Below are 288,358 nucleotides of genomic sequence, written 5' to 3'. Positions count from 1 at the left end.
AGGGACAGCTATGCTGACACAGCACTATTGATATATTCAGATGAGGTAATCAGCTGTCATTGGGAAAGGCTTTGAGGTAAGTGGCTTAACAAGCATTATTATAATTGCCTCTGGCAGCAAAGGGTTTGCGGGGGGGGGGGGGGGGGGGGGGGGGGGGGGAGAGAAAGGCTGAAAAGAGAGTGAGGACACCAAGGTCTTGATGGCAGGGAATTGTCTCCCCAAAGGGACTCACCTCACCTTCTCACCTTCTTAAGATAATTCCCTAATACACATCTTTAGAAGGAAAGACTTGCTGCTTGCCAATTAGGCTTGTTAGCAGTTATTTTTTAAATCTCTCTTTATCTACCTTTAATCCATCATTTCCCATTCTGTTTCCCAAAAGACCACATTCCTAAAGCATGTTCAGTAGAAGTGGAGTTGTCCAGATGAGCAGCTGATAATGCCAAAATCATTTGTAGGGCAGCAGAAAGGGGCCGTGGAACTGGAGGACCTGGCGGCGGCAGCTCCACATGCTTCCCTCTGCCCATGCATGTGTTGGCAGTGTGCACCGGTGAGCCAGAGTTCAAGTGCTGCTATGAGTCACATTTCACACCCCTTGGCTACTGCAGAGTGTTTAGGAGGCAAACATCTCATCAGCCTTGTAGACTTGGGCAAACAAGCCTCTTGAGAATCACAAGTGATTTTTCCTCCTCCGTCCAAGCAGGCATCCTCTCTGTCATTGTTTCAATTTAGACTCTGAAAGGCAGTCCTCAAAAACAAAAAACACAGAAGCTCAAGCAGGTTAGATTTGCCAATCAATGAAATTGCAAGAGTGCAACAGGGAAGACAATCTAAGGCTGAATAGAAGGAAAGTTGGAGCCATCTTCCTTTTTCTTCTCCTGCTTGACCTCATTTGGTTTCAATAGTAAGAATGTCTGGTCCCCAGACATCCTAGTCTATGAACTCGTGGAAATCCATATTGGTTGTCATTTTCTTTTGTGGCTGTAAACCCCATGATACCAACCAGTTAACCAAGTCCAGCCTCATTTTTTTCTGGTAAATTCCATTTACCTTTACCCTAAGACCTAACTTCCAGAAATTTTTGCATTCTCAAAAAAACATGTCAGGGATTTGAAACACAAGCTATTTCTGGCAAAATGAAATAAAAAGTAAGTTGTAATCCCATGGAAATGCAACAAGAGTCTGCTTCTCTGAAAAAGTGAATGTGTTCATATATGCAATGGACATGATATGCAGTGGAAAAAAGCACACTTTAATTAAAGTGGATTCTTTAGTGTCATATCAGTTATAAAAATACTTTGGTACTATTTAGCACAATGTCTAGAGGAATAAAAATTGACTCACATATGAATCGGTCCTACCTCATCATGATTACTGTAAAAATCATATTTTCTCTTACTCCTCCTCAATAGCCAAAACCAAATCTTGCCTTCATCTCCATCTCATGAATGTAACCTGATCAAACAAGGACTTGGCTACTACTGCTCCCTTACCTAATTTTAAAGTCCTAAGAAGATATGCTGTCTTAGCAATTGGATTCTCAGCTTCACTACTTTTCTGTCGACTACCGAGGGATAGTCTTTAAAATCTCATGCCCATTGTAAACTAAGAAGCCCAACGCTTCACCTTTGTCTTTCTACTAAAGCACACAGTGACCTATCTAATTTGACCCACCACCATTTAAAAAATGTGAATAATGACAACACTCACAGAAATATTATACATATTGTCACATAGATGCTGTATTCATTTGATAGGGCTGCGGTGACAAAGTATCAAAAACTGGGTGACTTAAACAACAGCAATTTATTGTCTCACAGTTCTGGAAGAAAGAAGTCCTCGGTCACAGTGTTAGGAGAGTTGGTTTCTTCTGAGGGCACTGAGGGAGAATCTGTTAGTGGGTCCATCTTACCTTCTGGGAGTTTGGGCATCCCTTGGCTTTTTATAGATAGAATCCCAACTTGTCATTATGTCCACATGGCATTCTCCCTCTGTGCATGTCTATCTCTGAGTCTAAATTTCCCCTTTTTATAAGTACACCAATCATACTGAATTAGAGCCTACACTAACGACCTTATCTTACTTGATCATCTGCATAGAACCCCATTTCCAAGTAAGGTCATGTTTGCTGGCAGTAGGCATTAAGACTTCAACATCTTTTGGGAGACCCAATTCAACCTATCACAGAAGCTAAATAAATGTCTTTTGAATTAAAATTAATTATACTTTATAAATCACAAACCCCTACCCAAACCTATACTATTATATGATCATAGAAAGAGCAATGAAGTCCCTCCTGTCCAAAATGGGACACAAAAGAACAGGCAACAAACATTTTATTCACTAGATGCTTCAAGAGGATTCAGAAAAAAATAATTTTAACTAGATAGTTTTTGGCCACTGATGTTTGAAAATTATGGTCAGTACTATGCACTTCGGTGTGTAAGTTGATTTCTAAGTCAGCCTGTTTGTTTTTGGTTTTTTTTTCTGACTTGTGTTTTGACCTAGACAAATCATGTAGGTTGACCCTCCTCCCTTGGTGGTGTTTCCCACAACCTGCTGGTACAGCAGCTGTTCACTTTCAGACACACCCCCACCCTGTATTAGGTTTACAAGTTAGAGCTAAGTGGAGCAGGATATATGGAGGCTGCGTCAGAATCCAGTACAGGTTTACTTTTAATAAGTTATTTAAATTTGAAGAGTTGATTTAAGTAGAATGAAACAATAGAATGTACTTTGACCTCAAAATTTTCACAACACTTACTATTCATTATAGATTTCTCTATGCAGTGCTTTTTCAACCATGCATATTTTTTATTTCCTCTCCCCTCCCTCAGAAATACAAAAGCATAGGTTTTTTGGTTTGTTTGTTTAAGAAGTCCTCTAATAACTGACGATAGATGAGAACAATGTCTTAGTTCGTAACAGAGAAATTTGCCTGCTTTGTTCTCCAAATTAATTCTTTCCCAATATGACTACAGTGTTCCTCTTCAGCTTACCTAAGTGCCAAGCTCTACTTGGATGAAGTGGCATATGGCTGCAAGTTATAAAAACAAAGTGATGAGCACTCCCTTATTTGCCTTCCAGGTTAAAATATCCACAGGGAATTCGCAGTACCTGTTCTTAAAGTATGAAGTTGGTTCAGTCTCTCAGTATTGCAATTTGGTCACTCTCTGAAGGAGTAGAAGAGAGAATGTTAGGTTATATTTACTGAATGTGGATCATGCTTCTGGACTGTGCTGGAGACATTACCTCTAGCCCTCAAACCAGTCACACAAGAAAGGTATTATTATACCAACTGACAGATGAGAAAACAGAGACTCAGAAAGGTTATGTAGATTGCCCAGGAACACAGTTGGCAAGAAATAGAACTAGCATTCTATTCCAGATGCCAAAGTCTACTCTCCTTTTTTATCATGGCATTCATACTTAATTTTTTTTTTTACTTTATCAACTTAAAAAATGGTAACTCCAAAAACACTATTGTTATAGTCATAACAAAAGCATATTAGAGTCACTGTCTCTATGCATAATCTTTTTAATTGCTCTTTAAAAAAAAAAGTTATGTGAATCATCCTTTCTATTTCAAAGATAATCACTTGTAAGAAATTCTAGATCTAATAAGATAGGAAGATATATTATTTTACATGTCGTTTTTGAAAGTAAAACTTTAAAAATAAATCACACTTAATTGAATTCAGAAATAAACACTAATAAGAATGTACAGCTTACAACAGGGGTCAGCAAACTATCAGCTGTGGGATACATCCAGCCTGCGCCTTGCTTTTTATATGACCCATGAGCTAAAAACGGTTTTACAGTTTTGAATGGTTAAAAATAAATCAAACTTAGAAGACTATTTCATGAGCATTATATGAAATTCAAATTTCAGTATCCATAAATAAAGTTGTTGGTTGTTGTTTTTGGAACACAGCCTTCCACCCACTCATTTGTTTATGTACTGTGTCTGGCTCTGAGCTACAATGGCAGAGTTGAGTAGCTGTGACAGACATTATACACCCTGCAAAGCCAAACATATTTACTACCTGCCTTTTAAAGAGAAAGTTTGCCAGATCCGATTATACTAGTCACTAATTGCTCTCAAAGAAAGTACAATATGGAATAGTGGTTCCCAACCTTATAGAATAGTGGTTCCCAACCTTTTTTTGGCCAAGCCCCACCTAAACATCTCTACAATCCTGATGTCCCCCACCCCATGACATATAATTTTTATTATTCAAGAAGTGAACTCCTATTCACATGGAGGAAGCCTAAAAGGCCATTAACTTAATCTAAATAAGCTTCCAAAGAACATGGCATCTAAGAAAGAGAAAAATAAAAAAACGGTATGACAGTTAAGGTACTGAGGAAGAAATCACTAAGAAATTGTTTTAAAAATAATAATAATATGAAGTGATATAAAAAATAGCAAAGTTTTAAAACATATCATAGAGAACTGAAATGCATAAATATGTCATAATATATATTTATATACTGTATATGAAGCTCCTAGAACCATAAGAAATGCAAAAAAAATCACTGTTAATAACTCATTCTCAAATTGCCCTCCTTAAAAGGCAAATTGTACCCCTGTGGGGCATGTGCCCCACATTGGGAGCCACTGGTCTAGACGAATAGGACATTTACACAATTATCTTAAGGACAGATCAGTGCATAAAGGACTTTGAGCTCACTGAATATTCAAAGGACAGGAAGATGTAAAAAGGCTGGAGGCACAGTGAGGGGTGAAATAGGTGAAGGGGGTCAAAGTTACATACTTCCAGGGATAAAATAAATGAGTCCTAGAGATATGATGTACAGCACAATGATCACCCTGGTAAGTCTAGTTCACATCTGACACCATGCAGAGTTCTTAGAACATTATTGATTATATTTTCTATGCTGTATCTTACATCCTCGAGACCATATAGCTGGCAATTTATACTTAGGAATCCCTTTCACCTTCTTCACCTCAAACCCCTCTCATCTGGCAACCATCGATTTGTTCTCTGTACATATGTGTTTCTATTTTGTTTGTTTTTATAATGCAAGGCAGTCCTAAGTGGCAAGGCTGTGGGATAGACCAGGGCCATCAACAAAAAGGCAGTGTAAACCCAGCCTGTAAGACAGAAGTAGGATGGTCTGTGGGCCTGGGAACAGCCCACGTGACCTACAAGAAATCCCACCCACCCAAACGTTGCTGAGGAGTGGGGGAAGGAGGCCCCTTTTCCCAAGAACAAATGGAAAGGCCTGTTATCTGAACTGTTTGCACTGAACAGAGCAAAACCCTCATCTCAATAAAACTCCTTAAATACAAAAATATTTAGTATGCCCAGTCTGGCTCCTCTTGGTTTTTCTTTTTTTTTTTTAATTTTTTTTTAAATGCTCAACGTAGCGTACAATTTATTTCTCCATTTATAAAAAGTCCTTCCCCCCCCCCCCCATTCTGTTTTGGTTTGTGGGGTTTTGTTGTCATTTCTTCCTAAAGCGCTGTTTCCTCACATTTGCATCTCCCAGCCTTTTTAATGTGATATTCCATTTAAACTGCCTTTTAATTGTACGTGCTGCCTTGGCAGAACATGACTGATGTACCCGCGTTAATTAGGGCTCCAGTCAGCAGCCCGTGCCAGCTGGAAACTGAGAAACAAGCGTAAATTATTCTGTCATCAATCAGCTCGAAAATGTTTGAATCACTAATTAGTTTGTAATTTGGGTGACAGTTTATCTGACGCAGGCAGTGTCAGAAACTTCAGATCTTAGATGAATAATTTGCCAGGAACAAGCACAGATTCCCTGCTTTTAAATACATGAAGGTTTATCTGCATGTTGAAAGGTGGCTCCGCAGTCTTCATTAACTTCCCACTGGGACTATGTAAATCAGGAATCAGTGTGAGCCTCTTCAGGCCCCGGTGGCTTAGCAGATGATATTTAGAAAAAGAAAGCCTCCTTTTCTCTCCGTGTTTGTTTTTTTTTTAATTAATAATTCATAAACTGATAGACAAGGATGTTTGGGCTTTAACAGCTTAAAAAAAATCACAATGGCTTTTTTTTTCCATTTTGAAAAAAAGCAATCACCCCCCTTTTACATGAAAATTAGTTGTGCTGCATCTTGCTGTTTAACTGATTTATTCTCCTCCACCATCATGTGACTGGAATGTAAAATGGGGAGTGATTATTATCCCTTTCAAAAAGGATCATTATTGGGACTTTATTAAAAGGCAGACTTATGTTTCCATTGAAAGAGAAAGGTATGTAGACAGGGGTGAGGGCAGGAAAGAAGAATGAGAAGTGAGAAATCAAAAAGAGGAGTTTTTGCCTAGAAGCATCGAAAGTCTATCCTTTATCTACTTATGGATGCTAGAATGGCTCCAGTTATTTGAATCAAGGATCAGGCCTGTGTCGTAACTCCCTGTGTTAACTGTTGATAGACAGGATGTCATTTGTGGGATACTTTGGGATTACGATGAGATTTGGATCTGTAGCTCCATTATCCCTGCATTTATAGGCCACACGTTGCTGTCTCCAGACATGACCACGGATAAAGGGAGCTGTCACCTTTCAAAATGTGTTTGCAAGAGGTGAAGTCAGGCCATCCTATTTATTGGAATAGGGCCTAGAGAGCCAGAAGTAGCAAAGAAAATGCTGTCCATTTCTAGAACTGAAAAGGTAGGTGAGTTTAGAATGTTCCATACCCTCTTCCTAGCCATCATTGAGTGCCACTATGACATTCCAGATGGAAAGGCAGAGGGATTACCATGTGATGGAAGAGCATATGGATCAGAGGGTGGTGCAGACTCCTTAGTCCAAGTCTGGGCTAAGGCATCCATAACCAGGAAGGGAAATACAGGAGGAAAGAAACTGAGCTAAAAATGTAGCATTAACCCTTTTTTCTCTCAAAGTGAGGCCCTCCTTTCTTTTGTCCGGGAGTTTCATGGCAAACTCCCATAGCCCTGCCAGTCATACTTCCTCTCAGAGGTTAGTTCCTCATTTCACCCCAAAAGCCACTTCCTGAGTTCAAATGGTGACCAAAGTGAGTTCCTGGCCAAACACCCAGTCTCTTCTCTTCCTCACTCACGCTGTACCTCCAAATCAGTCCATTGACATTGAATTCATTCTAAACGGAAGGGTAGACAAATGGAGAGGAGGAAGGAAGCTGTGTTTGCCAAGGGCAAGGAAAACAGCAAAAAAATAAAATGTTCAGAATCCCTATGGTGTGTTGAGAGGACAGTGAAATAAATAATCTGAATAATTAATACGGAGTGTTTAGGTTTAGGGACAGTACATTTATCTTGTGGATAATGGGAATTCATTCACTCAAAACTTCCAAATGAGGAAGTAATATACTGAAGTTAGCTAAGTGAAATATACAATGTCTATAATTTGAGTAATATTATTTTGCTGGTATGCCTTGAAATTGGCTTATCTAAAACAGAAAGTTCTTAAATATCTTCACTTTTGATCTGCCAAGGTCTTTCATTCCACTAAAGGAGTCTTCATTCATTCAACTATGGATTTTAAGAAATCTATAATAATAAAAGCATAATATGCTAATTAGACCAGACATCCTTCTGGGTGACCTTCTGGATGAAGCAGTGGCTGGGAGGGAAGCCTGGGTCCCGGGGTGTCTGCCAGTGGGCCAGAGGGAAGCATGGGTGCCTTATACCAGAGGGAAGCTGGTGCTGGCAGCCCAGAGAAGGAAGGCCTACTCTTGCACAAATTTTGTACATCAGGCTTCTAGTTTTAAATAAAAACATAAATATTAAAAACTGAAGAGACAAGCTATAACCTGGGGAAAATATTTTCAAGCCATATACCCAACAAAGAACTAGTATCCAGAATATATAAAGAACTGTCAAAACTCAACAGTATAAAATAACAAACAAGCAATCCAATTAGAAAATAGCAAATGACACAAAGTGAAAAATTAGACTGAAGAGGATTCACAGATGGCAAATAATCACATGAAAAGATGTTCAGCATCATTAGCCATTAGGAAAATGCAAATTAAGACCATAATGAAACATCACACATTTTTATCAGATTGCTTACTATCCAAAATAGTGGTATTACCAAATGCTGGCAATGATTTGAAGAGACTGGGTCACTCCGTGCTGGTAGAAATATAAAGTGGCATAGCCCCTCCAGAAATAAGTATAGCAGTTTCTCACAGAACTAAATATGTAGTTACCACACCACACATCAGTTGCACTCTTGGATGTATAGTCCAGAGAAATAAAAATTTGTTTACACAAAAACCTATATGTGAATGTGCATAGTGACTTTATTTGTAATAGTCCAAACTGGAAAGAACTCACAAGCCCTTCAATGGTGAGTGGTTAAACAAACTGATATACATCCATACCATGGAATACTACTTGGCAATAAAATGGAATAAACTCTCATACAAGCAATAGCTTAGATTAATCTCAAGAAAATTATACTGAATCAAAAAAGTCAATCCAAATGCTATCTGATTGCATTTTACTAGTAAGTAGCATTCTTAAAATGACAAAAGTATAGTGATGGAGAACATATTGCTAGAATTCTAGGTGGTAGGAGTCGGGGAGGAAGAATAGTGAATGGGGTCATTAAGGCAAAATGAAGAATCTTTGTGATGATAGAACTGTTTCTGCATCTTAACTGGTGGAGGATGCATAAACCTACAAATGTGGTAAAATTGCATAGAACCAAATACACTCATAAACACATTCACACACATACACAAGTACAAATAAAATTGGAATTGGAAAAACATTGGTGAGTTGTATCAATATCAGTGTTCTGGTTGTGATATGCACTGTGGATTTCCATGATGTTATCATTTGGAGAAAACTGAGTAAACAGTACTCAGATCTCTCTGTATTATGTCTTTACAACTGTATGTAAATCTACAGTTACCTATAAATAAAAGTTTAATTTAAAAACTATGTAGTCTACTGGGCTGGGGGTCATGGAGGAATTAAACGAGAGAGAGAGAGAGAGAGAGAGAGAGAGAGAGAGAGAGAGAGAGAGAGAGAGGGAGAGGGAGAGGGAGAGGGAGAGGGAGAGAGAGAGAGAGGAGAGGGAGAGGGAGAGGGAGAGGGAGAGGGAGAGGGAGAGGGAGAGGGAGAGGGAGAGGGAGAGGGAGGATTGTGAGAGGCAGAAGGGTGGATGGAGGTGGAAGAAGGTATAAAGAATAAATGGTGATGGAAATAAACAAAAGAAGAGAAAAGAAAAGGAAGGAAAAGATGTAGTCTAGAATAACTTTGTCAGTGTCTCTGCTTGAAAGGTCTGCAGAAACACAGGACCCCTGGAGAATTTTCTCCCACCATTCCAGAGGTGGAAATGGACACAGGTATTATTCAGGGATCCAGGTTGATGACAGCTCTACCATGTTCAACACATGGTTTCTAAGACCACTCTGTTGGTGAGGAAGTAGGATTAAGATCTCAGATAGCTGGAAGGGGAAGACTATGGAGAAGAAGCATGAAAGGGAGAATTTTATGAGACAAGCTTGGAAGTGGTGCACACCACTTGCTAAAAAGAACAACAAACAAGAAAGTTTGTCAGAGCCCAGGGGGATACTTTAGCATTATTTCAATTCTTCCCTTTCTAAATGATTCTGAAAAGAATCAAAATAGCCTCCTATGATGAAAATTATATTTGTTGAATCTTTGGTAAATGAAAGGGAAAGATGAAAGTGCTGCTTACTACTGCCACCTAAAGCAATATATCTTTAAACCTTGTTATTTTTAAGATAATTTATTTCACTATCAAGCTCTTCATTAAAAATTCAGAAATGAAAAACCAAGTCGATGATTACCATATTAGCTTAGTAGCATCTAAATTGCCTTTTATAACCCTTAGCATATTAGTATAAATCAAGCATCTGAGGGAGTGGGACAGCATACAGGTTAAATTTTCTATAAGAAGGCAAGAGGGAAGACAGGCTCAAAGCTTGCTTTTAGTAGATCACTCCTGGATAGAGCATCATAGGATAGTGAATTAGGTAGCTAAGATGTATCATAAAAACACTAGATACCAGGCAGAACCTATAAGCAGATTAGCCTTACCTACTTCACAACCAACCATCTGATTTACCCAATCATTCATTCAAATAATGGGAACAAGTGTACAGGTACTGTACCAGAGACTAGCAATTCAATGGAGAGCAAAACTGACCAAGTCTATGTTCCATGGAGTGCATAGTCCCTTTGAGGGTCAAGCCATTTCAAATAAAGTGTGATAAGTTTTTGATAGAGGACATAGAGTTTACTGTGATAGGATATAGCAGGAGTCTAGGCTCAATCAGATATCGCTCCGTTGTGGAAGATTAAGTTGCCATGTGATGAATTATTAGGAGTTGACGAAGATGGAAAGAGGCAGAATTGAATGTGTTGGGTGAATTTTTTTCTTGTGGAGGAGGGAAATTATAACAAAGAAGTGGGAAAATTTGGGTGAGTACTTCAGGCTTCTGTCAATGTAAAGAAATGGGAAGTTTGATAATAAAACTCAGAGTCTAGGTGTCCTATGAAGGCAAACTCTGGCTCTATAATGATGATCAGGAATGGAGTGGTCATCCCAGAAAAGAAGGCAGTAAAAGAAAACAGTCTTTCTAACACATGCTCTTCCCTCTTCCTCTGTCCACACCTCAATGATAGAGAAGACTAAATCTCCAGTTGTGCATCTCCTTCTCTTGGGATATATCTATCCCAAAGTCAGTTTTAACTCTTTAACTCATCCAGTAGCATGCTCCCCAGAAAAGTCACTGAAATATTGACTAACCATTTATATCTCTTGGCTGTGGACTCAACTATTCAGTCTTGTTTCACCTCTTGGGCGTTACCCTCAACTGCATGGTCCAAAATGGCTCATAACCTTATCCACAGTCCAGCCAGAAAATTGTGAGAGTGGGGAAATGGAAATGGGAAGAATGTTCCTTCTTTCATAGGAACTTGTGTACCTCCATCCCCCTACATTCTACAGGCCAGAACATATCTATGTGCCCACATCAAACCCTAAGAAGGCTAAGAAATGTATCATTTGTTTTAAGTGTTGTTATGTGTCTAGCTAAAAATTAGAAATTTGATTACAATGAGATGAAGGGGAGAATGGATATTAGGACAAATAGCAATCTCTGCTGCATCATTTTCTTTGAACATGATTAATCCCTTGTGTAGGAATTTACTGCAATTTCAATTCAAAGTAGATCAGTAGTAAAGGCCCATTTATGTGGAAATACAAAGGAAGAAAAAATCTTTACAAAAAGCTCTGGTTATTCATTTGAGGGGGTGGGGAAAATCAGGCCACATTACACATTAGAATATTTGGCTCTAGAAATCTGTAGACTAAAGGAAAAACAATTCTATCCATCAGCCATCTTGAATTGTATACTCAGAATTCCCAAAGCTTTGGGAAATTTCACCTTAAGTTAAGAAAACAGAGAGTTGTTAGCCTCTGTTAAAAGATGGACATAATCATTAGCCAGGTTCTTTATCTTTTCACATAAGATCATTGATCATAATTCCATTCTTTAATCTGCACAGATAGAACCTCTTAACTCTGTCTACAGCCTCTGATCCACTCAGGCTCCAAGCAGCTTCCTGAAGAAAAATATAAATTCAGTACCTCATAGCTGTGGGTACCTCACTGCTGTACTACTGATCCATTTTACTCCAGGTTTTTCTCTAACATTGGCATCTCAGTTTCTGGGTTCTGGTCTAGTCCTAATGATCAAATTTAGCCTTCTTTCTTACTGGCCAAATACTGTGAATCAGTTCCATTCTCATACTTCCTTTTTATTACATTTCTTCCTAGGTCCCCTTCCCATGAACAGCTTTTCAATAGTAGATTCCTTTATTCTTTAAGTGGAATCATCACTGCCCTATTCATCATTTAATTTGATTATTAGATGTTTGAACTCCAGTTTCTTTGGAAAACAAACTATTACTAAGCCAACTAATCTGAAATTCTTCTGGGACCCACTTAAATTCTCTCTCTCTCTCTCTCTCTCTCTCTCTCTCTCTCTCTCTCTCTCTCTCTCTCACACACACACACACACACACACACACACACACACACACATTCCACATAAGGATGTTTTGGTTAACAACAAACAGCATATTTAACACTGTTTCCAAAAAGATTATATTAAAACTAAAACATTCTTATTGCCTAGTGACTTCATAATGTCCTAGCATCGTAGTGCAATGCATTTCTCATGTGTTTGTGGTGGTGCTCATGTAAACAAACCTACTGCATTGCCAGTCTTATAAAATACAGCGCATAGCATACAATTTATACACAGTACATAACACTGAATAATGATAATAAACATCTATGTTACTGGTTTATGTATTTACTATATTACACTATTATTATTATTATTATTATTATTATTATTATTTTAGAGTATTCTTTCTACTTATAAAACATTTTTACTGTAAAAAAGGAACCCATGTTATACTGGCAACTTGTGTTTATTGTGACTCTTGATTGCATCATTTACTCTTGCGCTTGATTTAATCTCATGCTGTTTTTACAAAATATGCTGTATAGGTTTGTAGCCTAGAAGCAATAGGCTATACCATATACCTTAGGTGTATAGTTGGCTATGCCATCTAGATGTGTGCAAGTGCACTGTATGATCTTCACACAGTGACAAAATCACCTTACAACACGTGTCTCAATGTATCTCCATTGTTAAGCAGCACTGAACTCCATTATCAATAATGTCTAATATTTCATTTTTGCCCTCAAAGCCTTCTTTCCTCATTTGAGATCAGCCTTTAGATATCTATCTCTGGATACTCATCCTTGGAATCACCAATTAAAGGCCTAATTTCCATTTGTTGACTGCTACCCCTTTGGTTCTATCTCAATTCCTGATATTACCTTTTATTATTGAAGATAGTTCATAACTACCTTAATTGGCAAATGACTTTGTTTAAGTAATGCTGTAGTCAAGAGCTTTCTGAGTTGTCTGGCATTTGCTTGTTAGGACTAGCGATATCCTCCATGAAGTAGGAGAAGTTGAAATTTCACACATCTTTCATGGACTAGGTATCTAACTACAATAGCTTCCATTTGTTGCTATAAACACCTGGCCCTTATGCTAATCTGTTTGGTATCCAAACAGTCTTTTTTATTCCCCACTGATAAAGCTGCTCTTAAACTTGACACATAGAAAGGAGAACAATAGAGTGAAATAGAGTTAGGAAAGGTCTCACGCCAAGAACACAACTACAGAACTTCCACCTGGTCCCAGCACAGATAATGTTTCGATGCAGGACACAGAAAATGGGAGACTGTGAGCCTCCTCATGCTTAACTGGGATCTGTTACCCTCTTCCTTCATCCTGCTGTGCCAACATTTTGAAATTCATTCTCACTCCAATCTTCCATGCTGGGCCTTCAATTTACATGGCCCATCAAGACATTATTTTCCACCCTTTTCAATATCATAATCAAAACATTGACACACTGCCATCAAGTACATGGTGGTGGACAAACCATAGGCTTGTACTCCAAATAATCTAGCTTCCCAGATTGACAGTGAACCTCATCAGAAAGGATTTGTTTCCTCCAAAATAAATAAATAAATAAACAGGAAAAAAAAACCTCACCCACACAGCTATTAAAACAACAAATACCAACAATTATTAACATTAGCCTATTCTCCTTCATTTAATTTATTTTTTAATATCTTTTATTGATTTTTTTTTGCCCTCCTCCCTCCCATACATACCCTCCCTCCCCAGAGTTTTATGTCCATTGTATTCTCCTTCATTTTAAAAAAATGACCAGGATCTAAATAAACTCAAATACCAGGGCACCCCTAAGGAATTATTTTGAAAAAAAAATTTTTATTTCCTTTACCCACTCAAGAAATGATGTTTAACTCTTTCTCTTACTTACTATATTAGAGTTGTAAAAAGGCCCCAGGCTCCATGTGCTATTAGGATCTACGAAGTATGTTTGTCCAACAATGGTCCATAATCATTCAGCTACTAAAATAACTCTTAACAGAGATATATTGTACCTTTATAATCATCATTTCCCCAAACCATATCCATGTCAGGCATTAATAATCAATCTCAACCTTCTTTCCTTCCAGCCTAAAACCAGACTTAGAATACTTCTCCACAGTGTTCCCCATAGCAATTTACCACTGAAGAAAGTCAATCTGGGCACAGAACCTGAAATTAACTTGTTTTCTTAGTCCCAGCTAGAACCAAAAGTCCTTTGCCACCATGACAGCTACCTGTGATAAATCCCTGGAGTATTTCTCCAGACCATGTTAGTTGCCTTTTGCTAAGAATCCAATCTTTTCTATCTACAGAGCTTGGCAATATGACCTACCCATCACTTTAATTTCAATTTAGTAAGTTTTCTTCATTCATTACTTCTCCTTTGATGACTTCCCTTTTGTGCCTCAAGTTTTTTATTAACCTTATTTCACTTTGAATATTTAAATCTACATAGGAACTTGAGACAACACTAGTAATATTGGCAGATTCCCAGCTCACTTAACCACTTTACCTTTCTACATCTTTGCAATCACTCCAATTTTGAGCATAGATAGAAAATGATTTTTGTTAAATAAATGTTTGGAATTCTAAATGAACAATTGTAATTTAATAGTGTATTCATTTCCTAGGACTGCCATAACAAAGTACCAGGGCCTGGGTGGCTTAAAACAACAGACATTTATTGTCTCACAGTTGTGGCATCTAGAAGGCAATGCTTTCTTTGAAACCCACAGGGGAGGCTCATCTCTGGCCTCTTGCTCACTGCTGGTGGCTTGCCAGCAGTCCTTAGGGTTCTTTGACTTGTTGCTGTCAGATTTTGATCTCAGTCTCTGTTGTCACATGATGCTTTCCCCCCACTGGGTCTGTCTCAGTGTCTCCTTTTCTCTTCTAATTAAGACACCAATCAGATGGGTACTAGACTTTTGCAGGTGATCACTTTGTAGGTATACACATCTAATTGCTATGTTCTACCTAAAACTATTACAATATTGTATGTCAACTGTAATTGGAAAATAAAATTTAAACAAAGACTCCAGTCATATTGGATTAGTGCTCATCCTAATGACCTCATCTTAATTTGGTTGCATCTGCAAAGATAATAAAGTAAGATTCATAGAGGTACCAGGAGTTAGGATTTCAACATACATTTTAGGGAATTACAATTCGACCCATATCACCAGGGAACATAGCTTTAGAGACAGTGCTAATTGTCTACTTTGGCAGACTTAAGCCATGCTTAATTGGGAGAGAGAATGCATTATCCTTGTTGTGAGAGGTATATCTCAGGTAGTTCATCTGCGTGTGCAGGTGTGTCACTCTCAAACATTTCTGTTTCCAGATGTGATACCATACACCAAGTGACAGATTTATTGGCTGCTCTTCACATATGCAGTCTTGCCCTGAAGGAACAATTATTAATTCAGCAAGGATTCCAAATAGATTCCAGTTCCTGTTCTTTGAACAATATCTTAATTCTTGATAGTGTCCTTTGCAAAACAATAAATCTAGATGAAAGTAAAAGTATTATTCTATTTATACATTTATTATAGGCCACATATAAATATTGTTGGTTTGTTCTTTTTGTAAAAATTACACATTGCCATTACTCTGCCAGGAAGAGTAAAAAAATAATAGAAAAATATAATATAATAGCCCATCATTCCCTATATCTTATTATTATCTTCCTGTAACTCCTTCCAGTCTTTATGTATAAATTTGAAAAATAACTATGAACATACTACAAATGCAAATCTGCATTCTTTTTTAAGTGAAAAGCTTTAAATCTGTAGTTTAATTGTGATGATAGTTACAAAAATCACTCAGTTCTTGGTAAGGGGACAAAAGAAAAAGAAAATAACCTATTCTTTGGCCCTAAGCTGAAAAAAATTGCATATTATGAATAAACAGCTTTAGTTTATAATAAATGACTATTAGTTGTTTAGGTTGTATTAGATAACTAAGGAATTAGGTCTACCCACCAAAGTGGTTTAAATAATGCCATCTTGCCTAGCCAGCGTGGCTCAGTGGTTGAACATCACCCTATGAACCAGGAGGTCATGGTTTGATTGAGTCCATATTGCAGGCCCAATCCCCGGTTGGGGGCATGAAGGAGGCAGCTGAACAATGATTCTCTCTGATCATTATGTTTCTATTCTCTCCCACTCCCTTCCTCTCTGAAATCAATAAACATATATTAAAAAATAGATAAAGGGCTCGTGCTTTAGTTCCCCACAGATAATATAAATAATAATAACAATAATGCCACCTTTTTTCATCTCAGGCACATAGAACAGGAGAGAAATATTTGATGGGAATAAATTTGGCTGTGCTCAGCACATATGCCTAAATAATCAGCAATGTAGAATCCCCAAATTAAATAGATAGCTGTATGTTTCCTGTCTTTCTTAAAAAAAAAATATGTGATATATTTCTTAGAACTATATATAATAAATATATAGTGAAATATATGACAGAAATATGAGGCAACATCTTTAGTTTCTGATTTGTTTTTCTCTTCTTATAATTCTCAGAAATTTCAATATATCTACACTGACAGTTCTCTTGACGTTCCAATCTATCAGTTTGTCATCCTCCTCAACTCATTACTTAATCTCTGTGTCACCAAAGTTACTCACTGGTAAAGCTACAACTGGAATCCAATAAATTCACTAAAAATTCTCTCTACTCCATAACCACCCCTCCTTAACTTCTCTTATTCATTCTCTCATAGTTAAAGAATGTCCAATTCCTTGATAATTACCAATTTTCTTTGCTTATGAAATCTCATCTTGACTTCATATTTCCACACAAATTATAAATCTCTAGTCACTCACTATTTTCTCCATCTCCACTACTAAGAAGAACAATTGAACAAAGTCGAGAAATTAAGCTTTTGAACTTCAACTAAGCTTTCGTTGTTGGGTGTCTTATTTCAGTGTATTACAGCCTTCATAACAATTTTTCTATTTCCACATTCTTCAAGCCTTCGGTTCCACCCCAAAGTATACTCCCCACACCCAGGAAATGGCCACACCTGCAGCTTTAAAGGGAAGATCAAGGCGTTTGTGGTCAGGCAGATCTAGGACCTCCACATAGTTGCTGTGTGACCTTGGGGAAGTTATTCACTTCCTGCAAACCTCTCACTATTGTGAGGATTAAAGAAAAGAAAAAAAAGAAAAAGGAAAAAAAAACTTTGTGAAAGCCCATCACCCAGTCTCCAAAAGGTGCCCAAAGTCAATAAATGTGAGCAGAACTCAAAAGTTGAATATTAGATAGCCACCTAGATTGCATTTGCTTAAGTCTGGCCAGGAACCAGGAACTGAGTGACAGAGTTTGTGACATTAAGACTCTACTCTTAAAAGAGATAGAATGTGGTGATGATAGCTAGGAACAATTTGGGTTGAGTTGAGTAGCCTCAGTATTTTTCTTCTTTTGCTTTTTCTAACCTCTTTTCAAGATGGCTAGCTGGAGGAATTGTAAAAACCTTTGAAGGGTCAGCGGAGAAGTACATGAGAAAAAACCAGGAGAGGATCTGGGTTTTTCAAGATAGGCTAAGTTTTCTGTGTTCACTTAGATGGCAGCATGTGTATGAGCCCTGATTCTTGGTCCTATTCCAGCTAATTTATTTTCTTGTTAACCCAGTGCTGATGGCTCTCATACTGAGAATTTGGGCCCTTGTGACAAAGCTTGGGGAGATATTTTTAAACATCCACTGTGGTCCCATTGTGGAGGTGAGCATATTTTTAGTGTGTGTGAAAGTTTAAGCTGCTCTCCACAGCCCATAATAGCAGAAACCACAGCTACTCGTTCAGAGCAAAAGGGGTGCTTGAGTAATTTGAGGGTTAATGAACATTCTGACTCAGATGGGCTGGTTTTGGAGGGTTAGGTGCCATGGACCAAACTAGAACTCTTTCTAAGTTAGGCAGGTTGCTCTATGAAGATTCACCACAAGATCTGCAATGTGCTAAGCCACGTACTCTAAAAAAATGCCACCTGAAGTAAAAGTCCTTACCTAAAATAGAGGAGGAGTGGGATGGTGCTAATAAGGTTGGCATCCTCTGTGTGACAGACCCCCTGTTAGAGACTTCACATATCCTATTATGGGGGACTATGGTATGCCTGTTTTTTTCTAAGCACTTCTCACGTAATAACTCATTTAACACTACCAATAACTCTATGAAGTAGGTATTATTATTAGCTCCATGAGGTGGTAGTAATCCTCACCTTAAGATATTTTTTCCATTGATTTTTAGAGTGAAAGGAAGGGAAAGGGAAGTAAGGAGGAAGGGGGAAAGAGAGAGAAAGAGAGAGAGAGAGAGAGAGAGAGAGAGAGAGAGAGAGAGAGAGAGAAACATTGATGTGAGAGAAACACATTAATTGGGTGCCTCCTGCACTCGCCTGACCAAGAATGTGCCCTTGACCAGGAATCAGACCTGCAACCCTTCCCTGTACAAGCTGACATTGTAACCACTGAGCAGCACTGGCCAGGGCTATTGGCTGCATTTTACAGAAACAAATGTAGAGGTGCACAGCAGTCAAGATCCAAACAAAAAGCTTGTACTGCCTCATTCAGCATCCAATCGCGTTCTGTGAGATGCACCTTATTATCTCCCCATTTTGCATAAGAGGAAACTGAGTCTCATAAAAATTACGTGGTGTCAGGTAAAGGTTACATCAATTTGGTAGCAGGTCTTTGGGCTCTGAAGTCTGTCTGTCTCATCACCTTGTGCTGCCTAGTATTCTGAAGCCATGATTCCTTCTCCAAGCAGAAGTGGCACCTGACAACCAAATGGGTTCTGTCAACAGGCACACGCGGAATGGATGAGCGCAGGTGTCTCGGCAGGTCTCCCCTGTGCATTACAGTCTCAGCAAGAAGGGCCATAAAACAGGGATAAAATGAAAGGCTTATGAGTACTAAAAGGCTATAAAATCTCCCTGGGTTTCATTTCTAGCAAATCAAATGGAGAGGAAAATCCATCCTGGCTCTCTCTGAGCTCTGCAGAGGTGGTCTAATTCTGAGTCCTTCTTATATGCTTCTGCACATTGCAACACAAACCTCAACTCTTCTGGTTGAGATGCTGGTAGTTTGCATGGGGCAGTTTCAAAACTGGTCTCTGCTCCTGTTCAGAATTTGTGATTGCCGGGACCAGTTTGGCTCAATGGATAGAGCATCAGCTTGGGGACTGAAAGGTCCCTGGTTGGATTCCGGTCAAGGGCATGTACCTTGGTTGCGGGCATATCCCCAGTAGGGGGTGTGCAAGAGGCAGCTGATCGATGACTCTCTCTCATCAATGTTTCTAACTCTCTCTCTCTCTCTCCCTTCCTCTCTGTACAAAATCAATAAAATATATTAAAAAAAAAAAAAAGAACTTGTGATTATTGCCCAGCTGGTGTGACTCTGGGATTGAGCATCAAACCAGGAAACAAGAGGCCATTGGTTTGGTTCCTGGTCAGAGCATATGCTGGGTTGAGAGCTGGATCCCTAGTAGAGGGTATGTAGGAGGCATCCAATAGAATAGATGATGTTCCTGCCTCAAAGATGTTTCTGTCTCTCTATTCCTCTTCTTTCCTCTCTCTCTCTCTCTCTCTAAAAATCTATTAAACATTTTTTTAAAGGAACTTGTAATTATTACCTGATTCTGCGTTGTCTAAGAAGGAGTTTCCTCCCCAAGACAATGAAAGATTGCATTCATGATTTTACTTTATATGTTGGGAGAAGCTTCTATTAAGATATTAATTTCCTTTCATCACTGCTTTTGTAACCTTTCTCCCCTTGTGAATAATACTAATACATTATGTAAAAACTGATGTTGTTAATATATTTTATTAACATTGTGACCACTGAATTCTTAGAGATTTTATTTTCCTACAAATAAAAATGTTAGTTAGCTTTGGCTGTTCTGAAATGATCATCAAAGCAGGCAAGAAAGGGGCCTTCATCAGTTGTTCAGTCAGTTCTCCTCACCCTGGCCTCATGGTTTAAAACTAGCTGTGGCAACATTGTCTGGCACACATTCTGTTCAGGCTGTTGAGCCAAAAGAAGCTGTCTGCTTTGATGGCTAAGTTGAGGTTGGATTAATACCTTACCAGTGGATATCAAGAGCAGAGAAGAGTCTGCTGAAATGGGGTGTTTGGGAGAGGGAGGGAAAGTGCCTGGTAGCAGCTGGGGTCTTCAGTAACATGGAGGTTTTGTACAAGAGTCTTTAGTAGGAAGTCATTCAGAATAAACAGTAAAATTAGGGTAGAATCAGAAGCAATGGAGGTGGGCAATGAATAATGGGGTGAAAACAACAGTCAGAGATCAACTGATACCATTCCAGTAACATGGAGATCTTCAAGTTGTGTCTGATGAGGAGAGGCAATAAAGAGCAGTGTAGTAGACTTAATCTGTTTGATTCCCAATGAGTCATATAAGTGGATTTCTGAAAAAAATTAAGGAGAATGAGGACTAGACTGATCGGGAGCCATTCAGCCAAGCTGGTTGGCACTGGGTAGTCTCACTTAGTGTCCATGATGGGGGATGAACCAGAGGTTGTGGGTGTGAGTAATCTAATCAGGCATCAAAGAAATACAGGCCAAGGGACCCTACAGATAGCCTAGACTTCCTATGGTGGTAGCTCTGTGAAAATACTAGGGGTATCTTTTGCAGCTTGGAGAAGCTAAGTCTATCTTCAAACTTCTCAGACTAAGAGTAAAAAGACAATTAAGACTATATGCTGCTTGACAGTTGTGGGTTGGTTCCAGGAAAGGAGGTGGAGTTCTGGTGCAGGTGGGGGTAGGGAGAAAGAGATAATATAAATACATGAGAGTTCAGGATTCATTTATTTAACGGGAATTTAACTAACACCTGCTGTTGACACGCATTCAGTTGTGGACAAAAGAGAAAGTGAAAAACAATTATAAATGCCAAGTGAAAAGGGCTACAGTGGTGGTAGTCCAAGACTTTATAGAATACCAAGAGCCCCAGTCTAATCTTTGGGAGCTCATGAATGTTCCAAGAAGTGACACCTAAACTGAGAGCTGTGAGTAATGAGCAGTTCAGCCAATAAAAGGGTGATTGGAGTGTTAGAGAGAAGAAAAAATTCAAGGTTTAGCATGTGGAGAACTGAATCGTGGTACAATGGAGAACTGAAAGTTACCCAGTTTCACTGGAGTGAAATATATTCAGAGATGTGGCAAGGGACAGATAATGAAGAGCTTTCTACAAGGGTTTATACAGTTCAGCCTCATCATTTCGAATTTAGGGTATAGAAGGTCAAAACTCCACCCTGTACTGTATTAAGAAAGCTTGATTTTTAGGGTTGAGAAGTGCTGATTTAGATTCTGGCTCTGCCATGTAATATGGGTGAAGTGAATGATTCCTCAAACTCTGAACCTCAATTGCCCATTCTGTGAAATGGAAATTCTTTTCATACATTACATAGTTCTTTTTCAAATTAGAATGTTTCACCATCCATTTGAGGAGAAATCTTTAGTAAATGGAAATAATTATTCATTTAGATTTTTATACTGTTTTTAATACCTATGACATTATTCAAATTCATGATATTTTCAGTAAAACAGGACAATGAATATAGAAGACAAATATACTGCTAGCATTGGGAGCCTAGGTTCAGACTCAGTTTCTTAATCTATAAATCGAGAAAATAACACTTGATTTCTCATTTCCAAGCATGTTGTAAAGTTTAATTGTATGTTATCCATAGAGCACTATGAACTTCTCAGCATATAAATACCAGTTTCAGACCTCTTATTAATTCATCTTTCTTCTCTGACTTATCTATATGCCAGCCCTGTGTAACGCAGAACTTTCAGCATTTTCTCCTCAGATACTCCTGATCTTTCTTACAAGAAAGAGTCAGTCTCTTGTTCTTTTTCTCCATCTCTGGATGTCTGTGCATTGACCTTCACTCAGCCTATCTATGTCTCTCATTCATCACATTCTCTGATGCATTTTCTTTGCTCACTGAGGACTTTGGTCAAAGGATGTTTCAGACCATAGAGACAGCTTGGTCTTCCTAGTACTCCCATGAACTTTCAATTTTACATTTTAATGGGTACCAGTGGGATTTTAGTCCATGCAAGACAGATTGATGATTTGGTTCTATGGTATATTCGTAACTCTAAATCTTCTAGACCCCCTTGATTTTTAAAGAAATTGATAAGTCATTAAGGCTGAGACAGTGCCCTTCTGAAATGAAGACAAATGTCTAACTTGTTCAGGTCACTTGTGGCCTAGTGGGTTAAGCCTGTCATCTCTGCCCAGTTTTATTTTTCAGATATTATTAAGCAAGACATTGTTTTTAACCTGATTTTTTTCTGAGTGGGATTTCTACAGACAAAACTCAAGATGATGTGGTCCTGGAGGGCAATTAATACCTGGAAATAAGATCCTGCTCTCCTTCCTCAAATGAAATTCATTGCTTTTTATGCTAACTGCAAAGCAGGAATGAATTTTATTAATACTGAATGCAAAGTTTTTAATTTTAATGAAAATAAACAATGGAGTTTTTTAAGGTTGGACTCAATATTAATAATCTCTCAAGTATTTTCAGTGTTTACAACAGATGCTGCCATATGTCACAAACCACAACTACACTGGATAAATAGACAAAACACTTTTGCTCAGAGTGAGAAAAGATTAAATAATTTCAATACAACCTACAAGTTTCAAAAAGATATCACTAAAATGCTGTTTGGATGTAATTTCTACCAAAAATTAGTTGAGACACAACAAATATGGTTTAATTCTTGGGAGCAGCATAGGTAAATTGGTTAAGGTTCAGGTTCACAAGAGTCTACAATTGTATCCATAACATTTAAAAAAATTTTTAAAGAAAACAAGATCAAAAGCAAATGAGGCAAAATGCTGATTTTATAAGTGGCAAATGCATAGCTACTCATAATATCATTTCTATTTTTGTCTCAATGTTTGAAATAAAAATATGGCTTTGAAATAACAGTATTACTTATAACATTTGTAATTTTGAAGGAAAAAAATGGATGATAAACCTTACGGGAGGTTCAGAACTCCAGTCAAGAACCTAGCAGACTGTCTTTGCTGGAAACATGTTATGGATGGAAAGGTGGCATTGAGCATGGAAACAGAAACCTTAAGATGCTTTGAGAGTGCCATTTATGAATTAGCTCTATAATTCTTTACAGCCAAAAGCAGAATTTTACATTTGTCCTTGTTACTTTTCATCCTGTGCACCCACAAATCTAACCTATTGAGGTGTTCCTTTAAAAGCATTTGTCTTTATAAACATACAACTTTTAAAAATAAGCATTTTAGAAAAAAGAGAAAGCAAGAAATCTTTGTAAATACTATCTTTCAGAAACAGAAGCATTTTTTATATACCCCTTTTCCTTCACAAATCGAAATAGAAATGAATATTGAATGGACAAGAAAATTTCATAAAAGTCAACACTAAACATTTTTATTTAAAATTTAATAGAAAAATAATAATCTATAAAGAAACAGAAGGAATTTCTCAAACTTGGGTAAGTGAATCTTTTTTACAAGAGATATTGATTCTATACCATCAAATTAGTTAAAAAGCAGATTTGGGCTTCCTGTGTTTGGTCTGGCTATGAAAGGAGCTTAGAAGTCCCCTCTCCATCCTAACAAGTAAAAACTTGAAGGAACTGAAAACTCAACAAAACTTGTTAAATGTGTCAGAGAAATGAAGTCATAGAGCAAACTGCAGCCTCCACATTGAAGAGACAGACAGGAAGATGCAGAGAATCACTGATAGGAGCAGAAACCCAGAGACCAGAAAGTTCTGTGGGAGGGGTTAAATTGATTGGATTAAGCGACTCAAGCCCCATCTCTGGTACTGAAAATGAGATCATTCCCACACGAACCTCAAGTAGGAGATGAACTGGGTAAAGGAATATTGGGGTACAATTGGCAGGAACCTTAGGAAGTAAATGCTATGTAGACAACAAATAAAAGTCCACTATATGGATTCACTTTCTTGTTTCAACTAAAGTGGTTCAAGTACTTCTTGACTGTCTCTAGCTCCAGTTATCATGATGCCTTTCTTATACAATAGATTCATGGTGTTCTCTTGTATTCTTTGGTTATCTCACCCTCCTCTCTTATCTACTATTTGTTTTAAAAGCTGAATCTACTACAGAATTTCTTATGCCCTCATGCTGATTTTTGTAGTTGCTCCCCCCTTCTCATTCTCATTGAATATTTTAGAATTATATAATATTTTAAAAATATTTTTTATTGATTTCAGAGAGGAAGGAAAGGGGAGAGAATATAGAAAAATCAATGATGAGAGAGTCATTGATCAGCTGCCTCCTGCACACTCCACACTGGGGATCAAGCCCACAACCTGGGCATATGTCCTGACTGGAAATCAAACCATGACCTCCTGGTTCATAGGTCAATATTCAACTATTGAGCCACACCAGCAGGGCTAGAATTACATTTTTTAGGCTCAGCTACCATCCTCTCTAAATGTGTTTTCCTGTATTCTTCTAAATACCTTAATAAAGGAACCTAACAATAGTGACAATTATATTGTTAGTAGAGGCCCATTGCACAAAATCCATGCACTGAGAGGAAAGGAGAGGTCTCTCAGCCCAGCCTGTGTCCTCTCACAGTCTGGGAGCCCTTGGGGGATGTATGACTGATGGTTTAGGCCCACTCCCCATCAGGCAGGACATTCTCAGCACTGCTGTGGATGTGGGAAGGGCTCCTGCCCAGTTTCTGGCTCACAGGGGATTGGGCCAAAACCAGCTCTCCAACATACCCCAAGAGGCCCCTGACATTTTTCAAGGGGTCCCTGATTGCAAGAGGGTACAGGCCAGGCCGAGGGACCCCACCTCAGCCTGATTGGGGCAATGGGAGGTTGGCTAACTGGGGAGGGACCACAGGAGGGCTCCAGGGTGTATCCAGCCAATCTCGCTCAGTCCTGATTGGCCAGACCCCAGCAGCAAGCTAACCTACCAGTCAGAGCATCTTCCCCTGATGATCAGTGCATGTCATAGTGAGTGGTTGGTTGAGCACCCTTAGGATATCAATAGTATATTATGCTTTGATTGGTTGAATGGCCAACCAGACAACCAGACACTTAATATATTAGGCTTTTATTATATAGGATTAGAAGAGATGCAAGAAATATATCAGTTAGCCTCACTCATTCCTTTATGTTATACTTGATAGGGATTGGCAGGTGTTACTGTAGCATGCTATAATGTTTTTCCCTAGGGAAGAACATTTATTTAGCAATCTTTAAATGGGTAAAAGTTTTGAAAAGAGAGAAAAAAAATCTGATTCCTGATCTGGTACCAGTCTAGAAATCTTTCTCCAAAGTGCTTCTTAGGCTTACCTCTCCTCTGTTCTGAGATTTCTATCAGTGAAAGTAAGAAATCTTTGTTATGTGAGAAAGAAACCCTCAAGCTGATTAGCTGATTGTATGCCATTTTGTTTTCTCCACACTTCATTAGCCCAGGTAATTGAGAGTCAGCTCCATTTCCCTCTCCTATGGAGATTCTTCCTTCTCTCTTTCTCCCTCCCATCCCCTCTCCACCTATGCCTCCCTCTCTCCTCCTCCTCCTCCTCCTCCTTCTTCTTCTTCTTCTTCTTCTTCTTCTTCTTCTTCTTCTTCTTCTTCTTCTCTCTCTCTCTCTCTCTCTCTCTCTCTCTCTCTCTCTCTCTTTCTCTCTCTCTCATTCTTCCTTTTACACATATACACAGTACACACCCTTGCACATACAACCTATCTCTTTCACAATATATCGCTTTCATCTAAATTTTGAGATATTCTAAATATTCCTTTAGCCAGGAACTACATGAAAACTCTTATAGTGAGTTTAGGATGCAGAGAAAGATTGTCAAGTTTAATGAAATTTTGTTTGAAATTTTTGTAGGTCTTAAGGAATTAAATTATATATGTTTTATAGGGCATTCATTTATTATTTTTTAATTGCTCCAATTTAATATCTTTAAAAAACCAAGTAGTGAGTTATCCTACCTAATAAAAAAGTAATATACAAATTAACCATCACTCCACTCCACAAGCTATGCCCACAAGCCAATCAGAGTGAGTATGTAAATTACCAACCAGTGGGATTGGGCCTAAATGGGCAGTCAGACATCTCTCTAGGGGTCCGAGATCGCAGAGGGTGCAGACTGGGCTAAGGGACAAGCCCCTGCCCCACACCCCCATGCATCAGGCCTCTAGTTTATAATAAAGAGGCAAGGTTTGAATAATCATCTTTTCTGTATTGCAATAAAAATATCAGGAATATGTCTTATATTATTAACCCCACCCTAATCACAAAACACCTTCAGAGTTTCTCAGATACATAACTGGCACTTGTTTCTATGAAATACTTAACCATATACTATTATAAATTTCTCACAAACTTTGAAACTCAATAATTATGAAAGATAGGTATGTACATTCCTTCTCAATTTTTGGTGGAAATTCTCTTAAGAAAACTTAACTATTATGTCACTTGCATCTTAATGAGATAAGTTTTATCTTTGATTAGTGCTTTTTTACTAAGAAATTAGTATTTATTTTAGCTTATTAGACAACCTATGTTAATAAAATAAAACACTTTTCTTGTTTTTTTCTATCATAATCTAATTCACTTGGCCATACTCATTGTTCTGGTGCTAAATTTATGTGATGACAATTGGATGTGTGGTTCTAAGCCAATAGTTAACTGAGCCTTCTGACAAATGACAAACATTAGCTCTTAACTGAATACACAAATATGTACCAAGTGATATGTTTACTGATATTTTTTACTTTAGAAGATAAATGATTGAATGACAACACTATGCATCTCTATTATAAACCCTATAAAGTTCTATTTATTTGTTATTTCCAGATAATATGTTCCAAGATAAAGTCTATCTTAACAGATTGCATTTCCAGGAAAAATAATTACTGTTTCTGTTTTTTGCTTTTACCACAAGCACTTTCAAAGGCTGCTTAGAAATAGCAGCCTTTAAAAGTGAGCCTAAGAGCCCTACCACGTACTGATGGAACCAAGACAATACAAATGGCTGATAAGATCAGCTGTAGGGGAACTGGAACCTAGCTACAAATCCCAAGCTAAAGGCCAGTAGTGTTAAGAAGAAAGCAGACATATGACTAATGGTGGGAGACAGAATAACATTATCAAGTCACAAAGCCTAGGGCTAGACTAGCAGGCACAGGTAGAGATGGAGTAGGGGTCATGGAACATGGCGGAATGGAAAAGTCAAATGGAGCCACTTGGAAAGGCAAACTTGGCTGCTCCCTTACATCTGCACATTGTTTTTTCATTGGCTACCTCTTGAGTTTGAATATGACAACACTTGGTAAGGGAAGTATCACAAACAGGTCTAAGATATTTAAAGATGAAAGCTATTTAGAGTCAGTTCTGTCCTTTGCTCACACATACACACACAAAACATTTATAAAATGTATTATTCCCGCAAAGCCCAGCCATTATGACCCCTTGAGGGCATAATTTCGTGTTAAAGAAGCAAAGTCTGGCATTCAAAATCATTGAAAAACAATGTGCATTTTTACTGCAGCCATTTATAATAAAAACCTAAGGAGGGATGCATGCAGAAAAACTTGGGCAATGTTTTCTTTCCAATGTTGTCAAATGCTTTCACTTAAGGTAGTTTCCCAAAAGTTCCTGTTTCTCCCCATAGTTCAACTCTCCGAAACTCTCGCTCAACCTGTGAGCACAGCATTTTTTGTTTCCTTCCTCATCTGTCTCTGGTGCAGCCTCTTTAATATGTTGTTCATTTTAACCTCTCTGACATCCCTGTTCCTCCTTTACCAAGATTCTGTTGAGCAAAAGTATGTCTAAGAACTCATACAGCCATCAAAAAAAAAAAAAAAAAAAAAGTATTCTCTTTGTTTTTCAAGAAGGTTTGTTGAGGGCGGGGAGAGCTTGAAAACACTTGTAACTTGTTTCTTTTATCCTGTCTCACCAGTAACATACATGATCTTTCCTTTTAAAGTAATAGTTTGTTAAGTAGCAAGGTTAAAAAGGAAAGCTCTGGCCTTGCCTTTGAATTATCGAATGCAGGCAAAGCTTTCCTTTGAAAGACAGCAAAGCCCCAAATCCTTGGCCACGTACATACACCAAGGAGACTTTGAATCCAACTTTACAAGTTTAAGTTGAGAAAACATTCACATCAAGCTCAGGGATAAACCAGGGTTAGCTTTACAGTAACTCAGAGCTGCTCTGAGTGTTTATACTTCTTTCAGGGAATTGCTTTTTGATATTAACAATTTTATCTTCTATGGTAAATATTTATTTTTGAATTAGCAATTATCAAATGGGCAAAATTATGCATTAATCTCTTGAGCACAAAATATGACTGTTTGGGTCACAAACTCCCCACCAGGTCTGACTATTGGCAGATCTTTGTAATCTAGGTAAAGAAAGAACTAGGGTCACTTGAGTGATGAGTAGTAATTCCAAAATCAGATGGACTATGTACAACAGTATGATAAGAATATTTGAAAATTAAACTTCCATGTGCCTCCCCGGGCCCCGATGAACCAGGACCCCACTGTTGGAGCCTGGAACTGCCTGCCCTGCCTCATCAGGCCCCTGATGGAACAGGATTTTAAGGCAGGGCCTTGGGCAGGCCCCACCTGCATATGCAAATTTACCCACCATCACTTCTGATTGGCAGGTGGCACAGGGAGGATACAAAAAATGCTGTGCTCACAAGTTGAGCAGGGGAGTGGTTAAGGGGCTATCAGGATGGCAGGCAGAGTGGTTAGGGGCAATCAGGCAGTCAGACATCCCGTGAGGGGTCCCAGATTGGAGAGGTTGCAGGCTGGGCTGAGGGACAACCCCCACAGTGCACTAATTTTGTGCACCGGGCCTTTAGTTACTCTATAAATTTTTTCAGAACTTTATCCTGAAGAAAAATTTAGCTATGTGATTTACAAGCAAAAATAGTTATTACAATGTTATTTGTGGTATTTTTAAAACTCAGAATCTACCTATATGTGCAAAATTAGGTAACTGTTAAATTTATTATTTTGAAAAATGTAGACACTTCACAACTTACGTTTTTGTAATTTTTTAATAACATAAAAAGCATAATATTAGTAATAATATCCAGATACAAAACCATGTTCAAAAGGTAGTATTTTTTAATGTTTGAGGTCATTACACTATACAACAGGTAATTTGATGTAATCCTGACACTTTTCTATATATACAATAAGTATGTATTATTTTTATAATGAGGAAGTGGGGGGAAAGGAGAGCATTTTGGTCAGCATAATAAAAAGGTCAGATCAATGCACTCTTCTTTTTTTCTTATCAAATAATGCAAATGGTTAAAGACACATAACAGACATTATAATAATTGTGATTTACAACTGTTTCTTGTGCTTAACAGGGTGAAAATAGCATCACTATGTTTTTTACTGTGAAGAATAAAAAAGCAATATTTTATTAATATGGAAAAATTAACTCAAATATATAATTTGTATGAAATTTACATAACTACCATGTACTTTTGGAATTTAATAACATTATTTCATTATGCGAGGTCTTGAGCTGACAATTAATAGCCTACTCTATGCTAATCAAAGACTCTTTCATTATGTGATGCTTCACAAAGCACCAGAATAGAAACAAAGAAAATGTATTGTCTCTCAGAGGAGCTTGGATACGTACTTCTGACTCACTTGGACAATCTGACCCATAATTGTGGATAAGTTTTAAAATAAACCAAATTCTTCTGGTTCCATAATTAGAAATAAGCAACTGTGTATGTAATTGGGATGATCATAACCAAATAGAGGCAAGTTTTCTCTAAAATGGATTAGAGAATAAACTTGTCATCTTGATAGGTCTGGCTTTTCCACCCTGTTCCTTCAACATACTCCAACTCTGGTTACTTTCTCCAGTTAAAAGGCAGGATTCAGCCTACACACTCATTAAATTGGGAGATATTTTGAACATCCTGCCACTTTCATTAGCTTGCTATGAGAGACAAAATTTCTTTCATTTTTTGCTAGATCCCTGACACACAAGAGAATTTAAAACGTCTCCCCAGAGACCAAAGGTTGAACACTTAGGTGGTGTTTGGCTCTACTATCTGACTCTGAAAAACAGTATTTTCTTCTAAGGGGGTGGAGAACTGAACACACAATTCATCTTCATTTGATTGATGGATATATCGATAGTTGCATAGCAGTTTTGTAAGTAGTTTAGTTTCCCCGATTGTATTATTAAGTGACAAGTACAGGGAAGAAAAAAATCACTTTTAGCAAATATGAAATTTTAAAATTGTTTCAAAAGTGGAAGAAAATTGAGTGGCTGTTTACTTCACCTCATGTGCAAGATTTAACACCCTTTCTCTCCCGAACCCCTCCTCGACCTCCCCAAAGTCACACTCTTTTAAAGTGATACCTGTCTGATTCAATATATTTAAGTAAAATGATTTCCCAAAACATATCTCATTTGAAACTGTAATTCCAGTGACAGGAACTATGGCATCAATTACAGAAATGTTACTGACAACAAAAACATTCCATTTACCAATAAAGGTCAGCCGTAAATCTTTAAAATATGTATAGCTCATTAAAGTAATGGGTTTGCAACTGTGATCAAAACAGATGTTCATAAAATCAGCATTTAAACGCAAAGACACTATAAAATAAATGAAGATGAAATTAATTTAACAAGTTAATTCCAAAGCTGAATGGGAAAGATGAACAGTAAAGGAGGCATACTGCTCAAAGTGAGATGATTTGGGTGGCAGTCAAAGACAAGAATATTGCAGTGAGCTAACAAACTGGAAAGCCAACAGAGGGTTTATTGTAAGAGTGATTTGCATTGGGCACAGGCATTAACTTTATATTGTTTTATTACAGCAAATAACCTTGTGTTCTCAGATTATATTAATATATATGTATAATATAAAAAATAGAAATACTTGGTTCATTTCCTTTCTTCTCATTGAAGATGAGGGAGTTTCATCTCAACTAACTTAATTCTAGTTTTAGCAAAACCCTCATGGAAAAAGAAAAAGATCCTAGAACCAGTGACAACTATTATTTTTAAACACCAAGTTGGGAGTACAAGGGTAGCAGTAGAACCAAAGTTGGAGTTCTCTAGAGCACGGGTCCTAAAAGATATTTAAGAGTTTCTTTCCTGAGCAGGTGCGAGCAATTATGCAAGTCACACACACGTGAGCCTATAACTCAGCTCTCTCTGTTTGCATCTTATTTCTACAAAAAAGGAAAGGTTCAGAAGGGTCATTTCTGGGGCAGAAAGGGCACAGGCTGCTTTACATACCCACACACAATGCACTACCCTGAAGCCCAAGGCATTTCCCATTATGCTCCTGGGTGGGAAGTAAATCTTGGACCGAAGTGTGTTTTCACCACTGGGAGGCAGCTGGCAGAGTTTGGGTGGCCTAGCTGTGTCTTGGCCTCTTGCTGTTGGCGGCAATCTTTCTCGTGGTCATTGATAAAGGGCATGAGGGCAGCACTGGCTTTAAATCTTCATAAAATAAAGACAACTGTGACAGAAGTCTGGTTTGGATGCCTCACATAACAGAAACACAGCCAAATGTGCACAAACTTCTGTCTGGAAAAGCAGACAAAGAAGTTAGCACTGAGCGAGGGCAAGAGGACTTGGCCTCCAAAGGCAAGTTCCTGAAAATAATGGTTTCACTCAAAATTTGATTTATACTGAAATAATCCTCTCTGTGCCCACTACAGGACTGACTCCTTTAAAGACTGTAAAGCTGGCTCTGGCAGAACTATAGTTTTATTTGGGATCTTTTTTTAAAAAAAAATATTTTTAACATAATTTACCATATAGCTCAACTTGAACAAATTGATTGTCATAGATGCAAGCCCTCAAACAATTAGGTGCCCCTCTTTTTTAAACAAAAATCAGGTCTAAGGCAGCCAATAATTATCCATGTTGGACTTCACCTTGAATTCTTTGGTGTTTTATTGACTGGTTTCTTCTTGTACATTTTCACCATATAGTTGATCTTATGAAAACTGAACAAAATTACCAAACTCATAATTTTTCAGAGGGATGAGTTAAGTCAATAAAACAAGTTAGGCCTAGCCAGCCTGGCTCAGTGTTTGAGTGTTGACCTATAAACCAGAAGGTCAGGATTCTATTCCAGTTCAACCAGAAGCTCTCTTCAAAGGAAAACTGTGATAAATAGCTTTGTGAACAAAAATACAAAAGTTTTGGTAGGATATACTCATCAATATCTGAATACTGGGCTTGTTAAAAGTTTAGGAGATTTATAAATGCATATATGAATATAAGTATAAAAATGGAAACATAAATTGCACTTATAAATATAAATATACATAAAACTGTTATGAAAGGCAAAACAGTTCAAATGATAATAGTCATCTAAACTGCTTTGCCATATCAGGAAACATGGTAGCCACTAGCCATACACAGCTACTGAAAACTAAAAACTAACATATAGCTAGTGCAATTGAGATATATTGTAAGGGTAACATACACCAAGTTTTTGAAGACTTAATACCAAACAAGTAAGATATTTTTATTAGCAATTTTATACTGATTGCATCTTGAAGTGAAATTTTTGGTAAGTTGGGTTAATAAAATATATCATTAAAATTCATTTCATCTATTTCTTTCTAATATTAATGTGGCTACTAGCAAAACTAAAATGACATATATGGCTCACATTACATTTCTATGGACAATGCTAATGTATAGGCCTTAAAATATGGCGTTTTCCTGGAGGGACGCATACATGGAACCTCTTTGCATGAATGTGTCACAGGTACAGGCAAATGGTAATTATGGATTCTCGGGCGTTTGTTTTCTTATTTTAGTAAAATCTTCTTTTCCTCTTTAAAAATGAACATCTAATTTGGAATGGATTTCCCTGATGCATTTCTCCCAAGTTTTTAGTTGTGACTGTGACAAAAAAAATTAAAAGTACCATCAGTGATGTTGAAAGCCCTTCTTGATTAAAAGATTTTCTAGATGCATGTAACATGAAGTTTACAGAACTTGCTCAGAAAAAAAAAGTGCTTAAGGTAACAGAATGTCCAAAAACAAACAAATAATGCAAATACAGGAAGTGCCCAAGAGGCTTTAGTTATCAGGCAACACTTTGCTGCTTCTAAGTCAAAAACAGACTGCGTTTAATCAGCAATTGAACACCTAAAAGAAGGAGTCTCTATCTGGCTTAATGTGACATTCAAAAAAAAAAAAACATCACAAACTTCCTTGCAAAGTTCTGAGCCCCTTGCTTAAATAAATGTCAGGCTTGACTTAAACATAAATTGTCCACAGGTATTCATGTCCTTTGTGTAAAGTGTTTGACATGGACAGATGTAATAATATGCAGGGCTAAATATTTTTAAGCCCTGAGAGACTTTTTTTTTTTTCCACAAAGGTTTGGATCTGTAACTAATTAAAAATTAGTCTTGTCTATGGAGATTCAAGTTCACGATAAAACTGTCCCACTGGCTACGACCTTTCATATTTTGGAAGACATATCTTTGGTTTTCTCTTTCCCTGTTGTTTCCTTTAAATACTAGCAATAAAACAGAAGGAAATACATTTAGCCCTAAGACCCATCTGGAAATGATATTTCAAATAATCCTCTCATGGGCCCCTGAATTTATGCAACCACAGTGGCCTACTTCCCTTACCTCTGGAAATTCTCTAGATGAAATCAGAAGACTATTGACAGTACTGCAACACCTTTGGGACTTGGGAAAAATAAGTATGCAATCATCTTTAAAACTCAGCAGTAGTTACACCCACATTCATATAACAGTACTATTCACAAAAGCCAAAAGGTGGAAGCAACTCAAGTGTCCATCAACGGATGAGTGTACAAACAAATGTAGTATACATACATACAATAAAATATTATTCTGCCTTTTAAAAGAGGAGGAAATCCAATTGTAACAACATGAATAAACCTTGAAGATATTACACTAAGCGAAATTGCCATTCACAAAAAGACAATTTCTGTATGATTACACTTATGTGTGGTAGCAAGTCACATTCCTAGGGACAAAAAAAGTAGAAGGGTGATTGCCAGTGACTGAAGGAAGAGGGGAGGACTCTGTTTCATAGATATAGGGTTCAGTTTTACAAGATGGAGAGTTTTGGAGATTAGTTTCAGCAACAATGGGGATATACTTAATACTATTTGAACTGTTCACTTAGAAATGGTTAAGATGGTAAATTTTATGTTACATGTTTATTATCACAATTAATTTTTTTTTGAAACTAGGCAATAATAATCTCTTCCTTTAATTCAACTATTTGGCTAGTTGATTCAATGATATTTATGTTCTTCAGAAGACATTTTTGTCTGGGAAGTTCATTGAGTATTCAGTGTGGGAACTCAAAGGCCCTAGAGACAGCTAACCCACATCCCCAGACAGCGAAACCCACCATTGTACATGCAGGTCAGAGGAGTGAGGTCCAGGGAGGCAAGATGGCTTTGACCTAAGATCATAAAGTTAATTGGCAGTTTGGTAGGGGCAAAAATTAAATCTCTTCACAACACAATACTCTGTTTTCTTGTACACATCTGTAACCCAGCAAAGCTTCCTGAATAATATGTTAGTATTATAAAACCTCTTATTTTTTATATTTTATTGATTTTTTACAGAAAGGAAGGGAGAGAGATAGAGAGCTAGAAACATCGATGAGAGAGATATTGATCAGCTGCCTCCTGCACACCCCCTCCCGGGAATATGCCTGCAACAAAGGTACATGCCTTGACCATAATTGAACCCAGGACCTTTCAGTCCTCAGGCCAACACTCTATCCACTGAGCCAAACCGGTTTTGGCACCTCTTATTTTTAATGAAAAACCAGATTAGGTGTAAATAAATGTCAAAATCTTCGTTTCATCCATTGATGGCTAGCCCCAACGCTCTTTCACAAACAGAATAAAATGTAGAAATAATGAGGTCTCATTAGTATATGACTTCTCTGAATGTCTAGACTTTAGCAATTCTGCTATTATGGTTTTGATCTTCTCCAACACTGATGTGAATTGCTGCTGAATCATTCCTTTAGAGAACATCAAAAACGGCCTATAGAGAGATACGACTAGCCTGTTTAGAAGGCCACATTTTTAGAGTCATGAATAATCATAATTATTTGCACAGAATACCTACCTAAAGAGATTGACACAAAATATAAAGATTTGAGCTTCCTCCCTATCACTTAGAAACTTTCAATTATGCATTCACATTCTCAAGGGTCTAATCCACCTGTGTTTCATTCCCTGTCTGGCCTTCCAGAAAGCCAGGCCATGTAGAAGCACAAATTTTTATAATTCCATTACCCTGTTGAGAACAAAAACAATTCCCAAAGTTCACAACCAGTACTATTTACAACACCTACATTCTCTCTCTAAACCAGACAACTTATGACTTCAGGATACATGCCCAACAAGGCTTTTACTTTTAATTTGGTCAGTCTCTGGAGCACACTATCTCAATAATAGCTTTATTATTTTTGCTCTCAACTTTTTGGAACCACAGCTGCCCGCCTCTCCACACAGGAGACCTGTGAATCTGCAGTAATCTCAGAGGGCACCACAAAATATTTTAAATTATCAAGGAAATAGAATCTTGGTCACTATGCAAAGTGCTAGCTCCATTGAGTTGTCAGTTTTGACATTAGATCACATACATTACTTTAATGATGTCTTATCTTTATGTAGCTGGTTATTTAGTGGTTGCTGTGATATAAAGCAAGTACTGTGCAAAATCAGTGTGAATCAACAAATGAGGGCAACAGTGTCCAATCTGATTCCAAGTTTGAGAAGTTGTACAGTGCACAACAGGTATACCCTCCATGTTAGTAACTGTGGTTACCTATGAGAAAATTAAAATAGTAATTTTGTCTTTCAACATATATGTATTATTTTATTTTCCAATGATTATCAAGTTGTTAGGACAGAAATACATACTGAGTTGTTTGGACCTAAGTACTTAATATATAACTGTTAAGTATTTCTTTTAGCCAATGGACATCATGAAAAAAAAATTACTAAATCACTAGAGTCACTGAGAACTAACAAAGTTAAAAAAACTCTGCTCTCGGAGGTATTAGGGTTGATATTGTGGAAACTTGAAGTAGTTTGAGTCCCCACAATGAGTTGTTGTAAAAGGTTGGTTTTGTTTTGTTTTGTTTTGTTTTGCCAGATTGTTGATGTTCCAACACACCCTGTGACAATGATGACAAGGAGGAATTCTGTTACTAAAAAATTGGACAACAGGAGGGGATGAAAAGCAGAAATACCACTGCTAAGCAATTGAATGTGGCTTCCAACCTGAAGCTTAAATAGACTTTATAAAAAATCTATTTTATTGATTTTTTGCAGAGAGGAAGAAGAGGGATAGAGAGATAGAAATATTGATGAGAGAGAAACAGCCATCAGCTGCCTCCTGCATGCCCCCTACTAGGGATGTGCCCGCAGCCAAGGTACATGCCCTTGACCAAAATCAAACCCATGACCCTTCACTCTGCAGGCTGATGCTCTATCCACTGAACCAAACCGGTTAGGGCTTAAATAGACTTTTTGTTTAAATTAGCTAGCAGGGACTCCAGTTTTTGGAATCTTATCCTAAGATGTTCTCATTCTATTTTAAAGCAAACAAAGGGCAGGGGCCCTAAACAAATTTCCTTTTAGCCTTGACATTCCCAATCTGCTAAAGGATATCAGCAAATGAACAACAAGGAGGCACCTGTAACTATGACTCTTTCACTGAGATACATTTCCAGGTAAATACCATGAGGCAAAAATTTTCACAGCATTTTAAGTGTGATTACAATGTCTTGATGAAGTTCACAGAAGTCATAGATAGCTTTCATATAAAAGAAAAGCCAAGCGATTTCAGACTTTCTAATTTCTTATTATTCAGCATGTTCTTAATTCTAAGACAGATTTAAATGCTTGAAATGCCCCCTAATTGGATTTCTGTCCTCTGTTAAAATCACAATTCTGTACCAGTTGGTTGCAATACATCTGTTGCTGGCAGCGATCATTCCTGACCATGTTCAGGTTTGCCCTTTCTGGTCCAATTTTTCTCTCTGATGTCTTTTGCTAGAAGACACCTCAAATAAATTTGGGGGGCGGGGGGGAGGCAGAGTAATAAATTCCAGTAAAAAAAAAATTATGGTGACACTTACTTGGACTTCCTTGATGCAGATTTGTCAACAAAATTGATTTCTCATCGTTCAACATGTTTCTCCGTGTTTAGCAATAGTAGCTTATCCTGACAAATGGGGCAACTTTTGGAGACTCGTCTTAATTATCTTCATCCATAATTAGCTAATGACCAGCAGATACACAAGAATGTACCCTAGATGCTCTTTGCCTGCATCATTCATTTTACCCTAAGAGATTTTCCTTGTTAAAAGCCATGTGGCTGGAACAGATGGCCTGCATGTGTTATCTCCATCTTTATCAGCTTCATGGACATTTCTGTTGGGAGGAACTTGACAGTAGCCGAATCTTCAGGGATATCTATCCTATAGCCATCTGGCATTGATTTTTCAGCTCAAACCCCTGAGATTTCCTGAGTGTCTCAACATGAAGGAAGTAATAAGTCTCCGGTCACTGCATTTGCTAGCAGGGGTAACCAGGACTTTCTTCACCTATGAATGTAAGGCAGAGATCATTTTTATAAAGGTGTCATCTCCTTCCTATTCAAAAGGTTATACAATTAAACTGAGAGTTCATTTTATTTTTATAGGATAACATGTGAAGCTAAAGATCCTGAGTACATTCTCAGCCCCTGAACTTAGTAGCAGTAAAAGCTGGAATAAGCCACAAATATCCTTGGCCTCAGTTTTCTTGTGTATAAAATGGAAATAATCTTAACATCTTTACCACAAAGTGGTTGGGAGATTAAATTTGAAAGTGATAGTCACTATGAATTATTATTACTTACATGGGAAAACTGGTATTTTTGACTCAACAGGGTTGGGTAATCTATTTGACTTGAACCTTTTTATTGTCTTTAAGTTCCTGTTTATCTTTTATTGAGTTACTAAAGGGAGGGTTCCTCAGCTCAGCCTGTCCCCTCTCACAGTCCGGGAGCTCTCAGGGGTGGGAGGCAACCTGGTGATCAGGGGAAGGCAATGCTTCATCACACCTCTGCTGCTGCCACTGCCAGCAGCACAAGCCTAGACTGGCCCTAGTTACCTGAGCCTCGGGCTAGCCCTGGGCGGCTGGGAAGCCACCATCTGAGGCTTGCCTGGGCCTTGGGCCAGCCCTTGGTGGCTGGGGGGCTGCAGAGACTGGGGGACTCTGGAGGCAGGCTCAGAGCAGCTGGGTCTGCCTGAGGGCAGGCCTGGCCTTGCAGCACGCCTGCTGACCCTGTGAGGCTGAGGGGACTGGACCCCGCCATCTTGTGGCTGTGGGCACTGCCATCTTTGAGGGTGTGACAGTCAATTAGCATATTCCCTCTTTATTGGCTGTGGACACCACCATCTTTGTAATGGCAGTGTTATAACTTTATAACTTTCTCTTCCTTTAACTCCTGAAATTATGACTTTTGAAGGATTTCTAAATTACAATTTTTAGTTCTATCTTTTTCTCCCAAAAACTGGAGGATTTTTTCCCTTGCTTTGTTTTTTTCCTTAGTTGCTCTTAACTTGGCTTCATGGGTAGAACATTCTGAAAGTCACTTTTTTTTATATAGAAATAAGTAAACAAACACAGAGAGGGAGGCATTGTGTGGGATCAGAATTTTCTTTTTCCACTGCCTTCCTATCATACATCACCCAGGGACAACAGCACAGCCTTAAACAAGTTCAGAAGAAAATATGCCATTTTTAAAATTGCCTTAAGATTGACTCCATCCGAGGCCTGCTTTGGATGCCACAGCTGACTCTTCCATTCCTCTCCGGTTCTTGAGGAAAGGAGACTCTCCTTGTCTGTCAGTTCATCCACATCACTGGAATGGCATCACTAGAATGGCATGTTCCCTGATTGCTGATTCTGACTGGCAGTCCCCTGCAAGGGCATTGACAGGCACTGACTGGTTTTCCACCGTTTAATGAGGAAGGTACTCTGTACTCTTGACATCAGCTCGGCCCTCCTTGTCTTTTCATTTCAACCTCTTTTAAGGAGGCTTTTACTTTATTTTATTTTCAATCATATCACCTTTGTTGATCGAATACTAAATAATTATTTCAGGCCAGCCTTGCATACAAACATTTAGATTTTTTCCCTAGAGGCCCACCCAGCTTGAGATACTGGTCAGACAACCAGCTTGTCTCGGGTTGCTTGGAACTGTCCTGGTTTTAGTTAGCACTGAGGGGCAGCATCCCAAGAAATTCCTCTGTCCCGGGAAAGCCATGATGTGGGTCCTCCTAGCCCTACTGAACAGTGTAATTAATTTGGCCTAAATTTAGATTCTCCTAACTTGCTCTGAGATCGTTTCCACACAAAGCTCTCTTTATAAATTCCAATGCTGTATCTGAACAAGTTCCACTTGTTTAACAGTGATCTGGGGTCAGAGAACTCTTTGCAAGTTTGCCCTTCATCTATGAAACACTCTTTTTCTCATTCCCAGCATCCTATTTTTATCCCTTTTCTTGTTGCATCCATTTGTAAGCTTTGGAGAATTTTATAAAATGTGGTCACATGAGACCTAGCCAATTTGGCTCAGTTGTTTGGAGCATGGTCCCGTATGCCTAAAGGTCAGGGGTTCATTTTGGTTGGGGCATATGCCTAATTTGAGGGTTCAGTCCCCAGTTGGGCATGTCTGAGAGGCAACAAATTGATGTTTCTCTCTCTCTCTTCCTCTCTCTCTTCCTCTCTCCAAAATCAATAAACATATTCTCAAACTAGGATTAAAAAAAAAATAGATGTGTTTTTTTTAAATGTGATTACTTGAACTCTGGTTTTATATCAATAAATTAACTGGTTGGGTTTAACTCAAACAGTCAGTTCAGATAAAAGAAAAATAATAAATAATACAGTTTAAAATATTAACAGTGGGTTTGTTCGATAGTAGAATTATGGATATTTTTATTCTTTTCTAAATTATTAATATATTGTGCATATATTACTTTTATAAGACAAGATCTTTTATTAACTTTAAAGTTAGATTTTAAGCTGAAACCGGTTTGGCTCAGTGGATAGAGCGTCGGCCTGCAGACTGAAAGGCTGGTTTGCTTCCAGTCAAGGGCATATACTGTGGTTGTGGGCACATCCCCGGTGCGGGAGGGGGGGGTGCAAGAGGCAGCTGATAGATGTTTCTCTCTCATCGATGTTTCTAACTGTCTATCCCTCTCTCTTCTTCGCTGTAAAAAATCATATTTCTGGTCAGGACTGCCCGTGGGAATATACTAGGAATGAATCTAGGTCTTCTGTGCAGAAAGACATTATGCCAGGAAAGGAAGCTACTTGAGTTCAGGAAATAAAGTAGGAAAGCTTGAGGGCTGTCAGGCAGGTCATCCAGATATCAAGTGGACAACGTCAGTTGAAGCATGAACAAATTTCAGGAACAGGTGGCCAGAGGCAAAATGGAATTCAGAAGGGGAGGAAGATGTTAGGAAAATAAGTCTTACAGTATTTTTTACTAGACCAGGGAAACTTTCATATATGTACTCATTTATTCACTTAAAAATATTTATGGAATACATTCTATGTGCCAGAATTTTCATTAATGAGCCAAAGATATAAAAAAAATCATTATCCTTCCTTTTGGAACTTACATTTCAATTTGATAGTGACAAGAGATAGCAAATATAATAACTATATAGTATTTTTAAAGTGCTATGGCAAAAAAGTTTGAGTAGGCTTAGGGGCATCCGGAATGCAAAACAGAGTGGATAGAAGAAGGATTGTAAAGTTAAGCTTTAGGACAGTGAAGGACTCAATTAGTAAAAGTTCTTAAGGAAACAGTGAATGCAAACGAGGACTTTGTAAAAATTCACTGGGGTCAGAGCTATTTGACATGTGACCTGTATAATTGGTAAGATAAAAGGGGACCAGTGGCTTAATGTCAAATAGACCTGGCCCAAATTGGGTCTTCAACTGAGAACAACCCTGTTCTGCAAAGAAGTTCAGAAAGGATATAGAATCAACACGATGAACAAATGAATGAAAGCAGCGATGAATGTAATAACAAGTACAAACCTTATGCATTATGAAAACTTAGACATATATCCACTGTTGCTTTTTATTAAGAAAACAAAGCATCCCAGAGGAGAAACATTATATAAATTGTACTGTTTAAAAATTGCTGTGTTCATTATGAGGAGCTTAATTATGGTTATCATTTATAAAAAAAAATCAAAGTCTTGTCAAAGAATTTGTAATAATGAATGTTTCTCATTAAACATTAATGAGCAAGTGGCTTATTCTGAAGGCATAAAGTCTGTGGAATACCATAATTTTCCTCTCTTGTTTAAAAAAATTAATATTCATGCAAATTAAGACCAAATTACTACAGCTTAGTAGTTACTTAGTACTACAGATTATGGATTTGTTTATTACCATAGAAGCCAATTATATTTGTCAGCATAGGCTAGATTATGCTATGATAAACAAACCTTGAAATCTCAGTGGTTTAATAAAACAAAGGTATCTTTCTCACTCATGCAAAATATGATGTCAGTAGGAGTATCCCTCAAAACAACTCTTCTCTTAGCAGTAATGCAGCAAGGTCAGCTGCTTCTATTTTAGACCATTTCATTTTAGACCATTTTAGCCTTTAGGGCCATCAGGCAACAAAAAGAGACAGGCAGCAGGGTGTGCAGCCACCCTGAAATGCTTCAACCTGAAGTGACACCCATCACTTCTGTTCACAGCCCAATGTCACATGGTTTCAAGTTATGCATCTGGGATATGTGGGGAAAGCAGATGAATATTCAATGAATACTAATGTGCCTGTAACAGCAGTATCAAAACCAAGAGGAGAAATTAGTGAAAAGCATATTACCTACCTGGTAAGGAATGCTAGGATATACACTGGTGGCAAGATTATTATGATCTCTCAACACATAATAATCTGGCCACTCAATGTATATCCTATATAATAAAAGGCTAATATGCAAATTGTCCCCTAGACCAGGAGTTCAACCAGCAGGCAAGCCAGCCAACTGCCCATGTCCCCTCCCCCTGGCTAGGCACCAATTCATGCACCAGGCCTCATATATATATTGAGTGGCCAGATTATTATGCATTCAGAGATCATAATAATCTGGCTACTCAGTGTATTTTGGTTAAAATTGGAAGGAGAGGAGGAGAGAAAGAGCAGATTATTCCAATAACAGCCCTGATTCTTGGAAACAGTAATTCATAAATCTATAAGTTAGTGATATCATTGCCATTGTATCCCTGTGGCTGAAATGGTACAATAATAATTACTCACAGTCCGCCCAGCAAGCGTGGCTCAGTGGTTGAGCATTGACCTATGAACCACCAGGTCATGGTTAGATCCCAGTTAGGGCATATGCCTGGGCTGTGGGCTCGGTCCCCAGCGTGGAGCATGAAGGAGGCAGACAATCAATGATTCTCTCATCATTGTTTCTATCTCTCTATCCCTCTCCTCTCATCTTTGAAATCAATAAAAATATATATTTTATTTTATTTTATTATTTTTAAAATAATTCTTTGTTGTTAGAAGTATTACATATATCCCCTGTTTTCTCCCATTGACCCCCTCCAGACCACCCGCCTCCTGCCCCAGGCCCTCACCACCCGATTGGCTGTGGCCAGGGACCATGCATATATGCATGCAAGGTTCTTGATTAATTACTTCCCCCCACTCTCTCACTCCCACCCCCACCCCGCCTCTAAGATTCTGCCCTCTGTGCCATACTTCCATGTCTCTGGATCCACTCCATTCATCAGTATATTCTGTTACTTAGATTACACATATGAGTGAGATCATATAATACTTGTCTTTCTCTGACTGATTTCACTTAGCATGATACTCTCCTCAGGTCCCTCCATTCAGTCTTGAAGGGTAACAGCTTATTCTTTTTTACTGCTGCATAGTATTCTGTGGTATAAATGTACCACGGCTTTTTTATCCTCTCATCTACTAATAAGAATGTGGTCTGTTTCCATATCTTAGCTATTGTAAAATGTGCTGCATAGGGGTGTATGAACATATAGAACATAGGGGTGTATACATTCTTTCTGATTGGTGTTTCAGTTTTCTTAGGATATATTCCTACCAGTGGGATCACTGGGTCAAATGGCAGTTCCATATTTAATTTTAATAAAAATATGTTTTTAAAAAATAATGTCTCACAGGCCAAGAGGGAGCAAACCATCTCTCAAAGGAAAATTGAAGGAGTGTCTTCCTTGAATGTGGGGTTATAAACAGTACAGGCAAACCCCACACTTCCGGTGGGTATACCACTCTGTTCAAGTCTAAGAAATGCTCTCTCAGAGCAGTTACCAAGGAACACAGTGCTTGACTGGGAAGAAAAAAATCCTCCATTCTAAAGTCTTGTTTGAGAACACACACAATTTAACTTCACTTTCTTCTTGATCCGTAGGCTAAAATCGCAAAATAAATGAAGGGCTGAGTTAATTAAATGCATATTTTAAAGGCATTTATCTGCCAGTGATTGGCTGAGGCCACTTACAGTAAAGTGTGGAGTAGTTAATATAAGTGCCGGCCATCTCCTAAAGGAGGTGACCTCGAGGTTATATAATTGTAGCAGTAATTTATTTAGCTTAAAATAAATGTTCTCAATTAGGTCGGGAGGCATTATAATAACACAAGTGGGATTTATATTTGCTTAGGTCTTGGCTGTGAGGGTTTAGTTATTGGACTTGTTTGCCTATATTTAGTCCTCCAATTCATGAGCCTTCCCAGTAAAGATCGGGAGGCTCGTTCATCTTGATTAATAGGGGCCCAGTCCTCCCATTGCCAATATTGGCCTGATCTCGCCAGAAGCAGTGGAGGAGCAGACACATTAGCACAGCTGCTAGCAATCAACATTATCTGGGGGGATCTGCTCATGGGAACTGCTTCTCCCCCCAAATACAGATCCATCAGCATCTTAAATGTGCACATAAATTGGGGCACTTCGGGACTTATTGCAGGATTTATCTTACTGGAATTTGTATTGTTACACACACACTTCTCTTCCTCTAATCTGGTTCTGTAAGGCAGAAAAACTCTAATCTGTGATACTGTACTCTCAAATGTGAACTTTTGATTTAATTATTTAGATAGGGGGACTGAAGTGTCTTTGCCATTCCTTGGTCAGATGTGGTAAAGACATTTTAAAAGTCAACATGCAAATGGCCGATTCTTTATCTACCATGTCCACTCAGACCTCTCTGAATTTTTCAATTTCTGCATGGATGCCAAATATGCAACTAATAATTCTTTATAAACAAACAGAATCATTATTATTATTATCATTTTTATTTATTTATAACCTGTCAAGAGATGAGAGTTGGTCAGTCATAGGGTCCAGCAGGAACCAGTCTGAAAGCACAGGACTCAGCCAGTAGATGTCCCTGTTAGACTCACAATAGTGGAGTGTTCATGCCCCCTTGGGAGGGTGCCAGTTCTCTCAGGATGAGTGTAGCCTGCTTGCAAATGTGTATTTCTGTCCAAAATTTTTCAAAGCCTAAAAGGAAATCTGGCACCAGTTGTACTTATGTTCCAGTTTAGACTGTCAACTTCACAACATACTGTATGTTTAGATCAACCAATGAGGGAGAAGGGCCCACTCATTGTCCTGATGAAGAGGTTATGTTCTCCCATCCCAGTCCCCAGCATAAAACACAGCCTGTGTGTCACCTTCCTTCTCCAGGGGAACTGAAACGAACATCTATCTCACTGTCTGCTCAGAGCCATCTGCTTTGCTGTTTGGACTTTCACCAGCACAAACTTGGGGTCCTTGGAAATCATTGAAACCCTTTATTTCCTTCCTTCCTTCCTTCTTCCTTCCTTCCTTCCTTCCTTCCTTCCTTCCTTCCTTCCTTCCTTCCTTCCTTCCTTTTTTTCCTTCCCTTTCATTTTTGGTCTTTTATGCAACATATTCAAGTAAGTCATCAAACATATGAAACTGCTGGAGATGAAAACTGTCACCAAAGCAAGAAGGAAGGTGTATAGATGTATTTTCCAAACAAACAGTGCTCACTACCAACTCATTTTTTTAAATTTATTTTTAGAGAGAGAAGAAGGGAGAAGGAAAGAGAGAGAGAGAAACATTGATATGAGAGTGAAACACCCATCGATTGCCTCCTACATGTGTCCTACCAGGGACTGAGTTGGCAACCAGGACATGTGCCCTGACTGAGAATTGAACTGGAAATCTTTGGTGTACTGGGCAATGCCCAACATGCCAGTTTCCAATTCATTCTTATTTGATGTACTTCAGTGGCTTTGCAATGTAGAGAAGCGGTTTCTTCAAGTATCTACTTCTTCAAGTATCTACCATCAGTGAAGGATATGAAGACTTTATTTAAAGGTTGCATAACTGAGTCTCAATTACTATGATGCTTCTAGTCTCAGGAAACCCTGTCCAGTGGAAAGAAAATTGGACTCCACGTTAGGAGATCCATGTTCTATTTTCAATTTTTCTTTCATTTTTTGTGTGTGATGTTTAGTAACTTAACTTTTCTGACCCTGCTTAATTTTCTGGGGCACGGGGGATAATAACAAGAATAAAGGAAGACAAAGTTTTCATAAGTTGAAAATTTCTTACTTCTCAGAATTGTCCCAAGGCATAAGAAAGATAATGTGTATAATCCTCCTGAATTATACTCAATTACTGCTTACTTCTTTTCTCCTCCTTCTTTTTTCATTGATCTGATCAACAGGAAGGTAAAGATTATTTTTAAAAATTGATGAGAGGATTAAGCTGCTTAAATGAAGCTTGTGGATATTAGAGCATATCAGAGGTCTTATTTACTATGCTCCAAAGCATCCTCTCTATTCCTTTGAACACACAACATGTGTTTAACACCAGAAGAGCAATGCAGGTTATGTGTCAGACTGCTCATAGACTCTTTGATTTGAAAGCTCTGTGGGTTAAGCTATGTTTTCTTAGCTGTCAGACCATGATAGAAGAAGTCATTTGTATAACAAATATAACATATCTAACCTAAAGTATGGGTAACTTCTCTAAGATCCATGCCTTTGTCACTTGCTCATTTGTGTGTTTATTGAAAATCTCCTCTATGTCTGGGCCTCAGATAGCGGGAAGGTGATTCTCAGATCATGGCTTTTCCTACTATTGAGATCACTCTAGTTTAGGAAGAACATCTCCAGGTGAATATCTCCAACTCTAACTGATGTATGCTAGATAGAATGAAATAACTCAAATAAGGAAATTTTGCATGCTCAGAATAGTCACAAGAATGTGGGTCAGAAAAAAGTCCCTAAAAATAACTATTTAAGAGGTGGGACTCTGATAATTTACTACAGAGGCCCCTAACTTTCAATCCAGCATCTCTATCCTTTCAAAGGCCAAACCAGACTTCTCAGTCCATCCAATAGAGCCAGGAGGATGGGAGGGCCGGGCACACTTCTGACTCTGTATGTTCATTGCCTCAGTCTCCTCTCTCCCCTTCTCAGATCACCACATTGCGTAGTGACCTCTAGATGTAGTAAGAGAAACTGGCTTGCCCACCAAGGACTATACATTGAGAGATAATTTTAAAATATTACAAAAGCATATAAATTTAACAGAGGGTTCTTATTGTGTAATTTCAAAGCACTTTGAAAAATTACTCTTTTAGCACTACAATGGGACCCAGTTCACGTTTGCATCCTGTTCATATTTTAGGTAATCAACCTGTAGAAAAGATATTAACTCATTGTTTTAGGCTATAGACCCTAGAACAATAGATAGGAATAGGATCCTGTTATATAGAAACACATCTTTCGCTTCAGCAATGATAGGAATTCCATATAAAATGTATACCTCCCACCATTAGGATAGCACTAAACATTTGAATCCGTTTCATGCTAAAGATTTTTCCCAATATGCATTTTGTAATGCTTACAAACCAGGCCAGGTGAAAACACAGCCCAAATATTGTAACTATAACTACAGCCACTCAGTAATAATTTTTTAAAAGAGAAATATCTAGAAAATAGAAATGTTGAGGCAGGTAGAGCTCTGAGACATGTGTACTTGAAGTCTGTTATCACTTTGACCCATGGTGTTTATGAAGTAAGTGAAGGCTTTTCCCAGAAAGCCATGGAGACTGGTCTTGTCCTGCAGTTGTTTTCTTAAGAGCCTGGAATAAATTATAATTTTAATGACTTTATTGGTATGACAGGGCAGATGTGTTGAGGAAACTCAATATAACTGAACACCTGCTAAAGGGTAGGTTTTGTGGCATCTCTCCTTTTGCAATCCTCTTTGTCCAAATCTGACTGTGTAATAGATCACTAAGGCCATACTTTCTCCCATACCTTCTTTCCCTTTTCTCTAATTTTTCCCATAAGTGGTGTTTGGAAAAGGTAAGTGATTTAAATAAACAACAAAATAACAGCAACAACAAAAACACGCTACTTTTAAATGTCTCCAGTCCTTGGATTTTAGCCAAATACATTTCTATATTGTGGTCAGTGAGCCTGAAATGGATAGATTTGCAGAGTTTGTGAATTGGCCTTTTAGAAAAACAATCTAGGATATTTGTGAAATGTTCCTTGTCTGGAACAGCAAGTACAAATATTTCTACATTTACGACCATTGCCCATTTGAGAACCTTTAACAGTCATGCCAGGAATGGAACTTGGGATGGTACAGAACAAAAAAACAAACTGTTCAGAAATATATACCAAAGGGTATCTGTAAGTGCATGGAAACATGTGAATACATATAACACTATCAATGACATCTTCGATTTGCAATAAAAATAATAATATGAAATAATGTTAACATATCTTTGCTAATATCAGCAATCTAGTAATATTAATATAAGCATGACTCACAGATACTGTGGGTTTGATTCCAACCACTGTAATAAAGTGAGTTGTAATCATTTTGCTGGTGCAGGGTCTTGCATTCAATTTGTAAAAATGCAAAACCTGTGAAGTGCAATAAAGCGAAACACAATAAAATAAGGTATGCCTTTAGAGATATTAACTAGATAATGTCTTTTTTCACCTATGTTTTCAGTCTTTATGGACATCCTGCACAATATTATCCCAAATTTATTTTTTAATGTGTGTATATATGTGTGCATATTTAAAACACAAGAAAAATATACATGAACATTTTTGCAGTGTTTTTCTCTGTGAGGTAAGGTTATGTACCATTTTATTCTTTTTCTTTTCTTTGATATTTCTAATATTTCTAATACTAACATGTGTTACTTTTGCATTCAGAAAAAAATAGAAATAAAACAACAATAGAATAGGCTATATGTCAACATGTCCACTATGCATATAAGGACCGATAGATAAATTCTATGAAACACACGTTGGAATAATGGTTGTGAGACAAATACTTTGAAGATAAATGACATGTTTCAAGAATCTAGGAAGGAAAGAAGTAAAGGAAAAAGAAGAATAACAAGAAGTACCAAAGGGTGCAAACATCTGTCTCCTAAACCTATATAATAAAAGGGTAATATCCAAATTGACCCTAACGGTGGAATGACCAGTACGGCCAGTTGCTATGATGTGCACTGACCACCAGGGGGCAGATGCTCAACAAAGGAGCTGCCCCCTGGTGGTCAGTGAGCTTCCACAGGGGGAATGCCGCTCAGCCAGAAGCTGGCTCATGGCTGGCCAGCACAGTGGTGGTGGCAGTAGCCTTCTCTGCCTCTGCAGCAGCGCTAAGGATGTCCGACTAATGGCGTAGGCTCCCGGGCTGCCAGAGGGATTTCTGACTGCCAGTTTATACCTGATCCCCTGGGAGCTGGCCTAAGCCATCAGTTGGACATCCCCTGAGGGGTCCCAGACTGTGAGAAAGCACAGACTGAGCTGAGCGGACCACCGCACCCCCACCCCTAGTGCACGAATTTTCATGCACCAAGCCTCTAGTGTATTCTATAATAATCCCTCAGACAAAGATCCTAGGGAAAGGACAGAACGTGATAGAGTCCTTCCCTTATCTTTAATTTCTTTCATTTGTCTCCCCTCCCCCATATCACCAAAAGCATTCTGAAAACAAACTAATACTTCATTATGTTTGTAAAATCACGAATCATGCAAAATATGCTCTTAAAAGGCTAGCAGGAAGAAGTAGCAAGTGCTTTCCCCATAAGGAAGAGCACGTGTTCCCATACACCTGAAAGACAGAACATCATTTGCTTTTCTCTTATGGAATATTCCTAACGCATAGGTGTCCAAACACATTTGAGGCATATGTACCTATGCTAGGTATTTTTAAGCATGGAAGTGGTTTTCATTCATGTGGTAACAGAAACAAATTATCAGTGAGATTTATGAGGATTAGCAGAAGAGAATATCCCAGTGCTAGTCGACAACCAATTCTGTGAGAGCTTTTGTGTAACCGAAGTGTGTGTGTATGGAATTATTACTACAGCCTGCTGCAGCAGTGGTTGATTCTGAGTTCCCTGTGATAACATAGATTGAATTATGCAAACAAATAACTTAGGAAAGAGCTTTATTATGAAACTGAACGTATCCAGTCATTTTTAACTGAGACCTCTTACAGATTGTTTTCTCTACCACAGTTCCTTTGGCCTTCTAAAACTTCTTCATATGTTTAACCTGCACATATGAAACTCATGAGATAAAAGCCTAATACTGCCAAGGTAGCAAGTGCTTGCCCCATAAAGAAAAACATGTGTTCCCCATAAACTTTGAAGATAGAACATTATTTTGCTTTTCTCTTATGGAATATTTCTAATGCATTAGTGTCCAAACATATTTGAAGCACATTAAAAAAAATTTTTTTTTTTAATTTCAGAGAGAAAGGGAGAAGGAGAGAGAGATAGAAACATCAACGATGAGAATCATCCATCTTTCACGCCCCACACTGGGGATCAAGCCCACAACCCGGCCACGTGCCCTGACTGGGAATCGAACTGTACCTTCTGATTTATAGATTGACACTCAGCCACTGAGTCATGCTGGCTGGGCTTGAGGCATTTGAAAGCTTTTCAAGGACAAAAATGAAAATATGTAGAGAATCGAATGATTCTGTAGTTTGTTTTGTTTTTTGTTTTGTTTGTTTGTTTGTTTGTGTGTGTTTTGTAAAGGGCTGGCCATTCCATCTTAGACTGCTGACTTTACTACATCTCAAAAACATGCGTTTCTCTTGCTTTTGTAAGGAAAGTATTTTAATTCTGTGGACACTGGCACTAGAAGATGCAGATCTAACCTCAAGCAAAAATAATGATGACTTTGTAGAAAACATCACATCTGAATTATGAGTTCTACAGAGCACGTTGGTTGGAATGACACTGTCACCAGCTATCTCAGTACATTTTTAATAAAAATTCTCCCACCTTGATCAATCCATGCTCTACAATTTAAAGCTGAGATTAATTCTCCAAGACACATAATGGTTCAGTATTAACACTTGAAATCATCTTATAACTGCTTGCTTTCATATTTGGCATGACTATTGTACCACCTCAGAAATGTCTTCTATTGACCTTTAGATTAAAGATGTGTTGGATTATCATGATTGACACTTTTAAAATGACTCATTCTTGCCAAACACAGCATAACAACTTTTTAACATTCTCTTCTCTTTACAACTGCCTCTACTTTCATTATATGAAACATGGCTGTATTCTACACCACCTCTCATTGCCTAACATGCTTTCTTTTTCTTTTTCTCTTTTGATAGTTCAAGAAGATTTACATTTGGAGCTAAATGTTTCAGTGATTGCTCTGTTGGGTTTCATTATACCAGTGTAGTTAATCAAAGCAAGTCTGGCCTTGCTACCATGATTCATTGTATGGTTTTTGAACTTAATCATTTACACAGAATGAATATACACATCATTGCCAGGGCTAGATTTCTTTAACAGCCTGCATGACATGGTACTGTAAATGCCTTTGTTGACTGCTTGTTCCTGGGAACTGCAGAGTTGCTAGGGTTTTTGTTAAGACATTTCATTGATGGGCTTTCGATTAGAAAAAGGCAAATAGGAAGCCCCTAGGTGGAGCCGCAGAGAGCAGAGGAAATGCTGGTGGACCACTTATCTCCAAGTTGGGCTAACTGGGAATCCTTTCATTTGTACATACTGTTTCCTTTCATGTGTGTGTGGTCTTCACAGTCATAATTAACAAGTAACCTTTCTTCGCTCTCTTTCCTAATCCCATCATAAATTATTGGCTGCTGCCGTCTGGGTAGGGTTTGGCAGATCTGGGATTTTAAGTACAGCCTGAGGGAATTACAGGGTTGTTGTTTTTAAAGTGAAGAAGCTAATTGTCTAAGTATTAACATATGGGAACTAGGTCTAGCACCAGTAGTTTCTGTGTCTAACAAGTCAAGCCCGGTGATGCTTCCACAGACAACCTATTCCTCAACAAAGAAAGCAGATTCACATTTAACCAGAAATGGTGGAGTATGGAAGCCTGCTCCAGGCTCGTGGTAGTCGAGTCAATTTTTCAGGCATTTTATACACTGTTAGTTAGGTAGGAATATTATTAAAAATAAAAGTATATAAACATTTAATTACATTAAACTTTTAAATGGTAAATACTCGTAGTTCATAACTTTTTAAATAGTTTACTATATTTTACTACAAAAATAAATATTTTGCTACTCATTCTTGCGTGGTGATTTGGCTGTGGGATTCCATTTTTCTGACTTCGTTGTACTGTTGTCTATGCTCTTGAGGTTATTTGTGTCCAGTGTAGGTGTATGGTGGAAAACACTAAATACAGTCATGCCCCCTTACCAGGGTTTTGCTTCCCAATGTTTCATTTTAGATTGCGTGCCATTCTGAGTGTTGTGATGAAATCCCGTGCAGTCCTGCTCCTTCTCGCCCAGGACATGAATCATCCCTTTTCTTCAGTGTATCCACACTGTATACACTACCCACTTAGTAGCCGTCTTGTTTATCAGATTAGTTATCAGAGAAAGAGACAGACAGACAGACCACATTCACATAATTTTCATTACAGTATATTGTTATAATTGTTCTATTTTATTATTGTTGTTGTGGTTAATCTTTTGTGGTACTTAATTTATAAATTAAACTTTAGCATTGGTATGTATATACAGGAAAAAAACATGGTATACGTAGGGTTCAGTGCCACACAGAGTTTCAAGAGCCCATTGGAGAACAATGGTGTCTTCCCAGCTCCACATTCAGTGACATCATGGCCTGCAGTCAGCGATAATGACAGGATTAGCTTCATAGAAATTGCAAATACTGCAAACCAGGACTTGATTTATGTTTTGGGCCCCTCCTTATATTTGAAGGAAATACTATTTTATTTTACCCACCAGGAAACTAAGTCTTGGAAAAGTTCAGTACTTTTTGTCTGTAGAGTGATTTGTCTGTAGAGTTCCACAGTAAGTGTTTTCTGATTTCAAAACCCATTCTCCTAAGTTCTGTTTCTATAGCTCTCTCTTTAGCGGGCCTTTTACCTGCCCCTGATCCTGTATACTCATAAAGACTGCTGGTGCGTGGTTGGTATATTTGTTGTGTTTTTTGAATAAGGTACAACTTAAGTACATTTAAGTTAAGTTGCCTCACCCCCCTCCCCCAAGAGCCAGTTGTTATGCATTTGCCAACACATCACCATCCAGAATTAGAGATTCAATTTAAGCAAATCTATCCCCAGAAATAACCAAACTCAGCTACAGCAATCCCATATCTCCCTTGCCTATCTTCCTCACCATCTCCTAACCCCAGAAAACAGAGAAGTACTCCTAAAAGTAACTATTTACTTTCTGTTTATGAAAAAAGTCCCAATTACTAGAATTTATGAAAAAGTCCCAATCACTAGAATTTACAAACTGCCCTCTTACTGGTGTCATTCACCATTCTTCAGGACTTACCATCGCTACCACCAACTGTGTTTTCCATCATTAGCCAAAATACTCCCATTTGATTTCAATGTGCAAGCAACATAAAGCCAACCGAATTAAAAATGAGAAAAGGAGGGAGATACACAGATGTCCAAAGAAGCACCAGCTCAAGCCTCAGGCTCCGTGGGCTTTGAGAGAATCCGGTATTGGACTGGCCGAGTCTGTCCTCTATGCCATTCTCAATTGGGAACTAACTCAAGGGTAACTGAGTTCTATGCAATACTACCTTGCTGATGTAGAAGGAAGGAATCAAGTGAAGTGGTAGCTGAGAGACCTACTATAAGTCTGGTGAAATTATAAGGGGCTCACCCACTTCCATTTCTCCTTTTCTTAGCATTATTTGTGAGTACACTCACAAAAGAAGTACTAAGTCATTCTGCATGTGTATGTATGTTCAATCATCTTACCAGCTGTGTCTGCTATTTAAGTTTTGTGTGTGAATGAGACTAGAATGTGCACTTTTCTGTGGGTGCAACTCCACTGATAGTATGTTTTATCCCACCCACACCCTCCAAAGCTCTTTAAACGGTGACCCCAAAACCTGACTTCCTGACAGGGCCTGTGTGACTTCCTGACACATTTCGGTCTTTTTGTTCGTTATTGGTACCGTATGCACCAAGAATTACCTTCAGCTTTGCCGCTGATCCTGGAAGTCATGGCTTTCTCACAACTTTATCTACTCTGGCATGAAGAGTAGTTCTTCAAAATTATTAGTCACAGCAAATACTTCCCTCATGCGTACCGTCATCAACATCTTGGCCTGTTTGGTAACTTCTGATAGAAAGAAGCTGACAAGTTTCTGCCTCACTCCTGACTCAGAGGCCCACAGATAGCTCATAAATGAAATTGTTTGGTGTGTTGCAATTAGATACAAATCACACCCTAACTTTCCCAAAAGCTTTGTTATCAAAGGAAAAAAATATATATATTTTTTCCTCCTCAGCTGGACTAGGGATAAATTATTTTTCAAAGAGTAGCTGCTCAAAAACACAAGTCTACTGCTGACTTCAAAAGCTGTGGGATTCTACAAATTTATCCACTAAACAGATACTTCCACCTATAAGTTAGTTCTGGTAATACTATAATGCAAGGTTAGATCTCACATAGACTTGGTAATGACACTCTCACCTAGTGTTTAAATTCAATATGTCAAAATTCCAATCAGGTAACAGGATGCTAGGAACATAGGTGTTGGCGGGCCGGAAGTTTTGACCTTCCAAGCTATGCTATTCTGTGCTGTTTTATTAAGGAAAATTTGTAGTTAATTCACCTTACAATTGAACTGGAAGAAAAATAAGCAGTGAATTCATGCAGTAAAACTTTAGAGAGAAAAAAATTAACAATGTGCTTTGGTGTAACTCAACTTGGTCGAAGGAGCAATTTCTATTCTGGAGTTTGGCTTTAGACTGTATGTTCTATAACTTTGGCCAAGTCTCTAACTCACCCACTGTCATACCTTTTGTGAAAGGGGAAAATAATACTGTCTTAGTCTGCTTGTACTACCATAAGAAAATACCATATGTAATTTATATGTATGGTAAAATACCGAAGTGACATAAACAACTGAGACTTATTTCTTATGGTTCTGGAAGCTGGAAGCCAAAGATTAGGTGCTGGGAGGACTTGCTTCCTGATTCATAGGTGGCCGTCTTTTTGCTGTGTCTTTACAGGGTGAAAGACTAAGGGATTTCTGGGATCTCTTTTCTTTTTTACCTTTTTTTAAAAATATATATTTTATTGATTTTTCAGAGAGGAAGAGAGAGGGATAGAGAGTCAGAAACACTGATGAGAGAGAATCATCAATTAATCAGCTGCCTCTTACACACACCCCCACGGGGGACGTGCCCGCAACCAAGGCACATGCCCTTCACCGGAATCGAACCCAGGACCTTTCAGTCCCCAGGCCAATGCCTATCCACTGAGCCAAACCGGCCTCAGCTCTGGGATCTCTTTTCTAAGGGCACTAATCTCATTCATGAAGGTTCCACTCTCATAACTTAATCACTTCCTAACACTATCACATTCGGGATTAGGTTTCAACAACAAATTTAGAGGAAGGGGGTTGGCTTAGGTCAGGGGGTGGGGGCAGGGAGACGAACATTCAGTCCATAGCAAATGCATCACTGGAAAGTTTCCCTAGGATTTCACAAGATGAGAATTCTGGCCTTGGTAGCTGCAAGTGCTCAGAGAGCCTAGTCTAGTAGGAGATGCTATGCATTTCTGGCACAATGGTAGGGAAATAAAGAGTCAGGCTGCGGGAGAAAGACACAGCTGCAGAGAGATGCTTTCTCAGCACATAGCAGGGTTCTGGCCTCCTGAGTCTCTGACACTCAGATTCACTGAATGCAGAGAGGAGGAGGACTATATGTATGTATATATTGATCTGCATGCTGTGGTTTCAAATGTGATTCATTATGTACTATTTCCTCTACCCTAATCCATCTGCTAGGGTTTTCTTCTGCTGTGCAGAAGGAATTTGAAAAAGAAATTCGACTTTAACTGAGAAGAGAGTAACAGCATGACATGGTTAGAACCACCTGCACTAAGAAAGATTCAAGATGGTATTTGTCAAATATTGGAAGATGTGTGTCTGCTAGCTGAGGGATAACGGGATGTTTTCAGAGACTGTTTTAAAGTTCTGTGGCCAAGAGAAAAAAAAAAACTGCATTTGCTTCTCATAATAGTGGTTATCATTTCTCTTGTGAAATGTTTATCTACTGGTGATCTCACTATGGCTTCCTTTGGATTGTCTTCTTGTTTTATTTTCTCTCACTAGCAAAAGCAAACATCTTGCTTCCTGTCTCTTTCTATTATAAGTACCAAGCATGTGCAAAGTTAAAACAAAGGGTGCACATTTCCAAGGAACTAGATAAGTACAGTCAAGTGGATCCTGATGGGAATGCCATGGTGTGAGCATTTGGTAACAAAGGCTTGTTGATTCTGAAAGAAGTGGAGGAGAGATGGATAACGGGGGGGGGGGGGGGGGGGGGGGGGGGGGGGCAGGGAATGAAGAGAGAATAAAATAGACACTTAAGATTGTAGTTCCTTAGGTGGGAGTGAATATCAGCTCAACTTAGAGCTAGTTGACTGTGCTCTATGTGCACATCATACTAAATTTCACTTGTTGAAATCTGCTGATCTTCAATCAGGGATAAGCAAGATTATATATCATAGAGATATGGGCATTTAACTTTTGGTCTACTGATGTGTTTATTATTCATACATATGGAAAGATGTCAACTTCACAAAATTATATTTTTGAGCTTGACCAGAGTATTTATTATACCTGCATATTTTCCTTTATTCTTGAGTCTAAAAGAAAAATTTTATCATAAAAGTAACATAAACATATTCCAAAAAAATTATAAAGGAGTGAAAATGAGAACCAGAAAATATCCAAAACATAGCCACATGACCACCTTAAGAATGTTGATGTATGGCCTTTTGCCTTTTTCATTCTTTTATGTCTACCTTGAATTTTTATATCATGTTATAATCATTCACACATATGTCATATATTAATATATATATATATATACAAATTTTCTATCCTCTTTTTTCCATAAAATTATATTTTCATCATTCTCATGTATTTGCTTTATAAATAAAATTTAATAACTGCATATTATTTCTTAGTGGATTATAACTTATTAAATCTAGCATAAGTCCATAGAAAATTAATATATGTTATTTCAATAACTGGGGTCCAAAAATAAACAGATTGGAATACACCTAATTGTAAAATTTAAAAATGTTCTTTTGTAACATCCCCCTATGAAGTTTTCACTCCCAAAGAGGATCTCACCATGCTCATTTCTCAAACTTAATTAAACACGGAACCAGTTCACCATGGAACATTGTACAACATTGGTATTCCCAGCGCACACTTTGGAAAACAATGGATAACCGTTTCCTATTGTTGGATATCTATGATGTAAGAAATTTTTCACTAAAATAAATAAGACTTTAACATCATGTGCAACCAGATTTTTCTACATTTAGAATTATTTTCTGAGCCTAATTTCCAGCAGAAATTAAAACAAAATAAAAGAAGTGGAAAACCTTGTATATTTTTGCTACATATAACCAAATTTGCTTTCCAGTTGCTTCACCAGTGTGTTAAATATCCTTTTGGCAAATATAACTTCATTGCAGAGTCATTTATGACACAATGGACAATCACTGCTGCTCTTGGATTTGAGTATGACTGAAAAAAATCAACAATTATACAATCAGCAATATATTTCTACACTGTCTTAGGTGAACATACAGTCATGTATGTGTTCTGTGAGACTTCTCAACTTCATGAGCTGCAAAGTAAGTTACCTGCCACTGATATCATATACTTAGATTACAGGCTAAGACTAGTTTCTGCTGTTCATAATGAGACTGAAGATGATGGTGCTATATTGTTGAGATACCAAGAAGGTTTCTGACACATGGTGTCCATTGGTAAATATTTGCTGAGTGAAAAAATGATTAAATGTATGAATGCATACAAACAAAATGTTTCTTTTTAACCAGCCATCTTGGAATAGCCTTTATCTCACTCATTATCCCCTTACCCCGGGCTTCAGCAGTGAGCACGTAGCCAATGCTCACACCATGGATGCCACAGGACTTAGATATGGCTGACAGGAGTGTTCGAGGTACTCAAAATGCTCATTGAAAGGGTGATATAAATAGAAAGCCTTGGAAGCTCTCCAGCAAATTTTAGAACTTTCTGAGTTTATTTGTTCATATACCAAATAAAATTAATAACTCCCTTTCTTGAGTATCAGGAAGCTCAGATAGATACGAAAGCATTTTGAAAAGTTAATAACACATTGAAAATATGAGGTATAATTATTATTTTGACCAACTCTGTATTACCCATTCCAAATAGTGAGTAAGTCTATAAAATGAAGTTTGTAGATTAAAGAGAAAAGTTAATGGAAACCCTAGGCATTCATTTTCCTTCAGGTGGCAGGCCTAAAGACAACACCAATGTTTTCCCTAAAAGAACAAAAGTCTTTCCTCTTGCTGGGATTTCCAAATTCTTCAGAAATTTCCAGGGGTAGCAAACCGCAGAGTAATTTTCTGACTTAAAATAGTACATTGTTGACAAACTAGAATTATATGGTATCTTTTTCCTGATATCACTTTTTATTGTGCTTTAATCAGATCTGATCTTGTGAAATGCTTTGAAACTTGATTAAAAGGCAACATGAATAAAAGTGAAGGAGAAATAATAGCAGTGTTTCAGACCTAAGTAATAAATTAACACAAATATAGAGGTAATTATATATAACTAGAGGCCTGGTGCATGAAAATTCATGCACTGGAAGGGGGTTCCCAAAGCCTGGCCTGCCCCCTCTCACAGTCTGGGAGCCCTCAGAGGCAGAAGGTGACTCCCCCATCACACCTCTGCTGATGCCACTAGCAGCAGCACAAGCCTTGGCCAGCCCAGGTTACCTGAGCCTTGGGTGGCCCTGGGCAGCTGGGCAGCTGTCATCTGAGGCTTGCCTGCTCTTTGGGCTGGCCCTGGGTGGCTCGGGGGCTGAGGGAACTGGTCACCACCATCTTGTGGCTGTGGGTGCTGCCATCTTTGAGGGTGTGACAGCCAGTTAGCATATCTCCTCCTTATTGGCTGTGGGATCTGCCATCTTTGCAATGGTGTGAGGTCCATTAGCATATTCCTTTTTTATTAGATAGAACTAGAGTAGACACTTAACATTCGTGAGGGATACTGACTGAGATATTTGGAATCCTCAAATTTGTGAATTCAGAAATATTAATACAGACATTCCTATTGAGAATCATACATTTCTTGTATATATCTTCATATCAAATTAAACATTGCTTCCAAATTTGAAGTTTAGATCTTACCCAGTAATTTTGGCAGTGACTGGCACATTTTTCTGAACAGTTTCATGAATCTAATTTCCTGATTTCCATCTAGAGTTTATGATGGTCTTGTTTATTTTATTTTCTTAAGTCACTGCCAAAAAGATATTGCACTTAATTATTTTCCTAAAACTCTTAGTTATTGTTCAAGAATCCATTATTTTTTCCTCCCTCCCTCTTTTTTTTTCCTTTTCTTCTTTCTTTCTTCCTTCCTTCCTTCTTTTCTTTCTTCTTTTCTTTTTTTCTTTCTTTCTCCTAAAACATCTTACAATTTTCAAATGGTATGCTGCAAGAATTTTTAAGACATGCAATACCTGACTATTTAGTCAGGGCACTGACCTCTTTTCCCTTAGATTGTCAAATAAAAAATGATAACAGCCAACACTACAATGTTGTGAATGAATCCAGTGTGAATGAATCAAAATTATACCCACTTTTTTGTGTTAGATAGGCAAAAAATATAAGATATTTTTTGGTGTGCTGCAGAATTTTAGTAGTTTATGTGTGGCATGAGATGAAAAACTGTTGAAAATTACTGCCTTACAACAAAGACTTACCTGGCCCAAAGTGTCAGTCATGTCAAGTATGAGTAATGCTGATCTAGAGTGAATTAGAGTAATGTTCAACTTAGGAATGATTGAGGATTCTTAAATAAGTCCCTTGCCCTTCCTTTTTCTTTTTGTGATTTCCCTGCTTACAGAGAACACACATTGTCATCAGCTTGCACTATTCTATGGGGTAAGTTTAGTGTGGCTTCTACCACCCACGGGGCAGAATTTCAATTTGGGGGTATTCATTCAATTCAGGGGACTGAGAGCAAGCCCTTATATCTGCATTCCCTAATCCTTATTAGTTTATAAAAGGGGACATTTTAATCTCCTTTTGCTTTGAGTCCTTAGTGTCTCTCTGTGTTTATCATAATCTTAGGTAGGAAAGGTTACTATTTGGGGGGACTCCCTCAAGTTCCAACATTATATATAATGAAGAAAGCATGAGACATGGATGCTTAATGGCCAGCTGGGTTTACTGACTAGCTATAGCTCTTCCTCCTCATACCAGCTCTAATAACAAACAGTTGAAATGGTGATGGTTACAGTAATGGATGCTAAAGGCCTGGCAATTGGAAAAATTAAGGTCTTGTAGAGGTAAGAAAATTAAAGAATTCATTTATTTAAAGATAGAAGAATAACTATGAATGGAAACAACATATATAGACATGGTACCCATTTGGAATATGCCCACAAAATAGATCTGTCCTTAGCTTAAACACTAGAGTGGACATGAGTTATTTTTGGCTTGTCTGTTCAGACAACATCCTTTCAAAACAGAACCTACATTTTACATTTATTACTCTCTTGGTTTATGTGAGCCAATATCTAATATCTGGCTTCAGGGGAAGGCATGCAACGCAGACCTGACCCAGGACAACCTTGACTTCCCTCGGACTCAGTATAGGGAGCAGCAATGGACACATGCCTTTATCAGAGACAAATGAATGTCAGAATTTTGCTGGAACAAACAGAAGAGAGGCACTTTATTTCTGCTGAATTTGGTGCTATGACCATGTTAGCCTGAGCTTCCATAAATAGGATGCATGAAATAAAAACCAACATACAAAATAAAATAAACTGAGAGATGGAAAGCATCCAGGATCTCATGGAATCATTTGATCACTGAGAACCAGTCATACCTACATCTTGGATTCCTCAGTTATGGTAGCCAATAAATTCCACCACATCATCCTTTAAGAAAAACAAAAAACAAAAAAACTTTATGATAGAGTCTTTAGTAAGACTTTACCAGATTATACATTCTTGATTCCTCTCTTGATTTCATTTGTTCAGCGGCCTTAGTCACATTTGAAACTATTTCTTGCTGCTCACTGGATAGTCTGACAGCCATGAATAAGTTGATGCCCTGAACCAGGCTACAGGTAAAACTTATCTGATCAAACCCTGGGAATAACCCACCTTAACCAATATTATTCTACAATAATGATGAAAATAACAACATAACTTATCATAGTATGTGATCAGTGCTTTCCTGCTTTTCACATATTATATAAAGTGTTCTCTGTATTATCTCATTTAATGCTCCCACCAACCCTGTAATGTAGTTGTTGTTTTTTTCTACTTTATAGAGGAAGAATCAGAGAGAGAGGTTAATAAGCTAACAGCAAGTGGCAGTATTGAGAATCAGATCAGACTCCAGACCCTGTGGCTCAAACCACTAGCTGTCTCTTACTTGTCAAGGGTACTTGCTAATGGGTACTCTTAACAAAGACTCAAAGCACTCAAGAGTGGGAAAGAGTGATAGTCCCTCCTATTCATTTTTCCCAGGAAATCCATTCACATATTGACTCCCTTATGACATCTACAGAGGACAATTTTAAAATAAAAGATTTACAGGTAAAAAATATATATAGTAGGAGATGTGATGCCCATGCGAAGACACAGTATCAGTCTGTAATCTTGGTCAACCTCTTACCTTTCTCAGTCTTACTCTTTATGTAAATAGGAGACCATTGTAGCTCGTCATGACAATGGTGATCAGTGACTAAGGGCCTACTATGTGGTAGGCATTATACTTGCCTTTTATACCCATTGGCTTTAAGCAATCTCCCATGCCATTTTAGGTATAACCCTTCCGTGATTATAGGCTCTCTATGAATTAAGTTGTTTTTGAAAGGGACAAATGAGAACACAAAAATGTGACTGCTTCAAAGAGTTGGATTAAAAATTCCAAATCATACAGTTCCCCCCAAAGTTCCTTTTGACTTTTTCTTCTTCACAGGGCAGCATTGTCTGTCCTTGGCAAGTGTACACACTGCAGCCATTATCCCTGTCCTGGGGCAGCCACCAGTGGATTTGGTGTGACTAAGAAATGAAGTGCTGAGAGCTGAGCTCTTGGTGGCCTGCTTAACCTCTGGCTGAGTCCCATTGCCCCGCCGACACCCCAATGGACGCAGAAGAAGCCAGAGCGTTTTGTTAATATGCAGGCATTTCCTCCGAGGGCCATGAAAAGGCCTCTATGACTCAAAGAAAATTAGGTTCCTCAGAAGTAAACTGCCCTGTGGGGAAAAGCAAGAGAAATTCCAGAGGAGGAAAGGAATAAAAAGAAAGAATACGTTTCAACTACTCCCCTCGAGTATTCCTTTTAAAAAGGAGCACAGTCAATGACAATTGCTCATTTGGGGTGAGCACCGCCGCCGGCCTCGGAGTCATCTTCAAACTGGTTTCCTCGGTCTGTATTTTTTTTTTCTTTAAATATCCTGGGACACGCACATCATTATCTTCCCTGGACATCTTTAGTAAACAGGGAGCGCAGGCATGTTTGCATTGTTCTGGCTTGTTGCAGTTGTTGACCTGATTGGATCACGCACCGCTTTGATCACTTAAAAAATGAAAGCAGCTTTTACTGCAAAATTGCACTGGAATGATTTGAAAATTAAACAAACCCAAAGGACATGTTCTATTTATTCTTTATTACTTACACATTTAAAAGAATACCCAGACCACCCTTCTCTCACTCCCCCAAATATGAATGTGTTTAGAACATCCTTCTGAACCACCTCCTCTTTGAACATTCCAGGCAAGATCCTCCTGAGGGTGCCTCTGAAAACAGGTCAACAGGCTGCCAGTTTTTAGTCTGGAAAAGCATTTTGTGTTGTTGTTGTTTTCACCAGACCCTCACCACAGCCCTGTTTTATAGGCGCAGGAGCTTTTGGCTTGACCCCAGAACTTACTGGCCAAATAAACTTTGACTCAATAGCCCAACTCTCTGCGCCTCACTGGGGTAGTAGCTTAAAGTCTATTAAAAGGATTAAATTTTTAAAGTTCAGGGTAGGCATCTTTCAAGCAATGGTGGATACTATTTTGGAAAGGGGAGGGGCGGCGAAGAAGGAGTAATTGTTATTTTCAATTTATAAATGAAGAAATCAGATCCCAAAGAAAGTAAATGACCTAAGTACTCACAGCTCATGAGTGGTGGAATTTAGAAACAACCCCTATTCTTTCACCTTAAAATTCACTTCTTCCTACAGTAGAGACAAAGTAAAAACTTTGTGTTTGCTGTACACATATTTTAAGATGAATCCGTCCTCGTCACCCTTCTTAGGTTGTCAACTCAGAGTCCCCAGTATAATAAACAATCTATCCTGACCAGTGTGGATCAGTGGTTGAGTGTCAACCTATGAACCAGGAGGTCATGGTTCCATTCCTGGTCTAGCACATGCCTGGGTTTCAGGCTTGATCCCCAGTAGGAGGCAAGCAGGCTTGATCCCCTGTAGGGAGCATGCAGGAGGCAGCCAATCAATGAATCTCTCTCATCATTGGTGTTTCTATCACTCTCTCCCACTCTTTTCCTCTCTGAAATCAATAATATATTATTGCTAGGACAATAAAAATATGTCGTTTAAAAGATAGTCTGCCATTTTCTCTATTCTATTTTTTAGTTAAAATGCTTCGTAATTAAAAGATGATGTTCAGAAAATGAATTAAGAGACAGTGATTTTAAAACCACTATTTGCATAATGATGTATGTGTTGCTGTAGTTGCCTTTTTCTTGTCTTTTTTGATCAAGACAGCCTTATCTTTTCAATGCTATAGTCCTGAGGTTATTAAAAGGGACCAAATACCCTACCAGCCTTACCTTTGATTTTCTGCCATTCTCTCTCAGTTAATGAGTAAAAGGGTCAGGGGAATTTATTTCTGTGCTTTAGGAAATCTACAAACAATATTAAAAGAGAAGTTGGTGGCAGATTAAAAAACTTTTAATAACCTTGTGTAAACCTTCCAGACACTCATTACTCAGCTTCGGTTAGCACATATAGGTGATTGAAATATGCAATTTCAAAGTATGCCGTGGGAGTTAAGAGAGAGCCAGTGGCTGAGAGAAAGGTAGTTTGGGCAGGAAAAAGGCGATTTCAGGGCCAAGGAGTTCACTAAAAGAGATAGCTCTTCTCTTTTATGGTATTTTAACTAGAATTCCATCTAAGAGGGAATGTTGAAAGTCTGGGAAGGTCTTGCACACACATCATTTCGAAACCACTAAGGACCACTGATTGGTTAACATGAGACATGTATATCTGGGTTGAACGAGCACACTATATTCTCTCTCCTATCTTCCTTTTTCTCTTTTTCTTAAGATGCTATTTTCTCCAGCCAAGCAGGTGAGCTTCCTAACTGCTTTATTAGTTTGGGTCTAAGAAATGAAAATTGCAACATATTTTCCTATTCATCTTTGAACAGGCATTTATCTTCCTAATGCTATTTCTCCAAGCCGACTGCAAGTGTTTATATAGCTTGAGATTACCAACTGGATTCTAACTTCTAGCCTTAGCTTTTTCCTGTTCTAGGAACTTGTGCCAGCCACATAATGGTTTACCATAGAACACATTAGTATTTTACCCATGATGGATAGATGAGAATCTAAGGCTTAGAAAAATTACACAAAGCTAACTGAGTAAAATATTGAACATGAGACTTAAATCAATCTAGCTATAAAATCCTTGATACTAGACTTCATTTTGGCATCAGCGTTTGCTCCATAAAATAGTAGTGATAACCTCTGCTTTACCTTCTCAAAGAAGTTTTTGTAAGAGTCAGTGAACTAATATTTATGAAAGTGTTTTGCAAACTCAAGATAATAATAAATGAACATGAAATTTTTCAAGAGAAGACGGGAAGGACAACTAATTCCAAGTAAGGAAATCACATGGTCAAGGGCATGGGAAGAGAGATTACATACCTACAATACAGTCAAAATCACATTGACTTGAGTGGGAATCCATGTGGTAGAACAGGGGACTGCAAATTCTTTTGTAAAGGGCCATAGAGCAAATATTTTAAGCATTGTGGCCCATCTGTTCTGTCTCAAATACTCAACCCTGCATGAAAGCAGCCATGGACCACATGTAAATAAATGAATGTGTCTCAATTCACATAAAATGTTACTGATGGACACTGGCATTTGAATTTCATGTAATTTTCACATATCAAAAATTATTGTTCTTGTTTTTATTTTAATTATTTTTTAAATGAAAAAAAGAAAAGAGCACACAATATTTTTAAACCACTGGCCATCTAAAATCAGGCAGTGGGCCCACAGGGCATAGTTTGCAGATTTCCTCCAAAGCTATGAAAACTGATGAAGTGGCAGACTCTTTCAGACAGTGTTTAATAGGCAACACAATGTCACTACAGCTCATTTCCAAGAGGATTACAAACTATATTAGTTTGGAGTGCTTTGGGCTACACAGAAACCAAAAAAGCTGACTAACGTCAGCTTGGACTATAAGGAATCTCATGGTACAGTTAACAAACTACCTGAAGATGGGGATTTCAGGATCTGTTCCAATTCTGTCATCAGTGACACAGACTCATTCCATCCTTTTGCTCCTCCATTACCAGCATGTTGACTTCCCATATTTATGTTTGAGGCTACATAGTGCTAAAATTGCTGCTACAGCTCCAAACATCATGTCCTCTTAGTAGCATCACCAGCATAAAAGAAGAGAAAGGTTGTTCACCAACAAACTCTCTCCATGTCAGTGATCTTTGGTTAGGAAGCAAAGGCTTTCTGGGAAGGCATGCAGAAGACTACCTATTGGCTTAAATTGAGACACATAGCCACATCACTGCACTGCAGAGGAAAATGCAATTGTCATTGGTTCGGATCATTTACTGGAGTCACATCGGGCTGCCATACCAGAATACCATAGATTAGGTGGCATAAGCAACAGAAATTCATTTCTCACAGTCTGGGAGGCTAAGAGGTTCAAGATCAAGGTGCCAGCAGACCCAGCATCTGGAGAGAACCTTCCTTCTGGTTTGCAGAGAGCCATCTTCTTTCCGTGTCCTCACACAATGGAGAGTAGAAAATAATCATCTCTGTTGTGTTTCTCCTTCCTAGGGGCTCCATTGTCATGATTTCCGCAAGGCCCTACCTCCAAATACCATCACACTGGGAATTTAAGTTTCAACATATCAATTTGGGTAGGACACAAACATTCAGTCCATAGTAATAATGTATCATATTGGTCAGACAAAATTAAGATTCCATTAATAAAGAGGAAGTGGAGTGATGACATTTGGATATGCCACTGACAGGAGCTGCCCATTAATTAAAGAAGCAGTGTTTTTCTTGATCTAGACACCAAGATGAGGCAGGGAGAAATTTCTTCATTCCCATAAAATCCTCTATCTCTTTCATATCATGAAATATGGAAAGTAACAATAAATACTTCTATTTTCTAATTTGACCATGACATTGTGAAGGACCAGGACCATACCTTGTTGACTAGGGTGCTCTCAGTGTCAATATTTGTCAAATTAAAACACTGGAGCTTGTAGACAGTGTCAAAGAAAACTTCAAGTTAAAAAAAAAAAAAAGAATCTGAATCAGAGAGGAGGAGTAAGACATAGAAACAAGAAAGAAGAATGTTCATGAATTGAAATTTATATGACCTTAACTATTTATTATGCCTGTGGGAGAGACAGAAGCCCTCCCACAGCTTCCTAGTCCTGGTGCCTCCTCAGTGGAATGGAGAAAATGAGATCCAGTGCTTTTGCATCATGGTGAGTTAGCCAAGAAATGTTATCAGTGTCCCACTGTGAAGGGGCCAAGGAAAATTTGAATAAATGTAAAAGAAATTTCAGTGAAAATGAGAAGACATACTCTTAGTATGGGTGCTTCGCCAGTAACAATTGGAAGCTAAATTCCAAATGCAGAAAATGAGGTTTTTCATCTTCTGTTCCCTCATTTTATGAGAGATGTATTATGATGTGTTATAGTCTCTTCTAACTTGTAAATTGGTGGCCATGTACTCTGAGCAGATGGTAATACCCTAGTGAGTTAGGCAAGCAAAGCTTTGTCTCTAGCAAATAAGGAAAACAAAGAACAGTAAATGCCTTTACTTACTAATTTTTTGAGAACATGAATTGTGTATGTTCAATGTTGTCATCAAATAAAGTGTACAGCCGGGACTGGTTTGGCTCAGTGGATAGAGCGTCGGCCTGCGGACTGAAAGGTCCCAGGTTCGATTCCGGTCAAGGGCATGTACCTTGGTTGCAGGCACATCCCCAGTAGGGGGTGTGCAAGAGGCAGCTGATCAATGATTCTCTCTCATCGATGTTTCTAACTCTCTGTCCCTCTCAATTCCTCTCTGTGTAAAATCAATAAAATATATTTAAAAAATAATAATAATTAAAAAAATAAATAAAGTGTACAACAAAGTGAATTTTTTACACCACCAGTAATACGCTTATTTGTCATGCTGCACAGTAAGAAGACTAAGACGGTAAGCAGTTCATATACATGGTTGTAATTATTATTAATCTTATGTAACAAAGCCAGAGTTCCACAGTTTATCTTTTCTTTATTAGTTTACCCTTATCTATAACCATGTCAATGCTTATTGCCTTTGCCAACATTTTATATAGTATCCCCATTACACATAACAGCACGTGTATTTACACAGCAACACAATTCATAGCAAGAATCACGCATGCTCATTTACAGGCCAATTTCTGAGGTCTGCTTCCTTCATAGCTAGAGGTTTCTGTGTGCTTCACCTTCTTAGAACCAGGTTTGCAGCCCCTTATTCTCCCCACATCTCATATGCTTGGTGACTTCAGACAGGGATTACAAAGTATCAATAGCTCAATCTGTGGTGCCAACTTCAACTGTTTGGGACTGTTTGGTAGAAGAACTGTAGTTAGAACATCTGAGAGCAGTGTTTCCTCTGGACATACAGAGAGCCAAGTATCTTTCTTCCTGCAGCCCAGTGCTTCTGAGAAGGTATTGTTTGATCCTCCCATTCCTAAGGAGGACCTGTCCTCAGCATCAAGCCTCTGAAGAACTTGAGATAGCAAGAACCAAGGACATGAGACTGCCATGGCCCAGGCCAGCAAGAGCATCCTGCCAAAGAAAGAGAGAGCATGGCCAAAGAATGAGCTGAAAACAAGCATGGGGGTGGAATTAAGAAAGAAGTGTAAACAAGGAAAGAATTGAAAACCATTCAAGCAAGAGGAACTGCTTCAGGCACATCTCATATCTGTGAAATCCATTCTCTATGCCCAGTACCTTTATGGGAACAGCTCTTAACTAAACTAGGTCTGAGGAAAAATATCTAATGGCTATACCAGTCTCTCAATGGGAGAGCAGTGCTACCCATCCACCCGCATAGGGCCTTAAGCCTTCTTCACCACTCGAGTTGCTCCCACATGGATCTTCACACTTCTTATAAACATTATCCTTCTCTTGGATTCTCCTGTCATCACATAGGAATTGGTTGTGCAGCCCAGGAGCTGAAAGCTGTTTCTTATCAGTATGCAGCACTGACCTAGAGGCTTATTTTCATTTAGGTGTGTGTGTTGCCAGGAGAGCAGAGTAGGTGGCAGATTACAAATAGAGGCCTTAGGCAGTGGTAATTGAGGGCTGGTGCAACCACAGTAGCACAAAGCTGAGAGGGAATATTGCTCCTGACTAGGGGGAGAGAGGCAAGAAATAAGCAGGCAGACGATGTCAGTGACTCCAAACAGCAAGTGTCTAGGGAATCTATTTGCAAGGTTGCATTAAAGTCCTACGGTTGAAATTAATCCTCTATATTGCTAATATTGACTGTGCTGCCCACACCTAGCAATTTACCTGAGGTCATTTTAAAGGCTGTTCTCGCTCCCTTTCACATTCATTGATCTCTGCAGGATTTTCCAAACAGAAGCTAAAAACTTCCATAATACAATTCACATTGATGGAATATCAGTCATGTGATAGGTATTAGGTGCTTTGGGAAATGAATTGTGCTTGCCTCAAAGAGAGTACCATTTAGAAAATTAGAGAAAGGAACTAATAAATTAGAAGAAAAAAAAAAGTAAGTTCAGCCAACATGGCTCAATGGTTGAGCATCAACCTACAAACCAGGAAGGCATGGTTTGATTCCAGTCAGGGCACATGTCCAGGTTATGAGCTTGATACTCAATGTGGGGCATCCAGGAGGCAACTGATCAATGATTCTCTCTCATTATTGATGTTTCTCTCTCTCTCCCTTTCCATTCTTCTCTGAAATCAATAAAAATATATTTTAAGGAAGGAAGGAAGGAAGGAAGGAAGGGAGGAAGGAAGGAAGGAAGGAAGGAAGGAAGGAAGGAAGGAAGGAAGGAAGGAAGGAAGGAAGGAAGGAAGGAAGGAAAAGAAAGAAAGAAAAATAAAGAAGAAAGAACATTCTGGCTTAAATTGGCATTCAGGTGCTTATCTCTCTCACTATCAGAAATGCCCTCTTGGATATATCTCAACACTGTCCACAGAAGGACCACAGTGATGAGGAGAATGAAGGCATATCACTGACACTTTGGATACAATGCATCAAATGGCCCATCACAACCACAAAAATATTTGAAGATGTCATGCTTATATCCGTGGTTTTCAACCAAGTGTGACTTTGCCCCCCCATCTCCAGGAGATATTTGGCAAATGTCTGAAGACTCTTTTGGTTGTTACAATGGGGAAGAGCACACCACTGGTATGCAGAGGCCAGCAGTGCTACTAAACATCCTACAATGTACAGGACAGTTCCCACAACAAAGAATTATCCAGCCTAAAATGCCAATAGTGCCGAGGTTGAGAAGCCCTGCTTTGTATTAAATTGTATTCAAGTTGTGCATTGTAATCAATGTTGGGAATAATATTTACATGGGTGTATCTTTCTTTGAGTGACAATGAAAGAAAATGGGATCATGTTTTTCTGGTGCCCTGGCCTGAGCTCTGGCCCGAGGCAGTACACCATGCTTTGAAAAGCATGACCCCATCCCTGCCTCACCACTTATTCCACTTCAGTTCCCACCTCTTCTGTGAAGAAGTCACAGAAGCCAGCAGCTAAGGGTTGGCAGATGAAACAAATAAAAATATAGGGTGCCTTGATTAAATCTAAATTTCAGAAAAATAATAATTTATAATATGTCTCATACAATAGTCCGGACAACTGAAATTTAGAATTTTAGTTTAAATTTGGTATTTGAATTTTTTAAATAAATAGGTATTTTTTTAAATATAAGTGTGTTTGATGTGATATTTGGAATATAGTTATACTAAAAAAATATTCCTTTTTAAATTTAAATTCAACTTCAACTGGATATCCTGCATTTTATCTGGCAACCCTGCCTAACCAGTGTTAAGTGTTTGCTGCCTCCTCTCAATTCCTGTGATGTTAGGGTTCTGTTCCTCCCTTGGAACTGTGTTTAATAACAGTATTTGAGAAATCGTCCTTTAGCAAGCATGTTTTAGACCCCAAAGTAGAACCTAAGTTTCATGAGGATCAGCCCTTGTTGCTGTTGTTCTTTTGGGCTAGAGAAGTGCCCTGGACATTGCAGGTACTTACTGGCTAATGCATCATGTCATTTGAATGCTATGCTGGAAAACCAGAAACCTCCGCAGGTAGCATTACATGATCAGTGCACATAAGACCCAGATTTTAGCAGTGGGTATAGACTACTTGGTATATTGATTAGGATAAGCCAAGACCAAAAAAAATTCACCCTTAAACAAAGCACAAGTTTGTGTCTCTCTTATGTTAAAACAAGGCTGTGAAAAAGCAGGGCAAAATCTCCCTAGTCAGAGACTAGGGCTTCTTCCATCTTATCACTCTACCATCCATACCGTGTGACCTTCCTCCTCCTGTTCCAAAATGGCTGCTGGGAGATCCAACCCTTGCACCCACATTCCAAGAACTCAAAGGGCCTTTAAAGACAATTTCTTGCACTTACATCTCATATGAGAACCCAGACAAATGGCCACACACAGCTGCAAGGGAAACTGACAATGTGGTCTGTATTCAGGGAGAAGTGTGCCCACATAAATGTGAGGTTAATTTGAAAGCAAGTGGAGAATAAATATTTGATGGCAAAGGAGCAGTCTTTGATACAGGTCTCTTCCAGCCTCAGTCACTAACACTTTTGACTTCTAACCCTTGTTCTCAGAGTAACTGGAAAACAGACACTGGAAGAATTTCCAAACCTTTGTTGTTTTTTAAGGCCACCTCCTTTACCTAGCCTTAGCTTCTTCCTCGTGCTTATCTACCCCTTACGAACTATCCAAGCACTCTATGTACCTTTCTTGGGCCTGCATGGTTATCTTGCATCTTCATTATTTGTGTGAGTTTGCATTCCCTCCCGCTCTGCTCCCCCCACCCCCTGGACTGTTGACATCTTGAGGACAGAGTAAGCTTTGAAATCACGTCTGTGGCCTCAATGGCTCACGCACAGGAGAGGGTCGATATTTGCTCCATGAGCGAATGACCTGTGGGAAAGAAGTGGCAGCCTGGCACAGTCACACTGGCACACAAGGGAGGCCTCGTTATCTTTAACGGCTGCAAAGATAATGTATTGTGGAGATTATTTCATTGTGTTAAGCGGATTTCGTAAAGGAAAAAAAACAACACAGAGTGTGTTTGGGGACTACGAGGAGCATTTAATATGACTTATGAGAGAGTATCAAGATTTGGGATAAAAAAAAAAAACCTCCCTCAACCTGCACAGGAAAGCAGCACGTTTGCAAAACTCGCCATCACTGAATGGCGTGGTGTAGAAAGGCTGTTAGTGAAGGCTCATGCCTCCACAGATGGGGTAATGAAGAAAGGGGAGGTTTAGGCTTGGGAAACCACAGCTCCAACAGCAGGAGCTGAAAAGATATAGATAAGATTAGCGACATATGTAAAGGCCCAGATACGGTGTGACAAAGTCTCCCCAGCTGAGCAGGCTGGGGCAGAAGTAATAGGTAGGCCATGTTCTCCCTAATCCTCGGAGATAAGCTGTTCCATCAAGAATTATCAGCCAACAATCTTCAGGGTATCAGGCTGAAAATGAAGTTTCAGACTGCTTTGATTCCTCATCCATAAATGAGAAAGTGCCTGAAGGATCTTTATTTATTCTCACTCCCACCGAAACACTCTTCAAAAAGTGCCAATATACTAGCAACAGATGCATAAAGCCTCCCTTCCTTTGATTGACAGAACATGATATAAAGCAACCCTCACTTGACATTTCAGTTTCATAAGTCTCCTAGCAAGGAGGAGGGAGGGGAAAAAAAATCTTGGAAAAAAAAATCCACCTGAAAATAAAGAGGATTTATTCAAACTTGCATGAATGTTTCAGAATCAAATTGAACAGTTTTAACTTCTCCCCAGTCCTTATTGGTATTTTAGGCTGCAGATGAGTCGTTTCAGCAGAAGTAATTTCAGCCATGTGCTTATTAATGTTGATGGCTTATTAAAACAAAGTATTTACATGTTAATGTTTGTTGATTGCTGGGTGCTTAAGTTGCTTAGTTATAAATGATTGGGCTATTCACTCTCGGGAGGAGATATTTAATTTGTGCTGTGTGCGCTTTAATTTAGACTTCAAAATAAGTAACTGAGTGGGAAAATGTCATCCGCACCTATGCATTTCAGTTTTGAAAGGTCATACCTTGGTTAGTTTGTACATTTAAAAATCCTTGTCACATTGTTCAATAAGATATTGAAGTCAACAGCAGTCCTCTACATATTTCTTGCAATTGACATATAAATGTTCTGTTTGAAATAAGAACTGAATTTAATGCCTACATATTTCTTAAGGAAGGAAGGTCGAAAAAATCTTCCAAATGAGCCTTTAAGAAAGCTATCCATTTTTTTTGTTTGTTTCATCGATGGTATCTCTTTTTATGTTTAATTTCTGAGTTTTGGGGAAGGTTACCTAGAGTAATTCGCTTCCTGTGGCAACCATAATGGGCTAAATTTCCAGTGTGCCAGCGTTTTCCTGACAAATATCAAAGCTACTTGGATCCCAGGGCTGACTTTATGTCACTCAAATTGTGTTTCAAATGATAGCCTCCAGACTGCAAAGAAGACTGGGTAACAGCAAGAGAAAGAATATACCAAATTTGACAAAGCCAGGCTAGATGAAAGTTAGTTTCATTGCGAGCATAATTTACTTTTCTGTGCCTCCTGCTTTCCCCACTGTCCAACAAGCTGAGCTGTAAAGAGCAAGCAGGTACAGCTAATAATTGTATTAACATTTTTTGTCCATAGGTGGTATTAGCGATGGGTGGCTTCAAATCTTGATTATTTTACCAGAAAGAAGTGGAAACTTGAAAAAAGCAAGCAGGGCAATAATGTTCCTGTTATGAACTGCATGTTTGTGTGAAGCTGAAGTCCCCAAAGTGGCTTATTTGATCACATCAGTGCCCTTATAAGAAAAAAGTCTCTCTTCTCCCTCTTCTTTGCCCCCTTCCTCTCCCATGTGAAGACATAGCAAGAAGGTATTGTCCATAAGCCAGAAAATGACCCTCATCAGATCTGCCTCTCCTGGATCTTAGACTTCTCAGCCTCCAGACCTGAGGAAATAAATGCTTGTCATGTAAGCCATGCAGTTGATGGTATTTCTGTTATAGCAGCATGAACTATGTTCCTAATGACCTTTGTTGACATGGAGATACTCTTAGAGAAGCCAGAAGCCAGGAATACTTATTGATATTCCCCTAAACTTTTTTTTTTTTTTTTTTTGATGAGAGATTCAGTAATGTTTCCAAATTTCAGCCAATGTCCAAGGACTTCTAAGAATTTTTTTAATGAAGAACAATCTTAACTTTAGAAGAGGAAGTATCTAAATTCTTGCATCAAGAAGAAAGGAACTATATTTAAAATATTGAACAAAAAATATATAGATAGACTATTTACATAAATTTAAGAGAATTCGTTTTAAAAATAGACTTCTCCCCACCCCTCTTTCATTTAGGATCTAAATGTTCATCTTAAGTATAATAATTTAAACGATACTGGCAAAATGGTAAAGAGCATAGGATAGAATGGAGTATTTGGGCTACATAATTCAGCTCCAGAAAAATAGATTTGATTAAATTTTACATATAAGCTCAACTATAAATCCTGAATCAGAAATAAATTCTTAAAAATGTAAAAATATATATAATTGTCTCCTAAAATGTTCCAAACTTAACTACCAAATACATCAATGGGTATATATTTTGATTAACTGTAGTTCACAATGCCTGTACCCCCTTCCATCTATTTTATCAGTTCACTTGGCAATTAAATAGATTAGGTCATGGCAAAAATACCTTGTCTTCTCACTTAAACCTTACAAAGATGATAACCAAGCTGATACAAAGATAGGCACTTAACATACAAAAACCTCAAAAATACAGATTCAAAAAAAGGCCAACATATTCTGTGCTATATAGACAAATCCACATCCAGCTGGCATTGGTGCAAGTCACTTATAAGCTGATATATTTTCCTACAACTCAAGGCCACTATTTATTGTCCCAATTTTTGACAAATGCATAATGTCACCTAGAGAGGGACCAGGGAAGAATGGGATGAATCAGTCAAAATTCCCTTACTCCTTACCACATCTTCTGTATAAGTCAGCAATAGATAATGTTTACAAATAAAGACTGCTATATAAGGTCAATGTGGATATGCTCAGGAAGTGCATTCCTGGAAATGGGAATGCTCAGTGAATCAGTATCCTCTGGGTGCTATGTCATTATAGGTTGCCCCTGTGAAATTGTAGTTCCTGCATGGCATTTGTTCAATCATTAACAGTGCTGAAAATAGTCCTTTCTCAAGAGCAGACACTCAATAAATATTTGTTGAATGAGTGAATGGATTATCCATTCACTTCAGCTTCCCCGAAGTCATCACATGCCTTTGAACATTGTTTTTTCTGGGTACTAGCCATACCATTGTAGCCTGTCTCCCTGTCTGCAGGGATATTTATTCGTCTGAGGGCTTCCGCCCATCCTGGGTGCCAGCTGATCTTTACCCTCTTTCTTCCCACCTGCAAGCTCATCCCTTGAAGGTCCCTAAAGCCATTGCCTACCTCATATTTTAAAGACCTGCTTGATAGTCTTACTGGCACGGTTGGCCTCCTCTGGCATGTTTACAAATACACCTATTATTAGCTATTCTGAGTCACTGTTGTTCAGCTGAACTCAAAGCAATTAGATTCTCAAGAGAGTCAACACTGTCTGGCAAACACCAGTCACAGGGAGCTAAGCATCTCATGGCCGGCTACCAGCCTTGAAAGAATCTTGCATTCCGCTGCTCTTTTCTGCATTGTCTGTCCGGGCATAAGAAAATTAGGTATTAATTACATTGTACAGTATAGACATATTTAATAAAAAGTATTTCTGAGACAGAGAAACATGCCAAATCAGTAGTAACGGAGAGAGTCCTAAATATTTGCCTGCATTCTAGTTAGAAAACAACAGTTTTGTTTTGTTTTATTATCTTATTGCAATATAGCACACATACCATAAAATATACAAATTTAACATAAACATTTTAAGGAACTTTACAAAAGAGACATAACCCCCACATAACCCAGATAGATTATTGCCAGCAAACCAGAAGCCTCCCTCATACCCCTTCTAGGTATTACTTACCTCATTTCCACCAACAGCAAAGAAATTCTGGTATTTACTACCAAAGATCAGTGTTCCTATATTTTACTTTTTATAAATGTGTTATATAGTGTGGACTCATCTGTGTCTGTCTTTATTCATGCAAATTTTAATCACTGGGATTCATCCATGTTGTTGTAGATAGCTGTCATTCATCCATTCTCCCTGCTGTAGAGTATTCCATTGTATTAGTGTATCACAATTTATTGACCCATTCTCTCTCTCTCTCTTTTTTTTTTTTTTTATTATGGATGTTTGAATTTTCCCTGATTTGGGCTTGTTATAAACATTCTGGTACGTGTCTTGGTGCACATCTATAACATTTCCATTGGGTATATATCAAGAAGGAAATTTATCAGGTTATAGGATAAGCAGATTGTTAATATTTAGAAGATATTGCCAAACAGTTACCCAAAGTGTATGTGAGTTCAAATTACTCTATATCTCTCAAACACTCGAGGTATTATGAAGTTTCTTAATGTGGATTTAGTTTAGTCATTCTTGTGACTGTATAATAGTAACTCAGCATGGCTCTATTTGCATTTGCATTTTTTCCAGATACTTAATGGTGTTGAAAATCTTTCCAAATGTTTATTGATCTTTAGATATCCTTTTTTTTTTTTTAATAAAATGCTTATTTAAATTATTGCCTGTTTATATTATGTTGTCTATTTTTTCTTATTGATATATAAAATGTAAGGTTTTTTTAATCACTTTATATATACTAGATAGATAGTTAGAAAGATAGATATTAATAGATATCTAATAGATAGATAGCAAATATTTTATTCCACTCTCTCACTAGTCTCTTCATTATTGAATGATGTCATCTGATGAACTTGAATGCAATTCACTTAATAACATTTTTCTTCTATAGCTATCATTCTTTGAATTTTATTTAAGAAAACAGCCTAACTGAAGGTTTAAAAAAAAAAAAAAAAAAAAACTCTTCTATATATTCTAAGGAGTTTAGTTTTAATTTGTCCATTTAGTTCTATGATGCTTCTGGAAGTGATTTTTGTGTATAGTGTGAGTTGTTAAATGTCAAGATTCACTTTATTTTAAATAGGGATATCAAATTGGTTGAACTATTTTGATTAATATACTCTTAATAAATGACTATACTATATAATGCCTCTTTCTTCCTCTTCTTTATATTATCTTTACTAATTTGGGCCATTTGCACTTTCATATAAATTTTAGGATTGAGTTGTTAATTTTCACATTAAAAATATCTTAAATTTTAAGGAACTTTATATAAGTTTTGAGTGAATTCACATTTTAACAATAACAAGTTTTCTAATCTTAATAATGGTATGCTCTTTCATTTATTTAGGCCTTTTAAATTGTTTCCGTAATTTTTTTTATTATTTGTGCAGAAACTTTATTCATTCTGTGTTAAATATATCCCTAGTACTACATTTCAATACTATTGTACTTTTATTTTAATATCTAATAATTTTTTCTAATATAGAGATATAATAATTTTATGATTGACTATTTTTAGATTTTCTATATACACAGCTACACCATCTGCAAATTAAATGCTTTCCTTCCTCTCTTTGCAATTATTTATTTTCCTTGGTGACTAAGATCTCCAGTTAAATGTTGAATTAAAATGATGAACATTGACATCTTTATACTTTTTCCATTCTCAGGGTAAAACTTTCAGTACTTCAAACTAAAGTTGATTATTTTTTAAAATATTTTTATGATATCCATTATGAAATTTAAAAGTTCTTTTCTATTCCTAGTTTACTAAGCATTATTATTATAAATAAATGCTGGATTTATCAAGTGTTATTAATACATCTATATTGAGATGATTATATTTTTTTTCCTTTACTCTATAAATGTGAATTTCATAGATTCATTTTCCAACTTTATTGCTGGAAAACTCTTTCTATTATTCTTTTTATGTTTCTGTATTTAATTTTTGCCTCTGTTAACAAATACAAATTTGCAAAATAATCAGTCCCTACTTCTGAATTAGTAGCATCAAGTAACTTTCTACAGATGTTCTGTTAAGCACAATAGCTTGTTTTAATTAGAAAATTGGCATTTGGTATTATATCTCATAAAATACTAAGGTACAATGCCTAGATACAAATACAGATAAGAGTTTTGAGTCTTCCTTGGCTATGGATCTGCATAGCAGGAGAGCGATTTGAGGCTCTGTACTTTTTGGATATGTCTGTAAGCCCACAACTTTCTCTTATAGGTGGGTATGGTGAATCCATGTAATGGTCTTGGATAAAGGTTAACAACAAAAAAAGAACCTTGTAAGGTTCTGATAAATTCCAAACTCCTTAATACAGAACCCACGTGAGGTCCTAGGATCTACAGTCCTTTCTAGTTTCACATGTCAGTCTTCTTCCTAACTCCCCACTGCAATCCTCTTGGAATCTAAATGATTCAGCCATACTGACTTCCTTAGTTTCTTCAATATACCAGGTTTTCACTCACCTTGGAGACTGCGGCTTCTCCTGATAGCACCTTCACTCTCTATTTATTATTTTAATTTCTAATATAGTCAATATCATTTGATAAAACCCACATAAACAAGAGCTCTTTTAAGTTCTCAAGCATTTTTAGGAACCTAAAGGGGTCCTGAGACCAAAATGATTGAGAACCTCTGGTTTAGGTGGCAGAGTTAACTTCAAAAGATGAAGTGAAGATACTCAAGATTATATACTAGTATATACATATAATTATCCCTGCTAACACTCCAACTTTGGACACAAAATGACAGACAGCATCTGCCTGGAAACTGAGGCCTTTAGTCAAACATCTATAATCTTCCTGTAAATCCAATGTTTAGCAGGTTTGGGGCTAACCTCTCTGGGTATTTGAGTGAACATGGGCAGGGCTCCATGGTGAGAGAGGTTCTCATCCAGTTATTTAGTGCTTCATAAACCCAGCCTGAGCATCTTCTGTTTTAACTGGGAAAATTTACAGCCTCTTCTTTATAGAAAACCAGCCTCTGTAAGTGAAATAAAAATTTAAATCAATTTAAACTTCTGGAACCTTTTCCTAAATGCTGCCTCTACATCTCTCCAACCCAATTACTCTGGACCAGGACTGCTCAGCCATTGTCCGAGGTTATCAAGCTTGACTCTATAAAATATTCACTCACTCCGTATCTCTGCCCACTCCCTGGGCACCAGGGCGCAGTATGTCCATCGTATTATAGTCTGATTATTACTTTTACTGGTAAATCTAAAAGTAACACAAATACTAGCCATAAGAGATCAGTTATGAGAAAACGCTTCTTCAACATTCATTAAAAACATACAAGCAATCAAAAAACAACAGTAAAAAACCTAATTTTAGTCTTTTGTCATACCCGCCCCCCCAGAACAAGTAATATATTTCTCTTTGCAAAAGTCATGCATGTTTTATTATGTGTCTGAAACTAAACTAGAAGAATTCAGCAACCAAAGAAAGTACCCCACCAAAAGAGAAAATAGCAGAATATATTCAATTGGCAGATTTTGAGGCCTCTTCTTATAGCCTTAGTTAATGGGCTGAACCCTAAGAAACATTTATATTTGTGCCAGATTTTCAAGCAGAAATCATCATATAATTTTGAGAATTCTTCTGTTTGAATTTAACCTTTTGCAAGTTTCTGACTTTTCATGTTATAAAAATGCTTAAGCAAATTTATATGAGATAATGTATGTGAAAAGTGCTTTATACATAAAATGTATACTTATATACTAGATTAGTATTGGAAGTAAAAGAATAAAATTAAATATGATCGCTTTATATAAAAAGATATTGACAATATTTTTATCTAATCCCCCTCCATTGATCCCTAACAGTGCCTCTTGTTTCTTGACTAATGGAACATTTCTAGACTGACCTTTTCAAATACATGCTATTAAGTAATCAATCTATAATCTGGAACCCTCTTTATTTAAAGATATCTCAGTCCTTCTTGGACATTAATTAATCAATTCCATAAAGATTCTCTATTAGCAAAGTTATGTAATATTCATTCTTCTATGTACCTGAATATTTGAACAAAATAATGATTTGCAGATGTTCTAATAGACAATGACCAACCTTCACCATTATTTTACAACTAGAGGCCCGGTGCTTGAAATTCATACACTGGGTGGAGGGAAGGAGGGTCCCCTCAGCCTAGCCTGCACACTCTCTAATCTGGGACCCCTCTGGGGATGACTAACTGCCAACTTAAACCCAATCCCAGGGATCAGGCCTAAACCACCAGTCAGACATCCCTCTCACAATCCTGGACTGTTTGCTCCTAAACGTTCATCTGCCTGCCTGCCTGATTGCCCCTAATTACCCCCTCCCCCTCCAGCCTAATCACCCTTAACTGCCTCTGCCTGCCATCCTGATTGCCCCCAACCACTCCCCCTGTCAGCCTGGTTGCCCCATGCAGACTGCGGCTCAGTCATTTGGTCACCCCTCACTAATGCCACTGCCGGGCTGGTCACCTCACCCAGCCCACTGCTCAGTCATTTAGTTGTCCCTCACTAACCCCCCTGCCAGTCTAGTTGCCCCACACAGCCTGTTCAATCATCTGTTCAGTTGTGACAGTCACTTAAGTTTTTCTATAGATTATTTATTCTAATTTCTTTGAGTTCATTGATACATTCTCCAGAGTTAGATTTTCCAATTCAGAGAGCTAGTAGGTTCTTAGAATTTTAGGAGGGGAAAAAAAACATAAAAAATCTAGCAGTAGAATAGCAAACTCATAATTATCATTCCTGCTCTGAGGACTCAATTTATTTGAACACATTTAACTAGAAAATAATGTCCAATGGATGTGAGTATGTAGAATTGTTACACATTTCCTTGAAATAGACTATAAATAAGAGTTTAAAAAAATATCATGTAGGATGAAACTGCTTCAGTGTAATTATTATGTTAAGGACTATGAACACATGAATACAAATTTTGTCAACAAAATTTTCCATAAAGTGATAATTTATTTGGAGGCCCTTGGTCATATCACTTTAATATTTTTAAGCTTCTTAGCTCATTGTGACTATGATTTGTAAAGGGAGACAGAGCCAGTGCAGAAAATAGTGACTTCACAGATTTGCTGGCATGTGATAATCCTTTCCTCCCCCAAAATTTCTATATCCCATCTTCATTTTGCTGATAATGTCATTCTAAAATGAAGAAAGGAAAAGGAGAAAATGTGAAAATTCTTTTTTTAAAATCTTCTACCAAGTTTAGCAAACACTGACTTCACCCCCAGTTAGAGAGAGAGAGAGAGAGAGAGAGAGAGAGAGAGAGAGAGAGATGCTCACAGATCATATTTGGGATCCAGATGTCCTACAGAGAGATCTACTATTCTTAAGTACATATATACTAAGAAAGAAAAACACCTTTCTGAGAGGGAAAAAAGAGACAAGAGTAGAATTTCAAGTTTCAGCTTTATGATATAAGTACCTTTGCTTCAGAGAAGAAAGAACCAGTCAAATCTGACAGTTCTTACACATTTCTGGGAGGCAGTGGCATGCCCTACATGGCCTGGTTTTCATAATCACTTACAACAATAAAATTATGGATATGCCGCAAATATGTCCATCTGTCAATTATGCACGATAAATTGAATTATAAAATTATTAGAAAAATTAAATGTATTTAAGTTCCCATTTGAATTACTAATAGAGATTTATATAAATGTAGACTAGCACCAAAGTCTATATAATGAGGAAAATATCATGCTTAGCATAAATTAGGAAAAATATTTAGTTTAATATTTGATGTATCAGAACACTTTTTATTAGCATTTCAAACTTATCTTTCTTCGTCCTGCCTCTATGTAATGTTAATAATGCGAGAGTATAACATATCCAGCCTCCCTTTTATTCTCTCTGGTTGGAGTTAAGCAGTTGATTGACACATTCAGTGGGAAAGGGGCAATTAGTTGACAGAGTTAGGGTAAAGGGGAAAGCCTATGAAATCAGAATATTGGCTACTTAGGAGTATTGAACAAATACACAAATTAAAATAAAAAAAAGGAGGATAATAGAAAGCAGATTTCTCACCAAGGAAGAGGGAGTTACAAATATAAAAAGAGGGAATGCTGGGATTAACCTTGTAGTTCTGAATTAGAATTGGAAGAGTCAATGTAGAATCATGGTTTTCAAATGTACATAAATAGAAATAGATATACTATATGTGTACATATGTGAGTATATGTATACATGCAACTATTCCTTAGCTTTGTATGCACAAAGGGCCTAGATATAATAACTTTTTGTAGCAATAAGCATCCAAGCTATTCAGATCTTGATTTGTAAATAGTATTCTCTATTAAAAGAAACCAAAGTCCTTATCATAAGAAAAATATTTTTGTAACTCTGTATGTTAATGATGTTAATGAGACTTATTGCAAGGAATTATGGGTTTTTGGCAGAAGTATCATAGAAGTGATGCACATCATTACTAGAGGTAAATTGATGTCCATATGTTTCATTCAGACAAACCAAAATTGTGGGACATTCTACAACATAATTGCTTTGTACTCCATATCAAGGTCATGAAAGACTAAGGAACTAGATTGTCTTTTAGATTGAAGACAACTGAATAAATATGTCAGCTAAACACTGCCTGTGATCTTGGGTTAGATCTTGGACTTCATAAAGAAAATTATTAGGACAGTTGGAAAATTTTAAATGGAACTGTAGATTAGATGGTAATATTTTATCAATGCCAATTACCCAATGTTTGATTATGATTCTGTAGGAGAGTGTCCTCACTTTCAGAAAATACACATTGAAATATTAAAAAGCCATGGGGTAGATTATCTGAAACTTTATTTCAAATGCTTCAAAAACATATTGTAATATGCACATCTATGTATAGTGTGTGCATGTATGTGTATGAGGGAGAGAGAGAGAATGGTAAAAAATATATATATACTAAAATGCCAATATTTGGGAACCTGATTGAAGAGTATAACAGAGGTCTTTGATTTTTTGTACATTTTATGTAAGTTTAAAATAATTTCAAAATGAAAATTTAATTTAAAAAATTTTAATTTCCCCACCCCTCAATAAAAGAGCATGGAGCCATGATTTTAAAACACACACACACACACACACACACACACACACACATAAGAAATAATGGTCCAGAGAGTCTACAAAAGAGTTTTAAACTATCAAAATATAACAAGGAAAGATTGTTGTCTATTGCACCCAGTTCTGTCTTCCAGGAGATGGATATCAAAATTTGAGTTCCAAATTTATGTCCACTTTTCTCTATTTCAATTTATTGATTTTTAGTTTTTCAAAGAATCATTTTGGCAAAGTGCATTCCTTTCCAATATTTCTTCCAAATATCCTGTCTAAAGCTTTATAAATGTTCTCAATATGACCACCTATCATATCTCTCCCTTATAGAAAAACAGAGATATTTTTACATTCCTAGACAATACCTCATATTTTCATTTGAGGTACTGGGTCTCAAAATTATCTCTTTCTCCCCTAGAGTTTGGACTTAAAGGAGAGGGCATACAATTGAGTACTGACCCTAATTGTATTTGAGGTGGCAGAATATCTTATACCCTTTCTCTGTTTCATTTAGGGGTAAGAATTTTGTAATATAGCCAATTTCATGTTTGTTTTTCTGTGATTTTCTTTAATTCTAGATACTGAGTTTTATAACTAAAATTAAGATTATCTTTTAGGTATGATGGTTTTCAAAGGGGGTTTTTAATTCTCAATATTTATTTACATTATAAGCTACATTAAGCAGTATTTTCTCTGTTATATTTTTCTAAATTTTTAAATTCTTGATCAATTAACAATTGTGTTTTAGGAAGTTAAAAAAGAACTCCTCCAAAAAAAATCAAATTGTGTGTTTGCCTTGTTAGGAAGATACAGTAATTGAGTTCTGGTAGAAATCCAGTGTTGCAGAGATCCCAGCTAGATCCAAGACGATGATGATAATGATGATGATGATGATTGGGATGATGTGGTGATGGTGGTAGTTATGATGGTGATAGTGGTGGTGAAGGAAGAAAGAGAAGGAAGGAGATAAAATATAGATGATAATGGTTATAAGTGCTAACATTTGAGAATTAATTTAGACCTTCCTTTAAGACACTTAAACCTAGAACCTTCTTTTAGTGCCTCATATGCCCTTGACATAGTCTTTAAAATAACCCTGTGAGGTAGGTATTATCCCCATGCCCAACCTACAAATGCAGATGCTGATCTTCAGAGAGGCGGGTGAGTTACCAGAGGTCACAGAATCAACAACAAAAAGTGGGTCCAGACTCCAAATGAAGGTCAGGATGTCTCTTTCACCCTAAAATGTTGAATTAGGAGTCCTGTCCCCCTCTACCAAAACACACCTGTTATAGTCCCTGAATTTTCATAGAACCCAGAATTTAAATGAGAAAAAGTATTAGCATTTCCACTGTTGTAGTTCAGACATATATAGACATGTCTGACACACTTATGGGGGCAGGAGGACTATGGAGACAAGATTGTACAGATATCAATCAAGATGCTTGTGTTTGGGGGGGAGAAGGGGAGAGAGAGAGAGAGAGAGAGAGAGAGAGAGAGAGAGAGAGAGAGAGAGAGAGAGGGAGAGAGAGAGGGAGAGAGAGAGATTCATAGGTGAAGGCAGCCTCAGTAACTGCTTGTAAAGAAAGAGAACTGTGGTTCAGAATATAAAAGTTACTGCACTGGAATCCAGCCTAATATCAAGTCTTTCTGCCCTGGAAAGATGCAGATGAAATTGGAAAACTGAAAAAAAAAAAAAATGCAACTGAATGTTCAAGCAACTCTATGAAGTGCCCCTCTCTCATGCCCATTGCCGCTAAATAGGGGGACCCTTAGCACTACCCTCAGGGGGCAGGCACTATCCGGAAGGCAATGGGAAAAGTACTGACCCCAATTGTATTTGAGGTTCAGCATGGGTCAGCACCATTGCCTGGGTAGCCTAAGGTGACAGCAGCCTGGTGGCTTCAGAGCAGTTCAGCACTCAGCCACCAATGGTTCAGGCTGAGCAAGAACTATGGCCAAGGAGAGCAGAGGAGTGGGCAGGGTGAGGTGCATTTCAAGGGAAGAAACCTCTCTTGGAAGCTTGAACTGATACCCAAGGAAGCAAAAGGACTGAATTTCTCTCTTTAAGAGGCAAGGAGCTCTTGAGCTCTGAGCCTTAGGAGTAGCCTTAAAATGTGACTCATTCTCACACCCACACGCTCTCAGTACCCAAGGACATCTCAGTACCCAAGGACATCAAAACACTAATATTGAACAATTGACTTTATTAGATTTGCTTATTATTATTGAGTTCTTAAGATCTCAACTTTTACTGCATAACTTTCTGTTATAAAATACTAGAGGACTGACTGGCGCATGAAATTTGTGCATGGGGAGGGGATTCCTTTAGTCCAGCCTGCAGCCTCTCCAATTCGGGAACCCTTGGGGCAGTCAGACATCCCTCTCACAATCTTGGACCATTGGCTCCTAATTGCTCACCTGACTACCTGCATGATCATCTCTAACTGGCCACCCCAATGCCCGCCTGATCGCCCCTAACTGCCCCCTGCTGCTGGCCAAGTTACCCCTAACTGCCTCTTCCCTGCCGGCCTGGTTGCCTCACGCAGCCTGTTGTCCAGTCGTTTGGTCGTCCCTCATTAACCTCCCTGTTGGCCTAGTCATAGGCAGCCATCTTTATGAGGGCATAAGGGTCAATTTGCATATTATCTCTTTATTATATAAGATGAGCCAGGAACAAACAAACAACTTGCATGTCTGTACTTTCATGACATACCAGCCAACCATCCAAGTGTGACAACTGATCGTTTATGTTGCTCTTCCCAAATATATATAAAAGTTTGATGTTTAAATGGATCTGGTATAGTCCATGACTTCATTCATTCACTCATTCAGAGAACAATTGTTGAGTTTTTACTCTTCACCAAGTAGTTGATATACACTAAGAACAAAGTTTGTAGTGTGGGGGCAGAGATCATTAACACAGTGCATAATTAATAAGTTAATTATTTGGGATGTTAGGAGACTTAAGTGATATGGAAAACAGAAAAAAGTAGAGCTGAGTAAAGAGGATAAGGAATGGCAGACAAGGGGGAGGGAAGGTAGGCTGCAGTAATAACTAGCATGTTTAGCTTAATGTGTAGTAATGGGAACAAGTCAGAATTGTTTAACCTGACCCATTCCAGGCTGTTTCAAAGGTGCTGCGACGAAACCATTGTAAAGTTATCCAGATGAGAATTTCTAGTTGAAATGATATAACTTGAATAATTTAAATTAAGCTTAACTATTTAGCTATTGTATATGTTGATATTATTAAATGGTGCATTACAGAATTGTATAGTTCTAGAGCTAAAAAGGCTAATTACACAGCTGTTGGCTACTCATCCTGTAGGTAAGAAAACTACACACTGAGAATTTAAGGGATTTGCCCAGAATTAGTCAGCCAGAAGGTCTAATAAAAACCAAAACATAGTTTTATCCAAGAAAAAATACACATATTTTTTGTAAACACAATCTTCCATAATGAAATTATTCTTCTACTAGAGGCCCGGTGCATAAAATTCATGTGTGAGTATGGTCCCTAGGCCTGGCCTGTGATCAGGAACATCTTCCCCAGCTGCCTGAAGCCAGCCCTGGCACTGCCAACACCCACCCCTGGTTCCCCATTCCCCATTTGGCGATCAGAACCTGAAGGCTGGGGGGAGGGGTCCGAGAGGTCAGCCGTTCCCACCCTTTTGCTGGCCCCACTCCCTGCTGCAGTCACCCTCTGTGTGTGGGGCAAGCTGAGGGTGAGCCTGGCACCACCCAGGTCCGCTGCCACCCACCTTCAGTTCCCTGTTTGCCATCGGGCGATCAGAGCTTGCTGGACAGAGAAAGGGGCCAAGAGGTGGTCAATGCACTTCATAGTGACTAGTCGAGCGGTCGTTCTGGTTGTACTGGTGTTTGGGTCAATTTGCATATTACTCTTTTATTATATAGGATAGAGGCCCTGTACACAGGTGGAGGCCAGCCTGCCTGTCCTAATAGGGACTCCAGATCAAGGTGGGGGCCCCACTGGGGGGCGGGGCCCGTCAGGCCAAGGGCCGTGGTTGTTCTGGTCTTTGGTCATTCTGGTCATTCCACCATTTCGGTTTCTGGGCTTTTATTATATAGGATTTTCTGTTTGGGTTTTATTCCTCATTCCCTCGGCATGCCCACTCCATCTGTTCCTTCTTGTCTTTAGTTTTGTGGCTGTGCATGTATTTATCGTTTAAGTGTTTTTTATGTATGTACACGAAAATATGAATACACCATTTAGTAATCCCTTAGACACAAAACTAACATGTAGAGACTGAACTGTACTTTCATTTACTCTAAAGAAAGCCTTTACCTATTACCTAAATTCTCCAGTTCCTATCTTTTAGTGAAGGATAGAATACTAGCAGTGATCTTTTCTTAGCAGAAATTGGGACTGTGGAACAGTTCTTTAATCAGCCTTTCAGTTGGAAAGACTGCCGTTTGACTGCAGATAACAGAAACCTGACTTTCAGAGACTGGAACAAATAGACATTTTATTCTTCTCTTATAACAAGAATCCCTGAGGTAGGTAGTTGCTGGCATTGAGTCAGCCGCTCAACAATAGATCAGGGACCTGGATCTTGTTTTTTCCATGCTCTTATTCTTGAAAGTTGGCTTTTATCCTCTTGCTGTCTCCTTGCAATTGTGAGAGGCTATTGCGCCTTTAGGCATTATCTATGTTGGGAGGAGAGGGATTAAAAGACCTTGTTCTCAAGTAGCTTTGTATTATTAATCAGGAAGGAAAGTCTTCCCTACTAGCCCTCCTGTTACCACTTTACTGGCCAGATCAGAGTCATATGCCCACTCCTTGACCAGTCATAGGCCAAGGGGAATAAAGTCACCTTTCCCCATATAAACTAATTATCCTAGGGAATAAGGGGAGGATGCTCTCTTCCCAGAAATCCAGGGATCTTTAGTCTCTACCTAAATAAGAAAAAAGGGGGTCAGGAATGATTACTAGGTGGGCAACAGACAGTATCTATCACTAGCAGTCACCAGAAGTAGCGGCTACTCTGTGCAATATTGTAAAATTGAGTATTTTGAGAATAGTGAGTGTTCTATTATTTTTCAAGAGTATATTACACTCATTGTTTTATAGGGTGCCCTTGCTTTAATATATTCTTTCAAGAATGTATATTTTTTCAAATTATGAGGAAAAATTACATGAGAACAGAAAATGAAAGAATTAGGAGGTTTAATTTCTTAGAGAAAAGAAAAATAGGGCTTCTATACCTGGTTAGATTGAAGTTATGTCAAAATACAAAACCTGTGCTCCATTAAGGCTATCCTAAACTACACAATACATATGGATTTAAATAAAAACATACATATCAGAGCCCTATCCTTATAAATATTTACTAATTACAAATGGGAAAAAAATAATAACTTTTCAGTGAGAAATCTGGCAGATATACCTTAAAGGATGAAAATTAACATCTAGTAATGAGATAAATTAAAACCATGATAGGAGGCAATGAGAAGAATAACTTGCCAATTATGTATAACCTATACAAATCAGGAAACATTAGACAAGCCCCAATACAGGATAGTCTACAAATCAACTGTGTCAAGGTCATAAAAGTTCATAGAAAACCAAGAGTGAGCACAGAGATTATAACTCAATGGCAGCTAAATGAGATGCATGACTCTGGACTGCATCTTTTTGCAATAAAAAAAATAGGACAATTAACAAAACTGGAAAGAAATCTGAGGAGTAGTTGGCAGGAATATACTGAGGTTAATTTTCTGATTTTGATGTTTACATTAATGGTATGCTGGAGAATGCCCTATTTTGTAGGATTTTACGTTGGAATCAGATGTGATAAAGCATTATGTTTGCAACTTATTCTAAAAAAATACAGAAAAAAAGAATTTTGTATTATCCATGCAAGCATTCTATAAGTTGAGATTTTCAAAATTAAAGCACTCTTCTGTTTTAATTTAGTGATATACAGGCTTGCTTTGTTTTATTCCACTTCACAGACACTGCTTTGTTTTTTACACATTGAAGGTAAGACCCTTCACCAGTAGAAAGATTACAACTAATTGAAGGTTCAGATGGTTAGCATTTTTAAGCAATAAAGTACTTTAAAATTAAGATATTTACATGTTTTAGATGTAATACTATTGCACACTTTTTAGACTCAGTATAATGTAAGCATACTTTTTATATGCACTAGAAAATAAAAAAGTGTTACTCACTTTATTGCTATATTCACTTTATTGTGGTGGTCTGGAATCAAACCCACAGTATCTGTGAGTATATGCTTGTATACAGATGCTCATTCTTGGTGACGGCTGAAGAGTATTCCATTGTAACTAGTTTTCTATTGACAGACATTTAGATTGCTTCAATCTTTGGCTATTATATCGCTTCTCGGCCTTTTGGCTAAGATCAAGTGTAATCTTTGGCTATTATATTACAACTTATGCTGTTGTAAATATTTCTGTTCTTAGATTAATTTGCTCATATGCCACTTTATTTTAAAATAAATATCTATAAACAAAAAATGTATATTTTAACTAATTTTAAGTGGAAGCCATGTTGCAAGACATACAGTGCACAGTGCAAAAGGATGAAATATTTGTTAAATATTTTTAGGCTGATTGATCTGGTTTGTTAATATTGTCATTCATTCATTCAACAGATTTTTTTTTTCTTTGATACTATAGAATAAGCTCTGTGGTGATAATAAATTACGAACTAAATATTTTCCTTCAAAGTTCATAAAAGTTTGAGATTCAGCAGGCTATAATTTAAATAGTTTCCAATTTAAGATATGTCTTAATATTGACAATTTTTAAATGGAGGCCAAAAGAAGTCAATAACCCTTTCCCCCCTAAGGTATATATAAAATTGGTCAGCATGGAAAGGAAACACTTAAAAAGTTTTAGACACTTCACTAAAATCACTTATCAGCCTTAGTGTGGCTATTAACATTGTCATTGTTAGGGTCATTTCAGTTAAGTCCATTTTGACACACTGATTCTGTGTGTGTGTGTGTGTGTGTGTGTGTGTGTGTGTGTGTGTTTTCCCCCTATACTTTGTTTCACTGTGCTTCTTAGATATAAGTTTTTTCAATCACCTTCTGAAAGATGGAGAAAAACAGCCATCTCTTCAAGAACAAAATGTTATTTTCAAGGTTGTTTTTTCCACATATTTTCAGAAAAGAATTCAGAAGTAAATACATTCATAAAATTTTTTCTAACATAAGTGGAGGCCACTAAAGACACCCACTCTGAGAAATGGACACTTACAGAGCTGACAAATTGCATAAATAGCCTTCTATGGATATTCAGACCAGCTGTGCAGACAGAGGAGGCTCTCCATCAAGAATTTATCAAGGAGATCCTCAAAATAAATAATTGTGTAACTCAGACTATTCCTCGCCACGTTGTTAAGGAATAAATAATAACAATTAAAGCTGTAATTACAAGGAAATCTTTTACAATCAAAACATAATCAAGGACCTTGGTGAAAAGAATTTGAGTTGGAGTTAGAGCGACAGTCCAAATTTGAAGTCAACCTCTGGTTTTTAAAGGGCCAGGCAAAGACTAGCTGCAGAACAATGCCGTGGTTGGGAGCAGAGGGACAGCTTGGAAGCATAGCCTTAGTATTTTGGTAGTGTGAGCATCTCATGGATCACGGTGTATCTTCTCTCAGTCTCACTTTTCCCAGCTATTTCATAGAGATAGGAAGCCTACTTGTTATCAAAAACATCTTAATCTAACTAGTAGCCCCTCTGCATTGGGATGAAATTTGCATGTGAGTGTGTGGCTTGACTTTTGTTGGGTACCTTACTGAGCAGATCATTAAAGATATGCCCTCAGCCTGCTTTTCACCCCTGTCTCCACACCCTCTCCTACTAATTTACAATTTAGAAATAGTCCCAAGACCACGTTGTAGTTCCCCATGCTGTTTCACATGTCTGTTCCTCTAGCCTGAAATACTTCAAAGGTTGCATCTACCAGGAAGCCTCCTCTCAGCACTGGCTTTCCCATCCGTCCAAGTCCCACATGTTCATGTGTGTGTTGTGGGTGTTGGGAGAGGGGAGAAGAGGGTGAAGGTATTGAGAGAGCAGGGGTACACAGGAAGTAAGAGGTGCATCAGGTTGCAGAGGTCCTTTGGAGTCAGATTGGGAACTGCCTTACATGTTACGCTAAAGAGTTTGGCTGAATCTTAAGGGCAAAATCTTATGGAAGCTAGAGACGGTTTTAGCAAGTAGAAGAGAGACAGGCTCAGATCTTTTTAAATTAGGAAGATGACCTGTCTGCAATAAGGAGGATAGATGGAGAGAGAGGAAATGTCACAATCCAGATGGTGTCTGCCAGATGATGAGAACAATATTCCTGCAAGCTTCCTTTACCTCCCTTTAAGGGTCTCAGGAGTTGGCTGGTTGATGCATGGGCCAGTGGGGTGACATTTAACAGGAGTCTTAGAGACTTGCAAAGCATCAGAGGATGAGTGTTGGGATCCAACATGTCAGCCCAAAAGCTATAAGGTAGTACCATCAAGGCAGAAACAGTAGTGGAGGGGAACAGCTCAGTGAGATGAAGAAGGTTCCACACTAGGTCCTGGTAGGTATCTCAGCCTGTGAGGTTGCCAAATTTAGCAAATAAAAACACAGGAATCCCAGTTAAATTTTAATTTTAATTAAATAATTAATAATATTTTTAGTATAAGTATATCCCATGCAATATTTGGGACATACTTATATTTAAAAAATTATTGCTTACCTGAAATTCAAATTTAACTGGATGTCCTATATTTTATCTGCCAACCCTACCAGTGTGAGATGCCAGAGCCCAGCCTAGATGAGGAGAGGGAATTGACATGGAGGAGGGGACGGGATGGGCTTCAGGTTAGCACAAGGTGTCAGGGTCAGATGAGATGACAAGGATATTCCTAAAGTAGAGGGGTGATGGCCTAGGAGATTGCTTGTATACAAGGAAATTGATCCAATAAAGAAATATATTAAGGATTATGTTGGAGATGTGAGTCACAGATTTGGAAAGAGAAAAAATTAGAATGAGTCCTGTGTTGTGGTATTGGGATTAGAGATATCATTGTGAAGTCATGGTTGATATTTGGAAATTTACACACACATACACACACACACACACACACACACACACTTTATATGCATATAAATATATGTGTATAATATATCTGTAATATGCACATGGGATTTGTAGCAGTGTTTACCTTTAGGAGGTAGAATTGGGTGGTTGGGGCATGAGATGGGAAAAAATTACTTTTTTCTTATGCTTCCTTTGTTACTTTTTTAAATTGTGTGTCATGTGCTCACATTACCTATACCAGATGATATTTTTTAAATATTTAAACATTAAAAAAGCGGCTCTATTTTAAAACAGAATAATAGAGGTCACTTGGACCATAGAGATTTTTCTAAGCAACATTCCTGAATTTGGAATGGTGTAACTGAGGACTAGAGAAGTTAAGTGACCTTTAAGGACATATACCAACTAGTGTGTTACTTGGAAAAAGAATGGTCTCTGAATTCGAATCCTAATTCTATCCCATAGCAGCCTCATGCCCTTAGGCAAGTCACTTGCCTCTCTACCCATCACTTTCCCTCACCACAGTACAGATTACAAACCAAGGACTTGGGAGTCAGCTTGTTCAGGGACAACGTGGCTCAGCTTCACCTGTCACAGTGCATGACCTTTGGCAAGTGGACTGCCTTCTTTGTACCTCAGACTCTTCATTTGTTATGATTGTATTCACTTTATCTTATCAAATGTAGAAGCCTTGATTATTTAAAATGCATCATTACTTCATATTCCATTAAGGAATTTTAAGTGCTGCAATTAATTGTGAGATGGCAACCACCATCAGATGCATGCTGATTTCAGAGATGTTAATGTGGAAAAAAAAATGTGCATCTTGTGTGAGAATATTTACCAAAGGGAAAATATATATAATATACAAGGTGGTCCAATGGTAATTGAAAAATAAGCAGACATAAGTGAAAAAAATCAGGCTGCCATTGAAAACAACATTCGAAAGATGGGAAGAAACAAGAAACAAAATAAAAATATAATGGGAAGTAAATGCCTCAGTCTTTGTATAGTTTGTATTTAAAAAGCATAGACAGTTTGTACACAAGGAATTAACCAAAAAGAAAAACATAAACAAAATATAATTGGAGTTACTTCCCAGGAAGACATGCACTGATGTCAAATAATAAGGCCAAGAACTGAAACCCATCCTTTGTCTTACATTGAATGGCAGATTGACAGTAGGCACAGACGTGCAATTCTAAATCGGGCATGGAGGTAGGCAGCACTGGGGACCAACCAGGCTGGGTAGGAAATACAGCTGGGCAAAGTCAAAAGAAGCAACAAAATAAGAAAGGGTTTTTGTGAGGTCTTCAAAATGCATCAAAGTGTGAATGTCTGACTACTTTGGGGGAACTCTGCTCTGAGCCTATTTAATTCTCCAGTTGATCCTGGCGAGGTACAGAAATAAATAGATAATGTGATTGTGTATCCGGGTCGCCTCCCCCATTCCACCAAATAATTAATACTGTGAACCATTTTCGAATTTTAGAAGGAGAGAATTGTATACTAAAGGAGAAGACAAAAGCTCTCCCTAGTGACCTAGGCTGGGTGAGAGGTGTCCAGGAAGTCAGTGGATCAAGTCAACGAGAAGTGAGAGGTTGAAGAGGCATTGAGCACTTACCTCGTAGAGGTGTTATAAGAATTAAATGACATCACCACATCTGGCGCATGACAAGTGCTCAATAAATGTTACTTGTTATCAAATGCGGAGAGGGGCTTTCTCAACCATAAAATGCTATACAAATATTTATATTGTATAGTTCTTTAAGCACCATCATGAATAGATCCTGATGGTTGAGACTCACAGTCTATACCTCTTTGCCATATGCCAGATTATGCTTATTTCATGCACTATTGCTTTAAATCGAACCCCTTTTCAACAAACTGCATTATATATACTTGTTCATAAACAATAGTTTTATGCATGGGGTGCTGTGTATCTTCTAGATATTTCCATAATACATACACACACTGTAAGGTAGAAACATAGATTTTTCTTTTAAAGAGCAAAGCTTCAGCAGTTTCTCTTGAATTTTATTCCGTCATTTGACTGCATTATATTTCTGATGCTCAACTTGCACTGAGTACATTATGGACCTCTCTAGGGAACAGGAAGAAATTTTTTTATATGTAAACATAAACTGCTTTGATAAATCAAAACATGTAAATGAGAATTCTATTAAAAACCTTCCAATCTGTATTGAGATTTGAAACAAAGCTCCATCTTTAACACAATAAAAACTGTTAGCCCAAAGGCAACAACAAAATAATAACTTATTTGTTACATAAGTAATGCATCAGGCTTTTTTAAAAAGTTATTATATGAGTCACAAAAGAAATCTTGCTATGAACTAATTGTAAAGAAACTTAAAAGCTGCAGAGTCTTTGCTATCTGATTTAAGCTGGCAATAGAAAATGTAAATTGTTTTAAATCCTAATATGTAATAACTTATACCAGAAACTAGCCATAGTGTCTCCCACAATGAAAAGTCAACTATCTGTATACTAGTATATAAAAGACTAATATGCTAAGTGTCCCTCTGACCAACTGACTGGTTGCTATGGCCACTAGGAGGCAAATGTTCAACGCAGGAGCTGCCATGATACCCACTGGCCATTTACAAAGAAATGGCACCTTGGACCTGGTGCCAACAAAGCAACACTTAGCTTCCCCCAAGTGGGACACAGGCCCCACCACCACCTCGGAGAGACACCCCATCAAATCACAGCAGATGCTGCCAAGACCCAATGGCAAAAAATGCAGCCCACAGCCAGTCCAACCCAGAAATGGTAGCTGTGGACACCAGGAAATGATGTCACATAGCAACGCCCAGCTTCCTCTCCCTAGTGACTAGCATCCTTGAAATTACTTCAGCCCAGGAACATGACTTGCTTTATAGCCAGGTGCAAACATTGTATACTTTAACCAAATGTCTGTGAACCAAATGTCAGGTGCCTCATCTCATTTAATCCTGGATCAGGGTGGGGGTTCCTTTGGGGCATGGGACAACCTGGGTGAGGGGCCTGTGGTGGTTTGCAGGCCGGCCACACCCCTAGGCAACCCAAGCAAAGGCCCTGGTATCTGGAGATTATTTATCTTCTATAATTGAAACTTTGTAGCCTTGAGCAGAGCCAAGCCTCCTGCTCTCTCCAGTTCCATAGCTACTGCCATTTTTGTTGAGATTTATTTATCTCCTATAATTGAAACTTTGTAGCCTTGAGTGTAGGACTGGGCAGGCCAGGGTGGCAAGGAAGGTTGGCTTCCTCCATTGCTGGGGAAACCTAAGCCTCCTGCTTGCTGCAGCTCTGTGGCCACAGCCATCTTGTTTGGGCTAATTTGCATATTCACTCCTGATTGGCTGGTGGGCATGGCTTGTGGGTGTAGCAGATGTATGGCCAATTTGCATATTACTTTTAATTAGATAGAATATATATATGTGTGTATTACTTTTAATTAGATAGAATATATATATGTGTGTATTACTTTTAATTAGATAGAATATATATAATACAAGTATTTCCTAACTTTTTTCAACATAACCGCTATTGACACTCATGTATATATGTTTATACATTTTTACTTGAAATGTATATATGTTTATACATTTTTACTTGAAATGAGAAACTTGTGGTTTGATCACTATCAACAATGGCAATGTGGTAATGACTTCTGTCTCCACTTAAGCCTGTTCTTTTCTTTTTCTTGGGCACAGAGTTAAGTGACATTTCCCATCCTCCTTTACAGTGAGGTGTGGCCATGGGTCCAAGTTCTAGGGATGGAATGTTAGGAAGTTGTGTGCAAGATTGACTCATAAAACCTCCCATGGATACTCCTCCAAATCATGCCTTTTCCAGCTCCTGTGATGGTGAAATGTCCCACCTTAAAAGCCATGTGTTGAACATAGTAGAGTCACTGGAGCTTTGAATAACTTTGTACATTAGATCATCTTCTCTCTCTCTCATCCCAGAAATGTTAGGAGACAATTTTCCAAGGGTCTTGTATGTTTTTGCATGTCCTGTGAGCACAGGCATTGGCTGCCTTTGTTTCAGACTATCTTTTCAAGGATATTGGTACAATGAACAGCTTTACAAAACAGAGCTACTATTTCCCTTAGAAGCAGAGGGAATGTTTCTTTATTACCCAGTATAATAAAGGCATTTTACTTTCAGCTCTCTATAAAAGATTGTGATTTCCTAAACTCAGGGATCCTTAGCGTTGACTCAAGCCTTCTCTATGCACAGAGTTCACTTGGGCTCTGCAAATTGCCCCTGTAAGACTAGGGCAACATGAATCTTACTTACCTTGTTGCTGTGGCATGAGTAATAAAGTCACGTGTCTCTAACCCAGATACTTAGTGTCTTCTGTTAAAGCTTCCTTAAAACTTGTGAACGTTATTCCGGGCTAACTCATGAGCTTGAGATTGGGTAAGACCTCAGATATTCATTGTTCTTGATGCCCACTTACCCTCCCACCAGAGAAAACCCCTGTTTTTGACTCTATGTGAGCAAGCCATTACATTTTGAGTCTGTTTTTTTACAGACTTAACCAATACAGCAGCAGTCACATTCTTATTGGAAAATCAGTAGGATATTATAATAAATTACTTATTTTTATCAAATAAGGTAATATCTCTCTCTCAAATAAGGTAATAAAAATAAAGGATATGAATCTGACGAATGAGGCATTGAATTAGACATTTTCAAAGTATACCATGGGGTAAACTAGCCCTATCCAATATCTGGTGAAAATAATGTTCTATATTCAAATATGTTTGCAAAACACTCACTGTTTAAATCTTATCTCCCCCCCGCCCCCCGCCCTCGGAGAGTCACAATGCACAGAAGTTTATTAAAGATACTGAGGAATCCTGTAGCCAAAAAAATTATTTGCATGATTTAGTCAACAGTATTTCCTAACTTTTTCAACATAACCTCTAGAGTCTATTGACACTCATGTAATAGTTCCATGAAATACATGGGGGAAATGCAGGGCTAGATAATTTCTAAAATCCCTTTATGCATCTATGATTCAAGGGTCTGAAAAACAAGTAAGAAACACATTTCTTTATTTATAAGACAAGTGTGAGTATATTCAATACTTCTTAAACTTTTACACCTGGAAAGCTTGTTAAAATGCAGATTCAGACTGTCTGTGTAAGACCTGATACTCTGCATTTCTAACAAATTGCCAGGTTATTTCAATGCCACGGGTCCATAGACCATTTTTCAAGTAGCAAGGATCTAGACCACATGTGTCAAACACAAGGCCCGCGGGCCAAATCCGTCCCGCCAGGCCTTGCAATGTGGCCTGCACCGCGCTGTCATCACTGCACTCCGCTGCGTTTCCATCACAATGACAGTTTATGACTATTCAGTAAACCATTCGGCCCGCGATTTAGGCTGGATTTTAGATTTTGGCCCCTTCTCTGATTGAGTTCGACACCCCTAATCTAGACAATAAAGGATCTGAAAAAAATAATAGTCACACTTAAACAATGATTGTTTTAAGGCATATAGGAAATTGGTAGATAAGGATATATTACTGCACATAAGTTTTTATTACTAATACATATTTTAAAAGCCCATTTTGGGGCTTCATATTAGACAATTTGGGATAATTTCAGAATTTCTCAGTATCACCTGATGAGACAAGGGACATATTTACTTACTAGAATAAGGTATCAGTTTAGGATTCTGCAACATCATGTAGTCCATTCCCAATGTTAATGTTTGAACACAGAGTCAAGATCTTCCATAAAGACTAACAGCCCTGGCCAGTGTGCACAGTGGTTAGAGTGTCAGCCCATGCACCAAAAGGTCTCCAGTTCAATTCCTGGGCAAGGGCTTATAATCCATACATGGGTTATAGGTTTGATCCCAGACCCTGGTCAGGACTCATGCTAGAGGCAACCAATCAATGTTTCACTCATTGATATTTCTCTCTCTGTGTCTTTCCTTTCTACTCTCTAAATAAATAAATAAATAAATAAATAAATAAATAAATAAAGGAAAAAATATCTACACTGAAAAAATAGTTTGTGATTTAACCCAGAAGAAGGGATTAATCTCATCAGATTGTTACCTCTATGGTCTGGATTAAAGATTATTAAATATTTTTGTCTTCAGAAAATTTTTTCTTTCCTTTTTCCAAACTCAGATTTGAATTTCTTTAGTCTAGGCTTTAAGATTTACTTCCCCATTTTGCTCTAACAGTTCTGTAGCAGACTTTTTCCAACAAAATATAAAGGCATGTGAGATCAGGTAGAAGGGTTATAATAAGATGAGTTTACAGGAGCATAAAAACTTATTATTATCAAAGTTACTTACACCAGTAAAAACAAACAAAACAAAAAGTTTGGCATGTGCTAATTAAGGAATTTGATATGTGTGAATATGTTTCCAATTAGGAGATCTGAGTCCAAAAATGAATTCTTTGAACCTGTTTCCAATGTAACATATTTGGTTCTATAATTAAATATTATACCAATCCCTAAATAAAAATAACTTGTAATCTTCATGATAGTGAGAGAAACAATGTAAAAAAGATACACTGCAAACTCTCAATGGAAAAAGACCAAAACAAAACAAGACACATTTTGCCTAGTATGTGTTGTTTAGTGGTTGAATGTAGACCCAAGAGGTCACTGGTTCAATTCCCAGTCAGGGCACACGCCCAGGTTTTGGAAGTAGGTTATGTGCATGAGGCAGCCAATCAATGATGTTTCTCTGTTTCTATCTCTCTATCTCTCTCACTTCCTCTCTCTCCCTAAAAATACATAAAAACATATTTTTTTAAATTTAAAATTGTAAGAATCTGGAAAAAATTGATGATACAACATGTGAAAAAATAATAAACAAGGTCTACTTTTCTTTTAACTAGATGATAAGAAAATGAAAGTGATTTAGCATGTGGGTTGATAAAGCATTAATGTCTTTTTCTATCATTTTGATTTTAGCTAATTTTATCTTTCCACTATTAGTAGACATTATCTTATTTAAATAAGTCTGTTAAGACAGCTCTTGCTGATGGCTCTGTGGAAACAGTATTAGTTATATCAATGGCACTTGGACAACTACCATGCTTTGTTAATTTTTTTAACATGTTGGAGTGGGAGGAATGTTGATTGACCAGAACTTTCCATCAATGTAGTATATAAGGCTAAGCTATACACAAGGAACATATAAGAAATTCAACAGAAAACAGATGGCACACAAAAAGTGAACAGTTGAGGAAGGTTTAATAGACTATTTATAAAAGTGTGGGCAGGATGTAGGGAAACCAATAATGTTATGGCCATTCCTCTGGGAGTTGTAAGCAAGGAGCTGTTTTTACCTTTTGGCTTGAAGAAACAAAGATGGAGCAGTCTCTGGGACCCAGGCTGGGCAGCTGATTGGAAAGGGCCACCGAAGAAGGGAGGCAGCTAAAGCACAGCAGCCTTGCTGGGGGAGTCTGAAGAATAGATACCCCAACCTCACGTGCCTCCTGCCCTCTTATCCCATCTGATGCATTCTAATCATAGATCCCAGCCAAAGCCAAAGGGACCTGGGTGGTGCATGTCAGCTTCCCAAGCCCAGAGCAGGAATGGAGATAGTGGACTTGGGATCTGGAGGAATAGTGGAAGAGAGTAGACAAGGGGCTAGACCACAGGGCAGGAACCGGATCTACATAGGTTCACATGAGAGCACGCTAAGTGCTTCAGGCTAATGCTAATGCTGAAAATATGACTAATAGCATTTCTGAAAACTTGGAGCATTGCATTAATATATTTGTTTCTCCTCGTGTACAAGAATGCCCATGCTGTGTTTGCTTGGTTGAAATAAATTGTTCCAAGACATCTTGCACTCTCCTTTGCATTAATAGCAAAGGATAATGAATCTGAAAATAAGAACCTCAGTCAGACCTTTGTTTTAAAAATCTCTCCTGATCAGTATGTATGTGTATGCATTAATCACCCTTATTCCCTTATTGCAACTTTCTTGACTTCCAAATTTCCCCCCAAAAGATACCCCCCTTTTTTTGCTAGAAGTATAAATTAATGATGATGGTGGTGATGATGATGATGATGATAATGATAGTTATCACTTATTGAATGCTTACTATATGTCAAAGCATCTATAAGTTAGGTACTATAATATGATTGTCTCTATTTTAACATTGTGTGAGTGAAGAATTGAGGCTAAAGGAAGTTCATTAACTTCTTCATATCACATCATCAAAAATAAATGACTGGTGTTGGAGAAATAGAGTACAGAATCCCAAATTTTACGTACCATTCTCTCCCTCTCTCTCTCTCTCTCTCTCTCTCTCTCTCTCTCTCTCTCTCTCTCTCTCCCCCCCTCCCCCCCCCCCTTCCTCCCTCCCTCCCTCCCTTCCTTATCTCCAGTGCATTATGCACTTCTTTAAATATTGGAAAAGATAATTGGTGCTCTTTCATATTTTTAAAATTTTAAATTCTTTATTGTTGAAAATATTACATATGTCTCCTTTTTCTCCCATTGACCTCTTCCTGACTGCTCCCACCCCCCAGCACATGCCCTTACCTCCCTACTCTATGTGCCCATTAGTTATGCTTATCTCCATGCATGCAAGTCCTTTGGTTGATCACTTACCTCCCCACCCCCCACCCCATACACACACTCCTCTCCTTCCCTGCTTTCCCTCTAAGGTTTGACTATCTGTTTGATGCTTCTATGTCTCTGGATCTACTTTTGTTCGTCAATTTATGTTGTTCATTGTATTCAATAAATGAGTGGGATGATGTGATATTTATCTTTCTCTGACTGGTTTATTTCACTTAGTATAATGTTCTCCAGGTCCATCCAAGCTGTTGCAATGTTAACTTTTTTGCTTGAAAACTAACCAAATAAAATGCAAAAATGGAGAGTAAATATGAGAAAAGATATCAGAGCCAAGGTGAACTGAAGGGAACTGTCAGAATGGGAAAGATTCTATGTTGATTTACTTGCTGGTTTCTGCCATTCACATGCAGAAACTTTTCTATCTAAAATGGAATATTTGTTCTTCTCTTTCCTAAATGATTTCAGTGAGAACTTGTGGGCCACATTTGATCATTTTGTTGAACCTATATTGAAAGTCCTACATACAAAGCTTTAATAAAAAGGTTTTGCTATAGGACTCAAATTTGTCCCGGGTCAGCTTTGTTCAGTGAAATTCTGAGAGATGTGAAGCAATTGTGTAATGTGCATATGGCACACTGCATCTGACAGTGTAAAGTTGCTTTACTAACATGTTAAGCTGCTTTTGTAAAACATACTGGCCAACCAAACCCACCAAATAAAGTATTTATAGACTCCAATGTTCAAAACATTATCAAGAAATAAATAACAATTCTCAATTTGGAATATCAAGGGATAAATAGACAATTATAGATTATTGAGTCTTGATACTTCTCTGACTCTGGACTGCTTGGCCTATTTTTCTATTTATCAGATGATAGTTCAGAAAAAAAATATATATATATATATATATATGGAACCCTTCAGTAAGCTAATGTAATGACTTGTTAATAGTTTTGACAAAAAGGTTGGTGATGAATTTAAAATATTTATGTAAGATGACATATTGAGGTTAACAGTGGGATTCAATTACCCATGATATCCATTAGCATGGAAGGCTAAGATGTTGTAAATTTCCTCAAGCTTGGATTGCCTCATAGTTAAACCATATTTAGCAAAGAGAAGGGGACAAGAAAGAATTCATTGACTCCAAACTGATCTGATTTGCCTCATGGCTGTGTGCCAGTCTGTGCTAGTGCAGATGTGTGAACTGTAGCCTGCTGAAGACGATCTTGTTTATCCCTCATCTTTGCCATTTGCTAGAAGAGACTTTATTAGGTCTGGACCTGGACTTCTGAAACAGTTTTCTGTAGTGCTCGTCTGTTGTTTTGCCTTTCTGATATCTACTCCCTTTTTTCCCAGATTACATCAAATTTCTTTTGGAAAGCTACCCCATCCCAAATCTCAGATCATGTGGTTTAAGATGGACCACGTGACCCATGCTCAGGCACTAAATGCACTAAATTTCCTTAGCCATGTTGATTGGTTCAAGTGATGAGCTCATGAACCAGGCCTGCCCTAGTATGAAAATTCCAATCTTCTGGGCACAATGTTTTGTTTAGAGATGAGCATAAACCCAAAATAGTTCAATCACAGTTCATTTAGAGTGTTAAGAAGTTACACTGAAAAAAAGAGTATTTTCTGGTAGAATATAACAATAATATAATCTTATTGTTATAGGGCACCTGTATGGTGTTCAGAAATGAGGTCCATGATGTAATGCAGACAAAACTGATAAACCAAGAACTAATAATGCTTTTTGAGCCCCTGGACCATGACATGCCTGAAGATATGAGTACTAGATTTTTAGTGATATTTGTTAATTTATCCTTTTTTTTCTCTCGCTTAAAAGAGTTTAGATAGTTTTCTGTCTAAACTCATTTAATGCAGCAAGAAAGTTTTAAATAATCCATCTTCTAACTACATTTAGTCTCACATTCCAGTTCTAGAAAAATACCACAATTGATCTTCTTTTTTGACCTAACATTCTCCTTTTAAAGAACATTTGACAATGAATCTTCAGCACTTAGTCTGATAGGCACCATCTAGTCTCTGCCTTACCTTAGCTGGAGCAGGCAAGTTGTTTAGCAGCGTGAGGCCAGTGGAAGAAGAACAAATAGGACCTCAACAGAAGTAATCGGGGGCCTTTAGCCTGTTTGGGAGAGGACAATTGTGGTGTCTAAGAACAATGCCCTAGGTCATTTCTAAAATCAGGAGTAAAATAAGTATGGATAATTGGAGATAATAACAATATTTCAGATATATCATTCTGGGAAATCTGAGTCATCAAAAGGAAGAGCAGTGACACTAAAGCTGAAGGGCTGGGTGAGTTTCCCTCAGTCCACTAGTTCTGCCTGGTACCCATGTGGTTGGGCCACCAGAATGCCCTCTGGAAAGCAACTGTTGATATTTACTTAAGACATCCTCAGATGGTCCCAAGTCTGCCACACTAGTCCTTTAGTAGCTTCAGCTGGAGAAACAGAGGCAGAGAAACAAGGAAGCTGCCAACAGGTGCAGCCCAGTTCCAGCCCTGAGGTGGGTTTGTATTCATTGGCTTGGAAACCAACCTAGATCTGGGCTTAAGTCTCAAATCCACCACCAGTTAGTGATATGATCTTTAGGAAGTATTTAAACTGTCTAGGCTTCAGTCTTCTCACCCACAAAGTAGTTCTTTCCTCAGAAGTAATTGTGAGGATTAATTGAGAAAGGTGTGTAAAATGCTTAACACAGAGTACTCAATACATACTATCTCTCGGTACACCCATGTACTTCAGATAAGCTGGATATACTGCTTCCTGTACATAAGCAGTATTCCCCATCTGTATACATTCTATTTTCTACCCTTATATTTTCCTACTGAAATTCTACCACACATTAAGATTTAATTCAAAAGTCATTGTTTCTATGAAGGCTTCCTTTTAACTAGATGGAATCCTTCCTTCAGCTCTAGCTCTTCATAGCAGCTAGAAACCACATTAAAAATCTATCTTTAGAAACCACATAAAAATCTATTAAAAATATTGATGTCTGGGCCCCTATACCAACAATTCTGATTTAATTGGTCTGGGGTGATGTTCAAGCATCAATATATTTTAAAAGCTCCCTAGGTGATTCTAATGTGCAACCAAGATTTAGAACTACTGAGGGCTGAATATGTTCTTAAATAATATTTATCAACGAATTCAAGCTAAGATATTAATGGCTTAAAGTTTTAATGGACTAACCTTTAGAATACTTGCATTTTTATTAAAAGCAATGCAATACTATGCCCAACAATACAAAGGTCAATAAGATTTTTAAATGTCTAACTAAAAGAAGGAATCATAATTTAACTAGGGAGACATTTATGGAGCTGGGAGTATAGAGTGTGATATATGAGTGGTATTCTAAAATATATTTAAAGTATTTTGGGAGCATGAAGGCAAAAAGCCCAATTATTTGGACATGGCAGAAAAAGAGAAATAAAGCTTCAAAATAGAAGTGATGTTGAGCTGAGTGTTGAAAGGTGAAAACAGGTTTGCAAGGTCAGGGTTGGGGAGACTTTCCAGGCTATATATGGTGGTATCAAAATGCATGGCTCATTTTAATTCATACACCTTCCTAACTCAAAGCATGAACTGCAAGTTTACCTGCCCAGATCTTAGTTGTAGGAAGATGAGAGGATGTTTTGGGGGCAGGATTTTCAAATCAAATCTATAGTAGGCTACTTGGTTGCAATGGAACAACTTCCAACTTAAGTTTAAAGAGAGACAGAGGTGACAGGAAGGACAGATGTGATATTGTGACATGTTTCAGGGATAACTGCACCAGAAACTGGAATGCCCCAAGCATTTATTCACCTCCTTTTTTCTCTGTTCCTCTCTGGATATCAATTTCATTGCTGCAGTCTTATATCAGCCATGCTACCTTGGCTGATGTTAATTCCTGAATTTACTGGTTCTCAGCTCTCTCACTAATGGAAGCATTTTAACTAACTTGAATGAGGCTTTATCCACAACTAGACCAAGCACTAAGGCAAGATATGGAGGACTCAGGTGCCCATCTCTGTCTAATTACTATGGCCAGGAACAGTGTCAGTAGGGAGATATCAGCTTCCTTATAAATAAAGCCTGTGGTTAAAATAAGCATTTCTTAGAAGACAGGAGGTGTGTGCTACTTATAAAAGAAGAGTCCTGGGCAGATCTTAGAGATAAATCTCCACCACTGTCCCTCTCTTGGCCATCTAACTCTCTCATACACTTTAGGTAATTTCCCCCAAACCACTGTGGTGGATTGATTTCAAAAGTGGCTCCCATCCCCCACCTTGCCCCTTACTCATACCCTTTGCTATGTGACTTGGCAGCAACTTCCATCAAAAGGTAGAGTCTAGCCTTTGCCAGTTTCTCAATGGTTAGAGCATCAGCCCTCGAACCGAAGGGTTGAGGGTTCGATTTCTGGTCAAGACCATGTGTTTTGGTTGCAGGTTCAATCCCCCGCCCCAGAAGGATGCATGCAGGAGGCAAACAATCAATGTGTCTCTCTCATGTTGATGTTTCTCTCTCCACTCCCTCCTTCCTCCCTTCCACTATGTCTAAAAATCAATGGAAAAAAATCCTAGGGTGAGGATTAAAAAACAAAAAAAGAGGTAGAGTCTATTTCCCCATTTTTTGAATTTGGGCTGGCCTGTAACTTGCTATGACAATAGAATAGGACAGAAGTGACAGGGCTGGTTTTGAACCTAGGCTTCTGTTGTTTCCATTAGAACCCTGTCACCATTAGAACTAGCTCGGGCTAGTCTGATGAAGGATGAAAAACTCTGGAGGCAGAGCATGTTGGGTGCGGTTATTGTAGACCTGACAGCCCCCAGCCAATTCACCAGCTGAGTCATAGACATGAGTGAGCTCAGCCAGGATCAGTCAAGCCCAACCAAGACTGAAGGATTACCCAACCAAACCACAAACTCATGATATAAATAAATGGTTGTTGTTTTAAGCCACTGGATTTTGTGGTTACATGTTCATAACATTTTTTGTGGGAATAGATAACCAATATAGCCTCCAGTTTACAAATGCAATAATCCCACATATAAACATAGATATATCCAGCCCACTCAATAGCTGATTGTCCAGTATCACAGAGTGATGTCTGTTCCTGGCCATTAGGTACAAATGTGACTTTTCTGATATTAATATTTAATGTGGCATAAAATTAGAATGATTCCACTCAAACAAAGCTTCCCACTTAGAAATGAGAGATAGGGAAGCCACATGCAAGTGCAAGTGCTACACAGTTCTGATTTTTGCTATTGATCCTTGCTCCAATTGCTTTTGGGAATTGCCCTTAGGAATTACTAGGTGTACTAATAATAGCGGATTTTGTAATAAAAGAAAACACGATAATTTCAAGAGAAACATCAAAAGTGCTTTATTCAAAGTAATGTCCATCACTAGCTACACATTTCTCCCATTTTTCAGGTAATTTGTGGATACCGTCCCAATAGAACTTTTCTTGTTTTGAGGCAGACCATTCAGAGACCCAATTTTCTACTTCTTATGTTTTGAAGTGCTGCTCAGAAAGTACGTGTGCCATCAAACAGAACAAGTGGTAATCTAAAGGAGCAAGGTCTGGGGAATACAGTGGGTGGGTTAAAACTTCCTAGGAAGATCTTTTAATGTGTCTTTAAATGGTTTTGAAGTGAGTCATGGTGTGTTATCATGAAGCAAAATTACTTTGCTGCGTCTTCTGGAACATTCTGGTCTTTTCATGATCAAAACATAGTTCAAATTGATTATTTGTTGTCAGTAGCGATCAGTATTAATGGTTTCACCTAGTTTTAGAAGCTCATAATATACCATACCTTCCATATCCCACCAAATGCAGAGTATCATCTTCTTTCCAAAGTGATTTGACCTTGCAGTCAATCTTGATGGTTGAACTGGATCAACCCATGCTTTTGTGCATTTGGGATTCTCAAAATAAATCTGCTTTCATTGTCAGTCACAATTAGATGTAAAAAAAGACTTTCTTTCCTGCTGTTGAAATAACATCTTATTGATGACTTTTCAGTTTTCTATTTGTCTTTCGTTCAGTTGATGTGGCGCCCATTTTCCTTCCTTTAAAATCTTTCCCATTGCTTGTAAGTGATCAGAAATTGATTGCTGAGCAACGTTTAATCTTTCTGCAAGTTGTTTTTGAGTTTGACAAGTACCTTCATCTAATATTGCTTGTAATTGCTGGTCTTCAAACTTTTTTTTGTTGACCTGGACATTTTTTGTATTTCACATGAAGATCATCACCTTTAAAGCATTTAAACTAGCATTCACAAGTATCTTGAGATGGAGCATGTTCACCATAAGCTTCCCAAAGTATACGATAACTTTTTCTTCAAAATAAAGTAATGAATTAAAACTTCCAGCAAATGCTCTTTTTTGGCACGAAATTCGACATTTTTAAGTCTAAAATTATCTATGATTTTAACACCTTTAGCAAATTTGACATGAAATTTTGAAGCTTGCTGTCAATACAACAAAATAGCATACATATCAAATCACATACATATCAACATATGTGTAACTCCATCTATTGAAAAAAATTCGCATTATTAACTGGTACACCTAGCATATCTATGTGGCTTTCGCAAGAGGTGGATTCCAGCATTCCTCACCTTCACTCCAACCCCCAACCACCCACGCTCCCCTCCCCCAAAAAAGAAAATCCTCTGGTCAGGGATAATAAGATAAATGATGACTTTGGTAGGTTTCATTGTTGAATCATTTCCCTGGCACTATGCTGAGTTCTTTAATTGGCCAATCTGGTAGCTCAGGTTCTGCCAGCTGGGTAATTTTCCTCCTCCATTATCTTTAGCAGCAAACCTTAAAAGAAGGGACAGAGGCTTTGGGAAGTTTGGACATTTTAACCACTCAGCTCACCTACAATTGTTGTAGATCTAGAGATTTAAGGGTTTTCCTAGGGCCTACACTATCACTGGCTCCTGTGTCCAGATTTGACATTTCTCTGGCAATATCATAACTGCTTGTTAACCAGCACCAGAAATGTAGTCCAGACTGATATTTGAACTAAACACCACTGTCACTTTTTCCTCCAAGCCTCTATCTGCCCAGTCTTAGTTTAAAGTATTAGATCTTGCCCTAGCCAGTTGGGCTCAGTGGATAGAGTGTTGGTTTGCAGACAAACGGTCCCAGGTTTGATTCTGGTCAAGGGCATGGCTCCTCCTTGGCGGGGTCTTGGTCAGGGCCAGTGCAGGAGGCAAACATTCTCTCACATCGATGTTTCTCTCTGTCCCTCCTTCTCTCGACCACTCTCTCTAAAAATCAGTGGGAGCCAAAACCAGTTTGGCTCAGTGGTAGAGCATCAGTCTGCAGACGGAAAGGTCCCAGGTTCAATTCCGGTCAAGGGCATGTACATTGGTTGTGGGCACATCCCCAGTAGGGGGTGTGCAAGAGGCAGTTGGTCGATGTTTCTCTCTCATCAATGTTTCTAGCTCTCTATTCCTCTCTCCTCCTCTCAATAAAACATATTAAAAATAAATAAATAAATAAATAAATAAATAAATAAATATCAGTGGGAAAATATCATTGGGTGAGGATTAACAATAAGTAAGTAAATAAATAAATAAATGTGCAGAGAGATGGGAAATTACCCCACTGTGCTCCCCATAAATAAATAAAGTAAGTAAGTAAGTAAGTAAGTATTAGATCTCTGCCTCTATCTCTGGGTAAGGGAGCTAAAACTAACCTCTCCTCTCACCCCAGCTAACACTTGGGAGGGCTTGATGAAATCAGACTTCCAATTCCCCTGAGCTTTCCCAGGATCCCACTTTAGCTTGGGTTGAGAAATGGACTTTTGCAACTTGCATCAGTGTTAGAACTTCTGCAGAACAGGACTACTGCTGAGGGATAAAAACAGGATTCTCCTAACACAGCCATTTCTCCTTCTTGAAGGTCTGCCTTTCACCTGCTGAAGCACATCTTTCTCTAGCAGCACCGTACTGAATGTCCTAAGAACTCTACTAGCATGACATGTTTCTACCACATCCTTCAACATCCTTCCTAGACATTGATTGGGTGCCCAAAGACCACAGGCGACAGTCTAATCAATAACTTCACATCTGCTTCACAGCCCAGGGTTTGAACCACATGTTTGGAAGTCTTCACCCGAGGAAGCAGGGTGCTCTTCCCAGAACACCCCACATTCTGGGAAAAGAAAATAAATCCCTGACTCCTATGCCTCCACACAGAGCACTGCTCCTGTAGGGTTGCCAACTCTGATTGATGGGTGGGGCTGCCCTCAGTGCTGCCTTGAGAGGGATTCTGAGGCCACATCTGGGCTCCTGAGAAAGAATGTCATGATTAATTAGCTGTGTCTGAAAAGGTCAAGAGAGAGAAGAGTAACAAGACATATGCCATGTTTCCCCATCTTTGTTCTTTACCAATTAGGCATAAGATCAGGTCTGCTAGGTGGCTTTCTCTTTGCAAAGAATTTGAGAATTTGAAATAAAATTTAAGAAGAGCCTAATATGAAAAAAATAACCACCTAAAATTCCAACAGAATACCTTCACTTGTTGGTAAATTAGTTCATTTGTAGATATACATCAACATTGTTTACAGAAACATGTGTTTGCCCTCCAAATGGCCCCAGACTTAAGGTTTTACATCTCTTTCTTTTTAAAATAAAAAGTCAGAGAATAACTGAGCACTTTATATGCTACAAAAATAATATCATCTTTTTGAGGCTCAAATATAATTACCTGCTCTGTCTATATCTCATTCTTGTAAAAATTAGATGTATTTTGAAACCTTTAAAATACTGTATGGAGGTTATTTTTACTGTCTTCCACTTTGAAAACTGTAATACTCTATCTAAACTATTTTTGCTATCATGCACTTTTTTCTTTTATTTTGGCTACTTAACATTGATCCTTCTTCCCAGAGTCTACTATCTCCTTTGGGGGTTGTCCTTGGGCACTGGGAATGTGACCTTGGCGGGAGGGTGAATGCAATACTCCCATCCACAAAAAGTAGGGCAAGGGTGGAGGCATCAGATCCTGCTTCCTCTCATTTCTGAATTTGCCATTGTGCACGCCTGTGAGAAAGCTCATTAGAATCAGAAGCTTGCTTCTGAGATATTGGCTCTAGAAAAAGAGTGGAGGTCAGTAGCAGCAATAGAAATGGCCCATACCTTATGGTGGCCTTGACCTGATTCTAACTTGACCATTCCTGGGGATGACCAGGACCGTGCCTCCTGATGTCTTTCTTCCCTCCCTGTGTTCTGATCATTTTCTAAGTCACATTCTCCATCTCCCAGTGTAACTCTCCAGTATCCAGTATCTTCTATGAAATATAAAATATTTTCTATTTTAACATTTTTATTCCAGTAATTTCTGGTACAGACAGGAGCCCTGGGTGATGCCATACCTGATAGGAGAAATGAATATGGGCCCTGTGTCTGTGTCTTGTTCACTGAGCTGGAAATGTAGCAGGTGCTCAGAAAATAATTGTTGAATAAATGCAAGTAAGAAATAGAACGAGCCTCTGACCTCTATACTCTAATCAGCCACGTGGTGATCCCATCAGAGCCCCAGACAACAAGTCTGAGGTCAAGGCAGGAAGAGCCAGGCCCATTGCGTCCGCCCTTTTGGATAAGAGACATAAATCTTCCCCAGAAACCATTGCCGTGGCATCTTCTGTTTACTCTTCTTTCACCACTGCCAGCTGCCATGGAGGTTGGGAATCTCGTATCCTACTTGTGGCTGGGTCCTCTGTTGCCACCAACAGATATGGAGTTCTCTTAGTAAGGAAGAATTGGACAGACAAATAGTGATGTGTTCCAGAAAAAAAAAAATCTACCACAAAAGATATAATAATCATGGCCCTCTGAGAGTTAGAAACCATGGGACTCTGGACCACAAAGGAAGTGGGAAACCTTCCTAATGAGCACAAGCTTTGGTCCCCATGGTGCACTCCCTCTGCCCCATGCCAAGCAAGAGGAAATGCTAAGTCTGAGTATGGAGACATCCTCTTCGATACATACACATTAGCTCTGGCTGGAGAGGTGGACTTACTTCTTCAGAGGAACCAAGATTGCTGTAGGTAGCCCAGAGGTTTATACCTGGAGGCAGAGATGGCCCTAAACTGCCCAGAATAAGAGGCTCCAGGCTGTAATGTTTTTTCCTAACGCAGCTACGCTGGCCAAGCATTCCAAGCCCTGCCAACAATCCTGCTAAATCCTTCCTGACAACCTTACAAGGGCTGCCACAGAGTCCTGACCCTGCCCTGGCCTGCCCCCCTCAGGATAGATGGTCCCAGGAGACCCCACTAACCCAGCAATGACCCTTGCCACTCTGACCTCTCCTGAGCTCCCCGCCTTTGACCGCAAGAGCTAAACAGTCCCATACTCTGCCCGGAGGAAGCCCCAGACACTGAGCCCAGGGAGTAGCTAATTGGTTTTTTACAAGCCTAAGATAATTCAGACATTTAAATATTGATGTTCATTTCTGGGCAGCTATAAACACAAAAGGGGAAAAGGAGCATGTTTAACTGCTTCCTCTCATTGGGTCTCACCGTGATAATGGTCTTTAGTCAATAAGCCAAGCTTTCTAAAGAGGGGACTCATTTGCATTAAAAGGGATGTTCAACGGATTCTCTCTCATTGAGTGAGAATGGTCCATCCACTCAGTGGATACTCTGTTCTCCCAGCACACCCACCTCCCCGGGCTGCAGGAATCTGGAGTACCCGGCTGAAGGAAGAATAAAAGCAGATTACATTCAGCACCCAAAGAAGCATTTCCCAGTAGCTGATGAGACCCTGGTATTGAACTCCAAAGCAAGGGTGGGGGTGCCCACTACCTTTCCCTCCCTGAGCCACAGCCATCAGGGGGGCACAGGTAAGGACTTAAGATACCAGAAGCAAGTCATTGGAGTTGACATGTCCAAGAGTGACCAGGGAGCCATTTCTATCCCTCTCCCACTCCTGCTTACCTTCTCCACAAAGCACTTGTCTTGTCAAGCCCTCAAAATGCACTTATCTGTATGTCCTTGATATCTGCTCTTTTTTTTTTTTTCCTTTACTGTTTTGCATTATATCTTGAAAAGGCCCTTTGGCAAGCAGACAATGATTTTTCCTAACTCTGATACTTCTGTGTTCACATGTATTTAACTGTTACCATCAAAAGGATGGTAACCCACCCATAGCATCTGCTTCTTTCTTAATCAGGATCAAGGAGAGCTATTAAAATGTAGAAACAATGTTAACAGAGACAGTATTCTTTGATGCAATTGAAACACCATTACTACTACAGTACAGGCCATAGAATCACAATTTGCTAATTTATGCATAGTTGAAAGATGATTTCTCATATGCTCTTAGGTTAATGGGTAACTTATGCTATATTTATATAGGTTCTCATATTACTACTCTATATTCCAGACTTCTTGAGAGTAGTCTCTTCATTATTCTGAGATCCTCAAATCACATTTTCACTTTTGGTAGAAATCAGGTATTGATAGAAAACATAGTTTCTTTCCTTTTTATTGTAACTGACCCCCTTTATAAATGACTAACTGGGCATCAAGAAAATAACAGTGTCTAGGAAACTATGACACATCCCCGTGAATCCTGGTTTCAGGGATACAAAAGTGTGAAAATATGAGTATATCAAATCAGTGAATCATTTATGTTCCTGTCCACCAAATGTTGGACTCAAGAAGAAATACAGAGACACAGGCCAGATCACTACTAACCTTCCTCTCTCATTTCCTTCTCTCCACAATCCCCTAGGTCAAGAAAGATAAGCTTTGGGCTTTTTGTTTCTTGTCATTGCATCCTCCTGCTACCCCAGGGCAGCAAGCTTCACCACCCAGCATCCCCTGCTCATGGAGGAAACTCATTCATTCAGTCAGACCTAGGTCTTGATGTGAGGATACAAAGAATTTGGAAAGTCCTTTCTGTTTCAACCAACTTGGCTTCCAAGACTACACTGACAGTGACAAAATCCTTTTGGGTATCAGAAATTGAATAATGGCTCTTTTTTTTTTTTTTTTAAACCACTTATATAAAAATCCTCAACTTCTAGGAAGCATGCTTTTTGGATGCCTCTGGCAGAATGGGGAGGAGCTCAGTGAAGAAAATAAAAAAGAAAAATCAAAGCACATAAAAATTATATCTTGTTTCAATTTCCTTTCCCATAAGGCCTACCATGGAACAATGGGCAAGGTTGACCTGTAATAAATTCTAGCAAAAAACAAAGAATGAAAATACTTCTACTTGTTCCCACAAACTTTTTGTGTGAGTACCACTGAAGGCAGAATTTGTATAATTGACTTTCTTGGCAATTTTCCACACCCCCATCCCCAAAATAAATAAATAAATAAATAAATAAATAAGATCTAATTTTCAAGGGACCCATCTGTGGATGTTGACTTAGTAGTTGACCTTTTTGCCATTTTCAAGTTGATAATATCTCTCCCACCAAAAATAACTCTGGAGCCTTAGTCAAGTTTGTATTTCTCTGTGTTGTATTCTTGGGATGAGGAGCAAATATATATATATATTCGATTTTAGTATCTCATAGGTGGAATAGAGATCATAAATGAAAATTGTTATTATCTTATATAAATGTAACTTTTTTAAACTATTATTTTGGAGCATTCCAAAAGATAAATTCCAAGGGCAGGACTTGCAATGTAGAAATTTGTGTTACTGCTGAGGCCTTTTCTTCATTGCATTTTTAAAAATAAATTTTATTGAGATTCCCAGTGAGGAGGTGGAAGTAGGTTTCTCTGGCCAGGGCTTAGCTAGATGCATGAGAAACAATTATCTTAAGGGCCGTTCTCCTGGCTTGCCTGTCTTTTGTCAGTGATGACAAAATTTTAATATAAACCTAAAGTAATTTGCAGGTCAACAGCTGATAGTACTAGAAGTATACAAAAGAGTTTATAATATAATTGCCCCAACTTTGCAAACTGGTAGATGAAAGGAGAGAAAAACATACAGAATCACACAGACTTTTTCCTATTTTTTCTTCACCAAAACCTCATTATTTCTTCTATTTTCAGTGTCTTAAACAACATAACCATCATTTAAAATACAATTTCTAGGAAACTATCATATTTCTTTAAATATGCATTTTCAATTGTGATCTTTACCATATTTTGAGACAAAATTCTGTGTGTGTGTGTGTGTGTGTGTGTGTGTGTGGTCTGTGTAGCACTTAATCTCTAGAATGCTTGACTTGAATAAGGAAATTGTCAAGAGCGGGAGTGAATGTTGCTGAAATTCACATTACAGACATTTCTTTAGGATTCTGATAGTGAGCTCAACTCTCATCAGCTTTGCAAACTGATATTTCGGATCCTAAAATAAATGAAATGTTTTAGTTGAGAGATTTTTATATATATTGGAAGAATTATTAGAGGTGGAACTTACCTGTACAAGGTGTGGCAAAAGGGGGTTTACAGTTGTGATTTTATTCTTGTATTATTTATTATTATACTATTTCCCATACGAACAACTGTAAACCTACTTTTGCCCACCCTATATGTACATATGGGCTGTTAATGGCTTTCTCCGGCTGCAAGTATGGTCCAGTATTTCCTAATCAGTTTTTTCTCCTGTTTGCAATTGCTCCTGTGCCTTACTCTGAGTAGCATTTCCCACCAGCAGGCTAATAGGATGCAACACACAAAAAGGGCCAGTGAATCTGTTTGTTACAGTCTACTTACTAAAGCTGTGGCTACAATACTCCAGTGCTGAAGTCAGTGAAAAGGCATCATCCAAATACAATCCAAGGAAAATGCAAGCTGATACAGCACAAAGATGCTTTGTTTAAGAATGGCAGAAATTTCCAGCAACTATCTGGAAAGAAAAAAAAAAAATGCAGGATGGGAGGGAATGTAATCAAATAACAAAACAAACCCAAACTAAAAAGAGAATCTTTATAAAGCAGCACAAGGACACTTTGTTTTTAAGTGCACACAATGAATTTTAAAGATCTTTGTTCAGAAGGGAAATAAAGTATTATGAAGGACTGACACATTTGATGGATGGATGGTTTCTGAAAAACCACATTATCAATTACTTTTTTCTTGTTTGGCTCCAGTCCAGTAATTTTTATTTGAACAAGCCACATGCTAGCATGGTTTTGATTGCAGGAAGCGACTGGTTGTTGTTAAAGGCTACTATTTCACTGATGGGCTTATCTCTTCCTCCCCCTCCCCTTTCTGATGGGACTGTGATATGAAAGGCACAGCTTCAGTTGTTATAAACAGAGTCAGGGATTGTTTGACAGACCCACCCGTGTTTTGCTTTCAGCCTTCTGTGGTACAAACCGGACAATGAATTCAGCAGCGTTTCAGAACACAAACACTTGAATTCGGCTTATTTCTGTCCTCCACTTTGATACAAAATTTTGATTTTTCTGACATAGTGCTCATAAATCTAAGTTTGTTAGCAAAATAATAGTTAATAACATGATATTCTTTTTTTCTTTTCCTTTTCTATTTTTTTTTACATTAGATTACTATCTCAAGTGAACCTTGCTAAGAAAAAGAATCTTTATGAAATAGTCAACCTAAAATGTGTCAAGGATCTTCTTCTCAAACAATATGGTGTCTTGTTCTCGCTTTACTTATTATTCATCTAGTCAAAACAAGTACATTAGAACACTGTGTATGGTCTACATATAAGATATATAGCTAATTAACTATATTACTAAGTATTATCAGTTTTCCTCTGTAACTAAAGATTTTGGGACATAATCATCAGAGTGCAGAACAGTAACTATGAAATCAAATGTGGATACTCATAGGTATGTGTGTGTATGTATGTGTATGTGTGTGTGTGTGTGTGTGTGTGTATGTACAGATTTTTGCATGTTACCATGCCTGAAACTTGGAAAATATTTCCAGAGTCCCAGAGTAACATGCTGGATGGGCTCTGAATAATTACTGGAGTATGGCTCTTAGTTCTGTTGTTTAAACATTAACCTCAGTGATTATTCCTTTGTTGAGAATTAAAAAATAAAAAGATAGGCATATAGAGTTGGTCATTTGTTTATTCATCATAACATGAAAACGATCTGAATTAGGTTTTAATCTTGTTCAATGGAGGAAATATAAATTTTAGCAACCATTTATTGTCTCAATGGGTCATATCAAAATCCTTCTAAAGAAGATCCCACAGCATTGAGAGATACATAAAACGTATCATTAACCACAACTTATGCCCTGAAAATAAAATAAAAAAAAAACACAAAGCAAAACAAAACAAAAAAACTTTTTAGAGTAAAACAGTCCTGGATTTAAATCTTACTCTTCAGTTTGTAGGTTGGGAAATTTATGCAAATTAGGGAAACTGTCCAAGGGTCCATGGACTCACCTTTAAAATGAAGATGAGATGAAGTTTAAGATATTCTATTAGTTCATTTATCTGACATGTTTGGCACACCCAGTAAATGTTAGCTGCCGGTGGGACTGATTACATGTAACTGAGCTGTAGAATAAGTACAGTTCATTCCTAAGATAAAACAGAAGGCTGTGAGTCAAGGTTCATAATAGAAATCAGAGGCTTTCCAACATCCTGTCTTGATACTCAAAAGATTAAAACCAAAAGTACGCATCCTCCCTCCCCATTTTTTTAACCACTATTTAAATTTCCAGCTGAATGGACAGATAGTACTTCATTTGGCAATTCTTCCTCCATAAGCTAAGACTTCACATATATTTGGTTTTAATAATTAGTAAAGTTCTAGTTGTGCATGCAGTAGCTATACAGATAATGAAAATTTAATTAAATTACTTTGATGCAATTTTGATGATAAATTTTCCTAAGCATTGCATAAATAATTCAAAAATGTATGTGACTAACATACTTCATTCAACAAAAAGCGAACTTTCAAAAGCTAACTGTTAAATATGGTGGTATGTGTTAGGCTATTGTAAACATTCTAGAACAGACAGAAAATGTACAGTTAGCAAACCTTTTGCCAGTACAGTTATTACTAGGTAGCATTTTTAGAGCTTAGAGTACATTTCTGAATCTAAGTTTTACAACATGATTCACATGTTTACTGTTTTGGGAGCAAGTTGTTAGAGAACATTGATTGCTACATAGAAGTCTAAATGTTATCAAAAGGTTTCTAAATACAATATGCACTAAACATTTGACAATTTTTCATTTTATATCTTAAATGTCTTATTAAATTTTACTTCTACGTGACAATTACCATCATAATAAATCATTTGCCACATGATTAATTATATATTTTACAATTTTCAAAGAATATAAAATCCTCTAAGGACTTAAAAACAAACCGTTTGCTTTTAAGAAAGCATAAGTGCCAAATTTCTTAAGCCTGCAAAGGAAAAAGAGTCTGTGCTGTTATTTAAGTCCTTGATGAATGTCATTCCTGGAGATTATAAAATGATTTCCAGCATTGCTTCCCTTTAAAAATCCTTAATTTCCACTTAGGTTATGAAAAACTGGATTAATTATTATTATTTTTTTAAATCTTGATTTGGATTACAAATTGAGAATGGAGAATGAGCGAGGTATTTTTGCATTTCTCTTTTATATACAGATGTTGAAAAAATCCATCAGATTCAGAAATTAATCCTAAACTACAAAAGCAGAACAAAGTAGGAACTGTATAATGGAGAGGTTTGCCAAGCACTTATTAGGATCTTTCCTATGCAATGAGGGGAGATGAAGGAAGATTAGCTAGATGGAACAAAGCTGGGTGGTGTCCATGACTGAGCAGTTCAATAGGACTGAGATAACCAAGAGACAGGGTTGGTTAATAGTCTACTTTCATTTGGATGCCCTTCCGAGTTAATTTTCTCCATCATCCAAACCTTCAGTAAAAGTGTGCTCCATAAACAGTTTGTATCGAGGGTATTTCTGAAGCGTAGAAGAATATCCTGAAGTGTAGCCTGGTATAGAAAAGAGACAGATAAGCAGGAGGCACAGAGTGGAGATCAAGCTTTCATTAGAAGCAAGAGATCACAGCCAGTGATGATTCAGAGAAAGAGAGCCCCTCCAGAATCCCTGAGCTACAGAGAAGGATGTCAGGTCTCTGAAGGTACATAGTTGATGATGAATTATCCTGTAAGAGTTGTAAGAGCAAGGAATCCTGCTGGAAGATGAGGGAGTCCAGTTAGCTGATATATGGGATATACTGATAACACCTTTCTGACTACATACATTATAGGATGTTAGTTATTATTATTATCTTATATCAATATACTGTACATGTAAATATAGATTATAGAGTTGATGTGTACCTATATTGTATACACACACAAGTCAGACCAGTCACTTTGCTGACTTAACAGTGTCACATTTGTCAGACACTTGCAATACTTGCTCTCCCTACCTAACAGGGTTTTGTAAGAAAGGAAGAGGCACATGGAAACAATTTGTAAAACACAAAGCATTATAATTGATGTGAGTCATTAAAGGAAGTTGTAGTGTAGTGGAAAGAAGTGGAATCTGAAAGCTCAGCTTTGATTTCCAACATGCTTGCTTACTATAATAGTTGTATACTTGAAGAGGCCATTGGTTCCTCTGACTGTTAGTTTCCTAGCCTATAAAATGAGGATTTTAATACCCATTCTTGCTCCCTCTCAGTGCCTTTACATTTCACCAGATGTAATAATATGTGACAGCACTAAATAAACACTCATAATCCATGCAGATATAAGGTATCAAATGGTCTCTTTTGTGGACATATTTGTAAAAATCCTATATAATAAAAGCCTAATATGCAAATTGACTGAACGGCAGAACAAAAGTAAGTCGCTATGACATGCACAGACCACCAGGGGACATATGCTCAATGCAGGAGCTGCCCCTTGGTAGTCAGTGTGCTCCCACAGGGGGAGCACCACTTGGCTGACCAGGATGAGTGGCTGCAGCCGCTCAGAGGGTAGATTCACAGCTGCTCGGCTGACCGGGATAAGTGGCGCTCCACAGTGGGCCGATCCCCACAGGCCATGCCCCGCCCCCCCCCCACCAGTGCACGAATTTCGTGCACCATGCCTCTAGTCTAATAAAAGCATTCAAATATTGTTCTATATATAATAATTAAGCAGTGGAAGCTATAGGGTGTCTACATGAATGAAAATTTCCCAGAATATTATAATCTTTTCTAAAAGTAATAGTGCACTGGGCTAGATATAATGCTGTGAATGATGGCTCATTCACACTATTCTTACTGGATTTCTATTAAAGGAAGTCATGTGATTTACCAGAATTGTTCCAGGCCACATAATATTGAGGACAAGTCCTGAATTAAATTATAGCAGTGGGAACCCACATCCTAGCATCAAGACTATAGATCCTTTCTGTTTTGATCACTTTATAAGAGAACTAATCAATTTTAAACAAAATGTGTCTGCTTCCACTTTCCCCAAATGATATTCATTCCAGAAGTTCATTTCTGGTATTAAAAGGGGGAAGGGGGAAGTGATCAAGCTTAACAGATGACCTTGAATAAAAATCCATTCTCTGTAACATTCTCAGGTTATAAAATGAAACCTTTTTAGAACCACAAATATTTGCATTTAGCAAAGATGGGTTTAAAGATCAGACCTCCTTTATGGGTGAGATACCATATGAATGAGATTAGAATGGTTAAAGGGACTAACTAACCAAAGTTAACCATGTCATGGTAGGTTATAGTTTGAGCCTGTTTCAGAGAAAATAATACTGGACTTACATAAATTTTCCCTCACAGAGCAGTGTGGCATCTAGTTATTCTTTCCTACACCTACCCCATTCCCACGCTACCTATTTCAGAAAGTAAATACACAGTTTGTCTCCTGTAATATCTGCCCGACAGGCTTTTGTGGTAGTTAGCAGGAGTGGGAGCCCGTGTGAAGGCATGGAGAGAGCTGCTGAATAGGTGTGATCCCTGCTGATAATGGAAAGGAAAGGACTAGAGCTTAAGCACCATTCATCTCTCTTGAACTATGCTTATCACACCTTCAGAGACCCCCAGGTTGGAGGTGGGCGAGAGGGAGGGAAGGAAGAAGAGAACCAGGTTTGCTTCCTGCGGCCTTGGGGATCCTCAGGTTGAGCTTTTGCCCAGTGGCAGCTGCAACACAGTCATCTCCCTGATTCATCCTCTACCCCCACTTAAGCAATAAAACATCTGCTTGAAAAGGAGTAAAGCATGCAGGAGAGTTGGGCAATGCTTACATTGTTTACTTTAATTGAATATCCACTTGTGGAACTCTGGTTTTATGCGGGAATGAAATAAGGAGGTAAGAGACAGAAGTTCTGATCTCTGCTTCTGTACTTACAAGCTATATAACCTTAGGCAAGTAAACTTCTTTCTGAGCCTCAGTTGACTAATCTTCAAAGTGGAAATAAGACTATCTTGTTTATTTAAAGGTAAGATAATGGAAAAGAAAAGCACTCTTAATGATACCTTCTAGAATAAAGAAAAGTAAAGATAACATGAGTTTTTCTTGAGCATGAGAGTTACTTTTCATAATGTATCTTTTATGTATGATTTGCTTTATCAGTTTTAAGTATAAATAACTTCAAAGATGCTTTAAATATTGACAATTAATTGTTCAGATTAGCTAGAAGTCCTGGATTCCTCTTAGACACTCAGGATGATTGCGGATATAAGGTGTGACTATTGAAGATAGGAGTCCTATAAGACCTTTGTCATCCTTACACACTCAGCCATTTATCCCTAAGCACACTGTTAGTGCCAGATGAGTAAGCCCCCAAAATGGATGCCTATCCACAACCATGAGTTTTCAGAATAAGAAAGATCTACAACTCCCTGCCTATAGCTACTCAGGCTGAGCCTGGTCAACAGGTCCATTCTTTTGTTGACTTCATGGTGAGTTATAGAAAACCTTCCACACCCCACCTTGTCTGCACCCCAACCCTGGGGAGAGGGAAAAATGGCTTCAGTGTTCCCTCTTGCCAGGAGACTTAATTAAGGACCATCTCAAGGGATTCAAACAATGTAGCATTTAAATAGAGTTCTTTTCTTCCAGAAACCTCCTTGGTCCTTGTGCAAATTTGTCCACCCTACTCCCAAGTCTAGTGCCCCCATTCAATAAAAAACAATGGGTGCCCACTTGCCTTTTATTCATCAAGTTATTAAGAGATAGATATCTTAACAAAAAGACAGCTTGACAATCCCTACCACTAAACATAGAGGCAGTTGGCAAAGATAAGGCTCAGCGTAACCAGACAAGCTCAGAAATTTGGCCCTCTCGTGGACATTGATGTGCTAAATCTTTTAAAATAATGAGTATAGGATACAGTTATGTCCATCTTCTCATTGAAGGGAAGTTGGTGTCAAGTCCATTACTGTTCTGGAAGTAGATCATGTCCTTGACTCTCTAAGATCATTGCTCTTCCAGTTGTATATTCAAAGCAGAGCTTGACATGTCTGTATTGCAAATTCAAATGTACCCATCACTCATTAGTGGGGAAGAGGCAGTGGCACTATCATTGCTCAAAATAAAAATAATGGCTATTCTTTAATATAGAAAAAGGTGTTTCTTAATATTAGGCCAAATGTGAATAAGGGCTCTCATACACCACATATTTGTAATGATCCTGTTATTGCCTGCTTACAATCCTCCCTCCCCCAACAATGGCTTTCCACTACACTCAGAGTATAAAACAAATGCCTTTATCAGGTATAAGAAGTTCCAAATGATTTGGATTCATAGATATGACTGGGAATTGATTTTATGCTGTTTTGACTCTAGCACACATGTCTTTTAAAATCCTCACAATCACCAGTACTTCTGGAGATGGAGCCTTTGCATCCACCTGAAATGTGCTTCTCAGTGAGCTCTGCCATGATGGCTCTTTCTTGATATTCAGGCCTCTGCTCAGTGTCAACTTCTCTGAGATTTCCACACTCCCCATTTGTCCAAGATCCACCGCTAGTCATTTCTATCCCCTTCCCATGCTCTATTTCTCTTCATTGCACATACTGCCGCCTTCATATTATGCTGCTTGTTTAACGATTTGTCTACTTTCCTTTATCAGAATGTAAGCCCAACCTGGAAGAGACTTTGCTTATGCTGTTTCCTATATCAGTCTAAGTTTAATTAGGAGAAAGAGCACACAGTAATTTGAGCAAGGAAAGTTCAACATACAGAATTATGAGAATAAAGAAGGACTGGTGAGTAAGAAGTAAGAAGAGCCCTAAAGAATATAGAAAGAGCAGATATAAAGAGCAGCTGCCACCTCTGGGGCCAATATAGAGGACTCAAGAAAGCACTTCCCCAAGACTTACCCACCCCCATGTCTGAAATCCAGGTCTTTTTTAAGGATTCACAGCTGGAGCAGATGGACCCTGCTGGAATTGGCCTTCTGGAATGTGCCAGAAATCTACACTCCAGAACTCACTGGAAATCCATTCTCTGGGGTACCAGGGAAAGCTATTCAGGGAGATGTGTCATCAGAGGTATTCAACTCCAAAACCACTTAAGGAAGCTGTTGGCTGCTGGGTGCCACTGATTGCCACCTGAGCTATAGGAACCTGCCTGGCTTGCATACCAGAACCCAGAAGCCAAACTCTTTTCCTCTTGTCATGTTTCTCTAGTGCCTCTATTGACAAAGCTTTGGCACCAGCTGGCAAAGGAAACTACTTAAAAGGTCCAGCTCCAGCCGATACCGGTTTGGCTCAACGGATAATCAATAAAATATATTAAAAAAAGAAAAAGAAAAAAAAATAGGCCCAGGTCCATTTTTCACAAAGCAGGCAAAAAGCATGCATTTGGAACTCAGATAATAAATAAAAACAGCCTGTTCAGGTCCCTTACTTTGGCACATATTAGGTGCTCAATAAATATTTGATGGATGAATAAATGATTTGTAACATATAACATAAGCAAAAACAATGCTTGCTTGTATACTCCTCTTTTTATTGAAACTGTCAGGCCTAGCTTCCAACAAGAATGCTGTTGCTAAGTTCTCCCCTATGGAACTTCTGAAGCTCCCCACTGTGCGGCAGGGATAAAACAAGCACCCAAGTGACTTCACATCTCCGCTCCACAGTTTGTGAGAAGCACAGTGAGAGAAACACCAGCATAGAGAAGAGACAAATGCAACCATGGGCACCACTTTATGTTTGGGCCCAGGCTGAGCCACCGGTTGCTTCACTTGGCATCTTGCTGAGCCATCACGGTAGATGATACAGATCTGTCTTGCAGGCAAAATGTGAAACCTATCTAAGTGCTGTATTTTAAAACTATTTCAAAAAAATGAAGAAAACATCCTCATTTCTTTAGACACTCTTCCGCTGACCCAGACTGCTGAGAGAGTTTAGGAGAAATGATCCTGCTACAAGTGATTTGATACTTCCTAACAGAGCAAAGTGTCCCCTTTGTCCTCTGACCCTTTCCATAGCTCTTCAGGATCTTTTATTAGGATTCTCATTCCCTGTCCTGGGAAAGGACTGCAGAGAATTTCAAGAAGTGTGGCCCCCAAAATGAGGAAGCTTCCTAGACTGACACAATGTGGCATTCACTCAGATATCCGCTGAGGGCCAACTATGCGCAAGACATCATTCTGGAACTTGGAATGCAGCCATGAACCCAACAGGTCCCTCTTCTCATGGAACTTGCTAAGATTCTGGCAAGAACAGATAACATGGAACTTTCTACTGAGGCACCGTGAGTGACTTAAGAAACTATTGAAAAGCTCCAGTGGCAACGAATTACCGACTGTAGACTAACACGTGGTCTTTGCTGATGTTCTTAGAAAATTCGCTGTTCTTGTGTAGAAATAGTATCACTAATCTAATTTTTGGTTCTCGCAAAGGTTTCAAAACAGTGCTGACCAACGGGAATATGGAAGCCACATAAAGTAATTTAAACTTTTCCAGTATCTGGGCAAAAAAAGGAAAAATAAGTATGCAAATTAATACTAGTAAAATATTTCATGCAATCAATTATATTTTAAAAATTAGAATTTCAACATGCAATTATTATAAATTATTGAGTTATTCCACTTTCTTATTTTTGTACTAAATTCCACATTGGTGTCTGTATACAGTACATAACATTCCAAGTGCCCAACAGCCATGAGCGGGGTATTGAACAAAGAAGATTCAGAAAACTGCCCACGGAGCCCTTTATTCTCTTATTTTGGGGATGGAGAAGATAATTGCTTAATTGAAATGTTTTGTGATATCAAGTTTCAGGATTTTAATAATAATTTTTAAAAATATATTTTATTGATTTTTTACAGAGAGGAAGAGAGAGGGATAGAGAGTTAGAAACATGGATAAGAGAGAATCATTGATCAGCTGCTTCTTGCACACCACCCACCAGGGATGTGCCCGCAACCAAGGTATAATACATGCCCTTGACCGGAATCAAACCCGGGACCTTTTAGCCCACAGGCCGACGCTCTATCCACTGAACCAAACCGGTTTTGGCAGATTTTAATAATAATTAAAAAAAAAAAAACTTTCTAGAGGAAGTTGAAGACCACCATAGCCCTCCTTTGCCTCTGCCCTCCATAATGCACAACAGAGAGAAAGGCTCATGTAATGAGGTCAGTGGTCGGCAAACTCATTAGTCAACAGAGCCAAATATCAACAGTACAATGTTGGAAATTTCTTTTGAGGGCCAGATTTTTTAAACGTAAACTTCTTCTAACGCCACTTCTTCAAAATAGACTTGCCCAGGCTGAGGTATTTTGTGGAAGAGCCACACTCAAGGGGCCAAAGAGCCGAATGTGGCTTGGGAGCTGCAGTTTGCCCACCATGGTGCTAGGTCATTGTTTGATCTGTCTACTAAGGCAAGGGGGTATTCATTAAGGAGAATAGTTTTCCACTAATGATAAACCATCTTGGCCAAGGTCTCAGGTTAAGAGTAGGCAAAGGATGCCCAGAAATGAATGTCCCAAACCCAGCCAGAATCTTAAATTATTAGCCAATGCGTGACTTGACTTTTTCCAAATTCCTTCCTCCCAGCAAAGTTATAGGCTCACCTGTGAAGGCTGCGAGCTTTCAGGCCTCCTCTGGAGGAAGATTAAGAGTGGAGGCGTGCCAGCCCCAGGCTGACCCTTCTTCCCACCAAGTCCTGGCTCACCTACTGTGCCCCTTCCCCTAAAAATGCCCCTCCCCCAGCCTCTGTCCGGGGCCACCCCCATCTTCCCAGCCCTGCTCCCCGCGGCGGTGGACCCCAGATCCTCACACCATCCATCTCCAGGCACGCATCCTCTTCAACCACGACAGACCTGCCTAGTTCCTCCAAAAATCAGGAAAAAGAGGGGCAGTCTTCTTCCTCCTGAACAGGAGGGGGAGGGGCGGGGGGGAGGAAGGGAGCATCTCAAGGTGGGCAGTGGCATGTTCTTCCCAGTGCCTGGGGCTGGCACTCAATGGGCTCTGCTTCAGTGCGGGCCGGCTCAGTCTGCGGGGTACGGGCAGCTCCTGCCGCAAAGTTTCTTTGGAAATCGAGCGACCCCAGCTACAGGCCTCCAGCCCCTCCCTCGCCCCCGCCTCCCCGGGACTATTCCCCCGCATCCTCCCAGGGACTCCCAGGCGAAGGAAGCATCCTGGAGCATTTTCCTTGCAAAGTGGCTTGGGGAAGGCGGCTCCGCTTCGGGGGTTAAACGGCAATCACAGCCCCCTCGGGGCTCAGAGAGGCCCCCCCACCCCCCTTTCTCCATCCCCCGCCTCCACTCCGGTCCGGGTCTGCTTTTCGCAGCTCCGCCGCCCGCTCAAAACAAGCACAGGGGCCGAGCCTGCGCTCACTGGGAACATTATGCCGGCTCCAGCGGCGCGTAAAATTGATGTGAACCGAACGAAGTGGGATCGGCCTGATCCTCCCTCTCTTGTCTCAACAGGGGTTTCGGCGCGTTACACAAGGCCGAGCTTGTCTCTTTAAGGAGACATTGGACCCTAATTAGTCCGCATTTCTGGCAGGACCGTGGAGCCTGGGGATGGAGTGTTTGGGTTGCAGGAGTGTGGGGGGCGGGCGGGTGGGAGTCCGAGACTCGGAAGGAGACTAACCTCTGGTCCCACCGCCCACTCCACCCTCTTTATTTTGCCGCCACCACCATTGCCACCAACACCCGTTCGGAGGATGCAGCCAGGGCAGCAGGCAGCCACGGCGGCAGCAGCAGCAGCCACCGCCGCCGCCGCTTCTCCCGGGCCCACGTTACTTTGATTGACAGCTGAACAAATGTTTGCCGGGTTCGAACGCTCGCGCTCCGGAACGTCAGCCCTGGCGCAGCTCCGCCTAGGGCAGGCCGGCTCCGCCCCGCCTACGCCAGCCCCACTTCGCTCTGTTCATTGGTCCCAGCCAAGGACGACGCCCGGCCCCCACGTGGGGTCCAGCCCGGCCGGCTCCACCCCCCCGGCTTGCCATTTGTCAGCAGTGAAATGATGGGCAGTAACACAGAACGGCGATTAATGTTCAGCCGTCTCTGATTGGTTGCTGGAGACCCCAACTGAGCCGAGAGTGGGCGGGGCGCTAGGAGAGCGCCCCGGAACGGTCGCAGAGCGGGCTGGTGATTGTAGTCCATCTGGCCGAATCCTTAGCTGGGAGTCGCCAGGGGCGCACTACATCTCCCGGGATGCCCCGCGGCCCCCCCCCTCCACCCCACGGACGGTGGTGAATATGTATCAGAATGTTAATGATTAGCTGATGCTAAATTTGGTCATAGAAGTCACCTACACAGAGCGTGTTGTTAGAGCTGTTCTGAGCGGCTGTTTGGGCTGTTGGCTGCTGTCTTTTCCCCTCTCTCACTCACTTGTATATTATTTTGAGGTGGTGTTCGCAGAGTTTCAAAGGGGAGAGAATTTTTTTTTTTTTTTTTACAAAAAGCCGCAAGCGTTCCACTCTTATTTTTTATAATCCCCTTCCATGTGGGGTTAGAAAAAAAAAAAAGAGACAAGAAAACAGGAAGGAAGAAAAATAAGGAAATGAGATGTGGTCAAAGAAGCTAAAAGGTGCCTTTTAAAAAAGATCGTTGCTGTGAAGTGAGAAAAAAAAAAAAACGAAAAAAAAATCTCCAGAGACCAAAAAGCACGGCGGAGAGACCTCTTCCGAACCAAAGGAGTTTTGTGTTTGCTTTCAGGAACGAAGAGAGCGATCATTCATTCGGAGGAATAACAACCCATTAAAAGACAAATAAAAAAAAAAAGTTTGGAGTGGGACGCGCGGAACGAGAGCGAGGAGCGAGCAAGGCGGGCGTCGCTGCCGGCGGGCGCGGGGGTCCGCGAAAGCCCTCACTTTCCGGCCGGAGAGCGGCTGGCGCGGCCGCGGCGCCGGGCTCGGCGGACGGAGCGAACGTCGGAGCGTGGCCGCCGGGAGAGACGCGCGCCGGACAATGCCCGCGGCGGGCCAGTGAGCCCGCGGGGAATGTGGAGCGGCCCGGCGGCCCGCCCGCACCCAGCCGCCGCCGCCGCCTGGGCTCTCCGTTCCTGCCGCCCGCATCACGCGAGACCCGGCGGGGGTCGGGACCGCCCGAGCCGCCCCTCGGACCCGGCCGGCCGCAGCCACCGCAGCCGCCGCCGTCTCCTCCCCCGCCTCCTCGGGGCCATTCAACCCAATGAGCCGCGCGCCCCTGCCCAGCGCAGCGCACTAAATCGGTTTGGATGATTCGCGACCTGAGCAAGATGTACCCGCAGACCAGACACCCGGTGAGTGCGGGCGGCGGGGGCGCGGGCGGGCTCGCCGGGCGGCTCCCCGCGGCGCCCCCGGTGCGCGCCGAGTTGCTTCCTGGGTCGCAGGGGCGTGTGGAGGGGGGCGGCTCGGACCCCGCGCGTCCTGCTCGGGAAGCTGCCCGTGGCCACCCCTGTTCCCCCATCCCCTGCCCCCTGCGCGGTGGCACTCTCCGAGAGGGGGTGCGGAGAGGCAATTGAGTTGTAGCCATTTTCTTATTGTTGTCTTGGAAGCCCCTGTGCGGAGCCGTGTGTCGTCCCAGCGCCGCGACTCGGAGGGGGTGGGGGGTGGGGGTGCGAGCGATGGAGGAGGCGCGACTCCGCGCCGGGGCGGGGAGGAGGGCGCCCTCGGCGGCGGCGGCGGTGGCTGCGGCGGCGGCGCGGCGGGTCCGGCGGGTCCGGCGGCGGCGGCGGCTGGGGAGTGCGGGGCCCCGGCCCCGAACGCTTCGGGGCCCTGGGGACTCACGAGCGGTGGCCTCATCCCGCTCTCCCCAGACCCGGCTGGCTACGGCCCGACGCCATGGCGCGCGTCCCCCCGACGGGCCAGTTTCGATTCCGGGTGGGGAGACGGAGCGGCGGGGTGCGCCGGGCCCCGGGCGCACGCAGCGGGCGCGGGAGGGCAGCGCGGGGTCTCCGACCCGCGGCGTCCGGGGAGGGCGGGGAGGGTGACGCGGGGGCCCGGGGTCACCCGAAACCGGCTGCTGCAGGGCTGTGCGGTGAAGGGGGGGGGGGGGGCGGCGGGAGGAGAGTTTTCATCGCTCTTTGCCGGCCTGAGCGGTGTTTCCCCCCCACCCCCCACCCCCCACCCCCCAGTTTATCCCCTCCTCCCTCCACTAGCGCCGCGCGGTGTGTTTTCTCCATCTCCCCGGCCTCGCCTGTGATGTGGGCTAATGAAATATTTTATTGTTGTTCTTTAGGCACCGCATCAGCCTGCTCAACCCTTTAAATTTACAATATCCGAGTCCTGTGATCGGATTAAGGAAGAGTTTCAGTTTTTACAGGCTCAGTATCACAGGTAATGATATTTACTTTAGCTGATCCTCCTGTTTGCTTAGCTCTTGTCTCCCCCCCCTCCCCCACATACACACACAAACACCACCCCCCTCACCACCACTATCGGTCCCCCGCCCCCCATTACAAATGCATTACTATAATTTTTCCTTGTGGGCAGAAAGGGCATGTCAAGGCCTCTTTTTCTTAGGCAGGTGCAAAGAAATGAAGCATTTCCTCCCTTCTCCCTCCCCGTAAATTAAAAAAAAGAAAAAAGAAAAAAAGAGGCAGAACAATTGAAACTGGAGAGACTTGGAAAAACGCTGAGGCTAAACTTTCGGTATTGATTATTGGGGCCAGGAGAATGGAAGGTTGGGAAGATTCCGGGGCCTTTTGACTCCCTTGGTTCTTTATTACTCTGGGCTTGATTCCTTCTCACTTCTTTCTGCCATTTCGCTGAAATACCATGAGCCGCGAGCTCTTGGAAGTCACAAGTGAGCGATTTCATTACTTTTAAGATGAAAAAATAATTTTTTTTTTTTTTAAAGAAAAGATCAGTAGGCTCAGATTGCTTTTGAAATATTTTTCTTTCCCTGGCTTCTAAGTGACGTGTAATTCTTATTTTATAAATGCAAGAACCAAAACAAATCACTGAACCCAATCCACACTTTGCCCCCTGGGTGGTGGTATTCAACTTGTCTCTGTTTTGGAGGGAAAAAAAGAAGACATCATTCATAAGGGATGGCTTGATGCATACTTTCATTAATCTCACCGTGGAACATTAAAGGAAAAATTCCCTTGTGACATTTTGGGGGACCTATTTGTGCTCAGATATGTAGACATTGATGTTTATTTTCTTGTTTTTTATTAAGTGAATTTAGTGAATATTCAAGTCTGGATGAGGTTCCGGAATTAAATTGGCTGGAGGGTTTTTGTTTGTTTGTTTTTCTTAAAACAAAAACCCTACAGTGGATTCTCATTGAAAGGGCATATCCGGGCTGTTTCCAATCATCCCCTTTCTCTCCTGCCTCACCTTGAATAACGAGGGTGGTATTTAAGATAGTTGACTTGGCGTTTTGTCGGTGATGGTTTAGAAGAGAGACTGTGTCTTTACATTCAAAGGATGTAAGTCAAGATCTGTGTTGTACTTAGATTTCCTTATGTCTTGAACAGCCTGAAGCTAGAATGTGAGAAACTGGCCAGTGAGAAGACTGAGATGCAGCGGCATTATGTCATGGTAAGAAAACTGTGTCATAGGTTCATAGTGTCTAATAGTTTTTGATACCGAAAGCAAGAATACCTTCACATTGCTAGAGGATGCAGGATAGATCACAGTCTCAGTGTCAGTGAAGTTGAGGTTGTGGGGCTGTGACCATTAGCAACCTGTAATTCCAGGACATTACAACTTGCCTCTGATAACCAGCTTTGATTTGGAATTTCAAAAACTTCACCTGCACGGGGTATAATTTTCTGTGCTTTGTTTCTACAGATTAGGAAAAAATACAACACCGTTTTGTTTAGAGTCACAGCAAAATGTTTTTGCTAGTGGTTTTCTTTGTTGTCTTATTGCTTCTGCTCCAAACAATTTTAACCAGTTTTTCTGGAAACTGTTGCAATTTTAATGTTTTATTTCTTTTTAAGAATGAGGGATAACAAAATACACCAGATATCTTTTTAAATTTCCCCCACTCTATGTTACTAGTATGCGTGTTGTGCGTTTTCAATTTCCACATTGGTTTGAAGAGTGTTGTCATTTGTATAACCAAATTTCTATAATGCCAGTCATACCACATGTTCAAAAAAATCAGATCTGCTTTTTCAAAAGTATTACCAAGCATATTTTTATGCTTGTTCATAAAGATCCAGAGTACTAACTCATTCATTTCCTGTCAAGCCTTTTTTCTTTTAATGTATGAATATTAGCAGTGCACCAGGTCTGAGAAACTGAACTCTGAAGTAGCATCACCTTTTTGAACAGTTCTTTCAAAGCATCTGCATTTGTCTGAGACACATATTTGCCATTAACTTGCCTGCTGTGCCTAGGAAATAGAGATTCTGTGGCACCAGATTTTCATCAGACCTTTTTCATTCACCTTCTTGTAATATATAAAGACAACCAGAGCTGTTTAGAATGCTCTGTTTGAACTTGATTTTCTCAGTTTTGTGAGTTATTCTCTTAGAGTCCATGTTTTAGAGTGGTACCCAGTTTATTAGGCTCAAGATAGTGGTAGGATGCTTCTCATTTAACAGCATAAGCATGGATATTTGGTTTAGGTGAGGCTTTTATGTTTGTTTTAAACATACTTGGGGGCATTTTGAGCAAGAGAGATTGTTTGGTGAAAGACATAAAGTTAATTGCTTTTTCTTCTTTGACAGTATTATGAGATGTCCTATGGGTTGAATATAGAAATGCACAAGCAGGTGAGTTATTTATTTCTTTATAACCATTTTAAATGACATTTTGGGAATAAGCTCGTATGTTTTGCACATTTGTGTAATTACAGTATTTTAAAAGACTATTGGTGAGAATGCTATTTTTTCAGGTGTGGTTTTCCCATTTTTGTATGTATTATTTTAATTTTAATAATTTAAAAAAAGTGATTTAAAATGTCTGCTACATATTCAACTTTGTACCCTTTTGAAAGTAGGATGCTAAATTTTAAAATAGATTTTATTATTCAGTTGAAAGAGTTAATTTTATGTATTTCGGGCATTGCAAACTTGTTAAGAGTTTTTCTTGGAAAATATTAAAAACGAAAACTAAATTGTGTGTAGCCTCATTAGTTTGGTGTGAAAGAATGGATAGAGGGTGAGCTGGGAGGATCAAAATGAAATCTGTGGCGCTAGGAAAGAAATTGATGTAAAATCTTTGTACTGGGCCCCTTGAGGCTATTTAGTTGGGTCTTACCTTTTGTTACTTCCAAAATTTGTACCGCATAAATTCGGCTGATAAGAGGATATAAGGTTCAGCACTGGGTCTTGAAACCAATTAATTAGTACAGCCAAAAAAGGAAAAGAAAAAAGATAATCATTAGTCAGAAAGCACTGAGAAGTGTAATTCAAACAGCCTGTGTGTGCCTGTGTGTGTGTGTGTGTGTGTGTGTGTGTGTGTATGTGTATGTGTATGTATAAAATGGCTTATTTTTCCTGGATAGAAAAACAGGATATACATAAAAATATTGTTTGGCAATAATAATTTTTCTAGGAGACATTTGTTTTTTGAAAGTGCTTCAGGTCTGTTTCAACCATTTCCGAGTTAAGTGTGTATGTGTTACCTGCTGGGATAAGACGAGGGAAACTTAATGCTTTTCATCTCTTATTATATTCAGGGTGGATGTCACTACCTTCTAGGTTTAAAAAATATGAAGTGATCACACATTAATAGGCTTTTATTATAGATTCCTTTTTGGATGTAGTCAATTACTATGTACTCAATATACTCAGCAGAATTTTAAAAGATAACTGTTGGATAATAAGTGATCAAATAGGCAGTATTTGAAAAAGTTGGGGGGGGGTGGAAATGAGTTCTTACATTGAGGAGTTTTTATTACAGATACATTTTTTACTTTATATGCTATTTAGTTATGTCAATATTAACATTATAATATAGTTTGCTCCATGTTAAAATTAGATTCTTATTTTGGCGTCTTTGCCATTTCTGTTTAGATTAGTAATGTAAATATCTCCTGCTTAAACAAAACCCATGAAGCTTATGGTTGGACTCCCCCGTAGCTCTACCTTACAGGAATAAATTACATGAGACATACTATTTGTTAATTATCCTCATTACATGTCATTTTAGGTCTGAATCTTGTATACAACTTGTCTTCTTTTTTTGTCCTCACCCCACCATCCAAGATTAATTGGTGTCTTTTTAAAGATTGGACCAGATGATTAATGTCCCTTTATTTGCCCTCCTGTATCTTATTTACCATAGCCAGTTAGCTTCCAGGTCTTTCTGTACCATTTACAGGATGCACAGAGTTGATAGTATTTGGCTGTATGTATTTTTTTTTTTTTTTTTTTTTTTTTTGTGGGGGAGGGCCTGTATGGGAGATCCCTTAATTTTGCACATTTCATACTTTTTGTAATTCTGTCATTTTCATCCCCAGCTGACCTCAAATGCCATCTATTTAAAATTGAGAATGGAGTACATTTTCCCTTTTTTTCCTCTTGCTTTTAAATTCAATCATATCAAGAATCCTGAGGGCAGTTTATCACATTATGAAATACAGACAGCCCTGCAAACCACCTACTTATTATATTTTCTTTCTTTTCCCCCTTAAGCACAGAGGCATATCTGTCTTTATTTGTTTTCCTAGGCAGACAGCCTTAGTTCCTCTTGGCCTCTCTTCCAGATGCACTCCTTGGATGCCCTCGTAATGGAAAGCAGCAATAATGCAGGGAAGTTGCCCTGCGGCATAATTGGGCCTCGTTCTCAAGATCGGGTTAGGCTTATTCACTTATTAGATTTGAGTCTCTGAAGGGTTCAAGAGCAGGAGTCCCTGGAGTCCTTGGAAGCACCCTAGTAATCGGTGGCCCTGATATTTGAAACCTTTGTGTATTTTTTTTGGTTAATGCTCCTGTTCTTCTTGGCTGCTGCCAGCCACAGAGTATTTATTTTTAGAGGAATTTTTCATTGGAACAGAAAATGATGGCTGTGATGGAGTCATGACTCTATGACTTAGCAAATTGATCAGAGGATAAAAGCACAAAGCAGTGACAAACGGGGTTGGGGGGGGGTCTGGTATTATGGCCCCTCCCCTTTCTGTATGATGCTCATTGTCAGTCACCCTATGTTGATTCTGATAGAGGACTATAAAGTGAAACCTATGGGGAATTTGTCATTCTGAAATGAAAGCTAATGTAATTAGTACCAATTAAAGTACATTTAGTAAATTGGATTTAATCTTAATTAAGCCTGCATAATGTTGCCAATTTTTAACAATTATGTTTGAGAACATAATTAATTTAAATTTTGGTAACTGAGTAAATAGCATTAGTCTGGTAGAATTAGTTGAATTTTTTTTTTTTTAAAGGGGAGCTTGGTGACATGACATAGAATTAGAGCATAAAATATGAATCTAATTTCTGGCAATCTTTAGTAGGATTGATAGAGCTGAGCAGATGAAGCTGGGGAAAAGCCCCAGAAAAGTTAGGGAGGAGTGTTCTAGGCTGAGTTAATGCTTCGCCATTGTCTTAAGTTCTGGTATGAAAGTGAAGGTGACAAATGGGACATGGTTAGAAATGACACATGTTTTATTGTGATGTCTTCATAATGGGATTCTAATAGTGAAAGAACATTGGTGTTATTCCCTAAGGATTTTCCTAAGTGTGGAGTTGTAGTGTTTTGTTTGTGGATAGGGCATTTTACCCATCTGTTAGTTACTTTTTTTGCTGATTGTTCCTTTTTATAAATACAGTGTGGCGTCTAAATGGGTCAGTGACCGTGGGCAGAACAGGGTGATGCGTGCAGTTGATAACATTGCTAAATGCTACTTGTTCCCAACCTTCACCTGTAATGCTGAAATTAAAGAAGACTGCCCTGATTTAATCTGACAACAGTAGTTACGACTTTAAAAAGTGAATATTAGATGCAGATTAGGCAAAATAGGTAGTATGTGAATTTATCCTCTAGGAACTGTAAATGGAGATGAACTTACCACATTTTGAGAACATCTCGGTGACTTCTTCATAGTTAATATTCTATAGTCTGAAACTCTCTGCTTCTAAAAAAATTTAGCTTAGTATTTGAATGTTAGAAATTAGAACATTTTAAAATTTGTAACACTTAGAACCTAAAAAAAGTACTACATATTTATATGTGCATGTGTATGTATAAATGCATGTGTGTATGCATGTATATGTGTATACATAAAATCACTATTTTTAAAAAATCTGAGCAAGAAAATTATTTCACTCCAAGCCATATAACTTTTATTATGAGATTTGGGCTGCAACCATTTGAGTGCTGCTAAAATATTAATTGAATAGAAATGAAAGGGCCTTGCCAACTGATAGGATATCATAATTGTAGCCTCTCTGGTCGATGGTAAATGATGATAAATGACATTAGGAACCTTTTAGCAAACTGTAATAACTACAAGGAGGGAAGCAGTATGGATTTGCATTATATCTGATACCCTCTAGTACCAAGTGGATTGCCAATACTGCTTGTTTAGCATTTTCTAAGGGCAATAGGATATTGATTTCTGACTTACAAGGAACAGCTCTATTTTCACCATTGAAAAGTATTGCAGGTTGTTAAGAAGAAATTGACTTGAAGAGGCCGACTGCTGCCCATCATGGAGCAAATAAAGCAAAACTGCCGAAGCATGGTGGAGCAGTGAGACGGGCCCTCAGCAATTTGTTGCTATTAATTTACCATGCTCGACAGCAAATCAATCGGCATCTACTTCATCTGCTGGAGAAAATGCTGTCCAGGGCAGATAAAAGGCTCGGCATGGTAAAGAGAATAGACTGGATTGGCCAAAATGAGGCTGCAGTTAATGTGTAAATAAGTGAAATCAAGGCCACAGTTGCAGAGGAAGCTGTTGTTAATTAGGTTGGTGCTTTTTCGTGAACTATTTTAGAAAGAAGCTGAGGATTTGGAGAGTAGAAAGAGATTTATTGAGGTTGAAGTAATATATGACTGGCATGACATTGCAGTGTTGAGTGTACTTGATTCTAGGGTGCAGTAAATTTATTCCAGTGCTTGCAATGGAAGTCAGTTTGTTTAAAGTTCTGTTTAAACCAGATTTCCTGAAATACAACTTTTCTTTTGAGCATTACTGATTTCTTGCACATCTCCTGTCTTAAATTGTATATGGTTAGATTTGCAGGGGTAGGTGTTTGAGAAAGTAGGCAAAAATGTGTTTTGTATTCTTACACAATGACTATGATTTTTAGAAAAGGATATGATTAAACTTGTATAATGAAAGTGAACTATTAGAGCTCAGGTGTTCTATCTCAAAGTACTTAAACAATAAAAATTTAGTTGAGGAAACTTTTTTTTTTTTTTTTCCCTGTATAAACACTGGTAAATAAGCTAGAGGGGGTGAACAGTGAGTGGGTAGACTCTACTAGATTGAAAATTCCCAAAGAGAGATTATAAGTGAAATTTTGATGACTATAGAAAAACTCCAGGTATTATTAGGTGATCATGCCCATGTATGATGTGGGATTATTTGCATTTTTGTTTTTCATTAAGGTTTACAGCTATTATTTCCAATTTAAGATTACTCATACTTTAATAATAAAAACCTAATATGCAAATCCACCGAACAGCGGAATAACCAGTCACTATGATGTGCACTGACCACCAGGGGGCAGACGCCTAAATGCAGGAGCTGCCCCCAGCCTGCAGCCCCCAGACTAGCTAGTCAAGGCGATGCCAGTGGCCCCCCATCCCACTCCCATCCCCACCCCCACCCCCATCTCCCTGCATCACCCCACAGATTGGCCCTGATTGCCAGCCAGGCCTAGGGATGCACTGTGCCTCTAGAACTTCAATAGTATTCCACAATTAATATTAACCAACTGGGTGTTATTGGTGGTTTGTTTTTTTTTCTTACTGCTGCTCTGATTTGGGCATTTTTTGGGGTAGGAAGACAACTTCTGCCCTGTTTGGTAAATCTAAATATATGTAGTAGATTTTGTTATATTTCTTACAAAACTGAGAGAGGAGCTAGTATTAGGACAATTGATACCAAGTGACAGTGCCTTGGGCAGGACCCAGTGACTTGTCATTTTATTTGTCACAGAATCTTCAAAAGAAGCAGATCTGGTGGAGGACATTTTACCTGTTAGGGTGTGTGCATAATTAAGAGTGTTTTCTGGATGTCATAGGTTTCCCCCCCTTTTTTCTTGCATGTTGGGTTCTGAATTTTCTCATTCTTGAATTCTCATAGGATATCTGAACATATTTCATCTACAGCAGTAATTGTGGAGTAGAATTGGAATTTCCCGTTAATGGAAGTGAATGTTTATGATACTGGTATATCTAGCATATACTTACCACTGATGGGGTACATTGCCAAGATTCTTTCTCAGAATGATTCTAAGAAAGGGATTATGTACAGTAAAGGATGATTATACTGGGTCAAATCTACCCTGTTTCCCCGAAAATAAGACAGTGTCTCATATTAATTTTTGCTCCCAAAGATGCGCTAGGTCTTATTTTCAGGGGATGTCTTATTTTTCCATGAAGAAGAATATGGTACACATTTATTGTTAAATGAAAATAAAGGAAATTTGTTACCTGTATATGGTACGGTAGTACGGTAATTGTCAACACAAACCAGACAAACTGTGAATCCTACAGTATCAAGAATTTACTCATTTATTCAATGACAATCATGTCATCATCTTCTGGAACATCATCATAGCAATCCAATTCCTGAATTTCATGGTGAATTTCTTGTGACTACATTTCTTTCAGAATCAGTGGACCAAATCTCTCATGTTTAGCCTAGGGGGGGCCTTATTTTTGGGGGGATGCCTTATATTTCACTCAGAAGGAAACCTGTAAGTAGGTCTTATTTTTGGAGCATGTCTTATTTTCAGGGAAACACGGTATATAAGGGTGATACAGTTATTAGGTAGTAGACTCAGGATTTAGGATGAATTTACCTGGGAGGATGTCTCCTAAGAGATCGGTCTGCGCAGGGTGTAGATTCAGCCTCTGTTCATTTCAGGAATGGAGAGATTCTGGAAGGCTGGGAGAGTCCTTGGGTTTGTCCTTGAGTCACTGAACTCCTGGGTTGATGGGCATTCTCTGCAGCTCTGCCTATACAGAGAAAGTTGGGCCTGGACTCCATCCAGACTGTTTTTAGTGGCTAAGAAGGCAGGGGATGCTTTCTTTGACATGGAGTTTCCCCACAGATGGGGCAAAGAACTGTTTGCTTATCAAGATCTCCTTTGCTTCCTCCCTGGGCAACCTATTTCTCATTTGTTTATAAACTTGCTCTTCCATTTAACTTTTATCTTTTCCTTGTGGCTTCTAAAACTATGCCTGAAGACAAGAGGCTGTTTGTTAATCACCATCTTGTGGGTTTTTGAAGGGGGAAGCTGGGAGGGGAAAATGTGATGTTTTGTGGCCTCTTTGTAGTTCAGAAAGAGGTTTTTAGTTGCAGAAAATCACACGCAACTCCAACTTAAATGAAGGCAAATGTTTTGCTGTTATTGTTAAAAGATTTGCTTTGCAGCAAACAAAGGAATATTCCCTTCTCACTGCCCCGTATTTCCTGCTGGATGCCGTTTATTTATTTATTTTTTGTTTTGTTTTGTTGGGCAAAGTTCTTTGTATCCTGAGTAATAGGATGAGAATAAGAAGAGTCGTACTGTTGTAGCCTCCTTGGAGAAGTCGAGACAGTGCAGGTACCGGCATTAACTCACATTCTTCATTTAATTTTTCCTAGAATTTTCCTTTTTAAAAAAAATCTTTTTGCACAATCGAATAGGTAAAATCATTTGGGAATTAAATGTTTAAAATGTGCACTTAGGAGTTATTTGTTTTTAATGAGAACATTTTTATTGCCTTTGATTTGACTGGTTAGTCTGGTTTATCACTTTAGCAATAGTGTATTTGATGGCTATGGAGCCAGTGAAAGGAGTGTGATATTTATTGTAGAAGGTCCTTTCCCTCGACCCCTCCCCCCACTTCCTCTTAGAGAACTCTAGCACTGTAGCAGTGGTAGCACACCCAGGGCCCTGTGGCAAAGGTATCATCAGTTTGGTGAGAGTAGCTCTTAGGTTCCTGCAACTGAGTATTTCCACTGGTGATGACAGTCTTGTAAGGCTTAGGACCTGGCTTGTGTGGAATAAGTGCACTGCAAACAGTTCATGAAATCATTGCTCTACTTCAAGGGGGAAGGGCCTCAAAACTTACAGTCAAACAAAAATTGGAGTTGTTTTGACTTTGCCTTAGTAACAGCTGCTCGTGGTAGTTGTTTTATGTCTGTAAAGAGGGATTTAGCTGGCATTCATCAACACAAATCTGTATACCCTCTCTGTTTTCATTGGACTTGACCCAGCGCTTATGCCAAGCCCTTGCTGCTGCTTTACCACCAAGCCAAAACTTTCCTCAGAGAGTTGCAGTGTGTAATCTGTGCTCAATCCAGGGGGACGAAGGTCAAGGTGTGACTTGTCTTAGCTGGCTTGTCAAAAGAAGCAGAAGAGAAATCCTTCCTGACGCCGCCTCAGTATTCTGTTTTCTGGTGAGTAGATCAGTTTGTCTTCACTTTTGAGGATTTTGCCCACAAGTACTTTACAGTTTGTATTGTGAGGGGAGCTTCTGTGTTTCATGGAAAGAAAGGCTGGCTGCTGTGCTGGCGCAGGCCTTGGGCTCCATTCATAGCCTGGCTGGTCCCCGTGTGCCTCAGGTCCTGCTGTGACCTGGTATTTGCAGCAACTTAGGCAGTGAGAGGTTCAGGAAGGGAGATGGATATTGACTTTCTGGGTTTATTATTTTGTTTTTATTTTTTTAGCAAGCTTATTTCAGTTACTATACTAATTAGGATTCTGTTCTTATTTTTTGATATGTGTCCTATGTATGGATTATTTTGGTTAAAGAATTTGAAAATGCAAGGACATATAACTGAAAAGAATAATAATCAGAGAAATTATGAGCTCTAGTACTTTTTCTTTACAGAGAGCTTAAGGCATTTTATATGTTCTTAACCTTCCTGATGTACCTATAAAGCAAGTAGCAAGCTTGGATCCATGTACTTATTTAAATAGCTTCTGTTGGTGGAGTACCCGACAGTTTGCCAAGCAGTGTCATTCCAATGGCCTTCTTAAACAGATGACACTGAGGCTTAAGGGCTTAGACTAGCCCAGTGTCAAGAGTATTGGAGGATCATCATGCTAGCGGGGACACCAGGATTTATGTAGGTCTGCAAACAGCCTGAGGTTGCATAGCCAGAGTCTCTGGCAGAAAAGGAAATGGGTTTCTTGACTTCCCTTCCAGGGCTCCTTTCACTGATCATACTGTTTTCAAACAGCAAATAGTGTACTTGTTTCTATGATGTTCTTGACGCTATGCAATATGAGGAGCAAAGGGTGCTACTGGCAGTCTAGGAGGTGTTACAGTATCATCTCTAGCTAGAGATCTGATCTGTGTGTTTGTGCGTGAGTATAAAGCCTCTGTCTTCTTCCTTCAATGTCTTGGCCTTGCCCAAAGGGAGGCTAGGACCCACAACTTAAAATATGAAGTCTAGACCCCCTTTTAGCAAAGTGCTTAATAAAACTGGCTATTCCTGCATTCCTAAAGTGTATTGTGCAGACACAATGTACTAGATATAAAGTTGTTTCTTGCCAGTCTCCTTTGTCCCACTAAAAGGTAAGCTTCATGGGAACAGGGGTGTTGATTGTTCTCTGTTGTATACCTGGTGCTGAAACCTGTGCCTCTCACACAGTAGGTGCTCAGGAAATATTTGGTGAATACTTACATTCAAATTGAGCTAGCCAAGAATATATGTGGTTTAATAATTTTAAGGATATATATCAGTTGCTGGATAACAAATGCAGAGCTTCCAAGCTTAGATAGGCCTGTGGTACCTACTTGTTAAAATTGTGGGAAAGTGCAAGGCAGAAAATAAAATAAAAGCAACTGAACTTGGTGTGTGGTGTGTCTTTCAGGAGAGAGTTAGGCTAGCTGCAGTAGAGTTTATTTTAGCATGTGGAATCTGCCTTTTTGAAAATGCAAACATGAATCCTTCCTAGCTGAATTTAAAATTCAGTTTGAACATCACTCTATCACTAATCAGTGTGTATGAAGAATTCTTGTACTATTAACAGGTCAGTGTGCATGTGGTTTGAGTGAGTGTGGGGAAATATTGATCTTAACTACACTGTGGTGTGTTTCGCTAGGTTCCCTCCAAATCGGTAAAGGTTTCTAGTTATTTTCAAGGGACAGGGAACTTTGAAGACGTGTGTTTTTTATTAATGAAGATGGGATAGTGTTGTTGAATGAGTAATAATCATAGCAAAAAGCTATTTTAGAGAGCTTAGCTTATCGTGCAGGTAATATTTTAGCCTCTCAACAACTTTCTGAGATAATTGATTATATTTCTATTTTATATATGAGGAGGCTAAGATGTAGCTAAATTAAATAATGTGAGATCAACCAGCCAGTAAAATAGTTCCTGGGTTTTTACTCAATTTCAGATCACTGATAGGATAGTTTTTTTCTGCTCTATTCCAAATGCTTTGTTTGGAACACTGTGTATTACCAGCATACTCTACTACCTTCCCTAGAATACTTGATTGGTCAGAGCTGTGGTCTGCAAACTGCGGCTCTCAAGCCACATGCAGCTCTTTGGCCCCTTGAGTGTGGCTCTTCCACAAAATACCATGGCCTGAGCGAGTCTATTTTGAAGAAGTGGCGTTAGAAGAAGTTTAAGTTTAAAAAATTTGGCTCTCAAAAGAAATTTCAATTGTTGTATTGTTGATATTTGACTGTTGATTAATGACTTTGCTGACCACTGGGTTAGAGCATTCAGATTTTAGTTCTGAACTTGGTGGTATCCAGCTGTGTGATATTGCCTCGTACCTTAACTTCTTAGGACTGCTTTTTCAACTTAAAATTAGATTGTAAGTGAAGACCAAGATCTCTTTTTGCTCCTTCGGTCTAAGGTGACTGTTTGATTTTAGTTTGTTATTTTCTGTGACCTAGAGATCAGAAATTGAGACATCTATCACTTCTTTTAGTCTCAGAAAGTCCCATTAAAATTTATTTTCCAAGGTTTTATTTTTCAAGTCCAAAATTAACCTAGTAAAGCTATGAATATAAATGGATATCTGTCTACATTATATATAGTATTTTATATTTTATGTACACACGGTGGGACAAAAGTTGGTTTACAGTTGTGAGTATGGGAAATAGTTTTATTATTTCTTGTATTATTTATTATTTCTTGTATTATTTATTAACTAGGGGTCCAGTGCATGAATTCATGCACCTTGAAAGGAACTGTGGGCTGAGAGTCTGCTGTAGGCACAGGGGTTGGTCTCTGCCCATCTGCTGCACACCCGCCTGCCCCTTCCTGCCTCGACCCACGGTCTCCTGTCAGTGGCCAGGCCCACTGCCACTGCTGCTCCCAGGCACTGACAGCACCAGCTCTGCTCACACTCGCTGATGACACAGAGTGATTGGGGCAAGAGCCAGCATCAGGTGTGAGTGGCAGCTGCTGCCCTGATCACCCCTCAGGAGCAGGGGAGGTGGAGAAGCTTTGAGGAGTGATTGGGGCCATTGCCACGTGTCAACAGCAGGTGTGAGTGGTAGTTCTGGAGCCAGCAGCAGGTGCAAGTGCTGGGTGGGACCACAGTGCGGGGGAGCAAAGAATTTTCCGTAACCACAGAGACTTGCCCCAATGACAGCGACTGTTATCCTGTCTTGGTTTGGTGCCCCCACTCACCTGCTTCCCCATCTCGCTGCGGCTGTTGCCCACCATGTTCTGCGCATGCCCCTAATGGTCAGCGCATGTCATAGCGACTGGTAGTTTTGCCATTTGGTCTGTCTGCATATTAGCCTTTTATTATATAGGATTATTGTATTATTTTTCATGCAAACAATCTACTTTTGTCTTACCCTGTATATAAATAGATAAATAGGTATAGTACTTTGCATTTTATCAGGTACTTTTTAATTCATAATGTTGCTAAGGATTTTCCTCTTACATGTAGATGAATAAGATGACTCAGGTATTAAAAGTCCCACAGTCAATTAGTAGATAGTTAGAATTAAGTGATTTTCTTAGGGCCAGCATTCAGACTAAAGTAACAATAATGTAGAACTAAAGCAGTCATTGTAAAACATGTAACAAAAATAATATCCTATATAATAAAGAGGTAATATGCAAATTGACTATCACGCCCTCACAAGATAGCTGCCTACCACCAGACAGGCATGGGGGTTAGTGAGGGACGACCAAGCGACTGAACATAAGCAGGCTGCATAGGGTGACCAGGTTGGCAGGGGGGTTAGTGAGGGACGATCAACCAACTGAATAAGCAGGCTGCAGGGGCCAATCAGGCCAGTGGGGAGGCTGTGAGGGGTGACCAGGCCAGCAGAGAGGGGCAGTTGATGGTGACCTGGCTGGCAGTGGGGAGCAGTTAGGGGCAACTAGGCCAGCAAGGGGAGGGTAGTTAGGGGGTTATCAGGCTGGCATGCAGAGGCAGTGAAGGGCTATCAGGCCGGCAGGGGTGGGAGTTAGGGTGACCAGGCAGTCAGGCAGGCAGGTGGGCAATTAGGAGCCAGCGATCAAGGATTATGAGAGGGATGTCTAAGGGGTCCTGGTTTGGAGAGGGTGCAGGCTGGGATGAAGGGACAAATTTCATGCACTGGGCCTCTAGTTTATATATAATACCAGTGCTTTTAGTACAAAGATGATAAACTGGGCCACCTGAGAAATAAACATGACACCTTGGTCTGATATGTCACAGCTGAGGGATCAAGGCAGATCTTACTGCAAAATAATCCTCTTCTCTTTCAGTTAGCTTCATGCAAGCATGTCAAACTCATGGACCATGGACTGCATGCCTTGTTTATTTGGCCCATGTTAGCCTTTGAGTTTGACATGCTTGGCTTTAAGGTTAGGTCAGAGTGCATTGTGTTTGTCTCTGTGTGGCCCTGATCACATTGTAATAAATAAACAAAATGGAATGTTGGCTTTTCTAAGAAACATATGTGGGCACTGATTAGTGAACCTTCATTTTACTTGGGCTGACTACCCCCTCTACCCCCCCCCCACCCCCAGCATATTCTTTTTTTTTTTTCTTTTTAAAAATATTTTATTGATTTTTTAATACATTTTATTGATCTCCCCCCCCTCCCCCCCCTCCCCCCCCCCCCCGCATATTCTGTTGTGCTCTGCTATAAATGTGGGTAACTATTTTAAAGGCTTTTGATTTTTGGGGGGAGAACAGAACTGTTTTAGAGCGTGGCGTATTACCTCTAAATGTGCCTGCCTTGGTTAACCTCAAAAAATATTATAGTTCACCTAAAGTGGCCAATAAAAAGCATAGTGGTAATTCTACAGTTACTTGTTTGAACATTTTCTTGGCTAAGTTGGGAAAGACAAAATGCTTGTTTGAGTTTTGTAATGGAGAAATTGTGTCCTGCAAAATTCCAGCGAGCTTTTTTTTTATGTAAGTTCCAGGAATGTAGGGATGACAGCTCTACTTCCTTGTTAGCTTTTTCTTACATTCATGAGATTTAGGAGAGTCTAGGTCAGGCATAGTACATCTATGCAAAAAAACCTTGCTTTTTAACATGACAGCTCATTTCCAAATGCTCAGTATAGCTGGCCTGAGAAGGAGGCCCATAGTTAGGCCTGCTTTAACCCGATTTAAGGAGAGCTAATAGGATTTCCTTATAAGCAAAAACTCGGGATATTTTGCATCAGTTTAGAATGCATACAGAACAAGTTGGTGAGATCCTTGTTGGATTGTGAGATGGAGTTCATGCCATTTTCTTAGATTAGGTTTATAAATTTCACTCTTTCTTTGATATTCAGTTTTACAGTTTGGGAGTATGCTTTGGTCATTTTTGTGTGTTTGAGACTTACCTCCAAAATTATCTTTTTAAATGAAAATATTTAGCTTTTCATACTGAAATATCGAGAGCTAGACTTACAAAGATAAAGAAGATTATAACCTAAAGAATGAAATCTGAAAAAGAACTTAATCCTCATGAGGTTCTTGTCGTCTTCCTTCACTGAGAGAGAGATTTAGTTAAGAGAGAATGGTGGACACCTCAGATGGAAGGTAAAGGCAGTGGTGGCTTTTCATCATTCATTTAACAAATGTTAATTCATATGATCTGCAGGGTGCTTTGAGGGCTAGGAGGTAGAGCACTTGCCTGCAGGGAGATTCCATTCTTTTTTATGGCATTTGGCCTAGTGTGAACAGTGCCAGGCAATGGGGTGATGACACTGTTTTGACATAGGCAGAAGAGGAAGAAGTCTTTCTGGCTCAGGAGTGATTAAGGATGTTGTTATGGGGGATTTAGGGACATTGTAGAGAGCAGGGAGTCACTTAGGCGGGAGGAAAGGAAAGGGGAGGATTCCAAATGGAAGCCACAAAGGAAGGAAACTGTTGTGCATATTCAGGCTGTGGTTAGCATGTCCAGCTTGGCTGGATGATACAGGAGAGAACAGGTAAGAAGATACATTTGGGATACATTATAATAGGCCTTGAATACTAGCTCTGGTTTTGAAGGAAAGCAAAGGGAAGATTAATCAGATAGTAGGGAAGGATCATGTCTGTTTGGTTAATTTGCTTTCTTCTCAGCACCTAGCTTGGGACCTGACAGCAAATCTTCAATAAATATTGGAGAGGGACAGGGTTTGAACAGGTGACATGTGGCTGGGAAGGAGAAACCCAAGTTACCCAACAGCTCATTGGATGGTGTGTAAATGCATAGGAAAAAGGCCTAAGACAGTGACCTCTGCAGACTGGCAGAATCATAAAACCATTAATATGAGAAAACTTGGTCTTGGTTATGTTAGCAGGTGAGGTCCCTAAGACGTGATAGAAACACGAGGAGGGAATGAAAGTGGGTTTGTTGCTTCTTTCACCTTCATTCATGTCTTCATATCAGTACTTTCCCTTCATCTCCTGGCAAATCAGTACTCTTGCCAAAAATCTCTCAGCTTCTTTTTCAGCAAGACCTATATTTGTGCTTTTATTCTGTACCTCAGACCATAGTGGGTTTTGCCAGGCAGCCCTTGGTGAGCAGTAGATTTAAAAACTTAGGATTTTAAGAAAGGTGTTTGACCTTTGACCTTTGTCAGTGTATGAGAGAGAGTGTTTCTCTTCATTTTGCTTGATTACTACATTTACCTTTATAAAGATACTAGAGGCCTGGTGCACAAATTCATGCACTGGTGGGGTCTAGCTGGTCTGCCCTGTTGGGGGCAAATATAGGAGCAGGCTGACTGGGGCGAGGGGATGTGAGTAGTTTTCCTAATTGGGGTGGGGGAGCCCAATTGGGAGGGGCCAAGGGGCTGTAGGTGTTCTGGTCATTCTGCCATTCGGTCAATTTGCATATTAGATATAAAATTACTTTTTTTTTTTTTTTAAACTTTTTAAACATTTTTATGACATTGGAAATAGACAAAAGATGCTCTAGATCAGCGGTCGCCAAACGGTGGCCCATGAGCCACTGGTGGTTCATGAGGTCCGAAAGGTTGGTGACCAGTGCTCTGAATTATTCATCAGTTATGGAAACTCTTCGCTCAGTCATTCTTTTGTTTCTTTTTCAATTTTTATATTATTGGCTAAGAGCTGTGAACAGGTCAGCGATTCCTTATCCTTTTTGTGTTGAGAATTTTCATGTAAACATGAGGCCAAGTTTGTAATTCTCTTGAGACATTCTATATTTTGAAAAAAAAAATTATTTTCATTGTTCATTATGTATAAGTTAAATACTAAAATGACAATGGATGTGTTAGTCAATGTGAATTATAAGTGTGTGGTTAATTTTTGTCCTTTTTTCTTAATGTCAGGCATTTTAAACTGTATTTTAAACTTTCCCTCCTTTAGATGCTAGTCTTAAGCTGCTGTAGTTGAGTGAGAACAGCAGTGATGGTAAGGAAAGTTAAAGTAAGCATGAAATTAAAAAGGCCATAAGAGTATATTTTGGTAAACCAAAATATTGCTTGGTGGATGAAGCCACAGATCCATTCCAAAAAAAACCCCAAAAAAACGGAAATGTGGTTTTGCTGTCTGTCATGCAGTCTGTTTCAACTGTGAGAAACATACGTTGCTTTATGGGGTATTTTTTTTTTCAAGTCTGACCGCAGCTTTTAATTTCCTTCACTCCACCCACACCTCCCACCACATGCCCATGTATCTAGTGCTCAATTTATGGGCAATTTAAATGTAATGGCATAATCGTCAACCACCAAAAGGGTCAGCAGTTGTGGCAGAAGTTTCTTGTCTTAGGTGTGTTAGGTGTTAGTTTTCTGCTTTGGGAAATTTTTATAATCAGAAAGAGTGTTTGTCCTTGTTTTTTACACTTTTCAATCTTATTTAAAGTGAGATTGCTTTTAAAAGGTAGTTTTGAAGTGCCTTTTTTTATTTTTTGCTAAAAAAATAATGTATTTACATTAAAGACATTTTAGAAAGTAAAAGAAATTTTTTCTTTCTTTTTTTTTAGTAGAACTCACCCATGATTCTACTACCCTGACCTAAACGATGTGGTAGATGGAGAATTGTGCTTCTTACCCTCTATGGAAAAAACAGGTTACATTCCAAAGGGTAGCACATAAAATAAGGATAATGTGCCCTTATTTCTTTAAAAAGTACAAAAGTACAATATAGTATATACAAAAGTGAAACCTTAGATCTTTAAAATTAATTTTGGTTTATTGGTAACTATGGTTGCTTCAACATTTTAGATCTACACTTAATTCAGCCACTAACTCCCTGTAATCTTGGTAAATCATTTAACTTTTCTGAGTCTCAGCTCCTTATCCATAGCCATAAAACGAGGGAATAGTACTCAATCAATGTGTTTTATAATACGCAGGTTCTTGGGTCCCTAACCTGAGATCTGGGCATCAGTATTTTTCTGAAAGCTCCAAGGTAATTCAAAAGTACAGCAAGGTGGAGAATCAGTGATCTAGAGCAGTGCTTCTCAAACTTGAATGTGCATACAAGCCACTGGGAATCATGTTAAAATCAGATTATTTCTGCAGGCCTGGAATAGTGCCTGATAATCTCCATTTCTAATGCCCCAATGATACTAATGCTGCTGGTCTATTGACCACATTTTGAGTAGCAAGGAGCCAGAAATCTCCAAAATTCTAAAAAAATCTGTCATTTCTTATTTCCATGGTATAATTTATAATATATAGTACACTAGTGTCCCGGTGCATGAAATTCATGCATGGGAGGGGGTGTCCCTCATCCTGGCCTGCACCCTCTCCAATCTGGGACATCCCCCTCAAAATATAAAACCACTGGCTCCTAACTGCTCACTTGCCTGCCTGCCTGATTGCCTCTAACCACTCTGCCTGCCAGTCTGCTCACCCCCAACTAACCCCCTGCTGGCCACCTCACACCCCAACTGCTCCCCCTTGCCAGCCTGATTGCCCCCAACTGTCCCCCCCCCCCCCCCCCCCATACACACACCTGTCAGCCTGATCACCTCCAACTGCCCTCCCCTCCGGGCTTGATTGCCCCTAACTGTCTCTGCCTTGGCCCCACCACCATGACTTTGTCTGGAAGGACGTCCAGAAGGTCTTCCAGTTAATTAGCATATTACCCTTTTATTAGTAGAGATGGCAATCCATGTGCTGCTTGAATGGGACCCTTGATTAGGTTGTCTATATACATAAAGTGGTATCTGCATAACCTTTGTTGCATCTCTGGAATAACTCAGTCAATTCAAGTAATTTTAATAGTACTGTACCTTGCTTTAGGCAACCTGCCTGAGCTCCAGCTGGTGGCTGAAGGGTTGGCACACTAATTCTGAGTTATACTTTTCATTCCTCCTTTCTCTGCTCACTGAGACCCTACTCCAATAGTTACTTACACTTTCAAATTCTGACTCTTTTCTTTTCATCCTCCAATGGCTACCCTACCCATAGTGCCTTCTAATTCCTGAGCTGTATTTTAGTTAAAGGGACAAAAAGAATCATGAAGTAGTGATTTTATTTCAATTTGGTTTCTCTTCGAGCACATTCTCTGCAGAAAATATATTAAATATAATTTAAAGAGCAAGCAAAACTCCAGTTTTGCAGTTTATTTTGTGGTAGAAGCACAAACTTCCTTATGCTGTCATGTTTTTCATGCTCTTCTTTAACCCTGTCATTTGGGAAAAAGAAAATATTGTTTAGAACTGTGTAATCCTTTATTTGTGTTTGGTGTAGCACAGCAACAGACTAGCAGCAGCATGATGAGTGGGAAGACCTTAGCTTGGGTGTCTGCAGAGCTGATTTTTTTAGGCTGTCATCTACCCTTAAGTAGTTAAGTACAACTCTGAACACTTCCCTTTTCTGCATAAACCAGTGCGGGGATCATGTACTGCACTATTTATTAGGGTTGTGTTGGAGAGTTTCTTGCCCTGAAGGGATATCCCTATCACCTGTTCTGAAGTCCCAGGCAGTTTATGATTTAGAAATGTTGCTCTAGAGCAGTGCTACTCAGTGAGGTGTGTGGACTGCTGCAGGTCTGTGAACTATTTTTAAAAAATATATATTTTATTGATTTTTTACAGAGGGAGAGAAAGGGATAGAGAGTTAGAAACATCGATGGGAGAAAATTATGGATCAGCTGCCTCTTGCACACCTCCTACTGGGAATGTGCCCGCAACCAAGGTACATGCCCTTGACTGGAATTGAACCCGGGACCTTTCAGTCTGCAGGCTGACGCTCTATCCACTGAGCCAAACTAGTTTCGGCTATGAACTATTTTTTAAAGGGGGGCGATATGATAAGGAGCTTGTGCCAGTCTATATGTCAATAAACTACTTCATCAAGAATGTCTTTATTAAGAAACTAAAAAGAATTAAAAAATCCACTTAGCTGAATAAAACAATAGTTATTTAATTCCAGTACAAGCGCATTATCTTCTTGTCAATGGATAACAATTTGGGGATTGACTACTTCCAGTAGCACTGCAATAGAGTATTTACTCAACCAAAAGGTTTATTAGAGTTGTTTTTATAAGTTGGCAATAGACTGAAGTCAAAGTTAGTAAAATAAAGGGAAATGTAACCCAAAATTAAAAGGTAAGTTTAAGGACAAGTTAGGTTAAAGTTATGATTCAGTTCAAGGTGGTGGGGACATGTGCAGTCAAGGCCGTTTACACAGATTCTGCAAGTAGGAAGCTGTAAGAGATAGTACAATTTGCTTTGGTTAATGCAAAACTCATTTAAGTTCTTTTAGTACTTCTAAATTTTAAATAGCTTGCCTTAAACAGAATTTTTGTTTTTATTTTACCATCTACTTGATGGAAAACACATCCTATATAGTAATAAAATAATATGCAAATAGACCATCACTCCAACACAAAGATGGCTGCCCCCAGAAAATATATTAAATATAATTTAAAGAGCAAGCAAAACTCCAGTTTTGCAGTTTATTTTGTGGTAGAAGCACAAAGGACACAAGATGTCTACCACAAGATGGCCAGCAGGGGAGGGCAGTTGGGGGTGATCAAGCCTGCAGGGGAGGGCAGTTAAGGGTGACTAGGCCGGCAGAGGAAGGAAGTTGGGGGTGACTGGGTCTGCAGGGAAGGGTAGTTGGTGGGGACCCAGGTCTGAAGGGGAGAGCACTTGGGGGGGTCCAGGCCTGCAGGGGAGAGCAGATGGGGGGGACCAGGCCTGCAGAGGAGGGCAGTAAGGGGTGACCAGGCCTGCAGGGGAGGGCAGTTAGGGCCAATCAGGCTGGCAGAGGAGCATTTAGGCATCAATCAGGCTAGCAGGGGACTGGTTAGGGGATGATCAGGCTGGCAGGCAGAAGTGGTTAGGGGCAGTCAGGAAGGCAGGCAGGTGAGCAGTTGGGAACCAGCAGTCATGGATTTTGAGAGGGATGTCCGACTGCCCATTTAGGATCGATCCTACCAGGATCATCCCTCAAAGGTCCCCAGATTGGAGAGGGTGCAGGCTAGGCTGAGGGACAGCCCCCCCCCCCGCCCCCCCCCCGCATGAATTTTATGCACCAGGCCTCTAGTATTTATACAAGTCTCACACAACTGTTTTTATGTAGTTTTAAATTGCAAGCTTTGAAATTCAGCCTGACTTCCCCTCCACCTCTCTTCTCCCCCACTCCCCTTTCCCCCGCCTTATATTCTTTACTTTTTATTACTATTTATAAAATTTACTGCAACCAGGGCAAGTATCTGTTTGCCAAGAAAAGGGGAAGAGAGATTCTTTGCCAGTAGTGAAATACAAATACTGAGAATGTCTTTTTTGGGTCACAGTTCAAGAAAGTGGAGAAATAGCAAATTTTCTGGGACTGTGACTTCACTTCTCTTTCCAATCAGTCTGGAAGTACTGTCCTACTGTCCTCTGTTACTGTGCCAGTGAGTTTGCTCCCCCACCCCAGGGATGTCTTTTTAATTGAGAGACAGGAAGAGCCCTAAGTTTTAATCGATACCTAACAATACAGCTACTCAATTTGTAGCACTATCTAATCTCAGTTCTGTCTTAGAACATGCTGAGTTCTAAGAACTACTTACTTTAAGGGATTTTATTAATAAGTGTACCCTCATAAATATTTCTGCCAACCAGACATGGGACAGCTATTATTCTTCCCATTTTATGGTTGTGGAAATGGAGTCCCAAACCACACAGGGGTTTGCTTAGAGTTATGGTTTAGCCGGATTAGTACTAGGGTCAACGTGGGAATTGACTCCACAGTTGTATCATTTACAATATCTGATGTGCTCACCAAATTGTTTTATTACTTGAGTCTGGATTTTTCCCTTGCCTTTCTATTACTGTTCCCAAAAGCAAACCTTGAAACCAGCCTGTGACTTCCTATTTTAATGCCTGGTAGCCCCAACCCAGGCTTTACACATTGGAATCATGGACTTCTTACTTTCATTGTTGCTGATCTCCCTGTGCAGCATGTCTCCTTTCCTTGCCCTCACCGTCGTTCCACCAGACTCTTATTATTATGCCTAAATTGCTGTGCTGGCCTCCGGCTAATCACTGCATCTGCAGCCTTTGCTCTCTGCTCCTTTTTGGGGGCTGAAGGAGGTCAGGGTATACTTCTCTACCTATTTATGTTGGATTATTCTTTGGGGCCCCTCTACTCCTGGAAATCCAGCCAACATCTTCAACATGCCTCTGTGCTCTTCTCTGCTCCTTTTACCCGCTACATAGGAGACCTTGTCCATGCTGCTAAGTAGATGGCTCAGCAATTTTTTTCGGTAGCCTGAATGTCTCTTCTGAGATCATTATATGCAACTGAGAATTGATGGGTACTTAAACTCAGCATGTCCTAAAAAGATATTCTCCTGCACAAGCCTGCTCTTGGTCCAGTGATCTCTATCTCAGGAAATGCCAGCAGCATCTACCCAATTTCTCAAGCCAGATATCCAGAGGCAAGTGAGGATTGCCTTTCCCTTTCACTCCGTTGCTGCACACAGGCCATCATCTGGTTTCTTGGAATCTACTCCCAGTTACTTCTCCATTTGTTTACTTCTCTCCAGCTGTCTGGTCATGGTGAGTGAGTTGACACTTCCTTGGCTTGATCTGTAAAATGGGACAGAAGTAATGCTCTTTAAATTGTTCTGAGTTTAAGGAGCTTTCCATGAATTTTAGGATAATGGTGATGATGGCAACAATGATGATGACTGGCACCCTTAGACATAATTAAAATGACTCTGACCATTAGTAATGCTCTCATCTCCTATCTGGTCTAATCTTGGTGGAGATAATACTGGTACACAGGGCTCTGCTTGATCTGCTTTTCCAGCCTCATTCTGTGCTGCCTGATCCCTTTCACTTGGTCCCATTTGTCCAATTTGAATGTCTTCACTTTTTGGAATGTTTTCCCCGTTTCCCTGATCTTTGTCTAGTAGACTCACTTCACCATCAGTTATTCAGGGAAACAGTACCTTGTTAAGCATTTAAAACTACTCTACATTTTACTTAAACTTCTATCTCATTTGCTAGATTATGAGCTCTATAAATCTTTCTTGTTCACCTATTCTTTTTCTCAGACTGTTATACTGGCCTACAGTATTTTAGACAACTGTTGAAAACCAGAATTGATATGAATTACATGCTGCTCTCTCCCCAAGCCACTGTAATGACTTCTGCCAGAGGAGTTTCTGCCAGCCTCACACTTGCATTTCTAGGGCTTCTCTGTGTACCACCTCAATACCAAATGGAGTCTGTTACTGTGCTTATTTCCATTTGTTCTTCTGGTTCACTAGATTATAAACACTTCAAGGCCCAGATCAATTGGGCTTTCATTACTGTTTCTACCATAGCTGCTAGTTTAGGGTAAGAGTGAATGAATGAGCTGATATCTGAAAGCATCTTGTTGAATTTCCTAAGTCTGTTGGTGTTATGGGAATTCGTAATGTTTCTATTCTGAAATTATCTTTCATCCTCCATCTTTCCTCTTGTGGTATGTTTTGTGGTTTTAAATCTTTTCTGTCCTTCCACAGCCATTTAAATACAATCAGTGGCAAGAAAGGGGGGTACAGGGCAGAAATGCACTGGAGTGTCTTAATCTCCTGTCTGGTATTTATCACAGCTTTCCTAGGAATTGTCCTTGATAGGTCCTTGCTGCCTTCCAAATAAAGTTCAAGCTCTTTAGTGTGGCATTCAAGACCTTCCACAGTCTGACCCTAGTGAACTCTTTCTGTCCTTATTTTCTACTTGGTTTTTTATTGCACGCATCCTGTGCTCTGGCTTAATCGTTTTCAATTCTTCCTGTACATTAGAATCACCCCAGGAGTTTTAATATAAAATACTGGTGGGTAGGTTCTACCCTCTGAGAGTGTGTGTTCATTGGTCTGGGGTGAGGCCTGGGTGTTGGTGTTTATGAAAGACACACTTGTAATGCTAGTGTAAAGCCAGGACTGGACACCATTGACTGACTCAGTGTTGCCCACAAAATAAAATCTCTAAGAGTGTTGAGAAGAAAGGATTTTATAGTCAAAGAAGTTTGATTAGGACTGCATTTTATGTGCTTATTTCTAGAGATTTATAACATTATCAAGTAAGAGGCTCTGAGATGTTCAACAAGAAAGAAACTTGTTTAACTTCTGTAGGTAATCTGATCAGAGAGCTCTTATGTATATGATACCTGTTAATGACATCTGTTAAACTTAGTATAGAACCTGCTTTGGGCCATGCTGTACCCAGCCACATCTCAGCTTTTCAGTCTCTTTATTTGTCTTTCCTTGATTGTATCTAAACTATGCCGCCATCTGCCCTAGGCTTCTCTCAGCGTTTTTCAGCATCTGAAATTCTTCTTTACATACTCATATGTTTGCTTCTCTCTCCTACTCTATGATGTGAGCTCCATGACAGCAGGAACTTATTTGCCTTGTTCACCCTGTGTCTCCATTCATCCCCTGTAATAGGCCTGATAGATAGTATGGGCTTAATATTTGAATGCACAGAAAGCAATACCGTCATGTTTTTGGCTTTTACTAATGTACATGTGTTTAAATATTTTAAACTGCCTGCACAATTTAATTAAAAGCTTGAAAATCATTTTAAAAGTAACTAGGAATACAGGATCAAATATAGATGACAGTAGTTTTCTATACCTATAATTTTCTCAACCTGCCTACTAAAGTATTAAAAAAGAAGAAAACATGGAAAAATAGATAGATATGTTTTAGCATGATTGTAGAGAGAATACTAAATAATATTACTTTACTGTTTAGAGAGAATTCTTGGTCTATGGTATGGGAGTTATTTTTTCTTTTTAAAATTTTTAACCAGAGTTCCAGGCGTCATACCTAGGTGAGAAATTATAAGAGATCAGGTGAGGAATCAGTGAGCAATAGTGGGCTTTTGTGTAGGATATCTAGTATCAATGACAAAAAATAAAAGCAGGCAAGGAATTAGTAGGCTCTACGTAAAAACTTCTAATTATTAGAATTCTCTGCAGTGAGAGTATTTAAACAGGTTTGTCAGGGCCAATGGATAGGGTACCTGAATCCATACTTGGAATCCCATTCCTGTGGAGCTGCAGCATTCCTGGACTTCGTTTGGAAGGAATTCCTATGGCATGCTCTCTCTAGAAGTCCTCATGCTACAGCTGTGTCCCTGGCTCCCTACACCTGTTTCTGACTGTCCAGGTGCTGAGTGTATCCAGAACCACTTTTATTTCCTGTGACATCAGGGATGTTGGTGCCTTTTTGGGCTGTTGGAATCATCCCTGTGGTTCACTCTGGAGATATAATTGTGGAGATTATTGTGACTCAGCACACAAGGTGCCCATCCACTGTGCCATCTTAATGGTTATCGTAATTTTAGTGAATCAGGTGATGGCAGTCTGGTGTGAGTTATCTCAGGAGGGAGGTTAAGTGGCATCTCCTTTATTGCATTTCTAAAATAGTCTTTTAAAACATGTCCTGCAAAGGTTTCAGAATGGAACTTTAATCATTTACTTATCAGTGAGGAATTGTCTCAAGTGAATTTGTATTTCCTTTGGGGGTCCACTATGATCACTTATTATTTTTGAGTTTCTTGGCATCCTAAATGCCAGAAAAGGTATGTGTTAGGAAGGTTAACAAACCAAATCAGACTCGAAAGCAGGTCTTGCTCTAACTTTCCCAATTTTAGCATGCTTGCAAAGATTTTAGGAGATTGCAACCTAACCTGAGCTGCAGTTACTTCTGTTCATTCAACCAGTGTTTTTGAGAGTCTTCTATATACCAGACAATTCTTTGGAACCTTGCTTCTCGGGATGTGGCCTGTGGACCGTACAGCATAGTATCACCTTAGGGTTGTCAGAAGTATAGACTCTTGGGTCCCACTCCAGGCTGGATTTGAACAAGATTCACATGTGATTAGTGTGTACATTTAAGTTGTAGAAGTACTACTATAGTTCATGAAAACAAAAACATGTTAGCTAATTTCAGATGATTATAAATGCTGTGAAGAAAAGACTAATAGGCAGAGTGAGTGGGATAAATGGGAAGAGTTATAGAGGAGGGGTGAGAAAGGATGTCTGAAGAGGTGTCCTGTGGACTAAGACTTATATGATAAGTAGGGACTAGCGCTGGAAAGATCAGGGAAAGGCAGGACCCTCCGTCATCCTTGCCATGCTTTGTCCACACCTGTCTTTTTTGATGCTGGGGTCAGATCTTTGCTTCTCCCTCTTCTTTGTGCTCTATCTGCGGAGTCACTTGTTACTGTGCCTGGACCTGGTTGGTAATTATATTATTTGGCAAGTGTAAAGAGCAAAAGAGCAACACTTTTGTTTTAATAAAAGCTGGCTACTTATCAAGGCACAAACACAATCCAAAGGAATGGAAGGGTAACTTGGCAGAGATGGCTTCCGAGAGTTGAAATTATTTATACTTGGGAGGAGGAAGGGCAATAGAAGCTAGAATTGAAAGGACAAGAGGAAAGGGAGTGTTGAGGGGGTTTGGATATTGATGAAGTTTTGTTGAGAAATGGAGATTAAAAAAAAAAAAAGAGACAAAGTCTTTAGCTTCGCCTGTGGGTGAGGAATACAGCATATTTCTCAGCATTTATGAGGTGTCTTATTTTCCTGGTGATAGCTATCCTTGATGAGAACTTGATAAAAAGTTAGCGTTTTTCTTTTTGGTTTTATTCCAGTATTCAAAGTTCCTTCGTCTTTAAGGTATTTTATCATATACATTTTAATCACATACATCATGTGGGGGGAAAAACACAGTGAATGATCTTGATGGGCACAGGAATATTTGTCCTCTCCACTATGGTTAATTATCATAATGCTTAATCGTACATCAGCATTCGAAGGCTCCTATACATTTTTGTCAATAGGAAATAGTAGGGGGAAAAGAGAGAGAGAAGGAGATTCAGATTCAGATTCAGAGAGAGAGAAAGAGAGAGAGAGAGAGATTCTGAGATGGAGGGAGAGAAGAGACATCAAAACGTAGCTGGTAGTGCTTGCTGGCCCAGGAGTACTGAGTAAATGAGCATTTGCACAACTTGGGTTTGGGTGTTTTAGTACATACAGAATGATCAGGGGCTGTGACCAACCCTACCTTGTTCCCTGAAGGCTGAAGTTAAGCTCATCAGAGAAAAACATTTTCTCTCCCTACTCCTGACATCCCACTTTTCTCTCCCATCTTTTTTTCCATTTCCCCTGTCCTACCTCTGTGGTAGAGCTGAGTATAACAGTGATTACATTGGTTACAGTGTTATTTAGACTTGAGAACTGAAATGATTTGACCTTTTAGGAGTAACTAGATATCAGGCACAATGATCATCAATCATTCTCAGGCTTGATATTATATCACTCTTAACATTTGAAACAGTATTTAACCACAGTAACAAGAGCCCAGAAGATGTAGGTAAAATAATAGTCAAATACCTGGGATTTCAGGGGTGAGAAATAGGGGTCCTTTTTTTCTAACAAAATGCTTTAGTAAAATACTTCTTCACCTTTGACAACAGATGGGAATAGTTTCACGAAATGCAGGTGTACTGTGATAATTCTCTGGGAAAGATATTGTCCTGCATATTCCTACTGTAGCACTCATATGTCTTCTTAGGACAAACAAATGGAGCACTTCAGTGTGTGCAGTTAGCTGAACTGTGTACACGCAGCGCATAGGAAAATTGCATATATATATGAGTTCAAAACACAAAACATGTTGCTTTAGTTAAACTTTTGGGGTTAGGGGAAAAAAAAATGGTTGAACATAGACACTTTCAATTCTAAATGAGTGCTCCTTAGTACCACGTTCTTCTTGGTACTAAGGAGAAATAGTCTTGGTAAAAAAAAAAAAAAAAAAAAAAAAAAGTGTTGGTAGTTTGAATCAGTCCTTTAGGGAACTGATAGTTATCCTATTGAATTGATTGTTAATATGTTATTACTTCATTTTATTGCTTTATCTATAATAATAAAACCATACTATGCTAATTAGACTGGATGTCCTTCTGGACAAAGCTGGGGCTGTGAGGGAAGCCCGGGTCCCGGCTGCCAGAGAGAAGCCGGTGCTGACAACTGGGGGAAGGAAGGCCTACTCTTGCACGAACTTCCTGGATTGGGCCTATAGTTAGTAATATAAAGTAATCACTTGAATTATGATGACAGTACTTTTGATCTAAATCTCTAAGCCTTATTCCAGTTGGGCTTTAAAATAAAACGAAACAAACAAACAAAACCCCATAAAATTTGTGTTATCCATTATATGTTCTTAGATCTTTTGTAAAGTTGAATTTGGATAAGATAAAATCTGAGTTGTCAGTGTAGAGCAATAGTACTACTTGAATATATTCATTATATTTAGTATGGAGTTTTATTAAGTTGGGAAAAATTTCTCATTAGATCTCTGATTTTTTTTTTTTTTTTTAATCCAGAGACATGCAAGATCAGTTCCAAAAGTTGTACTGTTTCTCAGAAAATTTGGACTAGGTTGATGAACAAATGGATATAATTTTCTGATTGAATTAAAATTATAGTCTTGGTTCTGTTAGTGGTAAAGGGAGGGTGAAGGAGAGAGTTGCAAGATTTATTTGTACTTATTCCAAAACAGATTTCAGACAGAATAAGAAGGAATTATTCTTCACTTAAAAAAAAAAAAAGTGTTTATACATAGTGGGTGTTATGTTCTTGATAAGCACATAATAAAATAAATAGATTCATCTTTGGGAAAAATTTTGGCAAAGAAACTGCTGTAGAAAACATTAAGCTGTTATAAGGAATGTTTTCTGAAACTATAATTGTTTAGACATTTTTTGTTCTTTTTTGTTTTTTTTCTGGTTGGCTGCTAAAATGGTTTTCTAATGTTTTGTTATTCTGTTTTATTTCAAAAATGTGTAATAGTGTTTTTCCTATTTCATTGAGAGGCAAAAAATTGTAAGAAACATTTTAAAACGATTGATTTTGATATATCTCTTTGGTTACTAAAATAAAGTCATCTGTACTTTCTCTCAAGTTTATTATGTGCTTAAAATAAAATTTATTTTTTTAAAGGATATTATGTAGGTGGAAATAATCTAAATAAAATTTAGATTTATTGTATTAGAACTATTTGAGAGGTTGCAATTTAATTTAAGCATAGGCTTAGCCAGTTTTTTTTTTTTTTGTCTTAAATGACTAATGTAATTTGTTACATATGATAAAGAAAATATGTTTTTGATGCTGTGTGTCTTAGTATTTGTTGCTTTGTAATCTAGTGATTAAATCGTGGCATTCTTTTCAATGCATGGCATTGCTTTTTCATGTTGCAAGGTAGTTAATAATTTTCAATGATTCTTGATTTGGAGTGTGAAGATAAAAGGGATAAAAGGTTCTTCTCAGTAGTTTTCTTTTTCGTTACTGACTGGTTATGCTGCTAGTCCACTGGCCATCACCACTTGGAGTTAGCTTGTCAGCATTCATGTGCCAGGTATGAAGTGTATAAGTAAAGGATTTTCATAGCATGCCTTTTTTAAAGCTAACTTTTTTCTAAAATATATAGCTCAAACAGTTTTTTTTAAAAATTAGAGATGGTTATCAATTTTATTGCCTCTTTATTGGAGAGGTGGGTTAAAGGTGGGAAATTATAGAAGAAATAGAATGATAGTGAGTTGAGGGTGGGAAAATATATGTAACTTATTTTTTTAATGAATATTTAGATGATTAGAGGAAGACCTAATAGAAGTGTCAAAAATAATGTATTTGACAAACTATGGATGTAAAAACAATCTTTTTGTTATATATTGACAATTGAACAATTGTTCTTTTATTGGGGCCGTTAATGCTATTTTGGTATGTCTTGGGCAACTGAAGACAATAGTTAGCAGCATCCATAAAGCATCGAATACCATGATAACATCCAGTAACCCTAACAGCAGTATTTCAGAATCTTTGTCTGTTTAAATGGGCTATCTGTGAACATACTTGCTCAGGGATGCATGAGCCACATCACCTATAAATTTGATTGGAAGCTACAGTGCTGGCACAGGCTGATGGATAGCAGATTAGAACCCTGATTAACCATGTGATTCGAAGATGGAATATATTGTTTAAGCAAGATTCATCAGATGCAATCAGAATTTCAAGTGGTCAGATGAAATTCAAATGTGTGTATTGTGGCTTTTTCTCCCCTAATGCTTTTCTCCTAGGTTGCCTATTTTCCCCCTCTCTTTACCCAAAGCTGAAAATACTTCTTTGATGAATCTGCTCCTTACCCTAAAGCTGCCTGTCTGTTATTCATCAGAAAGCAGGTCGCAGTTCAGTGAGCAGAAGAAAAGATTTTAATAGAAGCTATGCCACGGGCTGTAATGCATCATTTTAGGGCCCTAATTACATTACAATGACAAATATCAATGGTGACAACAGCAATAACCTACATCCCTTAATGGCTGTGCTGGAAAAGGAGTTTGGCCCTCACGCCATTAGATTAGACTCAGTTTCAAAACATAGGCCATTAGAAGTGTGTGTCCACAGTATTATTGGTTGATCACTGAAGCCCAGTGGAAGGGCCTGTAAATAAATGATGCCTCCCTAAAGCTGGATCCTATGGGACAAAAGAAGCAAAATTAGATGACCATGGAAGCAGAAGTGTTTCCGAGGCAACTTTAGCTTTCAAAGTGAAGAATGACCGGCTTAATTTTATGAAATCACACACACACCCTACCCTCCTGCTGCCAATTAGCCTGACCATGAAAATCCATTGGCATGACAACGTAAAGAAATTAAGAAGTCTTTTAAACAAAAGGGGGCCTTATAGAAAACGTTTGGAAGATCACCCCCTCTGCCTTTTCTGTTAAATGTGTGTGTTCACATGTATGAACCGATAAAGCGACTTTTTTACATTTTTAAAGAAAACACCGACTCTTATTCATAGCTGTTGAGACTTGAAATAGCCTAGGTCCAAAGTTAAAGAAGCCAAATAAATACCTCTTAGTCTTTGTTTTGTCAGCTAAGTTTCCTTAGAGTAGTTTTTATTGCCTATAGGCAAACTAAAGAACTCCGTTTTCTTATGTGCCCACACATTTTTCAACCCTCCTAGCAAGGGACTATTTTATTTATGTAAACAACATAATGAGGAAAATATGCTTGGCAGATGGTTCTAAGCATTAGAATCATCAGTTTGGTCTGCCCCAAAGTGTCTCATTATCTTTTATTCTCTCTCTCTCCACCTCTTGATGCAGAAAGCTTAACAACCAAATGCCTTTGAGACACTGCTTTCAGTCTGGTGAATGCTACTCTCTTTTCTCAGCTCACACTGGAATTTCACCCCATAACCACTGTGGTATGTTCATCCAGGTGGAGAGTGGTTTGGTGATTCCCATTGCAGCTTTTCATGGTGGTTTAAACATTCTTAAAGGATAGCTAAATGCTCCATGGGGCCAGTGCCATAAATTAAATCAGGTCAGCACAGTTGGGTCCTTATTCACTGCTGCTCTTGTTAGTGCTAGGTTTTTGTCCATCCTGTTAGGAATGCAGAAATGGAATGGAAATTTTAGGTTTGAAACTTGGTGAATTTGTGTTTTCTCCTGGCTAGCAAAGTTTGTAAGGTGCTGGCATTTAAAAGATGCTTTGCTGTCAAGTCAATGGTTGCTGATGAGAGAAGGAAACCTAGAATGCACATGACATGTCACTATCGTTCTGGTAATGACTTAGTAAAAAAAAAAAAAGAGCATTTTGTTCTTTTAAAAAATGAGGAACCGACCCAGATGGAATTTATTTTAAGAACTAGAGGCCAGGTGCATGAAATTCATGCAGGGGAAGGGGGGGTCCCTCAGCCAGGAGGCCTGTACCCTCTCCAATTAGGGACCCTTCAGGGAATGTCCCCACTGCCTCTCCCAATCCGGGACCACTGGCTCCTAACCGCTGGCTCCTAACCACTGGCTCCTAACTGCTTGCCTGCTTGCCTGCCTGCCTGCCTGATTGCCCCTAACTGCTCCCCTGCTGGGTTGATCAGCCCTAACCGCCTCTGCCTCGCCCTGTGCCCGGGACCCAGGATTCCCTCCTCTGGCTAGTCACAGGCACCCAGGACCCCGGGCTTCCCTCCCTCTGGCTGGCTTCACCCAGGCCGGCCCCAGCTGCAGGGGACCGTAGACAGATTGCTTTGCTAGGGCTGCAGCTGCAGGCGCCTAGGACTGCAGCCTGGATATTTCCCATTCCTCTCTTGCAAGCTCATTTGTGCCTGGCTAGTCCCATTCTTCTCAGTGTTAAGTGTCTGAGCCATTAGGATATGACAATGTGAGAGCGTGATGACCTTTTGCATATTAGCTCTTTATTATATAGGATGTTTTAAAAATAATAATTGTTTTATGTCATCTGCCTTTCAGTACTCCTCTCCTTTTGCCCACCTCATCAGTAAAAAATATATTATTTTATTTATGTATATAAAATGTGTTTACCTGTCACATGCCAAAGTCTATAAGGAGCCATCTATAATAATAAAAGCTTATGCTAATTAGACTGGCAGCTGAATGACCTTCTGGATGTCATTCCAGATATCTGTATGAAGCCTTAGTGGTAGGGGCTGGGGCAGAGGCCGTTAGGGGCAATCAGGCAAGCAGGCAAGTATTAGAGGTAATCAAGGAGGCAGGCAGAGCAGTTAGGGGTGATGAGGAAGGCAGGCAAGTGATTAGGGGCAATGAGGCAGTCAGGCAGAGTAGTTAGGGGCTATCAGGCAGGCAGGTGAGCAGTTAGGAGCCAGTGGTCCCGGGTTGCAAGAGGGATGTCCAACTGCCAGATTGGGCCTAAACCGGCAGTCAGACATCCCCCCAAGGGGTCCTCGGTTTGCAAGAGGGTGCAGACCAGGCTGAAGGCCTCCCCCAAACTCCTGCAAGAATTTCCTGCACTGGGCTTCTACTCTGATAATATTATACAAATTAAGATGAACATTGGTGAAGCTTTGAGTAGCCTTTTAAAGGAAACAATAGTGGTCCCCTAACCAGTTTGGCTCAGTGGATAGAATATCAACTTGCAGACTCAAGGGTACCAGGTTCAATTCTGGTCAAGGGCATGTACCTTGGTTGTGGGCACATACCCAGTGGGGAGTATGCAGAAGACTGCTGATTGATTTCTCCCTCTCATTGATGTTTCTAACCCTCTATCCCTCTCCCTTCCTCTCTGTAAAAAATCAATAAAATATTTAAAAAAATAAAACATAGTAGTGACCTTCCTTCCTTTTCTCCCTCCTTCAAACTTACTGTAGCATCCTATTTTTGTAAAATGTGTATACTTAGAAAAACTATTAGAGAAAAATCTGTTATCTGACACTATTGGGATTCTTACAGATAAATAGTGCAGTGGTTTAGTTCCCAAGGTTAGTTTCCATATACACACAAATTGCATGTATAGAAAGATTTTTAGCATGTTCTACACCTCTTCACACAGAAAATCTTGATTAATACCCTTGGGAATTTTTATGGTTAAAGAAAACATGCCATTTTTCAACAATTTATTGCTAAGGATATGAATTAATCAATTTTTGGGAGTTGCGTTGGGTGTTATTTTTGCGGGGAGGTTGGAGACTTAATTATAAAATCTTAGGAGTACTAATTGAGGGAAGTTGAGATACAGAGAAGAATGCATACTTATCTAAACTCTAAAAACTTGGGTTTTTTATGAAAACCCACATCAGATTGAATAAGGGTCCTGTTGAAGCTTTTGAAAACTGATTTCCAGTTATGAAAATTAAATTTCTTTTTATGTTGTCCTGATTCTTGAAGATTGACTTTTAAAGATGAATTCTGGTTAATAAATTGTGCTATTAATGTGGCAATGTTGTCACTGTCGTCCTTTAGTGGGCTAGCTGATGAGCGTTTTCCTTTCTTATGAAACATACTAGCCAGAATATAAAGTGTGTTTTAATATCATCCTGTTAATATTTTGGGAATTTGTAACCGCTGACCTCTTCATTGCTTTCCTTTCCTTTTTTTACAGGCAGAGATTGTCAAGAGGCTGAATGCTATCTGTGCACAAGTCATTCCTTTCCTGTCCCAAGAGGTAAGGCAGTTGGTTTCAGGCACTGGGCTAGAAGGTGCCGTTTTAGTGGTTTTGCAGAAGGGGATTATGGGACTGACTCTTTGCCCTTGCTCTTGGTGTTTGTATTGCACATTTCTAAGGTACAGTGTTACATTCCAGCTTCTACAAATTATTTACATTCAGTGGAAAATAGTTGTGTTTATACAATAGAATATTTCTAATATGCGAAGGAAAAAATTTAGTTGTTAAAATATTTTCTGTCATTGGACAATTTAGTGTTACTAATAATTATGACTGACTGTCTTAGTGACATCTAATAAGGTAGTTTAAAAAATTGCCCAGAAGACAAAAGCTTGTTCTATGTTTGTGTCATTGGGCAATGAGTTGTCAGAAGAGGTATCAAATATAAAGTACTTTATGTAGTAAACACAAACTAATGTAACTTTTGTCTAGATGTTCTTAAAAGGTAACTATTGTTACCTCATGAATCTTTGTATTGCCTGTGCATTTGAGAAAAGATGCAAGATGGGCTCAGTGGACTCACTGCTCTGAACGCCATGGTCCTCATGCATTGCCAAGGCCAGGGGGCATGCAGCGCTCTCGCTCTCTCTTGCTCACCACCTGTTGGCGTGCACACTGTCCACAGATCCACACATGCTGGAATGAGGAGGTGCATTTCTAGTGCACGGTGGCTTCCATTGGCTTTTTTTTTTTTTTTTTCCTTTTTGTTTTATTTGCTTGTTTGCTTTGGGTAGTTGGAAATTTAGGTGAGCATGCTGGAAAGGGATGCTTTTTTGATTCTGTATTACTGCTCAGGGCAGATCAGCTGTGAGAAAAAGCTAGCTAATGAAATACCTGCATGTCTTGCAGCCACAGAGCCATGTGTTGTGGAATAGAAAGCACGGGAAACTTTCCTCCTACCCTTCAGTTCTTTTAAGTGTGTCTGTCCCTGCTTTGCAGGAGAGTGTTTTGTCGCTTGCCTACCAGTGGGCACAATCTGATGATGTTAGTGTGCAGAGGGTATTTGCGATATGCATGTATGTTACAGAGATGTGGATTCTCTGTGACTTCTTATTTGGTCTGAACTGTGTTAGACTTGAGTAACCATGGCTACCTTTCATTGGGTATATATCCCTTTCTGGTGCTCATATTCACAAACCCTGCATGCAAGTTAAAATCCTGAATTCAAATGTTTTTCTGGATCACAAACAATAAAGGGTGTATTGTCTTTCTCTTCCTTTAGCTGTTACCCCAGAACCTCCACCCATTGTCTCTCCATTTATGTATTTCCACTCAGGATTTGCTTGTAACTAGATGGGGTGGTGAAGGAGAGTCAAGGGGCCTGTAGGCATTCCTTTAGGAAGCATGGGTACCCTTTGCCCACTCCAGACCAGTGTGCGTTTCTTCTGATTTGAAGCAGCTCTGCTTTATGGAGAATAGGAAGAATGTGTAACCCACAGAGCTGTAACCAGACTGAGGTGACATAACCCAAGGCAGAAGTTTGAGTTATCCCTGGGTGGTATTGGAACTCTGCAGGCCCAGACCTCTATATAATCACTAGACAGTTTCTTCCCATGGCATTACTGCAGGATCTGTGGTGTTATATTTAGAAGTGGAAGGAGGTCTTGAGGGTGTTGGTGGAGCTGATTTACCAGTAGGTTGTTTTCCCACGTGAGTTATGTTGTTTGTGTAAGCAGGCCCAGTAGGAGCAAAATGTGTAATGGTAGTTGCTGAGCAAGACTGCACTGGAATTAATTGGCTAGAAGTTGTACCCTGTAGAGGAAAGCCACGGGGGCGATACTGGCAGCTCCTTTTCTGCTTTAGGTGTGAGAGTAGGCATCACAATTTCATCACTTACTGTTTACTTCCCTGCTACTTTTGACATTTCTTGGTTGAAATCCTTGATTCATGAATGATCTATGTCATGGTTTTCTAAATCCTAATTCTGAGTATATCTTTCTTCTGCTTACTTTGGATTAATTGCTCATCTTTTTTCAGTTTCTTAAGGTGTGTTTATATCTTCTAATGTGTGGGCCACAGACACGTTTGTTCCTGACCAATCCATTCCTCTCTGATGTTTTGTGTGTGAACATTGCCCACCTTCTTTCCCCTTTTGGGCATTCTGTGAGCATCAGACTCCTTGCCTTTACCCTGAGGCCAGATGGACGGTAATGTGGAGGGAGGCGAGGAGGCAGGTTATTAGAGGAAGATGAATTCTATTTCCTGTCTCTTCAGAGGCATGGAAAATCACTCTTGCATGGCTGCGAGCCTCACTGGTGCCAGGACTGAAGGCTCTTAATCTGATCTTTTAACACCAGCTCTCTGTGTGACAGTCTCACTGCCAAAACGGCAGCTGCGGTATTAGAATTTATTTTAAAATGTTTTTATTTTAAAATTAAATGATTGTATTTAGAGAAAAGAAAGAAAAAACAAAACACCTCTGAAGGACTAGTACATGAGGTACAGAACAATGGTTGGAGAGATTTTTTTTTGGAATTTGATAGGAACAAGAGGCAAATTTATATACATTTAAGTAACATCTATTTTTAAGTTAGCTCCCATGAGATTATTAATGTACTTGCTTAGTGCTTGTGTCTAGTGTACCACATTTTCTGAAATTAAAAAACACACACACAGAGTATTGGATGAAATTATTAAATTTAGTTTCAACTGCAAGACCTTATTTTAGAAATAAGTTGTATAAGTGTAGATAAAAAATATTGAAGGATCCTGGCCAGTGTGATACAGTGGTTAGAGTGACAGCCTTCGGACAAAAAGGTCAAGAGCACATTCCCAGTCAAGGGCATGTAACTGAGTTGTGTGAGGGAGGCAACCAGTCAGTGTGTGATGTCTCTCTCTCACATCAATGTTTATCTCTCACTCTCACCCCACTTCTCCCTCACTTCCTCCCTTCTACTCTCTGAAAATCAATGGAAAAAAATATCCTTAGATGAAGATTAACAAAACAAAAAAGTTCTTAAAGTGTATGTATATAATACAGAGAAAGTTATTTTTCTATCCCATTTCACTAAAATATTTTGAAAAATTTTAAAATTATAGTCAACATATATTTGAATGATGTGCTTGTTTACTCACATATAACTGCTTCCAAAGTCCAGGCATTAAACAAAGATATTGCCAACTCTTGTCATTAAAGTAACTGTCAATTATAGTTCTTAGAATTTTATAGGACTCCTACTATCATGATGAAAGCTTGTGTGTCTTTACCCATCTAAAGCTGTTTTTTCCTACCCCTTTCTTTTGGCTTTTAGGAACGAGTAAAGACTAATCTATAGTCAGCTGCCCTCAAGTTTCTTCTCTAAAAGGCAAACCTCAATGTGTAGTAGTGAAGCTCTTCTCTACCCCATTTTGGGCCTTATTTGCAGGGAAGGAACTAAAAATAATCAGCTCCCAGTTGGCAATTCCATAGAAAGAAATGCCAGGATGATGGCAATCAGATCTGAGTCAATTCTTGGCCTATTACAAATTGAGTGGCTTTCTGTAACCGAGTTAAGCTGGGTGACCTTTAGCCTCTCTAAGCCTCAGTTTCCTCATCTGTGTGATGAGGTTAATAATAGCATGGAACACACAGTCACTTTGGGGATTACTTGGATTAAGTACATGAAATTTAGCACACAGTAAGCACCTCCTGATGTTTACTAGCATCAGTACTAGCTACAGCAGGGTGAAGTGCTAGATTTCCTTGTTAGAGGACCTGGAGTCAGCCCTCTCTCCTCTTTGTAGTCATTGTTTTTTGGGAAATTATGAATTTGTTATTTTCTCTCTAATGTCCTTCTGGCAAAGGAAAAGTGTGAATTAAAACAAACCTGTGGCTGACACTAGCTGAAAATCTCAGTGAGGCATTAGGTAGCCTCCAAAGTGATTGTCTTCTAGCTCCAAAAATTAATTTTCCCATTTAGCAAACACCTGTGTCTCCCCAGTCAGCAAGCAAAGTTCCACCCATAAGGTAACTATTCAGGGTGCTCAACCAGTAGCGCTCACCTCAGAAGGATTCGTGGTTTTGGATGGGATCTGTGTTTTACCCACAAAGTTATATAGAAAAATAAACTTCTCAGTCCTGTTGAGATCTGGCTGTTTTCAAAATACTCCTGATGGCTTAGCTGAAGCTGGTTTTGGTTTTATAAGTAGATTATGTGGATGGAGTCTTTTTTTCATCAGCGATTTTAGGATATAGCTTTTGTAGACCCTTAGACATTAGGGCTTTGAGCAAAATTGGAGGATGCCAGTAAGTAGACTTGCCACCAGTGTCCCCCTCCTTCTTTCCTAAGAACATACCTTTAAGGCATTTGTTACACCCTGGCAGCAAGGTGCAATGTTTCTGCTAATTTGAAATCAGACCAACTCTGCCTTTTACTGGCTTTGTATTGGAAAAGTTGATCTCTCCGAGCCTTAGTATTCCTATAGAATGGTGGGAATAACCCCATCTTTATAATATATGTCACATGTACTGAAATGTAAAGCACTTGGGATTTTTATTGTTTTCTTTTCCTTTTCCTGGGAAATGGCTTCTATCCAGCTTTTTTTTTTTTTTTTGAGTCCTAAGCCATTTGGAGAGGAAGGACTTAATAAACGATGGGAACAGTTCACAGTAGTATTTCAGAACACTGGCTGGCAGCCTTCCTGGGAAGGTAGGTTGGCCTTGCAGCTTTAGGGGCTGCTTTGAGCAGCTGGCAGGTAGCTCCACACAGATTATCTTCCAGAAGGAGGGGGTACTTTGTTTTTTGTTGAAGAAGTAAGTACGGTTTTAACCTGTTAGATTAAGCATTAAATTAGGCAGTAGCTGAGGACCTGATTTGGAGGACAGTTGTGTTTTTGAACTCTTCTTTTCCTAGATTATAAAATTGTTTACTTTTGAGACAAGCAGGATATGTTTCATGGTGATCAACAAGGGTTCCTAAGACCTTTGAGAACTTCAAACCTCTGATAGGTTGTAGGTGAAAATTTATTACATTATACTTGGAAATCTCTCCTCAGGGCACAGTTGTATTTTTCAGAAACTCACTGCTCCTCTAACAAGGAACAGAGTTCATTGTAGAGTTATGCTATGTGATAAGAGCCTGAGGGTCAGGCATACCTGGAGCCCAATTCAGGCTCAGCCACTTGCTTCCTTTATCATGCTGGGTAAAATACTTCACTTCCTGGGCTGCAGTTTCCCCATCTGTGTAATGGGAAACCTATACTATTGGGTTGTTATATTTGGATTTGTGACAGTGTAAAGAACCTACCTGGATATTTGGCTGCTTAATATCCAAAGGCGTAGTAGTTTAGTTAAGATAAAAGCTGTTTTCTCTCACAGAACAGTTTGCATAGAAACAGCTGTAGCTAATTTGGTGACTTAAGTGAATTTTGAAAAATGTAACTGTGCCCTGAGTTTAAGAAGATTTCTCATCTATCCTATATAATAATTCACCATCAGGGGGGTTAGTGAGGGATGACCAAACGACTGAACAGCAGGCTGTGTGGGGCGACCAGGCCGACAGGAGGGGCAATTAGGGGTGACCAGGCAGGCAGGCAGATGAGCTATTAGGAGCCAGTGGTCCAGGATTGTGAGTAGGATGTCTGACTGCTGGTTGAGGCCTGTTCTTGGGGTCTCGGATTGGAGAGGGTGCAGGCTGGGCTGAGGTGCACCTCCTCCCTCCCTTCCCCGCAAGAAATTCGTGCACCGGGCCTCTAGTAATGTAATAAATTTTCACTGACAGCCTCTGGTATTATTCTTGTATTGATTACCATCATCACTAGTAGCATCATATCCTGCCCCAGCCAGAGGAAGGAGAAGACAGAGCATATGCCATTATTTTTTTTAATGATACGATGTTAAAGATGTTTTGCTTACTTTGCAATGATCAATGCCTAATTACCTGCCCACAGTTAGCTGCAAGGAAGACTTGGAAATGTAGGCTGAATGGCCATTATGCTCACTTAAACCTTATACTAACTAATTTAAGAGACGGGATATCAGGGGACAATTAGCAGTTTCTTCTAGACATCATGTTACATATAAATAAAAGCAGTGGCCATTGTTATTATTGTCATGGTTGATATGAAGGGAAGTTATTGTATATTGAGCTAGTGGTATGTCTTTATATGAAAACTCTAGCTCTGACTTTATAATTAGTACAATTTGTATTTTAATCTATCACATAAAATATAAACACATATGTCTTGTTATAGAATATAGAAGTCTCCTCCAAAGTATGAATTATAAGGAGGAAAGCACCCTTCAGGGATTGTTTATCCTTTATATAGTCACAGGAGGTGGAAAGCAACCCAGAAGAACAGTTATGGGTCCTTTAGGCTGTCTAGGTCTAGATCAGTGGAGGCGAACCTTTTCTTTGCCAAGGGCCTTTTGGATATTTATAACATAATTGGCAGGCCATGCAAAACTATCAACTTAAAAATTACCCTGCAAATATTTAATTAACTCACCCCTAATGCCTTGTCACAGCCAGACCAAATGATTTTGAGGGCTTTTAACAACCCACCGGCCCGACATTCCCCACCCTGTTCTAGATTCACAACTATGTTTATACTTGTGTTTTTTAAAGTACAAAGATTCTTGAAGACCTCTTACTTGAAGGGTAGGATATAGCAGAGCACCATGGATCTGCCCTATTTTGTAGTAGACTGGCTGGAAGAAAAATGCTAATTGAAGTGAGAAGTTATGTTAAGAAAATCTCTTCTGGTGAGTGGAACATTTTACAGGTCTTTAACCTAGAACTTTCTCCTCACATATCTCAGACATCAGGCATATTCTTGTGAATATGTATTGCTTTTGATCTGGGGAAAATGGAATTAAAATTTTTTACAATCTCCTTCCTCACGCCCCCCCCCCCCCCCCCCCAAATCATGGAGGATATTTTGGATTGATCACTGTTTTGTTTTGTAGAATTATAAGACAGCTCAGAAAAATGAGCTCATGTTGGTCATATTGCAGCATCAGACTTGATCCATTTTAATGGTCTTGGGCCTCAAACTATTTCCAGACCACAGCCTAAAGTAACTTGAAATGTGTGTACTATATGGAGAGAGCAAAAGACCATAAAAGCACTTCCTTATGACCAGTGGCTTTCTAATTCCCATTTATTAAACCCCTGGTCATCGTAACCTTTGGAGAAATAGCATTCATCTTTAACCTTGTTTTCAGCAGAATGTTACAACTTGTTTCCATGCCAAAGAGGATAGATATCCCTCACCTCCCCCACTTCTCTGTGAATCCATAGCTAAGTTTCTTGGTGATTGAGTTACTTAAGTGGAAGCAGGGCTGCTTAAAGGCTGGCAGGGGAGGAGAGACCTTGTGGGGCCTACCTTAGAGGCCTGAGTTTATCAGAGAGCAGGTATTTTTCCTTGCATCTGTAAATATTGACTTTACAAATGAAATAAAGAATTCAAGTTAGCCCTAGCCTGTTTGGCTCAGTGGATAAAGTGTCAGCCTGACCAAAGGGTCCAGGGTTCGATTCGGGTCAAGAGCACATACCAAGGTTGTAGGCTCCTCTCTGGCCCAGACCCTGGTCCGGGCACATGTGGGAGGCAACCAATCGATATGTTTCTTTCATATTGATATTTTTCTCTTTTCCTCTCTAAAAGTCAATGGAAACGTATCCTTGATTAGGATAAAAAAAAAATGCAAATCTTTCTTCTGACCACACTTAACAATACTTCTATGATCATTAGAAGTTTTGGAATATAAAAGGAAAATTAGAAGTGAACATTTATTTATTTATTTATTTATTTTTTATTCTTATATTTACCTAGGGAAAGAGAACATCACAACTTTGAATGCTTTCTGGTGCAAATTTAAAGTAATCCCAAATTTGATATTTATTGCCCCGTTAGCTTTTCCAGTGAGTAGTACCAAATAGTTAAAAGAGTTTTGCTTCAGAATTATGTAGATTTATTTGGGTGCTCTACATTACATTAAATGTAGAAAATAATACAGAATCACATAATAATGATAATATGCATTTATATAAATTCTAATTCCAATAGGCTAGAATAACTAGTCAAATGAAATGATACATGAATTTCTATATAAGACACACTATTGATTTGATCCTTTTAATTTGATGGAAAATACACCCCTTCTACATTATGAGATATGGGTGTATCTTAAATGCTATTTATTTGGCATCTGGGTTAATTTAAAATGGTGCTGAATTACTCTGAACCACATTTTGCATGTATGGAATAATTATAAAATGGAAGTTGAAAAATGTGATCAGCCACTTTCATATTGAGCCTCAGGGAGGAAATGAACAAAATATAGTGGTTACATGCACTGGTGGCAGTGTTCTCGCTTCATAATGGCACCAGGTTAACGTCTCTTATTGCTTGTTAACTTTGTAAGGAAATCAATGGCTTGTGATAACATGATTTGATGTAGGAGAGGCTGGCTGAAATCACCAGAGATCTCCTGATAAGTATGCAGTGATATACCGGGAAGATGATCTTCAGAAGTCATTAAGTAGTAGCAGCCTTCAGTGTCATCTGCTTCCCAGTCAGGGTCATTTTTGTCAGTGTTGGTTAATGTGTCATGATAGTTCTGTATATCTAAGGAATATCTGGAAATGAGTAAGCACACCTAGATTGGGGCTTTAGGGGATTTGGTTCAGTTTTCTGATTCTTGCATAGGATAACCTTTCATTTAAAATTCCCCTTCCCCTCCTTCCCTCCACCTTTCACAATGCTGAATGAGGGATCAGAGAGCATAATCCTGTCCCATGTTCCATGGTTGATTAATTGGCTTATTGTATGTGATTACAGTGGCAATTGGATGTTTGGTAAAATCCTTAAGGTGACGTGATGACCTGTTTGCCCTCCGTAAGTGAAAGATACTTCTCAGGAGGGGTTTCAGTGTAGGCCTCCTTCCAAAGAGCAGTGCCAATCCTTATCTGTGTGTCTAAAAAAAATTAATCTATATTTGAGAAACTGACTCATGTCTGACTTTCAGTTAGGTAGTGATTAGTTTATTACTGGACCTAAGCTTTAAAATACTTTAAGTAGGGCAACATTGTCTAGTAGAGTAGCCATAGCCACACATGGCTATTTAGATTTACATTAAACTTAATTAAATAAAGTTACACATTAAGTTCCCCAGCTCCAGTAGCCATAGTTGAACTGCTCTGTGCCCACTAATATGTGGCTAGTGGTTATATTAGTGCAGACCTAGGACACTTTCAGCATTGCAGAAAGTTCTCTTGGAAGCACAGACTTGTGGAGCTTATTGGATATATCAGTGAAGAATGCCTTGTCTCTGTGTGAGTGAGAGTGGAGAAGGCAGGGCCAAATCCAAATCCCACTGTCTGCTGAGAGCTTTAATCCCAAAATTCCAGAACCAAAATTGTTTATAAAGCCTTGCACGTGTACTCACTCTCTGTGAGATTTGAAGCTCAGAGAAGACCTTCAGTTTACCAGGTATTAGCTAAGTTAAACATGATGGTTTTTTTGTTTGTTTGTTTGTTTGTTTTTTGTAATACCTAATTTCTTGTGGGACTTGGAATATCATTTAGGAAAGGCTGACTTGAGTTTTGGTTAAGTTTAAAGTTTATTTGTGTCTATAAACTTTGTAGAATTTCTGAAGAAAGGCTTGATAGGATTTCAGCCTGACTTAATTGCATATGGAGTGACACTTTTCACTCAGATTTGATCTGCTCAGCTGTATCTGAAGTATTGTGTCTAGTTGCATTGAGGAAAACCAGAGGAATAGCCAGAAGAATGAGAGGCCCAGAGCCAGTGACCTGGGGATATTCAAACTGGAATACAGAAAATTGAAAACACATATTATTCCATTTTCAGATACTCAAAGTGCCCTCCAATGGAGGAGAATTTAGAGGTGAAAGACTGGGTCCAGTGGGAAGAAGTTATCTACCTCAGTGTCTACTCAGTATTAGAGTCCATTGTCCCCAAATGGAAAAAGCTTATCCATGAGGTAGGGCATTCTCTTTCAAAGGATGTGATCAAGCAGAGACAGGCTGACTACTCCTTAGGGTATGACAGGCGAGATTTATCTGTTGGATATATTAATAGTAATGGCCTTAGGCCTGTTAGGTTAAGGCAGTGCCGCCATTCCAATCCCCTCAACCCAGGCACATTTGGAAATATGGAGAGACTTATTGGTTGTTACAGTGCTTGGGCACTACTGGATTCTGGATGTCATGATTTCTAAAGATCCTTTCTAGTTCTGACTGAGTGGCTTTTTGTACCTGTGGTTAGTGATTCCTATTAGTAGGAAGAGATTTGGTCTAAGTTCAAGCTTAACTATCTTTCACCCTAGGATTATTAGATTATAACCTTCTAACTGTGCTCCCTCCAGTCTGGTTCACTTCCCTGCCATCCACCTTCTTACTGTTACCAGATTTATCTGTCTAAAATGCAGAACTGATAGCACTCAGCTGCTTAAAACATATATATAAATTATTGATTTTTTACAGAGAGAACGGGAGAGAAGTAGAGAGCTAGAAACATCAATGAGAGAAAAACATTGACCAGCTGCCTCTTGCACACCCCCTACTGGGGATGTGCCCGCAACCAGTGTACATGCCCTTGACTGACGCTGAGCCAAACCGGTTTCGGCGCTTAAAACATTTTTAATAAAAAATGTTTTACTGGTTCAGGCCCAACTTCTTTGTACATTTGAAGCTTTTCTCTGTTTGCCCCCCTCTTGCCTTGCGGATTCCACTTCCCACTAGTATGTGCTTCTGTAGAGTATGTGTATGCCATACTCCAATGATTTGATACACTTGCCTTTGTTCTTTCACTTGAAAGAGTTTGGGATTGTGTCTTGCCATTCCCAAGAAGGCCCTCAAAATCCAACCTGCCTGTCTCTCTCAACTTTTCCTGTACCCTACATCCTCTTCCAGATACATATTCTTTCTCTGCCTTGACAGACAAGCTCCTTTCTCCTTCAGGGACCTCTCCCAGAAATTCTTTTCTCTTGCTCTTCACAAAACTCTTGAAAATCCTTTAGGTCTCAGTTGTTGGGTCAGCTTCTCTAGGGAATTTCCCCCAAGCTTGAGATTCAATTAGATATTTCCCTAGTAAGTTATTACGTAGCATCCTGTAATTTTCTTCATGAAAATGATCCTCTAATTGTAATTATAAAACCTCTTGAGTATTATTAATTCACTGAATGTCTTGTTCGTTACTTTTATCTCAATTCCTACTATAGTGCCTGGTACATAGTAGGTGCTAAGTAAATATTTAATGAATGAATAAGAATGCTTTCTCATTTCTTTTTATAACCTCCCTTAGTATTTTATATCCTGCATTCCTGTATGTCTGCGAACTCTTTGAGGAGTGGGGCCATTATCTGTTGCTCACTTTTGGATCTCCATGTGTAAGGAACATTGTTCATTATAAGAACCCTCCTTCATTTTACATCATTGCCCTTACTTTTCCCTTTACTATACCTATCAATAAATGGGGGTATTAATAATTTCTGAGTTGTTGCAGAGTGGTATTTTTTAAATTACTCTTTTTATTAGAAGTGCCATATCTATTGCCGTGCTTGAAAAGTTTCTGCATGGCAGATACTGCCATATAATCTCCTGAGAGGATTGAACATCCATTGTACACACTGTCCATTGTGATTTGTTAAGGTCTGTTTCTTAGCAGGCTTTGTTGGACTTAGGAGCTTATGTTATTTATATTTTCAATAATTGTTCTTAACAAATGCAAAAGATAATTTTATGATCAAAGTATTATAAGTAGTTGATTTACTATATAGAATTTCATTTAGTGACTGTGTTTCCCAAAGATGCTTGTATTCCTTAAATCACAGTATTTTATTGAGATATAATTTACACATCATAACATTTACTCTTTTAAGTGTAGAGTTAAATTATTTTTAGTAAATTTAGAGTTGTATAACCATAACCACAATGTAGGTTTTTGTTTTTGTTTTTAAAATAAGAATTCTTTAAAAATTATAAATCAGAGTATTTTAAAGAATAATTTGGCTTCTCTCTCTCCCCCCCCCCCTCTCTCTCTTTCTCTCTCTCTCTCTCTCTCTCTCTCTCTCTCTCTCTCTCTCTCTCTCTCTCTCTCTCTCTAACACACACACACACATATCCAAATTCTGGTTAGAGGAACTCCCATCTTACCTTTGACTTATACATTCTTAGTGGTATTTTATTTGTTGGTGCTGGTATAAAATTTAAACTAGGAGCTTATATCTGAGTGAGCAGCTTGAGCAATAAAAGAGGCCATAAGGATTATTGCTTAATGCAGATTTACTGGATCTAGAGTGGCTTCACCACTTGTGGTGAGGTGGCAGAGGGGATAGGCAGGAAGTGGGAGAGGAAATGAAATGTGGGGTGGGGTGAGAGGAGAGGAACAGATGGGGAAGGGAAGGAAAAGGGGAAGAGATGGCAGAAATAATGGGAAAGCCATTCTGTTTCTAAGAAGATGTGAAAAACTTGCTGTATTTTCTGATTCAGAGAGGTTATTTGTTAAAATTTGAACATAGAAAAAAATGCTTCTTTTGGGTCAGTTTATGAGAGTATTATGGGCTACTATTATGTTATTTCTTCTCATTTGCCCCTCCTCTCGTTTTAATTTTCACACCTTGTGCACACTTCTTTAGTCTGTGGTGTAATGGTAGTGTGTTGCTGAGTGAGCAATGTGGGGGTTTTCTGGCCCTTTCAGAGTACACAGGGGAGGAGGCATTTTTTTGCCTTAGGGAGCTTCTGTTCAAAGGCCCTTTCCTTAAATAGCAGATGATTCACAGAAATAGGGAAGTAAAATTCTAACTAGAAGTAAAGTTCAGATGTGGCATTATGTGGCCATGGCTATGAGAGACAAGGAAGAAGCTGAGTCTTGACTTCCATTGTCATTTTAGCTTTTTAATACGTTTCTAAAGGAACATCAGATGTCAGTGTTATGGCTCACTGGTGTGTTTCTGGCTTTCTCAATCAATGCATTTGATTTTAATACTGAGGCAGAAAGCTATCCCCACAGCCTAGGCAGCTTTGCCTATCTTGGCAGTTGGAATACAGTTTAAGAAGCAAGAGTTGAACGATCTTTATGGTAGAAAGGTCCTAACTAGATTTATTTTCTGCATTTTTATCTTTTGGAACTGTTCCTTGAATGCTTAATATAAAATAGATGATATTTTAGTAACATTCAGAAATGACAGATAGTAAGACATGCCTGAAAGCTGCTGAATGAATGGATACATGAGTAGAATGAATGATATGTGTGTTGGATATGTGTACATGTGGATCCTGTGCTTTCGGGTTTTTGGAAGTTTAGAGTGGCCATTGTTGAATTTCAACAATTCCATTATCGAAAATGTGGAAGAGTTCATAAAAATCTCTATCTGTATACTTACTTTGGGTATTAAATGAATCCTAGAATTGTTCTACATGTTGTATTTTTCTCTGCTTTCCAAGTACTTCCGTTTTCATTACTCAGATAACCAAAATATCTTAATCTAAATGCGAGCTCTGTACTTGGGCACATAGTAAGTAAGTACTCAGTAAGCATACATAGTCAGGTTGGCTTCAAGGGAAAATTACTTATAACTGGTCATTTTATTGATTATGCCCCTCCTTCTAGTGTTTCCATAAATTTTTAGTTTCTTTTTTCTAAATATATTTTCATTGATGTCAGAGAGGAAGGGAGAAGGAAGGAGAGATAGAAACAGCAGTGATGAAAGAGAATCATTGATTGGCTGTCTCCTATACACCCACACTGGGGATCCAGCCCACAATCCAGGCATATGCACTGATCAGGAATCAAACCGTGGCCTCCTTGCTCATAGGTCTATGCTCCACCACTGAGCCACGCCAGCTGGGCAACTTTCGGGATTTTTACTTTTTTTTTTTTAAATATATATTTTATTGATTTTTATACAGAGAGGAAGGGAGAGAGATAGAGAGTCAGAAACATCAATGAGAGAGAGTCATTGATCACCTGCCTCTTGCACACCCCCCACCGGGGATATGCCCGCAACAAAGGCACATGCCCTTGACCGGAATCGAACCCGCGACCCTTCAGTCCCCAAGCCAACGCTCTATCCACTGAGCCAAACCGGTCCCGGCCGGGATTTTTACTTTTATTCAGTGACAGAGAGAAATGAATTATTTCACTTTGGCAGATATATTATTAAAAAGTAAGAGTGGGGAGGGATATCTATAAAGACATTGGGATTGCTTCTTAAGCCCTTGTTTTAAAAGTCTTACAATTAAAAACAAAGGTACATTTAATGTTTATTTAAAGCTTCAAATGCAGTGATCTATTATTTGACGTTTTCCCTGATAGGCACAAAATACATATTACTATTAGGAAACCAGGGGTAAACACACCACATGTAGATAACTGATTTAAAGCAGTTTCCTCTCCCACATCACCTCCTCCACTACCCCTATACAGCTGGGCGGTGGAAATGGTGGTCACCTTAGTTAACCTCAGTAATTATTTATTTGAGGGTTTTGGAATGTGTAGTACCAGGTAGCTCAAGGGGAATTTCATGTTTCACGATGGCTTAGCTCTTTGTATGTACTACTTAGTATGATATCTGAGCTTCATATTCACTTCAAAGCAGTGGAGAAAGTTAGTTACTTTTCTCAATTGGGATCAACCAAAACAAGACTGTTCCCAGGGACACAGCACAGTCCCTTTGGCTCTTTATTCACTAAACCAAGTTAAAAGGACTGCAGAAGAGACCTATTTTAGACTGATCCTAGAATGTTGTGTATTTCGGTGGGAAAGGTATTTGTATTTAGGGCACTTGGGTATGTCCAGATGTGAGGGCCTCCATGTGGAGACCTCTGTGCTATTTAATTTTTCTAACATCATACAGTTTACTAATATGAGTAAGATAATAGTAAATCAAGATCATTCTTTGTAGAACTGAATCTTGGATAGAGAAATGACAGTATACTATCCATTTTAGTCCTCCCTCTCTAGGCTCTACAGCAGCAGTTCTCAACTGCTAGTAGGGTTGCCTAAGACCATTGAGACCCACAGGTTGAGAACTGCTAGCAGGGTTGCCTAAGACCATCAGAAAACACAGATATTTACATTACGATTCATAACAGTAGTAAAATTACAGTTATGAAGTAGCAACGAAAATAATTTTATGTTTGGGGTTCACCACAACATGAGGAACTGTATTAAAGGGTCATGGCATTAGAAAGGTTGAGAGCCACTGTTCTAGTGTTTAACAAAATCAGGAGAAAATTAAAAAAATAAGTGTTTCTAGGAAATATTTTGAATATTTTTTTATGTAGGTAGGTAGGTAGAGAAGAGAGTACCAAAAAAAGCAGATGAAATGGGTTGCTGTATTTTGTTTGTTAGAACTGGTGGGAAGAGGTTGAGTCAAAATGAACCATTGAAATGAAAGTATAATTTAAGCTGCTTTTACCAGTTGTAAGGGAGCATTCTTCATGGGGGCACAATTGTGGATGCCCAGTTGCTTCTCAGCAGTCTAGACCCAAATGTACTATAGATGTTTAGTCATCTATTTCCTGGGCGTTTCTTTGAAATGTGGAGACCCCTAAATCCTGTTTTGCATGTAATTGAAGTTAGAGATATGCTAGGGAAAGCTATTCTTGATCTGTTAGAAAGCAAATAATTGTATTCTGTTTCTGATCTTCATTTATAGCACCAGCAACAAGTGGTGCAGGCTGTGGAACGGGCCAAGCAGGTGACCATGGCAGAACTGAACGCCATCATTGGGGTACGTGGCCTTTCCATTTTAGCTCTGATCTTGGTGTTTGTCTTCAGTTCTCTCATTCTCTTTTAAATTCCATTCCATCAAAAGGGCAAAAGGCAGTAGAGGACCACAAAAGGAAATTAAACACTTTACCTTTAATCTCATGTGAATTTTGGTGGCTACCTTAGAAACTTTGGATGATACTCTCACCAATTCAAGTTCACATATTCCTGAAAACTCTCCCCTAAAGAGACTGGATAGTTTTCATAATATTTCTTTCCTTTGCAATCAGCTTCTGTTACTAACCTATGCCAGAAAATGATTCATATATCCGTGATATTAGAATGACCTGATTTCTTTTATCTTTCCTCAAATACAGAGTATTTTAATATCATTTTTAATGAAATAAAAATTTTGCATCACCCTGCTGCTCTATTCTGTGAGGAGTGGTTCTTATGGACTAGCGTCCATTTGTAGTAGAAATGATAGATGAACAACACCTTTTAGAAAATCAGTGGCCCAGTTATAGAATCTTTCCTGGTGATAGTAGCATTAATAATGTTGCTGGAATTCATAGATTTGGGCAGTCATTCCAACTCCACTTGTATTTTTGTTTATCCCCAATTAAGGTAACAAGTGATAAAATAAGGTGCTAAAACTTAGAAATCAAGTGAGAACTTGTAGCTGAAAGAGCACAGTATTCACATTTCTATGTGGCTGGTACAAGCAGTTCCTTCTTTATTATAATAAAGACTCTACAACTGTACTTGCCTCTTTCTGCCCCTCCCAAATTTTTTCTTTTGTGTAGGAATTATACACAAAAGTCCCCCCCCCCCCAGTGTATCAAACACACTTTGAAATGCTAATTATTGCATTTACTTTCATTAAAATTCAAATTGCTGAATGAAGATGCAGATAAGGGTCGCTTGATAATCAATCTGAAGTGAAGATATTGCTTCAATTATGCCTCTGTCTTTTAACAAGGAAATCAGAACACTGGTATGACTGCGATGGTGGTTGAGCAGATAGTGTGATTGTAGCTTGTTTTTTAATGAGCTGTTTTGAGCTTTATTTTCTGTTCCTCTGACCACACGAAAATACTGATAGTAAATTAGAAGATGTAATACATGGAATAAAGTGACCTTTATTTCCTCAGAAGTGCCCTTGGAAAGAAGAGGCTGAATCAGAACAAGCCATGTAGACTCATTTGTCACACATTTTCTGACCTCAGGATTTAGGGGAGAGATGAGAGAGGAATACATTTCACAATTAGTTATTTCCTAAAATTTCAGAGCATTGTTAGAATTATATGTAAAACTGGAGGCCCCGTGCATGGTGGAGTCCCTCAGTGTGACCTATATCCTCTTGCAATCTGGGGTCCCTCCAGGTGGCCTGCAGAGATTGGGACCCCCAACCTCACAGCCCCAGCTTGCGCCCACAGCCTCACAACCCTGCAGCCCCTTCTGGCACCCCACCTTAGCCTGGCTTTGCCCCCTCACCTGCTCCACCATCCCTCCTGAGGGGTGATCGATCAGTGCCAGGCCTCTTGCCTGGCTTCCTCAGCTCTTGGGAGCCAGGAGGCAGCCCTGACCCCTGCTGCCATCACTGGGTAGCCATCTGTGGGATGATCAGGCCCCTGCTTGCACCTGTCTTGGTCTGGCATCACCCACTCACCTATCCACCATCCCATCGTGGTCCCACTCTCATCGGGGACAGTCGGGACCAGCAGCGCCTCTACTGCTGTCTGCTGCCAGCACTGCGTTGCAAATGTATGCCATGTTCTGTGCCACCCCTTGGTGGTCAGTGCACAGCATAAGGGGTAGTCAAACGACCACCTGAGGGGACAATTTGCATATTAGGCTTTTATTATATAGGATAGATACCAGCTGTATTTGCTTAAAATGTGTGCTGTGTTCACGTTGGGATGTATTATTAGGTCACTAGGTATTATAGTATTAAGTCACTAAGGATAAAACCTACATTTGTCAGGTACTATACTGTTTGTTGGTGAAGGAGTGAGAATGGGTGGAATGAGAGCTTACTGGGTCACTTCTGGCTTAGTGTTCATTGTTTGTAGGAACTACTAAAATATGGGTATCCATCCTAACCTTATGTCTGGTTGGCAGTATTCTCTAGAAAAACAGAACACTTATTTCGTTTCTTTTTTGAGTCTTATTAGTTACTGTCTGTACAGTGGAGAGATTAATCTAAATAAAAAACATTGTTTTGTGTTGGATGTTGCTTAAAAATATGAGGGAATGTATAAAAATCAGAACGAAGTTCCCTTCCCTTCACATAAAGTATATTTTATTACTCTTTTGTATCTATTTCATTTTGCATACTTTGCTTTGAATGGGATGGCAAAGTTGCCTTTTCTCAGGGAATAGGTGATTTATTGGACTTTAGCAGAATAACTGATATAGACTGTGTATATATGGATTTAATTATTAATATAAAACTAATTTAATTTTGTGACCTGAAAACTTATTTGAAGAACTCACTCAGTAGCAGTATGTGTAGAACTGGTGGATCTGGTGGCAATTCCAGATTATTTGTATCTGAGCAGAAAATGAAGTCTAAATCACATAGTCTGACTTTTGAAAAATAGGTTGCAGAAATAGGAAAACAAACCCCACAGTTTTAGGGAGAAGGAAAAAGCTTGAAAATAAACTCACATGATACATTTTTGCTGCTGCTGTTCTGTCTCCTTGGTCTTTGTTTCAGCCCTGGTAGTGCCTTGTGTGTAGGATTTTCTGAGGTGTAACATTGTAGAATTTTAAATGCACCTGCCGTTACCCTTGGGCATGGCTGAGTTGTGAGGTGATTTGACCTGCAAGCAAAAGTGATGAGGGGTCAATTTTAGATTGTTACTTGAGTCTTAGACTGTAGTCTGCAATGATTTTCTGTGCTGAAGGGATGAAAGTTTTTCTCCTGAAAAGACCGATCTAAGCATTTCCAGACCTTCATTTATTTATCACTACATATGTATCTTTTTTATATGTATGCACACCATCCAGACAAGTGCAAATGTTCCCAGATTTAATGAAATCTGATGAAGCACCTTTTTAACTCTGCAATATTATTCTACCTTCATTGGTAAATGAGCCAAACCAGTGATCCATGCCATTTAAATGCAAAATGCTGAAGTGAGCCCGGAACCTGCCGAGGCTGCTTGTTCTCCTGACAATAAGCTAGTTGTGCTTAATGGAATGAAACACAGTTATAATGATTTCTTTCACAGGTCATGTTCAGTTTAAAACTGTTGATAGATTGAAATAAGTTAAATATTATTTGTCTTTTATTTATAAGGAAAAAAACAAACAGGAAAATTCCTGTGTTTACAAAAAATATTTTGTGTTTTGTTTTGAATTCGTTGTAGCTCAGGTTTCCTTGAAGCCTTCCTGGAGTTCCCTCCAAATGGGCTAAGGGAGTGTTATGCATTTAGCTTGATCTTTTCATGTGTCCTACTAGCCACTGTGTTTTTAAATTAGAATCTCTGCAAGATCACACTGTTGGAACAACACACAAATTGTAGTTTTAAATCAGTAATATGATCTAATTAGAAATGATGTTTTCATTTCCTATATTATTAAATTGAGTCATCTGACTATCCTAAAATGCTTTTTAAATCTATTATACTATATAATCAGCACATGCTGTGTGAATGTGGTTATGTTTAGTAAAGGAGGCTGACATAGGAACGTCATAAAATTTCACCAAAGAAGCTACCATTAAGAAACAAAAAGTTTTATTAGGGATAAACATTGGAAAAGAATATGTTTAGTTTGTAAAAATAGGAAATGAGGCTCCTGTGGATTCCCCCCACTTTTTAAACCTAATTCTTTGGAGATAAAATAGGATAGAAATAAAGCATTTTTTTAAAAAAAGCACACCCCTTAAAAAATCCTTCAGAACAGGTATGCTGTGGTGTTGTAGGAAAATGCAGTTTAGCACAAGAAATGCTGAACCTCAATTTTTAGCAGTGACATTTTAATGATAGGAAGTCTGCAAAATTATTTGCCATCAATTGTGAAGGCAATAACAAGCCTTGGTGGTTTTTCACACTCTCTGTGTTAAGTGCTTTCAGAATGACAGCGTAAACTGTGTTAGAGAACTCCAAGGAAGTAAAACTGATTAAAATGTTCATGCTTGAATGGTGCTGATGGAATAGTTCATTTGGACTTTCTCTACCTCCTGCAGCTCAAGCTGAAATATTAAAATTCAGTGGATTTAAATCTCTCTCCTCTCAGCTCAGGAAAAAAACATTACATTTTAATAGGTTTTAAACCCATAATTCATTGGTTTGGAGCAGCACTATTAAATCTATTTAAATATTACTTGTATTACTAAGGAAATGATTTAAATGACTTTGCCTTTACTACCCTATGTGTTGGAGTTATTTAAAAAAGAAAAAGAAAAAGAAAGACAATACCTTTGGGGGTTTTTCCTTCCTCTTAGTATTTTGTTTTATTGTCCTTGTCATATGATTGGCCCTTAAATTATATATGTATACATTCCAGATTGGCATTTTGGCAGGAGGTTTTGCAGTATGACAGTTTTCAAATATATGCCACTCTTTTTCCATTGTAGATTTAAAAGCTGCCATTTTAAGTTGCAGAGGCATTTAGGTGTACCATTGTGGTAATTTCCCTTGTAATCTCTTTAAAAATGATTAACATTTGGCAAAAAAAACACACTAAAAGATATAAATATTTGGGCAAACATAAAAATGAGTGTGTGTGTTTTCCCCTCCCTTACAACACAGACTCCAGTAACACAAAATGTGAAATAAAATAAAAAATAGAACTACTTTTTTAAACAAAAGTAAAAATGTATTAAGTATCCAAGAGCCCAGTTTTCGTCTCTTCTGTGTTTGATAGATAATAAAGGGCTTTCCAGAGGTATTGTTCTTTTCGCAGTAGTTGTGCTATTATCTTTCTGAGACACAAATGTTGTTCTTTCTGGACCCACTCATCTCCCTTTCTCTCTAGACATTGCCTTTTCCTATGGCCTGGCTGGACAGCTCTGCTCAGCCACAGTGCTTTTCCTGGGGTCTTGGTTCTTCATTTATGCATATGTAGCTCTGCAAGGTGGAAGAGTCACCACACTGTAGGGTAAATCCTGGATCTATAGGCTAATAGGCAGTGGAATGTGCCCCTCCTGCCCCTTGGATGGACAATTTTGAAGTGCTTTCTACATTCCTCCACAAAGGGTCCCAGCGGGGTGGAGCTTAAGTTGCTCATGGTAATTATCAACTAACTCTTGGTATAGTGATCAAGAATGCATCCTTGTTTTGTGTTTCCCTCCTCTGATTCATTTTCCCTAGACCTCTATTCCTGCTCTGGGATCATCTCTCAAAATTACCTGCAGCTAAGTCCTGTTCCTCCTCTGCTTTCCTGGAGGAACTGAGACTGGAGACTGGACTCAGGCCCCAGGCTCTGTAAGGAGGTTTTCTGGTGTAGGAAGGCAGTTAAACTCATCTCACGGGCTAGAAGCATGAATTGTGAACAGCTCAATTTTACATTATTTTTTAAATACTTTTCAATAAACTTATTAGGTGAGCTTCCCTTTCTTGTTCTTCTCCCAACTAATTACTACTGCTATTTTTAAAATGTATATTATATAGGATAAACTTAAAAATGAGCTATCACCTAGATTTGCATTTTATCAGAGATTGTTATTTTTAGCTTTGTTACTGTCTTTACTGAACAATGTGCCTGAAGCTTAAATATATAAAATATTCTGGCCACTGGCTGCTTCCTATATGCAGCTTGCTGGGATGGGAGTTGGGGGCCAAAGGCAGGTTTTCTGCAATTGTAAGGCTTTGCTCACCACTCTCACGGGGTATGATAAAGCTGTGATTGCACATAAGCCAAAGGAAGCAGTTTTATGGTGTAGGTCTGCACTTCACCCTCATTTTTAACTGGTCATGTACTGTCGATCAGTGATGTACTCATAATCTAATCTTTGTGCTATAAGTCAGTGAGGCTGTAATTTCTCTTCTCGTAACAAAGGCTCATATTGTTTAAATCATTTTTCAGCTCTGCATCCATTTCAGAACTCCCAAAAAACCTAGGTAAATGACAGGATTTCTAATTTGCCCTTATGTCCTGTACTTATTAATTTCTATTGAAAAATTTATCTAGAAGACATTTCTAGAACCTAGTTTCAAGTTTGGCTTTTTTTAATTGTTGCTACCATGAAGTGCTACTATTTTTATTTTTGTTGGGGCAGGGGTGGGGGCTGGGGGTATGATAAAGAGCCATTCTTTCCCTCCTTCCTCCTAATTACTGTATTTCCACAGATCAGGGTAGAGTTCAGCACACAGTGTTACAAGAGTTGTCTAGTGTGTCCAGGTGGGTGTATCTTACATTGTTTAAGGCTTGTGGACATTGAGCTTCTACTCGAGAAAGCAGTTTCCCAGGTCTGAGAATCTGCATTTCATTCACTCCAGGCCTGTGTGGAAATGGGACCCTGATGGAAATGCTACAGAGAAACAAGTTACACTCATAGCAGTTTGCAAGCTTGTACATTTTTATCCTTTTTTATTTTTATTTTTATTGCTTAGCATTTTTGTTTGTTCTTTCCATTTTGCTACATCTTTTCTAATTTTCTTACTGACTGCTTCCCAGTAGTGTTCTTACAAGCCACATCACCAACTTCCATTTAGTCAGACCTTTTCCCTTGTGGACCCAGCCTGCCTTGTGTCCAAAATGAGATAGGTTCACTCCAGATAGGCCAGTTAACGGTTAATGGCTTAAGCTAAGTTTTAAGCAGGACTGGTGTGTGTCCTCCTCAAATCTCTCTTGGAAATCAGTCAGGGAATTCTTTTACCCAAAAAATGCATTTGTGATTTTGAATGTTCTAAGCACCTTTGCAAAAAGGTAGAATCTTTTAGAAATAGTAAGAGATTTAATCATTACATCTACTCATTCATTCAGCAAATATTTAAGTACCTTTACCACATCCTATTAAAGGGGCACATTTTATTTTCACTTAGAATGATATTTTTCTATGTTTTCTGAAATGTATTTTGAAATGATCTTCATATTATATTTAAATAATCTTATTAAAGTCTTGGCAGTTGTAAGATTTCAGGTTTTACATTTTACTATACCAAATCAACTTTTAATTAACACATTTTAATTTCAATAAAACTTTAGTTTTCAACAATAGCAGAGTAAAGGGAAACATTATAAAAATAATAAAAATGAGGTTCCATACATTCACAAATTTGTATATTTCTTTATACTTGTGAATGTGTGGAATTAGGAATTTAGCAGCACACATTCATTGCTGATATATTCTAAATTCTTTTTTAAAGTCGTATTTATCAACGTATAATTTGCATAAAGTAAAATGTACCTCTTCTAGCATACTGTTCTGTGAGACTTGACAATTGAACACAATCATGTAACTATCTACCACCACTATCAAGATCTAGAACAAGCATGCCAAACTCTTGACTGGTGGGCATGCAACCTGCCAGCTGCGAGTTTTACATGCTTGACTAGAATATATCTCTTCTGCCCTGCTTTTCTCCTTCACATTCCTTTGTTCTTTGTAGTCAAATCTTTTCCCTATAGCAGAGGGGGCCTTTTAAAATATTTTTATTGATTTTTAGGGAGAGGAAGGACCAGAGAGAAACATCAGTGTGCGAGAGAAATGTTGATTGGTTGCCTCCTGCAGTGCCTGGGATGGAACCTGAAACCTGGGTATCTACCTTGACTGGGAATCAAACTCGCCACCTTTCAGTGCACAGGACGATACTCCAACCGAGCCACACCAACTGGGGCCCAGAGTAGGCCTTTTTAAGGTTGTCATATATATGGAATTATATACCATATATGTAGTCTTTTGAATTTTTATCTTGCATTAAACACAACACATTATTTGGTTGTTTATATTAGAATGAGTTCCATGGTATAGCTGAATAATATATCCCATTGTGCAGATATAACACTTTATTTAGCCATTCACTTTTTGAAGAACAGTTGGATTTATCTCCAGTTTTTGGTGATTGTAAATAATGCTCCAATAAATATTCATATACAGGTTTTTGTAAATGAATGTGTTCATTTCTTTTGGATCATTACCTAGGAGTAGGATTGCTGAGTTATATAGTAAGTCTGTATTTAACTTTCTAAGAAACTGATGTATTGTTTTTTAATGTGACCACAGTGTTTGTAGTCTCACTAAGATGTGGGAGAGAGTTTCGCTCAATAATCCTTATCAGCAGGTGGAATTGTAGGTTTTTAGCCATTTCCTACAGATCAGTAGTGGAATTTGTGTTGTTTTTGTTATTGTTTGTGTCCCCCCCCCTTCTCCCCCCCCCCCAATCCATTCATGCCCTCAACCCCCTGGTGTCTGTGTCCATTGGTTAGGCTTATATGCATGCATACAAGTCTTTTGGTTGATCTCACTCCTTTACCCCCATCCTCCCTTACCTTCCCTCTGAGGTTGGATGGTCTGTTTGATTCTATGTCTCTGGATCTATTTTTGTTCATTAGCTTATATTCATTATATTCCACAAATGAATGAGATCATGTGATATTTATCTTTCTCTGGCTAGCTTATTTCACTTAGCATAATGATCCAGTTTCAGTTAATTTTTATTTATGGTATGAAATGTCGATTGAGTTTCTTCCTTTCTCTTCTCTTTCTTCCTCTTCCTCTCTCTTTTTTCCTCCCTTCCATTTTTCAGATGGACATGTGGTTCAGTTGTTCAACATAATTTTTTAAATATAGTTTCTAGTAGCCTCCCCCTTTTGAGGCTTGTTTGTGCATTGTTTTCTGCACTTTATTCTGCACACAGCAACCAGAGTAATCTTTTTCTGAAATATAAATTGAATTCCTGCTTAAAACATTTCTCTGATGGCTGCCCATTTTGCTTAGAATAAAGCTTAAGTTTCTTACCATGGCCTTCACGACTGCATGAACCTACCCTTCACCTGCCTGCCTGACTTCACACACCACTCTCTTCACTTGACTGCCCTTCAGCCACATTAGCCTTTTTCTTCTGTCCCTGGGTCACCCCAGGCAACTTCTTGACTGAGGGTGTGTGCATCAGCTATTCCACCTCTAGAAACTCATCCTCTGTGTCTTGACATGGTCTTCCTCCTGTCATCCATAAAGTCCCAGCTCAGCTATAACCTTGTGATAAAGGACTTCCCTGGCTGGCAGACTTTAGTAGCTCCTTCACTCAGTTCACTCTCTATCCCATTAACCCATTTTATTTTCTGTATGGCACTTGCCATTTATTGATGTGTGTGTCACTTCCCCTTCACTAGCAAGTGAGATCTTGTTCACTTTTATAGCCATGGTGCCTAGAACAATTTGTAGCTCATTAATTTCATTAAATATTTGTACAATGAGTACTCAGTAACTTTTGTTCAATACACATACAGTACTGTGTTTATAATATTTAATGAAGATACGTTCAGTATTTATTAAAGGAACAGATATTCTATTTGGAACTATTCTCAAATTTGGATTTTTCCCTCCGCAATTTGAAACCAAGATTGAAAGAAAACATGGACTAGTAGGAAATACATTATCCTGGGTGTCACTTACAGTATGATCTTAGGGATTTCACTTTCTCGCCTGCATAATTCAAGGATGGAGCTAATAGTTTCTAAAGTGTTACCTAGTTTTCTGATATTGTATGGTTTTGTAAACATATTTTGATGACTATGGAGTTGTGTTTTTTTTTTTTGCTTGGGAGCCTTTGTGTCAGTTATTTCTCTAGATTTGCTATATCTTCAGGCTTATATCTCCTCCCTCTCCACCCAAAATGGTTAACAAAACATAGAAAAATATTTATTGACTACTTGCTCTTTGTCAGATACTATGCTGTTCTAAACATTTGCATATGTTATTTTGTTTAATCTTTAAATCAACCCCACGTGAAAGTCAATAGGATTATTGTTCCAGCTTCACAAATAAGGATACCAAGGCCCTGAAGGAGGGGATAAGTAGTTTTATGAAGGCCACACAGGGACAAAGTGGCAGAATGGGGATCTAAACTTAGACAGACTTTAGAGTTCACATACTAACACTTGTCCTTTTTTGTTCCCTCAACTCCGTGTTCTTTTTTTCTTTTACACTAAGATCGGTAGTTTCTTCATCCCTATCTGCTAATAGGTTTGCCCAGTGTTTAGTGTTCAGAGCTCAGCAAGAAAAATGGAAATTGGGTGTGCCTGATGCACATACTAATTGGTTAGCATAAATTGTCTAAGTTATATTAGTTCTATAGTTTACTTGGATACCCTTGACTCATAGGTTTCTTCCTGTGTGTTGTCACTTACTCTCATATGTAAGAATCAAGAGTCTTCATAAACACCACTGCAAGGCAGATGTTTTAAACCTAGGTCCATGGATCTTCTCAGATTTCATGCTTGAGTGTTAGGCTGTCCATTAATTCCCTGAAATGTTTGCAAAATTGAGTGTCTGTGGGGAGATGGTAGTGGTGCACATTTTCTGGAGTAGAAATTTTGGTCTTAGAATTATAAAGGTTCCCATGACATAAAAAAATGTTTGAATCCGTGCTTTACAGGACTAGAACTATACAATATCTAGATGTGAAATAAAATATTTGGTGGAGTACACATAGACAGAAAACACTTGTCCATAGCATTATAAGGAGATAATACTGGACAATGGTTAAGAAGCCTGAAAATCCTGAGTTTACACTGAATTTGTTTCTAAATAATTGCCCAGGGCTTGGGGAGTTTCTTAAATTGTTGACAGATTAAAACACAAACACACACACACACACACACACACACACACAACAAAGCTATGTTTTGTTTTTACTGTTAGAGGTATTATGGAAAATAAGTTAGCCACACTAAACTTTTAAGCTTTCACTTACAATGAATAATAATGACTGGTTAAGATTATGCTTAGATTAAGAAGAAATAATTGGAGCCAGCAACTTACGTAATCAGAAGAGAAAACATGCAAGCAAATATTCCTTCACTTTACTTGTTACTGATTGTTCCTATTCATGGAGTCATCATTTAAAGCAGTGATTTTTAACTGGTGTACTGCATGTATTTTAAAAACATGCAATACTTGACTATTTAGTCAAGCCCTACCTATTTTCCCTCTAGTCAAATAAAGAAAATGACAATAGCCATCCAATATGAATGAATTAAAAGCTGTACTTTTTTTTTTTTTTTTTTTTTTTTTTTTGGTTAGATTGGTAAAAAATAAAGTTTTTGATGTGCCTCAGAATTTTAGTAATATATGTGATCCATGAGATGAAAATCACTGCTTAAAAATTCTGGGCACAATGACTACTGAGAGCTGGTCCCTGCCTCTTTGGTGTTTCTAGTTTCTTGGGAAGGATACATACATAGATGGTTAAGTCATATTTATATAAATTTATGATCCAAGGACAAGGGGATGGGAATGGGGTAGCAGTTACTAGGTGAATGAGGAGCAGTGAGAGAGGGAGGGAGATGACTAGTAGAGGAGAGCAATAAAAGGCTCACACCAGAGGCCAGTCAATGATTATTAGTTTAGAACCATAGGCATTGCCAGCATATTTTTAAAATTATTTCATTGCCATTTGATAAACTGTACTTTTCCTCTGCCTCCATTTCTCCATCTTGAGAAAATTTTGTCTACCCTATTTAATCCAGTCTAATTAACAGCTAATTCTTGGGATATACTGTGTTTCCCCAAAAATAAGACATCCTTCGAAAATAAGACCTAGTGCATGGAAAGATAAGACATCCCCTGAAAATAAGACCTAGCGCAACTTTGGGAGAAAAAATTAATATAAGACACTGTCTTATTTTCGGGGAAACAGGGTAGTAATATTACAAATTTAAATAACAAGGTTCACATAATTATCAAGAATTAGAGGAACCCCTTCTCTCTCCCCCCCACCATACACTTTGTAGAAAAACTAAAAATAGCACATTTCTTAAACCCCTTTTACTCCACAGCTAGTCTGCTCTTTGTGGTTCTCATATATTTTCCCCTTTGCTAGATTCATAAAAAAGGGGAGACTTTGTCTTGGCCCAGATGGTCTTGTGTGACCAATAAGGGCAGTGTCGCTATGGTCCCAAAGCAAAGTGGCAGTCATGTTGTATGTTTATTTACTTATTTCCCCAGAGTGTTTCTGAGTTGACCCAAAGCAATTTGTAGACACAGTAATAATCTGGGAGAAGAAACTGTTGAGGGGAGAAAGACAGCTTAAGCTGCTGTCTACTGGGATTGAAAGCTCAGAGGTTACTTTTGGGTTTCTTTCAGCTAATAACCTCAGAATGGTTTTGGAGCCAAAGATAAGTGTTGGGGCAGGCTTGGGGATGTATTTTCTTGCAGGCAGAACAGGGCCTACCTCCCACTATGGAAGGTAAAGCATTCCAGGAGCTCTGTTCAGCCTTCCTCACAGCTGAAGACTTACTAATCTTTATGTAGGCCAATGAAATAAAGTACTCCGCAATAGGTCCACTCGAATGTCAGAAGGCCATCTCAGTTTTGGGGAAAGATGGACAATAGTAAATAGTACCAGGGGGATAGTTATTTTTGTGCTAAAAGTGTAATTAGATCTACTTATCTCATGTGCAGGAGTCAAAAGCAAAAAAAGACCTTTTAAGAAAAAGAACCTTTTTTTTTAAATCTTGGGGTAGAAAAGCATTTCTTATTGGGCCACAAAAAGCTCAAACTATAAGAAAAAAGATTGCTAATATTGCTCAGTTAAAATTAAAAACATCTGTTTATCAAAAGACATCCTAAAGAAAAGAAAAGGCAGGCCAGAAACTGAGAGAAGATATTTGTAACACATAGCCAACACTTGATTATGACCCAGTTTATACCAGTAACTACAAACTAAAAATCTATCTTAAAACCAAAAAAAACCTCACCACAGCCTAAAGGTCTCAGCATTCTTAGGTGAGTCTGAAACCATAATCTGATTTCCGTTATATTTGCATTGTACCACACTTTCTCTTGCTCGCTGGGTTCCCACTAGACTTCCTTTTTCTCCCTTGGTCGCTACAGGGCCTTTCCTATTCTGGGCCTTTGCAACTGCTTTTCTCTCATCTCTGATTCTCTTCTCCCTGCTCTCTGCAAGGTGCTCTCATTCTCATCCTTCAGGTGGCAGTTCAACTCATTTCCCAGAGTGGCTGCCTCTATTGATTCTTATGAATAAATGATTGTTTACCTCTTAGGTTAAGACCTCCCTAGTTAGGCAAGGTCCTGATGGTATAGCCAGTATACCACTGGACTGGATGGTAGGGACTTGTGCTCCATTCTCAATGCTGATAGATCTCCCATGACTTTTTCTTGGGCCTCACATGGGCTGGTGTTGGTTTGTAAAATTCTGCACTCAATTGCAGTTCCAATGTGGGGTGGTTTTACCACACCACCAAGCTATTCTCTGACACTATCTGGGAACCTTACCATTCACCTCAATTCTGATGCTACCTGGCAATAGCATTACCAGGTTCAGGGCTTAGCCCTACGACATAGCTCACCACCCCCACTTCAGATGCCAGTTGCAAGTCCAGGTTGTCATCTGTGCTGCCAACAAACCCCTTCTTTGGTTTGATTAATTTGCTAAAGCAGCTCAGACCTAGAAACTTGTTAGAAATGTGTTATAATCTATTACAGTTATTATTATTTATGATGCTTATATTGTCTCAAGTTTTGCCAATGAATACTCCTATTTTGTTCGTTGTCCTATTTGTCACTCCTCATTAGACTACACAGCTTTCTTGCTCGCCTATTTTTTTTTTTTTTTTTTTTTTTTAAGCAACTGAGATATGGCACTAAGTATTCTCATTGCTACTGGGTACCATTGCTTTTAAGCCGGATTTTAAGGTTTCTTCTGATGTTGATAGTGTAGAAGAAATTCAGGGTGGTGGAAAGAAAACTTCTGCCTAGTTTCTCAATTTTGGTTACATAGAGTGTATCTTATTTAAATATTTAATTGGTCTGTGCCCTCCTCTTTGATTCTTTGGCTTGGTAGTTTTGATTTTTTTCTTCCGAAGTAAAACTTTTTAAATTGCAGAATTATAATTATTATGAGTGGGGATTTATCTTACACTAGAGGCCCAGTGCACGAAATTTGTGCACAGGATAGGGGGGTGTCCCTCAGCCCAGCCTGCACCCTCTCCAATCTGGGACATCTCAAGGGATGTTAAACTGCCCGTTTAGACCCGATCCTGCTGGGATAGGGTCTAAACGGGCGGTGGGACATCCCTCTCACAATCCAGGACTGCTGGCTCCCAACTTCTCGCGTGCCTGCCTTCCTTATTACCCCTAACCACTTCTACCTGCCAGCCTAATCACCCCCTAACTACCCAATGCCAGCCTGATCGATGTCTAACTGCTCCCCTGCCAGCCTGTTTGCCCCCAACTTCCCTCCTCTGCCGGCCTAGCCACCCCTAACTGCCCTCCCCTGCAGAGTTGATTGCCTCCTCTGCCCTTCCTTGCAGACCTGGTCCCTCTCAACTGTCCTCCCCTGCTGGCCATCTTGTGGTGGCCATCTTGTGTCCACATGGGGGCAGGAACTTTGACCACATGGGGACAGCCAGCTTTGTGTGTTGGAGTGATGGTCAATCCCCATATTACTCTTTTATTAGATAGGAAGGAGGCCTGCTGTACAGGTGGGGGCCAGCTTGTTTGACACCTGAAGGGTGTCCCTGATCAGGGTGGGGTTCCCTTGTGGTATGGGGTGGCCTGGGCGAGGGGCCTGTGGTGGTTTGCAGGCCAGCCACACCCCAGCAACCCAAGCAGAGGCCCTGGTATCTGGAATTTGTTTACTTTCTACAATTGAAACTTTGTAGCCTGGAGCAGAGCCAAGCCCCCTGTTCGCTCTGTGGCTACTGCCATTTCTGTGTGGTTTTATGTACCTTCTTTAATTGAGACTTAGTAGTCTTGAGCAAAGGCCTAGGCTGGCCAGGGTGTGCAGAAAGCTGGGCTTCCATTGCCGGGAAAACCCGAGCCTCTCTCAATTGCTCTCTGTGGCTGCGGCCATCTTGGCTGGGGTTAATTTACATACTCTCTCTGATGGGCTGGTGGGCGTGGCTGGTGGGCATGGCTTGAGCATAGTGATGGTTAATTTGCATATTACTCTTTTATAAGATAGGGTTATTTTAGTAACAAATCAGTGCTCTTATCCATTTCCTTTCCTTCTGCCTGTGTTTCTTGTGTGAGTGTGACTAGAGGATAAAGTGGTAAACCTTTGCAGGTTAATTGCTCCTAATTAACACTGATGGGGCAGAGGCAGAGATTAGAGGACAGGAGAAAAGTGAGCAAGCTTTTCCTATGTTGTAGGACAGTCCCTGAGGTGATACTCCTCCCAGTTCCTTCAGCAATAGCCACAGAGAACTGACTCCATTTCCAGAGAGTCTGCTTTGAGTTGTTTTCTCTTGTTGAGAAGACTTGATAGAGATTTTTAAAAATATATATTGAATTCTTGTGTGATTTTTGTTTATTTTTAATCTGACAAGTTAAAGCCATTTATTTAAAACTAGAGGACTGATGCATGATATCAGGGACACCCTTCAAGTGTCAAACAAGCTGGCCCCCACCTGTACACCAGGCCTCCTTCCTATCTAATAAAAGAGTAATATGGGGATTGACCATCACTCCAACACACAAGCTGGCTGCCCCCATGTGGTCAAAGTTCCATAAACAGTAGGCCTTCTTTCCCCCGGCTGCTGGCACTGGCTTCCCTCTGGTGCCCGGGACCGGGGCATCCCTTCCACCGCCGGCAGGCACCCAGAACTTAGGCTTCCCTCTGGCTGCCAGCAGGCACCTGGGGCCCAGGCTTTTCTTGCAGCCCCAGCTTCATCCGGAAGGTTGTCCGGAAGGATCTAATTAGCATATTACACTTTTATTATTACAAATAGAAGGAAAGGTGAAGGTCAGGTTAGCTGTTGGTGACATTAGTGTTTTTATTTAAAGACTAGAGGCTGGGTGCATGAAATTTGTGCACAGGTAGGGTCCCTAGGCCTGAGCAGCAATCATCTGCTGGCCAGGGCCTTCCTTTGTTTCACGCCACCCCATGGTGGTCAGTGCACGTTATAGCAAGTGATTGAACTCCCAATCTCCTGGTGGAATTCCTGAGGGAACACTTTGCATATTAGCCTTTTATATATACAGATTGCCTTTAATACATTGGTTTAACTGACTAATCGGGAGTCATTATCAATTATAAGTGCATCTGCCACTCTACTGCTAAGGTAATTTCTAAGGTGAAAACTTACAAAGAAGCTTAAAATGACCACTGAATACAGAAAGTGGTTTGTTTTTACTGATGTAAACATTTAAAAACCCATTATAGTATTTCAGTGTATTTGTATTAATTTTTATCATGTGCTTTTGGTAACCTATTTAATCTTATAAATTTATATGATATTGCTCTTTTCTATAGGTCTCTCAACTGAGTGTGCTTTTGTTTGTTGATATCTTTAATGTATAATGGATGATTTGTAGAATGGATATATGGTAGCCCACTCTCAATTTATTTCTCACCTAAGCTCAAGGAGTATTTTGTTAAGCAATTTCACTATGTGGATATTGCCATTCATAAAATCTTAAAAACGGCTTGATTATTTTGGAATGATAAGGGAAAACTCAGAACCTCTCTGAATGCAGTGGAACATCTTCGAGCATGATTTTAGTGGAAAAACTGGGGAACTCTGAAGAAAGTTTATGATCTGATCATCAATAGTAATGTACTTATGTTAATTTTTTAGTTTTGATAAAAATATATGCTTATATAAAATGATAACATTAGCTGGGTACAAGGTAATCAGGAACTCTCTTCATATTTAGTAGAAATTTAATTCATCAAATGCTTTAAATACACATTCATATGACCAAATAGTGGTGCTCTAGGTACCAGGGGTGCAAAGAGGCCTGATACTGGTCTCTTCATTTCAGAGTCTTGCAATCTTATTGGCAAGTCAGGTCTTCTTATTCTTAAAAAGATGGATAACTGTGCCATTAAAAGGCAGCTTATATCAGTGAATGGTACCAGGAGCCCTGTAAAACAGCAGACACTTGGGGTATTTGAAAAAGTCTTTGCAGAACAGATGAAACATGAGCTGAGCTGGGATCGGTGAGTGCAACTTAATTCAGATAAGTAATGGAGAGGTTGTTCTAAGAGGAAAGATGACATGAATTTTGAAAAAGAAATTTCCCATGATAATGCAGGATTGGAATGGAAATGAGCTAACGGAGACTTGTGGTAATCAAAATATAGGATGATAAGGAGCTGACTACTAGTGTGGTGGCAGTAGAAATAAAAGGTTATTTTAGAATGGACAGGAGTCGGTGTTTATGAGTAGAGGAGCACAAAAGAAAGACGAATTGATGGCGACTGATAGATATCTTGACCCAGTAGAAATTACTTAGGGGATTTGTGTTATACATTTTCATTTTCAGAAAATGCTGGCTTGCCAAGTGGAACTGTCTGGCAAGAAACTAGACCAGAGATACTGGAGCATGGGAGACGAACAAAAGATTTAGAGCTCTTCTCCTCTAGTTAATGGGAGAAGAAAATGGGAGATGTAAGGGGCCCAGTCAGAGACTTGCAGAGCTGTCCTGGTGGCGGCAGTGATCCCTAGGCAGGTCAGGGAGCCAGTCAGCAGGAGGACATGCTGCCTTTGGCTGCAGGCTTGTCAGAGAGAAGGAAACTGAAGTAATTGCTGTCTGAATGGTCATCAGGGTTATGAGAATGGTGGGCCTGAAATCTAGTTTACAGGGAGTTAGAGAGGAAGTGGCATGTTGAAAAGTGTAATCTGCTTTTAAAAGAAGTTTGGCTGTGCAAAGACAAGGATAAAGTGTTTGGTCATCCAGTTGACCATTCACATAAAGTATAATATGCTAATGATATATTAAGGCCACTCAACCACTTGGCTATGACATGCACTGACCACCAGGGGACAGACAGTTGACTGGTCAACCAGTTGCTATGATGTGCACTGACCACCAGGGGGAAGATGCTCCAAGCAGTAGGTTAGCTTGCTGCTGGGGTCCAGCCAATCAGGACTGAACAAGATGAGCTAGGTATGCTCTGGAGCCCTCCCATAGTCCCTCCCTGGCTGGCCAACTTCCACATCCCTCCTGGTCCCGATCATGCACTGGTGGGGTCCCTTGGCCTGGCCTGAGCTCTCTCACAATCCAGGCTGAGGGGATCCCCCCAACCCCTGCTCCGAGTGCACAAATTTCATGCACTGGCCTTCTAGAGTGTGTGTGTGTGTGTGTGTGTGTGTGTGTGTGTGTGTGTAAATTGTCCCCTCTGCTGGGAGATCGATCGGGAGTTTGACCAGGGGACAGGACCAGCTGGCCAAACACCGGAGGCTCCTTCCTCTAGCCATTCTCGACCTCTTTCCCTGGCCAGCACCCACCTCCTCCCCTGCTCCCCCATTGGGGGAAGGCCAACTGGCCAACTCTGATCAGGGGTGAGGCTGGCCAGCCAACCTCCCGCATCCCCTGCCTCCAGCTAGACCAGCCTGAATTGGTGCACTGGGCCTCTGTGTGTGTGTGTGTGTGTGTGTGTGTGTGTGTGTATGGCAGAAACTGGAGAGGGCAAAAGATGGTTATTTTAGTTAAATTTAAAAATATTTATGTGCCAATTAATGTGTAAGGCACTCTTAGGGGCAGTGAAGGACACAAAATTACATTAAAATACAGTTTTTTTTCCTCCTGGAAAAAGGCTACCCCAAGTTCTTTTGGCATTAGATAGGCAGTTCATCTTAAGCAAAATGTTAGGGACCCTGGTATTAAGCTTGCAAGCAGAAGGACACAATCAGTGGCAGAACAATGAAGATGGGGGAGAGAGATGTAGAACTGATGGAGCAATGAGACAAGGAGGGGGAAAGATGACCCCACTTGTGCAGGTGAGGAAGGGTCAGCCTTGGTGGGAAAGGGGGCCTCCTTCTCTAGGGCATAGGGAAGAAGAGGGTAAGGTAGTGTTAGAGCTCTCTTGAGGTAGAATAGAGCACAAGTGAGGATCCCAGGAAGTGTTCACTACGAATGGCATGTGCAACAGACAGAATAGGGTATAGTTTTTGCCTTTGAAAAGTTCCTGGTCAGATGGAAAAATGGAAATGTTGTTGCTTATTTTTTTGTGCTATAAGAAAAGAATAAAAGTGAAACACCTGTATCTCTGAAGGTGTTGCTTTTGGATGCAGGTTTGTTTGTTTTTTAATGTCTGAAGAAATAGATGTATCTTTTTAAATAGCTCAGATATTATATGAGTGTCTCAGTGCCCTTTAGTCATCTAGAGTTTGTGTCAGATGTAGGTTCTCATAGAGCTTTAGAGTCTAGGAAAGATGATCAGAGAGCCATACATGCTGGCTCTTAATAAATGCTTGCCAATAGAACTCTGGTCTGAGATAGTAGCTACGTGCTCAATCCATACACACAAAGTATTAGGGGATTTAGAGGAGAAAGAAAATTGGAGCAATTTTCTGGCAATTTCAGTTGAACAAGGTCTTGAAATAAATTTGCCATATATTTACCTGAAGACCTTGTTTTCTTCATAGGCATTATTTTCAACACATTTAGAAACTGTGATTGTGTGCTCATACTTTCTGGTCCCAACCAAATAACTATGAACATGAATTTGGCCACACAAATGAAGAAATACATTATTTTGAACTAGGCAGCTAGTTATTGCTTTGGCAGTTCTTGGGTGTGGGCATAGCAGGGTAGAGTATCTGGATCATGCATGGCACTGATTTTTCTGTCTTATGTATGTCAACTTGTCTTACAAGTGATAGTACCTTACTAACGAAGCCAGAATATAGGTGCAGGTCAGTTGGAGAAAAGAGCTAGTAATTAGTGCTGTGCTTTCGCTTTTGTAGTCTGATACAGGAAGCCATATAGAGAGGAAGAGGAAGGAAATAGAAGTAATTTTGGGAGCAGAAAAAAATTCTTATTTTTTTCTTTCAAGTACTTTCTATTTCAGGATCCTTCTTACCAGTGAAGGGAGGCATAATTTGCCACCCTACATATTTTTAAATAAGCTATTTTGTGAAATTCTGCTTAGAAAATTATAGGAAATTATATTGGCTATCAGAGGATGGCCCTGGCAGGTAATTTATTTAAAGGCATTAATTAAAATGTAATCACTACAGAAGTTAGAGAATTTCTCAGCACTTGTTCTCATAGAACATTGTTAAGCAGGGTCTCAAGTTGAAGGGATTTCTGTTGAGGGACATATTAACTCAACATCCTCCTGTCATTTCTCCCCTCCCCCTTTCCACTAGAAGAGGCAGCAAGGCCTGCCCACAGCCAAGCTTGATGCAGCCTCAATCTAGATGCGGTCTCTGCTAAGGTCAAGCACTCCCATTCCAGCCTCTCAAGGGCTTTCTTCGTGTGTTGCCAGTGTGCTAGTAAAAATGACTTTAAACTCTTGTCAGCACAGTTACTGGTGCATGCCTCACAGTCCCACTCAGATAAACCTGTCACAACACAGAGGCGGCTGCCGGGGAAGAGTACAAGGGCAGGCTCTAGCTTTTCATTCGAGCATCACTAAACGTGCACAGAGTGCCCAATTATTTCAGCATTATTGAGCAAGCCTACAGGAGGACCCAAGCCTTGCTACATTAGATTTTCTTTAGTAATTTGCTCAAGTACCTCTGAGGACACTTAAAGGGGCTTAAAACGGTGGCTGCAACCAGTTTCCTTCTCTGGGTTGTTAATTCAGGTTTTCTCTTTCAAATTAACTCACACTGCATGCTGTGCAGTGATTCTGGGAGAACTGTTTAACACTAATTTTCTCAGTTTTCAGCTTTTTTTGTTCAACATAACTGCTTTAACAGTTAGTCACGTATATGTTTTGATTAGAAATGCATGTTGGTGTGGCCTTATGTTTTGGAGAACAAAACACAGATGCTTTATTAAAGAAAGCTGAATTTTGGCTATTAAAAGTTACTTAGATAATTTCACTATTTAAAAATTAAGTTATTTACATTGCATTGTAAAATCCTCAAATCTAAGTCAAAAGACAACATTTCTCCATTAAACATCTTTCTCCCTCCTCTTTTAAATCTATATAAAGGTTAAATCTTTCCTTCATGGGTGCTGAGTTTTCCATGATCTTATCGTATGTCTTTTCTCTCCTTTTATTTGGGTGGGGACAGGTGCAGATTTAGGGAACAAGTTCAATATCTTTGTCTCATTTCTCACAGCAGCAACAACTCCAGGCCCAGCATTTATCACATGGACATGCTCTGCCTGTGCCTCTGACCCCACACCCTTCGGGGATTCCGCCTCCTACCATTCCACCCATTGGTAGCAGTGCCGGCCTTCTGGCCCTCTCCAGTGCCCTGGGAGGCCAGTCCCACCTTCCAATTAAAGATGAGAAGAAGCACCATGACAGTGATCACCAAAGAGGTGAGCCATTCTCTGTGAGATGTCAGTCTGACATTACCTACCTGCTGCTAATGCCATTGTTTGTTCTGTTTCTCTCTGGATTTGATTTTACCATTGACTAAACAAAGGATTTCTGCTGGAAGGTAAATTAGTTATTGGAAGCAGACTTTTGCCAAAAGATACCCTAGTGGTTGACAAGAGTTAATGCACTCCTCCTAGGTAAGGGGTTCTGTTTCTTAGTTATTACCTTTGATCTCTTGCTACTATCCCCTATGTTTCCTGAGTCTAAATCAATAATGAAATCCCACAATGCTCTGTGTTTGAAATAGTGAGTGTCATTAATAGCTTATTTTCATCAAATCTATTTTGGGGAAAGACTTACTGATAAAGGCTTACTTTATTGTTTGATAGAATCAATTATTATTTATAAATCAGATCACCCTATATAGTACAGTAAAAATCTCACAGGTATGAAAACAGTTTTAGTAGTCTGAGTAATTAAGGAAATATAGCCCAAATTAGTGAATCTGTTGCTATAACTACCTTTCTCATCCAGTCTGATTACAAGCATGAAATTAACTCACTTCTTTCTATAAAAACACAATTGTTTGTGCAGCATATCTGATTTAAAGACCAGCTCTGCTCTTCAGGTTGTTTTCCTCCCTCCACTAAAGTAAATGATGGTGCAGATACCTTTCATGTGACTATATGTTTGTATGGTGCTTACTAATAGCTTTTATTAGTTAATGGTAGAAAAGCAAATGAAAAGGTCTCTCCCAGCCTTCCTTTGTGGGAATTTACTTTTAGCACCAGGGTGGTTCATAATTAAAACCTCTTACCTCCTCTTGTTGCAGTGTCATTACCATGAATTATAATCCGGGGTAAAAGATATTTATCACATGAAATAAATTTCCCATCTCTGATGTTAGAAGCACTGCAATATTTGTCAGCCAGTTATCTCACTGTTATGGTTCTGAGCTAAGGCATAATTATAAACACTTTCACAAGCGGGGAAGTTGATAAGAATATGAATAGGAATATCCAGCTTTAGTTTCCGAAATTGTGTCAGAGGTAGATTGGCCTTTGTGAATCTGGTTGAGTAGTATTGATAATTAACTTTATCGCAAAGTTGACATCTCTGCCATTTATGATTTAGCAGTGATCAGGTTTGATAAATGTATGTTCTTATGTAAACTAACTAGTTCTTTTCCTTTTTCCTTCTTCCCACCACTTGATCTACATGTGTTGTTGCTGTTCTGCCTGCAGACAGAGACTCCATCAAGGTAGGACTCAAATTCACAGGCGAAGGAATGATTATAAGGGGCTCAGAGTGATCTGAGTATATTGAGTAATGGATTTGAGATTTAGAGAATGATTTGATGGGCTTTACCAAATAGTGGTTAGCTGCATTTTTGGATTACTTTCAGTTGTGTTGTTAAATTTTTTGAAAATATTAGTCCCATTTCTCTATCAGAATTAGATTTATATACCAAGATTGAATTATGAGATCTGGCTTGCATTGCTCATTTTCTTATGTCTTGACATATGAAAAACAAACCAATGCAAAAGCTGATTTTCTTCAGATTTTGGATATAGGATAAATAAATAATGAAGTAAATAAATTAGTTTATAAGGAAATATGCATTAGTCTCGTATTTTGGGAAATAATTTCATCCTATAAAACTCCTTACCAAACATTTGTTTAAAAGCATTTTTCTTCACCAGAAATAATCTATAAAAATAAAACCGTAATATTACTAATTAGACCATATAGCCAACTGGAAGTAGTCCAAAAATGCGGCTAACCACTATTTGGTAAGGCCCACTAAATCATTCTCTAAAATGTGGCTGAAAGGGCTGAGGTAAGCCTCCATGGCTGCGAGGGCTGACCCCCTTAACACGAATTTCGTGCACTGGGCCTCTGGTTTTTTTTGTTTTGTTTTTTTAATTCATTAACATCTTGGTTTCCAGTATAGCAAGTTATTCTCCTTAAGTTTTGTATCTGTCTTACTTGCCTCTGTATCTCTGAAAACAAATTTTAAGGAAAGATGAAGAGTATCAAGGACCTAATGATTTGGATATGCTTGTGTAATACCAGAATAGGATATGCTAAAGATCCTTGATTTTATATAGTAAGCAAATAAGAAAAACAGGCTACCATGGCAGGAAATGAGTAAAATAGGATGAAATTTGCTTGATCACTTTTGAGCCAGGCACAATGTAAATATGGTACTGATTATGTATAATTGTATTGTGTATGCCATTGTGTTTTGTGTAAATTAGGAAGGACATGTCAGTTCTCAAGTGATGGCCAAAGTATAGATGCTGTCAGTTACTTTGCATTTCACAGTTGAATATTTAGGAGCATAGGCAGTGAGATCTCTTGCAGTTTTTAATGAAGTTATGAATGAAGAATGAAATTTTCCCTTGGAGCCACTTGTGCTGTCACTTGGAATGCCTCTTTATTTCTGTCCTTATTCAATCAAAGGGAAATAGGGTTTTTACCAAAGGCCTTAAATAATGGAAAATAAAAATTAATAACTTTTACTCTTCAAGAATCTTTGTAATTTGAAAGGACATTTGCCCACCCATAGAAATGTCAACATTTACAGTTAGAACACACATTGAATTATTTAATTAATGCATTTACAGTTGTATTTTGTTATATAATATGCATATCAATACATAGATTAAAAAGCATTCTTAGTCTATAGTAAATGTTCCACCCATGTGTGCTTAGGCAGTAGTGAGTAAATACACTGACCAAGATTTGCTGGTAGCAGCCATTGGAAAGCCTGTCTAGTTATTCTGAGGCTATAATATAAACAGTCCCTGCCTTTTTATGATAAATACATACCTTTAATCAGGCCAGTGAACTAAACAAAAACCTCCTCTCCTGCCCCACTCCCAGAAGACTGTGAAAATATTTACACTTCAGTGCACACTTTTGTGTTAATTACATTTGATATTCCCTCACACTAGAGTAGGGTGCATTTTGAAATCATCTATAATCACTCAGTCTGAGTCTGGGAGTGAGTTTCTAAATGGCTAGAAACCAGGGAAAAACAAAAAGGAAATAGAGGTGGATGATTTTTCTTGATTTGTTATGGAATGGTAGCCACAAATAGATTGGAGCAGGGGGTATCATTCCAAAATTTGAAGTCAGCGAGTAACCTTTGGAGCTGTCCTATGGCTTTGCAAGATGAAATAGTTTGCTAATTTTCATAACTGTGTTCTGTGACACTCAAAGAAGCAGTTAGTAGCTTGTTCCATCCATCGTTCTCATCCTGTAAGTGGTTCCTGGTTAAGAGCGGCTTTTTACGATTGTCTGCAGTGTGACTTAAGATGGTTTTTATCAGCCAGAGCGTGCCACTTGCCTGCAGCTGTAGTCAGGCTTGTATGGAATAATTTATTCATGCAGGATAATGCTCCTTAACATTTAACAGGTAATGAATGTGACATAAATTTCCTTCTTGCTTTTAATTTTTCCCTTTCCTCTTCTAATGTGCAAACAGGCAGCTCTGGTATTCTAAATAATAAGTAATTTTTGGCCATCTGTCAAAAGGAAATTTCAATACAAATTTAAATTAATGGTGCCTGAAATTTTTTATAGCTCCTCTAAAAGCCTCTAATGTGCAGAAAATTCTGAATCTGCTGGTAGTAATTAGTGTTGCATGTAATGAGGATGTGGGTAGTGTTATACAGCCCCAGTGTAACATTTTGATATGGTAGCAAAATTTTGATTTATGCAAGGTTGTGGATAGGTTTAATTGTGAAAGACACTTTAAAATGTTTTCTTGATGCTACAGATTATTAAACAGTGCAGATGTCAGAATAGCTCATAAAATATAAATTTAAACAATGTAAAGATTCAGGCAATTAAAGTGCTTTACCTTTAGGTGTCAAATAAAATGAATAAAATTCTCCTTTTAAAGTGTTGAGCTTTTCCCCCTTTTTTAAAAGTTTTGTGGACACTAGACCACATGCTATTGGCTTTATTGATCTTGTTTTCTATATCTCCAGTAGCCAAGTTCATTCCTAAGCCTGTTATTTGCAGGCCTGTATCTGAAGTTTTTCAACACTGGTGGTGAATGTAAATATGGACCCAAAGGAGAAAACACTGTAGGAGCCCAAGAATCAACTTATTTGGTGATAAGAAACCAGAATGGTGTGTGTTCTAGGGTTGTTGACATCTTCTTGTCACTTGGCTATCCAGTGACTCTGTATGCCCAACAGTAAGCCCCAGATTTGAGAGCTTAAAATGGCAAGAAACAGACCATGATCCACTCTCATGCTTAGTGGTAGAGTAGAAAGCCCAAAGCTCTATAAAGCCTCCAAATAGGTTCCCACTTCTCTTCTCTGGGTGGGGGCTTCTCACAGCCTTCTAGAGTGAGCCTTTAAAACCATTTCTCTCGCCGAAACCGGTTTGGCTCAGTGGATAGAGCGTCGGCCTGCGGACTGAAAGGTCCCGGGTTCGATTCCGGTCAAGGGCATGTACCTTGGTTGCGGGCACATCTCCAGTAGGGGGTGTGCAAGAGGCAGCTGATCGATGATTCTCTCTCATCGATGTTTCTAACTATCCTTCTCTCGTCCTTTCTGTGGAAAATCAATAAAATATATTAAAAACACACACAAAATAAACCATTTCTCTCATCCATCCCATGAAAGACATAGGTGAAAACCAAGAAAGTCTGTTCTGAAGTGATGGGACCTTCCCCTTCCTCCTGTCCATCACTCCTACTGAGGGCTGAGAGGTAGAAGTTGTTTGGCTACAAGTGGTGGCCAAGAGGACATTCCCACCTGCTGCCAATTGCTTCCCATTCGCTTGAGGTGCCAGCTCATGAAGGAGTGATTGTTTCCTCACATCACTGTCAGTTTTCATCTGAGTGGCTGGAATGAGGGTGATGATTCAGAGCTGTGAAGGACAAATTGCCTAAATCTCAGTACGAATTTGAAGTTGAGAAATTAGTCTAATTATCCACCTCCCTCCAAATGTCTGACAGTTCTAATACCTTCGAGCAAAAAATAGGCACCAAAATCAAGACCAGCTTGAATATAAAGAGCAAAATTCACTATCACCAGCTATTGATTACCCTTATGGCCTCTCCTAACTTGGTATTATTTTGTATGATTTATTACTTCATAAATCCTTTATATGTATCTAAATGGTCCTCCTGAACACAGTAACCTCCTCAAGTCAGGTCTGTGAGGGATTTGCCTTGTTCTATTTGTAAAATATAGCATTAGTAACTTTCTTAACTCTAAGTGGTATTATATATTTTTATTATTTCATTGGAATATCTTCCCCAAAATGCTGTATGGTCATCCAATAGTATGATCATTTTTAGTGACTTATACATTACCAAATTTATCTCCAGGAACACTACCATTTTAACATGCCACCTGCACTGTTTGAGTATGTTTCCACACAATCCTCTAATATTGAACTCTATAGTTTTTGCAATTTTTGCTAGGATAAATATGAATTGTGTGCTTTAAAAAATTAATATATAGAGTGGGGCAATAGTAGGTTTACAGTTTGTAGAAAAAATAACACAATAATTAATAAATAATTCAAGAATAAACTGTTTTTGCATACTCACAACAGTAAATCTACTTTTGCCCCACCCTGTACACAGTTATTTTTAAAGCTGAATATTTTTCTGTGAGTGTGTATATGTTAAGCTTTTTCTCCTCCTATGTGGATTCTTTGTTTTTAAGTGTTTCAATAATAATCCTTTCATTACTTGTATCAAGGCAATGCCTATTTATTCAACATCAGCTATATTTTGGTGTAAATTCTTTGTAGATCACTAAACTATCATGCATTGCTTTTACTCTTGTCTCTTCACTTATTTTCTAGTGACAATAAAGGTTTATCAGTGGGAAATTAGACTAAAGCTGTTTTTCTGTACAAATTGAAGTGTATACTTCAGACCAAAAAAAGAACTTTTGCTCTCATTAATTGGTGTTAAGGTAAAAGTGGGTTTTTAGTCTGAATTAACAGAATGATTACATCTCTTGTCTCTTCTCTTTGTAAATTCAGACTTTTAATGGTCAGGGTTATAGTCCAGGATCTTGTGTGACCTGTGTAACTTGGTCCACCACCCCCATTTTTCCTGCCTCAGAGGAAGATCAGTCTGAGGAAGAGGTGCCTTTAGTACGTTTACCCCTTGGCATGAACTGTGTGGAAGAATACCAGAGGAGAAACCACTGGAGGAAAGGGGAGCCAGTAGGAGATGGATAGCCATGTTGGTAGAAGAGCTAAGTCTAGATTTGTATGTAAATGTTAGTGATGACTAGTTTAATGAAGTTTACCAATAACTAAGGGAGTAAAATATCTAGAAATGTATGCTGATCACCAGTAAATGATCATAAACAGAATTCTTTTTGCATCCTTTAATGTTTAAACACAGACTGTGATGTGCTTAAAATTCAAGTCCACTTCCCAAACATAAGTATTAAGATATGCTTTCAAAGTACATTTTTAAGTAGGGTTTTTAAAATATATTAAGCAAAATTATTTCCTTAAAGGTGGTGTCCCTGATGTCTGTTTCCCACAGAGTAAAGTTCTTTCCCACTAAATTTTTAGCTCCTTGAGGGCAAGAATCAATCTTCTTTGTGGAAGTTCTTAGGACAAATCAAGGATTAGTTTGAGGAAGGAATTATAATAGAATTAGGAAAACCCTGACATTGTGCTAGATATCCTCTCTCTCCCTTTAAGCAAGCTGTGTGTCAATGGGCAAGTTACTTAACTTGCTGGATCTCCAAGATACTCTCTACACATTTGGAATGTGGATATTTTCTTATGTTACTCAACGCAATCCTAGAAATGAATTTTACAGTAAAAATCTTATACCAAAGGGTATGTTTCAGCAATAAAATTAGCCATATTATTAGCCAAATAAATACAACAGTAATTATATTTCATTTTGGGTGTTAGGCTGTAGGGGAATAGTGTTTTAAATTATGCCTTTTAAGCATTTAATGTTTAACTGGTTATTTGAAGTTCACTGTTTTGGTACCACTGTTGCTTTTTAATTGTTTGCTGAGACATTTGTTTCTACCATGTATTTTACTATTTAGAGTTACCTTATCAAAGAACAATCAAGAAGTTTTATTCTGTGGGTTTATGATGCAGTACTTTGTTTAGTATTAATTGATACCTGCCTCTGGGTGTGTAAGGTTAGTGAAATGTAACAGGTGCTTTAATTCCAGAAAATACATTGTAATTGTTTGTCCAATAGATGAATAAATATCTTTAGGGCATAGCCAGTCCATAAGCAGTGAGCATGATTGGGGGAGACATGCTTGTTTGTTGTGCCCTCTTGTACCAGAACAAATATTAATTAACAGGGGTGGGCTGGTAGTGGGGTCTGCATTTTCAAGCTGATTTTTGGCAAGTGTGGTCTAATTCTTTTCCTCCATAAATGAACCCTCTTAGTTATAACAAACGTTTTCATCCTGATGTCCAGTGTCTTTAATTTTCTTAATTAGAATGTATTTCATGTCTTGCAAAAATACTACACCATAAACTTTTATATAACTGGCACTTGAATTTCACATTTGCTTCTCAAAATGTAAATAATTCTTCCGAAGAACTGTTCACCTTTTCTGTTTTCTTATACTAACATTTTCCCATAAACTATTCTCTCATTTCTTGCATTCTTAAATAATTTCTGCTGTGACAACTACCTGTATCCAACTTAAATATTTTGTTCTACAGTGGTTTAAAGTAATTCTGGATTAAAGACTCTACTTGGGGGCCACTGCTAACAAAAGTTATAATTTTGGACATGATGAGGAGTCATATCTAATTATTACCATGGCAACTACTTTGGGACAGGACTAAGCAGAATTCTGGCTTCATGAAAGAGGGCTAGAAAGAAGTTTGCTGAGTAATACTTTCTGTGTAATTCTTTTAAATAAGCTTGCTCTTAAATGAAAGTAATACAATCATATTTCAAGATTAAATAATGCTGTCTTAGATATGACAAATCAAAACTATAAATCTTAGAAATGATCTAAATAGTGAATAAAATATTATTTTAAGTTGATCAGATTCATTATGCAGAACCAATCCATTTATTTCTGTATGTAATAAAGCATACTGCTTTAAAAACACTTTAAGCTTTAAGTATTAGTATTAAAACTTTAATATATTGTTTATGTGTAATAGTTGTAATTAGTGGTCAAGTCCCCTCTCCCCGAGGTTCTGTGAGGCCTCCGGTTTTGCTTCCTGAGAAGCAGGAAAACAACAGCATCAACACACACACACACACACACACACACACACTCACACACTCACACACTCCACTCACGCACAGTCTGCCTGTCTTCCCTCACACTGCTTGATATTCTGTCTCCTTTTCAACCACTGAATGTTCATGAAAAGCTTACTCTTTCCTGTTCTTTATAACCCTCTCCTGGACTTAATTTAAGGCAGTAAGATGGACATGAAAATGGCTTAAGTATTGTAAGTGAACTTACAAAGATAAGGAAATAAGGTGAGCCTAAGGAATTCTTTTTTATGAAAAAGACACATTAATGAATTGTGGCACACCCTAAGGATTCTTGAACTATTTTCCCCAAATCCTTACTTTTCAAGTTGCTAAATGTTCAAATGTAAGGACCAACGAGGTGGTTAGGTAAACAGGTTAATGATGCCACAAAATGAGAGCAGCCTTATAATACCACCTCATTTTTATGCATTTTTCCTTTTGATCATTTTCATTCTAGAAAATTTTGAGTATTTCATTCACTTATCTTTTTTTAAACTTCTGTTTTCTTGGGCGACATTTGGCCTTTTGAACAACAAAATAAAAATGCTAATGTTTTAAGCCAACTAAAGGAGGAAAATAAAAATGTCACCATGGTAACAAAGCTGCTTTCTAGATGGTTTCCTAAGATATGCCTGAACTAGAAGGCAGATGTCTGATTTGAGAATCTTGCCTCCTTCAATGTAAACAAATAACTTCTGGGCAGGTGTTGGAAATAATATGGAAATCCTATTAAGGGGCCCTGGGTTCCTGTCAGTCAGGAAGCCCGTGCCACAAAAGGACTGGTTGTCACATAAAGGAGCAGAGTAAATTCTCATTAGGCTTGAGCTTTTCCCAGGAAATGATTGTCTCGGTGTGTTCTTTCTCCTGTGAATCTGAATGTAAGCTGTTGCTTCTACTGATCTGTTCACTGGCTTTATTTTTTTTCTCTTCATTCCAGATCCTCCCTCACCCCATCAGCCTGTATTTTCCCCCTCAGCCGCCCCTTCCCTTTAGATTAACACTTGATTTGTGCTACTGCTCTGAGAGTTGTGACATTTGTGATTTTAACCTCCCACCTTGAGTGGAGAAGGGGAGGAAGCGGGGAAGTCAGTCTTTATTTCTGGGCCTTTTGGACAAAGAACCAGGTCGCTGAGGCCCAGTGCTGAGAACTGTTTGGAATAGGCACAGTGAGTGGCAGCCACAGTCCTGAGTACTGTTCTGTGTACATTTACTTGGAGTTGTTTTTTTTTAAATGAATTAAGCAGAAACTATAAAGGCATGGAGAGACAGCTTTTTATGAACTTTTAAAAGCCTTCACTGGTAAGCCTCTAAACCTCCCCATCGTCCAATATGGTAGCCACTAGCCACATGAAGCTATTTAAATTTAAATTAGTTTAAATGAAATGGTATTTGAAAACCCAGTTTCTCAGTTGCATTAGCCACATTTCAAGTGCTCAGTAGCCACATGTGGCTGTCGCAACTGCCCTATCAAGGCAGAGGCGGAACATTCCCATCTTGTTGGACATTCTGTTTGATAAGAAGAGACTTGGGGCTGATAAGCCTGCTGTTTCTGCTGCTCCATCTGTTGGGGGGGGGGGGGGGGGGGCAAAGCAAGGTTCTTCCTGATGCTGAGGAAGTAAGGGGCATGTGTGTATTTTGGTTTTATAGCTTTAGTGCTGCTCAGGCATGGTTGATATGGTTGGCTGCACTAATATAGCAATCTTTAAATGGTTGTAGGTGTGTTCTCCCCCCCCCCCCCCCCCCCCGGAACTGGTTGAGCAGTTTAACATGGATCTTCCCAAAATGGACCCCTAGGAGATGCATTTTAATGTTCCTAGATAGAAAGAAGTTGTGGCAGTTTGGAGGCGGTGGTGGTGGTGGTGGTGGTGGTGGTGGTGGTGGTGGTAGGGGGTTTGAAGGCTATGCATAATGATGTTCTTGATAATACTCAGAAGGTTAAAAGTGGATAAACACAAAACAAGGCTTCAGTAAAGCTACACTATTATTATGCAGCATTCTCGGACTATAGTCCCCGCGACGCACTTCATAAAGCCAATAAAGCGCATACTGGTGGTCTCCCGTTGCCCTAGCAACCGACCATGGGGCACAGTGTATGTGAAATGCATGAACATCTGTGAATTAATCTCTTTTAGTTTGTTCTTTTCTTGGCACTGATTGGGCCACTCCTGCTTGTGCCTGTGACATGGTGTGTGGAGGGGTAATCTGGAGCGGTCCCCAGGGCCTTGCCCTGAAGTGGATGGTGGAATGGCAAGTAAGGGGAGCTTTATCATGGTAGTGCATTCAGCAGTGGAGGGATTGGGCCTGACAACACTCTCAGTAGGACATTATTAGCTTACTTTCTGGTACATGGGGAAATGAATAAAATTTTTTCTAGTAAATCAGAGCATTATTGGGTTTATTGGGCTGCCCTGAAAAAAATAATCTTTAGAGAAAATTGAAATAATCACTTGTGTTTATACCACAGTTGTCAGGATTTGAAAGTTCTCTGAGTTATATTCTACATCTTTGTCCCAGCCCCAAACCCAGGCCCAGTCTGTGCCCTGGGGATCCTCCACCCTGGGGATCTTCCCCCCCAGGGATTATAACCAAACTATATTGGACTAGTCTGGAATGAGACTCCAGAATTGACTGCCTTGTCTGGGATGTTTTCATAAATCGGGTAGTATCCTAGACTGACCTTACTTAGAGAAATTTTAAACTAAACTGGTGACATTTTTGCCCTAGGGAGAATAGAATTAATAATGACTAAATAGAAAAGCATTCAGGAGCAATCCTTTGGTTAGTTACTCCCCCTCTCCTCAAAGGATTTTCCTCACTTCTTCCCCTTCCCTCTTGAGACTGGCGCCCCTTCCTCCAGAGTGCAGCACCATTCTGCAGCCAGTTCAGTTTCTCCTGTCCTGCAAGATGCTCACTTGTCACCTGTTTTGCTCACACTTGTTATTTTCAACTTGAGGCCCGGTGCACAAAAATCATGCACTCTGGGGGGAGGGTTCCCTCAGCTCAGCCTGTGCCTCAGACATCCTTAGTGCTGTTGCGGAGGCAGGAGAGGCTCCCGCCACTGCCGCTTCGCTGGCCAGCCCTGTGGGAGCACCCTGACCATCTGGGGGCAGCTCCTGTGTTGAATGTCTGCCCCCTTGTGGTCAGTGCACATCATAGCAACTGGTTGTTCTGCTGGTTAGTCAATTTGCATATTAGGCTTTTATTATTGTATATAGGTTACCCTTCTCTTCCCTTTTTCTCCTCTTCTTTTTTCCCCCTATTTTTGCATTGTTCTTTAGGGGTCAACGCTTTTTCTTTCAAGGGAAGAAAGAAAGACTATTTATATTTGACACTTCACTCATGCTGGATTTAGTCTGTATGTTTACTATTTGGAATGAGAAATTTCTCTAATAAATGTATTAAGGTTAAAGTGTGAGTATATGCTAATCCATTCGATTTGCTTGATTGTCATTAATATTAAGGGCATTTAAATAGGAAGAACTACTTGTTGATCTGTGCATGCTTTGCTTTGGACATTAAAAAGGTACCATTGTAGCTTTGTAGCTGAGAGATTTTCCTGATATTCTGTTAGACATCTAACCAATAATGATTATTTTAATGGTTTCTGACTTTGAAACCTGTTGGTATTGATAGATGAGCTTAAAAGTTGAGCAATAAAATCTAAATAAAATATTAAAGTTAGTTAGTAGGTATTGATTTGGCAACCAGACGGCAAATAGGTCTGCATTGCATTCTTGGGGGCACATAGTAAAGATTAGATTCAATTCCTGGTCTCAAACCATTTTCCTATTAAAGTATGGAACTGAGATATGCTGCCTTCTGTGGAAAGTAAAATATATTAATGGATTGTTCTTCGTTTCTCTCAGCTTCTGGTTAGTTCTGAATTCCTTAAAACTAGCTTATGATGATTGGAGGGCTTGATTATGAAGGCAGTATTCCCAGGAAGCTGCCAGTGCTGATATGCAAATACATGCAAACAGGGAGCCTTTAGCAAACATTGACAGTACCAGTGGTGCCCTTCTGTAGACTCCCAATCTTGACCTTGTCTTTTGATGGCATTCAGTTAGTGTTTTGTAGGAAACAGCAAAATAAAATACTCATGTCGGACTTGTGGGTGTCCCTCACTTGCTTTACAGGCAGTTCTTTGAAAGGTTTTCTGTTGCTGCTCTCAGTAAATAACCCCGATTCTATTCAGATGAAATTTTATTCTTTCAGGTACTAACTTTTTAGAAATACAGCTTCAGAAATACAACAGTTAAAGGCATTATTAGAGTCCTTTAGAAGGAAGTACAATTTTCAAGTTGTGTTTTTCGTATCTTGGATTAGTATTTGGTTTTTTAAAAGCACAATTCTTTATGCCCCAAACTGAAAAATTTTAGACACTTGTAGTAAGAAGGGAAAATTCTACCATAGTGATAAATGGCAGTGAGTAAATTGGCTATGGTGAAGAATGGAAATTAGTTTGAATGAGTTTGACTCTATTGTTTCCTTCATCTGTGTTTGTGTTAAAAGTAGTGATTTTGTAATCTGGATGTTCAAAGGCTGGGAAGGGAGATTACAAATAATCTAGAAGAAAAAAGATCTCTAGCATTCAGATTTTTTTTAATCCCTACTATATGTGATTGCCCAGCAAACAGCAATAATCTTTGACTTTTATTTTTAACTATTACTGTATTTTTAAATAATTTATTGAAATAAAATGAACATTTTCATTACTGATGTGAATATGTGGACCTGTAAAAACAAAAGTTATTCAAGAGGAAAAATTCTTGCATGGTCTTCTTAAATGCAGATTATAGTGCATTGGGTGATAGGACTCATCTCAAAAGGAGGGGTCCCTAAAACTATTATGATATCTCTCCGTTGGGGCCACCCCTGGCAATTATGGTCCAGGGGTTAAGTTGTAAAGTGGAAAAGAATAAAAGTGAAGGCCCTCATATATGTCTGAGTATTTAAAAGTTATAAATCCACTTAATAAATATACCCTCATTATGATCTGAAAGGCCAGGTTTGAACTTTAATTTCTCAGGCTCCTTTTCTTTTATTGTTGGCATCATGGGCCTATACCCTTTCCCCACCTTTTTTCTTTTTCTTTTTTTCTTTCTCATATTAAAGCTTCCTTTCACCCCAGTGGCTGCCCTCAGGTCTAGGTGTGCTCAGACCAACAGCTTAGTTTACCCCTTGAAAATCCTAGGAAAAACACTCATCAGTCCTGAACTTGGGCTTTTGGGCAGGGAACTTCAGGGTCGTGGTATCCCCATCATGGTCTACAGCAGGTGGGCAGAGTGTGGGCGTGTTCCCTTGGTCCTGAAGAGGGGCTTAGCTGCATGAGGGCCCAGACCCCAGGTCAGGGGCCCCCCTTGCCAGGCTGTTTGGTTTGTATATGATTTCACGAGCCATACATTTTAAGAGGAAAGAAAGGGAAGTGGGAATTTGCAACTGTTTCATCTCGAAATAATTCTTTGTTAAAGGAACATCATTTTAATCAAAATTAGTTCATAAATTGATATTCTAAAATACAGTCTTTAGAAACAGGTACTTTTAAACTACGCTTTGTAACTTGTTAATACATATCTAACTATATTTTAAAAATGCTTCTAAAAGTCATAAACACATACTGTACTTATTGGCAGTGCTTATGAAAGGGAGGAGTTAAGTTGTAAAGTCGAACAAAGTAAAAGATGGCCGAGGGCCATGGTTGTGGTTCTGACCCAGTCTGATCCATAGTGAAGCTTCAGCCTGTGGTGGTTAGGTTAAATTTAACAGGATTAGATGGAGAGGCTGGGCTTGAGATTATCCCTGGGAACTAACTCAGTTCATGATTTCTGTTTTCATGGTTTTGTTCCTTTCATGTGCTTCCACACGGGCAGCCGGACAGCTGGAAGTGTCACAAATATTTCAAGAGCCCTGTTTAGTAGTTTACATGGAACATTGTTGAATAATTTACATAACAAATGATTAGACAAGCACTTGTCCATCTGACTGAATTATTGTACCTGTTTGCCCACGCAACAGAGGAGGCACACTGTGTTTCCTCCTGCAGCCGGTATGCTGTGGCTGGATTGACCCATCTAGTTATTGGGTTTCGGTCTTTTGTTGACACTGTTGTAAATGAAAGCAGCCCAAGCGAGCTCAGAGCAGCTGGGCTGGATAATTGTGAAGGATTCATGCTTGTTGCTGTTACCCCCAGTGTTTGCAGTGGGTTGTTTGCTTTGACTTTTGTTGAACTGTTGACAAAAGCATTAGATACAAATGGGAACAAATAAAGTGGTGAGATGCCAAGAGGGCTTGGCAGCAGTTGTGGTTTTCATTCTGACTTAAATGGGGGATGTCAGAACTTATCTAGATGGGAAATGGAAGGTATAAAGTTTGTGTGTGTGTGAGTGTGAGTGTGTGTGTGTGTGTGTGTAGCAGTTTTCTTTTCAGGTACCAAACTGGAAAGTCCTTTGCTGTTTATTGCCTTGGCTCAAAGAGGTGAGAGAATTAAGGAGCCACCATGTCTTATAGCCTTTAAAAAGCCACATTATACTCATGCCCTTCAGGTGTGTTGCTGGCCAGGAATGCTGTAACAGAAATAGTTTCTGGACTCCCCCTGCCCAACTTAGGGGGGGAAAAAAGCTTTTTTTTTTTTTTTTTTTTTTTTTTTTTTTTTTTAAATAATGGAAGTATTTTGGCTTGGGGAGATGACAGGCATGACATTGAGGTAGGGAGGATTAAGAAAAACAGTATACGCTAAAATAGTATAGCTAGCAAAATGGAAGTCATTTACTGGAACGCTTTTAATTTGGTTTAAACAAAATACTCTTTTGTATATTCAAATTGGGAGTAGCTCAGCTGTTGTGAAGCCAGAAAATTAATGGTATTTTTAGTGAAATAGCAAAAGCATGTCAACAACATAGCTGCAGATGATAATGCTGGCACTTTATTCATGAGGAATTATCAATGCAGGTTACCGGACAGCATAGTGTGACTGAAAATGATTGAGTGTCGGGGAAGCTGCTGTCCTTCTGCTTGGTGATTTCATTTTGCATTTAGTCCTTCCGCAGGCTTCATTTGTGCATGTATTTTCCCTAGCAGAAACCAAAATATAGAGTCTTCTTGGCTGAGGATTGTGTGCATATTTCTCCCTTTAAAATTTCTTGAAATGAAAGTTCTCTTTGAGTATTGCCTTAAAAGCTACAGAGTGTGTTTTCTGTGTGCAGATGGTCAGTGGATGTGGGCAGGCTTCAGAGAAAGGTCTCTGCAGATTTCATTTGAATAGATCTACCGGAGTTGTTTAGAGGCACTAACCAGCATAGCTCACCTTGTAGTAGGTGGATAACTGCCACAGAATTGCCTTCCCTGGCAAGGAAAGGATTTGGAATACTGGGGCGTCCCAGTGCTGGACCAAGGAGAAGCCTGGTGCTTCCTCTTTATGTGTTCTGTTCTCCTACCTCCTCTGTTACATTCCCCTCCCCTACTAGTGATAAGAAGGATGGCTTGTACCTTTGTGTCATTGTTCTTTGGTTCCAGTACCTCATATGGCAAAGTCCTAAGGAATTATAGTGGGAAATAATAAGAATATGTTGTTTATGTTAAAAGTGGGAGTGGTAGACTATTTTTTATCTTTTCAGCATCTCTGGTCCTAGAGATTAGTAGTCCATTGAGAGGTGGTGACTTTATGGGTAAACAGAAATGGTAGTATATATTACAGACCGTGCTCTATAGTTTGCTAAAAAGAAACACAAAATAATGCTCCCCAGGTTTCAGCTCACAGGTGACATTTTGCTTATTTCAATACTAGATGATCAAGTGTAGGGACCTAGATCTGAAGTTTGTAAGGAAGAAGCCCCTGAAAGGTCTCTTACCGAGTGGCGACAAATGCATCTCTGTGACTGAGAAGTTGGTGTCTTCCGGGGTTTTGTCCTCAAGAGAAGAGGTGAGGAAATCATACAAGTTAGGAAACTTGAAAAGATACTGAGGCAAGAAGTTTATCATTGTTAACAAGTTAGAAGAAGAAAAGAGAGACTGAGCTGAGACTCCAGACTTGACTCAGCATGACTCCAAAATTATGAGAGACCATGGGCAAAAATGCAATAAAAGGCTCACAATTGAAAAGAATGAGTTCAGGAGAAATTTACTTAGCCAAGACAAATAGATTGGTACCTGCACCCCTGAGGCAGTGGCCAGAGCCACAAGGATAAGCATATTTTGGAAGAGGCCGGTTTTATAGATAGATGGGTCTATCTTCCCTCCTCCTCCTTTCCCACTACTCAATGTGTATTATTATGTTCACTATGCTCTTACAGCTAAAATAACATGCTTGAAAAGGGTGACTCAGGATGGCTCTTTGTACACTCTGTATGAACCACATTACTGAAGTGAGAAGCTGGTGTGTGTGATGACCTATCCACATCTGTGCATGTGATACCCTCTGATCTCTAGCCAGCCTGCAGTTGAAAGATAGTGCTGGGATACTGGTTAGAAACTCAAGCTCAGGAGCTAGGGGGCCTGGGTTCAACTCTTGTCTTTCGATATTTACCAACCTGTGACTTTTGTGAGCTACTTCTCTCACATTCTGTTTACTCCTAACAGGGCTAGTAAAATTAAGTTTTCAAAGGTGCCTAATACTTAGGTACTGTTGTGTGTTTTTTGTTTGTTTGTTTGTGTGTTTTTTTTGTGTGTGTTTTTTTAGTATGCAATATGGATAATTTTAAAATAACTTATTTTTCATTTATTCTTTTGGGATTTAATATTTAAATTAACTTGCATTCCACAGGCAAGCACCAGACTGACAGCAGAAAGAAGTAAAGTAGAAATGTGCCAGGCTGTGGGGAAAATTATTCTGGGATTAAAATTTTGCTGTAAAAAAAAAAAAAGATCTACAAAATGGATCTCGTACGTGGAGATGGTTGAGAATTAACTTTAGCTGATCTGAGCACATATTTAATTCCAAAAGGGATTTCAGGTTTTGGGATAGTTCAGCCTCTGCCGAGAACGTGACTTTTATGTATTTTACAGCAAAAACCACTTGCCACTCATAATAGATGAAATTGGAGACCAAACAGGGAGAACCTCGTGGGTTCCTGTCAGTCTCAATCTAAATCCTCTTTTTAAAAGTGATTGCCCTGCTGTGCTGGCACTGTATGCCTCTGGTGGGAGGAGAAGCTACTAACTAGCCATACAGGCACTGAGGGAGTGGCCTGCGACCACGGTCTCAGTGTACCTTGTGTTTTGCAGAGAGCCTCCCTATTTGCCATGTCAGATTATCTGTAAAATGGACTTCTCCCACCAGTCTGGTAAGCCCCCCTAATTGTGGGGCTTATAACAATTCTGGCGCCCCCCTAATTGTGTGGGGAGAAAGGAATACACCCAACAGATGCTTTTGGAGCAGAAGAGAGACTTGCTGCTTTCCATTATTTTACTACCGAGACGCCTGATCCCTTGTCAGTAAGGTTGGCTGTTTTGGAAAAGAACACACTTCCCTGCACTATAACACCGATTTATCTGCAGCTCCTTTTTTCCCTTCAGGCTGAGTTAACAGGAATCTCACGAGGCAGTGACAAGCAGACTGGAAACATGTTTTGGCAGGGGTGCCTCTGAGGAAAAAAGGACATTTGCAATATTGAAGGTGCTCTGGGGACAGCCAGCCCGGGCCCAGCGGGGCAGGGTAAGGACGGAGCACAGCCCTGTTTGAGAAATGCTCTCATAAATGTGAATGGTGAGAAGAGCAGGGTTCCCATAGGGTGAGAGCCTGGTTGCTGTGTTTTCAGTAGACTTTAGCCTCGGTTTCTCTAAAAAATGACAATCAGAGATTTTATACTGCTTGTGCTTTCTAGGCTGTCGGAATATTACGTTGCTTGTCTTTGCTTATTTTTTGGCGTGTGCCATTTCAGTGATCCGAATCTTACTTCAAGCTGTCTTTCTCAGAGCTTACCAAATGAGGGAACCCTCCTGTCACCTGTCATGGGGAGAGGCTGTGCAGAATGTGAATTTGCATTCCTGTCACACCAACAGGGTTCTAGCAAATTTCCATATTAGTATCTTAATAGGAATGATGAGAGGGCCAGAGTTCTGGAAAGTGGATCCACCCTGGGCATAGGATGGGGCTTGTCCTCCTGGGGAGGATGCTGACAGAGCCAGGTTTCCCACAGGGACTGGGTATCCCAGGGCATTTGAGCACACAGGATGTGTCAGCTCTCCACGGTGCCAGGGCCACCTGACAAAGCCTTACACGTGTCTTTCAGGTGATTGTTTTTATAAGAATTACCTCCTGGATGTTAAGTGCCATCTCCCTGGATGATGTTTTCTTTGAGAATAGTACCTAGGAGCCATTGTGTGGCCCATTCAACAACCACCAAACCTTTGTATTTTGGAAAGTGCTATCTCCACTAAAGGCCCAGGAAGTTTTGCTGGGGTCAGCTGTACTTGAGAATTCCTGGCTCTTTGCACCCCTCTACTTTCTCCTGCCTGAGATGTCACTTCGGAAAGTTTTTTAGCTCAGGTTGGGAATCTGTTGAAGAGGAATTAAGATTTTTCTGATTATCAAACTAAACAACAACTGTGTGTGTTTTTTTGGTGGGGATTTATTTTATTTAAAAGATAAGGAAAGGGAATATGCATTAATATAACTTAGAAACTCAAAGAAAAAAAGGATTAGAAGAAGTGGAAACTTTCTACGCCACCATTATTAGAGTTCTGGTAAAGAAACAAGTGCAAGCGAGGGCAGGTGAGGTGTAGAATACTCTGAGCCCAGGGACTCAATTAAAAATGCTTTAAAAATGTAATTCCAATCAATTTGGATAGTCTTAGAACATTGCAAGATGTGTGAAAACATGCTTTGAATGCCAGCAACCAGTGAAAAGGGCACGGTTTCAGAAACCATGCTATAAATTATCTGCCCTTGGCTTTCAAAATGTGGGAGCTACATCACTGAAATATTCAGAATAAATATCAGAGAGAATTGTACATTTTACATTACACATTCTTACAAGGAATGAAATTTTTAAAGATCTAGTTTTGTTTGGCCTAAGATCCTAGAAATTTTTTTAATGGTTGTCACAACATTTGTTTTGGAAGACATACAAATCAAATCTGATTATAACAAATATCTTTACAACAAAAATATCCTTATAACCAAACATTTTCTAGACCCCCAACCAGTTGTCCACTTACTTAAAACAATATTAAATGGAACCCAATTCCATGAAAAGAAAACAATGTGGGCTAGTCTAGGACGTTTTTCCTTCATGTTTTCTTACCTCCTGGAATCCATGTACATGGATTGGTGGTAATTGATTTCAAAAATGTTTGTCTACCTTTGGAATATACTATATGATTTTTAAATTGTAGTTTCCCTTACAGATTACTTTCCATATTGAACTTTGTGGGGGGAGTCAACCCCAAATGAAATGCTCCTGTGGATTCCCTACTTTGCATGTTTTAGTTTTTTGTTTTTTTTAATACCAAGAAAGTTTTTCATGTAAACTTTTCCCTAAAAAGAAATTAAAGTAGTAGCATAATTTATATTTCATTCATTGTAATCCACCAAAACCACAGTCCACAACTTGTTCAAATGTAGTAAATGTGAAACAAAACATAGGCTCTGAATAGTTAATAGTGATCGGTCATTGTCATGTGTGAGTAATATGTGCCCAGTTGCTTCCATTCCTGGCTGTGTATGCCCTCCTCTGTGGAATCACTTTGTAGAGGGGCAGTTCTGGTCAGTGCCAGATGGCTCCTGCTTCTGGCTGGCCCTGGGCCTATCACCCTGGGTTCTTCCTCATAATTGCTCTCACCTTCTCTAGTCTTAGCACATGACACTTGTCTCAGACTTTCCTTCCCAGATAAGAAAAATTCAGAAGTATTATAGTTTATTGCTTTTCTCTATGTTTATGAGAATTGCTAGAAGGCTGCTTAGTACACAATGAAAAGCATGTGCTTTGTGGCTGCTGCCATGGGTTCTAGAGACAACTCTACTACCTGCTAGCTTTTTGACCTTGGACAACAATAAAAATGATTAGCACTGAGGGTGCATTTACTGTGTGCTGGCCAGGTCCTTACCGCCGTCCTTTAGTTCAGTCATAAGAGCCCACTAAGGTAGAGTTTATTGTTATTTCTAAATTGCAAATGAGGAAAATAAGACACAGCAACAGGCTAAAGCAACTTGTGCACAGTCACTGAGAATGTAAACTATCAACTGAGCTATTCAGAACAAAGCTAATTTCTAAAGCCCATTCTCTTAATCTCTATATCAGGGTCAGTTTAAACTTCATCTGGATGTGCCTTACTTAGTGTAGGCCAAGTAAATATTAGAGCCACCTGAGAGGAGACACAGCCTGCCATTCAGGAAGTTGGTTAATAAGTGATACATGAGCTGCTTCCTTTTCTTGTCTGTCACATCCACAAAAATCCAAACTAAGTAGATGCTGATTTTGTATATCTGTAGCAATGCTGTTGTTATGTATTCTTTTGTGTGACTTACTTGTCATATTACTTGGAGTATAAGCTTTGCGCAAAGGGAAGAGGTGGCATATTTCTAATAGTTCATATTTTGTATGCCTTCAAAATGGTGACTTGAGACCATTTTTATTTCACAACATTTTGGAATGTCGTCATACACACATAGTTCTATGTGTGTTTTGTGTTAAATGTCTCATATCTAGCAGATGTATCCTCTTCCTCTTACAGCTCAGAATCTGGTTAATTAAATTTTATGCAGATTAAAATATCTGAGAAAGAATTTAACTTACAGTCTCATCAGTTTTTGGAGGTTAATAGGAATATTCTTATAATAATAGAATTCTCTAATTTGGATTTTATCGTTGTCATTCTCATTTTACGGAGAAGCAAGAGTAGTGTTTTTGTTTTGTTTTTAAAAAACACTACATTTGGTGATATTTAAAAACTAAATATCATAATTTATAATTTTTAAATTTATTTATGCTTTCTGATCTTTAATTGATGAGCAAATGCTCATGCTTTCATTGTTTTGGCTGCTGACCTATCAACTGACTTTTGGAGATTTATGACATGGATTGAGAGGGACTGACAATTAAATACCTTTAGAATAGAATAGGTGGGATGTTTGGGTGGGAGTCACAGAGGAATGAGTGCTTGATTCCAGAGCTATATCAGTTTGTTGAGGATAACTGGAGGAATTAAGTTGAGGGCTGCATATGATGATGATTTATACTTTTAGAATACCAAATTAGGCCCCATTGCTTGACAAAAGCATTTTTGTACTGATTTGTGAATCCACTTAAAAAGAATAAAGACAGAGAAATTAAATATCATTTATTCTACATTTAAGAAGCCACCTTTATTGAAAACAAATAAAGCATGCTACCAGGCTTTCCTGTAAATCCAGAATGTGTAATCATTAACAGCTATTTGTGATGGAGGGGGGTGTTTATCATTTTCAAGATTCCTCTTTTGTTAACTAAGCACTGTCAGTGTCACTGTGATTAGTTAAGTTGCTCCTCTTTTAAATACCATTTTCAGCTTACATTAGGGACATAAAGTGAGGTGAAAGAGTTGTCTTTGAATCCTATTCCAGCCAATTTGATCTGATTGGATCATAAGCATCATGCAAGATATTTAAACCTAGTGTGCCCTGGCGAAAATAGGCAGTAAGGGAACCTATTTTATTCTCCTGTCATATTTGGTGATCTGTTAATTGCCACTGATGTTTGTTTTAGATACTTTAATTAATGGGATCTTTACTGTTTTTGTTCCCCAAGGCCTTTCTAGCAAAGGGCACAGGGGATAGAGTAAATAAATTATTGCTTTTGTTACCACTGACACTGTCTTGGTTAAGTAGTCTAACTCATTAAGATGTTTGTTTGTTTGTTTGTTTTGTAGAAAGGGGAGGGGGCACCAATTAGGGATATTGTAGAAAGAGCTCTGGACTGGGAATCAGATCTATCACCCTATCTGACCTCCAGTGTGCCCTCTATTCTCTTTCAGCTGCAGGTTTCTCATTATATTGCATGACTGGTCAGGTTCTCTGAACCTAGAGTTTATTGATGTATTCTATGATAAACCTTTTGAAGTATTTTTCTTATTTAATAATAGTATTTTACTATGCAGAAGCCCCAGTATTTTAGAACCAGGTGTTATTTTTCTGTACGTTCAGGTATTCTAAATGGAGTACTGGAGCTGACTCAGGCATGTATTTCAAAGATTTTTTAAAAATACATTTTAATTTATTTTGTTTGAAGCTTTATTTCCCCCTGAAAATTCAGTGAGAATTATGGATTTAGCCAGGGATCAATGGTATAATGGGAGGAGCCTAGATTTGGAATTGGATAAATTTAGGTTCAAATTATAGTTTTTCATAGACCAGGGATAGATGACTTAGCAAATTACTGTTTCTCCCAACAATAATGTTGTCATTTTCATAATAATGACAACAATGATAATATAATCCATTTCATTGTTTTACTATAAAATTAAATGAGACAATGTTTGTAAAGTACTTTGCAAAGTTCTTGGCAATCAGTCTGAGTTCCCAGTAAATACAAACATCATGTATTTAAAATGGCATTCTGGCTAATTCAAAACACTCCTTGCATGCTAAAAATTGTGGTGCCTAGATTACTTCAGTTTGTGGCATTTTCATGATTTTCTGTTCTTCTGAAGATGCATCCACAGTAGAAACAGTAATAATAGCTTCATTAAGCATCTGGATCGCATGTTGTGGATCTGTGTCTTGTCACATTTTAGGGTGTCCTTTCCTTGTTCTTCAATATGGTAATTTTAATTTTCTGTAAGTACTGGACTAAGATAACAGCAGGGACGAGATGATAGTAGACATTTTTAATTTTTTTAAATTGATAATCCTGGGTTCTGTAAACTTGCTAATAGTTACTATTCATTAAGCTCTTTTATAAGATACTTATGTATTCTGAAATTATATATAACCAGAACAAACATATTGAGTCTGCACTATCCTAGAAGTTTTAGGATGTGACATCCTCACAACCATCAGGATTTTTTAGGCTTGTCATTAATCTCCTATCTATATAAATGTGATCTAATTGTGAGTGTTCTTTAACTTAAAGAATCAGAAGTAGGCAATGTAAAAGATTATTTACACTTACCAAATTCAGAAACTTCAGAAGGAACATTACTGAAAGATTAATCTTACCCCAGGTATTCTTAGTCAAATTCTTTTTTGTGTGTAAAGGTGAGTATGAAATCAGAATCTTGTTAGCAAAACAAGTAATGAGTGATGCAACTGCTATACAAGTTCGGGAAACTATTTAATACTGAATACAGTCCCTGTGTCTGTTACAGAAATTAGTAGGAAATATGTGAACTCTAATGAGGCAGAAAAGGAATTGTGCAGGGGCTTACCAAGGATCCAGGATATTTAGGTCCAGGGATAATGAGCTTCATCAATTTACATATGATACTGTCCCTTTGATTTCCTCTTAATTCTGACTCTGTGAACCTAATGTGTAGTAAGACCAAAAACAATCTGTAGACTTTAATCTGTACATATTGTATTCAATAAATGTAGTAGTTTATCAACAGAATTTCATTGCCAGCTTGAATTTGAAACCATATGCAGATACCTTATTTTAATCCTAGCTTTGCTTTTACTAACTATAGGACTTCAGACAAGTCCCTTCATTTGCTTTTACTTAGTAGTAACATTAAAGTAGTTGGAATGAAAGCTCTCTAAGCTTGTGTCTACATCTAAACATTAAGTTAAGATTCAATCTGGGGCAAAGTTATGTATTGAAATAAAATGAATCTTGGATATACTCTATCCAGTCTGGTAAAAGAAACTTGCCATTTGCCAGTTCTATTAATGATATGTTTTGTTCTTCATAGTTAGGTGTACCAATGAAAATGGCTTTCATGTATTTGTTAGATTTTGATAAGGTGCTTGCTGCCTACAGATCTTGTAGCAGAAGAAAAGGTGAATTGGACACAGAATTTTCCCCTATAGATTGACAGGACATATATACTAAGAGAGTCAGAAGATCTCTAGCTTTCTTATTATTGGGTGTTTGAGCGTGATCCCTTGGTATTTAGTGATTTGATTGGTAATTTATTAAGAAAGCCATGCTACACAATTCCCAAAGATTCTTAACTATCTCCTAGATGTATTTTTTTTTATCTGCTTTTTTTTATTACTTGTGTGGCATAAGAAAATGCTACTAAAAGTCAAGTCTTAATTAGCTTGAACTCACATTATAGGTGTATCATGTGACCTGTTGCTATAAAGATCTGATGCCATAAAGAAGGCCACATTAGTTCAGCAGAGGTTGGCAATTGCTTAGAATTTGGATCTGAAATCACCACATTTTATTTTAAGGGAGGGATGGAGGGAGGGAGGGAAAGAGGGGGAGAGGAAGAGAGAGAGAGAGGGAGAGAGAGAGAGAGGGAGGGAGGGAGGGAGGGAGGGAGAGAGAGAGAGAGAGAGAGAGAGAGAGAGAGAGAGAGAGAATAAATTTGCCATCTCTTCTAAGATTAGACAGGCCCACAATCCCTTACCACTACTCTGAAACACAAAGCTCTGAAAGCAGTTTGTTTTTTGTTGTTGTTTTTTTGTTTTTGTTTGTTGTTGTTTGCATTTTGTTTGATAACAAAACTGACTTGACTATAGAAATATCAATGCTCGACTGTCCAGGTGTTATCTTATACACTGCTATAATAAATGTATCATTACTTTCTCTGATTATCAAAGTACTGAATTTCAAAGCACATCTGGCTCAAAGGATTTTCTGACATGCAGTCTCTAGTTGTAGCCTTGGAATTTATGTGCTTATCTTATCTCTAACTTTTCAAGACTCTTTTAGGGTAAAGACCTTGTCTTTTGCAGCTTTGAATATCCCTGTATTCCTATAACCTGTTACAGAAGTCATTTGTTATACTCTTGAATGACTCAGTGAAGGGGGAGAATGTTCAGGCAGCTTTAGCCCATTTTACCCCAAATCAATCAGTTAACATTTTCTCCAGGGTTCTAGACATAGTTAAACCATGAAACTGAGTTGACTAATAACTGAAGTTATCAAATCATGACTTAGGACCTTTCCCCTGCATTTAAAATTATGAAAATTAAATTACTCAAGCATCTCAGAGTGGTGAAATGACTCCTGAGTGGAACTGGATATCATATCTGCAGACCCTTATCTCTCCTTTCTGGAGTCCTATGTAGTGCACCCTGGGGAGCGAATGCTAGATTCTTGATAAGATTGTCATGGTGATAGTTTTTGGATGATAAAAATTGTAGGAATACACCACATTCTGTTTTAGCTACATGGAAGAGGGGGTGGGCAAGCTATAGTCCACAGGCTAAGTCCATTTTCTGGGTTTGTTGCCTATGAGCTAAGACTAAGTTTTTATATTTTTAAAGAGTTATAAACAAAGAAACAAGAATATGCAACGAAGACCATATGTGGCCTGCAGCCTAAAATGATTACAATCAAGGTCCTTAAAGAAAAAGTTGCCCAACCTTTGATTTTAATTCCCAATTTACTCCTCCCTGTCTTTAGGTAAATTCTCTCATTCTTTCTTCTTCTTCCCCTTGATCTACTGACTCCAGTCATAGTCATTCTTTTAGGGCTTAGTTGGTAGTTTTTTTCATGAGATGCTAAACCTAAAAGATGGATGCTTTTTATCCCTCTTTATAATTCTTTTCCGGAAGAATTTTTAATTAAAATTATATGTAGAATTAAGCTGAGCATAAACATGAGAATTCTTTTAATAATAAAATGTGGAGAGAACCAATTATTGAACTTCCACAATGCCTGTTGAGAAGAATTTTACGATGGTATTCATTACTTTCATCCCTTTATCTTAAAAATTCTTTTGATTCACAAAGTTGTATACACAATTTGAATAATAAAAATATTTTTAAAAATACTGATTTGGGAAAATAGTCACTTTTTTAAAAGAAATGACTTTTTTAAACTTACGCTACATGAATAAATTATATAATCCTAGAATATCAAGGTAATTTAGGGTGCATACTGTGAGATATTCTTTTTCCTCTGTTATTTCAGGTACATAAATATATCTTCTTTTATTACTCTATGAATTGATAAAGTGTGGGTAATGTCCCTGACCTTGCCATATTCTTATTTCTTATGAGGGTATTAGTGAAAATCAGTTGAGATCTACAGTCAGGTGTCCTATATTTTAATACCAGCTTTACTTCTTTCTATCTGTATGACCTTAGCGTCACTTAATCTTGCTAAAAGTTCTATTTGCTCAATACTAACATGGTGGTAATACTATCCTAACAGACTTTTAGGGCAGAGGGCATATACAATGATATGTGGAAATAATCTGAAAATTGGGGAGTGTTTTCAGATGTTACTTGGTTTGAGTGTATGATCATTTATCATTTCTATATATTTTGATTCATTTCTTAAAATATTAGAAATCATGAGGCTGAGAACCAGGAAAGGCATGAATTTGCTTTTTAATCTACATTATTTTCATCTATTCCTAATATGGATGGCTTAAAAAGAGGAGGGGACATTTATTTGAATAGTGCATATTCTCAAGTAAATGGTTATATCAGCCAGTAATTGCTGTGTAATAAACCTTTCCATAACTTAGTACGCATAAAATGAAAGCTAGTTGTTATATCTCATTAGTATTTGTGTCAGCTGTCAGGGGAAGTCCTTTTCCCTGAGCTGGGCTTGGCTGATCTTGGCTGAACTTGCTCATGTATCTTCAGTCAGCTGGGTGTTCTAGAATGTCTTCAGCTCAGGTAACCTGGCTCTTCCCCATGGATCTCCTTACCCTCCAGCAGACTTGTTCTTTTGACAGTGGCAGTGCCCAAGAGGGCCTCTCTGCATCAGATGTGTTACTGAGTCCTTGGCCAAAGCAAGTCACATAACCAAGTCTGACATCAGTATGACAGCACTGCCAAATGTAGATAAAGGGAGGTGTGAAAAATTGTGGTCACTATTGAAGCTTGCCTACACAGTGTTCTTACAGGTAAAGAAAAATGTGCTCAAGTGGGAACCAGATTGTAGTCTGGTGTTATGATTCATGGTGGTCTCATGTTCTTAGGAACGCCTTGCATAATTTCAGATCTTCCATACACTCCCATTCCTCATCACTAGACTAGAACCTTGGAAGCCTCACAATGTGACTGCTGGGAAAGAAATAGCCCATGCCCAAATACACGTTTCTTGTGTTATAAATAATACAGAGAATATTGTTTCCAAGACAACTTTGATGAAATGTCAGCTTTCTCTAGGTTATCCTCATCCCTGCTGGGTAATTTGTATACTGCAGGAGTTTGTTTGGAAACATGCCTGTTGTTCTTTAAAATACGCTTAATGCTAGATTAGAGAACAGATTTTTTTTTCCTTCTGTTTATACAAGCTCATTTCTAAAGCATTTAAAGTAAAGAGCTTGTGCATGTATGGTATTTAAAAACCCTTCACATGATGTTTTTAAAACAGATCGATTTCAGCATTAAAATGTTAGGAATTCAGCCAAGGAAAATTCAACTTGGGTTGTATGGCTGTAATGATAATGTATTATAGCCATCTTCTTTGAAAGTGATTGTACCAGCAGAACTGAACCTGGCGAATTACATAATTTAAGAGTGTTTGCCAGAACGACATTTTAGGGAGATTATTCAAGCCTTTTCTAAACAAAAGCAAAACGAAAGATGGATTTTATTATGAGGTACTTAAATTCCAAGAATAGTCATCACAAAATATCTAAAGATAACCCATGTGAATTGAACAGAAGGTCACATGTCTGGATGTGAATTATCACACTTAACTTCTTGGCAGAATAATAGGATGTAAGAGAGTATGATTTCTGCTTTTTAGCTATGTTGGCTTGAATTTTGAAAAGGTCTTGAGTTTGCTTATTATTTACCCAAAAAGTAGTTTCAGATCAAAAGTAACTTCATGATTGAAACTTCATTGATGGCACATACTGACTCCTAAGTAACAAAGAATATTTATGTGTCATTCACATTATTTAGGCATATCATTAATCTTTAAAAAAATTTTTTTCAAGGAAATAGCTCATGTATTTTTAGCTTTTCCTCAGCCCAGTAGCCCTGTGTCTCAAAGGACCCACCATATATTGCATAAGGAGCATTTCTGTGGATCCGTCACACCTTGTTGCTGCCTTCACTCATTCAAGTTGAATCAGAGAAGGTTTGGATGGTCATGTTTGTCATTTTTGTATTGTAAATATTGTTCTTTGGAGAAGGGCTACAGGTTGAATTTCTTAGGTAGAGATGAGGCAAGGGTCAAAAAGAAATAGGAAATGGATAGGAGAACTTCTGTATAGGGATTCTATCGATAGTTTTAATAAAGCCAGCGCCTCCATTTTGACACTGAAGCCATATGGATATGGTGAGAAAGTCATCTAGAGAAAGTAGTTACTGAGATACTTCAGTGACATTGTCACCATTACTGCGAGTTGGTGTGGGGACAGGGAAGTACATAAACTAGAAAGAAGAAGGCCATGTGAAGGTAGAGACAGACATTGGAGTTGTGCTGCCACAAACCCAGCAATGCAAGGATTGCCAAAAATCACCAGAATCTAGAGACAATCACCAGAACTTTCAGTGTGGCCCTGCAGACACCTTGATCTTGGGCCTCTATTCTCCAGAACTGTGAAGAATGCATTTACATATATATATTTATATTTTTAAAAATATATTTTATTGATTTTTTTTTTTTTTTTTTACAGAGAGGGATAGAGAGAAACATTGATGAGAGAGAATCATTGATCAGCTGCCTCTTATACACCCCCTACTGGGGATGTGCCCACAACCAATGTACATGCCCTTGACTGGAATCGAACCTGGGACCTTTCAGTCCACAGGCCAATGCTCTATCCACTGAGCCAAATCGGTTTTGGCTACATTTATATTATTTTAAACTACCTGCTTTGTTGGAAGTATGTTAAGTCAGCCCTAGGAAAACAATATGGCTCCCAAGAGTTAAGTTTATCTGTCAGCATATATATATATATATATATATATATATATATATATATATATATATACATACACAACAAGCCACAAAACTGTTACGTGTTAAATGTTTTCAAATTTTATTTATCCCATGCCTAGCCAAGTGCAAGCACTGAACTATAGCTGTGGGGCTATAATGGTTAAAAGAGACAATAAAGTCTTTCTACCCTCATGGAGCTTACATTTCATTAGGGAGAGACACATATATAATTAACAAGTCTGATGAAATTGTCTCATTTGGCTTCTATATAGCCTGCATTCTTGTTCCCTTTTTTTTTCATCCACTGGAATTCTAACTGACCTTTCAGTCCAATCTTAAATGAAGCAACAAACTTGCCCATGGGCTTGGTGGCCCATGCAGTTGTGCAGGGCACAGTCACAGTCCTGACTTGTGCAATCCACATCCTTTGCAGTCAATGTAGAGGATCCTTGGATGCCACATTTGTCACATTTTTTTTCCCTCTTCTTCCTCTCCAAAAAATATAGCCTACATTTCTTTTCTCCTTCCTTCCTTCCTTCCTTCCTTCCTTCCTTCCTTCCTTCCTTCCTTCCTTCCTTCCTTCCTTCCTTCCTTCCTTCCTCCCTCCCTCCCTCCCTCCCTCCCTCCCTCCTCCCTCCCTCCCTCCTCCCTCCCTCCTTCCTTCCTTCCTTCCTTCCTTCCTTCCTTCCTTCCTTCCTTCCTTCCATTTTAAGGTCCTTTTCATCTTTCACTTTTACAGAATTTGTAAGTTTTCACTTCATACGTGTTTGATAGAGTTCTTGGCCTAAGTTAAGTAGATATGAACCCAGATCTGTCAGACTTAATGAAGCAGGCCCCTTTGTCATCCCCTTGACCTCTTTTGTGTACTCCTTTATTAATGGTGTTTTGCTGCTCTAGAAACCAGTTTGTTTCTTTTCACAGTATCCAGGCACCATTTCATGTGCCTGTTATTAAAGTCAGAGGATTGGATTGTCTTCTAGACCCAAGTAACCTTGTGTGAGTTATGTAATTCCTTGGGATTCAGGTTCTTTCTATATGAAGTGAAGGAATGGAAGCAGATAGATGCCCCTCGAACCTTTAATGAGTATAAGAAGCACACGTGTGACTTAAAATGTAGATTCTGATTCAGTAGGTCTGGGGAGTTGGGGCCAGAGATGCAGAATTTGAGCAAGCGCTCACATCTCAGTGCTGCTGGACCAAGCACCACACTGTGTAACAAGGGGCTAGATATCTTCTCTGGTCCTTCCCAGCAAAAGATGAGAACTTTCTTGCCTTGTTTGAGAGCCTATTAGTAGCTGTGACCTTCACATTGAGAAGCCCCACTGCTTGCTGTCTTCACATTCCAGGATTCTTACCATCCCAGCATACTGTGTTCAAAGGAGAGTGCAAAGAGCACTCGGTGCCATCCATAGTGCTCCATAGACCTGCTGTCTGAACTTCTTGTTTTATAGCTTGGCTCCCCGCCCCCCCCCCCCCCCCCCCCCTCAGTCTAAAGCTAAACCCACTATCCAATGCATAATTAGCATTCTCCTTCAGGTTACATAGTTCTTGTGGCTATTTGCCTTGGGTTTCCCTCATTCCTTCATCACACAGTAATGGTAGATTTATAATCATCCTGCTAACTATGATTAAATGTCTCAATTCTTTTGCTTTATGTGGCGTTCTTGGCCACTTAATTACACCACATTAAATGGTATGTTGTTGCTGTCAGTGCAGTTGGGTTGCATTGTGGATAGCATCTTTGGGTATTTTGAAAAATGTTTCTGTCAGACAATTTGAGCTGGTAAATAGAAATGCTGAGCATGCATAAATGCGCTTAAGAAATTATTTCTTTATTACTGTTTAGTTGAACTGATGGTGACACTAAACATTAAGACTTTGATGTTTTATACGGCATTCTTCCCCCACTAATTAACTTCATTAGCTCAGTTAATTACTGGGGAAAAATACTGTATAAAACATCAAAGTCTTGATGTTTAATCATAGCTTTAAAAAGAAGTTTTATACTCTTCGATTGCCAGATACATTCCAATTACCCAAAGGAAGGTCAAAATTTCTGTTTTCACTCTTCTGGCCTTCAAAGCTTTTCCTGATTCTTTTCTGGTAGACCATTAGTTACTGGAGCCTGGTGAAATGCAGACAAGCTAACAATGGCATGTGCAGGGCAAGATACCTTCCCACCAGGCTAACTGAAACTCCGTTTTTGCAAAGGCAGTGAAGACCTCTCCTGTAATGTGCTAATGGTGGGTGAAGGGTGCAACTCAAGGAGTTGCGGCATTTGTTTTTCTCTTGTACCCACTGCTTATATGATTAGCTTAGAGCCTCTTCATTTTTCTATATGTTAATACATGTTGTCCTTCTGAGCCACTTCTAATGTCTGGTAGGCATGTTTCCCTAGTGAACTCAAACTGTAAAACTGAGGAAACATACTTTGAAGGGATATGATTGCTTACCGGAATTCTTAAATGACCAGTAGTCAAGCAACAAGAACTCCTCAGGTATTTCCCTGTGGTGTGTGTTATATCAGTTTTTATAGTTTTTTTTTTTTAATCAAGTGGGGTTTACAATAGCAATAATGAAATTCAGATAAGCAATTATTGTAATTGACCTTGGCGATGAGTATCCTTGGCTTTTACCACAGTTTGCTTAATACCTGAGGAGGGCCAATTATCTCATAATGCCCACTTTATTGAGGTTATTGTTTTAATTATGACAATCAGAATACATCACTTTGTCAGCATTGTAGGGTCACACATAGGAACACCACATTCAAGCAATCAGAGAGCATATAAAGAGCATCGTGCCTCATTTTGTGACATAGTTGTGATTGAATTGTTCTCTTTCCCAACTCTAAACTTTGATTTTGGAATATGCTGTTTCTTACTAGTTAAATGTAGTTCATCCTGAGGAGAACAGCCACATAGAGATCAAGTCTGAGATGTAGTCACACTAACACGGAGCTAACTGTGTGCCCTCTGAAAGGGCTGGACGTGTGGTGGTTGCAAATGGGTAGGTGCGTCTCATTGATGAGACCTTATACCTGACAGCAGCCACAGTGCCTGCTCATTCCCACTATACCCAAGACCAGAGGCTCACAGTCTCTGAATCATCTGGGGGCTTCCAAAGAGTCAGGCTGGGCCCACGCTGGCCTATTTTTGTTTTGTTTTGGGGTTTGTTTGTTTTTTAAGCTCCATAGGTAATTCTGACAAGCAGCCAAGGTTGAATTTTGTTTGAAACCTGCCAATTTGTCTTATTCCTCCCAGCTCATGACCTTGTCCATTGTCCCACAAGACAGGACACCTTTTGGGGGGCTTTGCTCTTCACCTTTCTTCTTCCTTCATTTCCTCAAAAACAGCCTCCACACCTGCCCGAAACTCTGCAGTCCAGGTGTGGGCCCTGCAGTGGTTACTCCCCCATCCCAATAATTCCTGGGCCTGTGTCTCCCATGGGAAGTCTCAGTGGATAACTCCCACTTCTGAAACCTGAGAGCACTGTTTCTTATTCATGTCTCCCTATGCTAGTATAATTCAGTTTACTGTTGATCACAGAAATGTGTTTTCCTTTCCCTTTTTCCAAGTTTCTTTGCGTAAGAATCAGCTTTTATGCTTTAGCATCTATCTCAGATACCTGGTCTATCACTCCGTGGAAATACAATTCAGGTTTATTAGATCATCAGTTCTAATCCTCCCATTTGTGTTTCTCCCTTCTGTAATAAACCCAAAGGATATGGGTCCCATGAGCCACTTGACGTTGGGAGCATTCTTGTGGGCTACCTCAGACTACTGCCCTTTCTTTTTCCAGTAAGAGCCTATATCAGATTTCAGATACATGAAGATGACATCACTATGTTGACACACTTGATTCCATTCTAATTATACACATACATATATACTTACACACACCCATGCATACTTATGTGCACACACATATCTATATTTGTATGAGCCAATGGGTTACACCTCTATCTCTCTCTCAATCCATCTTCTTCCCTTCTCCAGCAGCCCTTTCCAGCCAGAAACACCAGCATCTTCCCACATGCTGCTTCCCTCCAAAGCTCTGTTACCTTGCAGGCCCACTCTTGTAAAGCAGGGACACCAAAAGTGATGACAGCTCAACTTGGATGAGCTGATTGGAAATTTTACTCTTTTTTTTTTTTTTTTTTTTTTTTTTTAACACACCTCTAAGGTTTATAGTGTATGCATCGTATTGGGCAACACAGTCTCTTCTGTTCTGAAGTGCTTTTAAAAGTATGACGCCAACTCTGGTCTTAGAACTTTCTAAAGATCTCTTGGGAGATTTCAATACACACACATATGTCATCTCATTGTTCCCCTTTGGTGGCACTTTGCATAAAACACAAACTTCACCATGGCCTGCTGGGCCCTTCCTAGCCCCTGTCTCCTCCCCGCATTGTCTCCTCATGCTCTCCTTCCATGGCCACACCTAGCCTTCTTGTCCCTTCTTATCACCTTAAGTTTTCCCCTTTGGGGCCTATGCATGGGCCATTCCCTCTGTCTGCAGCATTCTTTTTCTGGCTATTCAAATGATTGGCTCCAACATCTGTTTGCAGTGTCAAACTGAATGTTGTCTCTCTGAAGAGGCCACGGCTGACCACCTTGTTGTCTTAGTGTTAGCATTCTGTTTATCTCCTTTGTACCACATTGTCATTTGTACTTTTTAAAAATTAATTTTATTAACAATAATTTAATTGACTTCATTTGTTCATCCCTTACTAGAACAAGTGCTCTATGAGGGCAGGGTCCTCCTCCACCTTTTAATTGTGTTCTGAATCTCAGTGCTGTAGGGCCCAGCAGACTGCCTGGTACAATTGGGACTCCATTCAGCATCTGACGGTATTCAGTTATTAAGAAGAGATACATGCTGTGTTCCCTCACCCCATTAGTCCTGATGCCTCACTCACTTTGGAATCATTTGTCAGGTTCCAGTGTCACTCTTAATTCAATGTCATGCTAAAAGGTGGGTTTGACATGCATTCTACAGATAAGAAGAAAGAGCTGAACTTTGAAAGGGGCACCAAGCCAAGAAGGCAGAAAGATGCCTAGAATGAAGAACATGCAGTCTGAAATGTTTGAATCCGGACAGTGGTTTTTGCCCAGAATCCAAGGCTTGAGGAAGTGCCAATTGACCTCTTTCAAAGGAAGGCCAAGAGAAAACAATCACAGCCTCTCCTCTGCTCCCCAGGCCTCCTGCTGTGCCTGGATTGGGTTGAGTTGCTAGTAGAGGCCTGGCCTTTGTCTTTTAGGGCAGATTCCAGAAATAAGCATGAAAGGAAAGTAGTGTGCGTGCCAATTCTTGTAGTTATCTCATTTAGACTTTATGACAATTCAGTAGGATAAATATCCTTATCTCTGTTTTAAAGGTATGAAAATTGAGTCCTTGAGGGGTTAACATTGCCAGTACACAGTTAATAAGTACTGGAGTTGAGATTTAAAACCTGAGTGCTCTTCACTCTGGAGCAGCAATTTTCAACTGGTGTGTTGCAAGATTTGTGAAGTATGCAGTATCTGACTATTGAGTCAGGGACACTGACCTCTCTTCCCTTAGATTATCAAATTAAAAAATGGTAACAGCCAGCACAACAATAGCTATCCAGTGTGAATGAATCAAAATTACCTCCCCCCTCCTTTTTTGTCATATCAGCAAAGACTATATTTTTTTGGTGTGCCACAGAATTTTAGTAATTTATGTGTGCCATGAGATGAACAAGGTTGAAAATTGCCGTTTGAGCCTATAATTATTATTCCATTCCATCCCCTTCTCTCTAGACCCCACAGAGCTGTGAAACTGGTGCCTTATTCACTTGGTGTCCCCAATATCTAGCAACAGAGTAACCATTTAGCTATACTACATGACTGGACTGGCGTCACCACATGAGCCTTTGCTTACAGAGCCTATTATTCTTCAGCTAGAGGAGTAAAGCCTCATTTTTTTCATTTACTAACTAATATTGAAATTACTGGAGAGTCACCTGCTTGCAGTGGTCTGGATGGATTTGTCAAGGCTGCTAATGGCCTTTTTGACCCACTCTCTATTCCCCGTGGAAGGCAGGCCATGGGTACCTGTTCTAGCAGACTTTGTCAGTGGTTCAAAGTTCTGCGACATGACATATTTATTAATCCTGTGCTCCTGGATGCTTCTTTGTATGTACTAGGTTGTGGGGTCTTCTGCATTCAAGGTGCCTATTCCCTGGATGCTTATAAATTAAAAGATGAGCATGATAGTATACTGTTGATGACAGCAGAGGGCTGTCCTGTAATGGAATGTGTGTACACGTGTGTGTGCATGCGTGTGTTTGTGTGTGTGCACACACACACGCACATGTGAAGAGAGAGACTGACTTGCCACAAAAATCATATCTACACTTGTAGTTATTTTTATCTTCATTCATTCATTCATTTAGCAAATACTTACTAGATTGCACTTATGCTACAAAGTGCAGGATGTCCTTCCAACCGTATTTCCTATTAAATAGCAAAGGCATTCCACTGAGCTGATGTTCTTCCTTTTTAATAAAATAGTGATTGATCGAATGGTATTCACCTCGTTTCTCAGTGTGGTGAGTGAGAGTATTTTCTTCTAGTCCATTTTCAGCACGTCGCTATTACTGCACCATTTAGCTCGATGCCAAATTGCAGTTGGCTCCATTCAGTTCTGTTTACTCGAGTAGCACTATAATGATTAAATGTCACTGGGTACACTGAGTATACAAAAGTAATTAACCTAAAAGGACATGTTAGAATAAGGGTCAACAACCTCTTTAGCCCATAGTGCAACTGGCAGGACTAAGTATTGACAGAGGTATTGCTGGCAGGTGGGGGCCGGGTAAGGGGAGGGAGATGGAGGAGGGAAAGGTCAGAGGAGTAGGAGCTGCAGAGCAGCACTCACACTTGCTTGGGATGGCAAGTAGACAGAACTCTGGAACATTTTCCCTAGTGTCCTGGGATTATTTGAGGGGAGCAGGGAGATTTGACCTTGACCTGATTTCCTTTTCAACAACTCAGCCATGGTTCGACCAGAGTCATTGTGGCACACGTTTGACGAATTGACCTGTTCTTCCAATGTTTGTTTATTTTGTTCAGATCCTCGCAACTTTAGATCTAAGTTTTCAAATGAAAGCTGTAGGTTGAAATCATTTCTTTGGAATGATTTTAAATTATGTCTCTAAGTAGCTGTGTCTCATTTGTTTTCATTCCTCCATATACTGAAGTCATTGTTAAACTGACATTAATGCTTTATATACAAAAAATTCACATAGAGTTCTAGATGATGGTCTATGATTTAAAAATAGACCAATGTAAAGCTCTTTTAAAAAACAAAACAAAAAGTATTATATCTGTCTGCCCTATATTTGGCTTTCCCTTTCATCACTGTATGGTGATGATTTACTATCCAGGGAAAAAAGTATTGAGAATTTTTTTTTTCTTTTTACCGCATACCTCCTTGAGGGATAGACATTTCCAGGGATCCCCATTCTCCAAATGAGCAGCCACAGGAAAACTGCTGGCGCTGCACTCTTCACCTGGTGGTCAGTCAGGCAGGATTCATTTAAATCCTACCTTTTCAGTGGCCAGACTTGAGTGAGATTTGTTGCTCCCTGGTCACACACAGGTGATGAGTACATGATGAAGGATGAGGACAAGGGCTAACTAGTTGAAAAGTGTCTCCCTTATGCTGAAGATTTATCTCTTTTTGAATAAAGAAAAATTGGAGGCCTTGATACAATTATGCAACAACACATATTTCTTGCATGCCTACCCAGAGATCAAGCCTATGCTAACCTTGGGAGAAGGGGCCTGTGCATTTGATTAAGGGGGCAAACAGGGAAAAGGCACCACTATTGACCATCTTCTCTACCTGATACCATTCTGATCTTTGTTTCACTTTTATTTTTTGTATTTTTAATATCAGCACAGTCCTGAAAAATGTTTTACCACTATATCACTTTCAAAATTACCACTTTTGAAGGCTGACTCCTTCCTTTGGTGTGCCTACATATATGCCCCTGCATATACCACACACACACACACACACAATGCACAGCTATTCTTCTGACTTTGGCAATCATATTGAGTGCTAAGAATACAAAGAAGTAAGATACAATAGTGCATGCCTGTTAGGAATGCCTAATCTCTAATCTCAACATAATGAAAATAAGGTGGGCACAAGGAAGACATATGCATAAGCATTGGTGCATGAGCAATCAAGTGTTGTACTCATTTGTTTGTTCAGCAGCTGTTCATTGAGGCATTAAAGCAATTACTGGATTTTCATGTGATGAAACCAGGCATAGACCTTGCCTTCCAGGAACTTCTAATCAAAATAATAGTTGTGATATAAGTGCTAGGACATTTTAAAAGGGGGCTTTGATAGAGATTTTCAGAAGGAATCTTGGATAGCATAATTCACCAGATCTTTCTAAGAAGGTGGCATTTAAAGCTGAGATATAAAAGGTGAAAAGAGGTTAGTCACTCAGAGTCTTAGAAAAAGAGTTCTTGGCAGAAGCCTGTGCTGAGAGGTGAAAGAGATGGGGTGTCAGCACTCTGAGGAAAAGAGGCTTTCAACTGAGATTGGAGGAAAGAGGCAGCCGCCACATCAAGCCTGTACCTCTGTAAAGCACTAGATGTTTCTATTAATAGGGGTTGATTCCTATTCAAGACATTTTAGGCCTATGCCATCTAATATGGTAGCCACAAGCCACATGTGGTTATTGAGCACCAGAAATATATGACCAGTCCAAATTGAGATGTGCTGTAAGAGCAAAGATTTTAAAGACCTAGTACTAAAAAAGAATGCAAAATATATCATTAATAATTTAGATATTGATTACATGTTGACGGTGGTGGTGTTTTTTTGTTGTTGTTGTTGTTTTTTTGATACATTGCGCTAAATAAAATTGATTAAAATTTTACATGTTTATTTTAATTTTTAAAAAATCTGGCTACTAGAAAAATTTAAAATACATATGTAGCTCACATTCTCTTTCTGTTTGTCAGTTCTGTTCTAGAACACAACTCAAGTCAGTACTTTAATGAAAGGCCTTAAAACCCACAATAATTAAGTGATCACTAAGAACTATTTAACCCTTTGTGGTGGCAAAAAGAAGACCTGGAGTTTTTAAGGATTAGCAATCCTAAAACAGCTAGGCAATCTACCTTTAAATTGATGTACTGTCATTTCCTTCTCTGTTCCTGCGAAATTACCCTCTAAGATTATAGAATATATTTGCATGCATAATACATAAGGATATATATGATGCTCTGTAGAGTTAACACTTTGTAAGAAAAAAAATGTTAGCCTTTCAGATAGATTAAAACAGTTTACTGGGGGGAAAAATAGCAATATGAAAATACTTCCTTTTTCAATAAATGTTAATAGTTACTAAAATGAGGATTCTGGTCCACTAAGATACAGCTTGCCAAGTCTTAAAGCTGAGTCACTTATTTTCTCTGAACAACTAGCTACCCTACTTCAGCTTCTTTCAAAGTAGCTGTTAGAAAAAGTACGTACATATTTTGATTCAAGAACAGAGCACACACAGTATAAGAATAAATCTAACATCAATTCAGGAAGGAAATTTTTGGGCTCTAGCCCCCTTATTTTTAGGGCAATCAAACTCATGTAGTGATTCATATTTGTCAATGAGACTTAGTAAAATTGATTATAAAGCAGTAGGTGAATGAATGATTTAGGATATATTTTATAGGTGCTAAATGGAAAAAAGTAATCTCAGAATAAGGTGGTGAGTCTATATGATTAATATACATAGTGTCTGCATACAAGATTTGTAGAGGGAAGGGATTTCTTGGTGGAGGAGTACAAGTGCATGTAGGAATGTTAGGTCTTGCAAACTTGGAGAAGGTCAATTGGATTGGAGAGCATGCAGTGGCCTTGGGTGATTAGACAGTTTACTAGTAAAAAGATGTGACTTCTGTGCTACATTTGTGTGCACTGGCTTTTCTTTCTTTCTTTCTTTTTTCTTACAGTTTGTGGGAGGCTTTTAATCTTCTGCCATCTCTAAACTCAGGAGTGAGATTACTTGACTAATTTAGTGCTTGGGCTCTTCCCATCAGTGGTTTGGGAATATACTTGTCCTCTCTCAGTTCCTCTAGTTCCTTCCTCATGGGAACCACAGTTTGGACCACATGCAGCCAATAGCTGTCAAGAGGAAACTAAGGCATCTACACAAGATTTAAACCTGTATCTTTGGTGTCAGAGCATCTTGTTCCAACTGCTCAGCTCACCAGCTAAAGTAACAGTATTTAATGAAATTTCTGGGGTGGAGCCAACAGCTTTATTCCAGGAAGAGGAAATAACAGTCAAGAAACCCCAAGAGAACATTAAGATAATGTTCTAATTTAAAATCAATTTTATTGATGCCTTATAAATTATTACAGCATTTTATCCTGACCAAGTAATACATAATGCTGAGTCCATGGCAACAAAACATGAGTGACTGAATACTGGAGTGCTGTATATTGTACCACAGGAAGGAAAAAAACTATGTAGGACTTCTGTATTCTACCAGTAAGTATTTTCACCTCAGGGATCCTTACTGGAGGGCAAGGGTATTCAGTAAATACTGAGTGAACCAATAAGTGGGCTACGTTTGTGTGGTGGGTTCCACATGAGCAGTAGCTCTTCGTGGTGCTGGATGCTGTGCTTAATAGCATGCAAGCACTCCTGAATCCTCGCAGCAGCCTTCCAAAGAAGTACTCCAGTTATCCTTTCTGATTTGATGGAATTTTTATTACCTGCAAAAGAAATTCATCGTAAACCAAGTGTCTCTTACCCGGGGAGAAGCTGGAAGACCACGACAACAATGGGACATTTTAAAGAACTTGCTGTTCGTGAAATGTTATAGAAGGTGAAACCTTTATTAAGAACAGGCCCATTACTTTATATGGAGATCATATTAAATCCTGTTTTAGCAAGGGCAGGTCTGCAGAAAGTCCCAGTCATTTTTGAAGATTAATTTTGAGTTACATTAATTTGAAAAAAAGTGAGTTCTTTGAGGGTTATATACAGATTGTGCTTTTAATGACTTCCTTAATTTTTTTAAATATATATTTTATTGATTTTTTTTTTTTATACAGAGAGGAAGGGAGAGAGATAGAGAGTTAGAAACATTGATGAGAGAGTCATTGATCAGCTGCCTCTTGCACACCTCCTACTGGGGATATGCCCGCAACCAAGGTACATGCCCTTGACCAGAATCGAACCCAGGACCCTTCAGTCCCCAAGCTGACGCTCTATCCATTGAGCCAAACCAGTCCCGGCTGACTTCCTTAATTTTAAAAAGCTTTATTGTAATGAGCAATAAATTGACACTATAGTCAAGTATTTTACCACTAACATTTTAAGCAAACTTACACATAATTGCATGTGTTATCAGGCAATAAGAGATGTGCATTTTGACCAAATAATTTTTTAAAAGTTCTTATATTTTTTTCTCAGTTGAGGATTATTATTTTTTATCTCTCCTGGTTATTCCCTTATAAATTAGATAATAAACTTTAAAATGTTTTATTAGTTAAAAAGAGCTCTATAAACAGGAACATGTAAACATTTTGTTTACATAAAATCTCAATCAGAAATGCACTGGGATGGGGTTTGGTGTACATAGGTTTATTCAGGATATTTTTTCTTCAGGACTTGTTGAAAGTATTTTGTAACTGAAATGCCTGAGGACTTGTGACAAGATTGTGGTTGTGAGTTTGTTTCTGCTTAGGAATGGGTTGAGTCCCTGTGGAACTCCAGGAGTATATTGGCCTTTCTGAATTCAAGAAAGTCACCAATATTCGTCTCTGCTCTAGGTATTGGTCTTTTGCAGAGGAAATGGTGATTGGATACTTTGGTTATAGCATCAATAAAGGGTCTACAAGACTCATGACCTTGTCCTCTCCATCCTACCCATTCCCACTGCCATAAACATAATAAAAATTTGTTCCTGATCAAACTAATTCCTGTACAGAATAAACTACAGGTAGAGTAGATTTTTATGGTGCCCTCTGCCCTGTCATCATCCCCTTTATCTGTTTGAAAACAGATTTACAATTTAGTGCCAAGTAGATGGTGTATTTGAAGGCAATAGCTGATGGACACACAAGTAATGAAGGAGTTTATAGTTCTTGATCCTGGTTGTCCACTTGGCCTTTTAGCATACTTTTTCTGGTTGGAATCTTGTAAGTAAGCAGGGAAGTCTGAGCGCTGCACCTATGCAAAGGGAAAGCAGAATCAGCTTGATGTGCATTTGAAGTGAAATTAGAAAGTCCAATGTGGAGGTGGTATTTATAGTCCTTCCTGTAGTATTGAACCAAAAGCTTACTGTGATCGTCGAAAGGAGATATTTTGGTTAATAGCAGCCTATTGAAACCCTATCATTATGGACTATTTGTATATCTATGCTGAAGGGTAGTGCTACACAAATACCTAGAATAGTCCTTATGTGAGGCTTAAAATAGAAGATCCAAACCAGCTCTATAGTAAATAGCAATCCACAGTTTTAGTGCTGAGTTGCTTACTGTAGAGGGTTCAGTTGTCTGCCTGGGACAGTATCTTGTACCTTATGTGGATTTTTTCACATAGTTCTTCAAAGCAATGCAGTTGAGGAGGAGGATGGGGTATTGTTGACCACAGACTGGTTGAAACAGCAGCATCCCCAAGGCTACACACCTATTAAATTGAGACTCTAGACTCAAACCCGGGCAGTCTGACTCAGAGGATGCTCTTGTCTGTTAGTAAAGTCTGTGTGTGCCCTGTTATTAAAATTAGCTAATTATAACAATACTACCTCTTTTAAGGGTAATAATTTTTATAGAACTCTTTCTTATACAAGGGCATCTTTGATCATGAGGTGGCAGAGGAATAAAGTGAAGGGTCGAGTCATCTCTTTAGATTATGGAGGTATCACTTTTCCAGCCAACTTGTCAAACAGCCTTACTAAGTCTAGGTTGGATTTCAAACTAGGACCTATAATTTTTCTTATTTTGAGATAAACATGATTTGTAATCTATATAATAAAAGCCTAAGTGACCGTTATGGCAGAACACCAGAACATCTGGTCGCTATGATGCACACTAACCACCAGTGGGCAGACACTCAATGCAGGAGCTGCCCCCTGGTGATCATTAAGTTTCCACAGAGGGATTATATTAAATCTCAGCCAGAAGCCAGGCTCAAGGCTGGCAAGTGCAGCAGCAGTGGCAGGACCCTCTCCCGCCTCCACAGCAGAGCTAAGGAGCAGCAAGCTAAGCAGTAAGGAACAACAAGCAGGCGGCTGGTAAGAAGTGAGGGGGTCCCAGACTGTGAGAAGGCACAGGCTGGGCTGAGGGGCCATCCCTTCCTTTTCCCCCATGTGGACACAAGATGGCTGCCACGAGATGGCCAGCAGGGGAGGAAAGATGGGAGGGACCAGACCTGCAAGGGAGGGCAGTTGTGGGTGATCAGGCTGGCAGGGGAGGGCAGTTAAGGGAGACCAGGCCTGTGAGGGGGAGGGGAGTTAGGGGCAATCAGACTGGCAGGGGAGCAGTTAGGCATCAATCAGGCTGACAGGGGAGTTGTTAGGGGGTGATCAGGCTGGCAGGCAGAAGTGGTTAGGGGCAATCAGGAAGGCAGGCAGGTGAGCAGTTGGGAGCTTGCAGTCCCAGATTGGAGAGGTTGCAGGTTGGGCTGAGAGGCACACCCTCCCGTGCATGAATTTCATGCATTGGGCCTCTAGTATTTCATAAATGAGTGAGATCATGTGATATTTATCTTTCTCGGACTGGCTTATTTCATTTGGCACATGGATAGAACTATTCAATAGAAAGCATAGAACAATGCTTTCTAGTTCTATCCATGCTGTTGCAAATGGTAAGAATTCCTTCTTTTTATAGCAGCGTAGTATTCCATTGTGTAGATGTACCACAGTTTTCTAATCCACTCATCTTCTGATGGGCATTTAGGCCTGTTTCCAAATCTTAGCTATTATAAATTGTGCTGCTATGAACATAAGGATGCATATATTCTTTCTGGTTGGTGTTTCTGTTTTCTTGGGATATATACCTGAAAGTGATATTACTGGGTCAAATGGCAGTTCCATTTTTTATTTTTATTTTTAGAAAATGCTGTACATTTTCTAAAACATTTTAGAAAATGTTTTCCACAATGGCTGTACCAGTATTCCCACCAGCAGTGCAACAGGGTTCCTTTTTTCTCAGCATCCTCTCCAGCATTTGTCCTTTGTTGATTTGTTGATGCCATTCTGACAGGTGTGACATGGTACCACATTGTCGTTTTGATTTGCATCTCTCTGATGATTAGTGACTTTGATTATGTTTTCATATGTCTTCTGGCTTTCTGTATGTCCTCTTTCAAAAAGTGTCTATTTAGGATCTTTGTCCATTTTTTGATTGGGTTGTTTACCTTCCTTTTGTTAAGTTGTATAAGTTCCCTATAAATTTTGGAGATTAAACTCTTATTGGAGATAACATTGGCAAATATGTTCTCCCATGCAGTGGTATTCCTTGTTGTTTTGTTGATGATTTCCTTTGCTTTGCAGAAGCTTTTTATTTTGATGTAGTACTATTTGTTTATTTTCTCCTTAATTTCCATCTCCCTAGGAGTGGTGTTGGTAAAGACATTGCTGCTACAAATGTCTGCTATTTTGCTAAAGAATTAATTTTATGGATGCGCCTTTTCCCTTTTCCTCCTTTGTTTTCTCTCTATATGTTTTCTTTTCACTTCCTCCTCTCTTCTATTTCTTGTTACCAGCTTTGCAAGTGTGTACTAATGAACAAAAAGGAGATAAAGTCTCAAATGATCAATGACTTGTATGCTTGCACTTAAGCATATCCAAAGGACACAGACACTGGGGAGTGAGGACACAAGCTGGGGAGAGTAGGGGGTAATGAGGGGATGAGGACACATATGTAACACCTTAATAAAGAAAAAATAAAATAAAAAACCCCACATTGTTTAATGGCTGATGGTCTCTCAACCCAGCTTCCCTTTCTGATTTCAGAGCTCTTCAGTATCCCCGTCAGCCAGTTTCCGAGGTGCTGAGAAGCACAGAAACTCCACAGACTACTCCTCTGATAGCAAAAAGCAGAAAACTGAAGAAAAAGAAATTGCAGCTCGTTATGTAGGTTCATTCACCTTTGCTTTGGAGGCCAGTTTACCTTGCTTTTTATCTATGGCCATGTTACCCTTTAACTGTTACCAGCCAAAACTAGAATACAGGATAATAACGTCCTAAGAGTGTGTGTGTGTGTGTGTGTGTGTGTGGGAGGGGAGTGGGAGGTCAAAGTTTTGTCTTAACTGATTAGCCTGAAGTCCTGAATGGGTGCAGGAGTGAGGAGTGCACACATGTATTGACGAGAACAGAGTACTTTATCTGGCAAAGAATTGAAAACTTGAGTATTCCATATTATTATTTCTATAGATGTATTTGTTTCCCTCCATATATTTCCAGGTGGCTGAATTTTTTGTGGTCAGCTAGAAATGTCAAAGAAAAATATAAAATCATAGAAAACCTATTACAATGTTTAGATGACCTCCTGTGCTGAGGAGTACAGAAAGTCTATGGCCTGGGACTTGCAGAGTCATCCAGTATGTCCCTGGTATTGGTTGGCACTCATTTTTCTTCAGTGACTGGTTCATTTGGTAACATAGCAAAGGGAGCAAGCCAGATGGGACAGGGATGGAGGCAAGCAGTCCCCACTTCACTTCCTGTGATCTTGCCTAGCAGGACTGCAGGTCTGAGGGGCAGATGGGGGTGGGGTGTGGTGGAGGGCCTGAAAATAAGGGTTTTCATCTGAAAACTGCCAATGTTAAAATTATGGCTACTTACCCAGTTTTTTTCTAAAACACTAACAGAACACATCATACCCATGTGTAGGCAGATTCAGTGTGGGTGTGCCAGTTTGCTGCTGATACTATGCACATGTGTCAAACACAAGGCCCGCGGGCCAAATCCGTCCCGCCAGGCCTTGCAATGTGGCCCGCACCGCGCTGTCATCACTGCACTCCGCTGCGTTTCCATCACAATGACAGTTTATGACTGTTCAGTAAACCATTCGGCCCGCGATTTAGGCTGGATTTTAGATTTTGGCCCCTTCTCTGATTGAGTTCGACACCCCTACTATAGAGTAACAAGGAAGCTATAAGCTTCTAGTTTTTCAAACTGTACAATAGAATCATCATACTACCTACCTCAGAGCTTCCAGCATGAGGATTAAAGGACATAGTACACTGTAGAGTGATTAGCATCGTTTGGTACAGTTCATTTTTGTAAGACATGACCAGTTAATCTGGACTTAACTAGTATGATTTTTTTTTTAATGGGTGGAGGAGATAATACTTGTCACTTGTTAATACAGGACAGCGATGGTGAGAAGAGTGATGACAACTTGGTGGTTGACGTTTCCAATGAGGTATGTTTACGGCTCATTTAGCTTCTTATTTTTACCCAGCTTTAACAATGACTAGTGTCCTAACAATTGGTATCTTCATTGTTTTCTTAATTTTTAAAAGTACCTGCTTTATATTTACTTGGAAATTTTGCGTATTACTGACTTTCTGTGTTACCAGTGCTTGTTATTGCGATAATTTTCTATGATGTACAAGTGTGTTTTGCTACCACCCCAAACGCACACCAGACCTCTGCCTCTGTGTTAGCCTATAGATGTTATTGACAAGTGACTTGCCAATTTTTAGAGTTTGGATTTTTGTTTTAAATAAATACTATAAATGTGTAGTATTTTCTTTGACCTCGATACTGAATATTTTCTTCAGTGATTCAGTGACTGTTATCTATTCCAGAATATTTTGCATTTCTAAGCTATTAAATACTTACAGTTAGAAACGTCCACACCCAAGTACTCCAGCATTGTGAATGTTCTGTGCTGCATTAATACCCGAGATGTTACTTTGTAGGATCCCTCTTCCCCTCGAGGGAGCCCAGCACATTCCCCCAGAGAGAATGGCCTGGACAAGACTCGCCTGCTCAAGAAAGATGCCCCCATCAGCCCAGCCTCAATTGCATCCTCCAGCAGTACTCCTTCCTCCAAATCCAAAGAACTTAGCCTTGTAAGCAGTTCTCAGTGTTGCTATTTCAGGATGGTTGGGTTTGACATTTTTTTTCCTTTTCACATTTTTTTATAGGACATTTATTTCCAAATATATGTATATGTTCAGCATTCAAGTTTAATTGACAAGCATTTTTGGAGCAGATGGGTTTACCGATTTGTCAGTGATGGGTGTTTGTTTTGTGAGTCTTTCTGCAAGGCGAGAGTGGGAGGTGGGGACGTTGAGTAATACATGTCTTAGTGAAGATGAAGAAATGCACACTGGGGTCACAGTTTTGTCATCTGTGGTTTATGGTAAATTTAGTTTTTGGCATGGATGTGATTTTGTTGCTAGTTTTGGTTGAATTACCATGCTATATATGACTGCAATAATATTCCTTTTCTATCTAAAAAATAATCTTTCTATCTAAAAAAAATTCACCTTGACTCATACTACAAATCAGAAATGCAATTGAAACTGCTGGCAAGTCAGGGTGATCTCCTCATAACCCCCTCTGTGGCTATGCAGTTAATTTTGTTTTTTTTTTGTGGCACCCTTCTTTTTCTCCCCCGTTATTTCCTTGTAACCTAACATTAACAAGAACAAAAGTACAAATTTAGTTTTTAAGTAACCTTTTGAATTCACTGCTAAAGGAAAAAAAAAAAAAATCAACAGTTTTTTTGCAAATTAATGGACTATGTCTGACCAGGAGCTAGATTAATTTTTGTTTTGTTTGTTTCTCTGGCCTTTTTGCCTTTTCGGAATGGCAACTCCTCTGTGCTGATCTGTATGATGACTCAGGCTTGGATCTTTTCTAAGGGGATCTGTTAACCTGGAAGTCTCAGTGACTTAAACTATCCACCAGGAGCCCAACTCAAACCATTCAATCTTAAAATCACCAGCAAGTGGTGGTCATAGAACGCATGACCTGTTCGCATCCATAGGACACTCACCAGTTTTCTGGAAGTAGTCCACTTGACTCTAAATTCACCTTCCTTGTATGTTCTCCTGGACATTGGTTTTGTGGTCTCAGGGAACTCTTTTTAGCTTTCTTTAATTAATGAAAATAAAGGCCCAAGCTGAAGAACCTTTTCCTATTGTTTTTTTTCTCTTTACCTTCTTTTAAAATGTAAAACATCATTGTTTTTAAACATAATTCTTAAAACTGTGTTCTCATTGCCAGTGTATCTTATTGTATCTCTTGTTAGAATGAAAAATCTACTACTCCTGTTTCAAAGTCCAATACCCCTACTCCACGAACCGATGCACCCACCCCAGGCAGTAATTCCACTCCTGGATTGAGGCCTGTAGCTGGAAAACCACCAGGCGTCGACCCCTTGGGTTAGTAAAAAAAAGTTTTCTCCATATTTATATGTTGCTTGATTTTTACAGAAATTAAAGCAGCTTAAAGAGTGCAGTTCTTTAAGAGTTAATAACCAGCATTTTTTGGCTGTTTGACAAAGTTTCTTTTTTTTCTTTTTCTTTTTTAAATATATTTTATTGATTTTGTACAGAGAGGAAGGGAGAGAGATAGAGAGTTAGAAACATCGATGAGAGAGAGTCATGGATCAGCTGCCTCTTGCACACCCCCTACTGGGGATATGCCCGCAACCAAGGTACATGCCCTTGACCGGAATCGAACCCGGGACCCTTCAGTCCCCAAGCCGACGCTCTATCCATTGAGCCAAACCTGTCTCGGCTTGACAAAGTTTCTTAACCCGACCAGGCACGAAGTCTGGCACATAGTAAATGTTTAATAAAATAAAGTGAATGAACGAATTCTGATGAAGGCCTGGATGATTTTTGAGAATATAAAAATAAGCTTATTTGAATCATCCTATTTTTAATGTATATAAGAATGTCTGACTTCATTATTGTTACCTATGTTCTTTGTTTTTCTCTTTCCTCTTTCCTTGGTCTGTAGCTTCAAGCCTAAGGACCCCAATGGCAGTTCCTTGTCCATATCCAACCCCCTTTGGGATCGTGCCCCATGCTGGGATGAATGGGGAGCTGACCAGCCCTGGAGCTGCCTATGCAGGGCTGCACAACATCTCCCCGCAGATGAGTGCTGCTGCTGCTGCCGCCGCCGCTGCGGCTGCTTATGGGAGATCACCAGTGGTATGTCTGTGGTTTTTACAAAATAAACATTTCAGGGCACAGAGGATAATAATTCATGTTCTTCTAATGCGGTCTGTATAATTTGAGTTATTTATAGTGTGTATTTATAAATTAAACTATATGTAATTATATCATGATATCTATTTTCTTTTGTAAGGAGGGAATTTCTTTTTTATTTTCCATTTAAAAAAAAATCTTAAATCTACCAAAGGATAGCAACTATTTCAATAATTTTGTGAGTGCTTCCTTTCCATAATAAGCATGAATAATTATTAGTATATTTTTATGTATGTGCCACTCCCAATTATGTTACCTAGAAATCATAAACATCCCATCATTTCATCAATAAATAGATAATTCCATATATGTTTCTAAAATGTTATTTTTAAAGAATCTGTCTCCCAGGTTTTAGAAAAGATATTGAGAAAGATAAAATTAGTAAATGTAACTGTCTGTTTTTATTATTTTGCTTGCAAAAAAAAATGTAGGTTGGATTTGATCCACACCATCACATGCGTGTCCCAGCAATACCTCCAAACCTGACAGGCATTCCAGGAGGAAAACCGTGAGTACCTCTGTTCCCCTAGCTCACTGTGCACCAGGCTCTGGGTTCTGCTGGCCCTTTAAACTTTGGGCACTGCTAGACAGTGTAGGGCAGTTCCTGCGGCTTGCATTTTTTTTCCTTGTGAAGTATTTTCCATTTTCTCTTAGCATAAGAAAAGAGGTAATGAGGTGAGGTTTGTGTTTTCAATTTAAAATCTTGAGCTGCTAATATGAAAATGCAAATTGCTGAGGCGTCTCCAGCAGTCAGGTTGTCTCTACATCTGTTACTGTTTTCGAGGCAATTCTTTTGTTGCCTTTAAAAAAAAAAAAAGTCTCATATGTAAACCTGGATGCTCAAAATTTGAGCATGTTGGGAAAAGACATGCCAGACTTTAAAGGCTGAAAAGAAAGAAGTGTGGTTTTATGCTCAATTGTGTTTCCGGAAAAGTGGCTTGCTCTGTTGTCAGCTGGCTTCTTGTCTTGGGATCTGGATATTTGGAGTTCCTCTATTCATAGCACCCCTTGAGTCATGAATGCGAAACTTGTACACATCATTGTTTCAGCCTCTTCTTATACATTCTGATCTTGCCATATCTCATTCCACATCCTTCATTTCAATCCAGTATAACTTTCAATTAATATAACCATAGACAGGTCTCTCTGCTATTTGGCTTCATAATCCAAGATACAAAACATCTATACTAATGAAAAAGAAATATGCAAATTGGCCCTTCCTCCATGATGACCATCACCCAATCAGGAGTGAGTATGCAAATTAACCCAACAAAGATGGATTAATTTGCATACATAGACTCAGAGCAGCGGGGGGGGGGGGGGGGGGGGGGGGCAGGATGCCTGCTATGATGAAGAGGATGGGGGCGGGGGGAGGCAGCGGGAGCTACAGGAGTGGTGCTCTGGCTGGAGTGAAGACTGAAGGCTCTGGCCAGAATGAAGGTGGAAGGCAGAGGCCTGAGCGAAGGCCTAGGACCTAAGTGCTGGATGAAAACCAGTGCCAGCAACCAGGGGAAGGAAGACCTATTCTTGCACAAATCTTTGTGCAACGGGCCTCTAGTTTACTATAAAATAACACTGGATTTTCCTTTAAAATCACAGCTCGATTCCTCTCTTTTGGGAAGCATCCCGTCAGCCCCTCTCTACCTTATTAGTCACTTGTGTTTTCTATCCTCATTGCTCTTTCCTCTGGCATCCTGTCTGTCACCTATACACACCGTATACATGCTGCTTCCCCAATCACTAGTACTTTCTCACTTGCCCTCTGCTTTCCAAACTCGGCCTTTAGTAGCAGCCAAATCCCCTTGGCACAGAGGCCTCCCTACTGGCTTGCCTACCTTGGGGCATTTGCTTTCTCTGATCCTTTGTGCACATTCATGTCTTCTGTGGCCTATTGTCTCACTTGGGTCTCTGCTAAGATGTCAGTTTGAGTATTCAGCCCTGACAGCCCTATCTAAAATAGCATCCTGCTCGTCTTTCCTCCCCATCATTGTTCTTTTTTGTTCCTTGCCATTTTCATACTTGTCTATAGCCATTATCTGTCTCTCCCCACTTGAATGTAAGTTCCATGATAACAGAGCAGAAGAGCTCTTGGCTGTTCAGTTACAGAAGTAGCTCCAGTGCCTAGAATGGTACCTGGTTCACGTTGTTGATCACAATTTATACTTATTGGGTGCATGGATAAAAGAAAGAAAATATGTGCCAATCTCTCCCTTTTCTGACTTCCCATTGCTTAGTTATTTACTAAGTATACACTCAGGGACTGGTCACCTTTTTATCTCCTAAGTGTTCTCTTTCTCTCCCCAAGTTGCCTGCCCCTCAGTCTTAATCATCCCTGACCATGACCCTTTTCTTCACTTTCCCCCTGATATATCGAACTCTTGATTCTTCCTTCTGTAACTTACTGCTTTACATACTCTTTTCTGTTGGATCAGACACGTGCTGGCTCCGTAGTCAAGTTGTTCAGTAAATATTTGACTGATTATTAAGGGAGGCAAGACAAATTAGACTTCAAGTTCCTTGAGAGTTAAAGGTATAATCAATTATCATAAAATTCTATGTATGTATGTGTGTTCTGCAAATAGTTGTTTACTGACAAGTCTTGTTGACCAAGAACTTTGATGTATTTGAAGGTGAAAAGTTTGGTCTATTGCAAGCAGTGACTAAATAACAAGGTCAAAGGATTAATCAAATAACTCAAATACCCATGAGTTCTATATGAAGCCATGGGGATGGAAGGGTCCCTTAGGAAAGAGGCATCATCCAGTGTTCAGGTACTGCAGTCACTGCTTAAACAGCAGTTGCATCCACAGCTATAGTAAAATCACCAGAGCAGATGAGGTGGTGCTTCTCTCAACTGCTGCCCAGTGGCTCCCTTCATTCCCCCAGCCTTGACTCTCAGTATTATAAACATTGTGAAAGCCTTTTAGAAGGCTTGATGGGTTGGAGGATAGTTGAGAAATGTTGTTCCTAGGAGTGCTAAGAGTCACAACTAATGTAATTGGCAGATGACACCAGGAATCCCAGAGAATGTGGTATGGTCCACAAAGTATGGCTTCTGGAGTGAGACACATGCAAGTTCAATTCTGACTGCCAATTTACAATTGTGAAGAGAGTGACTTTGTTCAGTTTTTTAATTTAGTGAGCTTCAGTTGGCTTATCTGTAAACTAGGGCTTGCATCACCAGACAAGGAGGATATGAGGATGAAATAAGATAATATGTTACATGTTTAGTACCCTGTTTGATACAGAGTGGCTATTCACTCAACTACAGTATTATTTTCTGTTTAGCTTTGCCCCAGTTTTTCAGCCTCATATTGTAGGGTGCAGAAGTGGCCAAAGAAGTTTAGATTGAGTACATTAAGTTCCATATTCCTGTTATTGCGATGTCTTTCTATAACAGGGCATCAAAGCATAAATTCACATTCATTTATGTGTATAGAGATAATATACTTTTATTATAGACTAGAGGCCCGATGCACGGAGATATGTGCAAGAATAGGCCTTTCTTCCCCTGGCTTCGCTCCTGGCCGTCCAGGAGCCTGCAGGTCCTCTCTCCCAGCGAGAGCACCACTCCTGTAGCTCCCTCTGAACCTGCCCTCTTCCTCATAGCAGTTGTCCCGCTCCACGCCTACATATACAAATTAACCCACCGAAACAAATTTTCTGGGGTAAAATAGGACAGGTTTAGGAAATATTAGAAATTTTGGAAATTATGGGGACCATGGAGGAAGCACAGGGCTGCAGAGCAGCAGAAGGTATATTTCCCTAGAATGGGGGAGCTAGAAAGCTGCAACATGTACATTTTCATAGAATGAGGGTGCTGGGAACAGCAAAAGGTCTATATTTACAAAATAAAGAGAAGGAAACCCTTCATTCAGAAGGAGAAGAAGAAAGCCCAAAGGGAATAGGACAACAATAAGGAAGGAGGGGAGAAAACCTCACATGTCCTATGTGAGGTTCAACCTTTGAGCCCAGGAGTTACTATGGTAACCAGTCTAAGGAAATAGTGATAGGGATATCAAGGCACCAGTATCTGCAACCTATATAAGCCCTGGGGAAAAAGAACTCGGTGGAACTCTTCCTCCTCTCTACATGGGAGTCCATTCTATGGGACTCTTCCCCTTCCTACTGGGGAGTCAGTTCTGTGGGGCTCTAGCCCCCTCCCTACATGGGAGTCCATTCTGTGGGACTCTTCTCCCTCCCTACGTGGGAGTCTGTACTTGTTCTTCAATAAATCTCCATCTTTGTTATACCACTTTCTGTCCATGGATTCATTCTTTGATTCCAGTAGACAAAGAATCTGGGTTCCATTCCAAAAATTTGGTGTCATCGCCATCTTTGGTTAATTTGCATACTCACTCCTGTTTGGCTATTGGTTTATCGGAGAAATAGTCAATTTACATGTTTGTCTATTAGGTAATATGTTTAGAAAAGAAATGATTTTACTGATTATGTGACTTTTCAGATGATAAGATACAAAATTGTAAAACTTTGTGTTGTGCATACTTTTCAACAGAAAAAAATAAATACTTTTTGTGGTAGAACATCTATAAATATATAAAATGCTAATATGCTAAATGTTCATCTGGGTAATGACATCAGGTAGCAATGCCCAGCTTTCTCTCCCTAACGAATAGCCTCCTTGCAGTTTCTTCAGCCCAGGAACACTACTTGCTTTATAGCCAGATGAAAACATTTTACACTTTAACCAAATGTCTGTGAAGTGATCTTCACTGAAGTCCTGGACTAGGTACAGAGGAGACTCGGTGGAATCCTATTTTCATTAGCTGGAAAATGGAGATTTAGAAAGCTTAGAAACTTGAACCTACTGAAAAGAAGTAAGAAATGGTGGAACTTGAAAATGAATTCAGGTTTTCTCATTGCACAGAATATAGTCAAACAATGCTGCAATTAAATAGTTTACCCTTTGTTCTCCCTGTGTGATCTACAATAATAACCTGCTTCGTGTTGATATTTACTGCTGTGTTTCTGACAATTGCCTGAAAGAGAAGTTGGTGTGTTTCACTGGGCTGGAAAAGTTTAGTTAAATCAGAAATCAGGTCTAATTAAGCAATTTTATCTCTCTATATATAAAAGGCTCTGTTGACTCGTGAATGCACGATTCATATAAAGCTCTCATTGGTGCCAATCGCACATATGTTTTGATCTGTCATTGTCAATTGTGAATTTAGTTGACACTTCTATTAGAGAGAAAGGGCGAATAGTGATATTAAAATATTTCTTATAATTAATTTTCTTTCAATGTGCACAAATCCATGTACCAGGACACTAGTAAAACATAATAAATTACCTAAGGTCACCCCTTCCCCCCCCCCCCCCCCCCCCCCAGTAACAGCCTTTCCCCAGAAAGACTTTAAGAATTGAGCATCTCTGTCTTAATTAGTTTTATAAAATGAATTGCTAGATTTTATAAAAAATTATAATTAAATGCATGTTCCAAACTAATGAATAAAATAGCATTTATTTGATAATTCACATTGGGTGCTCTAGTCTCTTCTGGTGAATTAGCAAGGGTTCCACTCAGTATATAATTGGAATGACAACATAGTTTAAATTCAACATAAGCCAAAATGGACTTTCTCTCTCAACTCTGCTTAAATGAGGCTTCTATAAATAGTGTGAAACTATTCGATTAAAACCATGGTACTAATTGTATTACAGGCTATGGCATGTGAATTCAGCCATAACAAAGACCTCAGGTTTATGGGGTTTAGGCTGCTCACAATTCAGAAGTCTTTTCTTGCTGTTTTTTCGGGGGGGGGGGGGGGGGTATAAAGCAAAATTTTTCAAAACAGGAACAATGCTTGAAACATGGTAAATCCTCAAGTATTTGTTGACTGGCTAACCTACTAGTAAGTTCATATGCTCCTTACAGAACCTACTTTTCTATCATATTTTATAAAGTAGAATAGCCAGATCTTTAATTGTGAATTCAAGGTCTAGTTCAGGCTTAAAACATTGGAAAAGGTGTTGCAAAGTATGAGAAGGGAGAATGTAACATTACAGTATTGGACCTCTTAGTGAGGGTAAAGGAGGTGGATTGTGTGAAGGCCAAGGACGTTCTTTAAGCTAGGATTTCATCAAAAGGTGATGATCCAAATAAAATAATTGTGATGCGCATGTTTTAAAAAGAATGATGTGCAGATTTCTTGACTGTTTGAAGCACAGTTCTGTCAGAAAGTTCAAACTTCCTATGTTCTCTTCACCATCTGCTTTAGAGATCCATTCTTAGCTCTTAGTACAATAGCTTCACCTGCCTTTGTGCACAGCTGGTCACTATATACTAAGTATATCGGTTAATAATTTGGATTTTGTAATCAAAGGAAAGGCGATAATTTCAAGAGAAACATCAAAAGTGCTTTATTTAAGTAATGTCCATTGTTAGCTACACATTTCCCCCATCTTTCAGGTAATTTGTCGATACGTCCCAATAGAACTTTTCTTGTTTTGAGGCAGACCATTCAGAGACCCAATTTTCCACTTTTTTTATACATTTTGAAGTGCTGCTCAGAAAGTACGTGTGCCATCCATCAGAACAAGTGGTAATCTGAAGGAGCATGTTCTGGGGAATACAGTGGGTGGGTTAATACTTCCCAGGCAAGATATTTTAATGTGTCTTTAACTGGCTTTGAAGTGTGTGATGGTGCGTCATCATGAAGCAAAATTACTTTACCGTGTCTTCTGGCACATTCTGGTCATTTCACGATCAAAGCATAGTTCAAATTGATTATTTGTTGTTGGTAGCAATTAGTATTAATGGTTTCACCTGGTTTTAAAAGCTCATAATACACCACACCTTCCTGATCCCACCAAATGCAGAGGATTATCTTCTTTCCAAAGTGATTTGGCCTTGCAGTCTATAATGATGGTTGATCTGAATCAACCCATGATTTTGTGCATTTGGGATTCTCAAAATAAATCCACTTTTCATCGCCAGTCACAATTCGATGCAAAAAAGACTGTCATGCTGTTGAAATAACATTTTACTGATGACTTTATGGTTTTCCATTTGTCTTTCATTCAGTTGATGTGGTGCCCATTTTCCTTCCTTTAGAATCTTTCCCATAGCTTGTAAATGATCGGAAATTGTTTGCTGAGCAACGTTTAATCTTTCTGTAAGTTGTTTTTGAGTTTGACATGCATCTTCATCCAATAATGCTTGTAATTGTTGGTCTTCAAATTTTTTTCTGTTGACCTGAATGTTCTTTGTCTTTTACATGGAAATCATCACTTTAAAAAAAAAAAAATGTATTTTATTGATTTTTTACAGAGAGGAAGGGAGAGGGATAGAGAGTTAGAAACATCAATAAGCTGCCTCCTGCACACTCCCCACTGGGTATATGCCCACAACCAAGGTACATGCCCTTAACCAGAATCGAACCTAGGACCCTTGTGTCCTCAGGCTGACGCTTTATCCACTGAGGCAAACCAGTAAGGGTGAAATCATCACTTTTAAAGTGTTTAAACCAGTGTTCACAAGTATCTTGAGATGGAGCATTTTCACCATAAGCTTCCCAAAGTATAAGATAACTTTTCTTCAAAATTAATGTATTAAAACTTCCTGCAATTGCTTTTTTTTGGCACGAAATTCAACATTTTTAAGTGTAAAAATATCTATGATGTTAACATCTTCAGCAAATTTGACATATGAAATTTTGAAGCTTGCTGTCAATACAATAAAATAGAATACATATCAAATCGCATATATGTCAACATATGTGTAACTCCCTCTATTGAAGAAAATCCGCATTATTAACCGGTACACCTAGTATTTCTCTGGATCCCCACACCCTCTCACACTTCCTAGATGATAAACCATTTGTGGATAAGGTCAGTGTCCTGCCTGATTTTGTATTCTTAGCATGACATATCAGAGTATGTGGCTTGGAGTGTGCTTTCTGATGCATCTAATTGGATAGAAAAAGAATAGTTCTTCAAGCTTGGGTAGTTCTGATATCTAGAAAGTTTGGCTTTTAGTACTCATGCCAGTATTTATTGCATTGTACATATCAAAGAGTTGTTGAAACCTGATACATAGTATGTATTAGAGCTTTATTTTTATTTTTTTTCAATCTTAAGTATCACACACAAACTTGCAGCAGAGGACCACATTATGTCCTTAATGCAAATAGACTTTTGAAATTCTTAATAAGGGAGTTCCAGGACCATCATAGGTGTTCACAGAGTGGTTGTGGTTAAATTGAAGACTTCTCCTATTGAAAACCTCCGAAGAAATTGTATGTCTGGTTTCTTAACTATTTAAATTCTCAAAGCTCTTTAAAAACCACTTAGTGATTCTAAAGAGGAGAGAAGGGATGTCTTTTCAAGCAAATTATCATTAAGAATGTATAACACCAACTAAACTTGGAATAACCTTTCTTTCCATGTCTTTAAGATTTAGTCTTCATGACCTCTTAATTGCTAAATCAATTAGCCTTTTTCTCGGTCATCATCTCTCAGAATCTCAGCCTTTCTCTACAGGCATCAAGAGGCATCTTCTTGCCTGAACTGACACCTGGCTCTCTCCTGAGGGGCCCCTCCACTGCAGCCCTGTTTCATACCCACAATCCTCAGGGCCATGGTGGGGTGATAAAGGCTGTGTTGTCATTGTCCACCATCCCCACTGGCTGCTCTGGTCTCTTCTAGAATCGAATTCTTTTACCTTTTTTGTGAAAACCCTGTGCCTTTCAGGCTCATGCCCTTGGACTCTACCTGCTTTTCCACCTTGTTGGGGGACTTTCTCCAATTCATTAAGGTCTTGGCACTGGCTTAAGGTCTCCCTCCAGCAGTGTCCACCATCATCCTGGGTGACGTGGTGTTCATTCACAATGTCAGTCCCACAGTAACTGCATCTTGGGTCTTGGACCAGGTCACCTCCAGTGAGTTGCTGCCTTTTTAAACTTTTGTTACCTACTCACACACTCACAAAGAAGACCTTGTCATCACCCCTCACTGGGTCACCTTCAGAATTCAAATGCCCCATAAAACACAGCTTCCTCTACCTTCACCCAGCCAGAGTAATTTTTGAATTGCAAATTTATTCCCAGCTTTCTTACAGTCTCCCAAGCCCTAGCTGCTGCTTCTCCCTAGATGACAGCAGTAGTCCCTGGCTACTTTTCCTTTTTTTATCCTGCCACCAACATTTCACTTTTCACCCAGCAATCAGAACAATCCTTTAAAATGTTAACTGAATCCTGTCACTCCCGTGTGCAAAATCTTCAGTGACTTCCCATTCTGCTCTGAATAACGTCCACACTCCTCATGACAACCTAATAAGCCTTTGTGAACATGGCCCTGCCTCTCTTCATCTTGTCCTTTTCCACTGGGCCTAGCCTTCTCCTTTGGTTCTGCTTTAAGGACTTTGTATTTGCTGCTTCTCTTCCATAACATTCCCCTTCACATGTGGAAGGCCTGTGTCCTTCCTTCTGATCTCATTCAAACAACACCTCAGACCTCTCCCTGCATCTTTAGTCTTTTATCTGAAAATAGAAGAGTGTGTGTGTGTGTGTGTGTGTGTGTGTGTGTGTGTGTGTGTGTGTGAGAGAGAGAGAGAGAGAGAGAGAGAGAGAGAGAGAGAGAGAGTGTTTAACCACCATTGAGGTTATTTTTATGCTAATCTAATATCTGTTTTCCCTTCTGGGAATGTAGGCTCTGGTGGATAGGGGCTTTGTCTGTCGTATTCACTCTGATTCCCCAGCACCTGATAGAATTGGGCTCCTGAGGCATTTAATAAATATTCTTTGACTAAATGATAAGCATTGTATCTCACTCTACTCTTCAGTATCCCATGCTCTTTCTCCTCATACTACCCTTGCCGGGGAAGTTAACATCCATTCCTAGATTGCTGCCCCATTGCCATATCCCTGTCCTCTCACCATGTCAAGTTGCCGGAGAGCCATGGTATGAGCACTGTTCACAGCCTTGACCATCTGACATTTTAATACTTATTTATGTGAATCTCTCACTAATGAAATTGCTGTTGTACCCACCTGCTGCCACCCACCCCCAGGCTGTAATTTCAGGAGAACAGGGGTATGTGGGTTCTTTCTGTTGTATCCCAGCCCTGTTAGCATAGTACCCTGTTGGCACTCTGGGTACCCAGGAAATGTGTGCTGAAAGAATGAATCTCTTGGTTGTCATGTAATGAACCATCTTCTCCTTTCTTTCCATGCATCTTCTCTCCGGATTATCTGCCTCCCTGATTGTTCTTGTTGTAGATTCCTTAAAAGTACCCTGCTGTTAGATTCTGCATCTGTTCTGCTCATGACATATTCTGCTCAAGGATTATTCTTCCTGCTCTTTGGCTTCACTATCACTTCTTTGTGAATGACCAGACTGACCTTTTAGCCTGACTTCTCTCTTGAATCTACAGTGCTCAACTTCTGGTTGAGTTGTTTAGGTTCCCCTAGGCCCTCGAGTTGAAGAAAACCAAACCTTCTAATGTACTGTGGTCTACCTAGTCACCTGGGCTTCAAGCCTGAGTCCACCTCAGTACCTCTCTGTGTCAGGCCACATATCCACAGTCTCTCCAAGTTCTATTGATTTGACCAAAGAAATACCTTGCATCTGTTGTGTTCCTAGCTTCCCCCCTTCTTCCCCTCAGCAAGTCTAACATGCTGCTTTTCTTCTATTAACAGTTCTGAGGTCTGCAGGGACAGAAAGCTCTCCCCTCTTTCTGGCGCCCACATCTTCCATAGCCACATACTTGCTTCATCCTCATGGGCCTCCTCAGTGATGGGCTGACTTTTGATGAATGTGGCTGTCCTGTAGATTTTTGCATTAAGGAACCATAAACTGTTTTAATTTGATTTAAATTTTCTCTACAGTTGTTCCAAGTGCTTGTCCTTTGTGCACCCACAGATGCTTTCCCTTGGTATGACTTTGATCAACTTCTTATATAAATGCATATTCCGAAGCTCCATGCAAAGCAGAATGGCATCATTTCAAATGGGCTCTATGCCCCCAAGACTGGCCCAGCCCTACGCCCATGCCCACCCTCACCCCCTCCACACCTCCTGCCTCCAGAGGCATAACAGCCCACTCTCATCCCTGCTAACTTCAGTGCCCTCAGAATAGAGAGGTCTGTGAGGGAGAAGCTCTAACTTAAGTTACATTGCAAAACAGGTATTTTACTGGAGATGGAGCCTGCGGGCAGTCACTCTGGACACTTTCAGATTCTAATTCCATTTAGAATTACTGGGATTTATTGTTCAATTCCTATAGGACTTCCTTCCTTCCTATCTTCCTTCCTTCCTTCCTTCCTTCCTTCCTTCCTTCCTTCCTTCCTTCCTTCCTTCCTTCCTTCTTTCCTTCCTTCCTTTCCTTCTTTTCCTTCCTTTCTTTCTTTCAGCACATTTGCCATCTCACCAAGTAGGTCTGGATCCTTCTTAAGCTTTTTCGTTTTGGCTGATTGATCTTCAATCAATAAGTCTTGACTGCTGTGGAATGATCTATAGGCAAAATCTCATCACAGGTTTCTAAATCATCCAGAGTGGAAGGCAATGCCCTAAGTGACTACTGAAGTTATATAGCGGCTAGTAAAGAGTTGACCTGAGAAGTGATTAAAGTTCTAGCTGTGACTGAAAATTATATTCTTTCCACTGTACTAGGTAACTTTGACTTGTTGGCACATTATAAGTAGCGCTGAGAATGTTTCATCTCATTGCACTGATCAGTTAAGTACCACCTTTTACATTCCCTTCTTTGTCTTTTCTCCCCTCCGCTGCCTTAGAGCATACTCCTTCCATGTGACGGCAGACGGGCAGATGCAGCCTGTCCCTTTCCCCCCCGACGCCCTCATCGGACCCGGCATCCCCCGACACGCTCGCCAGATCAACACCCTGAACCACGGGGAGGTGGTGTGCGCAGTGACCATCAGCAACCCCACCAGACACGTGTACACAGGTGGGAAGGGCTGTGTCAAGGTCTGGGACATCAGCCACCCCGGCAATAAGAGCCCTGTCTCTCAGCTTGACTGTCTGGTGAGTGAGCATCATGCATAGGGCTTTAAACCTCCACTCAGAAAACAGTGTGGGACAGTGAGAGACCAGGGTGTATGAGCCACACACGGTGTTGATCCCAAATGGGCAGTTGTTTTCAGTGGTTTGTAGTCTTTCATGTGGAGATCTAAAGTGCTGGCGAGGATGCATGTCTTCTTTCAGTTCCTTAGGGTGGAATTATCCAGTTGTTCATGTGATACTGCGCCAGGATAGCTGTCATCAGCTGGTGCAGTGCCTAGGAGCCTGCAAACCATTTGCTTTTCTATCTGGTAAAGGGGTGTAGGAAAAGAGCCCATGTGGTTTCTGAGAGAGTGCACCTAGCTGTCCCAATTTGTCCTATTGCGAAACAAGAGTAATTTAATATATCCTTTGGCCAACACTGCAGACCCCCTTGGCTGTTTCCTATTTGTTCTTGAGTTTTCAAGGAAATTTTAGTTTGATTTTCTTCCTTAGACCAGCATCAGATTTTATCTATGGTACGATGCTATGTCAGTTTAACATAATTAACTTACACAAGATTCCTGTGACCTCATGAACTAAGAAGAAAGTGTTTTTTTCTGTCATTAAATGCTCCTTAATCATATTTTGCCTCCAGCTGATGCTGCTTAATCATTCAAACCCACGAAGCCTTTAGCCAGGTAATGCAGGGCCAGGTGGAAGGAGGAGACTGTTAGGTCTCCTCAGCAGCCTGGCAGTTTGGCAGCAGTGGTGGGACCTCTCCCCTGCCAGGTCGAGTGTGCCCGGTCCCCAAGCATAGCTGCTTTAGGGCTGCTAGGGCCGCTGCACTAATGAGCATGCGCGCCTGCGTGTGCAAATGACTCAGGCAGCTGGTTGATTTGGTGGTGGTGGGAGTAGGTCTAGATCTTTGCATTTATATGCTAATTAAGATTAAATATCTCAGTGCTAAATTTTGTAGATCAAGTTTAAGTACTTCTCTAATTTCCTGTAATTTTCTAGCATTAATCCACTTTATCATTGTCATAAGTAAAAATGGCTCATTAAAACCAGGAGGGAACACAACACTTTATGGATTTCTGCTCTCGTGTTAATGCTGTTTTCCTTTCCTCATGGCTAATCTCTTGATGGTTTTTGTCTCTACAGAACAGGGATAACTACATCCGTTCCTGCCGATTGCTCCCTGATGGTCGCACCCTAATTGTGGGAGGGGAGGCCAGCACTTTGTCCATCTGGGACCTGGCCGCGCCAACCCCTCGCATCAAGGCGGAGCTGACGTCCTCGGCCCCCGCCTGCTACGCCCTGGCCATCAGCCCCGACTCCAAGGTCTGCTTCTCCTGCTGCAGCGACGGCAACATCGCCGTGTGGGACCTGCACAACCAGACGCTGGTGAGGTGGGTAAGCAGGATCCCTCACCAGGGAAGGAGGAGGAGCTGTTGTACAACATTGTACCCGAGATCTGCATGCGTGACTGTCTGCCTAAAAGAGGAAATAGAACTGTCTTACTAAAAATTGTTATAAATGGGCCCATTTTAAGATGCTAGGAACATTATTATATAAAAGCTTTGTTTTCTGCCATAAACTTTATTAAATGAATGGGGTTGCCTTCTTTGTTCCTTTTTTTCTTTTTGACATTATACTAAGTGGTATCAATTCAGGTATTTAAAAAAATGAGGTCACTTTTACATAAGTAATGTACATAAGGTTCCCATGACCTCATGAGCTCGTTAAACATCATAATTTGCCATCTGTGCTTGCTAACAAATGCCATTGTCAATAGACGCTCTCTGAGAAGACTCACAGTGTGTGGTGCTTTTGGTGTCATATGCATCTGATATGGTCGTTCTCAGCAAGTGACTGTTGAGCACCTGCCATGGGCCAGGCATGCGTTTGGTTCTGTTCACCCTGAAAAGTCTGGATTATCTGTAGTCCCACCTTTAAGGGTGGATAGACATAACTAAGATGTCTGTTTAGAAATGAGATTGTAGAAAGTGGTGTTGATATGTAAGGCCCTGAAACAAGTCTCCACATGTCAGCACCAGAGAGAGCAGGAAGCAAGAGGTGTGGGAAGGTTGTAATCAAGCCTAGCTACAAGTCAGGGGCATGTGCAGGGGAAGAAGCCTCTGCTGACTGTTGTAAGATATGTGGCAGGACGAAGCTCTGTGTATGATTCCAGTAACAAAATAGTCATTACCGTGTTCCCTTTGGGTAAGGTTCTTAAGAGGAACTGCTAATAGAGTCTCCTTCCCCCGGTGTCTTTGACAGTGTACCAGCTCCCGCGGCAGCTGAGTCACCCCGAGTTTCTTTCGTATGCCTTACTTAACCTGAGAGCACAGCCACCTGCACTTCACCTGGAAGAATTCCTTCTCCCTGCGCCCTTCCCCATAGTCTGTAGAAGGGAGATATTCCCTCTTCCCTCTTGCATTTTCTCCTTCCCTCATATCTCAGTGGGAGGATAGGCCTCGACTATGGCTTACATCGTCCATACATATGCCACGGTGTGTTTTAATTGTTTAATTCAGTTGGAGTTTTTTTCCTATCAGTTATTATTTAACAGTAATTTCAAGTATTTCCTAAGTGTTTAAAGATAAATAAAAATACAACCTCTCAATTTAACATTAATCTCTCTTACATATGTGCTTTGTCATTACTAAGAATAATCAGAAAACATAATGAAATCCACAAATAAGACCTGCAATGAAATTGATTGCTGAGGAATTCTAAAGCCAGTTCACCTAAAAACTAACTTTTCAAGAATTTTTCTCTTCATTTTGACATTTTTAGGCAGTTCCAGGGCCACACAGACGGGGCCAGCTGTATTGACATTTCTAACGATGGCACCAAGCTCTGGACGGGCGGCCTGGACAACACGGTCAGATCCTGGGACCTGCGCGAAGGGCGGCAGCTGCAGCAGCACGACTTCACCTCACAGGTGCAGTCTTGCGCCAAAACATTTCAGAAGCCTTGGTTTTGTGAAATATGTGACATGCTTAAGAAGTGGGTTTCCTTTATGGTGAGACAAAGTCACTTTTGGCTCTGGATTACATAGCTGAAAATTCCATTGTTTTCTATCAACATAAAACAGTTTATATACTATTGAAGGGTTAATAAGTCTCTTTTATTATAAGCTTTTAGCATGTTTTTATTTCAAAGTCCATTACTCTATTTTTTTTGAATTGTACATTATTTATTACTAAATTATATCTGTGGAGATCTGTCTCATTGATTTGGGATCACTTCTTTGGCTTTGATTTTTTTTTTTTTTTTGCCCTGTACAATGTAAATAATCTTGATTTCCTTTATAATTTAAGACGTATCCTCAGAAGAAACAGTGCCTCCCAGTTAAAGGAAGTGTGTCCTCTAGCCATTATAACTGTCACCTGTTTTAATTCTAGATATTTTCTCTGGGCTACTGCCCAACTGGAGAGTGGCTCGCAGTGGGGATGGAGAACAGTAACGTGGAAGTGCTCCACGTCACCAAGCCGGACAAGTATCAGCTCCATCTGCACGAGAGCTGCGTGCTGTCACTCAAGTTTGCCCACTGTGGTAAGCAAGCCCTCTGTCCTCTTCTGTCAGCCAGAATCCTGCCTTCTGACCTCCTCCTGACGCTTTTTAAGTCAGGCCCTGCAGTTCATTAACATGTCCCTCCTCAAAACTACCACTTCATTATACATGCCTACTTCCCCAATGCCATGCAGTTTTCTGGCATTCAGCCACTTTGTCCTTGTCATAGTATAATCAACTAATGTAGGAGCTATAATTTTCAGTGAAAACAACTACTGTTTGTTGCAAATTAGACGAGTTTCCTATGAATAGCTTGAAGCTCTGTTAAGCAGGTCTCAGTGTCTGAGAGAGTATCACGAACACTGCTTTTTTCAAAATCCTCTTCCTGTAGGCAAATGGTTTGTGAGCACTGGAAAGGACAACCTTCTCAACGCCTGGAGAACACCGTATGGAGCCAGTATATTCCAGGTAACATCTGGGTTAGCCTTCACTTCCCTTGTGCTCACTGCATGGGAGTAGTTTAACAAGCTCTTTCTGAGCGTCCTTTCAGATGAGTAATGGGCAGGTAGTGTCCTAGGAAGTAGGAGCAAGTGTGATTCCCATTGCACAGAGCAAGAAGACTGTGCCTGGGGAGGCTAGTGTCACAGCCACAAGCTGTGCAGCTCCGGGAGCCTCTCCGGTTCTCTGTGCCCAGAGCCTAGGTGCTCTGCCCGCTGCATGGCCAGCTCTTTATGCCTCAACCCCTTTAGACTCTGTCATGGAGGGTTTTTGTTTCGCTAATTCTTATTTGTCTTCATGGTTTACTTAAAATTTTTGTTGAATAATTTAGCATTTTGCTGATTACTATTATTCTTGCTCTTTCTTTGAATCCCCCCCCCCCCAAAAAAAAAAGAGTGTTATGGGAAAAAGTTCAATAAATCTTGATTAATTTTATAAACTTTTATTCTTACTGATTTAGTGGTACTTTTTGTAGTTTGTGAAATTACTTGTAAGAGAACTAAATTTTGACATGATACACATACAAAATCTCCTCACTCTCTTATTGGTATGGAGAATTTTATAGGCAAGTTAAAGAAGATTCTCTTTTTAACCCTATTTACATAGGATGTTATTTTTTTTTTTTTTTTAGTTATTTTTTTATAGTAATAACATAATGGATTTGCAGCTTTTTTGACCTGATGATATTAAGTCTTCCTAGATTATAAGTGAATCAAAAAATACATAGATTGAGTGAAAATATTATGCAAAGTAATCAATAGAAGAAAAATTGCTGTCATAAGTTTATAATCTAATACAGTGGCAGGTGTTTTGTATTGTGGGTCACAACCTTTTATATGGTCCCAACTAGGCCTTTAAAAAGTAACAACAATATTAGAGTGCATGTTTTGTAGCAAGTATACATATATATCTTATGTGTGTACTGAGTTGTGGAGTAAAATTTATTTATTCAGGTCGTGATCAAAAAAATTTGAGGGCCCCAGCCGGGTGGCTCAGTAGGCTGGAGCATCATCCTGTGTACAGAAAGGATTTGGTTTGATTCCCAGTCAGGGCATACACCTATGTTGGGGGTTCAGACCACGTACATGAGGCCACTGATCGATGTTTCTCTCTCACATTGATGTTTCTCTCTCCTTTCCTTCTTCCGTCCCTTCCTCTTTCCCTAAAATCAGTTTTAAAAGAAAAAAAAAAGTTTTAAAAGTTTGAGAAACACTGGTAGTAGGTTAGCAGCTGCATGTCAAACATTTGTTTGTTTTTTAAGTATTCAAAGTCCTAGTTAAAATCCTGAGGGTATTTTTGTTTGCTTGTTTGATCATTTGTTAGCACAGTTCAGTTAAAAGTTAACATTAACCCCTTTGTAGTTAGTACAATTGAACAAATTATCTAAGAGCTCAAAGTGTGATACATTTTTCTTTCTAACTACTGACCCCCTCCCTCCTTGCTAATTGTTTTTCCAGTTTTTCACAGGGGAAAATTAGAAATATTTTTTCATTCCCCATTAAAAAATGTAGTGTTTTGTCTTAATTTTATGCGCTTATTGTTGACACTATTACAGATATCCCCATTTCCCCCTTCTTTGCCCATCTCTACCCTACCCCTGCCCTCTTCTCTGGCCATCACCACTGTTGTTTGTGTCCATGGGTTTTACATACATGTCCTTTGGCTAATCCCAATGTTTTCATTGCCCTAGCCCATGTATTACCTTACTTGAACACTATAGCAATCCTCTAAGAGAGGGCAGGACAAGTAAGATGTCTTCACCTGTGTGCCTTTAGTAGGAAACTGTACATCATGACCAAGTGTGATTTATTCCAGGGATGCAAAGCTGGTACAATATTCTCAAATTAATAAACGTGATACATCACATAAACAAATTGAAAGACAAAAATCACATGATTGTATCAATAGATGGAGAAAAAGCATTTGACAAAGTTCACCACTCATTTTTGATGAAAACTATCAGCAAAGTGGGAATAGATGGAGCATATCTCAACATGATAAAGGTCATATATGACAAACCTACAGCCAATATCATACTCAATGGGCAAAAATTAAAAGCATTTCCCCTAAGAACAGGAACAAGACAGGGATGTCTGCTTTTACCACTCATATTCAACATAGTACTGGAAGTCCTAGCCACAGCGATCAGACAAAAAGAAATAAAAAGCATCCAAATTGCAAAGGAGGAAGTAAAACTCATTATTCTCAGATGGCATGATATTGAACATAGAAAACCCTAAAGACTCTACCAAAAAACTAGATTTAATAAATGAATTTGGCAATGTAGCAGGATACAAAATCAACACCCAAAAATCGATGGCTTTTTTATACACCAATAATGAATTCTCAGAAAGAGAAACTAAACAATCCCATTTATCATTGCAACCAAAAAAAAATAAGAGACTTAGGAATAAATTAACCAATGAGGCAAAACACCTGTACTCAGAAAACTATAGGACATTGAAAAAAAGAGTTAGAAGAAGATATAAACAAGTGGACAGGAATTGTGAGGCTCAGGCAGGCTAAATGACATGTCTTGTGGTTGTAGCTCCACCTAAATCCAAGTCAAAGGAGTGAAGCTGAGGGTTTTCATACTAAGTCTGCTCTGACCTGTCTGGAGAACAGAATTTGAAATAGGGCCTGGCTTCCTCAGATAACTTGCCTGGCATCTCATGTACCCAGGGCCAGAGCCTGCAGACTAACAGGTGAAGTGTCCCCGGAGGGCGCCTGGCTCCGCTGCATTAAGGAAGCACATGACTGCCCTTCCTGCTTCGGCTCCTCTTTGGGCAGCGAAACGCACTATGCTTCTTTTTGCTCTAAGTTCTCCAGTCCTGCCTCGCAGTACTAATGGACTTCTCTTTTGTATTTAATCGTTTTATTTTTATGTTTCTTTCCCAGTCCAAAGAATCCTCATCGGTGCTCAGCTGTGACATCTCTGTGGATGACAAATACATTGTCACTGGCTCTGGGGATAAGAAAGCCACGGTTTACGAAGTTATTTATTAAGGACAAATCTCCATGCAGACTGGACTCCTTCTCCTTGTAGCACTTTGTTCTGTCAGCCCCTCCGGGCCCCACCCTATCTAAAACCAAGGATTTCAAATACTCATTGCAGTAGTGGCATCTAGCCCCCATCCTTCCCCCTCCTCCTTGCTATGGAATTGTGAATAGTCATTAAGAACCTGTGATACCAAATCTTCAGCTCTCTACTTGGAAGAACATGGAATAATCATACTTAACAGTGAATGGAAACTTTATGTATTATATCTGTAATATATTTATTTTGTTTAAAGAAGGCTTTCTAACAATGACTGACTAAATAAAGCTGTCTGCTTCTGCATTGATAATGAAGATGCGTTGTATTTGGTACCCCTCCCCCCTTTTTTTGGCAAAGGAGGGGAAAGGAAGGTTTAAAATAATTGATTAAAAATGTCACTAAATGTAGACTAATGACTGTATAGAGATGTGAAATGTATAATTACATATTGAAGCAATATGTTGCTGTGTTGTTAGGTTTATTTTCTACTTTCAAGCTGTTTGGAAATTTGAACAATTAGGACATGACAGACCACATCATATTCATTTGAGTCTATTTGGACAACTTTAATCAGTATATCTATAGCTTAAGATAATATTCAATAAAGTAATCGGACTTTTTCTTTTTTCTTTTTTTGACTTGTTGGCAAGTGTCTTTGTAATATGTTCTTAATTCCTTTTTTTATTGTATTATAAACAAATGAACAAGTTAAATTTGGCCTCAAAGAGAGAACTGGATCCCTCTGAATATTTTTGCCACATTTCTTTGCAAAGGGAGATGTTTCTCTTGAGGCAGTTTTGTCATTAGGAGAGATGAGCTATTTTTTGGCATGTTCACAAACTGCACAGATTCCTCCTGCTGTGCAGGTCAAGTCTTTTACAAAACAAGGACAGCAGAGGAGGATTTGCAAGGACCTCCCTCTGACCCCCAGGAAGAATGGACTCTCACCTGGGATGAGGACTTATTTCCTTACGTCCGCTTCTTTCCATGTCTTAGTTGGATGTCCCTGAAATGGACACAGGCTGTGCCATTGTGCCAGAAATAATTGTGTTATCTTTTATGTTGTCGTCGTTGCTGTTAAACTATGATATGTGACTCCTTTTTTTTTATTATTATTTTTTGTTTGAATGCTTTAAAAATCTTCTAAGTCTGTGGATCTGCTGATGTACAGTGCCTTTGCTGCTATGGATCAAAATCAAGAGAACCGTGTAGATAAATTTTATTGTATACGTAGAAAATTACTTAATTTCATACTAGAAATGGATGGATGCTGCAAGTTGAAATGGGCTGTCCATTGACGTTCCTAATGTGGTAGCAGAAAAAAAACTGGTGTCTTAAGTGCTTAGTGTTTGATGTCATTAACAGTTTCGTAAAACCCTACAGTGTAGAAAGATTTTGATACTAAACTGTGCATTGTACATAGTTTTAATGCATTGTATTGACCACCAGTACTTCTATAATGGTAGATTGTTTGTGCATTCAGACTTTTAAGCATTAAACATAAATAACTTCTAGTATGCTTATTTCTAATTCTTTGTTCTGCTGGCAACAGTTTATTTTTGTCTTGGACTACGCCACTTCTAACTTAAAAATTATTAGTTTTATTCAAGGAGATTAGTGTTAAACTAATGTGGGCTTTTTATTGTTGCTATTTTATTTTTATATTTACTTGAGAAGAGCTAGGGGGGGGAGAGGTTATCAATGACAGGTTGCTACCAAATATTTATTGCATGCCTCTCCGGTACATAAAAATACTGTCCATCAAAAAGTGGTCATGTTACTCAAAGCCTTGGTGCTTTAGAATTGCTGCTTAGTATGGTTACCACTAGCCATTTGTGCCTGTTTAAGTAGATTTATTAAAATTAGAGATTCAGCTTATCAGTCACACTAACTACATTTCAAGTGTCCAGTAGTCACAGGTACTATGGGATGACACGAATTGATAGAACCTTTCCATAATTAAGGTAAGGTCTGTGAGGCCAACTATGATGTCGAGTCACCCACACATACCATTTCCACCCGTGTGGGTTTAAGAAACATTCCCAACCATAGAGCATCAGTCTCTTATAGCACAGGGCCTCTTGGACTGCTACTGGTTGGGTGTGAACATTTGGTATAAGGAGGAGCTTTAAAGAATTTTAAATTCCTGGGACTCAAACACCTGATATTTTCAGGCTTCACTGGGTGGAAGCCTGGGAGACGAGATCCCCACAGTGGTGTGGAGTGTGCTCAGTGCTCAGCGGCAAGAGTGTTGACTTCTTGTGCTAAGAGTTCAGTGTTCATCAACACAGGGTTGGAAGCAGCACTTCTGTGAGTACTGTGAGAGCTGCTACATCAGATGATGACATTTTTTAAGTATTCTTAGCTCAATTAATTGCAGTGTATCCTTATTAAAACTTCTTAAAAAGTGAGATCTGGAGTAAAATCATTTTGGCACAAACAGTAGAACATTTGCATACTTGCATTTACGCTTCCAGAAGGAGGAAGTGCCACCCTCAGGAACTTAATTCCTTTTGGTGTTTGATATGTCAAATCTGGATGTCCTTCAGTTTTTTTCTGATCCAAGCATTGTTGTACTGGAATAAAAATTGAGATGAATATGTAAATAGTCTACCTCTTTAAATAGGCATCTGTCTCTTCTCATTGCAGAGGTTTTATTAGATTCAGTTTTTATCTACCTAATAAAAGTAACATGCTAATTGACCATACCTTCACAATGCCCACCAGCCAATCAGGAATGAGAATGCAAGTTAACCCAACAAAGATGGAGGGTTAATTTGCATATGCAGGCACCAAGTGGCTGGGGTTGGGGTGGAACACTTGCATTGTTGCCATGGCAACGACGTAGGCATACTGCACCAACCCAGCTGCTCTGGGCCTCTGGGCAGCATGGGAAGGAAAGGTGGCTCCGGCCAGAGCAATGGCGGTTCCCGCAGCCAGGGGAAGGAAGGCGCATTCTGGCACGAATGTTCATGCATCTGACTTCTAGTATCTTCTATAGAATATTCAGGCATGGATTGACCTGCGAAGAAATCTTAATGTTTATGTAATCATAACTTGATTTACCATAGTTTTTACTTCAAAATATGGTGTTGCAGAGTGAACATCAACAGATAGAAAACACTCCGGGGAAAATTAGTCCCAGTGAAAAAACAGAATGTTATAGGACTGGAAGATTGAATTACGTGGGATTACCAAGAAATAGGGGGAAAAAAGAAAAATACAGACCAAAGCCATCGGACCTTCCTAAGACTGGCAGGTGAAATGGAGAAAAAACTCAAAGATCTTCAAGTGTCTGCAGATACACATCTCACTTTTGGGCCACTATTTAGCCAGGTTGGCTCCTTGGCTAGTGAACTGCAAAAAACCAGCTGAGTCCTGGAATGGTGAATGCTGATACTAACTTAAGCCCTGAAACAACTACAAGTGGTTGGCATTGCACAGTCCTGGTATAAAAACTTTTAAAGCATCTCTCATAGCCTTGGGATTGACACCCCAGAGTGAGAAGGCTGGAGACAGAAACAAGAAGTTCCAACACTGTGTGTCATCTGAGAATTTTGGCTGTTATAAGGAAATCTTTACTGCATCAAGTAAGCAATTTTAAAATTGCCAAGCTGGTGGTACAAAAAGACTAATTCCTTCACACTCTGGCTGCTCATTTCTGTAGCTCCACCACTCCTGGACCGCCTGTAGAGTGACCTTCACCAGTGAGCTGTGGGGCCTGCTGCCCATCATAGGCTACCGACCAGTCCTGTTGTTTTGAGCTAATTGCATTGATTTACTTTTCTATGCTAGCTCCTATTCAGAACTGACAGTGGAAATGACATTTTTGTTAACCCGAGCACATCAGAAAACCTCTTGGGTATTACAACACTTTATCAGTGATGCTATCATGATGGTAGGAACTAACTTTGGCTCTAAGCTGCCATTAACATTTTATTTTGGTTTTGTTGGGGCTTTTGGCAGCAAGTGACAGAATTGTATGGGTCTCAGGTAGAATTAGTAGGGAAATTTCCAGCTGGAATCTTAGGTACTGGCTTGCAGGGAAGGAGGATTCCCACAGGGCTGCTTGTGTCCAGTGGAAAATCATGAGCACAAGCCTTTTTGCAGAAGTTTCCCTTGATGTCACAGCAGGTCTACACAAGCTGGATGCTGGAACACAATTTACACAGAGCGCCCAAAGGATTGGAGTATGAGAAAACTGGTTCACCAAACTCCCTTCCCTCCCTTGGAAAACTAGCTGACCTGAACCCCAAGGCTCTGAATTGCAGTTGAAATTCCATGCCGGTTGCCCAACTTGGCAGGTTGGGAGAAAAACGAGAGGATGTTCCAGATGCTTCCTCCTCCCCGCTGTTGGCTTCTGTTTCATGCAACGTAGCTGGCTTGAGATGTCAGCATCACAGAACGTCTGGAAAACTTAAATCCATGACAAATTGTATTCTGAGTTTCTGTGATACATGTGCGTAGTACACACAAGGCAAAAACCCACTCGGGGGTGAGTGGGCTTCCCCACATGTGACCCTGGTGACCCTTGGCATCACCACAGGCAGGGAGCCTCCCCCATTAACTTCATCCTGTGGCTTGATGAGAACATCCAGAACCAACAAGTTCAATGTTATTTTGGAAGAATAAACTCACATAAATGTCATGCTTTATTTGACTTGAGCCTAGCAAGATACACACACACACACACACACTAGAAGGCACTTGTGAAGCATTTGAGTTTTGAGAATGTTTTCAGTACTGACCTTGGAAATGACATTTTTGTTAACCTGAGCACATCAGAAAACCTCTTGGGTACATATTTGGACTCTGTTACGGTGGAGTCCAAACTAATGCCCAAATGGTTTTTGGTGGCCCAGCTTTTCTCCCCAGGTAGCAGTTGGCCATTTCCCAAACTATTCAGTCTCTTCTAACAGAAACTACCATAGGGAGTACCCTGGCCATATCCTGTGTCATGTGGCAGAAAGTTGGACTTGAGCTAGAGATTTTTGTTCCTCCCCAGGGTTGGGGAAGTAGCAGAATGTGTCAAAGATAGAATGCTGCCGGCCTTGTAATCACAAAGGCACCAACAAAGAAAGCAACCAGGTCAGCATGTGTCTGCCTTCTCCCAGGGCCAGCACCACGGGGACAGAGGAAGAGACACTGACAGAGTGAGACTGGAACTGCCATGCAGCAAGCAGAGCAGTTTTCCTTACTGGGCAGCTTCTCATTCGTGGAAGGACTTCACTATAAAGCCTACTTTCCCCCAACATCTATTAGGTCAAGTCTTGGCACCATGCATCCAATGCAGAAGAGGCTGGTGCAGCAGGGTACAGAGCATCCCCACCTCCAAGCCTGTCAGTGGTTCCTTGGTGAATGAAAACAAGACTTTGGATTCACTCAAGAAATTGTATTAAACTTTGTTCTTAAATCTCAGATTTTCGCAGCCCCTTGTATTTATTTTCCAAGTAATCAGTGTCAATGAAATGTAATTTCAAGTTTTATGACTGACCTGGGAAACTCGGGCTTTCTTCAGTGATAATGGGTCCACCTGACTCCAGGCACATCTTTAAGCATCGAAGTCTTAGTGTGGACAAGAACAGCTTCCTGGGTGCCAAGCAGTTGTGAAGATGTCTCTGAGGCCAGTGGCCTTGGTTCCCAGACACTGGGTTCCTGAGAGATGGTCTTAAAAGCAAAGGGTGAAGTGTCCCTAATGAGATTTTTCAGTGGCGACTCAAGCTAAGCATGAAGGATCTAGCCCCAGTCTCTGAGAGGGTGGACTTACTTTCTCATTGAGTGGTTGGGCTGGACCTTGCAGACCTTCTGTGGCTGCGCTTTGAGCCAGAAGAACCAAAAGGACTTGTGTTCAGTTCCTTCAGCCTTGGAAGACACCATTTCCACGTTGTGGAATTTTGTGCTCCTTTGACTTTTTCCGCCGAAGATTTGATTTTGCACAAGTTACAAAGAGCAGTGTTCGATGTCTCTTTCCTGTTAGTTGTTATTAGGTTTGTAAAACTCATATAAACTTGTAACCCCACCACAGACCTGCAAGGGAAAGAAGATACAGCATGTTGGTGCTCGGGTTTATAAAGTTGTCTTTTCCCCACAGCTTTAATAGGTTATGGCATAGTATGTAAACTGAAGGTATGTATACATGGTGGCGATTTGATACACACATGTATATATTGTGAAATGGTTGTCACAATAAGCTTAGTTAACACATCCATCACCTCAATTTCTGTGTGTATGACAATAGTTAAGATTTACTCTAAGTAATTTTCAAATATATAATACAGTATTGCTACCTATAGTCACCATGCTATATATAAGATTCCCCAGAAATTATCTTATAGCTGGAAGTTTTGCCCCAAATGCATCATGAAAAAACTGATATTCTTTGAATAGTCCATCTTGGCATTGTAAATAGAGATTTGTGGATCTCTATTCCCCATGTTACAGGTGAGAAATTGGATCCACACATGTCAAATGACTTGAATGACAAGTGAATTGAATAGAGCCCGTGTCCTCCGTCTCTCCCCTCGGTCAGCAGGTCAGTGACCAGAACACGGTTGTCCAGGGTATTCCTTTAGCTCCCTCTTTTATATTGCTCTGTCTCACTCCATGTGCTCTCTGCTCTGTTCTTCTAATCAGTTACTGAACATTTCTCTTTCACCATGGGCCAACCAAACTGTCATACATTTTCTTTAAAAAAGTTCAGCCTGGGCTTTGCTACAAGTGGTCTCAGCTCTGAGAAGCTTGCTTCTTGGTGATACTATTTCCTATATGACTAAAAGTCTGATCTTTAGTCAACAGGCATTGTTATGAGTTTTGGCTACTTTAATGGTAATCAAAACATCAGCAAGAAGGATGTGGCACCAAAAAAACCTTTCAATTTTTTTTTTTTAATCCTTGATATTTTTCCCATTGATTTTTAGAGAGAGGGAGAGACAGAAACACCAATTGATTGCCTTCTGCATGCCCTCGACCAGGGCCAGGAGCCTGCAACCAAGGTACCTGCCCTTGACCGGAATCAAACCCGGGACCCTTCGGTTCGCAGATTGATGCTCTATCCACTGAGCCAAACCAGCTAGGGTGATATTTTTCAATTTGTAATTGGAAGTATTTTAGTTCACGTGTTTTCTTTCTCTTCCAAACTTTAAATTTCTTTTTTTTACTTTGTATTACTCTTTTGATAAAAGGGCTTGTTTTGTTTGGGACTTTTTGTTTGCTTGTTTGTTTTGTAAAGCACTTTGTAGCTTAAAAAATAGTCTTATTTGAAAGATGGATCACATGGGAAGATTTTCTTTGATTACTAGTGTGTGTTTTGATGTATGAGCTCATAAAAGCCCAACCATGGTGGTTAAAACAAGTGTTTTCACTCATGTTAAAATTTCATCGAGGTGACAGGAGGCCCTGCTTACAGGACAGATTAAGCTTCAAGGCAAAGGACACAGGTCGTTTGAAATCCCAGGAGCCACTATTCTAGGCCTACAAAGGCGTTTTGATTGATTGCTCCAGTTCAGGGATAGTTTGATTATGTACTAAGTGCTTGATAACACACACCTCTATTGAAAAGGTCAATTCTCTCCCATCACCTAAAAAGGAACTCTTAGGTGTTCGAAGAGATGACTTTGTAGAATTTTAATTAAGATCTCATCATAGAATTCGGACCAGTCAACTTACTATCTGATTGCTTTCCTGTGAAAAACGGGACTGCTGGAACCAGGGCAGAGATGCATGGCTGTTTAGACAAGTATGTAATTAGATTCCTCTAGGACAGTGGTCGGCAAACTCATTAGTCAACAGAGTCAAATATCAACAGTACAATGATTGAAATTTCTTTTGAGAGCCAAATTTTTTAAACTTAAACTTCTAATGCCTCTTCTTCAAAATAGAATCGCCCAGCCTGTGGTATTTTGTAGAAGAGCCACACTCAAGGGGCCAAAGGTCCGCATGTGGCTCGCGAGCCACAGTCTGCCGACCATGGCTCTAGGAGAAGTGAGCAGCTGTGAGTGTTTTTAAGGATCATACTTTAGGGATGTGTTCATCTGTGATTCTGAAAAATCTTTCCTGAAATCTCCAACAGTCAGGAGTATCACTGTCCAGATTTGGGCAGTGATGCTCTGCTCATGTCACTCTCTCTTTGGCGATAACGGTTCTTTATGATGCCAGTGGCTGGCACACCAGGCAGTGAGAAATGATAACTCCTTCCCTGATTCACCCACTTTCCCACATGCTATTATGTAAGAGAGCATTTTTTTAGTGGATATTTCTTTCCAGACTATTGTTTGACTAATGGGTATGCATAGAAACTGCCATGTGGCAATAATCAAGCAGGTTGGCAATGGTGTTCAAAAATAAAATATTGCATAACTATTTACAATGAAGATGGAGGAAACTTTTTAAAAATAAAATTCTGTATTATTCCAATGTTTTCTAAGACTCTTAATCTTAGGGAAATGAGCTAGACACAGACACAGAAATCCACAGAACAGAGATGGTTCCTGTCCTCACAGAGTTTGGGATGGAACAGGACTTCCTGTAACTAAGTAATTGATGAAAACGTAGTTGGATGGGTAGGATGCTAGGAGAGTTCAGAGCACTACAGGACCACACAGAAGGGATCATAGCCCATTGGAGGGTCAGGGTTGGCTTTTGGAAGGCAGAGTTGGGATAAATTTTAGAAAGAAATGACATCTAAGCTGAAACCTGGAGAATGTGTAGGGATTGATCTTATAAGGAGTTTATATAAATGGGAGAGGAAACCAGTGCAAATGCCAAGAGATGGCAGAGAGCAAGGCAACTTCAAAGATTTAAGCACAAAAAAAGGGGGGTGTTGGGAGAGAGAAGGGAAAGGAGCATCTCTTGAAAGGCCTTGAGGATAAGCTACAGAATCAAACAGCCAGTGAACAAGCAGCCTGGGGATCCAGGAAGCAGAGAGCTTCTTCTCTTCAGAAACTTCAAAAGCCCAAGGTGCCATTGTTTTCTAGAGTGCTGCTGTCAAGTGAGGTGGTATGAGTCATTTTCTGTCTCTCAGGAAAGACACTGGATTCTGTTTTGCTCTCTCTCTCTCCCTCCCTCTTGGACCACTCACTCTGCCAGTTGCCCTGTTGTGAGCATCCAAGGGAGCAGTGTGCTGAGCATCTCAGGCCTTTGGCCAAGCCCCATGTGAGTGGGCTTGGAAGCAGACCCTCAGCCTGGCCACACTTCATTTGTAGAGTCATGAAAGACCCTGAGCCATAATCACCAGGCTAAGCTGCTCCTGGGTTTTTGACCTACAGGAATTATGAGATAATAAACTTCTGCTGCTTTACGCTACTAAGTTTTGAGGTAATTTTTTATGCAGCAATAAATATGCAGAATATAGTGTCTGTAACTGTTGTTCCTCCAACATAAATCCAGTTCCATTATTCAGTTCTCTTTACATCACCTTTTATTTCTGATCTCCCTCCAAATTATTACTAAACCAATAATGACTTTCAGGGTTTGATTGTTCATTTATAGCCATATCTATTTATTTTTCTCTGTAAGCATAATAAAGTCCTATACCTGTAATTTGTTGGGATTTTTACTGTTTGAACGTATTTTTTTAACATTGAAGGAGTAAACTATACAAAGAAGACTTTCTTTAGTTATAGGGAGAAGACAGAGGCCAAGAAAACTGAGTTGATAGAAATAAGAAAGGAAAGTTGTCAAGATGGGGAGATGTCAAGATTGGAAAGAACCTGCCGATAGTACTTTAGCATTTCCTTTATGCAAAAATGGTCAGCCCTTAAAGGCAGTGGCACAATTTCTCCCTAGGAGGGCAGAGAGTTAAATGAAATCTGGAAGTTTCAAGAAAATGTTAAGTGGTGATTATATTCTCATTATACTCAATTTAATGATTCTTAAGAGCTGGTGGGTATTATTGTATTAGAGAATTCCCTGAAAGAACAATTAAAATACTTTCTCAAAAAAGAAGGAATAGGGACCATAGCTCTTTATTTAACCTTCAAGTCACTCTTATGTAACCATGCAAATAACAACATAGTATAAAATGTTTGTAACATATATGACAAAGTTTTAATATTTTTATATATGATTAGCTTTTACAAATCAATTAGAAAATGTTTCAATGGAGAACTGGGCAGATAACACAAATGGACTGGTTAGCGTAAGGAGGGGCAAAATTTTCTTCTTCCCTAATATGCTTGTCCCCGCCCACCTACCCATTCACTTGGAAGTCATGATGACTCACCAAGCAATAGCTCTCCTACTCATCATCTTTTCACTGAACAAGTGGAAAGTGTTGATTGAGCCCATACTAGGACTGTGTTTGGGACTGATGAGCCTAATAGACCATCCAGAAGCTATTCATTTCTGGGCCAAATATCACACCAAATAGCTTCTACCAACACCCTACCCACCAACTTCAAGCTGTGTCTTGACAACAAATTTCCTGTGAAGTCATCTGTTGATGAGCATATCACGGAAGATGGCATCAAGAGCTTTGTAAAATTCGAGTTCCATTACATCTATTTCATTTCTCTGATCTCTTGGGCCTCTCACTCTGTTTTAGAAGGGAATTAGATGGTTCTGACAAGACTGCTCTTCACAAAGCACTGTTGATTATTACCTGGGATTCTGCAATCGTATGGGTGTTTGCAAAGTGATTTTTTGATGATTTGTTCTAGTATTTTTCAAAGTATGAAAGCTAAACTGAGTACTCTATGATTTTCAGAGCTATCCCTTTCTCAAATATAGATCTTATCTCTATTTTTTTGTGGCCTCACTGATCTTCGATTTTTTTAAAATTGCCTTTGAAAAATGCCATTAGACTTGCTTAGAAGTGATGTAAGGGTAAACACTTAAAGGAAATAATGACTTGAACATGTACAGTTAATTGGGGGGGGGGGGGGGAACAAAAACACAGGGTACGAAGAACTGAAATCTAGTGTTTTATGAATTGGCAAAATCCTCAAAGACTTGCTAGGCCACCTCCACTACTCTGAGGTTGGCCTTAAATAAAACTGGGATTTACAAAGTTACCTTTATAAGGGATTGACAAGAAGTAATGCTTAGTGATGTAGGTAAAGATGTTTAAAGCAAATTGATTCAAATTTCTTCCCCTGGGCAAGCTTGCCTTGTAAAAAATACACACAGATTACAGGATAACATATACTTTTGAGATATGAAGATATTTGTTTAGCCCTTCAAAGAGAAGAGTCACTGATGGAGATTGGTTTAACTGCTTTTTTCCTCCTGTCATTAAGATAAATTCAATATCATATTAGATGATAATATGATAAAATGCCAGTTCTAGAATAAAGCTTGCCTGTTGAGCCGCTGCTTATAAATATTAGAAGTGCAGGTGAAATCTCCCTGTAACTAACTTAGAAAAATCTGTTCAGCAACCAGCTTAGCCTGTTACTATGTGGAAATGATAACAACTTCTGAAGTTGTACCAAATTCATTTTGTAGGAAAACGAGAGAATAGATGTGAAAACTCCTAACCCCCCAAACATTTGTAGGTTAAAACTAGGAGAACACACCTGGATGTGCTCCAGACAGAGAAACGAAGGAATTTTCTTCCTTCTCTAGTTAGCTTCCTGGCACCATTGTAGACCCATTGGTACATTTAGCTTTGGGATCTCAAAGCAGTAGTTCAGGAAAGTGAGTTTTTTGACTCCAAGGCAGACAGAACTATTTTTTTTTAATTTTTTTTTATTACAGGAGCACTTAATTTTTTTTTTCCACTTTAAGTGTGAAAGCCATTTGGGTGATAGCCCAGGCAGGGTATTACAGATTGGGAGTGAAAAACTCTTGGCCTCTAAGAAGAAACAGTGTGTGTGTGTGTGGGGGGGGGGGGGGGTGGATTTCTTAGTCTCTAAGAGACTAAGAAAAAAAAATTGCATTTAGGAAAAAAAATTGTTTTTGGCAACTGTGCTTAATACGCTCAACTTTGGAAGTTAAACATGGGAAAATGTTGTAAATGAGTTGCACCATATTTGTCTATCACTCCCTTTTTGAAGTGGCAATCCAGGTGACTGGAAAGTATGAACACATCTCTATTCTGGTGCAGCTTGCAGAGAAATGCAAGTTACAGAAGAAAGCCTGCCTGTGGGCTGTTGTTTATAAATAGCAGGGATCCGGTTCATGCCATAGAGGGGGCACTTCCATTGTGGTTTTTCAGCATGTGTGTGAAGACAGCTAGTATGTATCGGACAGGACCGCTCAGCTGTTGTGAGCTGGCAAGTAGTGACGGAAGGAAGAAAGGGGCTCAGCAAACAGCTCTTCTCCTGAATGTGCTCCTTGAGAAGTTGGAGTGTTTCCTGTAGCAGTAAACCTCATGCTTGGTTTAGGATGCTGGGCTGGCTGGAGGGTAGCTGAGGAGGCCGAGGGTGTCACAGAGCTTCAGGGCTGCCCACAGGTAATTGGTGACATCGCATCCTCTAAGATGACAGGCATTCTCTTCCTCCTCCTCATTTTCTGAAGGTGGTAGTCATTTTATGAAATGATGGGCCTGTAGGAAATGTGGGCAGATGATGGGATGTCCATATTCAGGTAGGAAAATAACATCATTAGAAGAGAGATAATAGTGTCTGCTGAGTAGGTTACTGCATTTACAACATGTTATTTAATTCCCTTGGCAACACAGTTATGTAAGTGGCATCAGCCCAAATTAAATGCATGGAAATGGAGGTTCAGGGAAATGGAGGGATGGGCCCAGAGTCTAACCAGTAAGTGGTGTGTTCAGGCTGCCCAACTTGAGCTTGATGGCCCATGATCAGCTGCTTTGTCTTTTCCTCCTGTGAGGAAAGCTCCCTGTAGGTTGCATTGAGAAGAAAGCCTGATTATCCTAGGAGACCAGTGAGCCTTTGCTTTGCAGCCTGGGGTGTGACTGTGCCTTCCCACTCTTACAGGGGAGCCGGGGGTGCTCAGAGGCCAGCCACTCTGGCAATTCTGTTGAGAGGTTACATATCGTAGTTCAGCACCAGGTCTGCATTACAGAGGGGATTAAAACGCCACTTGTCAACACTCTGTGAGCCTTTCAATTTTCAGGGTGAGTAAGAAGTCCTCATTCATTCCTCTGGGATGGTTGTCATCCAGCTGTCATCTGGGCCTTTAGAGGGCATGTGTTTGTGCCGTTCACCTGGTCGTATGTTTCACAGTGACATCTGGTGCTCTCTCCATCCTTCCCTAGTCCCTGGTTCAATTTAGATGGATATATTGTTGGTTTTCTTATGCTTGACATTTAAATAAGCCAATTACATCTTGATGACTTGGGACCTTTGTAGGGATATTTTGAAGCCAGTTCAATGAAAATACCTAATGACTTCTAGACTTCTATAAGTGATAAATTCCTCAACAACCTATTCATACAAAAAAAATGTGTCCTACAGTATCCAAGCTCTGCTGTCTTTCAGCAAAGATCTTATAAGAGCTTCTTGGGCCCATCTTGTTTGGGCACACCCAGGTGCAGGATCCCAAAAGTCGGTCCAAGGACAACATCATGTTCCTGATGATGTTTTCACCAGATCTTTTCAACAAATGAATGAACAAACAAATGAATAAATAAATGTAGTACCGTATTTTTCGGACCATAAGTCGCTCCGGACCATAAGACGCACCAGTTTTTAGAGAAGGGAAATGAAGAAAAAAAGATTCTGAAACAAATAGTGTCCTAAAATATTTTATGTGCATTAAAACCCAACATCACAGTCATAAACACATGTAATCAACCCTGTAAAGTAAACAGCAGCATTTAGAACCATTTTAGAGCCGGGCAGGCACACACAGACCACACAGAGCAAGCCAAGTAAAAAAACTTTTTTTTTAAAGTATATGTGTAGGCTATATTTGGACCATAAGACGCAGGGACTTTTTCCCCCCACTTCTGGGGGGAAAAAAGTGCGTCTTATGGTCAGAAAAATACGGTAAGTCATTTTTCAAAAATGAACCCATTTAAAGAAATGATCTTTATTCTAAGTTGATGTTCTTTGTGACTGTGTGTATATGTGTTAGAAATGTCTTTTCCATGAATTGATGGAAATTATAAGTGGTTGATATTTATTTTCAATATCCTATTTTGCCCTTCCTCTTCAGAAAATGGTCAATTCCTTATGAATTTCTAAATTTACCAAAATAAAAAAAAATTCCTATTATTCCTTGAAGTCCTAAATCTGGGGACCAGTAATGCTGAATATTTTATTTGTCTTCACCATCCTCTACCCACACCCCCAAATTCCCATTAGTGAAGAGATTATAAAAAGGGTAAAGCAGAAGGAAAGAGTTTCATTTGCAATATATATATATATATATATATATATATATATATATATATGTATCATATATATCAAAACACAAGAAGAGGATATATATACTGTATTTACATATTGAAATTATATATAATGTAGTTATATGCAAGTTATATAAAGTACATGGGTTCACATAATTGCATATATTTATTTATGTCCTTTATCCTAGCTTAGTGGTTGGCAAACTCATTAGTCAACAGAGCCAAATATCAACAATATTAATGATTGAAATTTTTTTTGAGAGCCGAAAACCAACTTCTGAGAATGGACTACGAAGTTTCAATCACACTGTATGTGCTTGCCCGCACATGGTATTTTGTGGAAGAGCCACACTCAAGGGGCCAAAGAGCAGCATTTGGCTCACGAACCACAGTTTGCCGGCCACTGACGTGATTGAAGGTTCCCCTTGGGCACTCTAGAGTTTAGGAGTATCTTTGACAGAGCCTATTAGGTTAGAGGTTTTTGTTTTTTGGATGTGTGGGAAGTAGTTTGAGATTATCATCTATTGTTCCTTTCTTTCCTTTTGCCTCCTTCCCTCTCTTCATTTCCCTTTCTCCTTCTCAGTACTGAATTAAACCAGACAAAAAGGACTCTTCCCTGGCCTCACACTGTAGAGAGCTCCACTTTTCACAAAGAGACACAAAAAATGAAAGGACACGTGGGCACTTCTGTCACATGGGGCCCAGTGTGCAGTGCTGGGACAATGTGACCCTAACTCGCTCACTTTCAGAAATGACACTGTTCAGGCCCCAGGAATTGCTTCTCTGTCCTTGTCCTTTGTCTTTAGAAAGGAAAAAGTGACTCCAGATGCCATGAACACCTTGGGCTGTGATGCTGCTACGTGCACCAGAGATGGACACTACCTTGATAGGCGTGGAAAGATCAGAGCAGCAGAAGTGCTCAGGTAAGAGAAAAGACAAATTAAGGAACTTGTAAAATCACTCTCTAATAGTGTGAATGTAACAGGGTCTCTTGTGATAAGTATCATTTCCCAGTAGTATTGAGCTTCCACTTTTTTATTTCTTCTTGTGGTTCCAGAGGTATTTACAAATTAGCACAGAGCACTAGCACATGGAGTCTTAGAAACGTCTTCTAAAATAATCCAAATGACTGCTAAATCTGTGTGGATGCGGATCTAGATATGATGTGAAAAGTATTTTTCTTCACATTATTATATGGTTCTACATATTACATTAAAAAATGGTGGAAATCATGATGAGAATGTACATATTGAAATTAAAATACTTTGTATATTTTTGTGTTGACACTAGCCTATTGCATGCAACTCAAATACAATGTTTGAACATGACGTACAAAGGAATTTGATTAGCAACTTCAGTTGCTACTGCTTTAGTAGAATAAATGTTCTCCAGGTAGAAATTAATAATAAAAAATTACCTGAGAAGTGTAATATTTCAAGAAAATGTCTGTTTTAGCATTACTGTCAATAGAATATAAAATCTGTGGGAGAGTTGATGGTAGCATAATTAGTGTTTTGCTGAAACAAAGGCAAGAGAAAAAATTATGGAATGTATCTGTGAATTAATGAGCTATTTTATTACTTATCAAACATTACTAGCCCATCATGTAAACACCCAGACATGCACAATGTAATTAAATCCAGTCATCTTTGAGAGTTTGTTGACTTTCAGTCATATAAAAACCATAGCTTTAAACAAAGTTGTTCATTCTATCTTTGTGTCTATTCATTTGTCAAGGAATGAGACAGGATATATGATTTAGCAGCTTGTTAACTTATTTCACAATTATCCAGCTCTATGGTGGGTGGGCCGCTATTTGAACTCTTGCCACATTTTGCCTCCTTGTCCCTCATTCTCTGATGTTTCCCTTTCTCCTCTCTTTGTTATGGCTTTATTTCTCCTTCTTTTCTTCTCTGTCCTTAATACTCTGACTGCAAACTATCAACTGCTTAATAAATGGGATATTTCCTTAGTGTTTCACCCCTGAGTCTCTCTCCACCTCTTCTAGACAGCAAGAAAATGCAATCTTAGCCATTACAAAGGAGAACATGAGGATGGAATTCTCTTCTTTCTCTTTTTCTGGGGACATCGAACAAAAATCAGAAGAAAGCCCTCTCACTTTAGGATGTCAGACTGACCACTGAAATTGTATGTCCCACGCTATGGGACCTACTGAAGGAGGGGGGTGGGGCGTTCCTTGCAGAGCTGGGAGTCCTCTAGTCATCACTGCTGCTGGGCCCACAGCTATTTCCTTCTGGGGTCCTGCCACCCTCCATGGTGCTGGGAGTCTGGGTGTGAGTCACCCTGTTTGAGGGGTGTGCCAACCCGAACCCCTTTCCAGTCTGGGGAAATAGCTCTTCTTCCTTTACAACCCTCCCATTCCCCCTCCCTCCCATCCCCAGGATGTTTCTTTCAAGATCCCTGCCTTTTGGGGAAACAAGCCCGAGACGCAAATCACCTAAAGGCAATTTCTGCCTTTATGGATCACAAACTCCTTTAAAGCGAGGAAATAAATCCAAAGGTCTGGCTTTCTGCTTGAAAGTGGGGGAAGAAAAACACAGGCAGAGAAAAACAAATTAATATTTTAAAAATCCTCTCCCACATTTGGACTTTGGGGCATGATGGTAAGAGGACAGTGTCCTACTTAATTCTGGAGACCTAAGCAGGGCTGGAAATAAAAGCAGGGCCCAGGTTAATATGATTGATTGTAGGTTTTAAGGGAAACATCAGACTTTGGTCTAGGCTACTCTTGGGTCCCTGGAAAAGGAATGCAGATAGAGACTCAAGTTTATCCTTCCTGCCAGGAATGAAGTCGGTGCATTTGGCTGGGGCATTCCCAGAGATGTTTCTCATAGAAATTAGTGTTTTCTCCAAGCTCCAGCTTGCCCTGCCATCCCCCACCCTCCAACACTGCCTGCTGTCCCATGTATACTTCACATATAGACAAAAACGCAGCATGTTCAAAAGTGACTTCCTTCTGTACTTTATATACTCGCTAATTTAACAAATATTTGAGGGTTTTCCAATTGCCAGGCATTGAACTAAGTGCTAGGTGGACCCTGGTACTTAAAATAGATATGATATTGTCCTATGGAACTTAGAATCTAATAAAGGAGCTATTCAATAAACAAGAAAACAAATAAATCTGAGTTGAAAATTGTACTAAAAGAGTGAACACAGAAAATGACCAGGAAGTGAAAACTAAGACGTTGTATGAAGGAATTAGGAAGGCTTTGCCTCTCCATAGAAGGCTCAGGAGAACTTGTAACTGCACATAAAATTTACAGGAGTAAATTTTGTAAAGTACTTTCACTAATTGTTGAGTTAGCATCAAAAGCTAGAAACATTAGGGAGGTCCCTATTAGATTGACAGGATGAAGAATTTCTTGAGCTGTGAAAGAATGGAGTAGCTGATTGGGGGGTGGGCAGTGGAGTCAGGTCAGGAGTTCTCCTGATTAAAAGCAGCCACATTACTGCTCAGTAATAAAGAGGAGTAAATACACAACAACATGAATGAATCTCAAAAACATCATGCAATCTACAGCTATACCAACCTGAATGCACCCGATTTCATCTGATCTCGGAAGCTAAGCAGGGTCGGACCTGGTTAGTACTTGGATGGAAGGCTCCCTGGGAATTCCGGGTGCTGTCGGCTGAAAACACACACACACACACACACACACACACACACACACACACACACACACACAAACACCACATTATGCAGAGAAAAAGAAATTTACACAAAAGACTACATATTGTATGATTTTATTTACTTGAAATTCCAGAATCTGTTATCACTGCTATGCATTTTAGATATAGTACTTCTAATATTCTTGAAGATAATATATGGAGGACATTATATTTTTCTGTTGTATATTTGTAAATTATAAATCAGAAATTTACTCTCAAAAGATATTATGGAGCAAAGAAAAGTTAGATAACATGTCCAAAACTGTATGAAGAAGTGGCAGGACTGTCTGTTTTCAAAGTGTGCTCCTGTGCCATCCAAGTACGGTAGTCACTAGCCATGTGTGGCTCCCACGCATTTAAAATAGGGTGGGTGCAACTGAGAAACTAAATTTATAATTTTTTAACATAAATTTAAAAAATTCATACTGAATTTAGTTATTGGAAAACTCCATTTACCGTATTTTCTGGTGTATAAGATGACTTTTGAAACGAAAAAAAGTCAACCGAAAATCAGGGGCAAAAGACCAAAATTGCACAAAAATTACCTGCAGATCTTGACGGCAAAGTAAGTCTTTTCTTTGAAGTGGGGGGTAGTCTTATACAGCGAATATAGGCCTAAACCTATGTTTTAACTGTAAAAATTAGGGGGTCGTCTTATACGCCAGAAAATAAGGTAGTTATAGAAAAAAGTTTAAGTGTATCTGTAACAATTTGGTAAATGAATCTACTTTTTCAGTTGAAAACTTTATGAAATCTAAAATACTTATCAAGTATTCCCAATGGAAACTTAGCATTCCAACTGGAATGTGCTGTTACTTAAAATAGAGATGTTTCGAAGACTTATTGTGAAACTTATTGTGAATATGAAATATCTTATTATTGTAAAAAAATATTATATTGATGAAATGTTTATATTATAATATTTGGGTGGATTGGCTTAAAATTTTAAATATTCAAAGTAGTTTCAACCCTTTTTCACTTAAAAAAAATTTAATTACATATGTGACTCATATTTCTATTGGGCAGAGTCGGTCTATACTATTTCCAGTGTACTCCAGCATGGCTAATATTCATATTTAGGCTACTTACTGAGAGTGGGGTGGGGGTACACTAAAGCAATAAGACCCTTTGTGAGGTTCTAGGAAATTGTATGTAACACTATATACCAGGGGCTACTTCCAAGTCTTGACATTCAGTAATTCATGTCATCCTTACCAAAACTCTATCAGGTAAGTACTATCACTATTCCCATTTTGCAGACCAGAAAACTGAGGTGCAGAGACCCAAACACAGATATTTAGTAGTACCAAATTCAGTTGGAATATATTCAGAATTTAAAACGTAGTCCTTCGGAACTTCCTTCAAATGGCTTTATGTAGAGATTTGGTTTCACTCTCTCAGATTCCTGAGACATTTCCTCCTCTGAGAGGCCTGGCCCCTTTCTCAGTACAAGTGGCTCACTGAATTGTGCCTCCCTTCCCAGAATCTAGATTCTAAAGCATTGATTCAGACATGTGGGTCAAGCTAGATAATTGGCCAGTGGGAGTACACTGTAACAGAGCAAATGGACGATTAGAGGGGTCCCATTGGGGAGTTCATCGTTTTCTTGCAGTGGGAAGGGCAGTTCAATGTCTCTAAAAGCCTGCCACGCCCTGTGAGCGTGGACTTAGTGATGGAGTTGCCCTGGCTTTCGGAAAGCGCCTGCATTGCTTCAGCAGTGCTGCCTCCGGAAGCCTGAAAGAGGCCCAGGCGCTGCTGGGTTGTTCTCTCCCGATAGTCACAGAAGGAGAGAAGGCGGCCACTGCTTTCAGAGGCTGTTCATTTCCTAAGTCAGTGGTCGGCAAATTGCGGCTCGAAAGCCTCAGTTTGCCACTCCGTTCACTAAGGAGTTTGCCGACCACTGCTAGACTAAATGTTACGATATAATTGGAAGCTGTGAGGATTAGGCAATTGTGGCATATTGTGTGCAAAGAGGTAAAGGGTAGTATATGACAGTGGTCGGCAAACTCATTAGTCCACAGAGCGGCAAACCGCTGCTCGTGAGCCACAGGTGGCTCGAGAGCTGCAGTTTGCCGACCACTGTCCTAAGTGCTTTGTTCATTTGGAAGAGAACTTGAATTGGCTGATATTCTAAGTCCTGCAACAAAGAAACTCAGAAGAGTCACTAAAATGACTTGACTAGCTTGGATGGTGGTCGGCAAACTGTGGCTCGCGAGCCACATGCGGCTCTGTGGCTCTTTCACAAGATACCACCTGCGGATGCGCACATACAGTGCGATTGAAACTTCGTGGCCCATGCGCAGAAGCCCATTTTCGGCTCTCAAAATAAATTTCAATCATTGTACTGTTGATATTTGGCTCTGTTGACTAATCAATTTGCCGACCACTGACCTAGACTTTACCCTCTTTCATGAATATGTCTTAAAAGTTCCAAATGCCAGTTAAAAATCCATGTCTATTTCTGGAAGGCATTACCTGCCATGGTCTTGAGACCCAGCCTGCTGTGTGCTGTTAACACATTGGCAAATCTTGCACACAGTGGAAGAGGGAGCTCAGAATGTCACCGTAGGCCAGTACGAGAGGGTGGAGGGTGGTAACATGGAGAGGTCTTGAAAAGCAGAACCCTAGAGGCGGACACATGGCAACTTCCATGCTGTCCTAAAAGCACAGGAGGCGCCAAATATAAATACCTGAAAGGTGTGATATCTGGGACCACTCAATTAAAATATCCAGGTTTGTCCATCATCAGTGAAAAGAGGGGAGAATTAATGCCACCTAACCTGTACTAGTGACCAGCAGCAGCCGCCTCACCTGGGATTTTGTTTGAAATGCAACTTCAAGCCTCACCTTACATCTACTGAATCTGAATCTCTGGGATGGTGATTAAGAATCTGCCTTTTAACATTACCCCTAGACTATCTATGATGAAGGGAAAGGATTAGATTTTTTTTTTAATTAATAAATTTATTTTTATTTTTATAAATTTCTCACTAACCCTTTCTTTTGTAAAATGTCCTATTCAGGGAGATAAATCCAGCAACCGCTCGGTGGGTGGTTGCTATAAAAGCTTTAAACACTAACACTCCACTTGCTTTCCATTCTTACTGAAGACTAGTAAAAAGGGTTTATGGGCTGATGCCAGTCCGCAGACCACACTCAGGCCCTCGTCGGAGGCATGTACACTGGCCTTCTCCCTCCAGAATGACCCTGTCACTGCCTGGGACTCATGGGTCTTTGTCAGAAAGCACCCCAGAGCCTTCCGAGAATAAGAACAAGGGCATGAGAACTGATTAGAAAGCACCCTTCCATCTAGGTTTGTCAGACGGTTACTAAACCCTCTTTAGAATAACCCTTTTCAGCTAAAATAAATCAGGCAAAATTTTAGTCATGGATGGATCGTCTCATGTTATTGCATTAAGATGTTAAATTACAAAGATTTGCCTTTCATGTATTACTGTTGTGGTTCATAAAACTCACGATTGTCATGAGTATGTAGATGTTATGGAGGAAAGTAAATTTATTTTCACGTCTCTCTTCCAAATAGAACCGAGTTTCTAATTTTCTGCTAAAAGGCTGTGCTGGGGAATTTGGCAGGTTCGTTGACATTTGGAGTCCATCAAATTCTAA

General features: G+C 39.3%; 1 protein-coding gene and 1 pseudogene across 18 annotated transcripts; both read left to right on the top strand.

Annotated features, from left to right (window-relative positions):
- Positions 1-126,524: 126,524 nt before the first annotated feature.
- TLE4 (TLE family member 4, transcriptional corepressor) lies at positions 126,525-268,292 on the top strand. 18 transcript variants are annotated; one of them, XM_036433701.2, is made up of 20 exons: positions 126,525-126,683; positions 127,622-127,719; positions 128,868-128,931; positions 130,071-130,115; positions 162,233-162,295; positions 177,900-177,974; positions 199,121-199,322; positions 200,568-200,584; positions 243,545-243,664; positions 244,902-244,955; positions 245,458-245,610; positions 246,798-246,930; positions 247,514-247,707; positions 248,196-248,272; positions 259,517-259,766; positions 260,886-261,133; positions 262,524-262,671; positions 263,135-263,285; positions 263,635-263,711; positions 266,640-268,292. In XM_036433701.2, exons 1-20 carry the CDS (start codon positions 126,639-126,641, stop codon positions 266,745-266,747), a joined length of 2,322 nt encoding a protein of 773 aa, XP_036289594.1. In that variant the 5' UTR covers positions 126,525-126,638; the 3' UTR covers positions 266,748-268,292. The 18 variants fall into 18 exon arrangements, with proteins under 18 accessions (XP_036289594.1, XP_036289593.1, XP_036289598.1 ...); XM_036433700.2 differs by having other exon boundaries at positions 199,118-199,322; XM_036433703.2 differs by lacking the exon at positions 126,525-126,683 and adding an exon at positions 127,140-127,263.
- A 16,282-nt stretch (positions 268,293-284,574) lies between these two features.
- Positions 284,575-284,693, top strand: LOC118716783 (annotated as a pseudogene).
- Positions 284,694-288,358: the final 3,665 nt, after the last annotated feature.

Source organism: Pipistrellus kuhlii, unplaced genomic scaffold (assembly GCF_014108245.1).
Source record: "Pipistrellus kuhlii isolate mPipKuh1 unplaced genomic scaffold, mPipKuh1.p scaffold_m20_p_12, whole genome shotgun sequence".
Lineage (NCBI taxonomy): Eukaryota > Metazoa > Chordata > Mammalia > Chiroptera > Vespertilionidae > Pipistrellus > Pipistrellus kuhlii.
This window is presented reverse-complemented; position numbering and strand designations above follow the sequence as displayed.

What these genes read in the sequence shown, in the direction of transcription:
- TLE4 (XM_036433700.2), top strand. Translation starts at nt 126,639, where the DNA reads ATGATTCGCGACCTGAGCAAGATGTACCCGCAGACCAGACACCCG. An exon ending in AACTGAACGCCATCATTGGG is followed by an intron (nt 177,975 to 199,117) that starts GTACGTGGCCTT and finishes CATTTCTCACAG; the next exon opens with CAGCAACAACTCCAGGCCCA. An exon ending in TGGTTGACGTTTCCAATGAG is followed by an intron (nt 244,956 to 245,457) that starts GTATGTTTACGG and finishes GTTACTTTGTAG; the next exon opens with GATCCCTCTTCCCCTCGAGG.